This window comes from Pseudorasbora parva, chromosome 8 (assembly GCF_024679245.1).
Source record: "Pseudorasbora parva isolate DD20220531a chromosome 8, ASM2467924v1, whole genome shotgun sequence".
Taxonomy (NCBI): domain Eukaryota; kingdom Metazoa; phylum Chordata; class Actinopteri; order Cypriniformes; family Gobionidae; genus Pseudorasbora; species Pseudorasbora parva.
In genome coordinates, this window is record NC_090179.1 from 17,131,711 (window position 1) to 17,403,841 (window position 272,131).

The following is a 272,131-nucleotide window of genomic DNA, read 5'->3' on the forward strand; positions in this document are numbered from 1 at the left end:
CCAGATATGCTATATATTCACCTAATTTTATGAATCATTATAATGCATACATTTGTATGCCTGAGACTTAAATGAAAACCAAAAAAACAAGCATGCAATTTAAAGCTAGTTTAAGAAGTTTTACAAATTTGCTCTCTCCCCCCTCCCTAAAAATGGTTGCATCCGATGGTTAATAGTGAACAGAACCAATCAGAGGTGAGGCTTCTCTGTTTCAGTAGAGGTGAAACTGTCTGAAAATGTGATGTGATTTTTTTTAACAGTAGCACTGTTAAGAAAACGGGAATACTTTAAGCATACAAAAGCAAAATACAAATACAAACACAAAAGCATTGGTATTGATGTATACATTAGCTCTTTTTTTAATAAAATAAGCACTTATCGTGAAATGAAGACAGCAAGAAACTTGGCTTTATTTTACATTTGACTGCATTCATTGTAAATTCTGAATATTTAACTCAGCTTTTAGATATCAGACTGACTGGAAAGACATTTTATAGGCTTTTATATTATATTATTGCCTATTTTAAAAATATTTTATCATGTTACTATGCTAATTTCTGGTCTTTTGTTGCTATTTTAATAGTTTATTATGTATAATTGCTTGACTTTAAGCAATAATAAGCTATTATTATTATTATTATTATTATTACTATTATTATTATTATTATTATTATTATTATTATTATTAAAAAAATAATAATAAGAAGAAGAAGAAGAAGAAGAAGAAGAACAATATCACTTAACGCCATTGTTTTGATATAAAATTTATATACAACTTTGCATATAAAATACGTTAAAGCAATAACCTTTATTTGCATTTATTTATTTGTCCGTTTTGTTGGAAATAGGTTCATGGCACCAGACATGGGCCTCCATACCTATTATTTATATGCCCGCCAAATTTTCATAAAATTTAAATTATGATGATAATTTAAAATTGTACTGTTTTCATTCATTTTAAAATCTGAAACCAAAAAGCTGAATTTTCAGCATCGTTACTCCAGTCTTCAATGTCACATGATCCTTAAAATGATGATTTGATGCTTAAAACAATACTTGTTTTATCAATGTTGAAACATATTTAATGAATAATAGCATTTATTAGCAAGAGAAACATTTTTGAACATTTTAGAAGCCTTTGCTGTCAATTTAGATCAATTTAATGTGTCCTTGCTGAATAAAAGTATTTAAAAGTAACAGGTTTTTTTTTGTGTGTGTGTGTGTGTGTGTGTGTGTGTGTGTGTGTGTGTGTGTGTGTGTGTGTGTGTGTGTGTGTGTGTGTGTGTGTGTGTGTGTGTGTGTGTGTGTGTGTGTCGGTGTGTGTGTGTGTGTGTGTGTGTGTGTGTGTGTGTGTGTGTGTGTGTGTGTGTGTGTGTGTGTGTGTGTGTGTTCGCGTGCATCAGCACAATAGATAATAACCGATCAGTGCCCGTCGTTCAGAGACGCAGAACATGCAAGAGTTCAGTAATTATTAATGTCAAAGTCAATGTCAATTTTATTTATAAAGCACTACAAAACACAACACTAGTTGACCAGTGTGCTTTACATCAATACAAAAGACAAAGTAAAACACAATATAAAAACAATACATTTCATCCTCAGCCATATGCCAAATCAAAAAGATAGGTTTTTAGCCGAGATTTAAAAACAGCCAAGGAAGGGGCTAATCTAATATTTAACGCATTCCATAGTCTAGGCGCAGCTGATGAAAACGCCCAGTCCCCGCTTCTTTTCAACTTTGTTTTTGGTATACATAAGTACCTCTGATTCGACGACCGGAGAGACTTAACTGGGACGATGTTCTGTCAGTAAATCCGAAAGGTAAGGAGGGGTCAAACCATGTAAGGATTTAAAAACCAGAAGAAGAATTTTAAAATCAACACGATATTGTACCGGTAGCCAGTGCAAATGACGTAGTACTGGAGTAATATGTTCCCGCTTTCTAGTGCCTGTTAGAAGTCTGGCCGCCACATTTTGAATTACCTGTAACCGGGATAAAGCTGATTGGCTAATCCCGACATACAGTGAGTTACAGTAGTCCAGCCTCGATGTTAAAAAAGCATGAATCAGTCTTTCAAAGTTTTTAAAATATAAAATTGGTTTTACTCTAGATAAAGGACGCAGTTGGAAACAGCATGATTTAACCTGTTAAGCTGAATTCCAACTTTTGAAAAAATCCTAAGAAATGCTAGCCTGACGTGGTCATACTCAATTCTAGTCAGAATATGAGTCTGAAACTGCTCCATTGGGCTGTGATTATGGGGCGTGTTTCAACCCAACCAGGAAAGACATTAATTGGATAGACCTACAACCAATCAGAGCAACGAAGCGACGCATTGTCAAATGTCAACAGAGTTCAACTGCACTGTGTTGCCAAGTCTGCGTTTTTTCCATGTGTTGAAGCGACTATTATGTGATATATAGACCCATGAGTGCGAATTTGAGCAGGCAACCTTGCCAAAATAACACACATTTTATCCCCCCAACGCCATTTTTTCCCCGGAGAACCCCCCGAGAAGCTATTGTTTAGGGCTAGTATTTGGCGCGTTTTGTTGTAAAACTTGGCAACCCTGTCTGCATGTGCGCTGAAATCAGGCTGGAATACACGATCTTTGCCAGTGTTGTAAAATAATTGAATGATACACAGAGTACTTACCCAACATGATCATCATTTCTGAGAGAAATTGAGATGGCGAATGCATATACAAGCTCTCCGTTTAGGATTCAAACAAATATAATCCAAGCCCCTTTGATGACGTGCATGATTACGTTCCTGTTTATCATCTGTCCGTCATCGTCTAAAGCCCGCCCTGATGATTTCATTGGTCCAAACAGTTTCTGTTCGGGGATAATTACTCCTATATGGTGCAATGCCAGACCAAACTGCCAGACCTAAACAATTGTGGGCGGGGCTAAATTCGGCTGGCATCCAGGCTAAAGAAATGTATACTCAGACTAAAACAAATAGTTTGCTAATCCTTTGCACTAAAAGCATAATTATGGTCTCATTTGAAAGCAGACACCTGGCAGTTTACTGTAAAGTCAAAATGATAATATTTTTTATAATCAAAAAAGATATAATAAGCTTCAAATTTTGTAAAGTTATTAGAAATTTATTTGTATGAAATATCTTTATGAAAATAAAATTGAAGTTGGCCTTGGAGCAATCTAGAAATGCACTACAGCTAAAGCCACAAGTCTGACCATGTTATATTTCAGATCTAAAGATGATCAGTCTAAAACTGATTTTTGACACAAATATAAAGGTGAAACATACATTTAAGACAGAAATATAAAAAGATGGATAAATTAGCACCATCTCACTCAGCTTCGCGCTCGATGTGGATTAATAATCTCTTTATATGAACTTTTTGACAAAGCTGGTAGGCTAGCTAGTTTGACTGTCAAAGGAAGATTTTATTGAAAATATCAACATTTGTGTGATTAAATGACTCTGTAATATATTTCTGTTCGCTACTGTAGCGCTACATACATTTAACTGAGGCTAATTCAACATCCTCAATGAAACGAGTAACTAAACGCTTAATAACATGCGATTTTGACACAAAGATAAAGGAGAAACATACATTTAAGACAGAAATATACAAAAGATGGATAAATTCGCGTCATTGGCCTCAGCTTCGCGCTCGACTGGCCATGATGTGCGACGTCACAGGCGCGGCAGTTCTGATCGTGACGTCACAGACGGACAGTGCTTATAACCCGAACGCGCTGAGCAAGTTGAGTTCGGCGAATATCAGAGTGAAAAATCTGCACGAAGTGTCACACACACCTGAAGTCTCCCGGTAAGCAGTTGTCTAAAATGTCGTCTACAGTAGCGAGACCTGAGGAGATGGAGAGCAGCGACGAAGAGTTTGTGGATGCGTTTGAGTATTTACCTGAGGAGAGCAATCCCAGCACCAGCGCATCAGATCCGGCGGAAAACAGCTCGCAGAACAACCCAACAGGTGAGGAATGGATTAACACACATCAACACCGAGTAACGGGTACTGAAATAATACAGGGGACACTTGGGTGCGTCGAGAAAAAGTTGGCAAGGGCGCTCTTTTAGTAAAAATAGAGTTTGGTTCAAAATAGCAGCCGAGGGAGTATTTTGTTGCCATAACAACAGCCGCAACAAGTAAGTAAGTAAGTAAGTAAGTAAGCTTTATTTCTATAGCACTTTTCACAGACAAAAGGTCACAAAGTGCTTTACAAAATTAAAATATACACATAAAAGATATACACATACACATAACATACAAATATGATACATAAATACACACAAACATACAAAACCATAATTGCTAATTAAATGCTTGTCTAAAAAGATGCGTCTTAAGGTGTTTTTTAAGAGAAACCGAGAAACCCGCAGCGTAATTTAAAAACAATAACTTTACTTAATGTGGGACGAAATGTACTTTTAAGACTTTTTCAGTCGAGAATGTACTTTAAATCTCAAACCTGAGTTTATTTCTAAAGAGAGCGCATATTTGAATATTTGATTTGGCGTTTTCGGAGTTCTGCGATCCAGTCGATCAGCGGCGCTGATAATAAATAATAAATAGACATAATATCGCTACTCACTGTCAAAAAGGCGCATGGCGTTTTTTTAAAAGGCACGCTGAGGCGTTTAAAAAAGAACTCATGACTTTTTTGAAAACACGGTTTTCTCCATAGGATTATAATGTAAAACAGACGCTGGCAGCTTAAAAAAGACACCAAGTGTGTGAACACAGCCTAAGCGTAACACTGATGGGGAGACGGCCATTCATGGGCGTGGTAGTGGGGGAAAGTGGACCTGACTACCCAGGGCCCCATCTAGGGAGAGGGCCCTTTGAAATCCCATAAAAAGTTTTTTTTTTTTTAGCCTAATTCGAATTAATTGGCCCCTCCAATTGATGTCATTATTCATTTAAAAATATATTGATAACCCCAACTGAGAGAATGCTTGTTGCTGTAAGTAAATTATGGGCCAGGCCATCTAACGTCAGGTTGCCAACATTAACCAGTTTCAGAAACAACCAGTGACACACCAGCAGTAGCAGCACTGGCCAGTCCTGGCTGCTGTCCTGGAGATGAGGCTGAGAGCAGAAATGAGGAAAGACAAGGTGAGATCATTGCTCAAAGGGCGAGCTCCCCCCTTGCTTCCTAATTGTAAGCTGTTTACTTTAAATAAGTAAGCCTTTTGATTCAATGTGTGTGCTATTGCCTAGTGCTATTGGAGTGGTGGAAAGCGTGGCAGCACAGTGTAAAGCTACAAGCCCTACTATTGCTTATAATGTGTGATATATTCTCAAACTCCTTAATAAATGATCTGGCTATATTTCTGCACATGTAGATGTGCCTACTAATATAACTGTGTTCTCAAGTGCACACAGGTAATATTGATTTGAGCAATATCACAGCAGATCTCATCACTGATTTCGCAAACAAAAAGACTCGTCAGTGGACATTCTGGGATGTAGATTACATCTCATTTGAATTTTATTTTATTTTTATAGCTGACTTTTTTTTTTTTTAATTATGGCAGGCTTAGCTTATTTGATTGGTTTCTGAGGGTACAGTTGTCTCCTGTTCTCCTGTTCAAAAATAAATGTTTTTTAATTTAAAACTTGCATTAGTATCATGGATCAAAATGTTAGTACACAAACCCAATGTAGCCTAAGGTTTAAAGGTATTTGAGCACAAAAATAGATTTAAACACTATTTATACTTGTTTATATTCAAATAATTAAAATAAAAATCATTCAAAATTGAGTTTTCATTTTGCTAACCTGCATCGTACAATGGCATGTGTAGGGGGCCCACTGACATTGAGAGTATACAGGGCCCAGAATTTGGTGCTACGCCCTTGCGGCCTTTTTAATGCTGTCTCTATCGCAGAATCTGAGGTTCCGAAGCGTGAAACTTAAATCACGTGAGCGAACTCAAGACACATAACGACACTCAGAACGCATTATTCATTACATTACAGCATCGCACACAATATAACTCACATTTATAATTTATTAAGGGCTGAAATGTTGCACGCATATGTAACAAGCAAAGTATTTATCATAATAATGTTTGAAAATATCAGCTCTACTGTTATATGGTGCAAGGTACTTTTGGTTTGTTAACTGTGCTTATAGAAACTGAAGAACAAAGAATGCGCATCAGGTGAGTTTTAATCGTTTACGTTTTTATGAAGCCATTGTAAACGGTATCGTCGTTACATATTACAATGCTAGCTTACTTTGTTGTTAATGACAAAGCCTGATAGTGTCACTGCTAAACACCCGTTATATACAACTACAGACCAACATCTGTATCCATCTATCCATTCATCCATCAATGTATTCATCTATTCATTTAGCAATGTATTCATCCATTGTTTCCGCCATGTTTCTCACGGACACGCCCCTAACTCGTACAGATCTTCCCACTGGTATTTACGACTTTGTGATGTTCTTGTGCGTTTAACTCATAAAAACTATCGTCACGATCCTTAACTTTATGACTTGAATGCAGCAATAAATAGAGCCTTCTCGCAACTTCCATATTTGTTACCGGAAATACGTAGTCGTCGTGGTAATCTTCTTCCTCACCAGTCAGGGCAACAGGTAAACAAATGGCGCAAGCAACAAGCAAGAGTTATTGTAGCTTACCGGGCTGTTCTTGTTATTCCCAAACGCAGCCATATCTGTCGTTTTATTCCTCCCCTGTTGATGGTGAAGTTTAAGGGAAATGGATTCAGCCTATCCAGGCGGGATGACGGAACAAACTTTCCTGCTTGTGTACTACATCCCTTTTAGCGCTAAGCGGCATATGACGCACCACTGTGGGTAAATATAAAACCAATATATTTTTAACTCGTAGAAAAGTCTTTAGTTTTATCATATTTTTAAAAGAAAAAAACGCTGTAGCGAGTTTTTCCGAATAAAACCAAGCGGCTGGAGGAGTACGGAGTGGGCGGAGCTAAAAAGTCAGGTGCACACGCAGCTATTGCGTTGAGAGCGTTTGAAAGCTGTGACATCCTAATGGGCCGTTCACACAAGACACGAATGAAGGTAATAAAGCGCCCTATTCGAGCGTGAACATTTTGAGTTTCCTTGCTTCATCTGCACATGACATTCACTTCACAACAGATGTGAATTTGCATCATGAGAGGGGCTTCTGCCAGGCGGCTGAAAGTCTATTCGCATTTGCATTGATATAAATCACTTGCGCTTAACGCTTCATTCACGTCAGGTGTGAACGCACCTTGATGGTTTATCAGCGGTAAATATGTTCTAGTCATGTTTGTACATGATTGGTTCCTGATTTATAATAACTCATGACTGAAGTGTTACATTAATCATTAAGCTGTAATCTGTGCTAATAAAACATGTTTCTAAACTTGCAGAAAAAAACACTAAATGGAGGAAAGGCCTACGGACCGTGAGGAAGGTGGTGAAACGAAGCTTCCAAACCGTCACTAACAGAGTGTGTGCTCTTGTGAAGCGTGAGTCTGCAGCAGCCACGGATCCACTCGAGACCGAGGCTTCTGTGTGCTTTATCACCTTGGGAGAATATATTGAAATGAAAGGCTCTTCCATGAAAGAAAAAGATGCAAGAATCATCATGAGGCGAATCTTTGTGACTCTGAAAAACTCTTGGGATCTTGGGGTTTACCCGCCAATCTATGTGCATGAAATAACCATCGACCCCAACACACTCCAGATCAAAATAACTGACCCTAATAGTCGGGCACCAAGGAAGCCAATGAAGAATGTGACCGAATTTCAGCAAGCTTTAGTCGATGCCTGGTTTAAACGGTGGGAAAAATTAAAGTACGCAGAATCCTATTTCAACGTGATGTACGCGCTGGTCGAAAACATCAAGCGCCCGTTTTGGAAAAGGCGCGTGTCCCAAGGTGAGATGAATAACAATAAAGATAATGAATGTTAGTCATAGTAACACATTACCGTACCTCATGACTAATCTGCTTTCCTCTAATCTCGTTCACAGAATGCTCCTTTCTTCTCTGGAACCTGGCAATACAGCGAGGGTCTGAACTGCAGACAACCTTGCAGAACGTTTTAAATGATCCCTGGTTCAGCCGATGATCAGTTAAGAAGAATTTTAAGAGCTCTTCCTTTACTCCACTGATCCGCACATAATTGCAAACAGATTCAACAACAGGCAATAATCATTTGTCAAAGGGGCATCAGTTAAGGGGGAGTGGCGTCAGTTAAGGGGGAGTGGCATCAGTTAAGGGGGAGTGGCATCAGTTAAGGGGGAGTGGCATCAGTTAAGGGGGAGTGGTGTCAGTTAAGGGGGAGTGGTGTCAGTTAAGGGGGAGTGGCATCAGTTAAGGGGGAGTGGCAACAGTTAAGGGGGAATGGTATTAATTAAAGGGGCAATGTAAAAAAAGCGCCACTGGGGCCCGGATGGCAGTGCATTTCCTTTTTTCTTTTCCTCTCTCTTCTCTCTCTTCTCTGTCGCTCCTCGTGCTTCCGTCTCCTTTCTCTCGCCTCGTCTGTTCCGACTCACAGGTGTTGCAGATGCCGTGACTGGAGCGGTGTGGAGCTACTTCTCGTGAGTGCCCTTGACCTGTGGGAGGTGTGGGGGTTAGTCACATTCGTGAGCGTGGGTGGGTGGTTATCCGTTGTGGTGTAATTAGTAGTTTTTTTGGGGTGGGGGGTAGGTGGTTTAGGGGTTAGTCACGTTCGTGGGGGGGATCCGTTGCGGTGTAATTTGTTTAGATTGTTTTGTTTTTTTTGGGTGGGGGAGTTCGGGGTTAGTCACGTTCGTGGGGGGGTTGGGATCCGTTGTGGTGTAATTCGGGGGGGTGGGGGGGTTATGTTTGGGGGGGGTGTGTTCGGGTTAGTCACGTTCATGGGGGGGTTTGGGATCCGTCGTGGTGTAATTCATGTTTCCGGGGGAGGGAGGGTGTTGCAGGTGTTAGTCAAGTTCGTGAGAGGGGGGGGGTTTGTTGGGTGGTGTTTGTGTGTGGAGAGGGTGCTGGGTTGTGTTTGTGTGTGGAGAGGGTGCTGGGGGGTGTTTGTGTGTGGAGAGGGTGTTGGGTGGTGTTTGTGTGTGGAGAGGGTGTTGGGTGGTGTTTGTGTGTGTGGAGAGGGTGTTGGGTGGTGTTTGTGTGTGGAGAGGGTGTTGGGTGGTGTTTGTGTGTGGGGGGAGGGTGCTGGGTGGTGTTTGTGGGTGGAGAGGGTGTTGGGTGGTGTTTGTTTGTGGAGAGGGTGTTGGGTGGTGTTTGTGGGTGGAGAGGGTGCTGGGTGGTGTTTGTGTGTGGAGAGGGGGTTGGGTGGTGTTTGTGGGTGGGGAACCCCCAACTCTCACACCCTCACCCGCTCACAGGCCGGAGGTGCTTATGGGACGGCGCTCTACACTCCCAGTCATGGCGTCCGCAGCATTCGGGGGTTTGGACAGGTGAGGTGAGAGAAGGAGACGGAAGCATGAGGAGCAACAGAGACGTGAGAAGGGAGAGAGGAAAAGAAGACATTGTCCCGTTCCCAAAATACACTGCCATCCGGCCATAGCCAATGGGGTCAGACTCATTCCCCCAATCCCCCAAGGTTGACTCCCCTAGTTCACTCGCCCAGTTCACTCGCCCAGGGTTCACTCCCCCAGTTCACTCGCCCAGGGTTGACTCCCCCAGTCCACTCCCCCAGGGTTGACTCCACCAGTTCACTCCCCCAGTTCACTCCCCCAGTTCACTCGCCCAGGGTTGACTCCCCCAGTTCACTCGCCCAGGGTTGACTCCCCCAGTCCACTCCCCCAGGGTTGACTCCCCCAGTTCACTCCCCCAGTTCACTTGCCCAGGGTTGACTCCCCCAGTTCACTCGCCCAGGGTTCACTCGCCCAGGGTTCACTCCCCCAGTTCACTCGCCCAGGGTTGACTCCCCCAGTTCACTCGCCCAGGGTTGACTCCCCCAGTTCACTCGCCCAGGGTTGACTCCCCCAGTTCACTCCCCCAGTTCACTCCCCCAGTCCACTCCCCCAGGGTTGACTCCCCCAGTTCACTCGCCCAGGGTTGACTCCCCCAGTCCACTCCCCCAGGGTTGACTCCCCCAGTTCACTCCCCCAGTTCACTCGCCCAGGGTTGACTCCCCCAGTTCACTCGCCCAGGGTTCACTCCCCCAGTTCACTCGACCAGTTCACTCGCCCAGGGTTGACTCCCCCAGTTCACTCGCCCAGGGTTGACTCCCCCAGTTCAATCCCCCAGTTCACTCGCCCAGGGTTGACTCCCCCAGTTCACTCGCCCAGGGTTGACTCTAGATTAAAGCCGCATCTCTTTAGCCAAGCATTCACATAATGCATCTCATCACCTTGCACTCCAGTTATATCAGTGCACATGATTGCCTTTGCTTAATGCTTTGAACAGCAGCTATGCTAATTATTTTCCTGTTCTGTTTTATTTTATCTGGACGGCCATCCCGAGGGAACCAGAGAGTCTGTCAGCTCCAGTCTGGATCCAGCCTATCATGAAGACTTCATTTCAGTTCCTTGCCACCGTCGCTTTGGCTTACTCAGTTGGGGACACTAACTTCAGATGACCATCACCTGTGACCATCACCTGTGAAGAGGTGCCTCGACTCCTGGAGGACTTCAGATGACCATCACCTGTGACCATCACCTGTGACTATCACCTAATGATGTCCGACTTCGTCAGTCGGAGATAACTAATATTATAAAGATAGTTCACACAAAAATTACAATTATTTCATCATTTCCTCTCCCTCAGGTTGTCCTAACCTGTGTAGGTTTCTTTGTTCAGATATTTTGAAAAATGTAACAAAGCAACCATTGACTACCATAGTATTTTCTCCTAGTAAGGCAATCAATGGTTGCTCTCTGCTTGGTTTACGCCGAGGGAACTAGAGAGTCTGTCAGCTCCAGTCTTGATCCAGCCTCTTATGGTGCGTTCACACCAGACGTGTGAGTGATTTACATGTTAAGTCAATGCAAAGATGTGAATAGCCAATCTGCGGCACGAAAAGAGCTAAACGCGTGATTTGCACAAGTTAAAAAAGTTCCTCACCTGTTTATGACACGTAGAATTAAGGCAGTTCTGAGGGCAAAAGGGCCTCAAACACAGTATTAGTATGGTGTTTCTAATAATCCTTTAGGTGAGTGTATATACCCCCTTTGTTTGACCCCCTTTTGCCATCAGAACTGCCTTAATTCTACGTGCAGGCTGATCTCATGAAATGGTGTATGTATGACACGCCAATTCGTATGCCATTTTGGCGTGCTATAAAGACGCATAATCTCTTTTTAGCGTGTTTATCAGCGCCGTTTCTTTCTACCCCCTACACTGCCCCTACCCCTAAACCTGCCCATCACACACACACGCACACACACAGCCCCTAAACGTGCCCATCACACACACGCACACACACAGCCCCTAAACCTACCCCTCACACACACACGCACACACACAGCCCCTAAACCTACCCATCACACACACACACACAGCCCCTAAACCTACCCATCACACACACACACATACACACACACACACACACACACACACACACACACACACACACAGCCCCTAAACCTACCCATCACACACACACACACACACACACACACACAGCCCCTAAACCTACCCATCACACACACACAGCCTCTAAACCTACCCATCACACAGGCCCTAAACCTACCCATCACACACACACAGCCCCTACACCTACCCATCACACACACACAGCCCCTAAACCTACCCATCACACACACACACACAGTCCCTTAACCTACCCATCACACACACACAGCCCCTAAACCTACCCATCACACACACAAAGCCCCTAAGCCCACCCATCACACACACACAGCCCCTAAACCTACCCATCACATACACACAGTCCCTAAACCTACCCATCACACACACACAGCCCCTAAACCTACCCATCACACACACACAGCCCCTAAACCTACCCATCATCACACACACACACACACATAGCCCCTAAACCTACCCATCACACACACACACACACACGCACACATATATTCAGACACATTTTGAACGCGTAACTCAAACTCTTCTCTAAACCTGCCCATCTGTGTATTATAAAAAACAGGATAACAGGCAGATACGACTGCAGGCAAAATTTATTCAGAAAGTACAAATACTCCAAGTGTCCCGAGGCCAAACGATTGATTTGTGTGAAGAAAATCCCCAAAAGATTAATTGAATCAGACATATTAACGAGTGCGTGTGTGTTTTGTTCACGAAGGGGCACGATCATCATTTCAACGACTAAAACATTAAGATCAACTCAGTTCTTCACATGAAGATATCGTCTGACTTCAGAAGGCTTGGAATGCAACATGAGTTAATACTTTTATACAGTTTTTTGGTCTGTTTTTGCAATAAATACCTGTGACTGTACATTTATTTGCCCGTTACGTGTTTTATATTGTTGAGAGTGTGTAGGTTTAGGGTAGAAGTGGAGTTCGTTGCTCCAAAATATAAAATTAATTCTGTCAGATCAGGTTGGCGGAATCACACAGCGAAATACACCTGGAGATGATGGTTCGTTTAGGCGGTTGTTACCGCAGAATAAACCCCGACAGTGATCAGGACCCCGACGCGAAGCGGAGCGTCACTCTGAAGGGTCTGAATTTTTAACAACTCCTCCTAGGGGGTTATATGAGTCACACCAAATATTGTCAACATGACGATAATGCAATGCTAAATTGTGAATGGATACTGGATATCTTGAACAGTGTTGCCATGGCAAGGGATTCATTAAAAAAGTAAACAGTTAAATATAATAAAGGAAGTGTCTAATATCATCTAAACAATAAATTAAACAACAGTTCTATATAAAATAGTACATATTTTAGAAATAAACTAACTGACGACGAGGACTTGACAGAGCAGCCATCAAGTGTTAGACAGTATTCTAGGTTACTACGTACAGATGTTTTTGGTCCAGTAATTAAAACCTCTGAGTGTTTGTTTTTCTTTTCTTTTTTTACAATTTAGTAATTTAGTGAATTGGTAAGTTTCATCAGAGCGTGAAGAAATCAGCCTAACAGTGAAAACTACCGCCATGTTTCCCAGAGGTGGACAGTAACTCAGCTCATTTACTTGAGTACTGTACTTAAGTACACTTTTTGAGTATCTGTACTTTACTGGAGTATATATAATTTTTTTCTGGATACTTTTACTTTAACTTCACTACATTTGAAAGATAAATATCGTACTCTTTACTCCACTACATTTCTATCTAGGTCGAAAGTCGTTTCTGCAGCAGCTCTGAAAGTCAGAGGAGGATTTTTTCCATCTTTTAAAGTTTTGTTGTTGTTGTTTCAGACAGTCTGTCAGGAATCGCTCTTAAAGGGTCATATCGATTTTCCCAACTTTTTTTTTTGAAGCAAAAATCAGTTCATAGCAAAATGGAAGAAGACGGTTCTTAGGCGCAGTGTTCACCCATAGCCATACTTTGAAAGTATGTTTCAGTAAAAAAAAAAATCAAGATTAGTTTAGTTGGCATACACTTGGTGCATGTCTTATAAAATATTAAAAATATAAACATCTGGGAGAAAGAGAAGAGTAAAGTTGTGAGAATATCAGATGTGTATCAGTGTATTGGATCCGTGCATTCGGCCTTAAAGTGACAGCAGCTTTATAAAGTGCTTTGTAACTTTTCTACAAGTATTTAAGTAAGGGATAATGTCCACCCAGCCGGTTGTTACCGCAGAATAAACCCAGACAGAGTGATCAGGACCCCGAGGCGAAGCGGAGCATCACTCTGAAGGGGTTTATTCTGCGATAACAACCGGCTGGGTGGACATTATCCCGCTTATTACACGGCTACTAGTCTCAAATAAATTAGACACAAAATATTGTCTTGAGATTAAATATTTTATTAGCTCTTACGCAAAGCTTCCGCGAAGAAAAACAGTTCCAACCTGCTTTAAGCCTTTATCTATTGCTGCTAAATGTTGAAAATGAATGCTGAAAGGGTTAGTTCACCCAAAAATGAAACCAAGCCTATGATTTACTCACCCTCAAGTCATTATAGGTGTTTATGACATTCTTCTGTCAGACAAATACAATCAGAGTTATATTTAAAAAGTCCAGGCTAACGTTAATCCCAGCAGTAGTTGGAGCTGTTTTTGAAGTCCAAAAAAAAATGCAGCTGTCCGTCAAATAACGTGCTCCACACGGCTCCGATGGGTTAATAGAGCCTTCTGATTCCAATCGATGCGTTTGTGTAAGAAAAATATCCATATTAAAACCGTTATATATGGTGTGTGTGTGTGTGTGTGTGTGTGTGTGTGCGTGTGTGTGTGTGTGCGTGTGTTTGTGTGTGTGTGCGTGTGTGTGTGTGTGTGTGCACGCGTGCATCAGCGCAATAGATAATAACAGATCAGTGCCCGCCGTTCAGAGACGCAGAACATGCAAGAGTTCAATAATTATTAAATAGTATTTTGCAGTTTGATATTCACAGACACTAGTGTATATTCGGCTACAGTCTGGAGCCCTGCGCTTAGATAAACACGGAAGCGACTGAGCGCAGCTGTGGGTAGGCCTATGTAGCCTATACAAAAAATATATTGATACTTGGTGCTAGAGTATCGATAACGTCTCGTGGCTGGAAATATCGCGATAAATCGTCATATCGATTTTTTTTGTCCCACCCCTAATAAATATGATGTCTTTAAACATATGTGTATTTGACAAATATTGCATTTATTTCACTCCATCTTTGATAAACTATTCAAACAGCACAAGCATCCCTATAGGAAGCAGAAAGTGTCGGACTTCATGTTTCGGTTTTTAGCTCCTTGCCGGAAAATTCATGTTGGGTGGCCATGATTATTTTCCTGTTTGGATAAGTTAAAATCTGTCATGGATGTTTGCAGCCTAATCTGACAACGGATAGACCGGATAATAGCAGTAATTTTAAGGTGAGCTTATACAGGCACATCTACTTCATAATACGACATAAAAAGCTATCGTTGTGGCCAAATGTGTTACTCTGGCCTTGTGGTGGCTTGGACTGCCAATGGGAATAAGATATTCATATTTAGACGTTGGTCAGATGTATCTGATTTAAAAAAACACATCTGGGAGTGGCTCAGAATGGATGCAAAAATATATATATATTTTTGCGTTTATATGCATGCAACAAATTTTGATCTGGGTTAGATGTGAGTAAAAAAAACTGATTTTTTTGTGCCAGTGTAAACGCAGACATACAAAACGCAGAGCTGTGGGTGCCAGAGATAGATAAACTCTACAGGTCCAGAGGAGAATCAAAGGTAATCAATTAAACTAAAAGGGGAGGAGCCACCTTCACTCAATGCTGTACAAAATGGCCAAACCAAGCACTGGTGTGTGTTGTGGCATTTGTGTCAAAGTTTGCTATGATGGAGTTTCTGAAAGGTGTCTTAGTGGTGGTTGTGATTGTTGCATTTGATCTGCCTAATGCATGGGGAAGTTTGAGATACAGTCAAAGTCCAAGAAGCATGGGGCCAAAATCAGATCCAGCTTCCAGAAGTCCTGCCCTTTCTCCTCCAGGGCTCCGGAACACTTTGCAAGTGACTTCTCAGTTTCAGAGTCCTTTGGGTCCTTCATCCAGAGGCCTTGCACAGGAGCCTTTTGGCCTTCAGGAGAAGCAGCTGTTGCAGGGTCCAGTGAAGCCTTTGGATTGGAAGTATCCCATTGTTCCCGAGGTGCAGAGCGAGTTGGCGGTGAACTTCCAGTTGAGGCAACCCGTGACTCCCAGCAGCGTAGCGGTTCAATGCGGAGAGAACCGGGTTCTTGTAGAGGTCCAGCAGGACTTGTTTAGCAATGGTCATTTGATCCAGCCAACTGGCCTGTCTTTAGGCGGCTGTCCTATTGTTGGTCAGGATTCTCAGTCTAAGGTGCTCATCTTTGAGTATGAGTTACAGGACTGCAACAGCGTGCAGATGGTAAGTACTCTTGAATCTGTTTATTCTAGTTGAGGATATCCAAAGTCCTCAAGGAGTGTCAGTTCACATGGCTGTTGTATTTGCAATGCCAGGGCAGCTGGTATAAACCTTTCTTAAAGGGGTGATTCACCCAATCATCTTAGTGAGGAACAGTTGTTTTAACTACTTCAATCTCTTCCAGATGAATGAGGATGAGCTTGTCTACACCTTCTCTCTTACCTACACCCCTGAGGCTCTTGCAGGTACTCCGATTACCCGGGTCGAGGGTGCAGTTGTTGGTGTTCAATGCCACTATCAAAGGTAAGTGGTCTGTGACTTTCACTTCCTCTCACACAACGGGGAGCCCATTTAATGGGTCCTTTAATGAAACACAGGCTTCAGAATGTAAGCAGTGATGCCTTGAGGCCAACATGGGTCCCTTATGCCTCAACGGAGGTTGGTGAAGAAGTCTTGGTGTTCTCCCTGAAGCTTATGATGGGTTGGTACAGGTTTTTGATAAAAATAAATCATTATTCTTGTTTTTTTTTCTAAAATGTTCCCTCTTTCTCTGTAGATGATTGGTCCAGTCAGAGACCTTCATCCCTCTATTTCCTTGGTGGCATTATTAACATTGAGGCATCTGTGAAGCAGTACAATCATGTACCTCTGCATGCGTTTGTGGACCGCTGTGTGGCCACTCAAGGGCCTGATGTGAACTTCCTTCCGAGATATTCCTTCATTGAGAATCATGGGTAAGGTCATGGCCCTTAATGCTATAGGATCGTTTTGGTTGCTTTTTAACCAGTCATGGCTAGGGTCTAGTTGCTCACTTTCTCTATAGTTGAGTTGATCTTTGTCTTCAGGTGCTTTGTGGATGCCAAGGCTACAGCTTCCAGCTCCCGCTTCATGCCTCGGTCCCAGGTTGACAAGGTCCAGATCCAGCTGGAGGCGTTCGTGTTCCAGGAGAGCTCCAGTCCTTCTGTATGTACTACGCATATGAGTTAATTCGACTTCTTTTCCCATCTTTGGTTTTCTGACATGTCTGTCATCCCTTGCAGATCTACATAACATGTGTTGTGAAGGCAACTATTGCTTCTGCACCCAGTGACGCTCAGCACAAATCCTGTTCATTCGCCAATGGGTACGTTGCACTTTATCTTATTTTAAAGCTGACTTTGCTCATGTTGAAGGTGGTGTCTTTGTCTTGGTTCAGGTGGTTTGCTGCTGATGGAAATGACCAAGTTTGTGGTTGCTGTGACTCAACATGTGGTCCTGATGGTGGAATTGCTGCTTCTCCCTATGGAGGTTAGTAACTTTTGCTCTTAAAGGTGCACTATGCAGCTTTTGTCCACTGGAGGGCGCCTATGCAAAACAAATGCGTAGTTTGATGACGCAAAGTGTGAGCGCAGCATGTTGGGAGATGTGGTCTTCTCATCACAGCCGGTGAAAAATAGGACTCGGGCAGAAATCACGTTCATGCATGCGGTTATTAACGTTACTGTAGTCTAAAGCAGAGCAGGACCGAGTGTTATGGACCTGAGCACAGCTGCTGGAGCGATAGTTAAACAAATACCTGCCTTGCGAATACCGGGACTTTTATTATGACGGGACGGGACTCATTTGCCGGGCGTCTGCACAGATCCGCTCTTCCGGTTATGATTTTGAGGTAATGGAGCTCTGTTTATCATATTAGATACATTTAAGTGTGTTTAAAACGATGTTATGACGTTACTCCGTGCGTTCAGTTGTTCACACTGCTAAGAGTAAAGCGCTCCTGCCAAATAAAAGCCGAAACCGAGGGTAACGCAGATATGACGCAATTGACAGGCGACTCTCTCAAATGCAATGCTGCAACGTCCCTGTCCTTAGTTAAAATAGCAATTTTCTCACAATTTACAAATAGTTGGAAACATCTGGGATATTGTAGGTACTCAACTGAACAAAATGTATAACACTGGCCTAGTGGTTTTTGGATATTTTACTGCAAAAATACTACATAGTTCACCTTTAAGGTTGCGTTTGACGTTTAAAGTGCTCTAACCTGGCTCTCCTCTCTCTAGGTGTTCAGTGGGAAGGCAAGGCTACACTTGGTCCTGTGGTGGTTCAAGGGCAAAAGAAAGTTCCTCAATAAAGCTGACATCAATTCTTGCTTGTATCTGACTTGTTATATTTCTTTGTTCTCCCTATCATATTTCTGTCCTCTCAAAAGGCTTGTTCAACTTCATGCAGCAACGCACAGACTGATCAGTGGCTTACTTTAGCAGTGCATTATGGGTAGAAATTGTCTGACGTGAGCTCATGCCAATTCCAAAGTGCTGTAAGTGGCTCGAGCAGCTGACTGGTGCTTTCTGCGCAGCTTCTCCAGAGCGGCTGCTTGACACTGTTGCATGATTGGCTGGCTTTACGGCATGACAAGCACTCATTTGGTCCCTTTAGTTCCACTACTGTTCACAAATCTCTTACTCTAAACTATTATCACTTAGTTGCAACATTATATTGTCCTTTATCAACTGAATACTCATTAGACTTCACTTCAGTAATAGTGTAGTTTTTATGTTGAGCTTCATAGACCATTTTCACATTTCTGGGTTTCTCAGAGTGGAAGTCATCGTAGTTGAGTTAACTTTTTTTTTTTTTTATAGTGGTGACTGGAGGAGTACATTAAATATTTTGTCCCCATTTGCTCAAATGGCAAAATAAATGCAGTAACAGTTTCACAACTTTCAAAAAGAGAGGGAAAATAGTGAGCTTGATAACTGCAGTGTGTGTTTATTTTCAGAGTTCTCAAACTTTTGTTTGGCAGTTTTTACATGTAAAATATTTAAATTGCATGTTTATTTCACTCTTTATTTAAATGTTTGTTTAAAAATGTATTTCATAATTTATTTGTTTATACATTTATTTATCATATTTACATATGATTTTTTTTTCTATATTTTCAAAAAGTCTAAACAGGTATAAAAAAATCTAAACATAAAAGTCATTTGAAAAGTAGCAAAATTATGGTTTGTTTTATAGCTTTTTTCACAATTCAAAATTATTGCAAGGTAATAGACTGAATTACTATATTGTGGATTATTATGTACTTGTAAACATTTTCAAAGTAACAAATACATTTTTTTTAAATGGGTGAAAAAAGCAACAACACCTGGGGCATAAGTTGTCACAGCTGAAGAAACACTCAGCATGAATAAAAACTCAAAGGAAAAGGTTTGCTTTTGAATAATTAGGATTTTCATCTTTTTTTAACATACACAGGCAAGATATTGGAGCTCTATAGGACAAGCAGAAAAGAAAAATTATTACATGGCAAACAAGTTCTTCTATGAGTCACCTCGCACTAAAAATAAACCTCACGCATCACAAACTACCAGCGCATCCTGATGTCAGCTTTGTCAAATAATCCTGCCCAGTGAAGCTTCACTACATCCCAGAGGATTTGTTAAGCGTTATGTTTCACTTGTTCTTCTTTTTGCTCTCACTCACTCATTCATTCAAGCCCGTCTCTATCGCCCTCCTGCATATTTTACTTTGGCATATGCCACAGTTGAGTTCCATTAATCAGTCCCTGCTCGTATGAAGGCTGAATGTTAAACCCTCGCGCCGTTCCAACTCTCCGCCCAGCTACAAAAAAGCAGGCCCATGCATTAACCTTGCAGACGGAGACAGTTGGCAATGAAGAGAAAAGGAGAACTTCTCAAATTGTCTCCAGCCTGAGCTGCATGAGCGAATGGGTCTGTGCGTGTATGTGTGGCGGTTCCCGGTTCCGCTATAAATAAGCCTGGCTGCTGGAGAGGTGGTAGTCTGCAGAGGAACTGACAGTAGAGGGCAACACGGCCTTGTCTCCCTGGGAGACGCCAATTAAAACTGGACCCAAACCCAAAGTGTGCAAACTACTTGAGAGAATGAGAAATGAGTTTTGGCATGAAGCAGATTCAAAGTAACGGTGCTGCAAAATGTCAGCCAGTCATTTAAGGAGTTTTCTCTTTGATAAATCGCTCGCATGCAGCTTGTGTGCTGTCAAACAGCAGAGTTTAAATCTTCTGGGATAGCAGCAATCCCACTGATGATGATCAGCTACAAATTACACTGAGTATATGTTAATACAAGCTAGTCGCTGTGATCACAAGGAAATCTAACACGCTGCTGAAAAATATAGTGTAACTTGCTTTTAGTTTGGGGTAAGTTACCCTAAAAAAGTCATTAATTACTAGCTACTAATTACAGATTCAACAGTGTGATTAGATTACAGTACTAATAGGTTTTCTCTAAAAAGTAGTGCATTACTAAATCCCATATCAACCCTGACTAGTTGAACAAGGATAGACATGCAAATAATTATAAATTAAAATTAATAATTAATGTTAAAGGTGCAGTGTGTAGTATTTTTGAGGATCTATAAACAGAAATGTAATATAATATACATATGTTTTCAGTGGTGTATAAAGACCTTACATAATGAACCGTTATGTTTTTATTACCTTAGAGCCATTTCTATCAATATACACCACGGGTTCCCTTACAGTGAAGTTGTAATTTTCACCCTAAACGGACAAACTGCTCTACAGCGCCTTAGCTAGTCTGCTGTCTCAGACGACAACATCTTTGTCCTGTGTCGGCTACCGTAGCTTCTCTATGTGCTTTGAGAGAGAGAGGGATGAACGGTGGGCGGTGCAATTCGTAAACCTGTTAGATGCTGCTAAAATGTAGACAGTGCACCTTTAAATCCACTATTGTTTGATATGGAGTTGTTCTATAGTCTATTTAGGATTGCATTAAATCAAATCAGAAGTAACTGTTACATTACAGAATTGTCATTACTTTACAGAACATTTAAAGGGGAATTCACCACTGGTATAATGGGCTTTCAATAAAACTTGGCTGACTTTACAGACATCAAAATTATTTTTTAAATCAGTGCTACCTTGCCAGAGAAAAGGGCTGTTGTTTTCCCTTTTGCCAAATAAGTGAGAAAACTTTCACTGCGCATGTTGCCGTCCAAGGCCACTCCCAGCAGTCTGCGATGAATACGCTTACCAAGGTCAAATAAAGCCTTGCTGTAGTAGGAAATACTTCTTAGCAAACTTTTAGTCATAATGGTGTCGACTTTTAAGAGCAAAAATTAAGAGTAAATGTTTAGCAGGAGTGAGTTACTTTCAGTTTCCAGTGAAGGAACCAGGCAGTGACTAAAGCCTGCAAAGAGTCATAAATATGGAGGGACACAACAGAAAATAGAATAAAACTCAGTGTTTGTAGTCAACATTTCCAACTGGATGACCACAAACACTATTTCAGGCCAAATGGAGTGGGAAAACTGAAAGAAACTGCAAATCTGTCGGTCTCACCTAAAAGGGATGGCCTCAAAGAGACATCTTTGTACCCTATTTACCCATATTAGTTTATAGTAGAGTACATACTACTGTTCTAAGGTTATAAAATGCACCTTTTAGGGGTAGATAAGGTACAATCAATCAAAAAAAGTTGTTATTTTAAAGGTATTGCCTCAGTGAGAAGCAGATGTACTTCTTAAGGGACAACACTTTTGATCCATTTTGCTGGGTTTAACATAATTTTTCATGTGCTGTTATGGTTTACATGGTGTATTCAATAAAGAGATGAAAATGCACCACTGTTTGTGTTTTCATATTTAAGCAAACTTCCATTGTGATAAAGATTATTGTGTTTAAATGTATTGAACTTGTATGTTCTTCAACTCTTAAAAAGTATTTTTTTTTATTAAATAAAAGAGCACATACTGTAAGTGTACTTAAAAAAAAAGAGTACACTTTCCTGGTTATGTTTGTTTAACATTCTCAAGTACACTTAAAAAGTGCACTTTGTAATCATGTCAAATTAAAAGTTTTACTTTAAAGTACATGTGAAATCATTATGTCTTAATAATCATGCTTTAAAAGTACACTTATTTTAAAGCTGCAGTCCGTAACTTTTTGCACTCTAGTGGTTAATAAACAGAACTTCATGCGTCTTGCGGAAGAACATTGCAGCTGGAGCTACTTCTCTCTGTTTATGTCTACGGCGGATCACGCAGGGACTGTGCTCCTCCGCAGCGGTACCTACATGGTCCGAATATAAACACTTATTATAAGTGTACCATAATGATTCAGGGTAAGACAAAAACACGGTTTGGAAAATGGATTCATGTTGTACATTCTCATTATATAATTTTTGTAACTCTTGAACACAAAAAAGTTACGGACAGCAGCTTTAATGTGTTGACTAAATTACTAAATTACTCGATTACAATCTGATATTGCATTTAAAGATCATATATTTTAATAATACATACTAATATTTTCCTAAACGTACTAATCTGCAACTTTATCATTGCAAATGTGTAATTAAAATATAGTTAAATGAAAGAAATGTCATTCAAGAATGTTTTATACATACATCAAACAAATTGACATAGTATGACATGATACAACAAAATCCTGCTGACCATATAAAAAGAAATCTGATGTGAAAATACAAAATAAAGATTTTGTTCACATCTAATTCACATTTTCCTTTTATAGTTAAGGTGGCAAAACATTTTTTTATTTATTCCTCATAAAAGAACAACAGAAGTCTTTGACATGACCTTCAACCTTCAGCTTAAGAATAATGAATGGAAAATCATCCTTAAAGACCCTTGCGTATCATCACTCCACAACACAAAGCACCAGTCAATTTAGTCAATCTAGCCAAACTTTCACAAAAGCAGTAGCATACTCGGCGACATTCACATTGACATTTGTGCTTATACAATTTGAGGAGCAAGCATCCGTGAATGATAAAGAAACATTCCTTCTTACCTTGCCCTTGAGCATCCACTGAGTCTGTGCACAGGATCCACAGGACACAGATAATGAGGAGGAGTGGAGGCCCAGCTTGGACGGCAGTACACCTCGCTCGGTCTGGGTTGGCGGCCATGGCACCATTGGTTACTGTCAGACAGGGAAGATTGAAAGATTCTTGGACGAGTATATACTTGTACAGTAAGTTGAATAATTATTGAGATAAAACCAGAATATTGTTTAAATAAAACCAGAATATAAAAACAGGCATTTATACCTAAAAGCACCAGCGAGTCAGATTTGCCCCTATATAATTCCTTTAGTTTCGTGCTGTATTTGAGCTAGTGTTGTATTCAAGACCACCTAAACTGAGACCAAGTCGAGACCAGAGACCAAGACAGGGCGAGACCGAGTCAAGACCAGACCAGCACTCCTTAAATTCATCTAAAAGATCCATATCTACTGTCTGAGAAATATTTAATGAATAAATACAATTAGGACAATAAGACACTAGTACTGTTATAGTATACCAATCAAATCACTAACAATAAAATTCATGGCACAGAAGTTGCTTCCGATAAATAAACTGATTTGAATAACGCAATGTTGCTGAATTAGCAAAGACACAGTTTAAAATGTAATATTAAAATGTAATATTAACAATGTTTGTATAAATCAATATAATTTGCAATGACGCTTTTATTCATGAAAACAGCTCTCATTCTTGTGATATTGCTTAATTATATTCTGTTATATAAATAAATAAAAACTTTTTACATTTTTACGTTTTACATCAAATCACATTAAGGATGTTAAAATAGACAATGCACCAGCAATTTAGTAATATCTTTACAGTTGTGGTCTTGACTGGTCTTGAGATAAAATCCTGAGTCCTCCAAGTCCGAGAATGAGACAAGACCGAGGAGAAAATGCTGTCAAGACCAAGACAAGACCTTCAAGAAATGGTCTTAAGACCGGTCTTAGGTAATACAACACTAATTTGAGCAACGTGTCAGTTTACTGTAAACAGTCACACAACACATGGTCAAATGAAGATGTGTTAGCCTATTTATAAATGTTTAAACTTTAAAATGAATTATACAATTAGTTTTTTCGCTAATTATTTAAGTCTGCCAAATTCCTGAAAAACTACATTTCTGATCTATGATGTAAAGAATAAAACAATTTTTATGATTACCCCAAGTTTATTGGTTTTGTTCTCTCATTCAAATTATAAATGATATAACTAAACAAATTAATAATTAATTAGGTGAAATTGTACATACATCATACATCATTCAAGTCATACATCGTATGTCATCCTGTCATACATCCAATGCATTGTGGCAAATTAATATCGCTCTTTATTGTCTATTTAGGGTATTTTATTCATTTAAATAGCATGGGTTATCTTAATATGTGATTAGTGACATTTTATTATAATATTTATTTATTTCCTTCTTATTCTCGTTGTCACTGCAGGCTGATTTAGCCTATATTCACCAAAAAGTGGTTTATGTAACCTGCTTAATTTTGCATAAAACAACAGGACAGAAACATAGTTGCTGACTAAAAATAACAATGTCATGACTCTATAAATTACTTTGTGAAGACAGTGGCATAATACAGTGACATGTTACGTTTTTTAGCCGTATCAAAACAGAAATCATCCACATGGGCAAATTTTACCTGCTGGCGGTTTTAGGTAGTGCTAGTGTTAAATTTACAAAAATAACGTTTTTCAAATAAGTAGCACAAGTTAGTTTGTTTTTCATGTATTGACTGAAAGCTACGGTGGCCCAATAGTGCAGCCGTACTAAATGAAACCACAACACAAAGAATTTGCCAAAACACAACGGAAACGAGCCACAACACAACAAAATCACCACAACACAACGAAATCACCACAGCACGACGAAATCACCACAGCACGACGAAATCACCACAGCACGACAAAAACACCACAGCACGACGGAATCGGCACAACACAATGGAAATGCTCCCGACCACGAGGGGGCTCTCGGAGTGCAATAAAGTTAGCTTTCCTTGCTCTATAGATTGGCCAGTCTTACAAAGATATAAACACTACGATCAGTTTTAAGTGTGTAACCATTATATATCGACATGAAATATCAACTCAAAATCACCTACATGCATTATAGCTGCATATTTATACTCAAAAACGCTTTTACTCGCGATCACGGCGCTTGATGCCTAAGGGAACGTCTGCCAATTCCACCAAGTGGTTGAAACGTATCATTTTATTAATTAAAATTACTGTTTTCTTTTGTTTAAATGTTCAAATTCCAATGTTATGCATTGAGTCAGTTTTTTAGAATACAAAAAAGCTGTGGGATTTTAACATGTTTGTTTTTAATTGTTAAAAGTAATTTTAATTCATACAAATTACATGTTTCAACTGCATGGTGGAATTGGCAGACGTTCCCTTGGGCATCAAGCGCAATGGCAGCGTGTAAAAGCGTTTTTGAGTATAAATATGCAGCTATAATGCCCTTTAGGTGATTTTGAATTGATATTTCATCTCGATATACAATGGTTACACACTTAAAACTGATCATAGTGTTATGATCTTTGCAAGACTGGCCAATCTATAGAGCAATGGCAAGGAAAGCTAACTTTATTGAACTCCGAGAGCCCCTTGTGGTGTTGTGCTTTGTTTCCGTTGTGTTGTGGCAATTTCGTTGTGTTGTGGTTTAATTTAGTACGGCTGCACTACTGAGCCACCGTAGAAAGCTATCCTGTCCTAATGTTGAGAGAAATCAGGATGATTCGTTGTAGTCTAAACCCGCGTTTCATTCGTAGGAACTTTCCCCAAGAACTAAGCGTTTAAAATTGTTCTTACTTCCTTACTTTTCTCACTCTAGGAAGAGTTTGTATGCATGGGTAAGAGTTTGCGTGCATGTTCACAAATGTTCCCGTTCCGTTTGTTTTTATAAATCACAACTGCGTCGGAAGTGGTGTGTGCCTTTTTCAGGGCCTGTTTTATGCAGGTGAGAAAAAGTAACACAAAGTAACTAAGTAATGTGATTTTTTTTTTACGGAGTAAAGCAATATTGTGATGCATATTTTAAAAGTTACTTTCCCCACCACTGGTCAGCTGTAGTTTGCCCTGTCATTTATAAAGTTTATATTTTAAGTAAATAAGAGAGTACGGTTCCTTTTGTTGGAACATTGATTTAAAAATGTATAAACCACAAGTTTATGAATGTAACAGACTCGCTAAATGATCATTAATTTTCCTAATATCTCAAAGGATATCTTAAAGTCAAGACATGTTCTGATATTCCAAAAAAATGTAAGACACATCCAATGTGATTATTTCAATATCCAAGGACTTATTCTGAAAGCCGTGCACAATTTATCAGAGGCGACATTCCCGCCATGCAAGACGTAGCCAAGCTTTCTTTTTTAATTCACTGAGTAAGTCGACTGCTATGAAATATAACTCACAGTCTGGAACGTCCCACTCATTAAACACAAAGCTTTTATGAACCAACAATTCATCAAATTTTAACGATAAGTTTGTAGAGGCGCATTCAGGCCTAAATTTATGAAGTTACCATTACACTTAATGAAGTATTATGTCTTTATGATACCAATAACTAAAACATGCCCAGTTGACATGGAATGCGGTTTAAGTGAAAAACTGGCAGAAGTTGCAGCTCACAATTATTACTCAGTACAATATGAAATGGAGGTTACTACAAGTAATGTATGAGACATTCCTCATTGTCAGCTGTGGCAGCGATAAATAAAACAAGTTCCTAACATGCTTAAATGACTGCAATTAATGCAATGCAAATGAAAATAGCAACTGCATACTGTAAATGTAACACAAATCCATTTATGTTCCAAACAAATGCAATTCTTCCCTTTTGTTGATGTCTCTCCACTAGCTGTCTGATATGTCTGTCAGTCTGCGCAGAGATCAGATATTCTCTCTTTCATAGATACTCAGTCTGGGTCAGTCAGACCAGTGGCTACTTATGTATAATGCCTGACTTGGTTCACTTTGCCATCACTCACCCTTACACTTCTCAACATGCTTGCCTTGTAGTAAAGGGAAAATAAAATCAATAAGCCTCCATTTCACATCGCAACCACTTATTTCTCCATCAATAGCTCCTTGGCTGGAATTAAAAGCTCAGGCATTTGCATAAACAAGTCAAGACAAGCATTACAGAGAATGGTTGTTAAAAACATGAAAAAAAGCAAAGTGTATTCCGATTATTCCTCTGGCAAAGCAGCATGCAGCTTTTCGATAAGATTGCACAACTGTGACTGTACAGGCGATTGCCTCATTCAGATAATGTTGCGCAATTAAAATGAAAAACGACACACGGTAGGCTATCATGTAAGTCTAAATAAAGGTTTTAAAGAGCAGTGTTTATTGTAATGTTCAGATAAGTTTCATTTCTTGTCAAAACTGCATCTGTCCATTATTTTCCAGCATCCACGCGGAGAGACTGGACGGGATTTATATGATGTCGCCCTCTGAAATTCGATACGATGGCTGGATTGTGTTTACATTACACTGGAATCTGATCACAACGCATCCTCAACTACCACTGGACCAGGACACGCTGATCGGATAACATTCAGATCAGAAACGCGTTTACACTTTTCTTTTCAATGTGTATGTGGAAAACATCCAGATAAAGGTCACCATGGCCAAGCAGCTGCATTCAAGCCTTACATCAACAAGTGCAATGCAAAGCGTCGGATGCAGTGGTGTAAAGCACACCTCTAGCACTGAACTCTAAAGCAGTGGAGACGTGTTTTCTGGAGTGACCAATCACACTTCTCTGTCTGGCAATCCAATGGATGAGACTGGGTTTGCCGGTTGCCAGGGAAACGGTACTTGTCTTACTGCATTGTGTCAAGTCTAGTTTGGTGGAGCAGGGTTATGGTTAGGGGTTGTTTTTCAGGGGTTGGGTTTCCAGTAAAAGGAACTATTAATGCTTCACCATACATTGTGGACAATTTCATGCTCCCACCTTTGTGGGAACCCTGAATCAGTGAATCGATCAATGATTCGGGTCGCCAATGTCACGTGATTTCAACAGTTTGGCAGTTTGACGCGAACCGAACTGCTGAAATTACGTGACATTGGATTCATTAAACGTTTGATTCTTTTTGGAGGCACATGGAGGAGAAGACAATGCTGAATAAAATCGTAGTTTTTGATATTTTTGGACCAAAAAGTATTTTCGATGCTTCAAGAGACTCTAATCAACCAACTGATGTCACATATGGACAACTTTGATGATGTTTTTATTAGCTTTCTGGACATGGACAGTAATGTGTGCATTGACTGCATTATGCTCTTCATGGGATTAAAATATAAAATATCTTCAACTGTGATTCAATGATGAACGGAGGTCTTACGGGTGTGGAACGACATTAGGGTGAGTCATTAATGACATCAATTTTATTTTTGGGTGAACTAACCCTTTAACAACTCACAATATGGCTTCTTTTTTACATCAGAGTCACACTGCTAGGTGTCTGTCTAAGCCCACTGCAAAATTGACTAAAAAATACAAATAAAACAGAAAATACACTTGCAATTTTGTCAGAGACATGGGAAAGTCTTTTTTATAGACCCAAGTTCGATTGACTTTTGAGTCTGACTGATTCAATATTGGGCTGGTCAGGATACTTAAATAAAAAGGTTTTTTTTTGTTTGTTTGTTTTTTTGTTTTTTAAGCTCCTGCTCTTAAACTGTATTTAATGTTTATTTTAATATTTTATATAGGCTATATATTTTTATTTTAATACTATTGTTAAGAAATAACACAGGGCTAGCTGTGCATTTAACTACTTTAACGCATTTAAATGGTTTAAATCAGAAAGAGCTTTATGGCAAGTGTACACACACACGGATTTTTTTCTCGGTAACGTTAAATGAAGCTTCCAGTCCACATAGGCTACAACAGGAAGACGACATTTATAATACAGACACGAAAAGTATGAAAACAGAATTACAGATATAAACATATTTACAGTTAGAAATGAGTGTTATGGGTAATAAATAAAAGTGAATTAACAAAAATTATACCATGGCCATTCTTTGACGCGCAATGTTTGACTAGATGTTAAAATGACGTTTTTATTTATTTTTTCTCGTCAACTACCAATCGTTGGAAGAACTGACATGCTACCCGCTAACAGTGAGACATCTATTTGAATTGATTAGCAGAGAGAGAGAGAGAGAGAGAGAGAGAGAGAGAGAGAGAGAGAGAGAGAGAGAGAGAGAGAGAGAGAGAGAGAATTACCTGTGTCTGTGCAGCGTCTCTCCACTAGCAACGAAGTTGTGAGTTTATTTTCTTAAAAACAGCGATGTTGCAACCTCCTTGCTGAGTAATATTCAGCAAAGACATGTTATCAATAAAAGTCGCGGGGCAGCGTTGACAACAAGTTTCTCTGTGTGAGCGAGCAGCGCATTAATAGCCTATGGAACGGTGATTAAAACTGACCTGGAACTACTTGCGCAATAAACGGTTTTATTGCACACCTTCCAGCCAATCAGAATCGAGTATTCAGACAGACCGGGTTATATAAAGTGCACAGAGATCGAGGACAGACAAACAGTGAACTCATATTAATAATTTGTACTTTAGCACATCTCAACAGTCTGATGTTTATTGATCAAAAATTGGATACAGATAGCCTTATTTTGACTTGCATATATAGGCTACTCACATAAAGTAATATACTGTATAGGCTACTTGACAGAAAGTCTCAACTGCCCCAACTTAATTATTTATTTATTTATAGCAAAAATGTAAGTTAGTTCACGTGATTTCAGCAGTTTGGCGGTTTGACACACAACTGCAGTGTTTTAAATTCGGCTATCACTTAATAAGTCCTTATTTAGTTGTTGTTTTTTACGCACAAAATCTATTCTCGTCGCTTCATAAATGACTGTAGAACCACTAGTGAGGTGGGCTTTATAAGGACATCTCATGCCTTTATGGGTCTTGTTAGTGCAAATTACATTGCTGCCAATGGAGGCCTTTCTGAGCCATCTTATTTCAACAAAAATATCTTTATTTGTTTTCCGAAGATGAACAGAGCTTTTAGGTGTCGAACAACATGAGGCTAAGTAATAAATAACAGAATTTTCATTTTGGGTAAACTAACCCTTTAACTATGTATAACTTCATCCACAGTTGCTGACTACTATTTCCCAGCTCTGTTCTATAAGATATTAAGAAATAATTCTATAAGATATTAAGAAATAACAAACATTAACAATATGAAACGTATTGTGAAGTCTTACAGATAAATTTGACATGATTGGAATTATTTTGTGTTACAAAAAAAGTTATGCAGCTTTATAAGAATTCAAACCTTTTAGAGAACTGTCCCTTTAACTCTACACAAGTATAGTCAATATTACAAGAACCATTCAGTTTCAAACCTGGATCTGCCAGAAGTAGGCGCCACAGAGAAGACTAATTCCCCTGATCAATATCTACTTCCACGTTGGGCTACAGTTCAGCGTGGATGGCACTGGTCAATGACTCTTGCTCAGAGGTCTGGGGCAGTGCTGGACACAGGCCCGGGAGAGACAGATTGGTGAAGAGTGGGACGGCTACAGCCAGGCGCCTGGATTCCTGTCATCCTCTCCCCCCTCCTTCTGTCTGCTAGATCAACATGCGCCATGGCTCTCAAACACAACAACCTGTTTGAGATTAGCCATGGAATGGGCTGCTTTGCATAACGACAGCCTTACAGGCATCCACAATTACATTGCTTTTATCTTGTCACGTCAGGATATGTTTAAGTAGGTGTCTGTACAGAGCTGTCCATGGTCCTGAATGCTGTTGGATCGGTTCACGCTGTGGAGGTGTGGATGCCGCAGACGTGCTGTCCATCGGGCTGTCAGAATGTAATTATGTGGGAGTCTTGGAGTGCCAAGACAGAGAAAAAAAACAACACAGTCGAGGTCTTAGAGGGCAAGTGTGCCACCGTGGATTTCGGCAAACATTTCAGCAAACTCTACTGAGCGTGGCAGGCCTCTGCCAAATCACAAAGCCGGTTGGCTTCTCATTCAGCAGAGAGAAGATCTCCAATGGTGACACAAACCAATTACATTCTCCTCTCCTGTAAGCTTGGCATGCTGTGACCATTTATTATCATTTTTAAAACATCTTTCCCAAGCTTAATTATAGGGTTATTTTGCACTAGGCACTGATGGAAATGCCTCTTTTATTGAATTAAATTTTTTATTATTATATTTATTATTTATTTTTTGCCTTGCATTGGTGACTTGGGCATTAAAACACCTAAAAAAGTTTAAAGCAATTAACTATTTTTGGCACTATTAAAGGTGCATCAGTATACATTTAATACTAATATCTGGGGCATTGAAAAAGCCCACATTTAAAAAAATAAAGAAATATGTAGGTTATATTTTTAAAAAGCTAATATTTATATATATATATATATATATATATATATATATATATATATATATATATATATATATATATATATATATAAGCTAATATTATATAAATTAACCTACAAAATATAAAAATAAATAAAACAAAATTAAATAAAGTGCAATTATGACTAATATCTGGGACTAATAAATATTACAAATATATTCCTTACAATATTATATAAATAGTTCTACATAATAAAATAAAATGCATTCATGCTTCTTCATTTGTGATGAGAATGATACACATAAAAAATAAATTTATATTATATAAATAAACCCAGTTAATAAAATAAAAATGCATTAATCACTAATATCTGAATAAGCCCACATCCAAATAGATATATTACAAAGACAAGCTAATATTTTATAAATCAGCCTATATAAAAAAAAAAATAAAAAAAAAATATTATTAGTAAAATATATTAAAATAAAAACTAAGTAAGGTTTTAAATCTATTACAGAATTAAAATTATTTTTTAAAATAAATGTAAAGCAAATTTATCAAGAGGTATCCTTTCACTGGAAGAATCTCTGACATAAGAAAATGATACTATCATACTATGCACAAAATACACAATATGATTCACTGCAAATGGTAAACAGGTGTTTTATGTAATAGCTATATTGACCAGTCAGAAGCCAGACTACCAATTTTATGCAATATCAGTGAGAGTGAGTATCAGCATATATATAAGATATATATAAGATATATATAATTAAAAACTCTGAATTGTGGTCAATTACATTTTTCCTCCACCAACAAAAACAGTTCCAAAAGAAGCCAAAGCAGCTGACATGTCTCCAAGCAACGACCTGTTCTAGAATCATTCATATAATTCTGAAACTTTGTCAGTAGTTAGCCCTATGCAAGAGTTTTAGAAAAAGAAAAAAATACAACTAGCAAACGTCTTATAACAACAGAGGTGGGATGGATCTGGCCAAAACTCTGAAATTCAAGAAAATAGTTGGTCCTTTAACACACCAGATCCGTCAAGATGCTCTGTCCTCATACTTACAGAGACTGACAGTGGATTTGGATAAAGTCCACCAATGAAAGATGACAAGTACCAAAGCAGAAACAGATTACGTACTGTATGAATGATATTGAAGCACACAATATCCACTCTAAAGTGCACTCAACAGTAATGTAAGACTAATGTGAGATCACTGTCACTGACCTCCGTGAACACACCATGTGACAACCACATTGACCCACATGCACAGACATAGATGAACTTCCTCTTGCCTAGCTTACCTCTATCAGCAGGTATCTTCTGAGCATAGCTTGAAAACGCATCTGCTATGTATTTCCTGTGCACGAGGGGAGCTGCTCTCGGAATAGTTTGCGCACGGTTGGAATTCCTGCCCTCTCTCACACACAACTGGCAAAGCACTCTGCCTTCCTCCCAGGCTCATCCCATCTGCAAAGCAAGGGAGAGATGGAGCTCGCAAGGGAGGGAGGGGGGGGGGCAAAAGAGAGTAAAGGAGGAGGAGAGAGATTGTTTCGATAATGCAGATTGTCATAAGAGAGCTGCATTCCTGGTAATCCAATAGAAGTGAAGTAAAAGCTTCTGTCATTTCAACAGACTTAATGAAAGCAATTTGATTAGGTGGCCCTGCATCTGCACAGCTTCCTTCAGACTCATTGTTTCGGATTTGTGCCGGCCTGTCTCACTCTCAAATTAACTTGCCTTAAAATGTATTTAATGTTTGACTTGAATACTTACACGATTCCTGCTCTGAACGGTTCGGTGGAGGGGAGCCATCCAATTGAAACAGCTTTTCTTTGAGTGAAGTGAAGCTCAACCGGTACAGAATGGTGCTAGCAACATCAAGGTCATGGGTTTGATTTTCTGGGAAAACAAAAGTGATAAAATGTTTACCTAGAATATGGCTTTGCCTAACGTTGACAAAGATAATATAACATCAGCAACCTTGTAAGATCTTAAAAAAGGGGGTATTCTTCATTCTTCATTCTGCAGGCAAATAATCTATTTATGGATAAAGAGATGGAGCAGAGAACTGGTATATGACATGGTCTGCAACAAAGCTTAGGTAGGCGGTATGTATAACATCCACATGAGTGGCAGAACCCAAGATTTCCCAGCAGAACATTGCCCAAAGCATCACACTACCTTTGCCGGCTTGCCTTTTTCCCATAGTGCATCCTGATGCCATGTGTTCCCCAGGTAAGCAACGCACACGCACCCGGACATCCACGTGATGTAAAAGAAAATGATCCTTGGTCCAGTTCTAATGCTCACGTGCCGACTGTTGGCACTTTCGGGGGTGGAAAGGGGTCAGCATGGGCACCCTGACTGGTCTGCGGCTATGCAGCCCCATACACAAGAAACCGTGATGCACTGTGTATTCTGACACATTTCTATCAGAACCAGCATTATCTTCTTGAGAAATTTAATCTACAGTAGCTCATCTGTTTAATCAGACCACACAGGCCAGCCTTCGCTCCTCACGTGCATCAATGAGCCTTGGCCATCCACGACCCTGTCGCCGGTTCCATTCCTTCCCTGGACCACTTTTGATATACACTTACCACTGCAGACCCGGAACACCCCACAAGAGCTGCAGTTTTAGAGATGGTCTGACCGTCTAGCCATAACAATTTAGCCCTTGTCAAACCCGCTCAAATCCTTATGCTTGTCCATTGTTCCTGCTTCTAACACAACAAATTTGACGACAACATGTTCACTTGCTGCCTAATATATATTCCACCCACTAACAGGTGCCGTGGTGAAAAGATAATCAGTTTTAGTAACGTCACCTGTCATAATGTTATGCCTGATCTGTGTATGTTGTGATTCATGCCAAAAGACTTGCCAGTATATAATTTCGCACTTTTACCAAAAGAAAAGTCCACCACATTACTCCATTGTCCACTTCACCATCCTTGAGTGTCAATGTTAATCAGAAACAAGGCAATTATCGCCAATTTAACAACAGCAACTAAACTCTTTATTCAGTCTCTCCAATATGAGAGATTGAAACAAGATCATGAAAAAACAAAGTCATGGTTTACATGTCTCATACTGAACAAGCATTTGTCATCATTACCTTCCAAGCAAGACTGATGGTAGTGCAATGCAAGTAAATGTAAACCAATTAATAACAGCAGCAATTGCATTAAACCATTATGTCCTAAAAAGAAAACCACTGGAATTACTCTAAAATGAACCGTTAACTACTTGAAGAATCTCTGTGAAATCTCTGAGGAAGATTTTTATAAATGCATGAAAACTGTGCAGAGTAGTCCTATAAATCTTGTTTACATTTAAACTAATATGATCGACAGTTAAGTAATAATTTGCGGATTACGGCAAGCGCATGTTTTTGATATTATCAGCAGATTTAAACATCAAGTGGATTGTCCAGCCGTCAGAGGCTGATGAATGACCACTCATTAGAATTGCAAAGGCGGAGTGGGCCGCCGCTGTCAGCTGCCGCAGCGGAGCGTGATTCCAGACGGGGTTTGACAGGGCCACCAGACTCCATCGGGGTAATTAATTTGCCACATTCTAAAGGACGTAGGGTGTACTTCTCGAAATTAGGCCGGTAAAAGAAGTGGCAAAGGGTCATAATCAATTGATTATCATGACGACTGAGATGGAGGCGACATGGCTCTTTAATGATTAATGCTTTTGTTTGTGTGCTTTCAGAGAATCTCTTCCCATGCTAATCAACTCCAGATAAGTTTAGCTTAAACCAAGTTTGACAAGCTACAAAGCAATGCCAGCACATGTATTGTGCTAGCTGAGAACCTAATGTGCTGTCTTGTACTATACACCAGTGCTGAGTGTTGGGGGTAATGCACTAAAAGTAATGTAGATAATGTAATCAGATTACTTTTTTATGCAAAAAGTTAATTAAAGCATTAATTTACACATTAATATTTGAGTTACTTTAAAAACAATGCACATTACTTTTCAGTTTAAATCATTTGCTTAAATCAGAAATATTTTTTAAACTAATGAACCAAAATAGTAATGTAGCACTCATTTGTGTGTTAGGGGATTTAAGATTACTTTTTCAAGTAAAAAGTAACGTATTACTTTTAAAATTACAAAATATCTTATTTTTTCTAATAAATAACACAAGTTACTTTGTTTTCCTGACTGGCAGCTCTCTTGTCCTCATGTTGAGAGAAATCGTAGTTGCAGTTGTATTCCTTAAAATAATTATAAACAGAAAAATGCCAACTCAAAATATTACGCAAACCTCCAATAATAAAATATGTTTAAATAAAAAGACTGTGAAAATGCTACCATAAAAAAAAGTTTCCATACTATATATGGTGAATAACTGTAATAGGTCTAACCTTATGTTTAATTTAATGTTACAGTGAAATATCATTACATTTACAGGTGTGTTTTATTTTATCTGGAAGTGAAAAAGAACAAGTCACTGTATAATTTACAGTAAAAAACTGTAAATTGACATCCAATTCCCTGCGTGAAACTTTACATTTTATGGTTTTCGTTGAAATAAGTATGTTTCTTCTTATTGTTTCTAATCAGTTATGTACATTAGGGTTTTATGTTGCATCTAATGTTGTTAAATGAATGTTTATTGCATTTTTTACATTTCATATGTTACCATGATTGTGTTTAGTGTTTGTGTGAATGACATCTTCCGTATATTAATGTTTTCCTAAAAAGCTGCTTGTGATGAGCTGTGATTCCTTATGTGTTTTTCATCAGACATGTGTTTGTCAGTATATTTCAAAGGTACATAACTGTTATTATTTCAATAGGTTGATAATTTGACATTATTTTATATGAAATGCCTTTTTACCGTACATATAATATTTTTTTACAGTATATACGTAATTACTACAATATAAACCATTAAATTATATGGTTTTGTAAAATATACAGTAAAATAAGCTGTCCTGTAAAACCTATAATGTTGCTTTACGGTAAAGTTCTGGCAACCACAGCTGCAGTTTTTTTTTTTTTTTTTTTACCGTAAATTTTACAGGAATTTTTTTTTACACTTGTAATGCATTACTATCAAAGTAACTTCCCCAACACTGGTTGTAACAGAAAAAGAGTACACATTACTTTCCACTTTCAATTGAATGACTTGTGCAGTATAGCTAATATAGCCAGTATAATGTTAAGAGATCATTTGCATGGCATTTGTAGCTCTAAGGTCAGGGAATTATTCAGAATATAACAATTTTTCTAAATGTGTTTTTAAAAGAAAAATGACAGTGTATGCTATATAGGCTATGTTGTTGAATTCATTAAGGTTTTAAACACTTGTAAACACTTGCAAAAAAAGGAAAAGAAAAAGAAACACTTCCAAGGCCTGGAACAGAGCGAGCTTCAGCCAGGTGAGTAATATGAATATGAACATTACTTTCCATAAAAAAGTAACTAATTAATATTTAGGGAGTAACACTATATTGTAACACATCACTTTTAACATTAAATTTTCCCAATTTTCCCCAAGATTTCAAGGTATACAGCTTGTTTGGGTAAACATGACAAGAATCATTAAACATTATTAGAGCTCAATAGCGTATCAAGCCACAAAAGTCGCATTGTAAAAGCAGATCTTAAACTGTAATTATCCAAATGAAATGCAACAGTACTGTGTGCTAATGAGTGTTCCCCCTGGGGAGCATTTCTGTTATTGGTGCTGAGTGGGTGGTACAGGCTAATTCCCAGAACAAGATGATACATCAGTAGACAAAAACAAGGCTGGTACAGAGGCACAAAATCACCAAACGGGTCTACACAACCACACTGTTCCTCTCTGGATTCATCTCTCAAGCTGACATGAGAGAGCTGCTTGCTATTTTGGTCTGACGTCTTGACTGATTTGAGCTGCTCCTATAAAGAATATGGAAAGCCTTACGGTGAGTTTCAGATGTTTAGTTTTGAATGCAATGAGCTCCAAATGTGATATTTTATCATAAATACAAGGTGTTTTTAGGCAGTAATTTATTAGAAGAACCATAGGCCATTTAAGGTTTCCAAGCCACATAGAAACTTGACACTTTAAAGAGCTAATTCACCCAAAAATTCATTCATCAAATATCCTGATTTTCTGAATACAAAAGATGTTTTGAAGAATATGGTTAAGCAAACAGATGACGGGCCCCTATGACTTCCAAAGTATGGAGGAAAATACAATGGAAGTAAATGGGGACCAGAAACGTTCAGCTATTCATATTCTTCAGAACATCGTATTGTGTGTTCAGCAGATGAAAGAAGTTCAAAAAGGTTTGGAACAACTTGGTGAGAAAACAACTTGATTTCATTTTGGGGTGAACTATCCTTTTAATATAGAATGAGAATTAGCCAATTAGAATTCAGAAATGTTATTATCCAACTGGTGAATTCATCATATAAATAATTTAGGTATATATAGTATACCATCGAAAAGTCTCTTATGATCACCAATGCTGTATACATATTATCAAAATAGAGCAAAATTGTAATATTATAAAAAAAAATATTACATTTTAAAATAAATTCAAATAGAAACGGCTTTACAATCAATTAAAGTGTGTAATGGCAAAGCCTAATTTCTAATAAGCTGATTTGTATTCTTAATATTTTGGTTGAATTCATTTGAAACAGATCTTTTTTTCAGCCACTTTAGAGCAGTTTAATGCATTCTTGATATCAATTTCTTTAAGAAAAAATCTGACCCCAAACAGTATTATAATTTAAAATACACACGCAAAAAGTGTCACCAGTTTGATTAGAATAAGAGTAATAAATCTAAATGTTTTAGAAGATGTTTGGTTTGCTTCTTGAGGTTATTTCACCTGCCGGTTTGGTGGGTGTTTTTAACATCTCCTGTCTCTTTGAGCAGACAGATAATTGGCGGGAGATTGTGAACAAAAAGCTTCACTTTCCACCGGAGCTGATCCCCGCCATCCAAGAAGGCAACATGGCCTGGGTGGACAGACTCCTCTCCCTTGGTGATGGGATTATCCGTCAACTGGAAGAGTCTGAGGATCGCTTATGGAGGGAAGCGCTGAACCTTTCCATCCGACTGGGCAGTGAAGACATCATGACTTCCCTTCTTTTGGGCGTCAAGTTTGACTTCCGTCAGATCCACGAAGCTCTACTGGTGGCCGTTGACACCAACCAGCCCAGATTCGTCAAACACCTCCTGGACCGCCTGGATCAAGAAAAAGGCAATAAGATGGACGTTCGTTCCTTTAGCATGGCCATCTTCGACCACTCCATTGACGATTCTCAGTTCGCACCCGGAGTGACGCCACTAACTTTGGCCTGCCAGAAGGACCTGTATGAGATCGTAATGATGCTGACCCAGAGAGGCCACGATATTCCTATGCCTCACTCAATCTCGTGCGCGTGCCTGGAGTGCCGTAATGGCCGGCAATATGACTTGCTCAAGTTCTCCCTGTCCCGTATAAATACGTACAGAGGCATCGCAAGCCGCGCATATTTGTCAATCACATCGGAAGACGCAATGCTCAGCGCCTTCCACCACAGCCGAGAACTGCGCAAACTTTCTAAGAAAGAACCAGAATTCAAGGTGAGCTAAAAAAAAAAATGGCACTGATTTATTAAAACATCACAAATAACATTAAAAAATCATTGTATTTACATCCATGTCATTTCATTAATAAATATTTTAAGCAAACAAATCTGTAGATTTTTGACGTTACTTCAGATTTTTTTTTTAATGCCTCCATTTCAATTCTCTTGCAAATTTGTTTGCATTGTCGTGATTTTATCAAGAGCAATTTTTAGTTAGCATTTGTTTTTACATGTGAACACACTAATTCATTGATTTTTTACATTTCTTTCTTAACACTCTTTATTGATGTTTAGCCTCAGTACCTGGCTTTGGAAGCGTTGTGTCAGGAGTTTGCAGTGGAGCTTCTGGGAATGTGCCGGAACCAGAGCGAGGTCTCCACCATCCTCAACAGTGCTGAGGAGGACAGCGAGGATGAAGAGCTAGATGAACAGACATTTGAGGAAGGCATCCCCAACCTCGCTCGTCTTCGTCTAGCGGTAAACTACAATCAAAAACAGGTAAACCCTTGGTTCGATTGCAGCAACTGATAAATGTGATATAATTTTTTTATTATTATAAAAAATCGATATTAAAGGTGCAGTAAGCTTTTTGGAGAAACACTGTTGATATTTGAAATCAACCTAAACAAACACACCCCTCCCTTCATTGCTCCGCCCACAAAATGCATGAACGCACAATGCAAGTGGGGATGTATCTAGCTGAAGCAGAGCAAAATTAAGCTTAGTGAAAAATAAAGCGAAGATGATGAATAAACCACAAGGAAGAACAAAACATGAACATCCTTCTCAACACACTTGGAGTGGGATGCGAACCAGCACGGACACTAAAGACCAGACGCTGAAGTCTTGAGGCCTCCGTTAGATACAGTACACATGAGTATTAGTACACAAGAGTTAGTTGTTAGTCACCTTCAGCACACCAGCTTCAGACAAACAATGACAAAACTGTCCTTTAACTTCAGCTAGTATTATAACAACATGTCATGGGTTATGAAAAAACATACAAAAACAATGTTGCACACCGTCTACTTTTTAAGCGACATGCGACTACTGCTGATTGGCTACAAGTGTGTTTTGCTGCTTGCTCCAAACCACTTTCACCAGTGTTTCTCAGAAATCACTCACTTCACATGTATGTGCTTCCCTAAAAAATGAATAAATAAAATAATAATAATAAGCTACATTCGTGTACATTCATTCGTTTTTTGATTTAATATTGAAAGTTGAATATGAGAATTCTGCTTGATTTTATATTTTTAGGTTCAGGGATAGACAATGGATAATGGGCTTGAACATTCAGTGCAGAATAACAGTCTTAAACAGTCTTAGAATTAAACGTGATTAATAGATTAAAGGTGCACTATGCAACTTTCCGTCCACTGGAGGGCGCCTATTCAAAACAAATGCGTAGTTTGATGACGCAAAGTGTGAGCGCAGTATCTTGGGAGATGTGGTCTTCACCTCACAGCCGGTGGAAAATAGGACTCACGTAGAAATCACGTTCATGCATGCGGTTATTAACATTACTGTAGTGTGAAGCAGAGCAGGACCGAGTGTTGTGGAGCTGAGCACGGCTGCTGGAGCGATTGTTAAACAAATGCCTGCCTCGCGAATACCGGGACTTTTATTATGACGGGACGGGATACAGTCGCCGGGCGCCTGCACTGATCCGCTCATCCGGTTATGATTATGACGTTACTCCGTGCGTTCACTTGTTCACACTGATAAGAGTAAAGCGCTCCTGCCAAATAAAAGCTGAAACCGAGGGTAGCGCAGATATGACCCAATTGACAGGCGACTCCCTCAAATACAATGCTTAAACGTCCCGGGTCCTTAGTTAAAATAGCAATTTTCTCACAATTTACAAATAGTTGGAAACATTTGGTATATTATAAGTACTCAACTGAACAAAATATATAACACTGGCGTAGTGGTTTTTGGATATTTTACTGCAAAAATACTACATAGTGCACCTTTAAGTAATCATTAAATTGTTATTAGTTAAATGTGCCATAATGTATTAATTCCTTAATAACATATTATATTAACTATTAATGTAAAGGAATGTGTTAATTACCGGTCAAAGCCATTCATTTTAACTTAAAGTTGTCTGCTTTAATTAATCATTAGCTAATGATTTATAATGGTAGCATTATGTTATGACTTCACTTGTTGGGGCACATGACTATTAACTAATTCTTAATTAATTCAAACCCCATAACCTCAATTACATATTAGTTAATCAATTAGTTAATAGTCATGTGCCCCAACAAGAAAAGTATTGACAAAAATGAGAGGGGTGTGAGGGAGGATGTTTCAGCCGGGATAAAGTACTCTCAGAAGTGCTATTCCGCCATGCGTTATAGTTAGAAAAGCACCACTTTTATTTTATGTCACCATACTAGGTTGTTCAACTATTCGTGTAACTGTATTTAAATAGGGAAAACCTGGAAGTGTTTGGTTGCTTCTAACTTGATCTCTGTTTGGTACCATAGTGAATGAACTGGGCTTAGTGGGCTAAGCTAAATGCTATCAGATCGTTACCGCGTGTCAGAGTGGTAAAGTGCACGCACATTTAGACGAGAGAGGTATGTATCAACTCATTTTAGTTAAAGGTGCACTATGCAACTTTCCGTCCACTTGAGGGCGCCTATTCTAAACAAAGGCATATTTGATGAAACCAAGTGTGAGCGCAGCATCTTGGGACATGTGGTCTTCACCTCACAGCCGGTGGAAAATAGGACTCGAGCAGAAATCATGTTCATGGATGCGGTTATTAACGTTACTGTAGTGTGAAGCAGAGCAGGACCGAGTGTTGTGCAGCTGAGTATGGCAGCTGGAGCGATTGTTATACAAACAGACGCCTCGCAAGTACCGGGACTTTTATTATGAGGGGACGGGACTAGGCATGTGCCGATATCAATTTCTCATGTTGCGATTAATTGAGGAAGCTTTTATCACGATATATGATATTATCACGATATTGAAATAAGTTGCAAAAAAAGTGTTGTCATAGCATAACAGCTTTAAGAACTATTTTTGTAATAACAAAAATAACTTTTTTTTATCTTTTTTTTTTTTAACTGAATGTTTAAATACAATAATACAATGCACCAAAAATATATACAGCTCTGGAAAAAATCAAGAGACCACTTAACATTGAGAAATCAATGAGAAATCAATGTTAAGTGGTCTCTTGATTTTTTTCAGAGCTGTAAAAGTACAATTTTCAAACAGATTAAAGTGCAAAAGAATTAGGCAAGAACAACAGGTAACAAATTACAATAAGGTCTCATTATTTAATGCATTCACTAAGATTGAGCAAAAGCTACATGTGTTACAGAAAGTATAATGTTTTGGTAATGTTAGTTAAGATTGATCATATGATACTGATCATTGTTAATTTCATTTTAGGTCCATTAAAAAGGTTCTTTTGATTTTGATTTTAATGTTATTAAACAGTAACTAAGAAATTAACATTACTTAGAATAATTAATTCTTTATGAGTATTTTTCATTGTCAGTTTGGCAATAATGAATTAACATGTTAACTAATGAAGTCGTATGTCTCAAAGTTTTACTGAACAATAACAAATAATACAAAAAATTATAATCATTAGGGCAAGTTGTAGTCCAAATTAACACATAAAAATGTTTAAGTTTGAAAATAAATACCGGTAGCCTATTAAGTCTTTAAGTATTAAGTATTTGGTGCTGTGATGAACAACATTGAGATTACAAAAAACAAATGGCTGTTTTAAAAACTTAACTAGCGGATGCTTTTGTTTGGGGGGTTTCCGGGGTAACCGCTGCATTCTGTAGTTCATCAGCGCCCTCTGCTGTCATCCAGTGGCACTTTATTCAGCCCGTCTCCTTCACTTGTTCATGTGCTTCTCATTTACACCTGAGCGCTTCCCTTTGACGCAGAATACAGCGGTGTTGAGCATTTATACGGTTGATGGGCAAAGTATTCTTGAGTGCATTATAAAAAAATAAAATAATTGTTAAAAAATTATTATTTATATTTTGAAGTGCCCAAGATAACAATATCGTGCATATTCATTATCGTGATACATCGCATTATCGAAAATCGGCACATGTCTAGACGGGACACAGTCGCTGGGCGTGCGCACTTCCGCTTTTTCCGGTCATGATTATAAGGTAAAGCAGCTCTGTTTATCATATTAGATAGATTTAACTGTGTTTTAAAATGATTTTATGACGTTACTCTGTGCGTTCGCTCGGCTCTGCTGTGACATGTTCACACTGCTAAGAGAAAAGCGCTTCTGCAGAATAAAACCGAGGGTAACGCAGATATGACGCGATTGAGAGACGACTCGCTCAAACGCAATGCTGAAACGTCCTGGTCCTTATTTAAAAAAGCAATTTTCTCACAATTTACAAATCGTTGGAAACATTTGGGATATTGTAAGTACTCAACTAAAAAAAATATACAACACTGGCCTGGTGGTTTTGGGATATTTTACTGCAAAAATACTACATAGTGCACCTTTAAGGGAATAACAGTATCCATTTAAGCCCTGTAAGATGTGAGGTGGGGCCTCCATTGATCTGACTTGTTTGTTCAGCACATCCCATAGATGCTCGATTGGATTGAGATCTGGGGAATTCGTAGGCCAACTCAACTCCTCAAACTCACTGTGCTCCTCAATCCATTCCTGAACCATATTTGCTTCATGGCAGGGCACATTATCCTGCTGAAAGAGGCCACAGCCACCAGGGAGTATCGTTTTGAAAGGGTGTATATGGTCTGCAACAATTCTTAGGTAGATGGTATGTGTCAAAGTAACATCCACATGGATGGCAGGACCCAAGGTTTCCCAGCAGAACATTGCCCAAAGCATCACACTGCCTCCGCCGACTTGCCTTCTTCCCATAGTGCATCCTGGTGCCATGCGTTCCCCTGGTAAGCAACAAACACGCACCCGGCCATCCACATGATGTAAAAAAAAAGTGATTCATCAGACCAGCCCACCTTCTTCTATTGCTCCTTGGTCTAGTTCTAATTGTCACATGTCCACTGTTGGCACTTTCGGTGGTGGACAGGGGTCAGCATGAGCACACTGACTGGTCTGCAGCTATGCAGCCCCATGTTCTGACACCTTTCTATCAGAACCAGCATTACCTTCTTGAGAAATTTGAGCTACAGTAGCTCGTCTGTTTGATCGGACCACACAGGCCATCCTTCGTTCCCCACGTGCATCAATGAGCCTTGGCCGGCCATGAGTCTCTATTCTCTCTGATGACTCTGATGTAATCAGCCTGGCCTTCTTTACATTAGCGCTGTTTTAGACCGTTTGAATGAATTCGATTACTGGATCACTGAAAACTTTCCCAGAGTATAACGGTTTAAAATGGCCTGAATACAAACAGAGAAGCAGAATCGGATTAAAGAGTTAGAATGAAAATGTTATTTCCATGTGCTTTAGATGCTTAGTGTGCTTGTGATAAATTCCTGACTTCTAAGATCATCTAACTGCGTTACAAAAATTATTTTAATGACGCAGCTTAACATACTTCGGTAATTTATTTGCATCAATTGCATAAAACTATTTTAACATGTTAAGGACTTTAAATGAATTGCATGTTTTAATGCAATAGCAGCGTAATGAAATAGTGGCTATAGTAAACTATAATAACCCTGGTTCAGGTAACGCTGTGTAGACTTACACTTCCCACACAGACTAATGGATTTGAGAAGAAACAGAAGACATGTGAACATCATCTTTCAAAAGCGCACAGTCGTTTGACCCCTGCGTTGATGCCGTATGGGATGCCTGATTGATTGACAGTTGGCTGGGAGGCCTGACTGTTTGTTTTCCTCGTCTAGTTTGTGACTCATCCCATCTGCCAGCAAGTGCTCTCCTCCATTTGGTGCGGGAGCCTGTCCGGTTGGAGGGGAAGTCGAACTGCTTGGAAACTGCTGGTGTCTTTGGGGATTTTCATTACCATGCCGTTTCTGTGCCTTGTCTACTGGATCGCCCCTAAGTCCAAGGTAAATCTTAGTCAGTGCTGATAATAGTTATCCTCATAATAATCAAGAAATCAAATGCCAAGGCTGATGTGCCTATGTAACTAGCATTCAACTAGTTAAAAGCATTTAAAATATTTATTTTTGTTCTACCAGCTTGGTAAATTGCTGAAGGTTCCCGTGATTAAGTTCCTGTTACATTCTGCATCATACATGTGGTTCCTCATAACCCTTTTGACGGAGTCGATTTTCATGGAGATCTACCGTAGCGATTTCGCCTCCCGAAAGCAGAACATTCTCCATAACTCTCTTCACATGATATGGGTTGCAGGTATGTTGTGTTGCTAAAGAAAAATCAAAAGAAAAATATTTTAAAAGTTTTTTACATTTCTGAGTCTAATCAATAATTGCCTTTGAGATATAAGCAGAATAAGGCATGAATATGTGCTTTATAAGTATTAATAAACAGCTAAAATGCTAGTGTTATGCATGCTAATAAGTAACTAATGGATGGATGGAATACACTAATATATAATGGATGGATGGATTGGTGGATGGATGGATGGATGGATGGATGGATTGGTGGATGGATGGATGGATGGATGGATGGATGGATGGATGGATGGATGGATGGATGGATGGATGGATGTAATACACTAATATATAATGGATGGATGGATGGATGGATGGATGATTATTATATACAAAAAATGTTTTGATTTTCTATATTGGTAGGTTTCTTCTGGTTTGAGTGTAAGGAAGTTTGGCTTGAGGGTTTGAAGAGTTACTTCTTGGATTTATGGAACATTCTGGATATGATGGTGCTAAGCATGTATCTGGCATCCTTCACACTGCGCATTCTCATCATGCTAAAGGGACATTTCCTCTGTCAGGACTCCAGCACACAAGAGCTCTGTGACTATTTCACCAACACAGGTGACATCTCACATAGGTTTTATTTAACTTTTAATATTATTATTTTTTGTCTTAAACCATCCATATAATTGTAACAGAGGCCGGCTAGTAGTAGTTGCTGACGCTAGAGGTTGCAGCCTTTAGCCTCCTTGTTAGAGCGTCCGACTCTCATGCCGGCAGACCCGGGTTCGAGTCCCGGTCCGAACAGAAGGGGTTACATTGGTGCCGTGACCCGGGTGGGAGTGAGGTTTAGGGGGGTGAGTGTAACAGAGGCCAGCTAGTAGTAGTTGCTGTGCAAGCAAACCTCACTCCTCTGACCTCAAGAGATGCTCTAGCGGCTGACAATAGTGGTTGCAGCCTTTAGCCTCCTTGTTAGAGCGTCTGACTCTCATGCCGGCGGACCCGGGGTTCGAGTCCCGGTCCGAACAGTAGGGGTTACATAATATCCTTACTACTGAATATAATATACAATAAAGTATAATAGTATGTTAGGGCTGGGTATTGACACAAATTTCACAAGCATGCGATTCAATTCGATATTGATTATATTTATATATCAAGCACAGTACAGTTTCTCAAGGAAAAGAACAATTCTCAACTAGACCTAATGCTGTAAACTAAACATTAGAGTCAGTTGGAACTACATTACTAATATTAAAATGAACTGATTTGTATAAACACTTAAATAGATTTTATAATAATAGTTACAATAGGCCTTCTACCTTTAAAATTACTAAAATGTTTTTGTTTGTTTGTTTGTTTTTTTGAGGTAAGCTAAATGTGACGTTACATGACGTATTGTTTCCGAGCTGTTTTAGTGTCGTCAGCTCCTCAATAAGTTACCTTTAATGACGACCAGGTTAATGACGACCAGCTCCTCTTTGGCGGTCCAATGGAGTGGGAATAGTCTAGCTCCTCCTCTCTGAAGGTCCAATGGGGTGGAGGGATTGAGTTGTGGGTAGGGTTAGGCCATGTATCTCCACCCATTTGCTCTGCTGTGCCTCATTAAAATTGAGACATTTTTACCCAGCTCTAATATTATGGAAGCTTTGTTACTGCCACATTATTTAAAAAAAAAGTTTACATCACGCAAAGTTTACATCTCTTTTTTTCTCAGAATTGCGTGATATAAAGTGTATGTTATATAGTCTGATTTGGGAGATATAAAGTTGCAATTATCTTAACTATCATGTTATATATATATATATATATGCATTAAAATTATTATTATTTCATTTAAATTATAATAACTATTATTATATTATAATAATTATTATAACTATTATTATTACAATAATAAGTATTTTTTGTAGTAGCTATAGTAGTAGAATAATTGTATATAACTCTATATATATATATATATGCATTAAAATTATTATTATTTCATTTAAATTATAATAACTATTATTATATTATAATAATTATTATAACTTATTATTACAATAATAAGTATTTTTTGTAGTAGCTATAGTAGTAGAATAATTGTATCATTATTTATTTGTTTATTAAAAATATTATCATATAAAATAATATTACTATGTACTAACATTTTAACTAATCATTTGATACAATGCACTTAATTTGTACATACGTGTTTTTACATTGTACTTACATTTTAAAAAATACCATGTAATTACGTCTGTAATTAATTTCTGTAGTTACATTTGTAATTACACAGTTGGCACTTCCCTTACACTTATCACCACACCTGTCCCTAACTCTACCCGTATCCCACCTCAATATCAGCAAAGGTGTGTTAAAATACAATTTGAACACAGTAAGTACATTGTACTTATTTTTCGATGTAAGTACATACACATAGTACTTAAGGCCACCTAATATAAAGTGGGACCAAAATATTGTAAAAATTATATTTATGTATTTAAAATAGTTCATTTAAAACAATTATTATTATTAATAATATATACATTTTATTATGTTTCTGAATAGTACGTGAGGACTGGAAACAGGAGGATCCTCAGCTGATTGCAGAGACTCTCTTTGCCGTGACCAGCATGCTGAGTTTCACACGTCTCGCCTACATTCTGCCAGCCCATGAATCCCTGGGAACCCTGCAGATATCCATGGGAAGAATGATCGATGACATGATGAGGTCAGATCTCTGGGTTTGATCTTCGCGATTGCACGTCCAATATGCTTACAAGAGGAGCTCACGATTAAAATGGCTTTCATCAAATGGTTTTCTTCATCCACAGGTTCATGTTCATCCTCATGATTATTGGAACAGCATTTTTGTGTGGAATAAACAACATATACGTCCCATATGTTGTTTCTCCGCATCTTGGCAGGTGATTAATAACTTAAGTTTGCATGTAATTTCACGTGTTCGGTTGCTTGGAGATTAATTATAAATGTTTGTGTCTCTTGTATTTGTTTTAGATTTAATGACACATTTAACTTCCTCTTCTGGACCATGTTTGGAATGGCAAACCAAGAATTTGTAGACATGCCTGATTATGCTCTGGCTGAGTTTGTAGGAAGGATCTTCTATGGGATATTCACACTGCTCATCGTCATAGTGCTCCTGAACATGCTTATTGCCATGATCTCCAACTCATTTCAGAGAATTGAGGTGAGCATGTATTACAGCCATTATTTACATAAGGGTTAATGTCGTTTTAAACCTGCGTTCCCACGGAAAACAAAATATATTTTTAAGAATATTTATGTATCTTTTGTTTAAAACGTCTCCTCCTCACAGGATGATGCAGATGTCGAGTGGAAGTTTGCTCGTTCTAAACTCTACCTCAGTTATTTCAGGGAGGGTCTCACCATGCCAGTTCCCTTTAATATCATCCCATCGCCTAAGGCTCTCTTTTATGTCTTAAGGTAAGAAAACCTCATAAGCAACGCTAGGTACTGTCAAACCTTGTATAATGTCCCATGGAGAGTATGTGAACTTTTATGAGGTTTTTCCGATCATTTAGGAGCCTGTGTAACCTTCATGTTCCTCGCTGTTTTGTGTAGAAGCATCTTCCACAAGATTTGCTGTTGCTGTAACAAAAAAGCCCCAGAATATCCTCCCATCACATCTGCGGTGGGTATCTGAGGGGTTTCTATCACTAGATCCTCCGTTAAATTTGGCTGATGAGGTGTTTTTCATACTTTTTTTAGTCTAGCAATACCCTGAATAACAGCGGAGGTCAAGGTGAGGGCAGAGTGCCATACCGCCTGCAGGTGACTAAGGCTCTAGTGCACCGATACATCGAAGCCGCACGCCGAGAGTTTGAAGAGAGCAAGCGTAAAGGTAGGTCATACTTTTGGCATCTCTGGGTAATAATCTAAAAGCATGCAGTATTTCAGTAAAGAACGGGGAAAAAGAAGCCATAAGCGTGACATGCAACTACCTAAACATGACCTGTTCTGGGTGATGTGGCCTAGAGGTCTAAACTATGTGCTGGGAACCACAAGGTTGTAGGTTCCAACCCCAGGAAATTCATAGAAACTGTGTACTATTCATGCACTGAGAGCAGTATGCTACTAATTGCTGTTGTTTTGATGCTCAGATGTCGGGAACAGGATAACCGAGCTGAATAAAGTTGTCGGCCGGCTGCACACAGAGATGAAGGACTTCCACCAGAAGCTGCAGTGGCGGCGCAAAAGCGAGCCAGACCAGGCCAACATTCTGGGGAAATACATCATGGGGGCAAGAAACAATTTCCGTGACTTTGATAAGAACGATGCCATGGGGTGTGAAAATACAGCTCTGCACATCAGCAAGCAGCTTACAGAGGAAGAGGACGACGAGGTGAAGGAAGGAGAGATCAAAGCAGGAGGGATCGTCTCAGAGAAGAGGGAGGAGCCCGAGTCCGAGGGCCCTGTGGAGCCCGTCCCAGGAGAAGAAACTACTTTTGAGACTGGTGGCACTCCTGATGTATGAGAAACAAACACTGCCGTGTCGCAGTGCACAGCCACTCCCTGACAAAATATCTAGTAAGAAGTTTCTAGATACATGCATAGCACTTTGAATTACTGATAAAATTTGACTGTAGTCAAGTTTAATATGTAATTTGTATCATAAGTGATATTTAAATCACAATGCCTAGACAGATATATCTTTTTATGAGAATAATGAGGTTTAGATGATGCCAAAAAATATATGATAGATTTTGCCGAGCATTTGCTTATATTTCATATTCATTGTGAAAATATCCTTAAGAACCTTAAATGAATGCCCCACCCCCCCCCCCAAAAAAAATAAAAAAATAACAATGTATTTTCGCAAAATAAAAATATATTTATAGAACATACACTATTTTAGAAACATTTTATTTTAAGGTTATTAACTATTAACTAGTTGCTTATTAGCATGCACATTACTAGGATACTTATAAAGCACATATTAATGCCTTTTTCTGCATGACCATATTCTACATTGTGAAATATTACAATTTAATAAGTCTAGGTTTACTAAGGTAACCCTCATCCCCTAAAGGAGGGAATGGAGTCGTTACATCAGACTGAACTGACGACTTGGGATCTGGCTTCAGAGCAGAACAGAACAAGCCAGTGAACAATGGCGAGTGAGATTTGCATTGCAAGCCACTCCCCGTCAGCCGGTTATGTCTCCGATCCCTCCTTCAGGGAACGTTTACATTTAGTAACCTAGAAGCTTTGATAGGGAAGCTAGATGTTCCCTATCAGTCAGTCACGTTCGACCTTATTTCCGACTGAACTGACTAATTGTAATCCCTATGGAAAATCTCACTGCCCCTTCCCAGCACCCCATGTAAGTCACTTTGTCAAAAAGGACCGGACTGTCCAGGAGATGTCGATTGCTGTTCTTTTCTTTACACCCAATACAGCCACGACTAATTGGATAACTCTGGGGAAGCATGCCTTATCCAGTTGGAAAAAGTCGCTACGGAGGCCATATCCTGCCAATAGGGAGGTAACTTGTGGAGTTATGCATATGGACTGACCATTAGGGCAGTGCTACATATGGAAGATCTATGTGGTAGATTCTGCCCTGTGCAGGTGTAGAGTCCTCAAACTGCAGACTCCTGCCTGTTGACAATTAAAGAGCGGCAGGACAGGGGCAAGGCGTTGCGTTGCCCCCTATCAACCCTTTTGACCAAGAGACTGAGGAAACTGCTCTTTTGCTAAGAAATTTTGACATAAGTAAACTATTTTTGAACAAACAAAAGATTCTCTGCCGACCCTCATCTGAGTGTCCACTGTCTCCTAAAGAGCAGCTCCCTTTATCTTTGAGTTGGCCATTATAGCCATGTTTTGCCGGCAGTTTGGAAGGCTTGGCAGGCGCTGAGACGGGTGCAGCTTTCCTGCGGGGAGCTCGACATTGCGGCCTGGGTGAAGACTGCTCCTGTGTCCATGACGGAGCAGATGTAGAATACACAATAGGACACAGTCCCCGCAGGCAAGGTCTGTCACTGTTTACAATAGTGTAATTTTTACAATAGTGTACTTCAGAACAACTCGAAACTAGGGGTTGCACATACTAGTCAACTAATCAACTTTAATGCTCTGCTATGAAGCTTTAAGCTTGACATGGACTAGTTTCTTGTCATAGCCTCTGGGCGCAACAGGATAATTCCACGTTAACACCAAGTGGCAACCTCCCACAAGCTCCCTTGAAGCCAATACGGAAGTAATGTAAACTGCAATTCCTCGACTGGCCACTAGGGACAGGCTCCAGAGGGAATCTCATTGAGCCCCATGTTAAAGTTCACAACTTTACAGCAGAAAAAAAAACATGTTTACAGCCTGGTACAAATTGTGTTTTTTACCTGTACGGTTAATTTTGACCTTCATGACAACTGTGAGGGGGGTGAATTTTTCTCTTTCGTTTACGTTATATAAAGACTTTAAGTTCTGCATAATTAAGGGCGTGGTTACTTTGAGTGACAGATGGATAGCTATTTATCTGCCATCTATAGTCATTGCGTCACATGAGCTCCGCCCACATCCCCTCTTTTTGCCCATTATCTGCTATCCGGGAGTGACTCGCGATGACTTGCTCGCAAGATGGCAACGCCTAGCTCATCTCTACTTTAAGCTTCAGAACGGCTTATCAGAATCCTATGGGTGACGTCACGACACGGACACTGCCTCCATTTACACTCTATGTTTTACACTCTGTTTCCAAACTGATAAAAGGACAAATAAATGCATACCCCGAGAGCGCTCCACAAGAGGTGTTTGATTATACCATCTGGATGCTCAAACAGCTTATTGTACACAAGTTAATCGCTGTTCTAAACGAATGTGTGCTGCATTGTAATGCACACACATAAACATAAAGTTTGCAGATCATGCACACACAAAATCGTTCAGTAGCACAGAAATGTATTGTAACAATGTTCTGTGGTTTATAAACAAAATAGCTTAGAAAATTAAAAGTTCCTGCATATATTTCTTTATAACTAAAAAGCCCACCACACGCTGGCAAGTTGAATTAATTCACATGCAACCGCTCTCTCACTAATGCATTTATATATATTTATTCTTTACTGTAACTTTATTTGTATCTGAGAGAGTGAGAAATATAACAACCAAGGACCAAAGTACGAATAAAGTCCTTCAAAGTCAAAAACATTACCTAAAGTTATCACAAGCAAATATATATAAAAGCCAGTAAGGGAGAAAGACAGCCTAGAGGCAATTTTTCACAATGATTGAAGGCTTTAAAACTTTCTTTAGCTATTACATTGATTGAATTGTGTGCCACGTCCAACATTCCCTGAACAGTTTATAAAAACCCATTCAATAAAAGATCTTTACATGATGTTTATTGTGAATTAGCACACAAAATTCATAAATTATGATGAGACACATGCTTGGAGAATGAGGGTCCGTCTCCGTCAGAAAGTATGACATTATTTTCAAGTAAACGCATTAAGATTACGGTCCCCTGATGGTCCAGCACTTGACACAGTGCGGGGCACTCCCTCTCACTGGGGACCAGTCAGCATTTTGGTGTTGTTTTTAATTAACCTTGAGCTGCGGTGTGTGTTCCTGGGGCCCTGGTGTGGCTGTGGGCACATCACAGCTTGCTTCACACCTGCTGTTTGCATCAGAAGCCTGGGGAGTCCTCGCACACAGGCAGAGTGGCCCCGCTGGGACGCCGTACCTCCAAGAGGGGGGGAAATGAGTTTGCCTTGAGAGTTGAGACACCAGAGTGGTAGAGTCAGAAGAAATGATGTCAGAAACAAGAAGCCAAGAAGTTCAACCGGAATTAAAAATACTAAAGAAGAATTATTTTACTTGTCATGCTTCTTTTTTTTTAAAGGTGCCCTAGAATGGAAAAATGTAATTTACCTTGCCTTAGTGAAATAATAAGATGGACATCACATGGACATCACACACTGTGAGTCTCAAACTCCATTTCTTCTACTTCTTATGTAAATCTTGTGAATGAAAAACACCACGAAAAATAAGTGATTCTCAACATAACGCCACCAGTGACGCAACCGCTGGAGATCATTAATATGTACGCCCCCAACATTTGCATATGTCTGAACATGTTCATTGTCAGACGAAAATGACGGAGCTGAATCATCGGGACTGCAGGTAAACAATCGACACGCGAGGATAACAAAAACGGCAGCTCTCATGGACACATATCATATTCCAGGCTGTGCAGGAGACGTGAGGACTTTACCCTTCCCACAGATAAAAAATGTCAACAGTCATGGTTGAGGTTTATTATAATAGGATACCGCAACAATTCAATTCAAAATCGTTCGTTTGTTCAACCAATTTCAAGCAAGCTTCGCTCAGCGTCTTAAACTGAAGAAAGGGGCAATTACAACTATATTCCTGCTAGCAGTAAGTAGTGATTTATCCACTTATTGAATGTTTAAACAATTTCTGATTAAATTGAAAGTTTTTTAGAGAGACAGCATTTGGATAATGCAAGATGCTAGTACAGTAACAATAGGAAACTCCAAGTACCATACAAAACTAAATAGTGTGAACTAAATTGTCATTGTTGGTGCATGTCCACTTTGAGAGACATAATCTAAAAAAAAAACTTTAAAAAAATCCAGAAATCACAATGTATGATTTTTTTTAAAACTATTTATTTATATGATACAGCTGCAAATAAGTATTTGAACACCTGAGGAAATCAATGTTAATATTAGGTACAGTAGCCTTTGTTTGCAATTACAGAGGTCAAACATTTCCTGTAGTTTTTCAGCAGGTTTGCACACACTGCAGGAAGGATTTTGGCCCACTCCTCCACACAGATCTTCTCTAGATCAGTCAGGTTTCTGGCCTGTCGCTTGAGCTCCCTCCAAAGATTCTCTATTGGGTTTAGGTCTGGAGACTGGCTAGGCCACGCCAGAACCTTGATATGCTTCTTACAGAGCCACTCCTTGGTTATCCTGGCTGTGTGCTTCGGGTCATTGTCATGTTGGAAGACCCAGCCTCGACCCATCTTCAATGCTCTAACTGAGGGACGGACGTTGTTCCCCAAAATCTCGCAATTCATGGCCCCAGTCATCCTCTCCTTAATACAGTGCAGAAAAACACAACCAAAGCATGATGCTACCACCCCTATGCTTCACAGTAGAGATGGTGTTCTAGGGATGGTACTCATCATCCTTCTTCCTCCAAACACGTTTAGTGGAATTATGACCAAAAAGTTCTATTTTGGTCTCATCTGACCACATGACTTTCTCCAGTGACTCCTCTGGATCATCAAAATGGTCATTGGCAAACTTAAGACGGGTATGGACATGTGCTGGTTTAGGTAGGGGAACCTTTCGTGCCATACATGACTTCAAACCATGACGTCAAAGTGTATTACCAACACTAAGGGCTGATTTCTCACCTTTCTTAGGATCATTGAGACCCCATGAGGGGAGATCTTGCATGGAGCCCCAGTCCAAGGGAGATTGACAGTCATGTTTAGCTTCTTCCATTTTCTAATGATTGCTCCAACAGTGGACCTTTTTTTCACCAAGCTGCTTGGCAATTTCCCCGTAGCCATTTCCAGCCTTGTGGAGGTGGATAATTGTCTCTAGTATCTTTGGACAGCTCTTTTGTCTTTGCCATATTAGTAGTTGGATTCTTACTGATTGTATGGGGTGGACAGCTTTATACAGCTAGCGACCTCAAACAGGTGCATCTAATTTAGAATAATAAATCGAGTGGAGGTGGACATTTTAAAGGCAGACTAACAGGTCTTTGAGGGTCCGAATTCTAGCTGATAGGCAAGTGCTAAAATACTTATTTGCATCTGTATCATACAAATAAATAGTTATGATGGTTAAAATCATATATTGTGATTTCTGGATTTTTTTTTTTAGATTATGTCTCTCACAGTGGTATGTTTCTGCACCTACGATGACAATTTCAGACCCCTCCATGATTTCCAAGTGGAAGAACTTGCAAAATAGCTATACTTATTTTATACTTATTTAATACTCAATTTTATACTTATACTTATTTTCCTCACTGTATTTGAACTATCTCCATTAGTGACTTTGATTTTGATTGTATGATTTTGAGAAAACTTTTTCATCCTTGTTTGAACCTCTTTTAATAGTTGTGTTTAGGTCACTCAATGGAGCTCAAAATCGCAGTCACTGCTGGAGAGGGTTCAAATATGCAAAAAATGCTGGCAAACTGACGGATTTGCAGGACCTGGAGGATTTTCTAAAGAACTTTGGGCAGTTTAACAACTCAGGACAAACAAGAGACTCAAGAACAACCATTACACACACACACACAAAAACAAAAAACAAAACAAAACAAAAAACAGCCGTAGATCATCCAGGCATTGACACAGTTTTAAGAATATATAAGGGTACATCAACTTTTGAACGGGCTAATTTTTATAAAATCTGATTTTATTTTTTGTCTTGCAGACTATATGTTCACATATTTTATGTAAAATATCTTATTCAGGACAGTACTAAATACAAAAATAACATGCAATTTGTGTTATTCACATTTCCACAGATTCTGCAAGGGGTGTGCAAACATTTGAGCAAGACTAATATATATATATATATATATATATATATATATATATATATGTGTGTGTGTGTGTGTGTGTGTGTGTGTGTGTGTGTGTGTGTGTGTGTGTGTGTGTGTGTGGGTGTGTGTACTGTATATATATAACATTTTAAGTTAGATGTGATCAATTGATTTGACAGAATTACATTTTCTTTTTCTCAATAACAAAAACAAGGATTTAAAAAAATGGTAACGAGGCGCCTTCATGATCATACATCATAAAACGCATTACAAGGCGTAATTAATGCATTAAAATACTAGCAATGTGTTAGATATACAGGCTTTAAGTAAAGTATTACCAAAGATTAACAAATGCTTTGTATGAAGGATATCCATTGAGAATGACAGAATATTAATAAAAAAGTTGTCTAGTAGTTTCCATTAGGATTCTTCCTCTTCCCCCCCTTGGGTTTGGCTGGAAGCAGATGTTTGGGATGTTTGGTGGAGTGGTGTCGTCCTCCATTTAAAGAGTCCGAATGCAAAAGACAGAGTTCCGATCGCTGCTGCTGAAACTGTGGCAATGAGCTACAGGAACAGAGTAAACATCTACTTATGAAAATGAGTCCCTCATCATTAAACAATCTGAGAGATGAATCATTATGATGTTAACACGGTAACGTCCCCATGAGGTGATCATGCAGTTATACACTATTATACAAATTAAACAACAAGGAGCCCAATCAGTTTCTTTTTTTTTCTTTTTTGTTGTTGACTGACTGATTTGCATTATTATATCACTAAATTGTCCATGCTACAGTATGCTTTTGGAGTAGTCAAACATTAAGTCAACATTTGTACTTTAACAACAATTTTTTTTAAAATAATACACAGACCTTTATAGTAGTATCCTGATGTAGTTGGAAAGATCGTAGGTGTGTGCTGAAGAGCGCCAGTGTGCATGGTAGGTATGCATCGGTGCTATTGGTCTCTCGGCATCTATTAAAAAGATATGGAGAATAAGACATACTGTAATAGAGTGTCTAAGACTGCGGTAAACATAACTTGACTAAACTTTAACGTTTTGTTCTAAAACATAAATTACACACACCCATAGTAGAAAACATATATTTTTAATAAGCACCTAGATCAGACAACGTACACTGCACACAAAGTATAGTCAAGTTATGTTTACCACAGGTTTTACTTTACTCATACATTGAAAAAAAACTATTATTAAACCCAATAGGAAAACCTCAAAGGAACCAGCAGCGAATTCGACTTATGGGTTCTGACGTCAGACCTTGCTCCTTTGAAGGGGATACAGACAGTCTGAATGATTTACAGGGATTGTGATGTTGTCTTACCTTTGGTACAGGGTGATGAGAAGCTTCTGTCTGTCTGTTATGTGAAGGTGTAGCAAATTAAGCTCGGAAAGAACACTGAATGGCAGAGACTCTCCGTCTTGGACAAGCAGGCCAAGATTATACCAACCCTGAGGACACAGAAATATCAAAATGAAAATATCTGAAATTAGAAATAAATAAATTGAAACTGAAGATAAATAAACAGAGAAACCAACCCTAAACGAAAACCACCACATAAAAAAAGAATACTACTACTACTAATAATGAAATGAATACAACTCATTTTAGAACAAAAAACTAAATACAAATACAGCTTGTTAGAATAAATAGAGTAATACATATAGCTTGCTAGACCGAACATATACACCAATCATAACATTATGACCACTGACAGGTGACGTAACTAACACTGATTATCTCTTCATCACGGCAACTGTTAGTGGCTGGGATATATTAGGCAGCAATTGAACATTTTGTCCTCAAATTTGATGTGTTAGAAGCAGAAAAACAAGTAAGGAGTATAAGTGTAAGGAGTTGAGTGAGTTTGTCAAGGGTCAAATTGTGATGGCTAGATGACTGGGTCAGAGCATCTCCAAAACTGCAGCTCTTGTGGGGTGTTCCCGGTCTGCAGTGGTAAGTATCTATCAAAAGTGGTCCAATGAAGGAACAGAGGAGAACCGGCGACAGGGTCATGGGTGGCCAAGGCTCATTGATGCACGTGGGGAGCGAAGGGTGGCATGTGTGGTCTGATCAAACAGGAGAGATACTGTAGCCCAAATTGCTCAAGTACTTAATGCTCGTTCTGAATACAGGATGATGCGCTCTACCACAAAGCAAAAAGGGGTCAGGAATGGTTTGAGGAGAACAACAAGTTTCAGGTGTTGAATTGGTCGTCTCCAAATTCCCCAGATCTCAATCAAATGGCGCATCTGTGGGATGTGCTGAACAAACAAGTTCGATTCCATGAAGGCCCCACCTCGCAACTTACAGGACTTGCTGTGAACATATTTTTGCCAGATACCACAGCACATGTTATGCCTGATCGGTGTAAATATAACTTAATAAAACAAACTTGTTTGTTTACAGCTTGTCAGAATAAAAAAATATTTTTTAAAAATTATTTTTATAATAAATATAGCTTATTAAAATAAATATAGCTTGTTACTTCAAAACGTAAATATAGTTCATAATAAGGTGCTTGAAAAATAACCTATAGAGTCTATAGAGTTTTTTTGGAGGACAGTTTGCAATGAACAAAAAGTGAGTGAGCTTGCTTATATTTCCCCAGATAATGACATCAGATATTTCAATTATTAAATAATTACATTTTCTGATCATTCAAGGTAAGAGCATTTGCTGACACAGGTACCTGTGGTTCGTTTTTGAGAGCTGCTTGCTTGTACATCTCTGCGGCATCAGAAACCTCTTTTCTGCCCAAAGCCTTTTCACCATAGAACAGATCTCCCATTCTGATCAAAGCTGAGGGGGAAACAGAAATTCATCACCACATGCAGACACTGAAGCTTAAGCTACAGGGAGCATGAAAAAGAGCACATGTACTGAGGCACTGACACAGGACATCGAGTCAGACCCCAGCTGCCCTTCAAGAGGAGCAGTTCAGTTCACTGTAAAGACACATGACTGCTATGGGAGTAAAATAATTGCAAATGTTTTTCAACAAAAAAGCTTGTTGAATTGCACTTGGAAAAAAAATGCATTGCATTAACCATGCTTGCATTTTAATGCATTTTATTTTTAGGGCTTGCATTGTTATGGGCTGAAATTGTTTGCATATTCAAGATGTGAATATTTCAATTCAAAACATTTCAACTTTGAGAGCTGAGAACATATTCTACTTTGGGGGATTTAGAACATATTCTACTTTGAATTTAAATATTCACATCTTAAATACACAACCATATTGAATTTCAGCTCATAAAAATGCCATACCTGCTTAAACCAGCACATGTCTATGCCCGTCTTAAGTTTGCCAATGACCATTTGGATGATCCAGAGGAAACATGGGAGAAAGTCATGTGGTCAGATGAGACCAAAATAGAACTTTTTGGTCATAATTCCACTAAATGTGTTTGGAGGAAGAAGAATGATGAGTACCATCCCAAGAACACCATCTCTACTGTAAAGCATAGGGGTGGTAGCATCATGCTGCTTTGGGGGTGTTTTTCTGCACATGGGAAAGGGCGACTACACTGTATTAAGGAGAGGATGACTGGGGCCATGTATTGCGAGATTTTGGGGAACAACCTCCTTCCCTCAGTTAGAGCATTGAAGATGGGTCGAGGCTGGGTCTTCCAACATGACAATGACCCGAAGCACACAGCCAGGATAACCAAGGAGTGGCTCTGTAAGAAGCATATCAAGGTTCTGGTGTGGCTTAGCCAGTCTCCAGACCTAAACCCAATAGAGAATCTTTGGAGGGAGCTCAAACTCCTTGTTTCTCAGTGACAGGCCAGAAACCTGACTGATCTTGAGAAGATCTGCATGGAGGAGTGGGCCAAAATCCCTCCTGCAGTGTGTGCAAACCTGGTGAAAAACTACAGGAAATGTTTGACCTCTGTAATTGCAAAAAAAAAGGCTACTGTACCAAACATTAACATTTATTTTCTCAGGTGTTCAAATACTTATTTGCAGCTGTATCATACAAACAAATAGTTAAATCATACATTGTGATTTCTGGATTATTTTTTTTAGATTATGTCTCTCACAGTGGACATGCACCTGCGATGACAATTTCTGACCCCTCCATGATTTCTAAGTGGACGAACTTGCAAAATAGCAGGGTGTTCAAACAATTATTTTCTCACTGTATATGTATGTATGTGTGTGTATTAGTGAGCACTTCTCCTTTGCTGAGCTATTCCATCCACCTCACAGGTGTGGCATATTAATATGCTAATTAGAAAGCATGGTTATTGCACAGGTGTGCTAAGGCAGGCCACAATAAAAGGCCACTCTAAAATGTACATAATGGGGGCAAAAGTTAAAGTATTGCCTTTATAATTTTGTTCAGTATCTAATCAGCATCTTGATATGCCACACCTGTAAGGTGGATGGATTATCTCGGCAAATGAGGAGTGCTCACTAACACAGATTTAGATAGATTTGTGAACAATATTAACAATAAATAGGCCTTTTGTGTACATAGAAAAATTCTTTGATCTTTGAGTTCATGAAAATTTTAGGCAAAAACTAGAATTTTTATATCTTTGTTCAGTGTGTGTGTGTGTGTGTGTGTGTGTGTGTGTGTGTGTGTGTGTGTGTGTGTGTGTGTGTGTGTGTGTGTGTGTGTGTGTGTGTGTGTGTGTGTGTGTGTGTGTGTGATGAAGAAGTTCATTAGTATATAATCTTAAATTTGTTCAAATTACCATAGGGAGCTGGAACTTGAGCCTGTATCGACATGTTATAAAATCTTAACATGCAGTGAGACACCAGTGCTGGATCCAAAGAGCCCTATAAAAGACATGAAACATCTATCAAAGCCAATCGAGTGATCATCTGAATCTAAAGCAAGTGTTTAGAACAAACTCACTGAGTTGAGTTCACAAAGGTACGCCACATTAAACTGAGCAGCTTCAAATCCACTCTCTGCCGCACTGAGATAATAAATCAAAGACGTGAACCTGCAACAATACGAGAGAGAGAGAGAGAGAGAGAGAGAGAGAGAGAGAGAGAGAGAGAGAGAGAGAGAGAGAGAGAGAGAGAGAGAGAGAGAGGGTAAACAATAGAAAGTGGTCTTTGCAACATCCTTTTCTAATGTAAATAATCTAAAAGGTATTGTAATTTAATATTATGATAATTCTACATATGCAGTCAAACAAAAAGGTTTACCATTCTCCTTTGAAATAGGCATTCAGCCCGTTCCTCAAGACTGTTCCCAGATATCCATTCTGTTCAGATGCCCATTTCACCCAGCTAAAGTCCAAAGAGAAAAAAAAACACCTTTATTTGTATAGCGCTTTACACAAAAAAGGTTTTCAAAAGCAGCGTTAAAGTGATCAACAGGAAAACATTGATTCAATGATGCAATTAAAGTTCATCGCAAAGGCAACATGCCAAATAGAAATATTTTAGTGGTACATGCCATATAAGAAAGAATGAATGTCTTTAATTACTAGGGCATTATGGGTAGCAGAGGTATGCACACTCAGCCAATCTTGTTAAGTTCAATGAAGGGTTGCTAAACCTTGAGTCTATAGCTACAATACAAATATATTATATAATATCATTTTGAGTTACATACAGAAGAGCGTCTGAAGGGCGTCGGGCAACTTTGCCGGGGATCCCATGAATCCAAATATCAGCCAATTCAATGCCAGCATTTAAGAGTCCTCTCTGCGCTGACTTCAAGTAGTACTTGTATGCCTTAAACTGATTGTTAAAGAAAAACAATATCATTTTATCTGATGAATATAATCGTTTTCAAAGCACATCAGCCTGTGAGTATTTACCTGGTCGGCAGGCTCTCCAGGATAAAGGCCCAGAGAGTAGAAAACTCCCAGATTCATGGAGGCATCGGGGTGACCTTTGGCATCAGCCTCTTCCCACAGATGTACCGCCTTCTCGTAATCCTTCTCATACTGCTCAAAGTACCAGCCCAGAGCTGTGAGAGCGGGGACAGACCCCTGCGGGATGTCAAATCACTAACAAGTTTTCCACTGAGTGACATACAGTCAATATGTCAGTAAGAACAAAGAAATATATGAGCATCCATTACATTACGTAACATAAATAAACAGTGTGCGCAAACTAATCAAATGGTTAATTTTTTCAAAAGACAAAAATGACACAAAAAAAATCATAAATGTGTAAAATATTATTAGGAACATATTTAGTTTCTACTATTTGGCTGCATTTATTATAAGAATACAAAAAAACAGTAATATTTGAATATATTTTAAAATGTAATTTATTCCTATGATCAAAGCTGAATTGTCAGCATCATTCCTCCAGTCTTCAGTATCACGATGTCATTCTGAAATCATTCTAATATGATGATTTGATGCTCAAGAAACTTTTCTGATTATTATCAATGTTGAAACAGTTGTGATTTATTTATTTTTGTTCAGGATTCTTTGGTGAATAGAAAGTTCAAAAGGACAGCATTTATTTTAAATAGAAGCTTTTGTAACATTATAAATGTCTTAACTGTCACTTTTTATCAATTTAATTCATCCTTACTGAATAAACGTATTCATTTATTCTTAAAGTTCTTTCCCAAAAAAATGAAATTAAATTATTTCCCAAAACTTTTGAACGGTAGTACAATGTTATAAAAGCTTTCTATTTTATATTAGAATTAATATAAAATAGAATTTCTGAATATAAAATAGAATTTCTGAAGGATCATGTGACACTGAAGACTACTGAAAATTCAGTTACATAGGAATAAGTTACATTTTAAAATATATTTAAATAGAAAACTGTTGTTTTGCATTTTAATAATATTTCACAATATTTTGTTGTATTGTTTGTGGTATTTTTAATAAACATCTTACCGATCAAAAACTTTTGAACAGCAGTGTATGTTTTTTTCCCCTTTTCACTAGTCCAGTAGTCATTCATTTATCACTTTTTTTGTCTTTCCCCTCAGTACTCCCTTGTGTCTGTCCCCTGACCCCAATTTGAAAACGTCGGTTAGTGTTTAGACACCTTAAAAGTTTGTCATTCATTTTTTTTTCTTCAATAACGAACCTTTTAAAATCAGTAACATAAAAAGGTAAATTGGTAAAGACGTTTTATACCTTTTATTAAATAAAAAGGTACATTTGAATCGGAAAAGTAAGACTGATGACCTCTTAACTATCTACTAGCTGGTGACGAAGTCGCTAAGTTTATATTGCCCCTATTCTAAACAAATATAATTGTACGACCCGACAAGGCATACCTGTTCTATTGCTTTTTTCAGGAATGTGACAGCTTTCTGAACATCTTTTGGAACTCCTTGACCCTGTTAATACAAGAAAATAGGATATTAAGTACACTTGGTCTTCAGCAGTATTCACTTCAAATGCTTTGCAAGACTGCCCTCTGCTGGCCAATTCAGATATTCTTTATGAACCATCACATTCTGAAACGTATTAGATTCTGAAGTGTAAGTTTGCATAGAAGATCGGAAATAGCAAAGATATAAAGGTCGCTGACCGTGAGGAGCACAATGGCGTAGTCGTACATGGACACGGGGTCATTGAGTTTGATGGCTCCTCTTTCGTAATGCTTCACTGCTGTCTGAATGTCTGGAGACACACCTTGCTGACCCCAGAACAACATACGGCCCATTGCTTGCTGAAGAAGAAAGAAAATAAATAAATAAACCCTTTTTCAAAAAGGATGTTATTAAATTGGCAAAATGTATTAAGGATGTATTAAAAGTTATAATTAAAATGTATAATGCTGTAAAAAATATGTATATTTTAAATACAAGCTGTTCTTTCTATTAAATCAAAATAATCTTTTTTCCACAAAAATATTATGCAGTACAGCTGTTTTCAACATTGATAATAATAAATGTTTCTTGAGCAGCAAATCAGCATATTAGAAGGATGCAGATCCAGCTTTGCATCACAGAAATGAATGTATATATTTTAAATATATTAATGAAGAAATCAGCTATTTTAATATATAATACATTACTTAAAAAACAAAAAACAAAACAAACAATGGAAATAAAACTGTAAGGACTGTACGTTTATGTCCACACGTGCTCCCGGTTCAGCGGAATATCATCAAAATGGAAGATTCTGTGTATTTATTTTTTTGTTGGATGGAAACTGTAGTACCTCTGCTTCGGCCACTCCACTTCGTGCCTGCAGCTTTAGCCAGTGAAACAGATCGTCGTTTTCATTGGTTTGGGCCTTCAGGGTCTCTTCATCATTTAAATGTATTAACTCAACAAAAGTCTACAAAGAAGATGAAATGTTATTTAAAAAGCCAATGGAATTGCCTTGCACAACACATCAAGTGTAAAGCGTTCAGACTACTACTGGCTTTATAGCGAATTCATAATAACAAAGGGTTAGTTTACCCATAAATTACTCACCCCCATGTCATTATACAAACCTGTATTTGTAGCACTAATGAATGTTTTTTGATGAAATCTCAGAGCTTTCTGTCCTCTAAAACATAAGCTACAACACACGTGTTGCATTCACACAATCAGACAATGTTATATGAACGCGCATTGGAGATTAATAGAGATTAGTATTTTTATTTTTTATTTTTTGCGCAAACAAAGCACTCGCATTGCTTCATAAAATTCAGTTGTAACCACTGGAGTCAAAAAAGTAAAAGTACTTTAATGATGTCTTTACTGCCTTTCTGGACCTTGAAAGTGCCAGTTAGGCTGTCTATGGAGAGTTCAGAAAGCTCTCAGATTTCATCAAAGAGATGTGTTTCAAAGATGAACAAAAGTTTTACGGGTTTGGAGTGACATGGCGGTGAGTAATTAATGACAGAATTTTCATTTCCAGGTGAACTAACCCTTTAAAAAGGTTATCTTTGTCCATTCCTTCTAATTTCTTTATACAAATTTAAGACATTACAATTACAAACATAATACATTTTCAATGTTTTGTTGTGCCTCACAGCATCATTTTTATCTAATACATAAATTCAATTTTAATACAAGAGACAACTTATTTCATCCCCCAAATACTGAAAAACATTTATGGAGCCCTTAAAGGAACATGGCGCTTGAAAAAAATATGAGACTGTTTCTCTCGCAAAGGTATTGCACTTCCCCAAGAAACATTGCATTCCCTCACAAAAGTATTGCGTTCCACCGAGAAACATTAGATGTGCCCCAATTCTCGTGCGTATGAACTATTTTATGCCATTTTGTAGTATGAATAGTCATACTGAAAATTTCTAAAAGAATAAGCCGATTTGAAATACCCAGATGATACACAAAAAAGTATCAAGTGTGTAATATTGGACATTTCATGCACCTAATGAACCAACAAAGCTTTATTACGTACCGGAGGGGAAGGCTCTTTTAGACTCCGGTGTTGAATGACAAAATAACCACAAATTTACAAAGTGTATAGTTCGTCATTTAGGACAACAATTATTGTTGACTTTGAAATTTTAACATTGCGTTCTCTCGCAAAACATTTGGGTTTTCTCACAAAACAAAGCAAGAACAATCTTTGCTGAGGTTTGTTCGGTGGCCATGATGTTGCGGTCCTCCTCGGCTCCTCCCCATGGGGTTTGGGAAAAGTCTGATTTTCCAACTTGCTCTGTTAGCCGGCTGAAGCCTATTCAGAAGTGAATTGTTTCTCGTGGGGTCATAAGGTATTGTCATCATTCACAGGGGCTAGTCTGATTTTATTGTCGTCTGTCTCCAACCAACCGCGTAACAATCCCCGGCTGAATGACCTACTGTTTTTTGACAAACACCAAGGTCGTGTGGTATTTAATTGCTGTCCGAATCCACATCTCTGAGTTTTCAAGAATATATCACTTCAAAATTCACTGTTTATGAAGAGTATGTACAGTTGCACCTTGCTGTAATTCGGATGCAGACTTTCATTACTGAAATGCTGGCAAGTATTTACAAGAGTAGTATATTTCATCACCACTCAAAAATTAAAAAAGAAGAAAAGAACGGAAGCATTTGAAAACAGGGCGTTATTATGGCAGCTATTTTATATGTTAAAATAACCAAGGAGCTGTTTACCTCATGTAAATAAGAGGCTGTATTCACTTATTTCTGCTCATTTCCATGTGGAAAGATATAAAATATCTTTGAATGAGATCAAATACAAGACAGAACTATAATGTGTCTATATATCTTCTTCCTATTTTTAAACAGATTTAAATAACTAAGATATTATATTCAAATTAAATTAAATATGCATTTATTCTTATCATACCAAGCATTTTATTTACATCATACAATCATGTTGTTGACCACGTGAGTAGCACATTACCAAACACAACAATCACGCCTCCACCATTAATAAATCACCATCCGAATGCACAAGTTTAAGGTTTTATCACTGAGGTGGTGTGCACATTTATTTTGACGTACTTCGGCCTTGTCCCAAATGGCACACTTCATGTGCACTTTAGGTCTCGTGGACTTACAATGACTACTGCGTGCACGTGTCCGTTAAGTCCATAAGACCGCAGGGTGTCCCGCAGGGTGTATATATATATATATATATATATATATATATATATATATATATATATATATTTTTTTTTTTTTTTTTTTTTTTAATTATCAAAATTATTGGTAGGGACACGTCCTTATCAAAATTAAGGTGGTAAAAAGTAAATGTAGTAAATTCTACACCCCTGGCATATGCTGTTGCTTGTTTCTGCTTCTTATTTTCCTGTGTTTTGATGAGGAGATTCAGAAATCTTTCAGAAGATGTGTCATAGCGCCCCCTACCATATAACATGGTGTGGCAAGCAGCGGGGCGAGGGACCGCGAGAGCGGGCCGATGGTGAGTGAAAATGAGTGCCAGCTGCGTGACACACCGGTCTCGTCTCGTGGCCGAGTGACGGGAGCATAAAAGGAGGAGCGAAGGCAGCGAAAGACGAGAGAGGACCAGGCCTGAATTTTATGTTATGTTTTGTTTACGTTCTGTTGTGTCTGTGCGGGCAGTCGTCCGTGAGGGGCTGCCCACGTTTTATTATGTGTGTGTGTGTGCGGGCAGTCGTCCGTGAGGGGCTGCCCACGTTTAATTATGTGTGTGTGTGCGGGCAGTCGTCCGTGAGGGGCTGCCCACGTTTTATTATGTGTGTGTGTGCGGACAGTCGTCCGTGAGGGGCTGCCCACGTTTTATTATGTGTGTGTGTGTGCGGGCAGTCGTCCGTGAAGGGCTGCCCACGTTTTATTATGTGTGTGTGTGCGGGCAGTCGTCCGTGAGGGGCTGCCCACGTTTTATTATGTGTGTGTGTGCGGGCAGTCGTCCGTGAAGGGCTGCCCACGTTTTATTATGTGTGTGTGTGTGCGGGCAGTTGTCCGTGAGGGGCTGCCCACGTTTTATTATGTGTGTGTGTGCGGGCAGTCGTCCTTGAGGGGCTGCCCACGGTTTTACTTTCGTTTTGTTTATTTATTTTTGAATTAAAGTTTGGTGAATGTTCTCTGGTTCCCGCCTCCTTCCTTCCCATCTACGAACTTCGTTACACATGGAAAGCTGAAAAATTCCTCCAATGGCGGGGAAAGAGTTGAGTGCATTGATCTTTTTTTTTTAAACGCAGCTGAAAACATATATTACATTCTCTCACAAAGCATATTTTCTCTCACTTTTTTACCATCATAAAAGCCTAGGGGCCTAGGGGCTCTATAGAAATCTGGGACCTTGTTACAAATTAATATAAATTAATAACTTGTCATAGATGAAAGTTTGTAACTGGGCTTTAAAAAAGCAACAAAACAAAAAGCCTCTTACTTGCTCTGGAGAGGGATTCTTCTGATCCAAGCTGGTTTGTCTCGCAATATTAATGTAATAAGCATAGGAAAGGTCACGGTCAGGAGTCACCTCCAGGTCGCCAACATGGTGCATGTGCCCTAAACGCAGTAGAGCCAATCTCCAGTCCTTCTGAGCTGCCAAAAGGGACAACAGCCAAGCCTGCAGTGACACAGGTCAGGTTACATCTTAAACTCATTCACTTTTTGTTTGTATTTATAATACAGGAATGCTTATTGTTCACAGAGATCATATTACAGTTATACACATAAGATTAATTCTGGAGTGACCTAATCAATGCATTACCCCAAAACACACACCTTGTACGGCTGTCTCTTGACTCCGATTCCACTGCTATAGAGTACAGAGGACAGATGTAGTGCTCTACAGTCTCCCAAGCAGCCAGAATGCAGCAGGAAAGGCATCATCCTGGTTATAACCTCCACACTGTGAGCTGTACTGATTTTACGGAGGACCCGAGCATACAGCATCCTGCCCACTGCTGTAGCATTCACCCTGCCTACAATAGAGGAAGCAATATGTTTCTAAGATCAGAATCGGACTGAGATATATCACCAAGATTGCTTACACACAAGGAATCCGTCTTGATAAGACAATAAAATAAGTGAATAAAAAAATAGCCTGGTAAAATAAAGTTGTTATGCCTTGTTGTTTGGATGCTTAGTGCTCTGTTCAAAGAAGAAGTGGTCATGGTGTGAAGGGACCAGAGAGATTGCCTGAGCCCTTTTCTGCACTCTGGGCGAGTACAGTTCTATGAGAGTGGGGAAGAGTGTACCAGTGATCTTCTCAGCAGTGTGGATTGCCCGTTGTATAGTCTTCTGAGGTCTGATTTAGTAGCTGAACCAAACCACACAGCTCCTGAAGTACAGAGCATAGCCAAGTAGAAATGTGTCAGCAGCTCCTGTGGTGGGTTGAACTTCCTCAGTCGGTGAAGGACGTACAACATCTTCTGGAACTTGTTCCACAATAGAGTCTATATGAGTGTCCCAGTTCAAGTCCTGAGAGATGGTAGAGCCCATGAACCTGAAAGACTCCTCTGCAGCAACAGTGCTGTTCATGATGATAGAGGACTTCTGGGGCGGCAGTTGCTCAGTGGTTCATGTAGGTTGTCTACAAACCGAAAGGTTGGTGGTTCGATCTCCGGTTCCACCTGACAAAGTGTCGAGGTGCAAGCAAGGCACCTAACCCCAACTGCTCCCGACGAGCTGGATGGTGCCTTACATGGCTGACATCGCCGTCGGTGTATGAATGGGTGAATGTTAGGCAAAAATGTAAAGCGCTTTGGATGGCCATAGGGTCTGTTAAAAGCGTTATATAAATGCAGTCCACTTCAAGGGGAACACCCCAGCACCCTTACTATCACTGGCCCTGTCCCAAATGGCACACTTTACGTGCACTCTGAGTCTTGCGGACTTACAATGGACACTGCGTGCGTGTGAATGTAAGGACCTTTCTCAAATGGCACCCTAAACCCTCACGGTCGTCCTCTGAGTCCGCACTTTCGCAACGTAATTCCGCTTTGACTGTCAGGAAGAAGTCCGCCGGGTAACCTGAACCAGAGCGGGCTCAGCAGAAGTGTGCATCAAGGGCGCATATCGACCTCAAAGGGGTGGTGCTCGCAAGCACCCTTCTGAGAACTAAAAGGACAAATGGGACACCCTGTGTTCTCGTGGACTTCACGGGCATGCACACACAGCAGACATTGTAAGTCCAGAAGACCGAAAGTGCACGTTAAGTGTGCCATTTGGGAAAGGGCCTAAGTTCACAAGACAGTAGGCTGTCCCATTTGTCATTTTAGGTTTCTGAATGGGTGCACCCCCTTTGCGGCCAATATGCTCGATTTGAAGCACACTTTGATCGCAAAAGCTCCGAAGCATACATCTACCCAAGAGTCAAAGTGGCATTTTTTTTATGAAAGTGTGCACTCTGTGGAAGATTGCGAGGGTTTAGGGTTCCAATGGGGACAAGGCCACTGTTTTGAGCTTGTTGTTGTGACCACCCCAGACAGCCAGCTGTTCAACCTCTATTCCATATGCATACTGATGACCATCTAGGATGAGACAGATGACTGTGGTGTCCAACTGAAAACTTTAGGAGAGGTTGTCTTTGGCAGTGCAGTCATTTGTGTGGATGGAACACATAATTGTGATGCCCCAGTGCTGATTGTGCGGGTGTTGGATGTGAATTTTCACATCCTCTAGGGATGCTGCCTGGCAGTCAGGAAGTTTGTGATCCACTGACAGATGGAGTTGGACAAAGAGAGCGGAGTTAATCTGATGATAGTCTTAAGGTTGAAGGCCATGTAGACTGCATCATCCACAGACCTGTTTGTCAGATAAACAAACTGAAATGGTCTAGCAAGGGTCTAGTGATGTCCTCCAGGTGGGCCAACACCTATATTTCAAATGGTTTAATGACCACATACGTTAAAGCAACAGATCTGCAGCCATTCAGTCCTGCAATCTAGGGTTTCTTTGGAATGGGGATGATAGTGGAGCATTTGAAGCAGGAAGGGACTTTCCATAGCTCCAGTGATCTTCGAAGATCTGGTTGAAGAATGCTGATAGGATTAGTTTAACAGGAGGTGTTGATGGTTGTACAGAGAATAGGTCAGAGTGGGTGTGAACAGCCTATAGCAAGATGAAAATAGAACACATTCAGGTCATCAGCCAGTTTTTGATTCCCAGCAGACTGAGGTGATGTCTTGTGATGTATGTCAGTGTACTTTGCCCCCACTTTGAATTGGCAAAGAAGTTTGATTTCTGCAGTGACGTGAGTGAACCATGAAGTGATATCACAGTAACAGTGACCTCATCTGAAATCAGTGGCTCCATCTCAAACACTCCAATCAGTGCAGTTGATGCTCTGGTGGTTGCCAGAAAATTGCTATAAGGTGGCTAAGGTGTTCTGTTTATGTATCACAACGCTATGAAATTTCTAGGGGGGTAGTATAGACTGAGTCAGATGAAAAAAACATCTGAGATCAGTCTACACTCTTAGAAGAAAAGGTTCTATATAGAACCTTAAAAGGTTATATCGGCGCTACGTAGTTGGAACCCCTAAAAGGTTCACTGCAAAAAATACTTTTCTTACTTAGTATTTTTGTCTTGTTTCTAATCCAAACATCTAAATATTCTTAAAACAAGAAGTATTTACTAGACAAGCAAAAGTAATTGTCTTATTTTGGGAAAAAATAACTCAAAATTAAAATTTGCTTATCTCCCAGTTTGATCCGGCTGGTCTGTAGACTGGTTTTAGAGGAGATTTGGGCTAGAAAAAAATAAAATCCATTTTAAATCATTCTAGACCTAGACTATTTTTTCCCATGATATTCTGGTTTAGTTATTGCTTGTGTTCCTCCATTGTAAGTTTTTTGATGAATAGAAAGTTCAAAATAACATTTATAAATACTTGATCTTCCACCAATAAACTGTTTAGATATAATCTTACCATATTTCTGTGACAGTCGTTTGGTCAACTGTGCAACTTGGCGTCTGTAAGGATTTGTCTGAGATTCGAAGAACATACATTGCTCTGTTGAGTTCACTGAACTGTGATTCAGAAGCAGCTCTGTGTATGCGTCCAAACAGCTGTCTGGATGTGAACATACAAACATAACTGTAGACAATGACAAAATTACATATTTCGATCTCTAGCGCCATCTAGTGGACATGTGTGGTACTTACCTGACAGCCTCTTAAAAGTGAGAGAGTGACTCAGCACTGGGAGGAAAAACTCTGATTTGAAATTTTGGCAAGACCGGAACCATCCAGTTATATTAACCTTTGATATTACATGAGGAAGGTGAATCTCATCCTGTGAAGATGTAAAATATCATGCTTGGTCCAGGGGAACACAATACAGAATATACTTAAAATGTCGCTAGCAATGCCAACAGCCTGGGTTAAATTTTCAGGGAATGAATCAACTGTTAAAATGTTATATAATTTGAATGCACTGTAAGTAATTTCAGATAAAAGCATCTTTATATAATATAAAAACATGATCATATTCTACCTGGTCAGCTGGGAGCCCCTCTGTGCGATATAATGTAGTCGGTCCGAAATACCCTTCAATCCCCTGTATGAATTTACCTCCACCAATCACAAAATAGCCATGTGTGTCATCCAACATGACGTTCACACCAAATCTGCACATAACACGAGATCTTAGCGATGATTGTGAAACTTAAATATTACTGCTTTAAATGAAGAATCTTACATGTGCGCATCATCTTCCATAGCAAATGTTTGCTGTCCGTCAGTACATGCAATAGAAACTTTTGCCTACAGGAGAGGAGAATATGAGAATATGGTTGGGAGTAGACTATCCATTTAGATCTACAATTGCATTTAGGCTCAACTTTCATTTGCTGCTTTCCACACTGAGTGTGTGCGTATTTGATGACCAAACTCTTTCTGAATCAATAAAAAAAATAAAAAAATTGTCACCAACTAAGATCATTCAGTACTGTGATCCTCACAGTTATGCATCCAATCACCATCTCACCATTCTTCCCATAATCTCCAGGTTGATACGACACCACTGATGAAGAGGAACCTTAAACGATGAAAGGAACGCTGATGAGTGTCCCGCCTCTCCCTGCACCTGGATGTGGATCTTACCTGAACGAATCGGACAAAAGCAAATTCTGTAATTGATCAAAACCATGAATGAGCGAGTGGTCCGAGCTTGCCACATCCTTACCAGTGTCAGTGAGGAACAAGGTAGGGGTGGCATAGTTATTTTTCACATCAATGTGATTCAGAAGCCCACATAAACGGTTACCGCAGTGTTTTGTCAACAAAACCCAGAGAGAAACGGCACACCTAAAAAGTCAGAATCATCAATAACTCTGTGAATTTATTCTGTGAATTCAATTATTACATTTAAGCCTGGTTACCAAATAAATAAAACGGCACAAGCTCTCACCAGGGGTAATAGATGGATTTGATTCTCAGGCCTTCTAAAACTTCATTTCTGAATGGCTGGAGGGTTTTGATGATGCCGTAACGCTCACCAGTAGAGGCATACAATGTGGAAAGAAGAGATATCACCTCTTAAAGAAAAAACAAAAGAGCGTGAAAACATCATTATGAAAAGATACATTAACATGAACTTCTAGGGCCAGTTGTTCAGCAATAATCTGACTTCGGCTATCGGATTAGATCAAATCTTGAAAATGGATTGTTCAAAAAAGAAAAAAAATTCTGAAATCAGATTAGATCAAATCTTGGTTTTGATCTGGATCAAATCCACAGTTTGTGTTGTTCAAAACCTTTTAATAAGATTAGGAAACATTTGCTCCACAAAATTCTGGATTATACTGATCCCAGCAGAAGGGTGGCTTTCAGGAACACAAATTTCGTAAAAAGTAAAATGCAAAAGCATTGAAGAGTTTTTTTTTGTTTTGTTTAATCACCATGTCCCTTTAGGGGCTCTGTAGAGCTCTAGTAATCCAGATTTGGTCATCTAAAAAAGTGTGTATCAGGATCAGGTTGATCCAATCCAAAAATCCCCCCCAAAAAAACATTTTTAAAACCTGCACAAAAGTAAGATGGATTACCTGATCCTGAATAGCGAAACATTGAACAACATGCCCCTGATTGTTAAACTTACAAACAAAAACACTAAAAAGTAAATTATTGTGACATCGATGTATTCAGTTTTTAGTTCAAATATTATTTGGCTCTAATGTGCACAATGATGATTAAAATATTCATATGTAATTTAAATAAAACCCCAAGGTGTTTAAAATAATAACCATACTACTATTCCTTCAATTTCCAGGTACATGCACAAAAAACATGGTAGTGCCATGGTGTCATGTTCATAAAAATATGGCAGCACTTTATTTTACGGTCCTGTTTTGCATTAACATACTATGGGCTTATTGTAGAAATGACACTAACACAATATAACTAGGTAATAACACAATATAACTAGGTAATAACCCTCAATTTACCCCTAAACCTTAAAGGCACAGTATGTAATATCTGCCGCTAGTGGTCGCTTATACAGAACAAAGACGTTTCTCTCAAAGGTCTCTCATAGTTTAAAAAAATGTTTTTGCAGTAATGTTATTAGAACGTTGTGCCAATGTTATTTGCTATTTGCTATAAAAATTAGCTATAAAACGTTATTCTTGCATTGTTAGTGGAACATTTTAAAAACGTTACTACATTAAAAAAGTATTAGTCATTACAAATTAGTCATACAGCTTTTTTCTTAAACTTCAGATATATCATTTGTATATCCAGTGACAACTTAATGACACTTAACAGCTATTTTCGTTAAAATATATATACATATTTTACAATCAGAAGAAAAATCTAGTAAATTTATTATGTATTAAATATAAATGTAATATAAAAGTCAATTATAAAAGTGGTTTTACTTTTTTAAAGAAAGAATAAGATGTCAATAAACAAAAGCAAGTACCTTAAAGGAGAAAACAGGAATATTTTATTTGATCATACTTCACACCCTTATAAGAACGTTATTTAATGTCCTTATAACCTAATGAAAACGTTAATACAACGTTTCACAAACTGGATATTTGAACGGTCCTAGAACATTCAGAAAATGTTTTTATAACTTAATGGGAACGTTAGGGAAACATTCTTATAACCTAAAATAGTTAGTTGGGTAGTAAATACACTAAGTTTCATCATCCTGGCATGTGTGTAAAGCATGTGAGTTACAGCTAACCCCGCATTAGGTTGTGCCCGCTCTCCCCATAAATAGCATTGTCTCTAGTAGCTTTTGGATATTTGAATCCACAAATCTTACATATTGTGCCTTTAATTTGACCCATGCCTTTACCTTGTATTACCCAGTACTTTTATGGGTAAGTACACTTTAAGAACATTCAATGTGCGCTTAGCCTATTGCACGTACATTATTATACTATAACGTAATGTAATCTAATATAAACCATTTTCTTCCGCGCACTGTACGCCATCTCCCCTGACTCTCCAGAGCACATCGGTGTCCCAGCTGGGACAATGCAGGTGTTGTTTATAGGGTCGACTCAGTGGTGATTGAATTTCGAGGGGAACCGTGACACTGGCTCTAAAAAGCCTGCCCGGTCCGGTGGCTTCATCAGGGCCGATCCAACCTCGCAATAAACAGCTGAGAACCCAGTCAGAACTGCGGATTATCCAATCGGGCCGGTACACAAGCCAGTCAGGAAAACTCACGACCACCACTCGGGTTCTATCACGTCCGGGCTTGCAGGTCCAGTACTTGTGAAAAACAACTGAGGTAGATCCAGAATCGAAAGAAACCAGAACCTGAACGTGTACTTCGGACGACTCATAGCAGGTGTACTGAACGCGTAAAGGGCATTTGGAGACTGGCGCGTCAGGTGCGTCGAGGAAAGCCACATTACCTGTGCTGGGTCGGCTTAGACAGACAGTTAAAGGCATCTGGTTATAAAGAAAAGACAAATTTAATTATGGATGTTAACTATAGCTCTATACATCTAATTTGTATCTGAATTAGTAATGTAGGCCTACTTACTGAAAGAATGACATGTAAACACAGCCAATAAAAACTCAAATCGCTCATAATTCCTCTTCAAAAACCAGCAACTACCAGATGTGGATTAAACTAAACAACCTATCTAATTAAAATGAAAACACAGACGCGCATATTATTGCGTTATTTGTCGGGTTGCCATATCCGCGTTAATGACCGTTGCAATGCAGAATTTCATGTGATCAAATGTTACCTAGCCCGGGATAACATCCTGTTTGAGTAGCAGGTGTAATAGTTTGAGCAAACAGAACGGACAGTTCCACCCTCTAACGCAAATTTAGCTCACTCATGAATAATAAGTCTTATTATAGGCCTATACGCGCTGGGATTCTGGCCTGCCTGTGATATGGGAATGAAAGTGCGGCTTTCCTATAGGCTAGGTGTTTTGTAAACCGATAATAAACTTTAAATGCAATCCTATGATGGTATAACAGTATATGCAGACATGCTCATGAATGTTGCGAATTTCAGAATAAGCTCCGTTTATTTAAAGAGTTATTATAATAAAATTGACCACACCATACAGGACGTTGAATAAAGAATAACAGGAATTAATGATATATGAGTCTGTCTCCACGTTTTGGTGGATTGTGCCCATCTAGCTACTTTTTGTAGAAACTGTTTTGTTTGTACGCATCTTTTGCATTCTCTTCATGTTGTATAATGTTTCATTTGCCTTTATAATTTTGAGAAGAATTTTAAAGTTTTTTCTAATACATCACACACACACACACACACACACTATATATATATATATATATATATATATATATATATATATATATATATATATATATATATATATATATATAAATAATACTGTGTTTGCCCCCCTTGCGCCTTCAGAACTGACTTAATTCTACATGGCATTGATTCAAAAGCATTCTTTAGAAATGTTGGCCCATATTGATAGGATAGCATCTTGCAGTTGATGGAGATTTGTGGGATGCACATCCAGGCCACGAAGCTCCGGTTCCACCACATCTTTTTCCTATTTGTAGTGGAGACGAGTGGTACCCGGTGGGGTCTTCTGCTGTTGTAGCCCATCCGCCTCAAGGTTGTGTATGTTGTGGCTTCACAAATGCTTTGCTGCATACCTCGGTTGTAACGAGTGGTTATTTCAGTCAAAGCTGCTCTTCTATCAGCTTGAATCAGTTGGCCCATTCTCCTCTGACCTTTAGTATCAACAAGGCTTTTTGGCCCACAGGACTGCCGCATACTGGATGTTTTTCCCTTTTCACACCATTCTTTGTAAACCCTAGAAATGGTTGTGCGTGAAAATCCCAGTAACTGAGCAGATTGAGAAATACTTGAAAGCATGCCACGTTCAAAATTGCTTAAATCACCTTTCATTCCCATACTGACATTCAGTTTGGAGTTCAGGAGATTGTCTTGACCAGGACCACACCCCTAAATGCATTGAAGCAACTATTGGTTGATTGCATTAATGAAAAAATTGAACAGGTGTTCCTAATATACTTTATTAAAAAAAATTCATGCATTCTGGGAGTTAAGTGTTTTCCACCCTTGTCCATCTCTTTTTATTTAAACTTTCAGACAAGGCTGGATTCAAAATTTCGACAGACAGATTCAATACAATAAAAGGAATAATGGAGATCTCACTCATTTTAAAAACTTTTTATTGCTTACATGCAGGAGTGCCATAAAATTTGAAGACTACAGTTTTGAACATTACAGAAGATGCAAAATAATCATTTTTACTTTGTTTCTCCACCTCCCTTTGTACAGTATAGGCATAAATAGCTCAAACGGAGAAGCAAACAGGAATATCTAAATGGGAACAGAGTCTAAAACGGCTCCCTTCACTTCCCTCTCCGTGTTAGAGAACCGGTGTTGAGAACATGCATCAACACAGTGAAGTGCAGTTTACTGGACCGGACTGACGCGCGCGCACTGACATACTCACTGACAAAAGAGCTTCTTCGTGCAAAAGAGGCACAGATGAAACGGATACATCTGCATGGTTTTATACCTGTTAAAGATTGATTAGTTGATATACATCAGAATGTGGTCTTGTACCATCTTTCACAAATACAATTCAGAAGAAGAAACAGGTAATGTTTCGTGCAGCACTGCTTTGGTTTGCCCCCAGGTTATTGGATACATTGGACCTTCAAAGCTTGTGGGTAAAAACTAATAAACTGCATAGTGACATCCCTCACCAAGTCTTTTTATTCTTAACCTCTGTCTTTTCAGAAAGTGTGCTTGTACTTTTCAGTGCTCTGGTAAAAGATAGTTTATCTTAAAGTGAACATGTAAACCACAAGAAGAACAGAGAGTGGTCTCCACTTCCTCTGAAAATGCACAGTAGTAAAATCCATCTGCTCGAACTTCTCTGTTTAAAGGCAAGCCGCTCCATTATAACAGCATCTGTGTGTGGTCCAGCCTGCTTCAAAATGTTACAAAAGAGCACCCGAAATCAAAGATTCAGAGTAATTTTACGACCTAATACAAAGATTCTTTATCAACAAGATCTCAAACATGTCAGAAGTAGCAACTTCCACCACAATTTGGATAATACGCACCTTATTGCAAGCCTATTTAAGCTTGGGCCTAAGAAAACTGGAATCTAACCTTCAGGACGGTGGCTTTAGTTTGGCACTTTGAATACAAGACAAGATCTCTCAACTTGGGAGTAATTTGAACAGTAGTGCATTCACCTTGTGATCTCTAGGGAGCTTGGATCTTGGACAATGTCACCAGGAACAGTCAGAAGGTTAATCGTAAAAGCTCAAAAACATTAATGTGCATATTCATAAGCCACCATGTGTTTGCTAAATGATTTGGAATGATCCACACAGATCAAATATTCGGATCGCTTAATTATTCCACATCTCAGAAATCCCTGAAGCCTTGGAGATAAGTTCAGTGTCTTGATTTGTGTAAACGTTTTAGTGCGTTCCAGCATATTTCTAAATAATCTTTACAAAACTGACAAATCAACATTTAGAAATAGTGCAACATTTTTGAGGGGAGTTTCACACTAGGTTCAGCCCTTTTACAGTTTCTCTGACCATCGACAAACACTGACCAAAGAGTACCGTTAAACATTCAGCTGACAATTCATTTTAACTTGAAAGACAAAGAAGTGTGCGGATCGAAACGAAAGAATCAGGCTATTTTGCGTTTTAAGCAAAGGAGAACAAGAACCAAGCAAACATCAAGGAGCATTCAAAGTTCAATCAAACAAAGGCGAAGACATGCAAACTGATATGGAGTACACAAGGAAAGAAAATTCCATCAGAGGGAAGATTCTTTTGAAAGTCTGGCACTTACTCCTGCTGAATAAATAGTTACATTCCCCCAAAATATAGTCCACCCCATTTCCACTGGTGTGTCATTCCCACCCCGAAATCATGCTTGTTCCTAAGTGTTCCTCTGAAAAAGCAAACATTACTATAAAGATCTTGGAAAGTTGTTTGGTTGTGCCGTAACTTCTGACCAGAAGAGGGAAAAATAAATCAAAACATTTATATCAACAATATGACAAAAATAAATGCAAGGGAAAAATTAAACAGTTGTCCAGTTGTCTCATTTCTTCTGTTTTTTGAAGATCTTGAAGGTGTGTTTCTTGCGACTTGCGGCAGAGTCAGTGTCTTCACCTGTAGAGCCGCTGTCTTCTTCTGGGGGGCTCTTTTTTGAGGAGATCTGGGGGATACGGTTTCCAGCCTTCACCTCCGTCAGTCCAGTGGGGGACGGCGTGTCGGGTTCAGTGGAGTTTGGGCTTAAGGAGCGTGAGGATTCTGACATAGACATCACTGCCTGAGAGCCAAGGATCTCACTCATACTGGCAGATTTCTCAATGCCATACACCTTCTTCATTAATATGGGACTATCAGAACCTCCGTCGAGAGATGCTCCCCCATCGTGAATTCTGTTGCCTCCATTGTGGGTGTTAGAGTGGGCTCCCTCTTCAGAGCGTGAGTGGGGGCCATACAGGAGTGAAGTGGGCTTCACGGGAAAGCTTTTGGAACTGTAGGACAAGCGTAGCTGTTCGCCGGTCTGGGATATACACAAAGAGGAATCGGAGTCGGAGCGGTTCAAGTCCCTGTGAAGGAAACGATGAAATTAGCATTGGGACAATTTGAGATATCAGACCAATCCAAAATAGCCAAGACAACTTACTGGTTATATGCAAGGTATCACTGCATTTACTGCTACTTGAACTCATCAGTGAGTTGTTCAACCCTCAGAGAGTTAAACATGCAACATTTCATGCTCAAAAGTTGTCCAAACTGAAGCACAACATGCCAAGACTCAACTACCATGAGCTAAAGAAGTGTAGTCTATACATAGAGCAGGGGTGTCCAGAGTTTAGCTGCAACTCTAGGACTCCTGAACCAGCCAGTTATGGTCTTCTAGATAACTAGTAACAGATGTGTAGGTGTTGGAGCTAAACTCCAAAGGAAGGTGGTCCTCCAGGAACAGGATTGGACACCCTTGAAATTTGGCGCTTTTCCACTGCATGGCAGAGCTAGGCTGGTTTTGCTTTTCCACTGCAGTTAGTACCACTTTAAAGTGGATGGGATTATAGAATGATCTCTGGATCCGCTCCTTGGCTACCAACGAGGGGAACAGCTGCACCTTGCCTACTGGCCACGATATATTTATTTTAAAAAGTGCAAACAAAATTGCGGTGGCTGATGATGCTAGCTGGTTTATTGTATCATGTCGCAAATCCAATGATGCTGGTAGTCTCTCTGACCAACCAGTGATCTGCTGTGTGACAATTTAATATCAGTATTGCATGCTTGGAACCTCAGCCGGGGTAGTACTATTTAAGCCAAACAGTGGAAAAGCACCTATAGAAACATCTACCATCCAGAGTGTCCAATTCTGCCCCTGGAGGACCAGTGTACTGCAGAGTTTAGCACCAACCCAAAATAAGCACCAGCTTGAACAAGCTAATAAAGGTCTTCAGGTTCACCAGAAACATCCAGGTGTGTTGTGGCACATTGGAGCCAAAACCAAATCCAGTCCTAGAGGACTGATGTCATGTGGACTTTAGTACCAACCCTAACCAAACACAAGCTTGTTGCAGTTTTCAGATTTACTTGCAATCTACATACAATTGTGTTTAATTAGGTTTGGAACTAAAGTCTACAGGACTCCGACCTTCCAGGACTGAAGTTCAAGAGAACAGGACATGCATGTGTGAGAATGGTTCAACAAGGGGCAGATGTTGTAAGAAAAAATTAAGCAACCAGCTAGAATGTCACAGGAAGTAACACAACCAAGATGTAAGATGCAGTGTCATGAACGGTTGTGAGTATAGCCCATTACAGCAACAAACCCCATGAGTAGTGATTCACCACAGTGTGAAGTGTGAGGTAAAAGAGTTTTGTTAAGTGATTTGGAAGAAGTCCCAGGATCATGCCAGGTTAAAAGCACAAAACAAGCACAACAGAATGAAGTGATACCCATAGCTACCGCAACGATGGGGGCGCTCTGGGCTGGCATCATATGGGAGGTCTGGGATGGTGTCCATGGGCTGGAAATATGAAGAGTGATAGTGGGATGCATGAGGAGAAGTGGCGACGGAAGAGGAGTAGGGACCGTGGGATGAGGCGGCGGAGTAGATAGAGGGATGAGACATAGCTGAGGAAAGTGGAGGTAGTCCCATAGAGTCAAACTGCCCCAAAGATTGGCTGTGCGACTGGCGTAGCACCGTCCTAGATCTGGACAAGTATGAGCTACCCTCCCCTTCTTGCCCACAAAGTGCAAGACAACTCTCTACCAACCTCTGCGAATCCAGGGCCAGCTGCGGGTCAATGTGGCGTTGCCGGAGTGACATCATACTGGGAGCTGTAGAGGCACATAACAATCAGGTCACTCAGAGAAAGGATTCAGAGCATGCAGACATTAAAATAACAGGTGATGGGTGGCAGGCTGGAGGTGGTGAAGCAAGAAACTTTGTGCTAAGAAGGAAAAATGTATAGGCGTGTACAGGCTCAATGGCTTTACTCAGAAATAGACACAAAAGGGAAGTTGTGAACAATCTTAGACACTAATCAACCATTCATGAATTTCTTCATGTTACATTTCCTGTTTTTGTTGAAATTGCTAAAGGTGATGAAAGTCTACTGTAAGATGTTTCTGCATTAGCTATGCTAAAGGGTGTTTATTAAACTTCGCACAATAACTATCCAATAACATAATATACTCTTATGTACAATAATATAGTTTTTTGAATGAGTCAACATAAAATGTTGTTCCAATGAGCCATTTTACTTCAATAACATATTTAAAAGCAAAACGGGATATTCAGTGAGAAAATGCATTATAGGACAGGATTTGATTGAAAAATAAAAGGACCGGTGAAGTCATATCAGAGGCAGCCTGATTCAAAGATTTTATTATTATAAATAAGGCTAACTAACGAATGCTCAATGATAATACCAGAAAAATGTATTAAGGAAGTAAAAAGGGTCTATTTTATATTTCATATTGACTCCATTAAGTTGCATAAATCATAAAACAGTATGAATCGACTAATTTTCTTTGTGATGTGCGATGCATAGTTTAGGGTAAAAGATCATCGATTTCAAAGTAAGCCATTTCACAGCTGTGGACAAGTACAAGTTTGAGAGGTGTGGAGTGGGAGTGTTTCTTTCTGTCCAGTTCCCTTTGCAGTATCAAGGGTAATGGGCAGCATGCTGCTTTAAGAGAGTGGTTCAGGGAAACAAGAGGAAGTAAGAGGAGTGGTTGAGGGTAAAGGGCATGGTAGTTTAGCCCACCAGAGTACTTCCAAAACGACTGGCAATCCGAATTCAAAGACCAGAGATCACTTGCTCGACGGCCCATTAGCCACGTTGCATCTGGAGAGGGTAAGGGGCAAGGGTAGGTTGCGACTGTTAATCATTTTACTACCAACATAGTGCTACCGAACAGTTATCAACTATATTTTTCCCCCCTGGCAAAGCTTTTGCTTAATGAATTAAAACACTGAGGATGTAGAAGGATGTTAATCCTTGATCCTTAAAACTTTTGAGTTCTTGATAGCTACAAAAAGGATTTTAAAACAATTCTGATATATTGTGGGAGGAGTTATCAGCAATGCAAATATCAAAAGTAATACACTTTACCCAATTAACCCAATTTTATTTCATGCTTTGCACCTGGGAAGACAACTATTTTGTGGCTTCTTTGAGCTTCCTCTGTAACATTATTTCCCAAATTCAGATAAAGCATTACAATTACAACAATCAACCTCAGACTCCAATGGACCCATAATATTAACTCACACACGCTTCTTCTATAGGCTACTCGCTCTATCAAATTTAATACAATAAACTGAAGGAAAAAAAAAAATCTGTACAAAGAGTGCATAGCTGCTATTTCAAAAACATATGAGACCAATGTGTAGGAAAGATTTCGAAGTACTCCCCTCTGTGTAATACAGACCTGAAGATGAGGGGAAAAAACGTCAACTGAAAGAGTAAATGAGAACTGTGCAAACACACACTCAGTGCATACAACCGTTTCTGACAGATCTTGCTCACAGACAAACTAAATCCCTCAAAAATAGAGATTTTTGGATTTGCTTAAAAGGTCACAAGGTCTTTGCTGGCCTTTGGCTGACCGTGGCTTATCCCTATCGCTGTCCGGCAGGCCCTTACATTGCAGTGTTCCAGGTGCCACTATGTCTTCGTCCATGTCATCCATGTCGTCGGACAAGAAGTGCTGGGGTGTGCTGCGGCCGCCCATGAAGCTGGGGTCCAGGTTGAGGGCGGAGGCCAGAGAGGGCAAGCCTGGGTTATTTACCAGTGTGAAGCCTGTTAAGATCTCAATCTGCTGCCAGCGATGGAGTCTCTCTCTCAGAGCTGCTGTTACCTCACCCAGAGCTTGCCTGGAGAGAAACAGATACAAAATGAAAAGATAGAAATGTTAGGGTTATTCTTACAATCCTTTCATTTTTGTTTTTAATAAGGCAAATATCAATAGAAGGGTTAATGAGAAAGAGAAAAACAATGACTTACTTGGCTGCAAGTATTTTGTGATCGACATCATCAAGTGAAGAACTGTGAGCCACATGGAACGTCCCAAATAAAGTATTTCTCTTCTTCTTAATCTTTTCTGCCTATGAAACCAGGTCACATTTTTAAAGAAAACTATATTATTATTACTAATATTACTATACTTATATTATATTATATGTGAAACCCACCTATTGATATTTTAAAAAATCTAGCAACGGTTGTCTCATCAAATCATAAGATTGTAAGACTGAAAAAACTAGTATATGCCAAAATGTCTGAATGAGGAACAAGGACTCTCTGAGAAAATAAAGGAAATTAACATCTGAACTGTCCCTCACACACCAATGGAGACGCAAGTCTCACCTCACTATCAGCTAATCTACATCTTTCCCTTTTGACTCCCTCTCCCCCAATTCATTCCCTCTCTCATGCTGAGATCACTGAAAATGCATCCAGAATCTCTATATTACAATGTCAATCCACACGATAGAGTATCATATGTGTTTGATATCATTTGAAATGTCTCAGTGCGACTGGTACAAATATCTCTACTCCACAGAAGTAAACTAGAACGTGATTAATGTTTTAAGAGTTTAAAGATATCTTTCCTTGGTGTATGGTGGGTGTGGCTTTCAGCCATTTGGCCTCTCTTCTAATCAAGTCTATAAGACTTGATCAATGCAAATTCCTATTGTGAACTGGTGTTTCCATTTGAAAGGGTTTCAAATGGTTCTGGGTATGTATCTGGTTCTGGGTATTTAAGGAAATGTTGCAAAGAGCTCAGGGCTTGACACTTTAAACCGGTCAGCCCGTAATGTTGGATGTCTCAAGATAGCCAGCATTATGTAGTTTTCAGAAGTCAGGTATATATTTCATTCTTTACTTCAGACTATTTAATGTTATATATGGATTACCTTTGAATTGACTATGTAATTGGCTTTATACATTTACCTGACTGTAAATAAATTGTTACACTTTGATTGATTCTGACTTGCTCTGGAATTATTCAGGTTGGGTATAATTTCAACAAAGGGTAAAACGGAATAATTAAATGTGTAGTTAAACTATTAAAGAATGACCAAATAACCAATTGGCATTCTAACCTAAATTCTAAATTATCATTAAATGGAGTCAGATAACGAGGAATTGGAATAAAATCCCCTTTGCCCCGCTGAAAAGACGAACGCGCAGCAACCTTCAACCGCCGATCGTTGGTCTCCATTGGGACGATTTGGGCGGCCTTACAAGATCTTTAGAGTCTAGTATCCCAGTCAAATATTAAAGGCCTATTCACACTGGGACAATTTTTGCGAGTTTATCACTGACGTTTAACTCCTCGCGACTAAACAAAGGGCGTCTTTGTGAGTGTGCACACCGACTCCTATACATAAAAAACCCTCCTCGGTTCATTTTTTTTGTTTTGACGCAGCAGGTTAAAAACTGGCCGACCAATGAGATTTTGTGCTTTTGTAGACGCTCAATCACAAAACGGTCGTGCTGAGCACACGTTGACGTGACGAAGAGGAAGTAAGTAGACAAAGAAGATCGGCTGCTAATGCTGTTTGACAGCTAGCAAAAAGTGTGTGAATTGTTTTGGCAAATACATAAACACTTTCTCTTCTTCTTCTGTGTGACAAGAGAGTGTCAGGAGTGTAAAGTGGCGCAGCACCACCTTTTGTGCCGGGAGCTCCATCTACTGAATGTGCACATTCACTTAGTGCGAACACACAGACACGTTCTGACATTAAAACATATACTTAATTGTCTATTACTATCACTCAATTACCCCTTAAAATTCAAAAACTATTTTACAGTCTTGGTTACCACATTAGAGTTGTACTACCACAAGGAGTCATGTTTTTACCATTGTTGCTCAGAGCTAAACGAATGACTGTGACAGAATCTGCTCACCCCGTCTTTGGCCACCTGCAGCTGTCTCTCTGCGTTCTGTTTCTTGATGTTGTAGTACTGCACCTCCACCTCATGAGTGAGCTGCAGCCATTTCTGCAGGGATCCAGGAGGAGACCAGCTGCTGCGAGACTCTAGCTCCTTCTCAGCCTTCTTCAAGGCCATACGCACCTGCAGAGGGCGCCAGAGACGGTACAAAAAGCAAAAAATCAGATACAAAGCAAACCTCACAAGGATGGGAGCACTTTTTATCAGAATATTAAAGGAGGATCAATAGTATACATATCAGGGTGTTTACAGACATGAACAAGTGAAATTTAAGACTTTTTAAGACCTTTTTAATACCACATTATGTGACATTTAACCTGTGATGGAAATGCACATTATATAACACACACACACATTTTATATATATAAAATATGTAATGCAAAAGAGCATGAAGAATCATTTTCACACATGAACTGGCACCTCTGAGTCCAGAGCTTAAATGTATTGAAAGTCTTTAGGATGTGCTGGAGTAGACTTTACAGAGTGCTGGACTATTGCATTAATGCAAGATCTTGACCAAAAAGGTATTCAACTTTTGATGGAAATAAATGTGATGTAATTTCCATCAGGCGTCTCGACAATGCACGAGTCCAGCACTTCCCAAAGACTTTCAATACATTTAAGCTCTGGACTCAGAGGTGCCAAATCCTGTGTAAAAATGATTATTCATCCTCCCTCCCAACCATTTGTTCACAATTTGAGCCTGATGAATCTTGACAATGTCATCCTGGAATATGGCCATGATTTGTCTTCCTACATGGTTATTTAAGAAATGAAAACGTACACACTCCATGATGATCCAATCATAGACTCTTAAGCATTTGTCTATTTAAATTTTAAAATGTTTTGTTATATTTTCTTTTTTTATTATAATAATTTCATATATATATATATATAGCATTTGTATTAGTCTACATAGTTTGTATCACTTTATTTCAGTTTTTTTATTTCAGTTATATTAGTATTTTAACTAAATGTTAAACTGAAATGTTTTGTTTGGCAACTAGCTGAAATTAAATATTTGTTTATTTATATTATATTTGATATATAATATATACCGCTATTTATATTATATTTTATATTCACATAGAACCATATGAAATCTGTAAACACTAGAAAATATGCCAAATGCCCAGAGACTGAAATTGCAAGATGGTATTTAACCTTTCAACCTCTTCTATTTATCCCCTAATTTGCATGTGTGATTATGACAATTAGCCAATTTACATGACTCATTCATGACTCATTTGGCAAGCTAATGAGAATAAACAGCATAAATTACACTAACTGAAACATTTTATAGAGACAAGATGCAAATTATTTAGCCACAAAAAAGCTTAACAGCCCAACCTAACCTTACTAAGATAAACACAATTAATCAACTCCTCCATTACAGTGGTAAATAAACAGATCTCATCAAACAAGGGCCTTGGAGAGTGGGCTGAGGGGTCGGAGAGCCGAAAGAGCCCTTTTTTACAGAACAGCACTAATGAGCTTCAAACCCACAGAGATTTGTGCCACCCTCTGACCCAGAATACACACTTAGTGCCTGGGTTGAGATAGGCCAACAAGGGGAGCCTATGCAAAGAAAAACAAAACAACAACAGCAAAAACACAATTCATTTAATTCAGGTCTATTTTTGTTCAGTGATGCCACTTGTGGATTTTATTGTACACATTTTGTAAACAAACTAAAACCAAATATGGTCATACAAGGAACACTTTTTATGTCACAGACATATTGGTGCTTTTTAAAATTCTCTGATCAGGTTCTGCAAAGATTTTTCTCCCATCAAACCTGAAGCATTAAGCTGTCCCTTATGCAACAGCACTGCGGTAATTATTCAGTTAAAGTAGGCCACAGCTCTGGACACTGCACTGGGAAGATACTAAAATGTGTCAACAACATGCATTTCCTTTAGTGATAATGTTTGATAAAGTTTTATCAGTATCAGTACAGGGGGCAGTCATGGCCTAATTATTAGAGAATTAGGCAACAATTTGATTCTCAATACTGGCAGGAAATGACTGAGCTGCCATTGTGCAATGCACCTAACCCCTAATTGTTCCCTGGGTGCCAGTGTGTTTGTAACTTTTCACTGCTCCTAATGTGCGTGTTCTAACTTGGATTGGTGACATGCAGAGCATGAGTCACCATATTTGGCCTTGACATTATGTCACTTTAAAGTTTGAGATCATCTTGCAACCATTCCCACCCACTTCCTTTCCATTATTTCGTGAAGAATGCCCACCCAATTAAAATCAAGAAGATATGCCAGCATTTTGTAAGATCTAGAACACCAACACAGTAAGTGACATCCAACCACACTTGAACATCTTTATTAGGGGACTTTTACCTGCTCCAGCTCCTCCTCTGCGTATTTCTGCCGGCTCAGCTCATTCACGGTTCCCTCCCGAAGCTCCTTCAGTCGCTGCGCCTCCTGTTTGGCAGCGTTGATCTCGTCCCTCAGCTTCTGCTCCAGGTTTACCTTCTCCACCTCCACTGAACGGTGCTCCTCCTGAGCAATCTGTAGTCTGTGCGGAGACAAATGAAAGAAAAAATACACAAAATAAGTCACTGTAGATCGAAATTTTACTGTTTAATATATATATTTTTATTAGTAGTATTCATTATCAGTTAATATTATGCATTTGTATTATAATTCTTTACTAATATTCATTATCATTTGTATGGTCAGTATTATTTAGTCAGAGTGAGTCTAAGAACAGGAGTGTGAGAGACATGGGGAGGAGATAATTTTGAATACAGGAACATGTAGCATAAGATTTCAAATTATTAAGTATTGTGTTTGTTTAGCATGATGTTGTTTTACTACTAATGCAAGTTATCGATAAGATATATTTTGAACAATGAACAACAGGTTTCTCTATGCATATGTCCTAGGGTATATTATGCCGCGTGAAAGCACGTTATAGCGCAAATAACCTGTTTATCTGGTAAAGTCTGAGCAACCTATAAAACCCAAACTGGGTGTCCAGGAAGACAGAGTAAGCTGGAATGAAGATCATGTCCCAGAAAATTGTCTCTCTCTCTCCTATGTCTGATATAAAACAATAAAAAGAAAATTTCTTAGCAATATAACTGGTGTCCAGTCCTGTGATATAAACTACCACAGGGAAAAGCTTAATTTTTAAGTCTTCAGTCACAGCGGAGCATGGTGTTAGGATCAATTCCAGGGAATGCACTAAATTATAAAATGTGTATCCTGAATGCAATTCAACTGGCTTTGGATAAAAGTATCTGTGAAATGCATAAATGTAATCTCATCATAGCATTCACAAAAAAGGCTTTTATTACCAAATAGCTAAAGTGACAACTAGAGTGATTTCTGAAAGTTTTTTTTGTTTTTTATTTTTTTATCTATTTGAGTATATCCGTTACTATTTAAAGCCCTGTTTTGGATGTACTTACGACCTTGATTTAACGGATCCCTTCGGGAACTAGTAAATACACTGCTGTTTATAAACACTGCAGAATACAGAGAGGGTTCAGTCTTAAACTATATTACTAAAAGCCGTTTTATTCAAAACCAGTACAATGAAAAACAATTCTGCATTTCAGCATCCTTAATTGTAGCAGATTTAAGCTTGTAGCAGATCACATGATGTCTCACTCCTTTTCTGCCAATTAAATGGTGTCTCTACAGTTCGGCAAACAAATAGCAGAGTAATGCACGGATTAAGATGCTAAAATAAAACATAACTGATGACGGAAACTAAGGCATGCTTGATAAAATTCCTGACAGACAAGCACCACTAAATCACAGCATAGCCTTAAACCCAGCTGTGCTCTTTTTAGCTTCAGGGCCAGCGAGTCGTTGCTTAAGGTTTCAAAGAGGTTCAAAAGCAGGTCTTAAGCACAGTAAAGACAAATATGGCTGCTTGCTCTGCAAGTCTATCAACTGGACAGAGCTATATTCGACTAAGGACTGAACTGTATCCTACCGATAGGGGTTATTAATGGCCAATATCTAGAGAACAGGCGATATATAAACACTGCGGTCCAAACAGAGCCCAATGAAAATCTGTTTTAAACAGTTAAAGTGATTTTGAAATTGCCCGATTAATTGGCCTGGCTTATATATTGGTCTATCACTAACTTCAATAATCCATTTTGTAAACACACTCATAAACAAGATGTCACATCAGGTCATCATAAAGATACATTATAAACAGCCCATTAGCAGGATAAAAGCTCTAAAGATTAAGAAACCATATAATTCTATTCACCTGCAAGTGCATGCACATTATCAGACACATTTCCAGCACCTTCAGCAGGAAACTAAATTCACAGGAAACTCTGACTTGCAAAACATTGAGGCGTCATCATCAAGATGATGGTGACGATGTAATACGCAGGAAGGTGGAGTGGAAAAATAACTGGCAACCAAAGTCTAGGCTCTCCTGAGCTATGACGGGATTAACGATTTTCCTGGCGTAAGAGAGAGAGGAAACGCAGGGCCCCTGATTCAATCAGTTGTGTCTATATAAAACCCAAGATCAATCTTCCCTTAAAGGAAGAGGCTTTATCTGTCCGGGGGCTTTGCTTGAAGCATATCGAATGACACCGGTTTAGGCGACGCTGGGCTGACTCACAAGACATAATATGAATACCTACAGGATTATGGATACCAAGTTTAAACCAAATTGACTTATTTCTTAAACCCTACCGACTAGAAAAGAATAGATCTGGTTGCTGAATGACTCATGCAGTTTCGTTGGCATCCAGAAGATGGCAGGCTTCGGAGGCCTGACGGAAAGAGAAACAGGTGGATTGGGGGAGAAGTTTTTCATTGAGTGAAGCATTAGTGTAAGGTGATCTGAACTTACAGCTAAGACGGGAAATCTACAACCCTAACCCTGACCTCTGCCATTCACCATCCTCCAAAACAAGAAATGGGACCTCGGGCCTACAAGTCAACAACAAATATCTAGCAAGGCAAGTTGGTTACGCTTTATTTTAAGGTGGCGTAGTTACATTGGACTTATTCAAATAAGTACGGAGTAATATTATTTAGCTATAGAGTTAGAGTTCAGGTTTAGTTTAGGGTTAGTTACTTGTAATTTTGCATCATTCAGTGTTATTACTGGAGTAAGCACATGTAATGTGTAACAACATCACCTTTAAGTGTCACTGGGATATTTTTTCAAATCTCATGAATGCATTGTCAGAGATCTAAAGTGTTCCAATTTTTCATTCACCAGCTTTTATATACAAACAAACCGTTTAGTCTGACTCACCATTTTTGCAAAGAACTTTCGTTTGAGCTTGTGAAAGCACGACTATGAAAACAAAAGGCAATAGAAACAATAGAGACTATGCATGCAATGATGAATTAAACTTTTCTTTTCTTCCTCTCTTACCAACGTGCACATGCAGCCTCAGATGAGGGCGGTGAAGATGTGAAGAACATTTTCTCTCAGGTCTCATTTTACGAGGGTCAAACAAGCATGCGAGAAATATGGGAGAGGACATGAAATCCTCAAGAATGAAGTCATGCGTGCTCGTCTCGAACATAAACATTCCTTAGCAGCTAAACCCAAAGAATTCACAGCGTTTTATTGCAATTTTGTTTTCTCATTATACAAGTTATGTAATAGTCCTGTAACTGTAGTTAAACTGCATGTGCTGCAATACACCGGCAAACTGAAGCATTTTGCTAACGGTTATTTAACCTAACACATTCTATATGAGATTAATCAGATATTTATACAATGACATTTTCTTTTAATGGTATCAGTTTAATGATGAATTTGTGAATACCCCCAAACGCTGCTGTCATGTAAATGAACGGGCAAAATGTATCAAAAGGTTTACATTTTTTGTTGAAAACAGCATCATGTAAACATTGACTTGGGCCATGATATAATGATCTAAATAACCTACCAATGAGATTGCAACTACCCAGAATGACCTGACAACCTCACTAACCAGTGACACACTAAAGCAGCTAAAAAAAACAATGCCACACCCACTCCCCTAGTTGTGGAAGTGCATTTTCAATGGGCAGGCATCACAAATTTTCTTCTGCAAATGTAAACTTTTTAGTTTATAACATGTGATTGTAATCAAACTGAATGGGAAATTGCCATACAAAAAGGGCAGTTTACATTATGCATAATTTCTGACTCAGAGTGAATGGACAGGGATCGATGTGGTAATTTGGCAGCGTTCGAGAAGAGGTTTGTCTGGTGTGAAATGCATCAATACACCTACACAGGAAACTGCTGGAAAGCCTGACTCAACTGCTGCAGCCTTGATAAGCATTTACAATACGTCTCAAATGGACTAAAAAATGCCTACATGCAAACGGCCACTGTAGCTTGCTTAAAAGGCCAACCTGACATTTCGTTTCATCTAAAAACGAACAAGCCTACATCAAATAAAATGCCCTTTTATGAAACAGCAGCCCACAAGGACCAGCGTTCATGTGTGACATAACTGGCAGAGGCATTTATTTTATTTTTATCCTCGAATTTAAGCTGAGATGATTCAAAGTATCCAGGGGTTAATCAACTCCCTCAGGGTTGACCGGAGCATGTAGGCTTCTCACCCACCAATCACCAGAGACGTGACCCGGTGACTCGACTGGTTGTGTCAGAACACAGCCTGCTGGATGTCCGCCACTGTAACAAACACACTCTGCATAGTTTCCACTGCCCTGTCCCCTTCACACACGCTCTCACACTTCATTCACATGTTTAAGGGATACACGGACCCCTCTGGGCACACGGTCTCCTGTGCCATTCGCTTAAAGGTGACAGACTATGAGTCTGCATGAGGACTTCAACAGGAAGCTGCCGGAAGAAGGTTGGTATTGAGGGATCAGAGCATTATCCGCGTTCCTACATTCCTAAAGTCTCAGCATACGCTCAACGGTTAACAAACACAGCCATCTGATGTACTCAATACTTGCTGGTAAATATTCTCAGAGAGCAATGACCTTTTCCAGTTTGAGAAAATTACTTTTTGTACAGTTTTAAGCCATCTTTAAGACAACAAGTGTTAATAAATTTCATAATACCAAATCAAAATAAATATTTGTTTATACATGTTGGGTTGGGATATAATTATGCCTTCAAGAATGGTAACAAGGTTAAGTTTCATTTGACATTACAAATACCACAAGGTACTACTTTAATGTTTACTAAATGTAAAAAAAAAAAAAAAGTTGATATTTCAACAATTATGCACATTTCATTTGTCAGTTTACCATACGAAACCATGAAATCAATCAATCTTTCAAAATATAATATAATAAAATAAATAGTTTTAATAAAATTTTAATTAGCTAATATAGCAAGACAACTCTAGGCCCTGTTTACAACCTGGTATTGGTATTAAGTAGCATTTTTGTCAATTCAATCACAAGTTGACAATTCTAAATATTGTATTGCTGGGTTGATATATCAAATATCGTGATGAACTGTCCGATTTACACCCCTAGTAAACAGGTATGTCTCTCTCTCGTCTACTTTGATCCAATTGACCAAAGTGCATCGTAATGCCAAGTGTAAACAGGGCCCTAGAAACAAACGGGCAAAAAAAAAAAGACATCTTTATGATCAAAGTAGATCCTTTTTTTACTATATGATTGATGCATTGAGAAAATGCACAAATAAACACATACTTTTCTTAAATATGGATGGGCAGGAAAAAAACATTTATTACCTATTATGTTTATACGATTATATCAGGCGCTTCAAGAAACTGGCTTAGTTTGGCATCTTAAATGTAACTGAAGCAGACAATTAGTGTGGATTCTGTTGAAGTTTTTTAACCATTTGGCGTTCTCTTTTAAACAGATGTTCTCTCTTGCAGATTATTCCCATGCGGGTCCATATCCTGTTCCCTCAGAAGGGAAGCCCAGGCTCACTAAACACTGTAAAAACAGTGACCAATTTATCGAACATTAAAGCTCATAGGAACTCCATTTAGACAGTGACTGCAAATCATAAATGCCATCTTAACTTTATGAGCTCCTGTGCTTAAAAAAATATTGTCATCCACCATTAACTGGAGTACAAGGCTCAGCTGGAGGTCTAGGTTAATTCATAAACCGGCCATTTTGAATATCAAAGCAAGCTACACAAGTTCAAAAACTTAGTTCAACAGTATGCAACTTAAAACTGTGTTTGTTTATGGCATTGGACACACTGCATCGACCAAAGACATTGACTGACAAAGCAATGCCTTACACCAGAGCCAGGGGTTCCAAGAGTCACCAAGAGTTTCTCACACAGAATCTAAAAATAAAGAAAGGTTCTCACTTCTGCTGTAGGTCATGAAGGCTCTGCTCTGCCCGATGGAGGCTCTCAAGGTCTATTATCATCTTCTTCATGTGGTCTTTAGAGTGCCGGTTCTGGATGTAAGCAAACCAGCAACCTCCCATTCCGATGACTATAGACACCACCAGCATGAAGTCCTTCAGATGGTTATGTCGGTTCACTGTGAGAGACAGAAACCAGTACATACTTCAGACAAGTACTCATTTAGCAAACCCAGGGAATAACCCAGAGTTTAATGTTTTTCTCAAGGACACTATGGACTGATCAATGAACGCATTGTTTGCAGCATTTCTAATAAGACGTGTTCAGTAAATATGCCTGCATGTCAGTGCATGCTAGTAAAATGATCATGAACATTTTTTTGTACAAAGATTTACACTAGAACAGGCAGAGAGAATCAGTCCACAATGATGGTTTCAAAACCTAGTAAAGCTGCCTTATAAAGGCCCGGGTATACTTCATTATACGTATTGCACACAAGCCTTTTTAAAGTATACTCCTTTGGCCATGAATGCGGAAAGACATGTTTGGTACGCACACACTATCTAGCGGATTTGGTTTTCAAGCGGTCAAGTCACTTGGCACTGTAACCGTTTTAAATTGTTTACTGCATAACCAAAATAACTGTTTTAATCACACCTCCGGCCTTGCACTATACTCACAACAATTGTCCCCGCCCTACTTGGTTCAAATAGATGGTTCAACTTTAAATAGATCTAACACAGTCATATTTTTGTCTTACAAATCAAACATAATTTTGAGGGTTTATAAATCGAGAATGTAAATATATACACCTACATTATAACTATAATAACAAATTTTTCCAGCACAAATGGCTGTCAACCCAGAATATTTGCAGTGTACTTAGTAGAATGAAAAACTTCAGACTGTGAATGGGTAATAAATAAAGCAAGTGAAGAGCCTCCCTGTTGATAAAACTCCCGATATAATAAATCACCTAGGTAAAGTGTAAGTACACTTTGTTGGTTATAATGAAAGGATTCGCGAACGTGCGGCTCACGTCGAACAAAACCTTGTGCATTTTTATAGGTGTTAAGCGAATTCTTACTAACTGACTAGCACCTTTGATAGGCCACTGTGCTCATGAACTCAACAGATATGATTGCGATGAGCTAAAATGCTCAACGCTTATAAAAACATGCTGTAAATAGAAACCTTTGACGATCAGATCTCAAACAAGAGATCTCGAGAACAATCTCAAACTCTCTCACTCAAACAAGAGTGTTTGAAAGTAGCATCTATCAGCGGGTACCAAATATACCTGGTACTCGGTGCTACTAGTACAGCAGAAGTCATTAAATGAAGGGTTGCATTGGCTTCTGCAGTCACAGTCCTGTAATAATTACCACAGCTGCGCCACTGGGCAAGACCGTTAACCTAACAAGAGCCCCGGGGATGCCGCCACACAGTCCTGACCCTGGCTGACTCAATTTCTTACTCTATCTGTACATCTCCATGAGAAAATAATTAAGTATTCTTTGAGAGAGGGAAAATAATACTCTTTTTTCAACTCCCCACCTTCTAGGGAGCACGACTGGCAAAAAAAAAAACGGGTGTTGTGCATTAGATCAAAAGCTCTTTGGACCAAATCTCACATACTAAAATACTTATTGCAAAGTTAAACCATGGTTTAACCTGCATCACCAACATGCGAACCACAAGCTAAATGTCTAGAACATGTGCAATAACAGCTGCACCACAGCTTTAACAAAAGCAGAAGCCTTTGATGGAACACTCTGGAGACAGATAATTCAAATGTGTTGTTAAACACTGAAGCATGGGCTTTTAAAACCTGTCAACTGTGCCAGCGATTTAACAAAAACAGAGACGTGATTCTGATGGAGGCATTGTCTCGAGGTACCAGGGCAGCTGGAATCGGTGTCAGCAGATCGGCAGGGTGGTATTGGGCTGTCACATGCAGCCTGCACCATCAGCTTGGTTTCCTGAAGCCAGACCTCTTCAGAGTCAACTTACACAATGAGATCTGCCACATACAGACACTCTCTCTAGTATCAAGTCTTTCTTTGACTCCTCTGAGAGGATGGTCTCAATATTGGCTGACAGCAGAACATTAATAGCAGCCACTGCAGGGAATGTCAAATGCAAATGCCTAAAAACATTAAGGTTGCTGGATTTAAAGAGGTTTAGTTTAAAAGTTTAGGTTCTTACACTCCTCGGACTAAAAGACAGACAGACATCTTAAAACAAAAAATACACTTCCATCTAATTAAAACATACACTACAATTCAAAGTTCTTTAGAAAGAAGTCTCTTACGGTCACAAAGGCTGCATTTATTTGATCAAAACTACAGTAAAAAATAATATTGTGAAATATTACTACAATTTAAATAAGTGTTTAATAACACTACTCCAGATTTCAGTGTCAAATGATACTGTACTCATAATCAACTTAATGCATTCTTGCAGAATAATTAATTCATTCCTTTAATATTAACTCCTAATGACCCAATTGTGGGGGGGGCGGGGAACGAAACAAAACATGAGCAGTGAGCACTCAAAATTAGGAAAATGCATATCCTTTGTAAACTCCATGACAATTTTTGAGACATTATTGTTAGATATGCAACAAATTTTCAATTCTGAACACCGATAAGGCAATATTTATTTTCATGTTTTGGCTGATGAATGTATAGCCTATATTTTTGTTTAAAAAAATATCTTTGGCCAGATTTGGAACAGCATTCTGAACAAGGCATTTAGTGCTGCGCTATATCACGTCCATAATGTCAAACACCCTCATTCTAGTGTTCTAGTGTAACAACTCCTAGGACAGATCTCGCTCATAACAAAAGGCATGTGAAGCACATGGTTATGTCAGCCCCAGTGTATTCTGGGATGTGGTGTAAATCAAATCACAACGCAATGTTAATGTACGAGCTGAGGCATGCAATCCAGGTTGATGGATCACTTGACCGTTTCCAGGTCAAGGCAGATTCTTCAGATAATGCTGCTAGGAATGCAAGATTGTCTGAGAATGGGTTCCTGGGAAAATGTATGTGTGAAAGGTATTGATGAAGCAAAGCAAAAACAAAAAAAACAGTCCCTCTTTGATGTCTGCACATTTTACAAATTTATCTAAACCTGCTGAACCTGTTCACCAGCATTTTGGAGGGTTAGACACTGGCTGCATCAGTTTCAGTGCGCCAGAGACGTGTGCTTAGAATACAGAGTAACCGTCTACACCCTCCCTATCCAACCCCTGGAGCTTTCCCATCGGCCTACAGCAGATGAATACGAACCTCACATGATCCGTAGATGTTGGCTAATTGGGCTCAGAGAGCATTTAAAAAGGGATGAGACGGACCATTGTAGAAAAACATAATTGAAGAAATTGCATTAATCAATATGGCAGAAACCTGGACCAACCAAATAATAAAAAAATACATCTGATCTCTATACACACTTGCATACAAAATGATTAAAATATAAAATTTAAAATGAGGAAATTAGGTATTTGAACACCCTGCTATTTTGTAAGTTCTCCCACTTGGAAATCATGGAGGGGTCTGAAATTGTCATCGTAGGTGCAGAAACATACCAAAATATATGATACTGTTATTGTTTAACTATTTATTTGTCTGATACAGCTGCAAAAAAGTATTTGAACACCTGTCTATCAGCTAGAATTCTGACCCTCAAAGACCTGTTAGTCTGCCTTTAAAAATGTCCACCTTCACTCGATTTATTATCCTAAATTAGATGCACCTGTTTGATGTCGTTAGCTGCATAAAGACACGGTCCACCCCATAAAATCAGTAAGACTCCAACTACTAATTTGGCAAAGACAAAAGAGCTGTCCAAAGACACTAGAGACAAAATTGTATACCTCCACAAGGCTGGAAAGGGCTACGGGGAAATTGCCAAGCAGCTTGGTGAAAAAAAGGTCCACTGTTGGAGCAATCATTAGAAAATGGAAGACGCTAAACATGACTGTCAATCTCCCTTGGACTGGGGCTCCATGCAAGATCTCCTTTCATGGGGTCTCAATGATCCTAAGAAAGGTGAGAAATCGGCCCATAACCACACGGGAGGAGCGGGTCAATGACCTGGGAGGAGCTGGTCAATGACCTAAAAGAGCTGGGACCACCGTTTCCAAGGTTACTGTTGGTAATACACTAATACGTCATGGTTTGAAATCATGCATGGTACGGAAGGTTCCCCTGCTTAAATCATGTCCAGGCCCGTCTTAAGTTTGCCAATGACCATTTGGAAGATCCAGAGGAGTCATAAGAGAAACTCATGTGGTCAGATGAGACCAAAATAGAACTTTGGTCATAATTCCACTAAATGTGTTTGGAGGAAGAAGAATGATGAGTACCATCCCAAGAACACCATCCATACCGTGAAGCATAGGGGTGGTAGCATCATGCTGCTTTGGGGGTGTTTTTCTGCACATGGGAAAGGGTGACTGCACTGTATTAAGGAGAGGATGACTGGGGCCATGTTTTGCGAGATATTGGGGAACAACCTCCTTCCCTCAGTTAGAGCATTGAAGATGGGTCGAGGCTGGGTCTTGCAACATGACAATGACCCGAAGCACACAGCCAGGATAACCAAGGAGTGGCTCTGTAAGAAGCATATCAAGGTTCTGGTGTGGCTTAGCCAGTCTCCAGACCTAAACCCAATAGAGAATCTTTGGAGGGAGCTCAAACTCCTTGTTTCTCAGTGACAGGCCAGAAACCTGACTGATCTAGAGAAGATCTGTGTGGAGGAGTGGGCCTAATGAGAGACAGCAGCAGGGTTATTGGGCTGCTGTCACTTTAAGACCTGATGCAAATGAGGTGTACACTCCGATGTACTTCTAAGTCTTTACGGTCATTTAAGAGGATGCTCTACAAAGCAGGCATTTTGGCATAATTTTGTGTTTTGCCAGTATGTGCGCTAATAGCTAAATATGGCCGGTGCTCTGTCAAGAGAAATGTCAATTTAAAATGAGCTTATACAGCGCTTGACACTGATACAAACAGTAACAATGGCATATCAATTTAAGCCCAAGTCCACATCCACGTATGCAAAGTGGTTCACAGCACAGAAAACAGCACCTTCCCAACATAACAACAACACATTTGAAGGAGATTCAAAATAGGCATTGTTCGCAGGTGGCAAATTAAAACTTAAGCTGGAGTTATACGAACCTACGGCGGTTCGAGCAGGACGTTACACTGGAACTACTAATGACTTGTTTCAGACAGTTCAGAATCAGTTCTTTCTTTTGGGAAACAATAACTTCATTTATTGTGAACTTTGAGCAGTGGTTGCTTCATATTTGCAAAGTTTCATAGTTCACTACAAGATATCTGAAGACCAAGAGGTTAAACAGGATCTTCTGAGCTTATTTGCATGAACCGGCTCACAGACGTGTTTAAAGTAAAGATAGATTACATCTGTGAAACATAATTCTACCTAAGCAGGCACAGGGTATCGATCTCTAAAAAAATATCTACATCCAAACATTTAAACATCCAAATATGACATATTTTGGTACCAGAGGGAAATCTCACTCACTCATAGGGGCTCCGAACAGAACCGTATCCAGAGCTTTAAGCTGAAGTTTCTGAACGTGACTCCGGTCCAGAATCTTCAGGACAGTTTGTGTCAGAGTGACATTCTTCATTGCCAATCTAGAAGAGGAAGAAAAAAACAAATCACTAATATATAAATGCAAAAGTGCAGCAGATGGGCTCTGAGTAAGAGGCCAGGTTTTCATAAAACGAGTCAAATGGAAAAATGAGTTTCAGAGCTTTTCAAAACATTCAAAACATTTAAACATGTTTTTAATCCATGATGCTCACAGTGGTCAAGTTTTGAATGTCAAGTATTTTTTCGTCTCACCTTAAGTGGAATACATGCTCATTTAGGACAATTGTCAAGTGTTTCCGGTCACAGTCGAACCAAACAAACTTAACCAGCATGTTGGAGGCTAAGAGCACAATCTCAAAATAAATTACCACATCCTGCTCTTTTCTTTAAAAGCTGCTGTGTCTAATTTCCTCACCACTAGCATCAGCAAACGGCACAAATAAACCTTTTTGTGAGAAAGAAATCTATTTACAAATGGCTCAGCATGGATTACAGTTGTCTCTGCATATTAAAGTGGGATGGCATACATTTTTATAAATGTCACACGCACACACTTAAGTGTTTTTTTTGTTTTTTTTTAAATGTACACTTAAGTGTTAAACTGATCATATACAGAAAATCGTATACAATGTTAGAGTGATATACAACATTACAAGTGATTTTAATTTAAAATAAATGCTGTTTAAATATAAAGCAGCACGACTGTTTTCAATATTGATAATCAGAAATGTTTCAGAATATTAAAATGATTTCTGAACGATCATGTGACACTGAAGATTGGAGTAATGATGCTGAAAATTCAGCTTTGATTACATGAATAAATTACATTAACGTATATTAAAATAAAAAACAGTTATCTTAAATTGAAGTGTGAAAATGTAACTTTTTTACTGTAGTTTTGATCAAAGTGCAGCCTTTATATAAGCCAGACATCAAAAACATATAAAAAAAAAAAAAAAAAAAGTAAATTAAAAAAAAAAAAAAAAAAAAAAAAAAAAAAAGATATAAATGTGTCTTACCCACCCCATTTTTTAAATAATAGAACTGTGTGTGTGTTAGGGCTGAAACAATTCATTGAATAACTCAAGTTAATCGAATTTAAAAAATCCTCGAGGCAAAATCATCTGCTTCGACGCATCGTTTAGTCCATTAAAAATCACACGGATGTTGCGGAAAGACATGTTTTTGTGTAAGGACTCGGAGTATGTGCGGATTGCGGTTATATCCGCGGTTCAGGTGGGTAAACTTTGCGGGTGGTTGAGAGAAATCAATGTGTTGATTTGAATAAAGACGCAGAACTCTCATTTCACTGTAAAACCCAACCCGTCTCGGCTGCGTGGCGTGTCCGTTTTTATTGCAGCTCCTATGTTAACTGGTTAGAGCTTGCACACTGCCTGCGTCACACGCGCGGAAGACGCGTGCATGCTTCAAATAGAAGAGACGCCTATTTTTCACGCGACACGCAAGCGTGTTGGAAGCGTTTCCAGGCAAAATAGAACAGAAAAAGATGTTTATATGTCATTTTGAAACGAATACATATTAATAAATGACATTTTCATGTTTGAAAGTCTGTAGGTTAACATAAATGCAGATATAGGCCTAATTGTAAGAATAAAAACAAGATAATTATCGATTTTGAAATATTAAACCTGTCAATAAAGAACGAAATATTCTATAGCCTATTTTGCAGTCAATACCATAGATATGTATGGTCAACAGGCTACTGCCGACGTTGTCTTTGCTGTATCAATAGGCAATATATTTATATTTAACATGAAGTTTAGGGCTTCCCTGTACATTAATAGCAGCAGCACCAGTGCCGCGTCAGACACGCTTCTGGTGTGCAAAGACAGAGAAAACGGCATGCAGCCGCCTTACGGCTGAAACGCAACAGAAACGCCACGCTCACACCACGCTTGCAGTGTGTCTCCGGCCTTAGTCTTGCTATTTTTAAATGAAGACAACTGTGTGTTGAGCTTCAGAATGCGACGCTTAACATTTAAGTTTCATTTGCGGCAGTTCACGCGTCAGCTGAGGAAATACGAGCAACTCCAAACACATGAACGCGATGGAGTTTGCTGCTTTGCACATGGATCACCGTCATTGTGATGTGTGTGAAATATTTAATGAGACTTTATATACTTTAGAGCTGCAACTAACGATTATTTTTTCTGTCGACTAATCTAACGATTATTTTTTCGATTAGTCGACTAATCTAACGATTAATTTTTCGATTAGTCGACTGATCTATCGACTTATTTTTTTACCCTTTGAAATTTTTCACAATTCTGTGGCACCCCCTCGCATAAGTTACGCTAGAGGTGTAACAGTACAGACTGCTCACAGTTCGCTTTGTATCACTATTTTAGGTTCACGTTTCAGTACAGTTCGGTATTTGCTATGTTCAGGGGAAAAAGGACTACTGTCAAATGAAAATAAAGAAAATAAGAACAGATAACTTAAATAGAAGCAACAGCACAAATAAATACTATTGAGCAAAGATGAGAATAAAAAAAAAACAATGCTTATCAGGTAGGTCTAACATTAGTTTTTAGGTAGAGAAATGGAATAAAGTAATCAAAAGTAAAATAACCACACATTTAACTGTTTAAAATTTAAAAAATAATCCTTATTAAACTTACAAAAGCTTTTCAGTCAGGAGCAGTGAGTGATGTCCTTATCTTTTGTTTGACATTAAACAGACAGCACTGAAGGCTACTTCCCCTTTAAGACCCACGGATAGTCGTCGTATTTTCTGTATAAAGTTCACTTAAGGCATAGAGTAGGCTATGACATTTTGACATACTTTTTGTGAGTTTGTCCGTTTAAGCACAGGATTTGAAAGATAACTCAATATTTGCGCGCTTTGGGACGAGTGCACAGAGACAGATCTTCTCATTCGAGTCTCCTGGCTACACGGGGGGTGATGACGGTGAAAATGACTGCTCATATTCGGACGTACAGCAGCACTCGCATGCGTTTTATAAAGTTTACAAAGAGAGACCGTTTTGCCCACGTTTTTCTTTTATTATCGCTGTTGTTGTAGTGAGGAGTCAGCACGTGCATCCATCGACAGAAACATACATACAGCATTATTTTCAAGTTACAACCCATATTAAAGATGCGTCATCAGATGCGAGATGAACCGAAGTGTAAGTGCATCCCCGCAACTTTTGCTCGGGATCCCGGTTGGGAAACACTGTCTGTATTGATTGACACCGCGCTGGTTTGTTTAGAATTATATGAGCGCCGTGAGCGCGCGCTGCCTTGTTTTACGGTCGAATGGAACGCGTGTGTGTGAGTGAGTAAGAGACGCGCAAAAGGGCGGAGAGAGAACTTAAGGAAATGCAGCTAAACGAATATGCGTGCGTCTTTTAAATAGCGTAAAAATGAATGAATGACGAATGTGGCGGCCGTTATTGATTATGTGGCAGTCCGCCACAAATTAGTCTATGTGTGGGAAACACTATATTGGCCTCTGTTTAAAGTATTCCCATACTTTTGATGTTCGCGGTCTTGGTTTTTGTGATAGAACCAGGAGCAGAAGCCAACATTACGCGAGATGAACGTCTGACACGACGCGTCGACGCATTTCACGAACGTCGACGTATTTCCGTAGTCGACGTCATCGATGACGTCGACGCGTCGTTGCAGCACTAATATACTTAATAATATCTTCGAAATACATTATTAAAATGTTCTCAATGCTAGGCGCAACAAACATCAGAAGATGTAACGTGTGTGTGTTTGTGATGAGCAGCGCTCGTGCTTTCAGAGCTGCATGCTTTCATTGATTTGTGTAATTTAAATATCACACTTTAATCATATTTATAGCTACTAAATTAATAAAACAAGATGTTGCAATGATGAATGATTAGCTAAAAATGTAGATTTGTAGCCTGTGTGTGATCTAGCCTACTTTATCTGAATTAAATACAAACTCATCTCTCGCGTTTGCTCACGCTCCAGCGGTTACTCCTCCATGTGATGTATAGGTTGTTTAGGTTAAGAAATGTAATATGTAACGATAACATCGCGCTTAACACCGAGGATTGAAGTTGTGACGATCGGGTGCGGGTGGATGGTTTGTTTAGCTGATTCAGTGATGTTAGAGCTGATCCGCGCATCTCTTGTTCTTATTTCAAGTTACCCTGTCCAATATTTTGTGCTTCTTACAAAAGACACAAAGCGTTCAGAACACAGTAAAGGCTTATGTCATGTCTGAGCTGAAGCTGAAACATGAAAGTTAAGTTGCACAACATAAATACAATGTTCAGGCATTATTGTTATTTATATTACTATTATTTTGGTTTATTGGTTGCAGGTTTAGTTTAAGATTAAACTATGTTTACCTTTTTAAAGTAATTTGAAATAGATTTTTTATATAATATAGTATGGTAACTGTATGCATTACAATTGTTTAGCTTCACAGTTATTAATGTATGCAATTTTAGCAATAAAACTACATTTTTCTAAAAAGAAAACAAATTAGATGTTAATTTTAAGATACCCGTCTTAATTTCTCTTACATATTTAGTATTGCTCTTTAATAAAGAAAAAAGTCATTATTATCTGATTAATCGATCGATTAAGTGCTAGATTAATCGATTACAAAAAGAATCGATAGCTGCAGCCCTAGTGTGTGTGTGTCCGCGTGTTAACTTACTCACCGGGGCATGGCGGTACCATTGAAATTCATCTTCCTGAAGGCTTCCGCGTATTGTGGCAACTCGACATAGCTGATAATCCAGTCCACAACCTGATCCACTGTCCAGTTGTACACTGGGGAACAGAAACACAAAGGCCCACCTCATAAACATCATCATGTATCAGAATTCATGCTTCAAAACAAGCTAATAAACACAATGACTGAGCAAAAGTGGGTGGTTATGACTTAAAATGAGTATACTAATGGAGTTTTTAATTTAATAAAAATCGTGATGTTTTTAAAAAAGACAACTAATCGTTACATCAGAGGTCTGCTGGGAATAGGGCGGTGTGACAGAGTGTATTTAATTTAAGACATTTCTCATTCATGCTTATTGCTTCGGTTTTGTTCACTGATAAATGATCTATAGCACACAGTGTTTCTTTTATCTGACCTTTGTCATTTTTGTTTGCTCAGTTGTATAATACAAGCCTGGTGAGATCTGGTGAGAAATGCCAAGTCATGTCAGAATACTTATCTTTTTATACAGCACTATTTATTTATCTTATAGAACTAGGGATGCCCCGAGATTAAGCCATTTTTGAGCTGATCAGTATTGGCTATCCTCAGCCCGATTCTTTATTTTACATCAGTGGTCATGCTGGTGTTGTGCAGTAGGTGGCGATATGCACCTTCAAGTGGGTTTGCCAACCACCATTTAAAAGAAAAAAGAAGCTCAATGTGCGTGTATGACGGATGTGCGGGACCGACGGTTAAGTAGAGAGGTCTAGATAAAGGGGTTTGAATAATTATCAGTATCTAACTTATATGTATTCAATGTTATCCACATATATGCATCATTATATTTAAATTGTAAACATATGAGTTTCTGCATGAAATACCCGCAATTGGCAGAACAACGTGCTAATATATTTCTCTCCGATACGATAGGAAATTAAATTAAATTGAATGAGGAGGGTTTTAACTGTGGCAAGATAATTGAAAGGGCAGTCTAAATGGTGAGAGGACACACATATTCAAGCGACAGAGTTGTCCGTTAAAAATGACGTAGTAGTATGTCCAAAAGCTTACACACTCTAAAGCAGGGTTATTCAAATCTTGCCCTGGAGGACCAATGGACTGCAAAATTTAGCTCTAGCACTGATCAAAACACACCTACCTTTTCTTTACAAAAAGAGTACATACTTTTAGGTCAGTGTACAAGTAGGCGAATTAGGACGCAGCAAATGTGGTCTGTTCTAGTGAGTCACACATTTGATCCTTCGTGTTTAGCATATTTTATGCACACTTTTGTAACAAATCACTCGGAAGTCATTTAGCCTAATAACCGTTTATTTTGATCTGCCGTAAGACTATTTGAGTCTGATTGAGACTGAGTCTTACAATTAATAAAATCATATGTAAAATTTAAATAATTTAAATATCAGGAAAAATAAAATAAATTTTGTTTACCTGCATGTCACATGACTATTAACTGATATCAGAGAACTGTGAACAAGTGTGTTGTTGAATTATTGATATATTAACCTAAAATCTCAGGAGGGAATTTTACATTAAAGTGTTTTTTTTTTTTTTTTAAACCTTTTGTAACATCAGTCTTAAAGGAGCACGCCAAATGTTGGGGTCTTTAGCTTATTCACCGTATCCCCCAGAGTTAGATAAGTCCATAACTCTGTCTGATGCACCCACCGCTAGCCTAGCTTAGCACAAAGGCTGGAAGTAAACAGCTCCATCTAGCCCACTGCTCAATAAGTAACAAAATAACGCAATGATATTACGCAGCGCGTGAAAATAGAATAACTTTTGTCAACATAACCAATGTGACAACCTGCTTGCACAGAGAGCATGCTAGGAACTATTTTCAGGCGCTACGTAATGTCATTGCGCCGCTGCACCGATGGTATGGCAGCAAAGTTCCCTGATTATTACGCAGGAATGATAGTACAGTTCCTAGCCATATCGGTCAAGAAAAATCGCAACTTTGAATTTTTCGTCGGCCTTATTACAAAATGTAACACTACACATCACAACATGTAAATAGGAAATGTTGGCATTATTTTGTCACTTACTGCGCATTAGTCAAGATTAGTGTTGTCACGATACCAAATTTTTGACTTCGATACGATACAAGTCTAAAATAACTTGATACTGATACTAAATCAATACCATGGTAATAAAACAAACAAAAAACAGGTTATATGAATAATATGACAACATAACTTATTATTTATTGTTCTATTTTTTACTAAAAATTCACTTGGCCATTCCTTCTGTTATTGCTATAATAACTGCATGACAGTGTGAAGATCTTTACAGAGATCATCATTATCAATCATGTTATCATTCACTAACCTTTCTCTTCTCAACAGGTTGGGATGACCAAAATCCTATTTTATGATTCGAGTAATTTCCTATTTTTTAAATGTAACCTTATAATTATAATATAGATTTTTAATTGTATCTGTTTTTAAAAATAAGCAAAAAAAAGCAAATTACAAACAATATGACAAATATTGATAAATATTAATTAATATTAATTAATCAATATATTTTGGTTATTTAGCCAAGCATGTGGTGGTTTTCTATTTTTCATTGTTTGCTTAACATTAATCACACAGAATATTAGGTCTGGCTTAAGACCTGCACTGATCTAATTACCTCAGCTGTATACGCTCACTAAAGACATCTGACTGTGTTTACCTGAATACTCGCCAGACCGTGCATTTTTTCATATGTTTGACCATTCAAACCCAAATAATAATCTGCAAAATAACTGAATGGCGATCGCATGTTTGTTGTCTGAAAGGCGTGTGCGCGCGCTTCAGGTCAGAGTCCGGCAGCTCGAGCACGTCCCGCGCCACGCTTTTTCTTCTCATGTGCGCATATTTCTGTCAAGCCCTGCGCGTATATATTTAACTCTTCTACTACTTCCAATGTTTAGTGAACAGTGGACCCAGTGCTCTGCACACACGTCCTGACACCTTTTGTCACACATCCACGCACATTAAGAAATACAGCTTATGTTAGCGCTGTCCTCCTTAAAGTACTGGTACTAATAAAAGTCCATATCGTACCGTTTGTAATAGCAGGGTATCACAATACTTTTCTAGTACCGGTATATCCTGCAACACTAGTCAAGATGAAGCCATTTACTTCCAGTCTTTGTGCTTAGCTATGCTAGCAGTGTGTGTGTCAGACAGAGTCATGGCACCCATAAGAAAAAAAAGGTATGTATGGAATTATCTAACTCTGAGGGATATGGTGAATAAGATAAAGTCCCAAAAAGTCAGTGTGTTCCTTTAAAGCATTGCGAGCACTAACGGTGTCCAGTTGTAACACATTTTTGAGGACTACTGCACAAACACAAGAATTTTATCAGATACTGGATCACCGCAATTAATATGCTGTCACTGAGAACGACACACTAAGCCATCAAACCTGCCCATGATGAAAGAAATCTGAAACTAAACGATTACTAAAATTGGTCTCAGACATCAAAAAACATGGCCTAAATACATTGGCCTTTGATATTTCAATGAACTCCCCCCCACACAAAAGCATATAGAGCAGAGTGGCAGCTGGCATAATACCAATCCAATATTTACTGGAGTATAAATATTACACTGGCATAAATACCAGCCATTCACTGTCACACCACCTTTGAAAAAAGCAGACGCTGCCAGCTTTCAATGAAAAGTGTAAGGGTATATCTCTCGCCTGACCCTCAGTGAGTGAGTGTGCATGTGTGCGTGTTGCTTGGCTGGGACAGATCGGCTTTCATAACCTTGGCTCTTCAGCTGTGCTTTGAGGAAGATAATAAAACAGACCAAAAAGAAATGGGAGAAAGTAAAGAGGAGAGGAAACCCAAGAGAGACATTGTTTGGTCAGATCCAAGAATATAATATTTGCCAGAACGTGCAGTATACACAGCCAGAGAATATGGCATGATGTATGTGCTTGTCTTGATCTTTCATTTCCAGATGAATGAAGTGCAAGCAATAAGTGTGACTATAAATTCTCATTCATTAGGAATGTGCTAAACTAAACTAGATGTTCATGCAAGCCACTAAAATATAGACATGTCTCTTAGAAATACATGGCCACTAACTGCAGTCGTTAAATAGAACAACTAACAGCTTCAAAACTAAATATAGATTACATAACTATAACCTGCACTAATGTTCAAAGGTTTGGGGTTGGTGAGATTTTTAGTTTTTTGAAGTCTCTTATTTTATTAAAAATAACAGTAAAAACTGAAATATTGTAAAATATTAATACAATTTAAAACAAATCTTTTCTATTTTTTTAATATTTTTTTAATGTTATTTATTTCTGTGATCAAAGCTAAATGTTCAGCATTATTACTCCAGTCTTCAGTGTCACATGTTCCTTCAGAAATCATTCTAATGTGATGATTTGCTGCTCAAGTAATATTTCTCATTATCACCAATGCTGAAAACAGTTGTGCTGCATAATATTCTCATGTACTCTGATGAATAGAAAATTCAAAAGAACAGTTTGTTTCAATCCTTGCCGAATAAACGTGTTTTTAATCGCTCTCTCTAATCACAAACTTTTGAATAGTAGTATAAATAACCTTTTATTGCACTAAATTACCATTGCATCATTGATTATAATGAGAGGAAACTTCACAATATGCCACTCGCTTCCAGTGTTGACAATAAAGATGATATGGATAAACTGCTGGTTGTTGAATAGCTAGTATTTCCTTTTACCTTGCATACTTAAGTTCCGGATTTGAGGATGAAGGCTGATACCAACTGCTCATGTTAGTATCAGCTGCTGACCTCATCAACAAAATATATGGGAAGCATTTTCTCTTTCCTTTTGAAACATGGTCGGCTCATTTATTGTGCTGTACAATCTTGAAACTAATATATGGTTGCTTATTGCATACAGCATTGTCTATTCGGAAAACAAACCCGAAACACATTTTAGCCCACCAGAATCACCGCATTATACACTGTGTAGCAGTATATACATCGTAGTAAGCAGTAGGCTTATATTCCTTCTGAACATGGGCTGTTTTACCACGGTCTCATTCACAGCTGTACATTCATGAGCAGGACCCAAAAGGTTGAGTGTTCTGGAGCGGATCTGGGGTTTATCTGGATTTAGAGGAGGTGTTGAAAACCGTGAAAGCGTCTCGCTAAGTGAACACACTCCTGCTGTTAAGAGGCCCATTTAAGTTAGCACTTAACACAACACACACCCTACAAAACTCACCATGTACTAGTACTGTGATTACACCATGTTACTTTAATTGACTGATTCATTATTATTATTATTAATTTTAAAATAACTAAGTATTTTATTTCATCTAGCTGGATAGTTTGAGGCACATTGTGGAGACAACTACAAACACTAGACATAAAAAAAATCTGTCCCTAATGTTAAAGTCAGCAAAAACCTTGTAAGAATGCGAGTTTGCATTAGCAAAGGTCAACCGATGAGCCGTTTTTCATAAAAAGGTAAAACATATTCCACAGAACATGTCAGAAAATCGTGACTCGCAGCTTTTTGCGTTAATGGCTCATTATGAAAGTGCCGCTCTCACCTTCCGAACTCTTCCAGGCGTTCCACAGGTCCTCCACGCTGATGAGCTGGTCGTCACCGTGGAAACTGTTGTGCTTGGCTTTAGGGTCATGGTAGTTGAGGTCCTCTCTTAAAAACTGTCAGATAACGGAACAAAATGAAATAGATTCCAATTAGCAGCTCAAGGATCCAATTGCATTCATGAGAAAATCTAAGATTTTGAATGCAATTGCCATGTTCTCCACTAGCTGATAAAGTAGATATTTATTTATCTCTCTTTAAGAGAGACCTTGCGATGGAGTACAAGAACTTGGAAAGAGTTTCTGTAGAATCTGGTCAACTGCCCAAACTCAAGCAGACACTTATCACAGCCCTTAAAAAGAACTATAGATCAGATGGCAAAAAATATTTATACTTTTTTTCAACTCTTTGAGTGAAATGGTCCCCCATATGGGATTTTTATTTCTGTGCCCCTCAGAGTACGCTACCTCACATCGGCTATAGAAATGTTCAGTGATATCACATAACTGCGTTTCAAAACTATGCAGTGTTTGCAACCACATGATATACTGCATGTGTTTCGGGAGAAAACGATCATTTCACGTGATGTAAATCCGTCTGCCAGGACTCTCTGAACTGCAGCACAAACAAACATGGTGATGCCCATCTCACGTTAGAGATCAAGATAATGATCATTTAAAAAGGTTTTGAAACGACAAAGCACACTCACGCGTATTTGAGAAGCGGAAGATCAGGTAGTTGATGAAATGTTAAAGGTGGGTAAGTGCTATCTGGTAACCGTTGCTGATATTTCAAATCCCCAAAACAAACACACCTATACCCCTAAAAAGGGTCTCGGCCCTATTTTGATAGCTCTGCCCCACACATATGTAACCCAGGCAACGACTATGGCAGAATCTGTGTGTAACTAATCTAGGTTGAATATTCAATGAAAAAGTCACCCCTTCCATCACAAAAACACAAACCGTTTTCATGAACAACTCAATAGAACATGAGCCGACAGTCCATATAACGAACATATTAAAAATTATGACAGGATTAGGGTTATAGAGATCACAAAAACACAAACAGTTCTCATGAACAACTCGATAGAACACAAGCTCGATAGTTCAGCTTATGACATATGACTTATGACCGGATTAGGATTATATAGATCAAGAAAAGAGGAAACAAACATATATTAGGAGTATAGTATCTTACTTGTTGGACACATTTTGTGAGCTGACGCTTGAAACAGTGAGGAGATTTAACAAAGATAATCCATACATTGTGGAAATGAACGGGTCTTTATCATCGCTGAAGTGAGCCACAATACGATTGCAAATGGACAAACACGTGAAAATGACAAGCATATTCAAGCAAAAGCAGCATATATTAGTTCTCGGCTAATGTCCCTTATGTATGTACGTCTTGTTTTGAATAATGACGTGGACTGAGCCTCTCTTTTCACCATCAATAGTAGACACGCCCCTTACCTGCTGATTGGCTACAAGTTTGTCATTCCACTCGGCCCGAGTCCTTTGTCTAAACAGTTTTGAAATAACAATTACCCCACCTTTAAGCAAGTCTGTGAATATTTGGAATAATAAAAGGAAAAAGGAAATAATTCTGTCACAAAGCGCTATTTTGGCTGCGGTGAGTCATCAGGGTATATGCAGGAATCCTGAAGTTAATTTCAATACCTTTTTAAGACTTTTTAAAGACCTTCTCAAAATATTTTAAGACCTCATCGCACTTCAAGTTCTAATCGGCAACAAACCTTTAACTTAATAAACAGTTGTAGTCGAATGTAGACTTAAAATCTCTATCGTAGGCCAATTTTGTATCGTTTATATTGCGTATCTGTTTTACAACGTATGGAGGGCGACACATTACCTAACTGCGCATTTCGCAAAATACATGACGTCACCCGTAGACAGCGCTCACCAGGGATGGAAATGAACTTTTTTCAAAGTCTACCACTCAATGTTTTTACCAGCCACTGTTTTGTTTTAAACTGACAATGTGTAACTGCATGTGAAAATTAATACTACAAGCTCTACAATACTTAAGCAGTTTATTTAATCTCAAGTCTCAATGAAATACTGACATTTTCACAATGATTTGTGGTCTTTTATGGCTTCCAGTTTTATGGTTTTTATTCCCAAGAATGAAACTATTCGTTCTGGCATCTTTGAAGCGTGCTGACAACATACCGAGCAGAACATTGTCAGTAGGGATGCACCGAAATCAAAATTCTTGGCCGAAACCAAAAAAGAAGAAACCAAAGCTGAAAACCAAAAAAAAAAAAATTCAAACTAAAATGTTTAACTCGACCTCACTCATGTGTACATTAAATAATAATGTTCATGCCTACTGGCCTGCAGAAAGGTACAGAAATTGAATAAAGTAATCAAATGTAAAATAACTGCATATTTAACTGTTTAAATGGAAGATTAATCCTTATTAAACTTACAAAAGCTATTCAATCAAGAGCATTGTTTAATGTCAAACTAAATATAAGGACATCACTCAGGCAGCAGTAAAGGCTACTGCGCCTTTAAGACCTGATGCAGGGATATGTCTTTCTCGACTGTGCATACTATACAGTTCACTTAAGGCATATTCAGACTATGTCCGCTATCAAGATGGACATGTTGACATACTTTTTGTGTGAGTTTGTCCGTTTAAGCGCAAGACTTAAAAGTGAACTCAATATTTGCCCGCTGTGAGACGAGCGCGCGCTCTCGGATGATGCACAGCGTCAGATCTTCTCTCAGCGCCCGCGAGTCTCACAGCGCGTCTTCACGCGAGTGGTGACGGAGAAAACGACTGGTCATATGCGCACATACGGCAGCACTCGCATGCATTGAACAAAGAAAGCAATTTGCAATTTGAATTATTTTAAACTCTTGCGTTAAAGGGTTTAAAAAGTTTATATATACAGTCAAACCAAACATTATTCAGTCACCAGATATATTTTACACTATAGTTATTTTATGCAAATGAGGATAGCAAAATAAAAATAACTGTGACTTTTATACACAAAAATTATTTATTCAGTGGACTACCTGTAAAATGTATAATTTGAGGCAACAATTATTATATATAATAATTTATATATATTCAATTACCTTTTTTTATGAATAATAGAAAGCCTTTAAATCTTTATCTTAACTGGCTATAACATGCAATACTACATTTTGTTGGTCACTTGGCTTCCATGCCAAAAAGCCCTGCCCACTCCAAAACCTTACTGGACTGAAAATGACCACTTGTTTGCCCATTATGAGCAAATGACCAGAACTTAATTCAAAGACAATAAACGGTTTTCACTTAACAGCAAAACCAGAGACTATTATATATGTAGACGTAATGTTTTAAGATATTCTGGGTCTATTAACGCCATTGAGTGTTCTAAACATCTTGCGGAGCAAAGGCTGTGTTTGCTCAGACACAGCAGATGGCAAAAATGATTACATAACGCAAAAGAAGGTTAGAGAGCAGTTCAGGAGATATTTAAGATGGCAAAGAGCTTCAAACTGTGGTTAAACTGAAACCACTGTGAGAGATTTGTCATTTCACTAGAAACGCTGTCACTTTCCCAAAGCCATTTAAAAAGAAAATGAGTTATGGTTTCCAACACAGGCAAAGACATTCTTAGACATGCCCGCTCAAAGACAAGCGTCAAGCACTCTGTAAGGAAACAGACACTGAAAGTAGCGCAACCTAATCTAACGATTTAATTCTGCGATTGCAAACTGCACTGTGTGCAATCAAATTTTGAATTGTTGAACTCACAAATCTTTAAAAATCTGTGGTTGCCATTCCATCAGATTTGCCTTGAGGCTGCTTCGTGAAGGTTGGACGCAGCAGGACAGAACGCCTACACAACCTATTCCTCGACTAAAAGGATGCCAGGAAGGGACAGGATCTGCTCCACTGTGTTTGCTTCCAAAACAACACCCAATGAACAGGGTGACCGGCTTTCCTCTGGCATACGGCCACAGGTTCGGAAGCAGCATCAAAATGTTGGACATCATTCATTAAAAAAAAAGACGAAAAAAAAAAAGAGATGGAACAAAAGGGAAATGTGGGAGTTTATTGCTCAAAACATACTGCTAAGAGAATGAACAGGCCTGGTCTGTTGGGACTTGTTTTTCTTTGCGGTTTTGATCTGCTAATCTTGCTCAATGTCAGCTGGTGGAGTAACTGAAATTGGTAGTGGCTAGAATAACCCAATATAGGTGTGAAAGAAGTGACAAAAAAATAGTTCTAAAAATAATAGAACTATTTCTAACTTAACCCTTTTTTAAGTACGTTTAAGACCCCAATATATATATATATATATATATATATATATATATATATATATATATATATATATATATATATATATATATATATATATATATATATATATATATACATATATACACATACATACATACATACATACATACATACATACATACATGTATATATTCTTTCTTTGCTTAAAAGGTAAAAATATGTGAGCAAAAGTTAATCTTGCCTGGAAATCGGAAAAATGTGTGTGTGTGTATATATATTTTATTTTCTCAGGTGTTCAAATACTTATTTGCAGCTGTATCTTACAAATAATTAGTAAAAAAAAATCATACATTGTGATTTCTGGATTATTATTTTTTTTTTAGATTTTGTCTCTCGCAATGGACATGCACCTATGATGACAATTTCAGTCTGTGTGTTGTGTATATGTATATGTATATATGTATATATATTAGGGCTGGGACAACGCGTCGACGTCATCGATGACGTCGGTGCAAAAAATACGTTGACGCAAAATATGCGCGTCGATTCGTCAGACTCAAAATAAAGATGGTGGCGCCGGAGAGTAGTAGCAACCATAGATATACATAATAAAGTATATTATGTAAGTAACTGCTACATAAACAAATTTCTGCACACAGGAAGACAGATGTTTAAATTAAGTTACGGTACCGACATCCAGTTATGGTGTCCCGCCTTTGTTTTACTGTCTATTAAAGTCTGCCGCGTTTAAGTTAAGGTGTAGACTGTGTCATACATGATTTCATAATGCAGAATATTCACTCAGCGCGCTGTCAGGCAGTTTGGGGCTGCCCACGACTGTGTGCACTCGAATGCCGTGACAGCGTGAGCTCACGCATACAATCAGTAGTAACAGTTCGCAATTATATCCATATATCCTACCTTTTCTTGTAAACCTGATAAAATCCATGGCAATGAACGTCATCGGGGATGTTTAATCCACAAGCATTCTGATAATTATTCCTACTTGTCGTTCACATCAATCTAAAAGTTTTCCTTTTAGGCTAGGCGATTTTCATTCAAAGATGTAAAAGTAATTAAGCTATGTAGCCTATTGTTTCATTTTTTTTACTAGATAAAAACATTAAAAACATATTGCAATAAATAATTACTCTGTTTAGCCTATGAATGGGCAATCCAAACCAGAGAGTGCTGTCATTAGAGTGTGATAGCCAAACTTAACCCTTGATTAACCAGCGGCACTATTTGCTATTTATAGGGATGCACGATATTGGATTTTTGCCGATATCCGATATGCCGATATTTTTCAGCTCATTTAGGCCGATGCCGATACCGATGCCGATATATGTTTATTTTTTCCCTTTGTTTGGAAACAACACCATTTTGAGCAAAAACTTTTTTTTTTCATTCTGGTTTCAGATTTCTGAGGTCTCCTTACTAAAAGGATTCTTGTTAAAGATAAATAAATGTTAATAAAGTTCTTTTTATGATAAGAGTATATTAAAAGCTCTGAAAATAACAATAATAAAGTCAGTAATTTTTCACCCCAGATGCAGCTGTAACCTAAATATTGTATTTTTGGATTTAACGTTTGTGCACATGAAGTGGGGGTGGCATGACATCCATTGATGCTGTCTTTTAATTCTACAATTATTGTAGAGCTCCTTGGATTATTTTTCATCATCCATTTCGTAAAATTTTATTACAGATTAATACACTGTATATAAAAGTATTTAATTTACAAGTGTCATGCTTGTGATTTATGACATCATTACTGATTTGTTTATTCAGAACAAGAAGTAACTTCAATTTATTTGTGTATTCTACTTTTCATTGTATTAGTGTAACAACAGCGCACCCACTACATGTATAAATATATAGCGGTCTAGCGGGAGGGCACTAGGACCTGGAGGAGCTTCTGCTGCTGTGGAGGCTGCCGCACGTGCTAGAGAGTGGGGAGACGCGATTGGGCTTGTTTTGGGCTAGTTTTGTTGTGAAAACGTGGCAAATCTGCTGCTGACGGTCACGTCCTTCTGTACGTGCATTCAGAAATTCAAGGCAGCATTTAAAAACAGTCAATATAAATCACTGTACATGCAATGTATTGTCTTGTTTTCACTTGAAGAATGACTGCAGTGCTGACATGGTCTTATCGCTGTAGCACTCCTTGCACACGTGAGTTATTGCAGGCGCATATCAACACGTTATCATATCGGCAAGGCATATCGGCATAATGTTTTCATATCGACCGATGCCGATTTTTATATTTTAAGCGTTTATCGGCCGATTCCGATGTCGTGCCGATAATATCGTGCATCCCTAGCTATTTATCTTATTCCAATCCCATGCATTTTTTCATTATTTGTTATTTGTTCTATTTTTTATATCTTTGCATTATATATGCAAATGTTTACTCATTAGAAATAATCTTATCTTGTTTATATAATTCAGTGTCACCTATCAACCTGTAAGTTTTGCTGCACAGCAATGAAGGTACTTTTTACAAGACGTATTGTGTCCTTAATAATGGCATCAGAATGCAACCAAAGCACATGATGGTAATAAGAAGATGGCTATAATTAATTGTAAATCATCCAAAATAAATGCCATGATCATTAGATTTTATCCAGGTGTTACTATAATGATTTTTAAATGGTGATCAGCAACCAAATATTGATAATATGGAAGTTTCTGCCTTTTGCCTTGGCATGACTCCACATTTTTTGCAGACAATACAAAAAATAGGGTGTGTGTGTGTGTGTGTGTGTATTTTGTATTTTGTTATGATTTTATTTAATGCATTGTTCTTGTATAGCCTTTTACTTTGCAATATATGTTTATTGCTCTTAAAATTCCAATGTTAAGGAATTAGTTTTTTTTTTCATTCAGATAATTAAATCAACATGTATAAATTGCTATAAGGCAATTAATGGGGAGATAATCGATATTCGAATCGAAACCGAATCGGACGGGAAAAATTAATCGTTAGATTAATCGATGCATCGAAAAAATAATCGCTAGATTAATCGTTTAAAAAATAATCGTTTTTTCCCAGCCCTAATATATATATATATTAGGGTCGGGACTTTAACACGTTAATTAAGATTAATTACGCAAAAAATAACAATTGTATCATAACCATCCTGGCTTGTCCTTCTCCTAAAAAGTTGTAAAACCAACCGCTGCTTCACATTTATGTGTTACTGAAAGCCTCCTAGGATTGGATCAATGACATCTGAGATGTGACTAATGATAACTGCAGAGAAAAAGCACAAATCCATTCGTAAGACACTGCAGATTCTGCATGTCATATCCATGGGCAGTAGAATATTTACAACTGCATTGCTTTACAACCAGTAAGGCAAAGTTTGAAGATGAGGGACAAACACAAAAATTTTCTAAGCTTGCCCAGATGAAATGCACAAGTGTAGATTTTGACTAATATTTCCTCTCTTTTTATCCCTCGTAATAGTGGATGTATTTAGTAATCAGTTAGGCTGACCCTATAAGGATTCTTTCTGCGAGACACCTACATATGGGTCTAAACTAGTGGTTATGGCCTCTGCAGAAATGGTAAAATGGTTTGTGGTTTCCTCCAGATAAGTTTCCTGCATCTTGCAGTCCAAACCGCAAGACAACACCAACCATGACACGCATTGCTGAGCTGTCACACAGGCTGATAAAACCCACCAGGTACTAATGCTTTAACAAGCCCAGACCATTGAAAAGAGCATTAGACGAATTAGCCAAATCATATTATTTAGAGACATGCTTAGAGAAGGATACAGCTGACTTGAGCACTATAATCTTGAACTACACATTTTCTTATTGATTTCCCTTATGCAACAGTTATACATACAACATTAATTTAGATCTACATATTCCACATCCAAATTAATTTTATATCCCGAAACTCTCCCGAGATCGGAAATAATTGAAAGAGCAATCGGTTTAGAGAAACTTGGATTTGAAATGCTTATAAGGCTATGACAGTTTTTTTCTGGAAATGTCATTTATTTTCTGCATACATAAAATAATTTTGAAACCGTGTTTAATTGCCAAATTCCTGGTGAAGAACTACAATACCCATCATCTCAGAAAAGCTGCAGTTATGACAGAAACAAATAAAATAAACCTTATTAAAGGAGTACTTCAGCACTGGGAAGATAAATCTGTATTTAAACTGGGTCATTAATGTAGTAGAAATGTGAAATTATTTTTTAATTTGGTGCTTTCTAGACTGAGAAAAGACAGAACATTTATTTTTGTCTCATGGGGATGAAAGACAACAATTCCCAGAATGCTTCGCTGCCCTACGAGGCCGTTCACAAAGCCACCACTACTATCACTTTCCCACCACGACCGCGATCATCTTCATAAAATCAGTTCAGTTAGAGATTAGGTTTGTTATTTTGATTTTTGTGCGCACAATAACTATTTTTGTCACATTGTAACATTATTGTACAGCCACTGTAGTGAGATGGATTTTGTATCAATGTTTTTAGTGCCTTTATGGGTCTTGTGAGTGGAAATGTACTGAATCCCAATGGAGGCCTTTCTGAAGCCTTTCTCAGCCATCAGCTTTCAACAAAAATATCTTCATTTGTGTTCCGAAGATGAACGAAGGTTTTACGGGTGTCCAACGACATGAGGGTGAGTAATTAATGAAATAAGTTTCATTTTTGGGTGAACTAACCCTTTAAATTACTTTAAATACATAGGTAATATTACGCAACACTGACAAGCCTACATTTACAGATAAAAAGTTTTTATTGGCATTAGCTGCAACATCAATCTGTCAATTAACTAATCAGTAAACACATAGCATTTGTATCTTCCTACGCTAACGTTACTCTGACAGAACATACAAAGATAGATCAAAGTCACATTACGTTAACCAATCATTCCTTCGTTGGGGCCGTCATCTTGTTCCACAACGGTTGCTCAGATTTATCCTCAGAGAATTCAGTTGCCATTTTTTATCCAAAATACCTCAACTGTTGTCAAGGCAACACATGTGTTGTGTCAAAACGCCCCACAAAACAGAGGGGCGGGGTGAGCAAAGCTCATTATCATTTAAAGTCACATGCACTGATATGGCTTGCTGAAAACAGGGCTGTTTTTGACCAGGTTAAAAGTGTTTTCGTATCATACCTTGGTTTCTTATCTGATCATATAATTTTTTATTAAAGTATATTACAAACTTTTCATTTAGACACTAAAGAATCATACTAACTTGTACAAAAGTGGCATTATATGACCTCTTTAATCTGCATTCTGATCCGGAAAATACCGGTTATATACGTACCGGTACCCATTACGGAATTATTGTTTTAGTCATTTTTGTTGTTTAACTAAGGTCAAGCCATTCTTCTCTTTAAAGAAGTTTCAAACAGTTATGCAAGCCTTTGTAAAGTCTTGGTTGGATAACTGCACTGGTGTCTCCCAGTCATCCATCAAGTTTACAGTTCGTTCAAAACGCAGTGTCCCGGCTTCACAAGGGAAGTGCAATGTGAGGACATTACACTGATCTTGAATTCACTTCATTGACTACCTGTTAAACAATTAATTGATTTCAAAAGTTGTATTATTTGGATTTAAAACCATTCAGAACTAGGCACCACAGTAGCTCTGGAGATTCTAAATTTCTTTATATTCCCTGGAGTAAATTAAAAAATACAGGCAATCGTGCTTTTACTGTTGTTGGACCCAAGTTTTGGAATAGCCTCCCGGATAACGTAAGAACTGCCACAACTGTTATAAATGTTTAAATCTACTCTTAAAACATAGGCTATTTATTTTTCCCTGGCGTTAAATATTCCCTGATTCTCTGTTTTATTATTTTTTTTATCTAGAACCTTACCCATTTTTACAGCTGGTGTGTGATGTGTGAGATATTGCAGCCTTTTTATACTCTTGTGCAGCACTTGGTCAACATTAGGTGTTTTTTAAATGTGCTACTTAAATAAACACTGCATTGTATTGTGTCGGTTTATGCTTGAAAACAAAGTTTGAAATTATGTGATGTCTTGTTTCATGACTTTTTAATGCCTATGGAGAATTATATATTGGTAACACTTTACAATAAGGTTCATTAGTTAACTACATTAGTTAACGTGAACTAATAATGAACTGTACTTTTAAAGCACTATTTACCTTTGTTAATGTTTATTTTAACATTTACTAATGGATTATTAAAATCTCGTTTACATTAGTTAATCCACTGTGAACAAACATGAACAAACCATGAAAAGTACTTTTATAATGTTCAAATGTAAGAACAGAGGTGTTGTTCATGGTAAGTTCATGTTAACTAATCCATTAACTAATGTTATTGTAAAGTGTTAACAATACATGTAAAAATACTTTCAAAACCAAGGCAGTCACTCTTGTACCCCATAGGGTAAATGAACGGACAACTAAAAAACATAAAAGAACATGTCACAAGCAGCAACAATTATTCGGGTACCTATTAACCTGCTCCAGATGACCCATTTACAGTTATGCTGACTTGAATGTTAATGCTATGAGACAAATTAATAAAATGCCTACGAGCAAATTTAAAAGAGAACAAAGGTCAATCAACTGCCTAATTTACACAAGCATTAGCCACATAAGAATCAGTTTTAAAAGTAATTGACTGACCCCATCAGTCTCCGAAACATCCACATTCCCATTGGCATCGTCGTCCATTTGCTTGTGAATGCTGCGGATGGCCTCAAAACTGAGGATGGCGATCTCGTCCAGGCATAGCAGCTCATCAATGCGGCAAAGCTCTGAAGAAAAGAAACAGAGTTAGCAAGATACTAACAAAGTATCAGGCAACAACAAACACCTGATCCTCAAGATCTTCAAGAAAACATTCTCTCTCTTAAACGACTTTGCTTTCTTATGATGTGACTAAGGCCATGCAGGCTATTGGATAATGTTACCTACTAGCTATTTAGTAATTGATTTTAATGCTCAAACTGATGTTGGCCAACACACAATCATAGAGGCTTTATTGGCACCAAATCGGGGACTAACGCATTCAACTTGAAGATCACATCAAAAAGAGAAAGGAATCTTTGGAAATAAAGGTGAGGTAAAGACCTAATACGACCTGTTGCTGTAAGGATATTTCATTTAACTATATAATTGAACACTCTTTAATGAGAACTTTGTTTGCTAAAGAAGACTGGCTGTTTGAAATTATAGCACCAAATGCAATTTTAGAATCCGGGTACTTCTAAACAGCCTTCCTAAAATCCCACTGTGTCAGTTGAGGTTTCCAGCTCAAACTATGGGGTGGGGGGTGGGGGGGGTCGTCTAAAAATAGACCTGGCTGTGGTATTATGGTATTAACTAAAACTAGCAACTATTTTTAGGCTGCAAATCTGTACAGCTGTTGTGTTACCACACTAAAGGTTCTTAGGGTTAGAAAAGCTATGGTTTGTGCTGCACAAAGCTGTGGAAGAATTTGAAGTAGTTTGTATGAACAATTCATAAGTGGGAACTTTATGAGATCAGAGTGTGTGTTACTAGAGAGACTGATGTAGACTGTGATATATCCGGTTGTGTTTGTGTATCAGAGTGTTACAACACAAAGGCACCTTTCCAAGAGACCCAAGAGCTGCGGAAAATAAACCTTGGCGTCTGTCTTTTCATAACACAAACTTGCCATTTTGAAACCTAAGAGAAGGCTTCTCTAAAGGCGTTCCAAGAATCAAAGACAGAAGTCTAAGTCTACCAATGTCTCCTTCACCTTGAAGGCGTGGTAGATGGCAAAGGGACATGAAAAGAATCATATCTGGTTTCTGAAATGTATCCCTTACCAAGCGTAAATGACTTGCATATCCAAAATTTACTCAACTCAAATTGAGCAAACCAGAAGAAATTGCGCTATATATACACATACATTGCTTAACTGTTTTTAACAGTGTGCTTAAATAAAGATGTCTCGGGTGATTCAATCAGCAGTAGGGGGTGTGTTCTCTCATAAAGGGGGAGGAGAATGTGGGAAAATTAGACCTATACTGGTCTCACAGTTTGTTTCAATTACCATGATCAGTTTAGTTCAATTCGATTTCACAATGCATTGACAATGCACTGCATACTAAATTTTCAATTTTACTTCACATGTATACAATTTTGGTAATAAACACAAGCAGTCAGATATATGAACTGAACCTTTAATTTTACCTGCTCTCATAGAAAACACACTTCTTGAATGTATCAAACAAAACTCAAGTCTGGGCACAGAAGACAACAGGAGCAAATACATAAAATTAAATACAAATTAGCCACTTCAAGAGGTGGTCTGGGCCACATTGACTCTGAACAAGTTTAAATGCATATGGTTGTTGATCCCACATATGTAAATTGTACTCCTCCCAACTAGGGCTGGGCGATAAATCGATTTTATCGATTAATTCGAGTTTGTAGTTTCATGTAAATTTTTGTGAATGAAAATCGTTTTTTTTCTTTTAAATCCGCCGACGCTCCCTCTGAGCTCCCGTAATGGCTCAGCCCTCCCCCGCGCGTTTGCCAGTGCCACAGAGATACACAAACAACAAGGATAGCGTCTAACAACAACATACAGTGTCATTGGTTCAGTTTTTCACAGAACTATAAACAAAAACCCCGCTGCAAAGTGTGTTTGAAGTCTGAACAGAACTGCGCTCATTTGAGCTGCGTGGACAACGAATGCAGCGCAAGCTCACACACGGGCCAATCTCGTGAAAGACATGATACACAGCGCTGGAGATCCAATGAGAGTGCGTTTCAATTCACCACAGAATTAATAACATCACTACTGTGATCTAGTGGAAGCGTTCGGCGCAGAGTTCTGTTATAAACCACAGATATCAGATCAAACAGAGCTGACGTGGAGACAACATGAGCGAAGGTCAGGGGTTTCAGTCACAAATCACCAACATTCACCATGATTTACTGTAGTAAAACCACATGGATTTTAATGTTGTTGTCATTATTTATCTCAGGATTCGTACAACATTTTGAGATTGAAATTCAAGCACTTTCCAATGGTTTCGTACACTTACTTATTTGTACCAAGCCTGCAGTCTCCCTCTCATTTACTGAAGCTTTCGCGCCTCGATCGCCCCCCGGTGACCGGTCCCAGTATAGCCGCCCCTCTGTGTTTTCTAATGGACGCGAGGCAAACTAAATAATAAAATTACACTTCAAAAATGTTTCCCCAAAGTTAGTTTATGTCACTGAAGGCAGTTATCATCACGATGATTTCATTTCAGGTGTTCGTTTTAAAAATAAGTTTACTTTGAGTTAGTTATCTGATGTTATAAAAACGGCTGTGTGACGTCATGATTGACAGCCGAGACTGACGGCTTCTCTGAGTAAGTTGTCACTGAGGCACTAACTGACTTTTTTTCGAAATTTTTGGGAGCAGATTAGAGCTTTAGCTTTAATTTCTACATTTCCATAACTGTTTATTTCACACCAACATTATTAATTGTTCTGCATCTGCGAGAGTGTGGGCGGGCTTTTGATATCGCGACTGTACTTCCTGCTCTACTTCCTGCGCTCTACTGCGCAACTCCGGTCCCGAAATCTCTACTGCGCAGACTCGGTCCCAAGATGTCCGCGCCGTGCAAGGGCGCCTGAAAGCTTCAAATCTGCCAAGCGGAAAGGGATGATGTCGAGTCGTCCATATTTTTTTACGGTCTATGCTTTGTACACATACTGCACTTATTTCCAGCACTTCAAAGCTCTAAATATCTAAAATATGCTATGTTTAATGTGATGGTTTGTAAAACTAAAAGTTTAAAGGGGTCTTGTGAAAGAAATAGTATTTTAGTTAATTTTTTTTAATGTTTAATCCATTTTGTGGCAAACAAGCATTTTTTATTAAAAAAAGATATGCAGTGCCCACCACTATAACCAGCATGTATTGATTTATTAGCCATTTCCACTCCTTAATATATGAAGAAAAGTACGAAGTCATCAAGTCTCATGAAAAACTAAATTACTTAACAAAATTATTAAATAGCATAACATTTAAATTTTAAATCCCTATACTTTTTTTGCACATTACTGTTGTTAATAAAAGTTAATTTGATCTGCATATCAATTAATAAACCTTTGATATGTATACTGTATATTGCAAAAGGGGGGAAGAAATCGATTAAAATCGTAAATCGAATTTTTTGGCAAAAAAAATCGGGGATTTTTTTTTTGGGCCATATCGCCCAGCCCTACTCCCAACAATGCTAAAAATAAAATAAAAGTGTGAGAGCGTTATAGGCTATATGTCATGTTATAGTCAGATATGACACCGCTACTGCAGCACACATCACCGCAGACGAGCAGCCTAGTATCTCTTCATCAAGCCAACACACAAACTACTGCAAATAAAACAAAAAGAAAGAAACACACAATAATCTTCTTTAAATGTAAAGAAACTGCGCGCATGCTCCTATTGTGGTCTTTGGTTTTGATATTAGCTGATGAGAAATAAAATGCAGCCCATATCTGTTGTTTTGACGTGACATGAACTCCATTAAATCTGCATACAGCGTGGGAAATGGAAATCAGATATAAATCTGTTTTGTAGTGTAAACAAAAATAAAATTGTTTTGATAAATCAGACAGGTATTTGACCGGAATAAACGCATGAAGTGACCAGGTTTAACCAGGCCATTTAAGAACATCTAAAGGGTAACTAAATCCTAAACCAACTTTTTTATTTAATGATCTGCAAGACTGGGGCTTTATTAATGCTGGTTATTAATTTGAGTAAATGTTTTGACATTTGGGTATAAAGTGTTTTAATTCTATAATATATGGTGTAAAAACGTCTTAGTGCTGCCCTCTTAAGGTTGAATGGTGGCTACTGCAGTCGAATTTTCCTATTGGACGTTGTGGCGCTTCGTGACGTAGGATGGTACTTCCAACGGCTCACTATCCATGCCCCTGGGACGAGCTCGCCACGCTCTAAGAAATGTTTTCCCATGATAACATGATGAGAACGGCTTCAGTCCAGTATGTGCGCTCGTATTACATGAAGTAGAAACATTATGAATAGCCCCGTTTTCACCAAAATTACCCAGAACAATTACGACAGCCAGGAACCAGGAACTTTGTACCAGGAACTTTTTTACAGGAACTTTTGTCCCCCCCAGACCTGCAGCTGTCTGCGTTTCCACCGTGATCTAAAGTTCCGTGAAGATTAGGCAAATTAGTCCGGTGATGTAGGACTGGGCGCAACGGCTCCTCCAAGTCAGTGACGGACAGTAGTAGATTTAGTGGACTGTTTACATGAGCCGTTATCTAAACCGATCTGGTGTTTATATGTGATGACTTTCAATCGCAATAATTTTGTCACATGCAGTTTGTCTGCCGCATCAAAAATGTTAACGCTGTTTTCTCCAGCAGCTGGACTGTGTTAACTGTAGCCATAGCAACTCTTAACGGCCACCAGGACTAATACATTATTATATAAGCTATTTATTTGTTGTAAAGTGTAATAATCATCTCAGAAAAAAAAAAAAAAATCTCCTGTCAGGCGCAGTTAAAGTAAAAACTGCCTGGGGCAATATATGCTGTGTCATTATTCCAACATTATCTTCATAACTTACGAAATAAAAAGTTTACCCCTCAGAAAAATTAGCATTCCTCTCGTCAACATGAGCACGGCGCGCGCTGTCACGTCATGTAAGGACGTACACTTAAAAGTAATCGGTCAGGTCGTTTACATGGTGAAAAATAGACTGTAAAAAAAATGAATAATGAGTATGGAAGAGATTCAAGCGGTGCTGCTTTTGCTGGTTATGTATAGGTTTACCAAAGAGGTAACAACGACAGAAAAGAGCACTAGCATATTCAGAAAGCTTGTAAAGCTAGATTTAAAATGACAATGTACATTATTATCAGCTATTACAGACATTGAACGTGAGATGGCTGAGACGAACGCGCGTCATCAGACAGAGAGAGCAAAGCCCCGTTTCCACCAAAATTACCCGGAACAATTTGTACCAGGAACTTTTTTACAGGAACTTTTCTCCCCCCCCCCAGACCTGCAGCTGTCTGCGTTTCGACCGCGATAAAGTTCCGAGAAGATTAGGCAAATTAGTCCGGTGATGTAGGACTGCACGCGACTGTTCCTCCAAGCCAGTGACGGACAAGGCTGTCACTTTTTATTCGATATTCGAATATGCATTCGAAGATGACGTGAAATATCCGTAATCGAACTATAAATAAACTATCCGGTTTTTAAAGTGCCATGTAGCGCAATTTTTTTTTTACTGTCGGTGCGTTTACATGGAGCACTGTAATCAGTTTAAAAGTCCAATCTGAAGGAAAATGCTCCATATAAACACCTCAATCGTAATAAAAATGCCCAAACTGAATGAAATTGTAATCGTTTTGAGATGGGTGGATAAATCTTTTCATGAATCGATCAAACGAAACATTTCACCATGTAAATGACCTGACCGGATTACTTTTGAGTGTGCGTCCTTATGTGACAACAGCGCGCGCCCCACTGAAGAGCACACGTCGTGCTCATGCACCAAGCATGTTGACAAGAGAGGAAAATACATTTTTCTGAGGGATAATCTTTTTATTTCATAAGAAGTTATGAAGATAATGTTGGCATAATGACACTGTCCCTAAGCCTATGTAAGCAAACAATCAACTTCTTCAACTGCGCCTGACATTAGAATTAATTTTTTCTGAGATGATTATTACACTTTACAACAAATGAATAGCTTTTATAAAACCGTAAAGTCCTGGTGGCCGTTGAGAGTTGCTATGGCATCCGTAAACACATTCAGCTGCTGGAGATGACGGCGTTGTAGATAATTGAATATATTCGAATGCCTTGCTTGATATTTGATATCCGTTCGAATTAGATTTTTTTCAAAAATGACAGCCCTAGCGGACAGTAATCATTTTTGTGTGTACCGATTGAAAGATTTAGTGGATTTAGTTATTATAAGCTATTTATTTGTTTAAATAATCATCTCAGAAAAAATAATAATTCTTCTGTCAGGCGCAGTTAAAGTAAAAAACTGCCTGGGGCAATATACGCTGTGTCATTACTCCAACATTATCTTCATTATCTTATAACTTACGAAATAAAAAGTTAACCCCTCAGAAAAATTAACTTTCCTCTCTTGTCAACATGAGCGCGGCGTGTAAGACTTTTAAAAATGCCGAGTTGAACCTAAATGCTGCGAGCTCAACCAATCAGCATGTTCAGCGCCCAAGTCCCACCCTCGAAAGTTCCTGAACTTTGAAAAAGTACTACCCCGCGAGCAGGGCCGTTTGGAGGGGGAAATATTTACCCGGAACTTCATTTATACCCTGGTTCCTGCGGTCTAAACACACGAAGTACCACCCAAAGTTCCTAGTTCCTGGGTAAAGTTCCTGCGGTGGAAACGGGGCTCAAGACTGATATTTACTGAACGTAGACCGAACCTCGCAAAAGGCTTTTAAAAATGCCGGTTGAAATAAAATGCTAAACCAATCAGCATGTTCAGCGCCCAAGTCCTGCCCTCTAAAGTTCCTGAACTTTGAAAAAGTACTACCTCGCGAGCAGGGCCATTTGGAGGGGGAAATATTTACCCGGAACTTCATTTAGACCCTGGTTCCTGCGGTTCAAACACACCGAGTACCACCCAAAGTTCCTGTTTCCTGGGTAAAGTTCCTGCGGTGGAAACGCGGCTAATGAAACTCTCGTCATTTGCTTTCAACATCCTAATGAAGAAAATACATATAAATAATGCAGTTGTAAGTACATGTAAAGCTTTTCTTGTGATATTTTGCCAGCCGTCATGTCTACAGATAATTTTTATACTTCAGACGCTTTCGGACAAACCCTGACACGCAAATGGTTGCCGTGGTAATGAACAACAATACAGTAACGTGCTGGCCTATAACATTATAGTCTAACATTTATTTGAGGAAATCTGTTGTAATAGGCAAGTAGGTTTGAACTTATTGGTCCTGTGCTTTTTTGTGGCATTCAGTATAACGATATGGCTGTTCAATGTTCATAGATTAGTTAGTGGTCTCGTATACTACATCTTTTGAGTCGGTTTCGGTTATCTCGTGTGGACGCAGATATTTCTTGAAACAAGGAAAAAAAAGATCGGATTGGGAAAGCTCTGGCTTCGTGTGGACGAACAGTTGCAAAGCGAAATCAAATCGGCGCCAGACCAGGCTGAGTTTACCCAGTCTAATTAATTTCAACACCCCTAACACAAATCATAGCAATTATGCAATGTATTCGCCAAATAGCCAACAGAAAACGAAATCCAAACTGTAATATCTGTATTTTAGGTAAGCTACAGTCATGGCGATCAACAGTTTGGTTAAAAATAAAACAATGAATTTGCATAGTGTAGAGTATTTTGCAGGCTTTCGTTTACATACCGATGTCCTATATAAAGTGTTTTATACAACCAGAACAAGCCTAAGATCAAAAGCACTGGTGAAAGCCTCTGTATGAAACATGACTTGCTGCATCAATTCAGGGTTCAGTGAATACAGGGTTATGTAATCCTTCAGTCCCCTTACAACAATTACAGAACAGAAAATTGTCATTATAAACCTGCAACACAAACTTCAAATAAAATTTCTCTATAAAAGAAAGAAAGGGGACAACAAACCCCAAGTTCTTTTCTGTCAGTCTGCTGTTATATAACAGACAGGAGATGAGGGGCCGGCCGATTGCCTATTGGGGGAGGCTGACAACTAGCACACCAAATGTAGTGCATGGTACATTGTCTTTTCCAACAGGGCTGGAAACAAAACCCGGCCAGTGGCATCAGTGTTGTTTACTCTGTGGAGCATGACCCTCAGCCCCAGGAGACACTGAGGTCCATCGGTGCGGTTTGATCAAACCTCAAATGCACAGGAAGTTCCAAAGATCAAGGCCTGTGGAGGCGTGGCGGGTACAGATTCACTCCGCTGAACCCTCAGAGTTTGTGGTCATGGGAAGGCCGATGTGGTCAAGAAATGTTTAATAAATATGGAACAAGGGCTGCAGTTTTAGTAAATGCACTACTGTATGCAAGTTTGGGGCTGTGAAGGTTTTTTTAAGAAGTCTTTATGCTCACCATGGCTGCAATTATTTGAGATTTTTTTTTTTTTGATAAAAAATACAAATAACTGTTTTCAATTTCAATTCTTGTGATCAAAACTGAATTTTCAGCATCATTACTCCACTGTTCAGTGTCACATGATCCTTCAGAAATCATTCTAATATAGTCTGATGCTCAAGAAACACTTTTTCATTAAAGTTAAAAATGCTTAATATGTTTGTTTAAACCGTGATACATTGTAGAATTCTTTGATGAAATTAGGCTGTCAAATAATCAAGATTAATGAGAGAAATGTTTGAGTTTACATAGTGTGTGTGTGTGTGTTTGTGTGTGTGTACTGTATATTATAAAGTATGTATATTTGAATACAGATACATGCATTTACACATTTAAGAAATATGTGCATGTATACTGCATATTTGGGATGTCGATTTACCCAATATCCCACAATTGATCATCATTAAAATTCACGATCAGTTAATAGCCATAATACTGCAGCATGTGTCTACAGCAGCTGCTTATAGACAACAGCTTGACAGGGTGTGTAAATGCTGGTCAAAACGCCATGTTCCTCAACAAATCGAAGAGAAGGGTTTTTTGTCTAAATAAAGGGCTATTAGGATTGTAAAATGAGTCGATTGATGCGATTGATCGTTTGAATCGTTTGATCGTCGAATTAACAAGTATAACAACTAATACAAACAACATGCTGCCGCATTAGATGCCAGCTGGTCACAATGTGTGGACAAGCTCTTCGTGAACACGCTAACTAAACCCAATGAATTCACAACGTTTTATTAAATAGTGTTCTCATTAAAGATTTGTAATAAAACATAATATTACAAATGATATCTGCACAAAATATATGCGAATGCACAAGTGAACTTGAACTAAATTACATGTGAGTCTGTATGTGTGAATCGTGTTGTGCACACGCTCTTCCGGGAACACGATTAAACACGGCAACAAAAATCATTTAGTTCAAGTAATTTTTTCTAGCTGATTAACGGGGTTATGAGCATTAAATTGTTTTTTTGAGGTAAATTTGACATTACGTGACATGAACCTGCTTTATAAGCTTTTTCCAAGGTCGAAATGCTGATTGAGGGATCTGTCAGGCAACATTAAAAGCGGCAACATTTTAAATAGTTAATTGTTCACTAAAATTAACAAAAGTTAAAAGTGACATAAAGGTGACAGCTAAGTACAAAATTTCCTGCGATTATGGATGTGCTACAAATGATCAGGCAGTCCCAAAAAAAGTCCCATTTTTATTACGCCAAAAACACAACAAAAGATGTGTTGGGCTACTCATCACAGAACATGCTGGTAAAAAGGTATACGTAAATTTATATGGTTGTCAATGGTGATCTCAGCAAAAATATCACTAGCAAATGAATATTTTTGGTCACAAATGTGACAGTTTTAGCTGCAGTCTGGGTATATAAGTTATATTAAATATGAATATAAATAATTTTAAAAAAAATGTATACATGCATGTGTGTATTTTTATACATAAATATACACAGTACGCACACATTATGTAAACAAACTTATTTTGGATACAATTAATCACGATTAATCATTTGACAGCACTATTTGAAAGAGAAATATTAGCAGCATTATAAATGTATTTACTGTCAGTTTTGATCACTTGCAAAAAAAAAAACACAAAAAAAACTACTGACCCAAAATTTTGAAAACATTTTGCCCATAGACAGATTCACGCTGTTTTCCCACTTGGATATAATTGAATGTGTCAGTAGATTAACATCAATTCATGTATAACTATTTGAATGGTGAGGGGGGGGAAAAAAACGAAGAAAAAAAAAAAACAGGATATCTTGCAACCCAAAACTTCCTTAAAAGCTTGTGAGCAAATTTGATAAAGGCCAAAGTTGCCACATTTCCCATGTGCCTGTTAATATAAGTGCTGGGAAAGCTAGAAACACCCCATTATTGAAGGTTAATTTCAGTTTCTTAGTCATGTCTTTATCCTGTCTGATATAATAGCCACTCAAACATCTTGCTAAAGATCCTGCGACTTAGCCTGCTATTTTAATGCTGTCAAATTCAGCGTGCTCAAAGTTTTTTTTTTCCACTTTCCTGATGCAAACTTGCAAAGAGTCCTTTTCTCAAATAATGTTATGGCCCCCAGAATATTTTTGTTGTATAAATATATGAACATGCAATATAATAAAAGAAAATAAATACTTTTATTTTAGCTTGATGCATTCTTTTTTATCAACCCTTGAATGTGGATAAGGTTATTAAAAAATAATAACAAAAACCATTGCGTCTCGTGTTTGAATAAATGATAATTAATTTTCTTAAGGATAAAATAAATAAAAAAAATCTCTAAACTAATGCTGAGTAAACTATATAGGAAGCCCTTACACATTACTATAATATTAAATATTACAAATAACTAAAGAGACCAAATTATTAGATTCAGTAGGTGCTATTTTTTAATGAATTTTTTGCAGATAAGGAAGGTTTTGCATCAACTTCTAAATCTAATTATAAATCCAAATAATTTTTCAAATAATAATTTACACAATGACTGTCATAACTTTATGTAATGTATTTAAACATACATTAAATAATCAATAATTGCTAACAGGTTAAGTACATATAATGAATAGGCTAATATAATGCATACGAAATGCTCCTCTCAAGGGATCTCTAGCATACTAACATGCTGTCGACACTAAATGCCTGAGGTAAATGTAATGCTATGTGCGATACTCTCAAGCTCTTTTATTGATATCTTTCCACAGTTGAAACGCTGGTTGAGAGATTACCGTACATGTAAACATATCGATTTATCGTCTCTTCTGCACTTTTAACTGGATGTAAACAGCGGGCCCCTTTTTAAATTGGAGAGTGGATCACCTGTGACTGACTGTGTTTGTGTGACTGCACGCACTGAACCATGACGGTTCAGGAATCGGGATGGATACATATACCATTAGACTTGGTAAATATGATCAAAGGCGGCTGTGAAAATAAATATGCAATGTTAATCATTTTATTTGTCTTTTATTTAGAACATATATAAAAAAAATCTAACCAGGAGAATAACAATTTTAAATGGAGAAAATCTCATTATGACTTTTAGACACACTTCATCTTCCAGGCAGATCTGTTACATCTTTAGTTGATTGAAACTTCTTCATTATTGCCCTGATAGTGGCCAAGCAGCAACGTTTTTTTTTTATGTTTTAGCTTTTTTTTTTTTTTTTTTTTACAGCATCTTTCTATTTTGTGAAACTCACAATCTTTTGCTAAACAGGTCTATATATATATATATATATATATAGACCTGTTTAGCAAAAGATTGTGAGAAAGATTGTTTAGCTATATATATATATATATATGCTCACAGTGCCAAAACCACTGGTAAATGGTTTACTGACCATGGTATTACTGTGCTCAATTGGCCTGCCAACTCTCCTGACCTGAACCCCATAGAGAATCTGTGGGATATTGTGAAGAGAAAGTTGAGAGACGCAAGACCCAACACTCTGGATGAGCTTAAGGCTGCTATCGAAGCATCCTGGGCCTCCATAACACCTCAGCAGTGCCACAGGCTGATCGCCTCCATGCCACGCCGCACTGAAGCAGTCATTTCTGCAAAAGGATTCCCAACCAAGTATGGAGTGCATAACTGAACATAATTATTTGAAGGTTGACTTTTTTTTGTATTAAAAACACGGATGGTTGGATGAAATATGCAAATTTTTTGAGATAACCCAAAATTCCTTTCATGAGCTGTATGCCAAAATCATCAGTATTAAAACAATAAAAGACCTGACATATTTCAGTTGGTGTGCAATGAATCTAAAATATATGTTTAATTTTTATCATTACATTATGGAAAGAAATGAACTTTTATCACAATATGCTACTTTTTTTGAGAAGGACTTTTTTTACTTACTTTTTTTGTGTATATATAAAATTATCATTTATTTTTAATTTAAGTTACACCGTTTATCTATACACACACACATATATATATATATATACATAAATATAAAATTATATATATAATAAAATTATATATATATTTTCAAATTCCTTCAAATATGCAGACTCATTCAGTAATTATTCATGTATGAGAAAAGTGATTCTCAAATTATCCAGAATCTCTAACACACTCACATTTGTAATTGTGAAATGTGGGGACATTACATAAGCGTAACGGTTTTTATACCGTAGAAACTATATTTTCTATCCCCCTAAACTGCCACTGCCCCTGCCCCTAAACCTACCCATCACAGGAAAGATTCTGCATTTTTACTTTCTCAAAAAAACTCATCCTGTATGATTTATAAGCATTTATAAATACAGGGACATAGCCAATGTATTCATATTTCACCCTCTCCTTGTAATACCCGTGCCATACCCATGTCATTATACACATTTGTGTCCTCATATTTCACAAAAACAGACCCACACTAACTGAAAACCCTGCATAGTTCACCTTTAATATGCCATAACCACAACATATACATTGTAAACCATTGGGAAGGAGACAATTTGCTTTGCAAACTTCTTACTCTTATGAAATAGTTTAATGTAAAATAATGTTATTTAACCCATCGGACAAAGAACAAGGTTATGCTTGAAAAAGAAAACTCTCTACTCTCTAACCATGTTCAAAGTATACAAATTCTCTGCATGCACAGGGCATTATCTACTACATTTACTAGATTGTGCAGTACAGATCACAGCACACTGTGAGTGTGAGTCCCACAATGCAATGCACTCAACTTGAACTTCCTAGTGTGATGAATGAAGTGTAAGTAATACCAGGTATGATTTTAAATACCTTTATCACTAAAGTATGACACAAGCACAACTCGTACACCACCATGTATTAAAGATGCAAAATAACCACCACATGGAATACATTTGATACTACTATGAATATGAAGCATAGTAAACATTTGCATTTGCACAAAACAAAAGGCTACTCATAGGCACACTTATAGTCATGATGATGGTGCAACTCCAAATTCTTGTGTGAAAAGGGTTGGCACATACAGTACAACTCAGGCAGCAGCCGAATGGAGTAGTACCATCTCATGACTTGACTGGGCACTATTCCAGTACAGCAAAATCTTTAAAACACACTGTAGACTTTAGGCAGTTTTCCCAAAAGGCTCTTATGTCATTATGCTGCGATCAAAATCAGATGGTTTGATTCATTAACATAACACAGAAAAGAGAGACCACCAGAAGGCTGTAGTTATTCATTGTAAAGTGCAACTTCTACATCTTTAAGTTGACTCCATTAAGGCAGAACATTTACTGATTACTGACAAACGCAACGCTAACATCAGCAAGTTCACATGTAATAATATTAGATATGTAAAGTAAACAGTAGCTGGCATCAAGAACATTTTGGCGTGACTATAAAATGGTGTCCAAAGTCGGGCCTCTAGGATAATTACGGCCCGGGGATGAATTTTAAATGGTCCGCAGCTTGTCTATTAAAATTTACTAGAGATGCACCGATTGATCGGCCAGGGATCGGAATTTTTGAGCCGATCCCTACATGCGGCTGTGAGCGCGGCCCGCGACGTGACGTTACAGCTGCGCTGCGCTCGCGTTCAGCACAGCTGCATGCAATGTCGTTGGCATGGAAGTTTTTAACTGTGAGCGAAGAAGACACTAATTATGCCATTTGTGAAACTTTACAAACCTACAAACTTAATTAGATACTTAACTCATCACCACGTGGAACATGCCCAGTTTGAAGAAGGTAAGTTAGTAAAGGTAAAACTGCTAAAGCTAGCCAGAGCTCAGAGCCAGCCACAGGTCAGCCACAGGTCAGCAGCCTCTTCTATCTTTCCTTGGTATAAGCAGCGAAAAGACCAAAGCATAAATGCATTTACAAAGAAATTATGGAATTCATGGTGCTGGATGACCAGCCGAATGCATATATGTTGTGTTTAAGAGACTCTCCAAGCCGGTCATTTTGACATAGATGTTTGTGTACATGTAATTTGCTCGTCTCGTTGCGGGCTGTTTCAGAGCGCGCGTGCCGACTTGAGAACAATCTCTTGCGGACATTTTTGTGCTTTTAATCGTTTTTTTTATTATTAAACGCGTCCCACACAACCACCAGTATCTAGACTGTATTTTACAACAATCACTGCTCGTGCTGATTCTGTCATTACGTTTGAGTTTTAGGGAGAAATGGCAACGTTGCTGCAAAGGGAATTAAGTTGCGCTAGACATAAATATTATTATTATAATCTTTGGAAGACAAAATCTAAAATAAAATCAGACTATCACAGATCTAAAGTGTAACCAGGCTATGTTTGAATGTATTTATGTCCTGGGCTGTCGTTTGTGCCTCTCTCTCTCTCTCTCTCGTCATGTGTATTTTTAAAAGTACCGACAGCAGAACCGATAACGTTCGAGCTTATCGATACAACAGTCTTTCAAAATGCACCCCCAGGGCCCGTTTAATACCGGTTTTCGGTACCCATCCCTAATGGTGGGCAATATGCGTTTAAGTTTAAGGATGACTATATGAGTCATTTGTATTTGCCACACTCCCTGCTACCAGCTGGTTATGACCATACATTTTGGTGTGTACATGTCTTCAGGGCAGGGCACTTCTAAAACATGAAGTTTGAGGCAGGTTGGACATTGTATGCTTAATTTACAACAACTTCCCACTTTGTGATGAAACATCAAATTTTGTCAGGGAATTTAACATCACAAAGGCCTTCAGATTAGACTGAACAAATATGATGTTTATCTGATAAAATCTCTAGGAGGAAATTGTTAAATTACAAAGTCTGGTAAGGGCAAAAACCGCAGAAGTTTTGCTAAATCTTTTCAGATTTAGCTTCCAGGGACTTTTTTGGAGGTATTGGGCTGTTACATGTGTCCACCAAATGTCATACTTATACATGAAACATAGCTTGAATGGTGCTTAATTGAAATATTGTAGGTGGTGCTATCAAGCCTTTTTGCCATGCCCAATTCTGAAACTCATAAGAGACGTACATTTTCTTCTGACACATAGTTTCATGAGTTTTCGAGCATGTATAGGCCCTCAAAAAGGCAATTCATTTCGAATAAGAATAATAATAATAGACCTGAGCAATTCCAATAGGGTCCTGTTGTTTTCTGGTTATCCATAATTTTTAACATGAACTTCATGCTAAAATCAGAACAGAGTTAAATCATATAACAGGAAAGCTATGAGGAATTTTAATAGTTCTTCACTGGTTTGTTTCATAGATCATGCGTCCGGGCAAGAAGCAACAGATCCCAATCCTCTCTCAAGTTAAACTCAGATGAACTCAAAGTAAGGACTACCTTTTTAGGGCCTAAAACACATTACAGAAGCAATTTTACACGCTATGATGCTCTAGGCACCTTTATTTGACACAGCCCAAGTGAGGACAGTGCTTAACAGAGAATGCATTCCCTTCCTATTCTCAGCTGGGCCACATTTAGACCCCCATACAATTTCTAAATAAGTCTATACTGGCACAGCAGGCTGCAAAGCACAGAGTGTTTTGAAGTACATTTTATTTGGAGAAATGGCCGTTAGCTTTCATTTACGATGACACAGCTACTTTTCCCCAATATAAGAGAGTAATTCCAGGATATACTCACCGGAGACACCGTTGTCTGCTGGCAAAGGGTCTGGGCTTACTTGATTGGGTTTGTCCGCTCGACATTCCAACAAAAAGCATATACATACAATCCAGAACGTCACTAGTCTGTTAAGCTCCATAGTGGGACAGCTGGGTTGAGATAAGAGAAAGAAAGAGATCTTGTCACCTGCAACTGACCAAACCAACAATCCAACCCTCCATGTCAAGTCAAGTATTAACCTAATCCTGAGATATAGAAGTTGTGTGTTTTCCCAAACTACGCACTTTAGACCTTATTCACAGCAACACCATCTTTATAACGGGAACCAAAGCGAGGCTGAGAGATCTAGATATACATCTCTTCAGTGGGTTGAACTGTTATTTCATGTGTTTTTTGGATTGTTCTGCTGACAAAACACTGCAAAAATATACTGCAGTAGACAAAAAAAAAACAGAGCTGTGAAAAATGATATGTGACCAAGAAGCTTTATTCATCTTTTTACAGTGGATACCATTGAAAATACATTAAGTCTATTCGTCACAGCCTCGCTTTCATACATCATGGTGCTGTTCTGAATTGGGTCTATAACTATGTACTCAACAGAGAAAATTCTCATGTATAAGGTTATTTTGTCAGCCAGTGTTAAAGTCTAAAACTAGCCCCTTCTCCTCCACAATGTAAAGGAAGTGCGGCCAACATTCAATAATTAGTTTTAATTGAGGGCATTTAAAGAGCACTTTCTTTTTGGACTTGCATTATTTTTTTTAAACAGCATTGAAAAGTACACAAGAACGCAAATTGGCATGCACCTTATTTCTCCTCAATCACTAGAGTTATGACAATTATTCTGTATGTGCTTAGAGTAATTTCTATGGGAGATAAAATATAACAACAATATTTTTGTGATGCTCAGTATGAAATTACGGTGCTTTTGAATTTAAATATATTCATTTTATATATAACATAAAATGAATGATACGTTTTATATATACAATTTGTATCTATAGAAGTATATGAATATTATAATATATTAATTTAGGCACCCATCTTTGCTTTAAATGCATTATTTCTGACAAGTAAAAGAATTAGAACAATATGAAGGTGAAGACTATTAAGAAAAGTATTAAAACAATAATGTTGGCCTAATTAGATACAGCAGATGCTATGTTAAAAAAATCAAATCACTTTCTGTAAATAATTAACCTAAAAGTGTCATTTGGTTTTGCCTTCAAATGATTATATTCTTCTGAAAAATATCTCAAAGTAGACATGCACTTTTTAAAGGTTGAGGAGTATACCAAAAAGCAATGTTAACTTGCCATTACAGATACCTTGAACTCTGGGTTGACGGAATAAGTCATCTTTATTCACTCAGTATAAGGATTATATTGTTTGATGCTACTTAACTGAATGCAGACCCATGGGTGAGATGACAGTAAAATAGATAAATATATAATATTTATATAATTTAATGAACATTTAAACTTTATATTGTTATATTATTTGTTTTATTCTAATTCTTTAGAAAGAAAATATAATATTGTAAGTTATATAACAAACTAATTTGGATATATTAATAACTATAAAAAATATATAAAAGACATCTGAAACATAACATTAGATAGATAGATAGATAGATAGATAGATAGATAGATAGATAGATAGATAGATAGATAGATAGATAGATAGATAGATAGATAGATAGGTATTGCTGTTTTTGTTTGGGGTTAATTTGATCCCTGGTAAAGCACAGAATAACAAACGTTTAGAACACCAAACAAAACAAATAAAAGATTCTTAGATTATTATATCTGGCGACCCCATAAACACGATGACGTGGGTTGAATGTTGTCAAGTTACTCCCCAACTCACCTGTCAACTAGTTAACACGTATAAGTGTAAACTATGTAACGTAGACCAACACTTCTGAAAGAAGGTTTATAGTCTGAATGTATAGCTTCATATATTAAGGTTAGTATAGATTTCACATAAAGATAATCTTAATTAACAGATTAACATAGGCTATGTAGTCTATTATCCAGGTATGACATGGCTCAAGAGCAGATTTGATTCTGGACTAGTACGAGTTGAATTACCCACATTTGCTTAACAAAATAAGTCATAAAAAGCTGTTTCATAACCAACGGCAGTGTAGTAGGTTATCTTCATATTCATGCGGTTAAATTGCGCAGCTGGTTTAGTAGCGGCACGAGGCCACTAGCACCAACAATTCCCCCTTTATAAACACCCAAATCTATCGCTGACAAGATATATCATGTAAAAGACAAAAAACAAACAAATGTTAAACCGTTTTAAATGAGCAGAGTTACCTCGGATCCTCGTGTGGACCGTCTCAGTGTTTGAGGTTCGTCTTCAGCTGCTCTCTCCTCCCATCAGACTCCATGGAGGCTATGTATCAAACACTCAAAAAAAAAAAAACACGACCACAAGGCTCTTGTACGGTTTCCCGTCCCGCCGATGAAAGAATACGACAGGTGGACGGTGGTTCGCTAGTCCTCTGTCAGGGACAGAAGCTGAGAGAGGCCGAACGAACTGCGCTTCCTCCTCGATTCACGCCGGGCTCACACACACAGTCTGCGGCGCAACGCATGCGCAGTCACTCACACACTCCCTGCTAATCACACTCTGCCTGCCACCTCGCTATCACACATGCTCACATACACATATACTGTCTGTTATTTAATGGTGTCGACTTTTACATTGACTTATTTTGTTTTATTATATATATATATATATATTTAGGTAACTATAAATATAATTCAGGTAATTATATTTTTAATTGTAAATGTCACAAAAAGGTAAGTATATTTTTACTAAGTATATTATATTATTTAGGTAATTGTATTTTTAAATGTAGGCCTAAATGCCGGAAAACGGTGTTTTGTACTAAGTATTTATTTCTCATTATTGATCTACTGTGGAGGATGCTTATATTATTATTATTATTATTATTATTATTATTATTATTATTATTATTATTATTATTATTTTTATTATTTATTTATTTATTTATTTATTTATTTATTTATTTATTTATTTATTTATTTATTTATTTTTTGACAACAAAAGGGGACCAACCACAGATTAATATAGATCAGCGGCACCAACACAATCATAATGTTGCCTGATAGGTCTTTTTTTTTATTATTATTATTTTTACATTTTAATTAATAATGATGGTCTATTTTAATTGAATTATAATATTAATGTTTCAATATGACAGTATGTAAATATTTGCAAATGAATTAGCAGATTAGGTTGATTAATATAATATTTTTTCTATAAAATGCATGTATTACAGCTTTGTATTTATTGGTCTTAATACAAAGTTGTTGTATTTATTAGTATAATAATTTCATTTAGACACCATTTTTTTCCAAAGCAATTTATGCATTTAATTAGTTGATGCATTTCCAAAGATTCAAACCCATGACCTTGGTGTAACTATAGTGCCATGCTCTGCTGTTTGTTGATAGAAAATCATTTACCAGTCTTAAAATCAAACCTTTTTAAACTGATTTCGGTATAAAGTCAAGTCAAGTCACCTTTATTTATAAAGGGCTTTGTACAATAGAAATTGTTTCAAAGTAGTTTTGTAATAATAAATAGGAAAATAATGATTCAGTGATGCAAACAGAAACATACTGGGCCTTAATAAACATTCTGATAACTAACTCTGCCTAACCATCGACAAAAAATAGTCAATAATTATACAGTTTGAATATGTTTAGGACAAAGAAGGACATAAGTAAGTAATCTTCTGAGTGCACTGACTGTTTGGTTGAACATCCACTTCTGCTGTGATGGTGCTTTTCCTACTCTTTTCTTTTTTTCCATTCACCGCTTTGTGTAAAGGCACTGCAGAGTGTGTTTGTGTCTGTAAAAAAGATTATACTGTCTCCTAGTGGCTTTGTGATGACACTGCAAAATGTTATTCTGTGCATGTTCACATTTTACTGTTTCAGTTTGACATTCTGATTGTGTTGGTCCCCTTTTGCTTTCAAAATTGCCCTGACCCATCGAGGCATGGACTCCACTAGACCCCTGAAAGTGTGCTGTGGTATCTAGCACCAATATATTAGCAGCAAATCCTTAAAGGAACACTCCACTTTTGTTTGAAAATAGGTTAATTTTCCAAGTCTCTTAGAGTTAAACAGTTGAGTTTTACCGTTTTTGAACCCATTCAGCCGATCTTTGTATCTGGCGGTAGCACTTTAAGCATAGCTTAGCATACATCATTGAAACAGATTAGACCATTAGCATCGCTCTCAAAAATGACCAAAGACTTTTTTTCAAAGATAATATTTTTCCAATTTAAAACATCATCGTTTATTAAGATCAACGGAAAATTAAACATTTTGATTTTTAGACCGATTTTAGACTATTCTCTCATTTCAGCGTAATAATCAGGGAACTTTGCTGCCATGCAATGGGTGCAGCAACGCAGTGATATTTACGCAGAAAATAGTACCTAGCTATATCGGTCTAAAAAAATGTGTTTTTCATTTTCCGTTGGTCTTAGTACTCGATGTAACTACAGAAGAGTCAAGTTTTAAATAGGAAAACATAGTGAAAGTCTTTGGTCATTTTTGAGTGCGTTGCTAATGGTCTAATCCGATTCAATGATGTATGCTAAGCTATGCTAAAAGTGCTACCGCCAGATACAAAGATCGGCTGAATGGATTCAAAAACGGTAAAACTCAACTGTTTAACTCTAAGGGACTTGGAAAATTAGCCTTTTTTCAAAAAAAAAGTGGAGTGTTCCTTTAAGTTGCAAGGTGGGGCCTCCATTGATCTGACTTGTTTATTCAGCACATCCCACAGATGCTCGATTGGATTGAGATCTGGGGAATTTGGAGGCCAAGTCAACTCCTTAAACTTGTTGTTGTGCTCCTTAAATCATCCCTGAACCCTTTTTGCTTTGGGGCAGGGCGCATTATCCTGCTTAAAGAGGCAACAGCCACCAGGAAATACTGTTTCAATGAAAGGATGTACACGGCCTGCAACAATGGGTGGTACATGTTAAAGTAACATCCACATGGCAGGACCCAAGGTTTCCCAGCAGAACATTGCACAAGGCATCACATATCGGCTTGCCTTCTTCCCATAGTGCATGATGTCATGTGTTCCCCAGATAAGTGATGCATGCACCCAGACATCCATGTGATGTAAAAGAAAACATGATTCATCAGACTGCCACTTCTTGCATTGCTCCATTTTCCAGTCCTGATGCTCACGTGCCCACTGTTGGGGCTTTCGGTGGTTGACCGATTTGCGGCTATGAATACCCAACAAACTGCAATGCACTGTGTATTCTGACACTTTTCTATCACAACCAGCATTAACTTATAGAGTATTTTGAGCTACAGTATCTCTTCTGTTTGATCGGAACATACACGCCAGCCTTCGCTCCTCATGTGGATCAATGAGCCTTGGCCGCCTATGACCCTGTGGCCGGTTCACCGCTGTTCCTTCCTTGGACCATTTTTGATAGATACTGACCACTGCAGAGCAGAAACACCCCACAAGAGCTGCAGTTTTGGAGATGCTCTGACCCAGTCATCTAGCCATCACAATTTGGCCCTTGTCAAACTTTTCCTACTTCTAACACATCCGCTTTGAGGACAAAATGTTCACGTCTGTCTAATATATCCTACACACTAACAGGTGTGTGTTTGTGTGTATGTGTGTATGTGTGTATGTATGTATGTATGTATGTATGTATGCATGTATGTAGTATTTAGTATGTAGTATATATATATATATATATATATATATATATATATATATATATATATATATATATATATATATATATATATATATATATATATATATATATATATATATATATATATATACACACACACACACTGCTGAATTACACTGCTCTCATGATACATAGAGTATTCATTTAATAATTTATTGCAGAATCTAAAGTATCTGCATATTTAAAAAGTACTGCAGTAATCACAACTTAAAATTCAAAATTTTCTTTCAACTTCAAAAAGTGTTAGTTTTACCTTATAATTTTAGTATAAGAAATTTGACTTATCTTAACAACAACAACAACAAAAGTTACATGTTAAGTTGTGATAAGTAATTGCAACAAAAACATTTTTTTTGCATTTCTTTTGAACCTAAACCCCATTCATTTATGGCCTACTACATCATCTGTGAACTTCTCCACTAGCTCTTTGCCTTTTTGTGTCACTGACTTCCTCTCAGTGCTCTAGGCTATGCTCACTTCCTCCTATTAATCCCCTCTGTCACTGTATTTAGGGACAGTTTTAATCAGACTACTATAGACAATTTCCTGGACGCTCTTTTGGATGATGCACAGTGAGTTTTATTTCTTATTTGCACTTGATGATCTATGCCACACTTACTGTCCTATAAACCTTCACTCTTAAGGGACCAGATTTAATTTGCATTTCTGGTTTGAAGATTTGAAACCTGATAAAAATGCTGTGATGCTATTAGGGGTCAGTTATATCTTTTTATACTGCTATTTTCATATGAAGCTCTGTGTTGTTTTTATAGAGCTTTCTGACCAACTAATATTTGGTTTTTACATTTTATATGTTAAACATATAAACCTTAAGGAATTCACACACATTATTGTGATATAATTAAAATTGTAGTGTAAGTTACAGTGTTATGAAGCAGCTGTACAGTGTAGCTAGGCTACCGTATCATCTGGATAAACAAACAGATATTTTATTTATTAGAAAATAAATTTAAATATATAAGATCAGACTGCTTGGGGGAGAAAAGCATCCTCTGAAAGAGATGCGACACTTATTTTATGACTGTGGAACATCTGAAACACTTTGAAGTTTATTCTTAGACAGAAAGAGATGTTGGTAAAGCCATGACCACAACTCACTTTCTTTCTACAAGGCTTTCAGCGAATATCTTCGTCAATATCTATGATTGCTATAAAGTGCGTCATACACTTTGCCCCCCCAAAATCCAGGCCTATTAGTACCTGGAGTGAATAACTTTTAAAAAAATGACATGCACTTGGAAAACTTTTAGCAATAATAAAACAAATTTACTCCGACTCCTAAAACTTGCATTGCTTTCAGTTTGATTTGAGCCACAGATTTTCACATCACATTTCCAGTTGTGCTGTCTGAATCAAATGACAAGTAAATGGGCTGTGGGCGGTCCGTGACCCTTATAACCGTTCACTTCTAAGTTCTTCTAGTTTCTTTGAAAAAAGGAACTGTCTTTTTGGTAGCAAAGTTATTTTAGATCCCTAAATGTTATATGATGTATTGTTTATAACATCTAACTACTCTTAAAAAAAAAGACTGTAATTTAGAAATGCTACAGTAAAAATCTGTTTATTAATTATAGTTTAGGAGTTCCTGTAATATACAGCGCAAAACTGACCTCTCATTTTGTTTATTTTACTGTAAAACACTGTTAAATATAAAAAAGATTTGTACCAAAACATCTTATAATTTATAGCAAGGTCAAAAACTGACACAATCATTTGATGTTTCTTCTTAGTTTATATGTTATCAGTTATGGACATTAGCGTTTTATTTTCTACATCCTATGTTGTTGAATGAATGTTTATTGCGTTATTTTAGTGTTAAGTGTGTTACCACGATGGTGTTTTGTACAGTATTTGTGCGTATGACACTGCATGCACCTACTGTATTTTAGTATTTAACCGAGTTTGTAGAAAAGCTGTCTGTGATGAATTTTGATAGTGGATGTCAGTGTATGCCAGATAACAATCATAATGTAAACAGATTTAAAGGGATAATTCGCTCAAAAATTAAAATTACCCCATGATTTACCCCATGATACATCTTCTGTATTCAAATTAACAGAAAAAGCGTAACTGCCGCAAGGTATGACGACGGACGTAGTGTAAGCATTTTGAACTGCGAGAGGCGTTATTCTTTCTATTGAAGGCGGTCTCGTGGAAGCGATATTTTACATTATAACTTAAATATGGATATTGTTCTTACACAAACCCATCGATTAGCTTCAGAAGGCCTTTATTAACCCTCTGGAGCCACGTGGAGTACTTTTATAATGGATTGATTCACTTTAATAGCCTTCACATTTTGGGACTTTTTTTTATATCTCTGGTTGTATTCAACTGAAGATGCTTAAGCGTGAGTAATCATGGGATCATTTTCATTTTTTGGTGAACTATCCCTTTAAGTAGTGTGGCCTTGCTAATTCAGCAGAAAAAGCCTGTTTAAAAAAGTTTTAATGGTAAAATGTACAGGTTGTTCTGTAAATATGTTAACATTTTTACTGTATTTTTATGGAATTATTCTGGCAACCACAACTGACAGTTTTATATATATATTGTGTATATGACATTATTAAATATCAAATTATTTTGCATTTCAAACTAATAACTACAGCATATATATTTCTCATGCATAGACAAATCAACAAGTAAACCTATTTATTACACTCTTAAAGCTACACTGTGTGATATTTTCCTCAATCTAGCGGTGTAAAGGTATATGACAATCCAGTGAATAATAGTTTCTGTTCCTCTCAATTCCGATTTCGTTTTAACTCCTACGGTGGCCTATTAGTCCAAGATTAACATGGCTTCCAGTTCGACCTCGTTCATGACTGCCATCGAGTGTTAAAACATGAAAAGCGAAGCTTGAATTTATGGGTATGTCCCTCTTTGGGTAATGTACTTTCAAGATGGAGGGGCAACATGGCGACCAGCATTCGAACCCCTCACCCGTATGTATTTTCAATTGCATATTATAAACTTATGAAAATACTTTACTACTTGACAGAAGTAAATATACATTAATGAGCACATCTATTTTTGAAATAACTAAGTTTTTAGCTAAGAATAAACTAAAAAATTACATAGTGTAGCTTTAAAAAAATAATGGTTCTTTAATAGCATTGATTGACTCATGAAGAACTTGTAAAATCTACTGAAACATTTCAATGTACAAAAGTTTCTTTATAGTTGTAAAGGGTTATTAAAAATGTTCTTCATACTAAGAAAAAAAAGAAGGTTTCTTTTAAGAGCTTTTCAATGAAAAAGAACCAAAAAAGGTTCTTATATGGCATCACTACAAAAAAAAAAAAAAAAAAAAAAAAAAACTTAATAAAAAAACCTTTTGGTAGCTTTATTTTTAGGAGTGTAGATGTTTCTGAAGATGCTAACACCCTTGTGAGATTAATTACTTCCCCCTGCAGCTCTGCGTAACTGTTCTTCTCGGAAATATATAAATAAAGGTCATTGACAATAATGTAATGTTTTGCGGTCATCAAGGGAGGTCATTTTGACGTCAAATGCACGTGATAATCTGACACAATTAACTTTGATGGTCTTCTAGCATTGATCCATTTATTTAGTTTGAACAATGTTGGAATTTTGTATTTTCAAATCTCACATTGAACACAGCATGAGTTTTCTAGCATTTCATTTCTGCAAATATCTACTTATGTATTGCATGCAATTCGAATGGATTGTCATTAATGCCATATAAAAATAAATCATGCATTTGTAAATTCCAATTAAGTCATAACAAGTCATAATTATAAGATAAAAAATGAAGACTGAATAATTTGGTATAGTATGGCATACAAAGATGAAATTATGAGTTGTGTTTATGATTTAAAAATCTGAACATTCTGACTGAAAATATAATTATGGCAAAATGATGTATACTAAATCGAGATTGTGACATTAAAGGTGCAGCGATTTCTCAAAAACAACCCAAACAAACACACAAAAGTGAACACTGAATCCACTTTTGCTTTTTGACTATGGGGAAAAGGATCGGTGTGCCAGGCACATGGTCTAAGAGGATTGTATATATATATATATATATATATATATATATATATATATATATATATATATATATATATATATATATATATATATATATATATATATATATATATATATATATATATATATATTATCTTAATGAGTAAGGGGTGTGTTTTGGGCGTAATGTGCAATAAACTAATCCAAGTCTCATCTCCCATCCCCTTTAAATGCCAGTTGCACTTGCACCATGTTGAATTTGCTATTTACAATTTGTGAGCGGAAAGACTGAATGCTTCTCCAGAGAGGAATCCTTTTATTTTTTTACTATTTAGAAATGTTTGTGCGCTATTGACATTAGACCAGGTTTTTGTTGTTTTCAGTTGCCTCACAATTTCAGTGCGCCTCATCAGACCAATGGGTGAACAGATGGGCTGCAGGACGTGAAAATGATAACTGCGTCAGGCTGAAACTAGCAAAAAACACTTGTGACAAGCCTGTCATCGCATTGCACCAGGTGTACACTGACAGAAAAAAAGGTACAGTGCTGCCACTGGGGCGATACCCTAAGGTACAAAACTGAAAAGGTATTAACATGTACCTTTAAGGTACTAATTCACACTCTTAAAGTTCTGATATGTACCTTTTAAGGTATTAATATGCAGCATTTAGGGGTGAGTAAGGTACAAAGATGTACCTTTTCACTTTTGTACCTTAGGGTACCGCCCCAGTGACAGCACTGTACCTTTTTTTCTGAGAGTGTATGATGGGGCCCTTAAAGATGTGACTTTTTTGTAATAATTTTATGTTTCATTTTAGTATGTAATAATTTTGACTTGGACTGTCATCATTTCACCTTTATCTCCTAAAGTTGACTTTTTGTCTCATAGAAAAGCTGTCTGTGATGAACTTTGATAGTGGATGTCAGTGTATGCCTTAAACAGATTTAAAGGGATAATTCACCCAAAAATGAAAATTACCCCATGATACGTCTTCTGTATTCAACTGCCGCAACATATGACGAAGGACGTAGTGTAAGCATTTTAAACTGCGGGAGGTGTTACTCTTTCTTTGTAAGTTGAATATGGAAGGTCTTGTGGAAGCTAGATATTTTACATTATAACTTAAATATGGATATTTCTATATCTCACCACACATTAGCTGATTGGTGGAGAGGAGACCAAGTGATGAAGCCACTTAAGCCACTATAAAAGCCCCTTAAATGTGCAACTGGCCTGATCCTGGCTTAATCTAAACCCTGTCTGTGAAACCAGGCCTTTATACTTAATAGTATGTCATATGATTTTCCAAAGCATGATGTTAGATTTACCAACATTGTGGTAAATGTTATAACAAGTCCTTGTGTACATTTCAGTTATTGGAAGCTGAAGGCAGAACAGCAATGCAGAACATCAAGTGTGTGGTGGTGGGAGACGGTGCCGTTGGAAAGACCTGCCTCCTGATTTCCTTCACTACCAACGCCTTTCCCAAAGAATACATCCCCACTGTATTTGACAACTACAGCGCACAGCTGTCGGTGGACTCTAAAAACATCAGTCTGAACCTGTGGGACACGGCGGGACAGGAGGAATACGACCGTCTACGGACCCTCTCTTACCCACAGACCAACGTCTTCATCATCTGCTTCAGCGTCACCAGCCCTTCGTCCTACGAGAACGTCAAGCTAAAGTGGCACCCCGAGGTGTCAGAACACTGTCCTCATGTGCCCATCCTGCTGGTGGGGACCAAAAAAGATCTGAGAGATGATCCAGAGGTGCTGAATAAGCTGAAAGAGAAGAACCTGTCCATGGTGTCCCAGCAGCAGGGGGCGGCGCTGGCCCGACAGATTCAGGCCAATAAGTACATGGAGTGCTCAGCGCTCAACCAGGACGGGGTGAAGGAGGTGTTTACAGAAGCGGTTCGCGCCTTCCTCCACCCCAAGCCAAAGGCCTCCAAGAAATCATGCGTGCTATTATGAATCTGACGGGACCCGAGAATATGTATATTTTTACATGGGGTACCTATAATTGCTTTATCACATGTACTGTAAATGAAAATCACTCTAAAAAGGTATTCGTCTTTACATTATAGAACAAAATCTATTTCTCCTTTCTTTAAAAATCAAATACTATATATATAATATGTACAAATGTACAGTATTTGGACACTTTCTGGGTTTAAAACTTTTTTTTGCAGATGTTTTATATTTTGTATTTTGTTATATAATGAAATTACATGTCAGACTCACAAGTCAAAATATGTTTTGGAGTGTATGTTACATATTCAATGTTAAAAAATAATTAAAGCGGAGTGTAGATTTTGTATATAGTGAATAATATAGCATGAACATGCATAAAAAAGAAAAATTAAAATAGATTTGATTAGATCAGTGTTCACTGCAGTAAGTAAAATGGGTCATGTTGTCTCATGATTTCAGTTTCAAATCACTTTCTGAGTCCTATCTTTAAATGTTCCCCACTTCTTCTAACTTAGTACATGTGTTTTAATAGTTTGTTTCTTTGTTGAAGCAGTCACTTATTCAAACCATTGATTAATCTGTTTGTGAATTCATGATACACAATCCAAATATTCTTAATCAAGAAAGCATGTTTGCAACCTTACTGCAGCATTTATTGTTTAAATAATTTACTGTTGAGCACAAGAAAGAAATTCTGTGCCACTTCAGGCCAATTTCACATACACTACCACATTATTAAAGGTTTTCTATAAAATGCTGATTTTGTATTTTTCTGAACACATTAATAAAAAGGAGGAACCATTTATGCAAACATGTGCTTTACATTTACCTCATGATTACGAAAACATGAAACTCATTAGTTTCAGGTTCTTTTTTTTTGTCTTTTCGTTCGCACGTTTGGGAGATGAGTTTGTGGCTGCTTAATAAGCGATTTTCATTCTTTCCGTTTAGTTTATTTTGTGCTGATTTTCGATTCTCTTGTTAGTGAAAACAGAAGGAGAAATGTTCACTTCCCTCCTGTATATCCTCAGCTATTTCTGTCACAGTTTTCAGCCGTCTTGTTTTTTTTTTTATGTAAATGTCTGAAGAGACATCTTAACGAAACTACGAAAATAACGACAATAAAAAATCAAATTAAAAAAATAAATGAATAAAATAAAATAAAATAAAATAAAATAAAATAAAATAAAATAAAATAAAATAAAATAAAATAAAGTAAAATAAAATAAAATAAAATACAAATCTCAGGTCAGAAATTTTCTAGCAGGAAAAATTAATAAAATTAAATAAAATTAAATAAAATCATGGTTGAAGATATGAATCGTTTAAGCTTGAAAAATACAATAAAAGAACAAAAAATAAAATATTAATGCAATTTCTCATAAATAAATTAAAAAATATAAAATATAATAATAATAATAATAATAATAATAATAATAAAATATTCAGGTATTTAGGTGTGTGTGTGTGTGTGTATAGGCCTATACACACACACACACACACACACCTACCCATATATTTGAGAGAGAGATTGGAGCAGATGTGATCCTTCATCTCCCAGAGTTACATGGTGTTGCATTTGCCTCAGTGTGATTTGAAAGTAAAATGAACTAGACTCATTGGAGACTGCTACAGTTTTATCCTCGAGCAAACACTGCTCTTCATTCACTTAAATCCTGACCACTAGCCAGTGAATTTGACAGTGAAATCAGTGTTACAGCCTCTAGCAAACACAAAACAACACAGTCTTTGTTTGGACCTTTTGCTGTGGCTTTCATTACGTTTTGACATTTGTTTTTTAATTAGTACAAATAGGCTACCATTTCCAATTTGACCATTTACCAATACATACATATATTGATCCAGTAAAAAAACAAAAACTCTTCCTTCTCGCATAAAGACGACGTGATAATGAAACAAGTTCTGCTGTCGTTATACAATGTTCTCCAGTTCCAATATGTGCAAATATTGCCACCCAGTGGACATAGTTTGAAAGTACATCATTTAAACCTGTTAAAACTATATGATAATAAGCTGCCGTTTTTTTTCAACCCTGGCCCTCACAAAATCAATCAAAATTAACAGTGAGCTGTTGTGAGGCCATCTGACGGACATCAAATTATGCATTCAAAAGTAATTCATCTATAGGACAGTGAAGCAATGATTTGATAATAATTTGTGTTGGTCCCCCTTTTGCTGTCAAATCTGCCCTGACCTGACAAGGCATGGCTTCCACTAGACCCCTGAAGGTGTTCTGTCGTATCTGACACCAAGACGTTAGCAGCAGATCCTTTAAGTCCTGTTGCGAGGTGGTGCCTCCATGGATCAAAGTTGTGCTCCTCTTTGTTGTGCTCCTCAAACCATTCCTGAACCATGTTTGCTTTGTGGCAGGGCACATTATACTGTTGAAAGAGGCCACAGCCGTTTGCATCCACGTGATTTAAAAGAAAACGGGATTCATCAGACCGTGCTAACTGTTGCTGCTTTCAGTGGTGGGCAGGGGCCAGCATGGGCATCCTGACTTATCTGTGACTATGCAGCCCCATATCCAACAAACTGCGATGCTCTGTGTATTCTGATACCTTTCTATCAGAATCAGTGTTATCTTCTTGAGCAATTAGAGCTACAGTAGCCCGTCTGTTTCATCAGTCCATACGGGCCAGCCTTCGCTCCCCACATGCATCAATGAGCCTTGGCCGCCATGGTTCACCACTGTTTTGGAGATTCTATGACCCAGTCGTCTAGTCATCACAATTTTGCCCTTGTCAAACTTGCTCAAATCCTTACGCTTGCCCATTTCTTCTGCTTCTAACACACGAACTTTTCTTGCTACCCAATATATCCCACCCACTAACAGATGAAGAGATTATCAGTGTTATTTATTTCACCTGTCAGTGGTCATAATGTTATGCCTGATCTGTGTATATATGATGGTGTATACAAATAAATAAATGAAAAAAATAAATATTTTATATATATCAAATATCAAAAACAGTGATGCACAGAGCCTGGATTACACATGTGCACTGTTTGGAGGATTAAACGGTTTAGTGTGCCCCTGTGTTTTATTGACTTTCATACAGCAGCAGCTGCTGTCCTCTGTAGCAGGACTAGGTCTTCAATGAATCGGATATCTATTCACCTGTGATTTTTTTTTTTTTTTTTTTGCCTGATAGTGAATTGCAAGATGACTGTCAAAAATGTGCAATGTTTTACCTTTTTTGTCTTCTGTCTGATGTTCACACCAGGTAATGCATTCTTACGCTGTTGGTTTATGTTCACATTTGTTGTCATTGTTTTGTGCTATATTGAATAGGTCTTAAATCTTTGATATAAAATAGTATCTGATGTTTGGTCAGAAGGGTGCGACATGCATGACTGACGCGTCATTTTCAATGTATTTTATGTATTGATTCCCAATGATTTTTATACATCTATTTCTGTGTGTTGTCAACTCACTGTCAGTCCAACATGATAATCCGTTCTTTTTTAAAGCTTTATTAAAATGACAAAGCAGTTGGTTTCATCTGGCAAAGTCCACATCCTATTCTCATCACTCTTTAAATAATCCTTTTCCTCTTGCACAGGAATGTAACACTGCACTATATATGAAAACTTCCAATGCAAAAGCCTCTAAAAGCCACCTTAGTCAAAAATGTGAAGAGTGAATGCTCTCTGCACATATTACACATTCATAAAATACTTTCTCTTCAAACCCACTAAATCCCAGCCTCAGCCCATTCAGAAGTACCGGTATGTAGAAATCTATATATAGGAGCCTTTCAAAAATGCTAATTTTAATATCAGATGGACTAAGAGGCTTTTGCATCTGAAGTCTTCATCTGTAACTCCATATAGTGAGATACCAGCAGGGGCATGTTGTCACAGGGGGTAAAAATGTTTCAGGAACTATATTTCATGGAAAATAACGGTGGAAAAAAATTATATATATGTCAGATTTACTCAATCTCTTGTTGTATAGAGCAGATGGGTAATCTAGTGGGAAATCTCTTCGCTCCACCCGTCCTGATTAAGCCATCTGTCATGCGGACATGTGTTATCCGTCACACAAGTGCTGTAATGTGGCTCTGATTGACAGGCGGCTCTGATTTATTCCTGTCCGCCAGCACAAAACCGATTTAGTTTGAATTTTTAGGTTTTTTGAATAAAGACTCTTATGGCCACCAACAGTCTTGAGGGTAACGTGTTCCAAGTAAACCAGGTAATCAGACTACTTTATCCAAGTAACTAATAAAGTAACGCATTTCCTATGAAGTTACAACAAAATATTTGAGTACTTTTTGAAATAAGAAAGGCAAGTTTTCCATTTATTGACTGACAGCTCTATTGTCCTCATGTTGAGAGAAATCAGGATCAAGTGCAGATGCGATGAGTGTGAACATGACAGTTATTGTAGCTCTAGACTAAATGTGAACATGCATTTACTCATCTCACTCAATATAACGCAAACCTGTAATAATTATAGGTTAAATTACACGGATTTACGTTATGTATTCAATGTACTTTTTTTACCATTGTATTTGTTGCTGACCTTCGATGATACATTTCAACCATACCAAAAAGGGAAAGGATTTTAGATACACATCACACACTGTTGTGTTTCATATTTAGTTTTTATTGCTGAAGTAAGAGTGTTTAAATTTCTTCTGCATTTTATTCTCCCGCAATGAGAGGTTTGTTTGAGCTGCACCCTCTATTGTAAAGACGTGAAATATAATTATTTGTTAATAAAAAAATTAACAAGCAAGCCCAGCCCAAATAAAAAAAACTAACACAAAAGAAATGCATTGTTTTACTTTCCATGAAAAGTAGTCACTATTGTGAAAAATATATAAAATTTAATTTATTGTTGGGATCAAAGCTGATTTTTCAGTGTCACATAATCCATCAGAAATACTTCTGATATGATGATTTCATGCTAAAGAAATATTTCTTATTATCAGTGGTAAAATATGCAACAATGTTGCTTACATATTTTTTGGGTGAAACCGTCTCAGGTTACGTATGTAACCATGGTTCCCTGAGAGGGAACGAGACGCTGCGTCGAAACGCTAGGGGACGCCTCTGCGTGCCATGTCATGAAGCACTTGTGTAATCAGTCCAATAGCGGGACGATACGTCACGGGCGGGTGACGTCAGCTATAAAGCATGCCCGGACCAAACAGTCACTAGCTTCTGGAAAAGTCGAACAAATCGATCACAGGCATGCCGGGAGTATGGCATCTCGACGCAGCGTCTCGTTCCCTCTCAGGGAACCATGGTTACATACGTAACCTGAGACGTTCCCTATCTCGAGGGAACTTCGAGCTGCGTCGAAACGCTAGGGGACCTCAATACCCACGCCGCCAGAGTCCCAAATGTCTGTATGTGTGAATCAACCCAGAAACACCCGGGACCCCGGTGTAGAGGCTACATCTAGATTGTAAAACCTCACAAATGTATGCGGAGAGGACCACCCAGCCGCATCACATACCTCTGACAATGAAACTCCCGAAATAAGAGCCATAGAGGCAGCCATACTCCTAGTGGAGTGGGCGCGGACCCTCATTGGTGAAGGATGTCCGGCCGACTCATAAGCGAGCGAAATAGCCTCGACTATCCACTTGCTAAGCATCTGCTTTGAAGCCGGTTTTCCCTTGCTCGGGGACCCAAAAACACACAAACAACTGTTCTGAGTTTCGCCACAGGGAAGCCCTGTGGACATATGCATCTAGGGCCCTGACCGGACATAGCAGATTTAGCTTCTCTTGGTCTTGACTAGTGAACGGAGGCGGACAGAAAGCCTGCAGCATTACTGGTCCCGGCACATTAGTCGGGACCTTGGGAGCATATCCTTCCCTCGGGAAGAGAAATGCTTTTACCATTCCTGGTGCAAACTCCAGACAAGAGGGTGCCACTGCCTAAGTAGGCACCCTCGAGCGTGCCGCAGGTCTGTGCCTCAAAGTACCACGAAGGAAACGCATGACCCAAGGGTGTTTCCCCCATGATGCATTATCTAATGGAATATGATAAGCAGATATCGCCGACACATATACTTTCAGTGTTGACGGAGATAACCCTGCAGAGAATTTTTCTTGTAGGAACTCAAGAACTGAACCGAACGGGCAGTTAACAGGGTCCAAAGCCTGGTGCGTACACCAGGCGACAAAAACTCTCCATTTGAGTGCGTAAAGTCTCCTTGTGGATGGTGCTCTGGAGTGCAACATGGTCTCTATCACCTCAGTAGATAGACCCGTGTTTATGAACTGGACCCCCTCAGGGGCCAAGCCCACCGTTTCCACAGTTCCGGGCGCGGGTGCAGTACTGACCCCCCCGGCCTGCGAAAGAAGATCTCTCCTGACTGGGATTTTCCAGGGAGGACCTTCTAGGAGAGACATAATGTCGGCGAGCCATACTTGGCCCGGCCAGAGCGGGGCTACCAATAAAAGCTGAACCCCGTCCCGGCGGACGCTCTCCAGCACTCCTGGGAGCAATGCCAGAGGGGGGAAGGCGTACAGACGCAGCCTCGGCCACGTCTGTACCATTGCGTGAGGGAGAAATATGCTGGACAGTGTGTCGTCTCTCGAGACGCAAACAGATCCACCTGGGCTCGCCCAAAGCGGATCCACAGCTCCTCCACCACCTCGGGTGGAGTCTCCATTCTCCCGGCATCACTCCCTGCCTCGACAGGGAGTCTGCCGCTACATTCAGGACCCCCGGGATGTACATCGCCCTGAGCAAGAGCATCCTGCCTTGGGCCCATGTTAGCATATGATGCGTCAGCTTCCACACCCGACGCGATCTCAACCCCCCCTGGTGATTTATATACGAGACCACCGAAGTGTTGTCTGACCGAACTAACACATGGCGGCCCCGCAGGTCTGAGAGGAAGTGTTTGATTTTATATGATTGAAACACAGCCATCAGCTCCAGCTGGTTTATGTGCCAGGAGAGCTGACGGCCGCTCAGACCTTGGGCCAAGCGGCCACCCATGACCGCTCCCCAGCCAGTTAGGGAGGCATCCGTCGTTAGCGTTACGCGACGACAAGGAACCCCCAGAACTGGACCTTGGGACAGGAACCAAGGATCTTTTCACTTCACTAAGGCACGTAGGCAGCGCCGCGTGACCTTGATCAAGCGAAAAAGGGTTTCCCCTCAGGGAGAACCCCTTGGTCCTGAGCCACCACTGTAAGGGTCTCATGTACCGCAGGCCAAAAGGTACCCCGTTGGACGCTGCTGTCATCAGCCCTAACACTCTCTGAAAGTGTTTCACAGTGAGTGACTGACCTAGCTTTATCTGGTTCACGGTATCCAGGATCGTTTTTATCCTGGGAGGGGATAACCGAGCCGACATTATTTTCATGTCCCAGACTACCACCAGAAAAGTAGCAGCTTATAGGTGCCATCACACATTTCTTTCCATTCAACCTTAGCCCCAACACTCTCATATGGGCGAGAACAGCATCTCGATGCTGAACGCCCACTGTTTCGACTATGCTAACACCAGCCAATCGTCGATATAGTTGAGCACGCGAATGCCCTGGAGTCGCACCTGAGCCAGAGCTGCATTCACGCACTTGGTGAAAGTGTGGGGTGATTAAGCTAGGCCGAATGGCAGCACTCAATACTGGTAAGCTTCGCCCCCGAAAGCAAACCTGAAGACCTGTCTGTGCTGCGGAAGGATGGAGATGTGGAAGTATACATTTTTTTTTTTTTTTAGGTCTATTGTGACACACCAGTCCTCGGACCTGACGTGACACACGATCTGTTTTATCGTGAGCATTTTGTTTAGCTGATGCAGATCTAAAAATAGGCCTTAACCCTCCATCCTTCTTTGGAACTATGAAGTACCGGCTGTAAAAGCCCGACTCTCTGCAGAGGGGAGGGACCCGTGTATAGCCTCTTTTCGCAGAAGAGTCTGTACCTCTCGTTCCATGACCAGAGGCTGCTCGGGGGTTACTACCGTAGGAGTAACCCTGCTGAACACGGGTGGGTGTGACCCGAACCCTTTTTATAATGTGAGCAGGACCCATTCTGAGATATTCGGCAGAAGTTTCCACGCTGCCAGAAAATCTACTAAGGGAACCAGCCTCTCGAGGCTGGTCTCTGGATTTTCCTGGGTGGTCAGCCCGGTGTCCTGTAACGGATAACCGGCAGGTAGCAACCGAACTGACCGCCCCGGGGCCCTCACGAGAGGGCGCGAACATCCCCAAGCCGCTACGTTTCCGGGCGGACAAGGAGATATATGTTCGCCGGGGACCGCCGCGCCCTGAAGCACCAACGGTGGCAGGGTTGGCAGACCGGCCCCCCCGATGGCACCGGGAACGAGCGGGCGCCTCGGCGAGCCGCACTCTCCCGGAGGGGACTGCCATCGGAAGTCCTGCGCCTCTGACGTCAGGACTTCTTAGCCGAGGCCTTCCTAGCAGTAAGGACGGCCCTCAGATCCGCCCTACCACGGGAAGGTCCCGGCTGAGCGCGTCGCCCGGATCCCCGATCTCTCTGCGGGGGGGGGCCCCGAGCGGCCACGCTCTCTCTTTGTTTTGCTCGGTGTAGGTTTGAGAAAGGATGTACTCGGCTGAGGCTGCCCCGCCCGACAGCCCCAGAGGGACATTTTGATTTATTTATTTATTTATTATATATATTTTTATATTTCACATCTCAATATCAATATCCCCCAGCAGGTCTGCTTGTTTTATATGCTTGCAGGGCAACCGCCGTATACAAACCGGCGGCCGCCTGATCTGCTGCCAAATATGCCCTACCCCCAAAGCCGACTTTTTTTTTTTTTTTTTTACCGGCTTGTTGTGGGCAGCTGTGGGACTGTGTGACGATGTGGACTCGGGGGAGAGATAGCTCGCAAGCGTCTCTTCCCCGCGAGACATCGTCGCCCTTTCTGAATGATAGATGCAGACCCATAATCTACGCGATGCCTCGGCAAACACGCGATCTGAGCCACTAAACTCAACCCCGTAATCTACACGCTGCCTCGGCAAGCGCGAGATCCGCGATCGAGTCATAGAATCTATATTGTAGACCCGTGATCTACACGCTGCCTCGGCAAACGCGAGATCCGAGCCACTAGATTCAGCCCGTCGTAATCTCAAACATACTGTCTGCTCGCCATTATATTGTTCTTTCTCTTTCTTATTTTATTTATATATTTATTTATTTTTTGGCGAACTTCTTGACACTCGGCCGGCCAGTCTAAACTTAACCTGGACACAGCGCGAGTTACACCAATAGCACCTCTTTTTATGAGTGTGTGTGTGTCGTTTTCTTTTGGCAGATCATCATCAGCGCTAACAACATCCAGTTCCTCGGAGCTGGAGTGCTGCTGCGCTTGTGCCTCAGCACGAGCGGAAGAAAACCGCAGAGCGTGCTTCCAGCTCGCTAACTGAGGCATGAGATCCAGCGGGTAAAGGCAGAGATAGGGGATCACCCGTCTCTAACCCCGCCACTAGATCATGCGATCCCCAGGACGCGAGCCTTCGCTGCGCCTCGGCAACAGCGGGACCCGAGCCCTGAGGACCGCGAGCCAAAGCACTCTCCTCGAAGAGTGCCCGGCGTGATCTTAATATGCGCATTGGGAGTCTCTCGCAATGCTCGCAGCCGACCCCCTCGAGAGCTGACTGGGCATGCTCGAGCCCCAAACACATCACACATTAGGACGTGTGTATCCCCACAGGGAGGAACACAACACCTATACTGACTTGCCATATTTCTTTCTTTCTTTCTTTTTTGAACACACACACAATAAATGGACATACAATTCACACAGAGCGCTTGTGAAGACACAGAAGCTAGTGACTGTTTGGTCCGGGCATGCTTTATAGCTTCCTGGTCGATGACGTCACCCGCCCGTGATGTATCGTCCCGCTATTGGACTGATTACACAAGTGCTTCATGACATGGCACGCAGAGGCGTCCCCTAGCGTTTCGACGCAGCTCGAAGTTCCCTCGAGATAGGGAAATTACTTTTTTCTATGATTTTTTGATGAATCGAAAGTTCAAAACATGAGCGTTTATTTGAAATATACATATTTTCTGTAAATGTCTTTACTGTTACATTTGATCAATGCATCCTTGTTTAACAAATGTATTCAGGTTTGCCATTACAGGAATAAATTACATTTTAAAATATATTAAAATAGTAAACAGTTCTTTTGAAATTGTAAAACTATTTCACAATGTTACTGCTTTGTATTTTTGATCAAAGAAATATGCAGCCTTACTGAGAATAAGAGATTTATTTCAAAAACATTAACCAAATCTTAATGATTTCAAACTTTTGACAGGTGGTGGCCTATATGTTATCACTGAATCTGTCAAAACAAATGTATTTCTTTCTTTCTTTCTTTCTTTCTTTCTTTCTTTCTTTCTTTCTTTCTTTCTTTCTTTCTTTCTTTCTTTCTTTCTTTCTTTCTTTCTTTCTTTCTTTCTTTCTTTCTTTCTTTCTTTCTTTCTTTACAGTTTGCTGGGGTGCCAGTGGGATATACGCCCAGAAACTGCTTAATGATTTATTTAGCAACTACACAAGTGCACTGAGGCCAGTGGAGGACACAAGAGACATCCTTAATGTCACACTTCAGATCACCCTCTCTCAAATCATTGACATGGTAATCTGCCTCCCTCACATAACCACAGTGTGCCAGAAAATTAGCTCAAAAAAGGACACTGCAAAGAGGAGTTGGAAGCATCCTGAATGTAATTTAGTAAGGAAATCGAGGAGTTATGCCACAATATATTTTACATGATATTTAGAATACCATTGGCTTGGCCATATACAGCTTATTTATATATTAAAATATATTGCAATATTAAAAAAATAAGTAAGTTTAGTAGCCAATTTGTTGGATGCTAATTAAATCACCTGGTAAAGTGAAGATTTTGAATAAGATCTACTGTAAGGATACCTGCCATTCAGTTGAGATATGGCCAAAAAAAAAGCTTTAGGGAATTTTATTGACTTTGAAATACATTATTCAGTTTTAAGGATGTTTTTTTTTCTCTACGGCAAGAAATAGCATTTTGAATAATTGATAATGTTTTACTGGACTAAAATCGCTGCATGAGTGATATGCTTGTGTTCCAGGATGAGCGTAACCAGATTCTGACGGCGTATTTGTGGATACGGCAGGTGTGGGTTGACAAGTATCTCACTTGGAAAAAGGATAGCTATGATGGGCTTGATACCATCCGTATACCTGGTAGTTATGTATGGAGACCTGATATAGTCCTATATAACAAGTAGGTCGGATTGGTATCGGGTTTGTCTTTTTTATTTACTCTTCCTTCTTTCCCCACATGGAGGCACAAGCTGAACACTAAATACGTGCGTTTATGATTAAGTGTTCAGGGAATCATGTTTCTGTTTTTTATGGCTCTAAGTTATATGGACAGGCCATTCATTTATTCCTATTTGAAAGAAGAAGAAAAAAATGTAGTATGGTTTTGTACCTTAGGGTACAGCCCCAGTGACAGCAATGTAGCTTTTTTTTCTGACAGTGTTTAAATGACTTATAGTGCACGAGTTGTATGAACCACTATAATGATGCTTTGCATTCTTTTTTAAGCTCCGGTCCTTATTCATTGTAATTATATGAAAGAGTTTATTTTGTAATATGAATAAACATAGACATTTTTAACATGTTATGAAGAAAAAAAACATAAAACACAGAAATTACTCTAATCTTGTGCCTTCAGATTCTTCCATGACCACTTTTATTTGCCCTATTAGAGAAAACCTAACAACACACCCATGTCAAAATTGCAGCTTTTTGATATGTAAAATGAATCCAAGTAATGTTCTTTGGAAAGAACCATTAAAATCTGGAGATGAGTGGGATTATTATTGATATCATTATTATTTTTTCATGATAAGAACCCCGTACACAAATCTGTCTGGCTTCAGAAGAAGAAGGTTTTAAAATAGCCAGGTCAGAATCCATTTGGGGGGGAAAGCTTGAGAACTGACTCAAAGATAGATGAACCCCCTAAAATATGATAATTATGGAGCAATTTTGCACGTAAGACTGGGAAAAAAAGACAAATTAAAATGGAAGTTGATATACTACCTGAAAAGACTAAATATGTATTAGTGCATTTGTGCAACCAGGCTAAGTATTATATTTTTTCCTAGTTTTTCTTTGAAAGTGGTTGAGGGGGAAAATATCAAATGGTGACAGAAAACACGATAACCGGAGAGAAGAGAATGTCTCATTCTTAACTTTATGAGAAATTTACTTTACAAGAATTGTGAGATATAAACTTGCAATTGTGTGATATAAAGTCAGAATTGCAGGTTATAAAGTCCAATTCTGAGAGAAAAAAAAGAATTGTTTATATGTTGTTGTTTATATCTCACAATTCTGACTTTTTTCCTCACAATTGTGTTTATATCATGCAATTCTGACTTTATAACATTACAAACTCATAATTGTGAGAAAAAAATCTGAATTGCGAGGTACAAACTTGCAATTGCGACTTTATATCATGAAATTCTGACAAAAAAAGTCAGAATTGTGAGATAAAGTTGCAATTACCTTTTTAATTTTTTATTCTGTGATGGAAACAAGCTTTCATATTATAGTCTGAACGGTGTATTTAGGATGATATAAGATGAGGATGGAAATGCTAGATCAATGCTTCATTCGTCCAATCAGTGAAACTGATGCTGCAATTATGCAAATAAGAACATTAAGCTAGGGTTTAGGAATGTGCAGTGTGAAGCATCAGTTTTTAAATACCCAGGATTAATAGTTAACCCTGGCTAAATTATGAGCAATGCAAAACTTGAAGCAATATAACCGAGGATTATGTTTACTCAGGGTTTAAACTGGGGTTAACTATTTGAAGTGTGAAAAGCCCTTTTTAATACCCATTGTATAATGACCCCAATTACTCTACTGTTTAATCCGGTAGCATATTCTGTTTCTTTTAGCGCTGATGATCACTTCACCAGCACTATGGACACCAATGTGGTGATACGCCACGATGGCCAAATCATGTGGGATGCTCCAGCCATCACCAAAAGCTCCTGTAAAGTGGATGTCTCATTCTTCCCCTTTGACGCCCAGCAGTGCCGACTCACCTACGGGTCTTGGACCTACAACGGCAACCAGCTTGACATTTTGAACGCCATGGAGAGCGCGGATCTCGCCGACTTGGTCGACAACGTGGAATGGGAGGTGCTGGGAATGCCGGCCAAGAAGAACATCATTCTGTATGGCTGCTGTGCAGACCCTTATCCGGACGTGACATACACTCTGAAACTGAAGAGAAGGGCATCGTTTTACATCTTCAACTTGCTCATTCCCTGCGTGATGATCTCATTCTTGGCTCCACTGGGCTTCTATCTGCCTGCAGACTCTGGGGAGAAAGTGTCACTGGGGGTTACCGTGATGCTGGCGCTCACCGTGTTTCAGCTGCTGGTGGCCGAGATCATGCCTCCCTCGGAGAATGTACCTCTTATAGGTGAATCACAACTGCTTGAAAAGTTATAGATATGGTTAGAGCTTGTGTAAATACAAAGTTTGAATGTGAAATGGGTAAAAAGCCAGTGTAAATCAGTATGGCAGAAATGTAGTATGCTATTCAAAATTCAGACTGTGCATCTTTTTAGGTATTTTTTTCTAAATATTTAGTTAAAGTGTAATTTTTCAGCCAAATATTTAGTGTCAGAAAATGTGGTTAATTATATTCTAAAAGGATGGTAAATAAATGATAGATAAAGTATCCTCTTGTACCACTATTTGAAGAATTCCCCTTCCAGAATCTGGTAAGTTTTGAGAGTTCATTTTTGATTCAACTTCAGGATATGAGATGGACTAAAAATGAACTCCCAAAACTTACTGCCAGATTCTGGAAGATTAATTCTTTAAAGGGGTGATAATTTAAAGGGATCCCCTGGTGTTGAGACTTGTATGGCTTAATATAACATAAATGATGCCTCTTACTGAATTATGTAGTAGAAAACCCATGAAAGATCTACGTTATTTTAAAAATCGATTTTATATTTGGACCATGGGCGGCGCCATTTTGTTTGCGTTCTAGGTTGATGACGTAGAATGGTTGAACTCCTCAATCAGCTGGCGTTACCCGTAGCTATTTTTACCACAACGCAACTCGAAAATTGTTTCAGAGTTAAACAAAACCAATGAATTCCTTTGTAATTGTACTTAAAACACACTCAAACATACATGTGCACACAAACTCACCTACACAAGTCACAAACAGATCGGCGGGCGCGCACACGACAGGCTCTGTTTCAATCGAGATGTTGGGCTGCTCAGTCTCCACGACAGGGGCTGAATCTGAAATCGACCCCCTATACCCTTAAATAGGGCATTATTTGAAGGGACGGCCATTTGTAGTGTTGTCCGACACCATAGTGGACATGTTCGAGTGCAGTCATTCAGTCTCACGTAAAGCCGATTTACAAACAGCTGTCCGACTTCACGCACTCAATCATACATGTGCACACAAACTCTCTCTCTCACACAGACTCACACACCCCAACAGATCGGCGCAAAAACACACACACACACACACACACACACACACACACACACACACACACACACACACACACACACACCAACAGATCGGCGCGAACACACACACACCCCAACAGATCGGCGCGAACACACACACACACATACACACACGCACGCACTGCGTGCGCGCATACATAACCCTCAATCTATTCCCTGTGTTGATATCCTAGATAGACTGTTGATAGTAGATTAACTGTAATGCCTAATGTGACCAGCAGAGGGAAATATCTAGGTAGGACGATGGAATAAAGTAACGTGAGGAAGAGAGGCAGGATGTTTTGGTGATGATGCATGCGATTGAGACAGCAGTCTGTCAGGTGTGTGTGCGCGCCCGCCGATCTGTTTGTGACTTGTGTAGGTGAGTTTGTGTGCACATGTATGTTTGAGTGTGTTTTAAGTACAATTACAAAGCAATTCATTGGTTTTGTTTAACTCTGAAACAATTTTCGAGTTGCGTTGTGGTAAAAATAGCTACGGGTAACGCCAGCCGATTGAGGAGTTCAACCATTCTACGTCATCAACCTAGAACGCAAACAAAATGGCGCCGCCCATGGTCCAAATATAAAATCGATTTTTTAAATAACGTAGATCTTTCATGGGTTTTCTACCACATAATTCAGTAAGAGACATAATTTATGTTATATTAAGCCATACAAGTCTCAACACCATGGGATCCCTTTAGGAAATCAACTTTCCCTTGAACTTTTGATACATAAAAGGTCACGGTAATATAAGAACATCCTGTAAGTTTCAGAGCTGAAAACTTCCTTGTTAGTAAAAGAAAAGCTTTTATAGACACCAGGCTCTCAAATCAATGATGTATTAGAAGGGGGAAACACCGCCTCTATAATAGATAATGTGTACACCTGCTTCTGTAGCCCCGCCCACTGACTCGTGGAGCTAAACGAGCAATAAACATGCAGAAGATAATCAATAATCATTTAATAATCTAACAAGATAATCGTTTGTAAACACGACACAGGTGGACACTGGATTTGCAGACATATTGAGATTAAAACACAATGATGTGCCTTTTATATTGGCTCCGACAGGAATGGTGCAACACACTTATGTGAGTAAAATGTCTTTTTATATGTGATCGTATTGCATTGTTACAGATCGTATTTATTATGTGTACATGACGTGTCTAATAGAACATACCAGCACGCTGTCACAGGCTGGAGAATCCCTTATTTGTTTGTTCATTGCAATTCGGGATCAGAGTCCAAGGGCTCACAAAGCCTAATGGCCGTAATGGTAAGGGGCGTGGTGTTTCCGGACAACCTGTTCTTGGCAATTCGGCCAATAAAAATACATAAAACTACATTTGGCCATCTAACCAATCTAAGACCATTGCGTTTTTTGGAGGGATGGGCTTCATAGAAGCAGTAAACAAACGAGCCGTTCAGAGGACAGTGATATAAGGAAAAGGGTCAAATATAAGGAAAATACTGTGTTTAAAAAAAAGAAGTATTAAGACATGTTATACTGCGCCCCATAAACACACAAAAAAAAAAAAAACACAGAACCACCCCTTTAAATAATGAAATAACATTCATTTCTTGATCTCCGTTGTGTTTGAAGAGAACTCGTGTGTGTGGTTTGCGCTTATATCCACCGATCAGGCGGGCCAAGTAACACAAAAAAAAAAAAAAAAACTGATAAAAACATTTTGAGACTGAGCCCCTACAGAGAATTATTCTGACCGCTTTCAAAACAATCCCTCCCTCATGTGAACTTCATGCAGAAGCTTATTAATTATGCACATTTTATCCAATCCTAGCCATGGGCGTTTACTTCCAAGTCTCCAGTGTGGCATGCCCATCAAAACTCAGCATTTTGGAAAAAGAGCCTCAAACCAGTGTATAAAATAGCATATTACTTATTAGTTATGATGTTTTTGAATGTAAAAATCACGGAACGTCATAAGTCGACCTCAGACAACAGTATAAAAAATACAAAAAGCCAGTTCATGACACCTTTAAACAGTGGTACATTGAGGATTTGGTGCTGGTCCTTTATCTGTCTATAAAGCCTATACAATAACAGTCTTCTGTATTCACAACACTACTATTTTACAACACTTTAGATTGTGATTCTTATTAAAGGGTTAGTTCACCCAAAAATGAAATTTATGTCATTAATGACTTTCCCTAATGTCGTTCCACACCCGTAAAACCTCCGTTCATCTTCAGACACAGTTTAAGATATTTTATATTTAGTACGAGAGCTTTTCTGTTCCTTCAATGAAAGTGAATGCACACTATACTGTCCATGTCCAGAAAGGGAATAAAAACATCATCAAAGTAGTCCATATGTGACATCAGTTCATCATTTGACTGAAAATCTGCTGAAATCATGTGACATTGGTGATCCGAATCATGACTCAATCCGCTGATTCATAACCTTTTGAATCTTTATTTGAGGCTTGAAAACAAATCAGAAAGAGAAGACAATGCTGAATAAAGTTGTATTTTTTGTTATTTTTGGACCAAAATGTATTTTCGATGCTTCAAGAGATTCTAATTAACTAATTGATGTCAGATATTGACAACTTTGATGATGTTTTATTCCCTTTCTGGACATGGACAGTATAGTGTGCATACACTTTCATTGAAGGAACAGAAAATCTCTCAGACTAAATATAAAATATCTTAAACTGTGTTCCGAAGATGAACGGAGGTCTTACGGGTGTGGAACAACATTAGGGTGAGTCATTAATGACATCAATTTCATTTTTGGGTGAACTAACCTTTTAAGTCTCTGAGATCCTGACACCTTGCACTTCTGGAGACTCCAGGTAGGTTTCTGCTCTGGAAAAGGGTGGCCCTGGAGATTAAAGAGTTCCTGATGGTTTCACACTTAATTCGTCATCTGAGTTCTTAATTCTTTTGAAGTTAATGTGTCTTTTCTTCGCCACCTGTTTTTGTCTGACCGTGCTTATCCAATGAACATTTCACTGTCCAATGGTCATGCCTTAACTGCACTTTCTAGTATTGCATTAGTATTGTATATATACTAATGTAATGGCAATATCGTTGACACTAAACGTTTCTCAAACTTTTCTTACATTCTACAGGAAAGTATTACATAGCCACGATGACCATGATCACTGCATCCACTGCTCTCACCATCTTTATTATGAACATACATCACTGTGGCCCTGAGGCCAAACCTGTCCCAGACTGGGCCAAGAAATACATCCTGCAATATCTGGCCAGGATTTGCTTTGTCTACGAAGTCGGTGAGAACTGCATGACGCCACTGCCAGAGACACCAGACCCTGAACCGCAGAAGCCACCCGACTACAAATCCAACATGAATGGGCAAGCTGGGAAAGACGACTTTGTGTTCAAATTTGAGCGAGGTCAAGATGCCACATCTCCAAAATTCACAGATGACACAGAAAGCATGTCTCAGATCATGAGCCCCGCGTGCTCGCTGGGGAAACACCCAACCTGCCGCTACGGCGTGTGGAAGGAAGGAATGTTCATGAGCATGGATTGCGGCGAGGGGGCGGCAGAGGCGGGGAAAGCCACAGGAAGAGGAGGGGAAGGAGAGGATGGATGCAGAGTCCATGATGGCGGGCTCAAATCGCAGTGCAAGTGTGAGCAGCAGCATCTCATAAGGAATGTTGAGTATGTCGCAAACTGTTACCGTGATCAGAGAGCTACGGCGAGAAGAACGGGGGAGTGGAAAAAGGTTGCCAAAGTTCTGGACCGATTCTTCATGTGGATGTTTTTCATTATGGTTTTCTTCATGAGCCTGCTCATAATGGGGAAAGCCATATGACACAGAAGTGTCAGTGACTGAAATAAGGACACAAGATATTGCAAAACAAAGAATGATCAAAATGGAAATATTTGGCAATAATGATACCAGATAAAATAATTCTGGTCATTGTTCCAAACTTTTGACCGCCAGTGTATATTTCATGTTACCATTTCATTTTTTTTCATTTATTTTATTTGAGAGAGTCCATATATTAACACAAAATGTTAAAACAAGCACAGCTATGTGGGAAAGCGATTGCAAGGGTCAACAGTAATTTTTGTAGTGTAGAAGTCAATATGAAAAATGCTTGAGCACAGAATACTACAATTGACCAATCAGAATCAAGTATTCCTGAGAGCTGTTTAATATACATTATGATAAAGCCATTTAGCCTGAATTATTTGTGATTGGCTAACAATTGTTTGTTTACATGCATACATGATCATTAAATGTTTAAGTTCTACATTACCAAAATCTAACCAAAACCGGCACTGTAAAAAAGTCTGTAAAAATAGGGCACAATGTACTGTATAAATATGAAGGAATTTTTGTTTACAGGTTTTTACCTGTATTTTGAATTGCACATTGCATTAGTTTGTGTTTTAAGGGTTTTACTGAATTACCAGTAAATTTTCCATTTTTTTTTTTTTTTTTACAGTGTATCCTCTCCTCAGAGAAGCATTAAAAAACAATGACAGATGTTCTGGTGCTTTGTTGAGCGTTGTATTTTTTTTCTCCACACTCTCCCAGAAATTAATCTTCCTTTTATCTTTTGCACACACATCTGAACTTAACCACTACAGAACAAGCCGTGGATCTCATTTTGGGCCTGTGGATGTCTTTCATTTGAAGAATTATAATGCAGGATGTTATGTTTTATCAGAGAAGAGTAGAGATGAGAAACTTTCTGCAGCAGTTTACTTTATTAAACAAGATAATTCTAAAGGTGCCAGAAACGCAACATGGACAATACCAACAGTGAACAGAACAAACTTAGGAACAAATGCTATATTGATAAACTTAATTAGACAGGTGAGGAACATAATCAGTAACCAAGGAAACAAATGAGAACATACTTATAAAGCTTGTTCAGACTTACACACCCTCCAGAAGCTTGCGTTCTGCGAGCGAGCGGCCCCTCGTGGTTCCATCCCAAAGAGGCATGAAATCGCTCTCACGGACATTTTCCTGGACCGTTCCCACCTGGTGGAATGACCTGCCGATCTCAATTCATGCTGCCGAGTCTGTAGCCATTTTTAAAAAACATCTTAAGACACATCTTTTCCAATTGCACTTGACCAATATAGAATAGCACTTACTGATCACCACAGCAATGACCAAAAAGCGCACACTCCTGGATCATATCTACGTCTCTCATCCGGATTTGTGCCTTCAGGTGGGTATGTTACATAGTTATCATAGCTATCATAATCCGGTGTACTGTATTTTGCGTACGTGAGTTTTTGTTGTAGATGGCTATTGCTGCGCGTTTAGCTAGAATGCCATACAAAACTAACCCATTGGGCCACTGAATCTGCATTAAAGACAACAGTTGGGGCAACAGCCTTAGTCCGAATGGGTTGTTATCATCGCTATCAAAATCCAGTGTTCTGTATTTTGCGTACGTGAGTTTTTGTTGTAGGTGGCTATTGAAGATGGCTATTGTAGATGGCTATAAAATAAAGAAAAATAAAAAATAAAAAACACTTGTGTACTGTGCTTATTAATTGAGATTTCTTACAGCTCTTACAGGTTGTTGGCCTTGTCTGTTTCGTTGCTTCTATTGCTCTCCCCTTTTTTGTAAGTCGCTTTGGATAAAAGCGTCTGCTAAATGATTAAATGTAAATGTATAAACCATGACAACCAAGGAAGCAGGAACTAAAAACACAGTTATACATTTGAATTTTAACATACTTTGAAACCTTTAAAAAAGTATGTTCTATGTAGTATGAATGTGAAGGAAATTCAGACATACTACATCCGCCATTTAGTTACTGTCACATCCCATTCATAAATGCTCTCCCGTGGCCTTAAGTGATAGTAAAGCGTCCATCAAATGAGCATTTCAGAAACTCGCTAGAATTATTAGGTAATCACTTTAGGTTGGGTACTTTTTGCCAACAACTTTTTGAATTCTATAACTTGTTCCAACTGAATAGACCTTAACTATTTTTACTGTCTTTGGGCCCTATCATACACCCAGTGCAATGCAACACCAGGCGTGATTCAAATGTTATTTGCTAGTTTCAGCCAAACGCAGTTATCATTTACACGTCCTGTGCAGCTGTGTAAATAGAAAATTCACTTGCGCCCCTCTGTTCGCCTATATCCGTGCTAGTCTGAAAACGAGGAGTGTTTAGGCGCAATGTTGGCGAGTTATTATTTTGAGGCAACTGAAAACGACTGTGCCACTAACCAGTCAATAGTGCAGTATTTTTTGTGTTATTTAAAGGGTGCGCTAATAATATGCACCTATAGATGGGGCACAATGTGCGTAAACTCTGCTTATTACACACACAGGGACGTGCAGCAGCACACAAAAAAATTATTAAATATTATAAATAAAAGGATTCCTCTCTGGAGAAGCATTCAGTCTTTTTAAAGGAAATGGGAGATGAGAATTTTCATGCACAACAATCTCTCATTTGTGCAGTCAGTTTAATGAGGAAGTGCTCTAACAGAGGAAGGATGCATCTTATACACTTGTGTGCTGCTTCTTCAGTTTTACAACTAAAGCTTCCGAGAACACTGTGAACGGTTCGACTTTAAGTGGTGAGGTCATTTTTAATGCTGTTAATTTTAATTTGAAATGTAGATTTCTTTACTGGCATGACACATTTAATTACTACCAAAGCATATAGAAATGTTGTAAAGAATTTATAATGCTCACGCAATGTTCTTTTTCTGTGCAGATCTGTGTAATGCATGTTTAAAATGCAGATCATTTCAAGTTGTACACTCCTCTCTATGTTAATATGCAATATTTTGCGTACAGGTACGTATTACATGTTTTACAGTTGCATTTATGTTTAAATATTTTCTATTAAATGTGATTAAAATAAATACACATTCTACACATCACACTCCTCAACCATCACTTCTGTGTGTGAAATACTTGTACATGTGACGTTTCTGTAGCTTCACACATGCACATGTACTGAGCACTAACAGCAACTGTTATTTTAAGATATGAGATTTCCTGTGTTAGGTTTTCATCTCTCTCCGTCATGTTTATGTGTAATGTAGTTGTCATCCATCCATTAAAGAATATTACACATTAAATAACTTCTTAGCATTCTTTATTTTTACCGTACATCTCGATACACTGGCAAACAATCAGTGCTCAAGGGAGCAGCCACATGTGTCAGGGGGGTCGTCACATTCTCAAGTCAAAAAAAAAAAAAAAGGTCACATGTTGTCCACATATGCGCACAATGAACTCTTGCACATTTTTAGTATACGACAGTCAGTATTATAATGTACCATAAAAGGGAAATAATAATAATAATAGAAAACAACATAATACAACATAAATGATGAGAACATAACTCAACACCCCCACTTGTTCTCATCATCTTAAGCCATGTATAATGACATCACAAATATTTAGTTCCCAAACAGAAAACATTTGAACTTTAGAATTTTAATTTTTGACACAGATTTTGTCAAAACATCTGCCACCATGTCTTCTGTAGGGCAGTACACAATATGTATTTTTCCCTCATTGACAGCATCACGGATAAAGTGATATTTCACATCAATGTGCTTCGATCTAGATCTATTCACTGGGTTTCTACTCAATGCAATGGCCCCCTGATTATCACCATACATTGTGGTGCAAGTGTAGACACTATTATCCATGCCATTTAACAGTTGAGTTAAGTACATGCTTTCCTGAGTAGTGTTTGCTAGACCAATGTATTCAGCTTCGCAGGTCGACAGTGCCACTGTCGGCTGTTTCTTAGACTTCCATGAAATAACAGGGCCTTGTTTTGTCAGGCTGAAACAGTATCCTGAAGTGCTGCGTCTATCTTTTTCTGAAGATGCCCAGTCAGAATCACTGAATGCTATTAGACTTAAAGTCTTGTCTGTTTTCTTGAAACAAAGCTCGTAGTCAGCTGTACCTTTTAGGTATCTCAGGACATGTTTAGCAGCTACTAAGTCATGTGTTTTAGGTTTTGCAAGGGTTTGTGACAGTTTACTGACTATCCAGCTAATGTCTGGTCTGGTACAGGTCATTGCATAAATCAAGCTTCCAACGAGTTCACAGTATTCTTTGGGGTTCTCAATCTCATTGATGTTTTCTCCCTTATTCTTATCACATTCCACTTTTAATTCACTTGGGGTAGCTTTTGGTTTACAGTTTGACATTCCAAACTTTTCAAGCATTTTGAGAATGTACCTTTTCTGATTCATTTTAATTTCTCCCTCTTTTTGTTCAAACTGAATTCCCAAAAAATAAGATATTTTCCCCAGATCCTTCATGTTAAATTTGGACTTCATTTTTTCTTTAAAACTGTTGAGCTGATCTTCACTGCTTGCTGCAATTATCAAATCATCTACCCAGATGATCACTATGATTGTCTCATTTTCAATCTGCTTTCTATACACACAGTGATCAGACTGATTTCTCTCAAAGTTGTTTTGTTCAAGATGATCATTTAAAAGTTTGTACCAGTTCCTTCCAGACTGTTTTAGACCATACAGAGATTTCTTTAGTTTGTATACTAACTTGTCTCCTATGTCAGATGTTTCTTCAAAACCCTCTGGTTGTTCTAAGTATATGTCTTCCTCTATTGGGGCATGTAGATATGCTGTTTTGACGTCCATCTGATGGACAAAAAAGTCATTCTGAGCAGCTATCTGCATTAATGCCCGTACAGAGGTGAGATTTGCTGTAGGAGCAAATGTCTCATGGTAGTCTATGCCTTCAGTTTGGTTGTATCCTTTTGCAACATACCTAGCCTTGAAGATTTTTCCTCTTTCTGCATTTTCTTTAAGGGCATATACCCATCTTCCCCCTACTGTCTTTCTGCCCTCTGGTAGAGTAGTGAATTCAAATGTGTCATTTTCTTTAAGTGAGTCCATCTCTTCCTTCATAGCATGTTCCCATCCGGGAGCATCAGGTGACATAAGGGCTTCTCTATAGGTTTGGGGAACTCCACACACTGCCCTGTAACAATAATCGACACTCACATTGGTTACATCGTCTTTAAAGTCTGTCAGGTAGTCTTGTAAATACTTTGGGGCTCTCTTTTCTCTTTTCGAGTGATACTGTTTTTGACTATCAGTGTCTGTTGGACCTGTACTGTTTTTGTTGTTTTCTGTGTCTACTTTTTCCATAGTTCCATCATGTTCTGACACTTCTGTATTGTCTGTATCTATACTCTCCATTTTTTCACCTAGTACCTGCTTCTCTGTGCTCTCCTCACTTTGTGGGGTATCACCACCGTTCACATTATTCTGTGTCCTATCTCTGTAGCTTTGGATTTCCAAGTAATCTTCATCGGTTTGTGTCTGTTGTTCAACACTGTTCTTCCTAATGAATTTCACCAATCTATGTTTTGACACATTTCCTGTCTGTGGATTGTATACCAGATAAGCTGGGCTATTCTTACTATACCCCACAAATATTCCCTTCTCACATCTAGGGTCCAATTTCTTTTGATTGTGTTTGTATGCATAGCATTCTGATCCAAAAACCCACATTTTAGAAAGATCTGGCTTTCTTCCTGTCAATATGAAATGTGGAGTATTCTTAATTCTGTCATTATAGCATCTGTTTCGGATATGAGTAGCAGTTTGGACAGCATAAGGCCACAGAACCTTTGGTAATCCCTTCTCTATTAGAAGACACCTTCCCATTTCAAAAATGGTTCGCCATTGTCTCTCAGCTGTACCATTTTGATGAGGAGAGTATGGGGATGATGTATCATGTCTTATACCCTTTTCTCGTAAAAGTGACTGAAATGCATTGCCTGTGTATTCTGTACCATTGTCTGATCTGATGCATTTGACTCTACCGTATGGTGCACAGTCTGCTAGGAACTTCTCTGTCGCTAGAGTAGTGTCACTCTTATTCTTAAGGAAGTAAACAGATATTGCCCCTGAAAAATCATCTGTGAATGAAATCGCATACTTATATCCATCTTGAGAAGTTGGTTCAATAGGACCTGCTAAATCAGTGTGTACTAACTCTAGGGCCTCGACAGCTTTTGTGTCAGTTTTTCTACTTCTGCTGTTGATGAACTTTCCCTCAGTACAGACGTCACAATCTAGTTTGGTATTACCTGTGATTTTCATACCCTCAACCACTTCAGGTAATTTCAACACATCACTAACATTACAATGTCCCATTATCTCATGCCATGTTTTAACATCACAAGTTAAACTCACTTTGTCCCTGGACATCATATCAGTAACTGATGTATCAACACAGTGTTTGTTGTTATTTACCGTTTTCAGATAGTACAGTCTCTCATGCTCTTCTATGCGGAACACAGCTCCATCCTTGCTTATCAGTTCATTCTGTCCTTCTTGGAAGATCACCCTGGCACCATCTGTTGTAGCAGCTTGAACGGAGATGATGCTTTGTGGATATGATGGTATGAACAAGGCCTTCTTTAGAGTGATCCTGACGCATTTTCCTTCCACATCCAGCAGTAACACCTCTGCGTCGCCCCGCTTTAATGCCACGTTGTTCATCCTGGCTCCATCCGCAAGTTCCATGTAGTGTGACTTTGGGTCGAAACTCTCATCAAATCTCGTGAAATCTTTCTTCTCTGTTAAGATGTGGGATGTTGCTCCACAGTCTACCATTAGTCCATTTTTCGTAATATTGTCTGGAAGAAATGTTTGACTGACTTTGAAAACAAATGTTTGTTCTTTTTCACGCTCCTCTTGTTTTTCTGCAGCTTGTTTCGCTTCGTCTTTGTGCCCGTCTTTTCTCCGGCGACATGTCTCATCACTGTGTGTTGAACTTCTATGGTAGCTGCACCACTTGGGTACCCCCTTTTGGCGGCAATCACGTGCAAGATGACCGCGGTTTCCACATCCATAGCAGGTCACGGATGCTATGTTTACTTTCATCACATTGTCAGTTTTGGGTTTATCATCAAATTTTTCTGTCTCTTCATAACTTCTCAGTTTGCTTTTAAACTGGGTGAAAGTCAATTCTTCACTACTCTGTGTAGTATGGATAGCGAAAGGCTTGTAGGAATCTGGCAGGCCCTTTAGGATCATCGCTATTATCAGTCCGTCACTTATTACTTCTTTTGCGTTTCTTAGGGAAGTCACCGCTTTCTCAGCTCGGATAATGTAGTCTGTCACCGTCTCGTTAGATTCCTTCTTTAACGAAGTTAGTTCAGTGTATAGGGCGATAATTCTCGGCTTACCCTGACTGGCGTAGTGACTTCGAAGTATTTCCAGAGCTTTCCTGCCGTCATCAGCCGCCTCTCGCATCACCAGTGACAAGCTTTTATCGTCGAGAAACTGGATTAGTTCAGCGTAGCACTCCTCATTCTTTTCCTCGTCTATATCCTCGGTAGACAGTATTGTTTCCTTTAAACCCATTAATCTCAGATGACCAAGAAATTTTACTTCCCATAGTTCGTAGTTATTCTCGTCTCCGTCGAAGACTAGTCTCTGCCATTTTCCTCCTGAAACGTTAGCATTGGCGCGCCTGGGCCCATAACCTGTTAGGTTTTCATCTCTCTCCGTCATGTTTATGTATAATGTAGTTGTCATCCATCCATTAAAGAATATTACACATTAAATAACTTCTTAGCATTCTTTATTTTTACCGTACATCTCGATACACTGGCAAACAATCAGTGCTCAAGGGAGCAGCCACATGTGTCAGGGGGGTCGTCACATTCTCAAGTCAAAAAAAAAAAAAAAGGTCACATGTTGTCCACATATGCGCACAATGAACTCTTGCACATTTTTAGTATACGACAGTCAGTATTATAATGTACCATAAAAGGGAAATAATAATAATAATAGAAAACAACATAATACAACATAAATGATGAGAACATAACTCAACATCCTGTGCTCAGGGATTTCATCACATTCTTCTGTTGTTCAAGGCAATGGAAACAACGACTGGAGCATCACCTTCAATCCGCAAGAAATTACTGCAGTTCCAGGATCGTGTGCTCTGATTTCATGTACATTCACCTATCCAGACAAAGCAAAACCTATTGATAACGTTCAGTGGATGATGTGTCAAAATGGTCAATGTAGGAAAAGCATTTTCAAGAGCAAAGTGAAAACAAAATGAAAACATATTGGACGAGAAAGAAACGGAAACAGAACAGATTAAGATGCTTGAACCTGATCTGACCAAAAACAACTGCAGCTTCATCATGAAAGACATGAAAGCAGAAAATGCAAAGGAATATGCCTTCAGACTGGAGGGGCAGAATTCACAGAGAAACACATATTATCCCAGAGTTAAAATCATCATTCAAGGTAATGCTTGCTTGTGTTTGGCAAAGTTAAAAGCTCCTGCTTTATACTCTGATGTTCTCTTTCAGTTCTCAGTTATTTCTGAGGGATGTTCAGCTCACTGCACACTTATGATGTTATGATTTCATAATCTCAGAAGAGGAACTATGTTGGATATAATTTCATAAAGAAAGAAACTTAAACACATCTATGTGCCAATCACACTGCTATGAGCCATTATCTTCCACTTATGCATTTCATTTTCATATGATCTGAATCTGTCTTGAAAAGCTATGTCTACATTATGTTATTGGTGTCTGTTTGCAGACGAGCCTATAATGGGTATTCCTCTTCTCAGTGACGGAGTGGAGGCCAGTCTCACATGTTCAGCTCCTTTTCCTTGCCCTGAAACGCCTCCTGAAATAACATGGTGGATCAAGACAACAAAAGAAAATATCACCAATCTAAAGGAAGCCAACATCACCCTGATCACCCCCAAAAGCCTTTTCCTCTCAACTTTGCCCTTAACTCCAACCTCCAAACTGCACAATGCCACTGTGGGATGTGACGTGAGCTATGGAGACCAAACCATCAGAGCCAGTAGGACCCTAGAAGTCATGTGTGAGTACAAGTATACATTTTTAACTAAAGTCATGATTCTTTAACAATTCCTTAAAACAAAAATACAGTTGAGAAGACCGTAGGCGTCCCTATTGAGAACAACCGTCTTCCGTCTTCACCATTGATCAATGAGTAGAGCTAGAATAATTGATTTCTTGCATACTGAGGGTCAATATGGTGTCAAAACCAATGCAGTTGCTGTTTTTCAGACGTACAGACTCTTCGGATTCTGGGTAATGCCACAGTGATGGAAGGTGACACTCTTCACCTGAACTGCACTGTTGAGAGTCACCCACCATCCTCTGATCCTGTGTGGAGTTTCAGTGGAGCCGCAGATAACATCAGGAACTACACATCTGCAGAAAATCTCACGATTACCAATGTGAGAAAGGAGCATGCTGGGAAATACATCTGTGAGATGACATATAGGAATGAGACTTTGAAAGCATCCATCACTATCAATGTAATTCGTAAGTAGAAACAGATTCCATAAATGTTTATAACCTGCCACAGGCTTACACCATAATTCACTTATATATGCAAAGACATATGTAAGAAATTCCAAACTGAAACAATTTGTGTCTTAAATTCAAGGTAAAGAAGCTTCTCAAATGCAAGTGGACATGATGTCCATGATAATAGGATTTCTGTATGGAATATCAGTTTCAGCAGTCATCTTCTCTGTGGTTTTGGGCTGTCATGAGTCTTGGCAAAGGTACAGAAATGCTTAAAATACATACATTTTGTTGCACTTTTTGCATAGTTCAAACAATTCACATGAAGGTGTTCAGATTGATTTGTTTAGATGGAATTCTTGATGTGAAAGCATGTGAACAATGTTGTCCACAATCGTGGATGATAATAGTATATTTTACTCTATTTGCTTTTATTCTTTCTCCAACAGAGTCAAGACAGATGAAGTGATGGGCACAAACACAGACACTGTAGCTATACTGGAGGTTTTTTATGACCAAGAAGGACATCAGAAAGAATGAAGTTAATTATTAAAAAAAATCTCAAAGAGTGTCCCTTATGTTCGATTTAACTTATAGTAAAATCTGGAGGTTACTGCTATTTCATTTGATATGTTTTTATCATTTAGTGTATATTTTATACTTTTTACAAGAACAGAAACTTCATCCTATCTGAGCTTATTTGTCTGTAGGATTAAAAATATACACTATATTAAATAAAACAATATGAATTGAACATTTTTGTTTTCTTCTTGCGCCGATGTATTTAGAGTATTTTGTGTATTTATTGTAATTTTATTTTTTACAATTAAACTGTGAATTACTTCAAAGGGTTTCTGAAATTTAATTTCATCCTTTCCGTGTTTTAAAGGATGTAAGTATAACTAGCACATTTTATCCACCAGGCAAATTATTCATACATATGAGAAACTGTGAACATGGAATTCATTTTTATTTTTATTTTTTGATAAGTGAGTAAAATTGTAGGCCTATTAGGTATAATATTAAGAATAAATGTGTGCATGTTGTAGATTCATTTAAATTGATTTCATTGAGTTTTTAAAACAGCTGAGACCCAATTTAGGAGTTTTTCCTCTACATGTCTGAAAAAGGACTCAACTGTTGTATTCATATTCATCTGTAGATTATTAAACCTTTAGTCAAGTGCATTATCCTCAGAGTGTGCATCACTTAAATATCTCAACTGCCCTTCTGTGATCTCCTTTTAAAGTAGACATTTAGTAGTCTTTTATTGTTTATTTACCATTTTTCTAGTTTATTTTTCCCAATCTAACTTCAAATTTGCTTAAATAAATACTGTGATTGTTTATTTGAAGGGATCTCAGTCAGTTATTATTATTTTTTATTACATGGCTCTGTGAAATACTTTGATCATCAATCGTGCATTCCAATGGTATGTTATTCCAAGATAACAACCGCCAATGTTGAATAACACACCAATCATCCGGGTACTACGAGTTATCTGGACCGGTACTTATATGCTTAAGTTGAAATGGAAGTGGAACATGTTGGTAAAAAAACATACATTTACACACAAACTGAACAGCAAACGCAACTTTCGGACACCATCGTATTTTCCCAGCTCGACTAACTGTCACTGATTGGAAAGCACAGGATTGTGGGATATCAAAAGTAGCGAAGGATACATGTATACTGCCTTCAAAAATATATCAGATGAAGGTATCTCAGGAGACAGGAAGTGAAACTAACATTAGATTTCGACGTGCCTTGATGCCTTCCTGCCTTAAAATGTGTCCTCCGAAGGCAGCATTTTCCAGGTTTCGGACGCAGCCAATGTATGGAAAAAGTGTTGAAAGTGGCTCTGCATTTCAAAAGGCCGTACGCATCTTGAACTGCGAGAAGGCACTTTCGACACTTTTGCCACGGAAGGCGATAGGCTGGAACTTTACAATGTAAAGTTTTAAATATGGATATTTTTCTTACGCAAACTCATCGATTAACTTCAGAAGTCTTTATTAACTGTTGTTGGATAAGTGTGTCTGTGTAGTGCAGTGGTGTGTATTATTAGTTTTGGTGTATTCTCGCGGTGTGTGTGGGAGTTAGCATTTGTTTGGTCATTGCCACGTTGTGAGTGAGCGTTTGTTGGGGGCGTGGCCAGCGAGGTATTAAAAGCCTCGTGTGTTTGCTTCCACTTTGTAGCATTTGGGCTAGAGGTGAAGCATTGATTGACTGATAGACAACTACTCTGTAAGTGTTTGTAACTTTTCTCATTTGATTGTTTGTTCATTTGTTGTTGGATAGGTGGCCTTAACTACTATGTACTAACATTTTAATGAATCATTTGATACAATGCACTTATTGTGTACATATATGTTTTTACGTTGTACTTACATTTAAAAAAATACCTGCATGTAATTACATCTGTAAACCCTTAAACTGACCCATACCACCACACTTGTCCCTAACTCTATCCGTATCCCACCTCAATATCAGCAAAGGTGTTTTGCAATACAATTTGAACACAGTAAGTATATTGTACTTACTTTTTGATGTAAGTACATAGTACTTAAGGCCACCTAATATAAAGTGGGGCCGGTGAATTTGTATAAAAGGCACAGTTATAAAAAACGAGGAAACTGTGTATTGTGTCAGAGGGTGTTTAGAGAGGTCCCTTTATAATTGGCTGTGATACTGTAAAATTTTGAACCCGAGTGCCCACCCTAAGAGCCTAAGTACGTCACTTCTGAGAGGGAAGAGTGTGCTACAAACAGAAATCAACAGATCACATTTTTGCAAAGCGAATAACTTATTAATAATATTTAAAGTTAACTTGTTACATTTCCATTAGACCAACACTGAATTTCCTTTATCTCTTCCAAATAAGCTCATCCTGCATCTTTGGTCAATACATTTAAATCAATCTTTAGTTAATTAAAATGTCATGCACAACAATCCCTCATTTGTGCAGTCAGTTTAATGAGGAAGTGCTCTAACAGAGGAAGGATGCATCTTGTACACTTGTGTGCTGCTTCGTCAGTTTTACAACTAAAGCTTCCGAGAACACTGTGAACGGTTCGACTTTAAGTGGTGAGGTCATTTTTAATGCTGTTAATTTTAATTTGAAATGTAGTTTTCTTCACTGGCATGACACATTTAATTACTACCAAAGCATATAGAAATGTTGTAAAGAATTTATAATGCTCACGCAATGTTCTTTTTCTGTGCAGATCTGTGTAATGCATGTTTAAAATGCAGATCATTTCAAGTTGTACACTCCTCTCTATGTTAATATGCAATATTTTGCGTACAGGTACGTATTACATGTTTTACAGTTGCATTTATGTTTAAATATTTTCTATTAAATGTGATTAAAATAAATACAAAATTCTACACATCACACTCCTCAACCATCACTTCTGTGTGTGAAATACTTGTACATGTGACGTTTCTGTAGCTTCATACATGGAAATGTACTGAGCACTAACAGCAACTGTTATTTTAAGATATGAGATTTCCTGTGCTTAGGGATTTCATCACATTCTTCTGTTGTTCAAGGCAATGGAAACAACGACTGGAGCATCACCTTCAATCCGCAAGAAATTACTGCAGTTCCAGGATCGTGTGCTCTGATTTCATGTACATTCACCTATCCAAACAAAGCAAAACCTATTGATAACGTTCAGTGGATGATGTGTCAAAATGGTCAATGTAGGAAAAGCATTTTCAACAGCAGAGTAAGTAAACAAAATGAAAACAAATTGGACGAGAAAGAAACGGAAACAGAACAGATTAAGATGCTTGAACCTGATCTGACCAAAAACAACTGCAGCTTCATCATGAAAGACATGAAAGCAGAAAATGCAAAGGAATATGCCTTCAGACTGGAGGGGCAGAATTCACAGAGAAACACATATAAACCCAGAGTTAAAATCATCATTCAAGGTAATGCTTGCTTGTGTTTGGCAAAGTTAAAAGCTCCTGCTTTATACTCTGATGTTCTCTTTCAGTTCTCAGTTATTTCGGAGGGATGTTCAGCTCACTGCACACTTATGATGTTATGATTTCATAATCTCAGAAGGGGAACTATGTTGGATATCATTTCTTAAAGAAAGAAACTTAAACACATCTATGTGCCAATCACACTGCTATGAGCCATTCTCTTCCTCTTATGCATTTCATTTTCATATGATCTGAATCTGTCCTGAAAGAATGACTCAGTTATCTACACTGTGGAAATCCGCAATGTCTACATTATGTTGTGTGTGTCTGTTTGCAGACGAGCCTATAATGGGTATTCCTCCTCTCAGTGACGGAGTGGAGGCCAGTCTCACATGTTCAGCTCCTTTTCCTTGCCCTGAAACGCCTCCTGAAATAACATGGTGGATCAAGACAACAGAAGAAAATATCACCAATCTAAAGGAATCCAACATCACCCTGATCACCCCCAAAAGCCTTTTCCTCTCAACTTTGCCCTTAACTCCAACCTCCAAACTGCACAATGCCACTGTGGGATGTGACGTGAGCTATGGAGACAAAACCATCAGAGCCAGTAGGACCCTAGAAGTCATGTGTGAGTACAAGTATACATTTTTAACTAAAGTCATGATTCTTTAACAATTCCTTAAAACAAAAATACAGTTGAGAAGAGCGTAGGCATCCCCATTGAGAACAACCGTCTTCCGTCTTCACCATTGATCAATGAGTAGAGCTAGAATAATTGATTTCTTGCATACTGAGGGTCAATATGGTGTCAAAACCAATGCAGTTGTTCTTTTTCAGACGTACAGACTCTTCGGATTCTGGGTAATGCCACAGTGATGGAAGGTGACACTCTTCACCTGAACTGCACTGTTGAGAGTCACCCACCATCCTCTGATCCTGTGTGGAGTTTCAGTGGAGCCGCAGATAACATCAGGAACTACACGTCTGCAGAAAATCTCACGATTACCAATGTGAGAAAGGAGCATGCTGGGAAATACATCTGTGAGATGACATATAGGAACGAGACTTTGAATGCATCCATCACTATCAATGTAATTCGTAAGTAGAAACAGATTCCATAAATGTGATAACTTGTCACAGGCTTACACCATTACAGATTACGAAATGACAGCATGTCAGCAGCTGTTGAAATACTGAATTGTGACACATCTTGGAAAGTTCATTGCATGTTTGCAAGGTGCTGCAGCCCTACAGTCTGAATATATGTCTTTCCTAATTATAATATCAAACATTTATCACATGCTAGGTGACACAAATGAATTCACTCCTGGAGGTGGAAACTTGCTTGGGAAAGATGATCTGCTGAATTCCACCAAAAAAGCTACAGGTAACACTAAGTGGTTTCCACACTGTATGTTTATTTCAGGAGGATTATGATTTAGCCGATTAGAACATGTTCCTGGATTGACATCTTTGCTGAAATCAACATTCCTCTCAATCAATCAGAATTTACAAGTAGGTTCCGAGTGTGGGTTAAATTTAGCATTTCAAGAATCTTACTCTCACCTCAGAACAATTGACAATTTCTTATATATACACATACATATAACAATTCTATGTTTTTACATTTCAGTTTTGGAAAGTATAATGGAAAAATTGGACATCTCACACATACTCACATTTGTGGCAGGAATGGCATGTTCGGCAATCATTTTCTCAATAATGTTGTGTTGTTGGGTGTCTTGGCACAGGTAGGTCTGCTATTTACTTAAAAGTCCATCAAACATTATTTGTTCTAGTAATATATAGCATTTAGAACATTTCTGACTGTCAGCACTGTCAGCTTCAAGTCTCATTCCCTAAATATATTTTCTTATCAGAGGCAAAAAACACAAAGTGCCAACAGAAAATCCAAACACCGATGTTAATTTAGAGGTAAGGAAAAACAAAAATGTATTTTTTTTTGCTGTTGGTTTTTTATTATTATTTATTTATTTACTATTTTTATTTATTTTTAAGTTTAACTATCACAGACACCTTAATCTTGAAAAATGTATGTCAAAATGTAACTCTGGAGGATTGCATTACTTACTCAACTTTTTATGAAATGAAAATTGTGTCATCATTTACTCAGCCTCATGTTGTTGATTTTCTGTTTCTCATGGAAAAACATGCAGTTGCTTCAAAAATAGTCCAAGCATCATTATTGCTTTGGGCAAACTATATAAACTGAATCTCAATTTCAAACTCAGTCTTCAAAATCTGATATTTCAAGACAACGATGGGTCTCACATTTGTGTAGAAGTATAATGTAATTAGTAACACACACACACACACACACACACACACACACACACACACACACACACACACACACGCACGCACGCACGCATGCACACATGCACACATGTCGTGTTTCCATGTTTTATGGGGACTTTCCATAGGCGTAATGGATTTCATACTGTACAAACTGTACATTGTATCCCCTTACACTGCCCCTGCCCCTAAACCTACCCATCACAGGAAACATTCTGCATTTTTACTTTCTCAAAAAAACTCCTTCTGTGTGATTTATAAGATGTTTTCCTCATGGGGATCTAAAAATGTCCCCACAAGGACAAGGATTTCGGATATTGCCATCTAATGTAGGGATTACCAGGCTGCACACACACACACACACACACACACACACACACACACACACACACACACACACACACACACACACACACACAATGTCATTCAGAAACACATCAACACATTGAAATCATTCAAATGATAATATCCCAAAATTATAACCTGACAAGCCAGACCCACATCAAGATGTTTGGTCTGGAAACTCACCATTGACAGGTCCGAGGGGCGGGATAAACGTCGTCTTTCAAACTCCCTCTGTACCCAATTGGATAGCGCTACATGTGTGATAGCGCTACACCCAACCAGAGCGACGTGAAGCGGAGTTCATTGATAGATTAAACTTTCGCCGTATCCGGTCGACAAAACTCCGAACACATCCTCCCTTTTTAATAATGACTTCTGTGCCGTTCTTTGTTCTTTTCTCAGAGAAAAGCTTAACTCCAAGTCTTCCAGATTCGCGGTCAAAGCTGATTGATTCGAAAGACGGCCGTTCGTACTGTGTTTACTAGGAGCACGCAAGCGCAATTCGGCCGTCATTATGTTAAGCCCCGCCCACCTACTCTATACATGATGTGATTGGCCCGTCCAGAGTTTGTTTTTTACAGCTCAGAAGTGTATTGAGAGTTACTAGACGACACTCTCGGCAGATTAGATTTGCTGCCACTAGGGTGTGTCTAGATTTCTAGACTATCAAAATTACACAGAGTCCTCAGAGGTGGACTGTTAATGGAAGGACAGAAATATTGTATATATTCATTTATATTCTGAAGATGAACGACACAAGGCCGAGTAAATGGGGGGGGGGGTCACTTTTAAAAGTTAAAAATAAAAAGTTTTGTATGTATCAGACAGTGCAGACAGACATAGCTCAGAATGGAACCAATGAACAAACACCTCTTCAAGGTCAGCTTGATGGGGGAACCCCAAACACAGCAGCACCAACAGATGGAGCACAGGAAGATGAAGCAGCCGAGATGGAACCAGGAGAGGTCGACTACGCCAGCATCGACTACTCCCTTCTAAAGAACAGATCGCCTGAAGAGGGAGAGAGAGAACATGCAGACACAGACTATGCTGAGATCAAGAAGGCCAGCAGAGGAAGGCCATCCCTTCAGGATGGAGATGACCAGATTAAAACACCCAACCAGACACAGATGGAAGTAGAGGAGGAACTTTATTCTAATTCTCTAAAGCTAAGAATCTAAAGAGTCTTAAAAGGATAGTTCACCCAAAAATGAAAATTAGCCCATGATTTACACACCCTCAAGCCATTCTAGGTGTATATGACATTCTTCTGTCCGATGACCTTCTGAAGTGAAGTGTCACGTTTGTGTAAGAAAAATATCCATATTTAAACCTTTAGAGTAAAATAACCAACTTCCGGTGATCAACGGTACACAAGTCGACTTGCGCTAAAAGAGTAACCCCTGATGTGATGTACAGGAGCATAGTTATTTTAGTCTACAAAGTTTTAAATATGCATATTTTTCTTACACAAACACATCACTTTGCTTCAGAAGGCCTTTATTAACCTCCGGAGCCGTGTGGAGCAGATATATGATTGAATAGATGCACTTTTATGGACTTCGAAACCTAACCATTATAAAGCTTTTTATTTTTTTAAATAACCCTGATTGTATTCGTCTGAAAGAAGAATGTCATATACACCTAGGATGACTTGAGGGTGAGTAAATCATGGGTTAATTTTCATTTTCGGGTCAGATGTTTAAGAAAATAAATAATGTATTACTTTTGAGCTTTTATCCCTTATGTCTATCAAAAATGTTTGGTGATTTCAGCACAATACAGCATGTTTCATTAGATAAGTTTTTTTATATATAAAATTGTGAGAAAAAAAATAATATGTATATAATATGTATTTAATTTCTTTCTATAATTTTTTTGCATTAGGTTTTAAATATATATATTTAAGGATGTTTCTGAGCTACCTAAATCTGCAAATATGTTTTAGTAAATAAATCAATATCAAATCAAGTTTCTGATGGTTTCCATCTCCCTGATTTCCTTTTACTTTGCTTTTAAAAAGAAAAGGGGAAATAAAAATACCAATAGTTGACCTTAAGTGCCACCTGCAAACTTTCCACACATGGCTAATGTGAAGCAAAGAGATGTTGCGGTAATTTTACAGTAATGACACTTAACCAACAATAACGGTGATACAACTACAAATGCAACAAAAAAAAGCACAGCGTATAACATTACAACAGCAACAGTGAGGACAACAGCAACACAATGTCTGGAACAAATAACATTAAATAATAAAATAAAATTGCAATGCATGGTTGGAACTCACAAATCTTTAAAAGATCAACAATGTTCAGTGTGAATTAAACAACCCTGTCTTCTAAAATACTGTTGGCCTAACACTGGAAAATGATTAAACAATTAAAATTCCTTGTTTGTGCAATGTTGTAAGGCCAGCCACCTGGTTGCTCCTCCTCCTCTAATGATGATGGTGTGTGTGTGTGTGTGTGTGTGTGCAGGATTAGGCCTTAGATAACAGGATTAGAATGTTCCACACAATACTGAGAATCTTTAAATAGCCAGTGACAGTGTCAGCGTCTCATTTGTCTTGGTATGGTTTGATATTTTCTGTGGTCCACCACATTGGCTGTCACCCTGTATGATCTGAGATAAGGTACGTGTTTGGATGGATACACTTAAAGTGGTTATTTTATTTTCATTATTGCATTACTCCTAATTACGTTACTCCTAGTAAGTAACTTTTTCTCACCTTCATTTGCTAAGGGTCTCTTACTTCTGGTACCATATGTTTGACAGACAGGTTTTTAAAATTCAAAATGGCATTTCACGCTCTGGACATGCATTTGCCTACTTAATTTGCAACATTTAAATGCTATCATTATAACCCAGGATGGACATTGGGCTAGATCTAATATACTGTATATGCCAGTAAATAGAAAAATGTTTTCTTTCTATAAATGTATTGTACATGTTTCTCTGTCTTTGTGATAAAATGTTAAAATGCCTCAATTAAAATGGTAAAATATAAAAAGTGAATTATAATTTAATATATATATTTTATAATTGTATATAACATATAATATAAACACGCACACACACACACACACACACACACACACACACACACACACACACACACTGTCACGCCCACTCGTTCACCATCACCGGAATTCTGAACACCTGGGCACCATCACCAGTCACCACAATATCAACCCGGCTCACCTTCAAACTCACTGTCTGGTCTTGCACCGATCCCATCGTCGACTACCTGTCCTTCCTAAAAGCCCTCATCTGTACCCTCTTCGCCGTCATCGTCATCTTCGTCTTCACCATCCTCGTCTTCACCATTATCGCCCTTCGTCTGAGTGTCACATTCATTCTAAGTATGTAAGTAACCTCTGATAATAAACTTTGCGTTTCATCACTTGCACCACCGGCACCCGCTACTTCGTCAGCTGTCTGCGTAAGTCCCATGGCCCGACCAGCGGCCTACAGCGGCGCGGCGGAGGATTGCAGCGGGTTTCTCTTGCAATGTTCCCTGCATATGGAAGCGAATTCCCATCAGTTCCACAGCGAGAGAGGCCGGGTGGCATTTATCATCTCATTACTCTCAGGCCGAGTCCTTCAGTGGGCACAGTCGCAATGGGAAGTGAATGCCCCCTTCATCGGCTCAACCACCGCTGCACTCATCTAAAAGAGGTATTTGGTCAACAAACTGCCAAATTATCTGATCATGATCAACTGTTTTCTATTCGCCAAGGCAAACGAGAGACAACGAGTTCCTATGCACTGCATTTCCGCATGCTGGCCTGTATGAGCGGATGGAATGAATCAGCCCTCGGTACCGCCTTTCGCCACGGCCTCCTCGCTTACGTCAAGCAACTTATTGTGGTCTATGAGGAAGCCATGGGCTTGGAAGCCCTCATCCAGAAAACCATCCGCATGTCTCAAGGGTCATCTGCCTGTGGCCTCTCCTCACCCGCTGACGATCCTCCGCCCGCTCAAACACCTGTTGCACCTCCAGCACCTGAACCTATGCAGATCGACTAATACCATTTCACCACCACCGAATGCCAACGCAGGATATCACAACATTAGGGTGACCAGCCGTCCCACGAAGCGCGTGCACGCACAACGTTTGAAGCCAAATTCATGCGTCCCGCCAAATTGAGACCGTGTCACGCATAATTAATGCTTGCTCAAAAAAAAGTTGGTCGATCTATATCCTCTTGCCTCAGGCAGCCAAACCAACATTACTTGACAGTTCAGCACGCTACTGTTGCCGCACCCACCCCTCAGTTGAACTGCTGTTGTCAACTTTTTCGTTGTTGTCATGACAGCACACGGACGTGCATACCAGACACAATTGGAACTTTTTAGATGCGCACTTTCCCATTCGAAAAATGAGGCACGGCAATCATCAATTAAAAAGAGATGGAGTGGGTACAAGAAAGACTCTAAAAATTAATATTTGTGACTGAAAGCTGTTGAAGTGGATACCGAGAGACCTTTTTGTCACCTTTGCAAAACGTCTTTCTCAATCGGACATGGAGAGTAAAATATGATGTCAAACGACACTGCAAAAAATGCTTTTCTTGGTAACGCTTTAGATTACGGCCCGGAAAGTACTGCATAATTAAAGTGAATTTACAGCATAACTTTCTGTAATTATAGTGTAACTATAAAGTAAGTATATGGGAACAATATGTAATATTGGGGGAATAAAGGGGTAACTATCAGGAAAATTTACAAATTATTTATACTGTAAGTATTTTTTAATTAAGGGGTAATTATACTGTAAGTATTTTTTAATTAAGGGGTAATTATACTGTAAGTATTTTTAATTAAGGGGTAATTATACTGTAAGTATTTTTTAATTAAGGGGTAATTATACTGTAAGTATTTTTTAATTAAGGGGTAATTATACTGTAAGTATTTTTTTAATTAAGGGGTAATTATACTGTATTCTTTAATTAAGGGGTAATAATACTGTAAGTGTTCTTTAATTAAGGGGTAATTATACTGTAAGTATTTTTTAATTAAGGGGTAATTATACTGTAAGTATTTTTTTAATTAAGGGGTAATTATCCGTGTAGTTATGGGGTAAGTATGGATGTGCGGGCTGTAAATCAAAGTGGCTCTTGTTCTCCTCTTGTTTCATGTAATTACAGGGTAAGTACAATAAAAACACATACTAAATCTGAAATCCCTCAGAAACCTTTATTTAAAAAAAAAAAAAAAAAACTAAAAAAAAAAAAAAAAAGATTTAGAGCACATTCATTTCTCTTGCTTGGCTTCATCCTCCTCTTGTTCCTCTTCTTTTTCTTCCTTGCCACAGATGAATCTTAAGAAGGATCCCACATGTCTCTAGCTAGTATTCTGTAACTGTTACACTGAAAATACAGTGCTCGCAGAAATATCCTCACCGTTTACTCGTCTTTTACCCTCATGTAATCCGAGATGTATACGACTTTATTTCCTCAGATGAACACAGATAAATAAATAATCTCTGCTAATTAAAACTCATTTGGGTTTCTAAGAGAAGGCATCAAACAGCAAATACAGCAATAACTAGAGTAATCCATACGATCCCAATGGATGAATCAATGTCTTCTGAAGTTAAACGATGAGTGTTTGTAAGAAAAATAACAATAAATCGCATCCGACCAGCAGTTATCTGCGTGTGCATGTGAGGGTTTTACGATCGTAAGTGGAAGTGGAATCGTAATCTGTCAGTTCATTGAATATTTAAAATATAATGTTAAAAATACACATTGGTTGGCCAATTCATGAGCATACATCAGCAATTACACATGTTTAGGGAAATAGGACATTATTAATATACCATGTAAGCTGCTATGTGCTAGAAATGGGTAAACCACTATCTGCCCATCTGCCCGTGGGGTGGGCCGCACCGCCGCGCCAGGCAGTGTCCCACATTGTCCCCCCGAAACATACTCTTTGTCCCCCTTTGGGCTTATTAGCAGGTGGTCACCCTACACAACATTTGTGCCTGTATTGTGGGGGAGATGCACATGGCATCACAACCTGCCCCATGCAAGCCACTCAGCCAGCGGTGAGTACAATCCAATTACCTCCTTTAACGGCAAACCTTGCCAAGACGCCATGGTTTGTTTGTAATTCTCACTCATCTGTTGCAGCACAAGCCCTCACTGACTCCGGGTCGGTGGGAAACTTCATCAGTCAGCAAACCCTCGAAAAGTTAACCGCCCAATGTCAACTTTTTCCCGTCAACCTCAGAATCACCACCATTCAGGGAAAACCGCTGGGCCGAGGTTGTGTCCGCCATTTCTCCCCCACCCTGGACATCATCCTGGGACGCCCCTGGCTTATATTACACCAGCTGCATATCCACTGGTCCACCGGAGAGATCCTGCAATGGGGTGAGAACTGCTTTGATCGTTGTATTCATCGTCCTCGCCGAAAAGGTCCATCATCATCGTCAGTTCCTTCATCATTACCTGTCCAGTCCACCTCAGTAGAGAGTCCCAAAACTCAAGTCAACGTGGCCATTCCCCCAGCTTACAGGGCGTTCCAGGATGTCTTCAGTAAGCGGTTGGCTACCAAACCACCACCCCATCGGCCATGGGACCACACCATCGACCTCCTGCCTGGGGCTACTCTACCGAGGGGCCGCGTCTATCCTCTGTCTGTCCCGGAACAGAAAGCCATGGAGGAGTACATGCACGAAGCGCTACAACAAGGGTTCATCCGTCCATCGACCTCCATTGCCGCTTCAAGCTTTTTCTTCGTGGCCAAGAAGGACGGAGGCCTGCGGCCGTGTTCTCTCACCTTAATTTTCAGACTGTCAAATTTAGTTATCCTCTTCCTCTGGTCCCATCCGCTCTAGAACAGCTCTGTGGGGCCAACATCTTCTCCAAGCTCGATCTCAGAAGTGCCTACAACCTCATTCGCATTTGCAAGGGAGACGAGTGGAAGACAGCCTTCATCACTCCCTCAGGTCACTATGAATATCGGGTGATGCCGTATGGGCTGTCCAACTCACCCTCCGTCTTCCAAAATAACATGAATTAAGTATTTTGTGATTTTGAGGTATTCTTAAACAAGTTTGTCATCATCTATATAGACAACCTCCTCATCTATTCTAGTGACCTGAGGGAGCATAAAGAGCATGTCTGTCAAGTCCTGCAAAAGCTCCGAGACCATCACCTTTATCTCAAGCTCGAGAAGTGCGAGTTCCCAGCTCCACTGTCCAGTTTCTTGAGTACATCATAGACAACCACGGAGTTAAGATGGATCAGAGGAAGGTGGACACCCTCACCCATTGGCCTCAGCCCACCACCATCAAAGAGCTGCAGCGCTTCCTGGGATTCACCAACTTCTACCGCTGCTTTATCAAGAATTACAGCCTGCTCAGCTCCTCACTCACCTCTCTGCTCCAGAATCGGCCCAAGTCTCTTTCCTGGACTCCATCAGCCACGGAGGCCTTCCACCAGTTGTAGAACGCTTTCCTTTCCGCTGTGATCCTGGTCCACCCCAATCCTCATCTTCCGTTTATCGTCGAAGTGGACGCCTCATTGACCGGGGTTGGAGCGGTTCTATCTCAGCGGCAGGGGACACCCTCATGACTCAATCAATCAATCAATCAATAATTTATTTATATAGCGCCTTACAGCAGCCAAAAGGTGCACAAGGCGCTTTCCAGAACAAACATCAAACAACAACATAAAGACAAATACAAACTAACAAGAACAAGACTAAAAGTCAAAAGCTTGATTAAAAAAGTGTGTTTTCAGATGTGCTTTGAAAATACTCAGCACCGTGATGTTTCGAAGGTGCACAGGGAGTGCATTCCACAACTTAGGTCCTAGAACACTAAATGACCGGCCTCCAAACTTTTTATACCTGTATGTTGTGGTAACCAGAGAAATTTGATCAGAGGAACGGAGTGTCCTGGCTGGCTGATATATTTTTACTAGTTCAGTGAGGTATACTGGGGCCAAACCATGGATGGCCTTAAACACAAACAATAGGATTTTATACTCCACCCTAAACTGCACTGGGAGCCAGTGAAGCGAGCGGAGGACTCCATCCATGTGCCTTCTTCTCCAAGAAGCTATCCCCGGCGGAGCAGAACTATGACATCGGCAACCGGGAGCTCCTGGCGATCAAGCTCGCACGGGAGGAATGGAGACACTGGCTGGAGGAAGCAGAACATCCATTTGAAGTCATCACCGACCATCGTAACCTTGAGTACCTTCGAGACACCAAACGGCTGAATCATCGTCAGGCCCGCTGGGCCCTCTTCTTCACCAGATTCAATTTCAAGGTGACGTACCGTCCAGGAAACCAGAACAACCGGGTGGATGCCCTTTCTCGTCTCCACCAAGACGACCCTGAGCCAGAGCACCTTGAAACCATCATCCCTCCAGCCATGGTTGTCAGCCCGATCCAGTGGGCGCTCCACGAGCAGATCCAACAGGAGAATGCCCAACAGCCTGCTTCGCCGGGAGGTCCAGAAGGGCGCCTCCCGCACCGCCATTTCCTGCCCCTTCTGGACTTGGCTCATTCTTAACCGGGCTCTGGACACCCAGGCAGGAGAAGGACCCTGGCCTTGGGACGTCTCCAGATTCGTTAATGGATGTTCAGTCTGCGCCATTGCCAACACCCCTAGGAGACTCCCCGAGGGCAAGCTGGTCCCTCTTCCGATCCCAGAGCTTCCCTGAAGCCATCTGGGGATCGACTTCATGACCGACCTGTCATCATCCCAAGTTTTCACCTGTATCCTAGTCATTGTCGACCGATTTTCGAAATCCTGCAAACTCATCCCATTTAAAGGTTTACCTACCGCGTTGGAAACCGCGGAGGCACTCTTCACCCAAGTCTTCCGACATTTTGGGCTTCCGAAGACATCATTTCCGACCGAGGACCCCAATTCATCTCTAGAGTGTGGACCGCCTTCTTCCGTCTCCTAGGGGTATACGTTAGCCGCTCATCAGGTTACCATCCTCAGACCAATGGCCAGACTGAACGGAAGATCCAGGAGATCGGAAGATTCCTGACTCCTTACTGCCACCAGAATCAGGAGAGCTGGAGCCAGTATCTGCACTGGGCCCAATATGCCCAGAATTCGCTCCAGCAGTCCACAAAAGGGCTCACCCCGTTCCAATGTGTCCTCGGCTACCAGCCACTGCTCTTCCCCTGGACGGGTGAGCCCTCGGAGGTCCCAGCGGTGGATTACTGGTTCCGCCAGAGCCAGAAGGTCTGGCTCTCCACGAGGGACGTCCATCTCCGGCTGCCTTGCCGTAAGCTGAGTCCCCGATACATCAGACCGTTCATGGTAGAAAGGCAGCTGAACAAAGTCACCTACCACCTTCACCTTCCACCCACCGACAGAATATCAACTTCATTTCATGTGTCACTACTCAAGCCCTTCAAAACCTGTCCTGAACCTATCTTTCTTCACCCACAGATCCTGGTGACGGTGCCATACCGCCCCCTCCTACCATCGACGAGGACCGATCAGTCTACCGGGTGAGAGCCATCCTTGTCTCACGGCGACTGGGTTCCCGGATGGAATACCTGGTAGACTGGGAGGACTGCGGTCCTGAGGAGTGGAGCTGGATCTCCAGGAACGATGTGCTGGAGCCTAATCTTCTCACTCAGTTTCACCAAGACCACCCTGACCGACCCGCTCCTCAGGGCCATAGTAGACCCCGTCGCTGCCTGTCCCAGCCGTCAGGAGCTGCCTGTGGAGGAGGGGGTATTGTCACGCCCTCACAACCATCAGACACTGCCACGCCCACTCCTTCACCATCACTGGAATTCTGAACACCTGGGCACCATCACCAGTCAACACTATATCAACCCGGCTCACCTTCAAACTCACTGTCTGGTCTTGCACCGATCCCATCGCCGACTACCTGTCCTTCCTAAAAGCCCTCACCTGTACCCTCTTCGTCTTCACTGTCTTTGTCTTCACCGTCTTCGTCTTCACCATCCTCATTTTAGCATCATCGTACTTCGTCTGAGTGTCACCATCATTCTAAGTATCACCTGTGGCCGTAACCTCTGATAATAAACTTTGCACTTGCACTAATCCATTTTTGTCCTCATATGTGTCTGACACAAACACACACACACACACACACACACACACACACACACACACACACACACACACACACACACACACACACACACATAAATATATGGTACATTTTAATATTGTGTGTGTGTGTGTGTGTGTGTATACACACACACACACACACACACACACACAATGTATTCAATTGTACTGTATTACTGTATGTTATTACTATAATGACAAGGCTGCATTTTCAGCATCATTACCCCAGTCTTCAGTGTCATGGACTGTCACTTTTGAATAATCTGTCTCCATGCTGAATAGAAGTATAATTTTTTTTTACAAAAAAGATACTGGTATCTGATTACACACAGCACATAACTCTAACACTGCTGTTGAACACTATAAATAAAGTGTCTTCTGCATTTGTAGTTTAGTTGTCATCCAGCAGAAATGGCTGATGTGTTGAGGAGTCTGAATCTGCTGGAAACACTAAAGGAGTCCATCGAAAAGAACAACATATCAGATATAAAAGATGCCATGGAGGACATGCTGATCAGCAGAATCAACATGGCAATCGTTGGGGACAGAAATGCAGAAAAAGCCACTTTTATGAACTCGCTTCGAGGGCTGAGTCAAGACGACGAAGGTGCAGCCCACTCTCCATCATCTGCTGCCCCAGAGGAACTAGCCATATTCCCGAACCCCAGACATCCTGACTTTCGCCTCTGGGATCTGCCGTCTATCTCTAGTGATCCCACTTTTGAGGCAGAGTATTATATGGAGCGTTTCAAAGTTATGCGGTACAACGCCATCATTATCACATTCACAGAGAGTCCTAATGCTCACAGTGTGGCGGTGTGGAGGGAAGTTAGGTCACTGCAGAAAGAGACCATTTACTTTGTCTTATTAGCATCTGTGAAGGATACAGAGAAAACGATGGAGGTGAAGAAAGCGAAAAGCTTAGAAGTGCTCAAGGCAGAAGGTGTTCCTCTTCCCAAGGTGTTCCTGGTCCAACCTTCCGCTTTGGAGAAGCTGGACTTTCTAAAGTTTTTAGAGGTCATGCAAGGTGACCTTCCAGAGATCAGGGCACATGCTCTTCTTCTTGCACTTCCAACATTTTCCAAATCATTGGTTACTCAGAAGAAAGATGCCTTCAAAGCACTGGTGTGGGCTGCTGCCTCATTATCTGGTGGCGTTTCTGCCATTCCCGTACCCCTGGTGGCCTCCATGGTGGATGCTACGGTGGCCGTACGGATTTTGACGAAGGCTCAGATCTCACTTTGCCTGGATGACGAGTCTCTGCAGCGACTGGGGAGGCAGCGGAGTGTCGACCCAGCCAGGCTGAAAGCTCTGCGGACCTGCGCTCTCTCTGTGGAGATCAGCAAGAATGAAGTTAAAAGACGGCTTGCAGAGGCCGAGAAAGACAACAGTACTGCAACCACCAGACTTGTGGAGCTAGCCATGCCGAGACACGCCAGATCCGTCAGTCGATCTTTCACTGTTATGCTGCAGGCGCTCAATACTGCTATTGATGATATGGGTGCTGATGCTGAGAAGGTGGTAACTATGGTAACAGGAGAGGGACAATAGATTGAGCAGTTCACAAAATTACAACATGCTCGTTTCAATTTTGGATTGATACCTAAATGGACTATAGTATTTCCTTAAACCAGTGGTTCTCAACCATGTTCCTAGAGCATCCCAAACACTTTACATTTTGCATGTTTCCTTTGTGAAACACCCTTTTGACTGTACTAATAAGCTGATGACCTGAATAAGGTGTGTTTGATTAAGGAGACATGCAACATGTGCATAGCAATTTAGAAAAACTGAGAAAAAAAACCTCAAGGTAGCACCATATTTAATTTTTGACAGGAATGAAAACGCAGCTGAGGGATAGAAGTACAGTGTATTTAATGGAGTGTACTGTTGTTTAACAACATACCAATTATTCAGCAGACAAAACATCTTTCTGAAGGACAAAAATTAAGTAAATTAAGATTTAGCAGACAAAACTCCAAAACTCAATTTTGAAAGTTGTGAATCATAGAATCATATGATCTAAGACCTTTATATAGTGCATGCCATTATAAGGTCTGTACGTTTATATCTCTCACAGCATAGTTTTTATCAGCATAAAATTCAATATAGCATCTAACCTGATTAAGGTCAATAACAATATTCAATTTTATTATTTAGTTTATCAATATGCATTATACATTAGATTTCGGACTTCCTGTGACGTCATGGTTGTGGCGGTAGCCTGATTTTTACGCTCCCAGATGAGAATTTGTAAAAACTAGCCAAACCTCAATTATAAACCGTATTTTCAGCAAAAAAATACTCAAAATAAGCAATTGAAATGGCCTGCAATCGAAAAGATACAGACAAGAAGGGTAAATTATCAAAAAAAGAAGAACAACCAAACCTAAATGATGAGGGAGGAGAAGAGCACATGGTGGCAGTGCTAGCCGAGCTGCGAATAATAAGAAGGGAGCACGCAGAATCCAAAGACACTAAAGACTCCTTAGCAAGAGCAGAAGCCTCACTAGCCGAAGTAGACGAAAGGATCACGAAATTAGAACCGTGTGTGACTGAATACGAACAGAGGCTGAGTGATGCAGAAAATATATCGCAAAGAAACGAGCGAGCCCTTCATTACTTGCTACAAAGAGAGGCCAGCTTGTCTGCAAAATGTGAAGACCTAGAGTCCAGAGCAAGATGGAATAACGTCCGCATATTCGACGTGAAAGAAGATGAAGAAACCCACAAAGACATGCTGAGTTTCGTAAATGATCTCATCTGAACCTCGCTGACATTACCAGAAGAGCTCAAATTAAATATAGAGAGATCACACAGCTCGCTGACTATGAAACCAAAAGACGAAGCGAGCCCCCTGAGATCCATTATTGTTAGATTTCTGGACTACAGAATCAAAGAAACGGTAATCCAAGAAGCATGGAAACATCGGAGAGGAGTGCCATATACATTAGATTTCAATGCAGTTAATTTTTGATGGTTATAATGCTCATTTGGTCATATATTATATGTGCAGGGATGCAAACAAATCAATGCAAAGACAACACATCAAGGAGACATATCACCCTGTAGCCCAAGACTAGTTTCCCACTGAAGCTAAGCAGGGCTGAGTCTGGTCAGTACCTGGATGGGAGACCAACTGGGAAAACCAGGTTGCTACTGGAAGATGTGTAAGTGAGGCCAGCAGTGGGTGCTCACCCTGTGGTCTGTGTGGGTCCTAAAACCCCAATATAGCGATGGGGACACTATACTGTAATAAGCACATAATTCGGATGAGACGTTAAACTGAGGTCCTGACTCTCTGTGGTCATTATAAATCACAGGATGTCCTTTGGGAAAAGAATAGGAATGTAACTCCAGCATCCTGGACAAATTTGCCCATTTGCCTCTGTCCATTATAGCCTCCTAATCATCCCCCTATCCTTCATCACTCAGTCTCCTCTCCACCAATCAGCTGGTGTGTGGTGAGAGTTCTGGCACAATATGGCTGCCGTCGCATCATCATGGTGGATGCTGCACATTGGTGGTAGTGGAGGAGATTCCCCCTTCAAGTTATATACAAATTAATTAATGATTTTTGCAAAGTTGACAAGTTTGCATCCCTGTTTGTGCATAAAAAACTATATTTCAAGACGTTTTACCTTAAGAATATGTTTTAGGGAAATGGTACGAAAAAAAATTAAAGGTCAGTTCTGTTTTTTTTACAGTGCCCTTTGTTGTTCTCTTTTACGGTCTTATGTGAACATTTGAAACTGGATTTGATTTACTTCTCATATTCACAGCTGTGCTAATTTGGTTTTACAAAACAGTGAAAGTTCTATTCATTGTGCAACAACCAACCCCCGTTCTTCTGCATTACAGGAAGTATACATGAGGAAATGCAATGACACAAGCCACAGTACATTAGTGTGTGTTTGTCCCTTAGTTTAGCTACAGCCACAAGCTAAACACTGACACAGGAAGCGTCACACATCAAATGACAAGAATTAACAATGTTTTGCAACTGGGAAGAATTAGGCATTTTCAGGTGCTAGAGGCTGCGGTCTTTAGCATCCATGTTAGCGCGCCTGCTACCCACGGCAGAGAACCCAGTTTGAACCCTGCTCAGGATGTTTAGCAAACATAAACAAAAGCTCAAATATACATGCCTGCGATAAAAAACCTGATTGGTTCTTGTTGAAGCTCAAATCTGCTGTGTGACACATGAGAATGAACCTCATTGGTTCTTGCTGAAGCTCAAACCTGCCGCGTAAACACGAAAATGATCCTCATTGGTTCTGGCTGGAACTCAAGCATGCTGCGTAAACATGAGAATGAACCTCATTAGTTCTTGCTGAAGCTCAAATGTGCTGCGTAAACACGAGAATGAACCTCATTGGTATACATCGAATTCTGTATTGCCAGTCATTTCTATAAGCAATAATATTAAACCATCCCTAGTGAAAAAAAGTATACTAAGTATACTTGCGGCCAGACTCATTTTCAGTATACTTGAAGTGTGTTAATGACTAGTTAACTTGAAGTGTGCTATTTTGACACTAATTAATTTGACACTAATTAATTTGACACTATTAATTAGTGACACTAATTAATTTAACACTAATTAATTTTTACACTAATTAATTCGACACTAATTTTGTACTAAGTATATTTAAGTTGTAATTAAATTGTGTTAAAGCACAACTTTAAGTGTATTTAGTATACTTTTGTGTGCTAAATTGGAACAACTGTAAGTATACTTAGTACACTTTAAGTATATAGTGACTAATTACGTGTTTAGTGATATTAAATGTGCTTTATTTGTATTATAAGTATATTTTATTTGTGTTAAGTATATTTTATTTGTATTATAAGTATACTTTATTTGTCTTATAGTATACTTTATTTGTGTTTTAAGTAAATTACAAATTAATTACCAGTATCTTCAGAACACACAAGCAATATACTATAAATATATATTTTATTTACCTTGACTTATTCAAATGACTAAAAATATACACTTTGTATTCAATAACAATACAATGTGTTATTACTTAGCTATACACTGTAGGCTACAATATACTTTGAATTACATAATGTCACACAATACAGTATTTTAAATGTGCTACATTACATTTTAATGAATTACTTACTGACTTACTTTCCAAATGTTGAATGCATTTGTTTTCAAGGACATTACAATCAATTAAATCAAATCTAACACATAACTAACAAAGAGACATTTCATTAAACAAGCCCAACGTTTTTTTATTAATGGTTTCACATGGTTTCAGCAAAGCTAAACAAAATTAACTTACTATGTTTTTCATTAAATTAACACTGGAAGATGTTGGAAAACATATTATTGAAATAATTCCACTGACCATCTCTAAACATAAATACAAATGACTCAATATATTCAATTTTCTGATGAGCTGCTCAGTACACTTGCGTCTGATGGCCGCTTACACATCATCAGAGACAGTTGACAGCAAACACTCGTGAAGAACGCAATCTGTTAACAGAATATACGAGAGATAAGGTCAGGTGGATGTTCATTCAACTTTTAATTCACATTTAGTGGCATTACATATTACTTACCTCCAAACCGCAGGACTTTTTCCGGTTCTTTTCGGTATCGCGTAACGTTTGGCCATTTTATTCTAAAACAGTTTATCGTCACCATCAAGGTCAGGCAGCGATGTGACGTAATTGAACTGGTCCGAAAAATGAGCAATGTACTTTCCGCTCTCAGTGTTTTATTAAATAAATAAACGCAACGCAACATTGTACTTCACCTGCAAGGCGGCAAACCTCCCGCGAGTGAGCCAGATGCTGATCCCAATTCGCCTACTTATACTACGTCCTAATATTATGTACTCTTTTTGTGAAGAAAAAGTATATACTTTTGAGTGTGTAGCAGAGAAGTATGCAAGCTTCGGGACATACTACTTCTCTGTCGCTTAATTATGTGCATCCCGTCAGCGTTTATCTGCCCTGTCATTCATCGTCAGATTCGTCACAGTTCAAATCCTCCACATTCAGATTAATCTCCTACCGTATCGGAGAGAAATGTAGCCGCACGTTGATCTGCCATGGGTGGGTCTTTAATGCAGACTCTCCTCATGTGTTTGCAGTTTAAATATAATGATGCATTTAAAAGTTAATGGCCAAACGTGTCATTACAAAAGTTCACAATGCTGCTGCAGGTGAAATATAATGTGGACAACACTGAATAAATATATATTTTTGTCAGGTTAAATATTGATAGTTGGTCACTCAAACCCCTTTATCTAAACTTCTCTACTTAACCGTAGGACTCGCACATTCTGCCATGTTTGTAGTTTTTTTTCCGCTTTTTATCCACATTTGTAGTTCTTATCGACTCCTCGTCCAACTCGCAATGTGTTGTGGGTAATATAAGCCGCTAGAGTGCACATCGATCAGTACTTCGAATTCGGACCGGGAATAGTAAACCATCCGGGAATCTTTGGAATACTCTTTTCACAGGGTATTCTCACAAAAATGCGTATAAATAGTACGAGTGTGCAATGTCGTGGAATGTATACGCCAAAACTCATTTTGGCGTGTCTATGGCACGCTGTTTTTCGCGTGCATATGAGACGCATTTTATGGCGTATTATACATACGAACCCCCCACCCCACCACCCTAAACCTACCCAAGCGCGTGTCATATATACGCCCCACAACCCTAAACCTACCCAAGCGCGTGTCATATATACGCCATAAAGTGCGTATCATATGCACGCGAAAAACAGCGTATCATATGCACGCCAAAATGAGTTTTGGCGTATACATTCCACGACATTGCACACTCGTACTATTTATACGCATTTATGTGTGATCGGGTTGCTTTTCAACATACTACGATTTGGGACATACTAATTCTATTTTTGAGTACTATTTAGGATGGATGCGCATTGGGATGCAGGGAGAGTCAGCCAGAGGAGTACCATCAGAATCTCTGCCTCTGATTGGCTGCAGGCATCGAGCAACACAATCTGATTGGTAACAGACCAATTGAAGAGACATTTGAATTCCGATAAGACTCAACTACTCAACTCATATTTTCTTGTGTTGTATTTTAAGTGTGCTGTTGGTTACATATAGATGTGTGTTTACGATTGTAACACGATTCTTCTCTGCCAGTGTTAACTTATTAAACATATTTACACCTAAATCACAACTAAAGTAGGGCTTATAGCATACACTGCATATATTTAAAAATGGGCTTTTAGTGCATATAATAATTTATTTATATAATAATAATTTATTATCACTTATTAATTTATAAGAATTAATTTGAACAGTTAAGCATGAATAAATAATCTTGAACATTATTTAACTTTAAATATTCAGCTTAATGATATTAATTATGTATTTTTAAAATATTCTTTTAGTGCATTGTTAATTTGTTACAATGACAATTTTGAGCATAAGTTTAAAATATACAAAAAATATATATTTTAAAGTAATGTTCAAATAAGTACACTTTACAAAAGTACACTGAACTTTCATTTAAAGTATATTTTTCTAAAATATACTTTTAGAAAATATACTAAAATACAATTATTTTAAAGTGTGTTAAATGTTGAAAATATGATGCTAATATATTTTTTTATATATTTAGAGATAGTACAATTTTTGTAAGTATATTTCTAATATACAATCGGAAAAGAGAATATATTTGAAATACAATAAAGTATACTTTTTTTTTCACCAGGGTAGTCTTCACCCTGGCCTGGTTACACTTCAGGCCTGTGATATTAATCTGATTGTGTTTTCGATTTTGGCTGCCAAGAATTAAAAACTATTAAAAACTTGCCACGTTCCGTCTTTTGCAACTTCCTTCTCTTCACAGCTTCACAGCAGTTGCGCTGGGTAAATTACATGCATTCAGAGAAGCCACATGCCAAACAGCCGAGGAACGGTTTTGAATCAGTTGCACGGGGGTGCGTTTCTACACAGAAATAAAGAACAATTAAAAGTTGTGCTCGACTTAGTAATGATGTGTGCAAAACAAGATATTGCTCTCAGAGGACATAGAGAAGGTGACGGCTCAATTAATAAAGGGAACTTTCTTGCAATGTTTAAATTGTTGTCTCAATATGACCCAACCATCGAGGCGAGGCTTAAAGATCTTCTGCGCAATTCAACACTCATGACGTGCAGAATGAACTTCTGGGATGTGCGGTGACAGTGCTACTCCGGAAAATAAAGCAAGAACACATTCCAATGCTTATTTATTATGGCATTCTGGCAGATGAGTACAAAGATATGTCGAAACAAGAACTCGTAGCTGTGTGCGTACGCTTCTTTCATGCAGGAGTCATTAAGGAAAGGGCAATTGGATTCATAAACAGATTGGACCTGACTGCTGCCGGAATAAAATAAAAAATGCTACAGTTATTGGAGCCATTGGAACTAGACCCGCTTCTGTGTATTGGTCTGTGTTTTGACGGGGCAGCTGTCATGTCGGGGAATTCAGAAAGAGGTCGGGGAATTGCACCCAGATCGACAACCCTTTGAGCTTTAGCAACCTTCAGACACCCACTGGAGCTCCAGAGCAGGTTCAGTAAGCAAAATGCTACATCTGCTAGATGTAATTCTGGAAATGCTAGCACAGTGTTCAGAGAAAAACAGTGGACCAAATTTGAAGCAGATTCTTTGTTGCACCAGGTTCAAACTAAGAAGTGGTTTTGCTGGTGACATTTGGAAGGATTTTTGAAACTACCGAATTTGCAACCAGGGGTTTGCAGAGCTCCACATTCTCACATTGTGTCACAGGCACAATCGGTCTAATTGAAAATCTCAAATTGAACTTGGTCATATTCAGAGACAATTCTGAGGGAGAGTTTGAAAAAGTCATGAAGTTGTCTGAATAACTAATAAACAAGCATTTATGACATTTCGGAGTGGGACGTCTCATTATCGCGCAAGCGAAAGTTGCCCAGTGAGTTTCCAGATTCTGTAATCACTAGCACACTGGGCAAAACCTTAAGTGTTAAAAGTGGCATGGATCTCAGACAGATCCGGAACATTATTTTGAATGCACAGATTTCAGAGATGAACAATAGATTCCAGGAAAACACCTATAGCATCATGAGAAGCTGGCAGCCTGCCAGGAGCCACGGTGTTTGGCAGCCGAGAACTACTGGAACCAACATGCAGGCTCTATGGGCTAGCTGTTGAGGAAGCAGAATTCACAGTCTTTATTCAACATTTCAATCTAAAAATGCTAACAGACCAACAGAGATATCCTACACTTGTGGAAGTGCTAGACAGCTGCTCCATTGACATTTTTCCCAGCATAAACACATTTTTGAGAGTAATGTTGACTAAACCAATGACTACATGCACTGTTGAGAGACTTTTTTCCGCTGCGCATCGGCTAAAGACACGCTTAAGATCGTAGACGTCCACACTCAGGCACAACGACCTTTTGCTATTATCCATGGAACGTGAACATGCAGACTTTTTGGACAATGAGGAAACAATTGCACTTTTCAATTCAAAGCCCAGGGATCTCTGACTTTTTTTGTAAACATGTGCCAGGCCATGCATCTCAAGAACAGATATGCCGTGTTGTTATGGCTGCTGTGGCAAATGAGTTATTTTGTTAAATTTGTATGTGGATCTTGTAGAGGCTGGACAGGTACAGTAGCTGTCCGATGTACATATTGTATGGTTTAACTGTGATGCATGAACAATATATAAGCTACAGAAATAAGCCTAAATAAAATAAATATGGATTCTTAAATCTCAGAATATTTTTGTTGTAAAAAAAAATATAGGATTAAGTTGACAATATATGGTTTTGCATTAAGCATTAAATACGTTAAGCAATTGTCATCATTTTAGTTATTACAAGATTTTAAGGGGGAATTTTTCTTTAGCTTTATGCTGTTTAGTGTTACGTTTTGGTTCTCTTTAATACAGCGTAACATTATGACAATTGACAATCAGTGTTTCAACCAAAAGACGTCAATAAAACAATTTCTAATATGTCCATATCTTGTTAGCTATAAACTAGGGGTTGCATCGACTAGTCGACCTTAATGCTGTCATGATGCTAAGCTTGACGTCGACTAGTCGCTGGCCTATAGAGGGCGCTACAGGATAAGCAATTTCCTGACACGCAGGCTCTGTTTGAACATTTAAAAATGACAAATAAATGCATACTCCGTGAGCTCTCCACAAGACATGTTTGATTACCATCTGGATGCTCAAAATTGATCGGGAGAATGCAGGCTTATTGTACACGTAAGTTAATCATCGCGCTAAACCGCGTGCTTCATTGCAACGCGCGCGGGCACGCGCGCACACACACACACATAGCTTGATCACGCGGAGATCGCGCGCGCCTCACACAAAACCATTCAGTAGCACAAATGTCAACACTGTTCTGTGATTTATCAGAAAATAGCTTAGAAACTGAAAAGTTCTAGCATATTTCTTGATAACTAAAACTCACAGCTTCACTATTAGTAGAGAGATGATGGCAGGTAGAATCACACACAATCACTCACTAATGCATTCATATCTTTGTTGTGCTACTTTATCTTTATCTTTAGAAGACGCGTCCGAGTTCGAGTCTCAGCTCGAGGGTTATTTGTTTATTAATGTCATCAGCGACTAAAATAAAATGATGATAACTTTCATCACATAAATGTCGACTTTAAAAAAATGGAAGTCGTTTAACCCCTACTATAAACACACACACACATTTTTGTTTTAATATAAACTCTGTGATGTCTTCGTTATTTAATGTAGCCTGTTTGAAGTCTAACAAAAAAACAAAAGCTGCCATCATTTAAATGGTTAATTGGAGTAGAAACATAATTCTATTATTGAAAACTTGATATTAAACTGCGAAAAATGTGATTAAAGTTTTATTTGTGTTAATTATTCATTAATTTGCTTAACTAATTGATTTAAATAATCACTATTTTTGTATTGCCATAAATATTTCCATTAAAACAACTTGATATTAAAATTCTGCCTATGCCACTGTATTGCTCAGACCAAAAAGACTTGAACGCAACATGATGTCCTAACTTTTCACCTCATAAATACCAACATCCCAGGAGGACTTGAACGCACCAAAAACCTAAAATAAATCTGTCCAGTGGAACGAACGCTTGGAACGACACAAGGGTGAGTAAATTATAACATTTTTATTTTTGGGTAAAATCAAGCTACGTCAGTTCTGGCAGGTCACGTTAGTCAAGCTGGCATCAGCTGACTCCCAGCTGAACATGTCGACCTACTGGAATATGACGTCTATCACAGATGTCTATCACAGATGTCTATCACACCTCCTTCAAGGGATCCCCTGGTGTTGAGACTTGTATGGCTTAATATAACATAAATGATGTCTCTTACTGAATTATGTAGTAGAAAACCCATGAAAGATCTACGTTATTTTAAAAAAATCGATTTTATATTTGGACCATGGGCGGCGCCATTTTGTTTGTGTTCTAGGTTGATGACGTAGATTGGTTGAACTCCTCAATCAGCTGGCGTTACCCGTAGCTATTTTTACCACAACGCAACTCGAAAATTGTTTCAGAGTTAAACAAAACCAATGAATTGCTTTGTAATTGTACTTGAGACACACTCAAACATACATGTGCACACAAACTCACCTACACAAGTCACAAACAGATCGGCGGGCGGGCACACACACCTGACAGACTGCGCTGTCTCAATCGAGATGTTGGGCTGCTCAGTCTCCACGACAGGGGCTGAATCTGAAATCGACCCCCTATACCCTGAAATAGGGCATTATTTGAAGGGACGGCCATTTGTAGTGTTGTCCGACACCATAGGGACATGTTCGAGTGCAGTCATTCAGTCTCACGTTCACCGCAATAACGAGTGTACAGCCGATTTACACACAACAGCTGTCCGACTTCACGCACTCGATCGTCTTCATTAACTCCTTCAAGTTGTATTCGTGAACAAAAGTAGCGAAAGTAATTTGTGTCTTAAAAGTGAAAGTTTAAAGATTGAGGTTAATTCACTGAGCGTGCTCAAACTTTAATGCACAAACCAATCCATCATCACCAAAACATCCTGCCTCTCTTCCTCACGTTAACTTATCCCATCATCCTACCTAGATATTTCCCTCTGCTGGATACATGGCATTACAGTTAATCTACTGCATATCAACAGTCTATCTATGATATCAACACAGGGAATAGTGATGTATGCGCGCACGCAGTTCGTGTGTGTTCGCGCCGATCTGTTCGCGCCTCATATGTGTGTGTGTGTGTGTGTGTTCGCGCCGATCTGTTGGGGTGTGTGTGAATCTGTGTGAGCGAGAGAGTTTGTGTCCACATGTATGTTTGGGTGCGTGAAGTCGGACAGCTGTTGTAAATCGGCTTTACACTGCGGTGCAACGTGAGACTGAATGACTGCACTCGAACATGTCCACTATGATGTAGGACAACACTACAAATGGCCGTCCCTTCAAATAATGCCCTATTTCAGGGTATAGGGGGTCGATTTCGGATTCAGCCCCTGTCATGGAGACTGAGCAGCCCAACATCTCGATTGAGACAGCAGTCTGTCAGGTGTGTGTGCCCGGCCGCCGATCTGTTTGTGTAGGTGAGTTTGTGTGCACATGTATGTTTGAGTGTGTTTTAAGTACAATTACAAAGCAATTCATTGGTTTTGTTTAACTCTGAAACAATTTTCGAGTTGCGTTGTGGTAAAAATAGCTACGGGTAACGCCAGCTGATTGAGGAGTTCAACCAATCTACGTCATCAACCTAGAACGCAAACAAAATGGCGCCGCCCATGGTCCAAATATAAAATCGATTTTTTTTAAATAATGTAGATCTTTCATGGGTTTTCTACTACATAATTCAGTAAGAGACATCATTTATGTTATATTAAGCCATACAAGTCTCAACACCAGGGGATCCCTTTCAGTTATCTTTATTGGGTTGAGTTAATAGTGGTATGCAATGGAACAGATTGTTTCATGTGTTATTAATATATTGATTCATTGATTCATTTATTCATCTATCCATTAAATATTTTTTTGCTTCCAAGATATTGCGTTGGTTGCAAAACATTTTTGCGATACAGCGCTTTCCCTCACTTACACCTGCAGAGGTCCTCGTTGAACTCTGATTTGAAAAGCTTCGAGTAATGAACCTTTTTCTGATACAACTGTGCTGAAAGCTTAACTTCGCCCTCACTACAAAAACTACCCCAAGGGGGAAAAACAAGACTTGACTCGACACCACCACCACCACGACGACGAAGAAGACGACAACAATGACGAGCAGGGAAACATGAGGTAAGTTCGACGACGATCCAGCACAGGGCTGCAAACACAATGCATCGACGTCACTTTCCCGCCGTAACACGCCATTTTTCAAGTGAATCCCGCATGTATATGTAGATGGGTGAGTGTTTTGAAGCGTGTAGTGGTGGTAATATACTGTATATTCACTAAAAGCTGCCACTCATTCAATAAACGCAATCTCACAAAGTTCCGCAGTGACGTTGGTATACAATGAATCTCTTATTTCCACAATGTCTGCACTTACAGAGGATTGCTGCGCGTGTTTAACTGAACTCAGCGCCTGGACAAATGCTCAAGCGGTGAGTGATTCCAAATTGAACACCTGTGATTGGCCAATTCCGTTGTAGAAGTCTACAAACATGTTTGTGATTGGCTACATTACTCACCGAGGCGAAAACACGTTGGAAATGTAATCATTTGACGAGTGCAAATACAGATTCAAACTGGATCTTTTGCTAGCTCCTTTTCTCTGATAATATGCAATTATTACGAATTCTTACAGAGGATTACATATCCTAGACATGCAGTTATGTGCAGCGTTTCACTCTAAAAGCAGAAGCTGCAGCAGTTGGCAGTGGTTTGAGTGAGAAAATTACACTCTATTATCAAGTCCGTCTCAAGCTCAGAACAGCGATGACTATGCGGTCCGTGGACAAGCCTCCCCCTACCCCCCTTCTGGCGTCGGGTCTGGTTTTGTGAGTTTTTCGCTGCATTCGCGCTGTAAACCAATGCTGCCTCTCAGTCTTTCTGCCACTCAGCTGGGCGTAATTACAGTCACTCCAGCTGACGATGACGTCACGTGCATTCCCTCTATAGGGAGCAAACAAAAGAGGGTAACGAGGGAAGACAGGTGGGGTAAATGAACCAATAATCAGCAAACAAGGTGGGTGGGGTTAGAATGAGAGCACATGGGACAAAGAAACACATGAACATGTGCTCATACCAAACGTGACATGAACATAAAGCCAATGAACACTCATAATTCAGCTAGCCTGACAAGCCAGACCCACATCAAGATGTTTGGTCTGGAAACTCACCATTGACGGCTCAATCCGAGGGGCGGGATAAACGGTTGTGTTTCAAACTCCCTCTGCATGGCGTGCACGCAATTGGATAGCGCTACAACCAACCAGAGCAACGAAGGTAAAGCAGAGCTCATTGACAGATTAAACTTTCGCCGTATCCGGTCGGCAAAACTCAGAACACATCTTTCCTTTTTAAGAATGACTTCATTGCCGTTCTTTGTCCTTTTCTCAGAGAAAAGCTTAACTCCAAGGGTGCGTTCACACTTGTCATGTTTGGTTCGATTAAAACGAACCCTGGTGCGGTTGCTCGGTTAGTGGGGTTCATTTGAACATATGTCAACGCTGCCATCCGAACCCTGGTGCGCACCAAACAAGCGGACCGAGACCGCTAAAAAGATGGGTCTCGGTACGCTTCCAAACGAACTCTGGTGCGGTTCGATTGATATATGAAAGCAACACGGACCAAAGACATGTAAACGGACCAAAAACCGGACGTAATGTCACAAGATGCGATGCATAATGCAGCTGATTTGACGACGCGGAAAGATCGGTGTGTCCAAAATGAGTAACTTTAACGTTAGAGGGCAAACGTGGAGCAACGAGGAAGTGCCTGATCAATATTTGGTCAGACGAGCATGTTTTGAAAATGCTAGAAAAAACACACAAAAAGCATACCTGGCTCTTCTCATCAAAGTTCCTTTGTTGCCCATTATTAGCAGGTGCAGACGACAGAACGGCCGTCTCTTTTGCATAAGAGTCGCCCGTCTCTTTTCTGCACAACGGAGGAAATACTGCTGCTGTTTTGAATGTTTTGAACATTTTATGAGCTCTTCATGAGTTCTCAGCGGGTAAAAATAATGCCACATGTACACGCATAAAATGATCGCGTTTAATCCAGCACACAGCGTTGTTTTGAATGTTTTGAACATTTTATGAGCTCTTCATGAGTTCTCTGGTAAAAAATAATGCCATATGTACATGCATAAAATGCCCGCACGTGTAATCCGCACACAGCATTGTTTTTGAATGTTCGGTAAACGAGCTCCTACGTCATATAAGCTGACCAATCAGGTTGTGTCCGTCTCCCTGTGCCTTTGGTTCGGTAACTTTAGGTTTGCTGTTAAAAAATGCCCGTGTGAACGCTAAGCGGACCAGGACTAGTATGTTTTGTTTTTGTTTTTTGGTCCGGACCAAACGAACCAAACTAACCGAACTACAAGTGTGAACGCGGTCAAAGCTGATTCGAAAGACTGCCGTTCACCAGTTTCTGTGTTTACTGCGCAACTCGGCCATCATTATGTTAAGCCCCGCCCACCGACTCTATACACGATGTGATTGGCCCGACCAGAGTTTGGTGTTTACAGCTTAAGGTGCAGATCTACTTGTCCGTGCGACAATTCTGTCGTGCCGCGCTCCACTTTATTCCTATGGGTGACGTTAAGGGACTTTAATAGCATTCCGGGATGGCAGCACTGCATTTGAACCGATTTGAACGCACAAATGACGGGAAGCGTCACAACATCACGTTTCAGTCGTGTCGCAAAAGTGGATCTCCACGGTCAGAAGTGTGTTGAGAGTTGCTAGACGACACTTGCGGCAGATTAGATTTGCTGCTGCTAGGGTGCGTCTAGATTTCTAGGCTAAAATTCAGAATGATCATCGCAGTGTGTTTGCTGCTATGGCCAAACTCTTTGGCCTTCCTCTTTTACCACATCCTCTTTTATTCAGCACACATAAAAACTACAAAAGCCATAGTGTTTTATCATGGTCTTTTTGTATAGGCTACCACAAGCGCATGCTGATAATATTTTATTATTCTATACTAACTTGCATCGTAGCCTACAATTCAAATCATTATACAGTCTATATACATGTTGTACCCAAGTATAATAGATCCATGTCATACAATGGGATTTGTAGTAATCTTTTAGGATTGCTAAAATCGTGCAGTGTATCCTGGGTTTACATCCTAACTAAATAAGCTCAGTAAGAGACAAATCTCTCACCAACCGATAATTCAATTTCTTTTTAAACATACCTTAATGGGATGTAATGTTAAATACGTTTAGGACCTACTTTGAATTTAATATATTTTACTCAACCCAATCACATGTAAATGCGCATAAATAGTACAAGTGTGCAATGTCGTGGAATGTATACGCCAAAATTCATTTTGGCGTGCATATGATACGCTGTTTTTCGCGTGCATATGATATGCACTTTATGGCATATATATATATATATATATATATATATATATATATATATATATATATATATATATATATATATATATATATATATATATTAGGGGTGTAACGGTTCACAAAATTCACGGTTCGGTTCGATACGATACACTGGTGTCACGGTTCGGTTCGGTACGGTTCGGTATGTTTTAGATACAGCAAAAAGAAAAAATTGGCAGAAATTACCTTTTTTTTAATTATTTTTTTATTAAAACTAACAAAGTATGATTTTTTGTTGTTGTATGATTTTACCCATCTTCTATGTAGTTACAGGAATAAGACATTAGCTCTTTACATTAGCGTGTGGTGCGTGTGCGTTGCATGAGCCCCACACCCTGTAGTGCTTTACATGCTGCGTTTGCAGTCCGCAACTGATCCGCTGTTGCATACCACAAACACAGCATTTATTCATTATTTTTTATTTAAAATCCAAAAGTTTTTACTGAACATGCCTCGTCAGAATTCCAATTTTCTTTGTTTACTCTTCAATAGAAGTCAGGTTACGTAGCCTACTACATTTAAACATCATTTTATTAAATTCATTTATTCATATTTATATACTTTAGATTTAGCTCACACAAGTGGCAAAACATTTAAACATAGTTTATAGCCTTAAATCACAAACATTTTAAATTAGAAACTTACAATAGTCTATTAACAAACAGCCGACTCTCGTCTTTTCTTTCGTTTTTACACCCTTTTAAAAGAAATCCTGCAGGTCAAAAAGAACTTTGCTTTTCACCTCCAAGAAAGTACGAGTGCTCTCCATTATGGCACATTTTTTTTAACCTAAATGCCAGGTATGGTGTTGTTTTGTTGCTTTACTTGAGAAAAAAAAGCCATGTGTTGACTTTGAAACAAGAGTATATTTTAAATGAGATGCATCTGTGGTGAAATGACTAGATTTTCGCGTCAGTACATGTTTATTTTAATGCGAACAATGTTCTACCACTTTAATGCAGCAACGCAGCGCAGCAAAAAATAGACTCGGTACGAAAACGATCCGTGCACTGCTGCAGACGCAACGCTCCTGGAACAGACTGACGGACAGCACCCGCGTGCGGTGTTAAAGCTGTCATCCCATGGGTACGGAAAAAATACGCACCGCACACGCACTGCAGACGGAGTATGTGTGAAACGGGCGTTAGGTCTCTTATCCGCGGCTATAAATGGACCACTCGCCGCGGTGATGTCTTTTGCCATTTGAATAAGTTGGAAATGTCTGTCTAAATGCTGCGGGGATAGTTTGTGGGATAGTTTGTGGCTGTTTCTCCTTTTTATCGTCTTGTTGTCGGCGTAAAGACAACAAGATCGTCTTGTTGTCGGCTTTGATTGACATGACATGAATTATTCCCGCTGCTGTACCATCAGCAAATGCGACATACCGTTGTTTTTTAATCCATCACTCTTGCCAACACCATCATAGCTTACCAAGAATCCAAAGTTCACCCAAACACCAGACCTGTTGGTTATTGGAGGATCTTCTATTTCTGGTTTGTTAAACGCAATTGCCATTTTGCCACGAGCATTCAGCGCGTAGCCTACTGAGTAAGCGAGCACCTGACTGAGCAGCCTAAAACATATTTGGTGTTTTGTTTTTTTTCTTTCACTTCGGCGGTGTCAGGGGCATTGGCTGTTATGTCGTTTTGGTTATTGGGCTACCTTGTTGAACGCATATTATTATATTTCACATACTTTTTTATTTTCCAAATCTAATTAATTAGTCCAAGAACCGTTCGGTACATAATGCGTACCGCGTACCGAACCGAAAGCCTCGTACCGAACGGTTCAATACGAATACGCGTATCGTTACACCCCTAATATATATATATATATATATATATATATATATATATATATATATATATATACTTTAATTATATATATATATATATATATATATATATATATATATATATATATATATATATATATATATATATATATATATATATAACACGCTCTTAGGTAGTGTTAGCAATCGCACTCGCGATCAGAGGCATAATAAGACCAAGGTAACAGGAATCCCAGTTGAGGTGAATTTATTGTGCAGACAGTGCAAATCCCACAGCGAAGTCGAAACAAAGAACTGTACAAACATTAAAAAAAAGGAAAATAACAAAATAACTTGGAAAACTATAAGTAGGGATGGCTGACGCGAACCTGACGTTTCGACGCTGTGTCGAGATCCCGAAGCGCAGATGTTTCGAAACACTGCTCCGAGATCTGATTCGAAACACCCATGTCACGTGACTACAGCTAAACGAAGCACCGAGGTGTTTCATCAGGTGCGCCTGTCGAAACGGCTTTGATTAAAAGGGGCGGGAACAAACCACACAGTCATCATCTGAATGAACCTCATTCCCCACAGTTTAAGTGAAGTTAATCCATCTTCACCTCATGGGTTTTGTGAGAGAAGATACATTTTGCGATATAAGTGAGATTTATAGTGCACTTTGGTTAGTTATATTTAGGCTAGATTTAAATGAGATATATTGACTGATAGGTATAGACAGTGACAGATAGTTAGGATAGATATAGGCTAGTGACACATTTATATAGGCTAAGTTATAATTATAGATATATAATATAGAATATATAGATATAGAAGATATTCTTAAGTGATATATATATATATATATATATATATATATATATATATATATATATATATATATATATATATATATATATATATATAGTCTAGATATGGAGGCTCCACATAAGAGATGTCACATAGACACTACATCTGGTGTGGCAGCGTTTCCATTTGGAAACACCACATAAAGTGAGATGTGTGTAGTGTGTATTTTATTGGCCCAGAATGCATGATCCATTAACTTAATTTTCAGTAATTTTCCCTCATTTGTATGTACTTGCTAAAAAATATTTGTGCATGCCATCAACAAGTGTCCCACCTTGTGAGATAATTTTTTCAAAGGCTGGAGAAATTTTATATATATATATATAAGTTGACTAAATCCTTTACCATATTTCCATATTATGGAATATATTCCATATTTTTGAATAAAAATATTATGTAACAAATGACACATTTTATTTCTTTTAATAATCTTAATTTTTCATGACAAAAAACAAAAGACTAAATTTATTTACAATGAGGAGGCTACAGGTTACAAAGCCAAGTAGTTGTCAGACAGATATTAAAAACATGTTTTTTGTTTTGTTTTGTTAGTAGTAGATCACTGTCAAGGTTATTTCAGATAAAAACACGCCAGTGTCCACTAGATGGCCTCATGGAGACGGGTGTCGGGTGTTGTTTCGAAGCTTCGGCACATTTGCTCCAACTGTTTCAGTGCTTCACGAAGCCTCGGTCTGCCCATCACTAACTATAAGTCCTTTGGTGGCAAGTTGCAATTAGTATTGTTTGAGTAACAAATGTTCTTGAGCAGAAGCTTTTTCCTTTCTACTTTGCGTCAACTCCACTCAACCCAAACTGATCCTCTAGACTCAACTTCACTCTGCCCTCCATGTACAAACTCCAGCAGCCACTTATAACCTAGGCCACACCCTGGAGTGTACCATTCTAGGAGGTAAGTTTTATGTTTCACATATGTCCTTCTTATCACCCTAAGCACATAAACATCTATCCATGATTAAGTTACACTATAATACAATACAATAATACAGCACATGATTTACCAAAGATTTACCTTGTTTTACAGGGATACTGGAATACCCCCCCATGACATCACATAACATGGTCTCTCCCATTCAGACAGCATGTCCACCATGTTTAAGTACTCCATTTTTAAAACAATACAGGTTTGGTCACTGGTGTCCGGTAAGTCCTATTTGTTATTGTGCTGACTGTATGACCCCATCTTGAATAAAGACTTAAAATCAGACAACTGTGTATTGTGGTTATTTATAATAACAATGAATGAACAATGTTAACATCTATGTTTACTCAAACACATTGTACATGTATCCACTACACATTACAAACCAATGCACATTGTACCCCTAAATATCTTAACCACATGCAACACAAATAATTTAAATATTTGCAAACATTGCACAAGTCAGAGCATGTAAGGTATCAGTGTCAATAACCAGACTGTGTTAATGCTGCAACAACCTAGGCCTATGTGTGTGTTAGATATTTGGTATGTGCATGCACATGCAGTCCATTCATGATCACGGGATTACTCCGTGACAGGTAGGTTTAGGGTAGTGGGGTGGGGGGTTCATATGTATAATACGCCATAAAGTGTGTATCATATGCACGCGAAAAACAGCGTGGCATAGACACACCAATATGAGTTTTGGCGTATACATTCCACGACATTGCACACTCGTACTATTTATTCGCATTTTTGTGAAATCCGGCTGATTTTACTAGGGGTGGAACAGTTCACAAATTTACAGTTTTCGGTTAGATTCACTATAGCCTACATTGTTAATGTTTCCAATGTAGCCTACATTGTTAATGATTTAAAAAAAAAAAATCTTTAGTTTTTTTTTAAAACCCTTTAGAATAACCACACATCAGCATAATATATATATAGCCTTATAATCTACCATTTACAGTATTTAAAAAATATGTTTTTCTGAAGGTCGTGTAATCAAAAAACTGAAAACTGATGTTTAGGCAGAGACAAATTATTTTGATACTGACAAACATAAAGGACATTTGTGAGATTCTGATTCAGGGTAGATGTTGTTAATTTCAACAGGCTTTTCATTTATTTGTAAAAAAGTTTACAACTGTTGGCCTTGAGTAAATTGTATAGCTCTGAACAAAACAACTTATTGTCAAATTTAAAGAAAGGGCTTTCTTTCGCTTTCATTTGACAGACTGGGGTGATGTCTCTGCAGATAAGCTAGCGGCAGCGTTCTGGTGCAATATGGCTGCCGTGGTATCATCCAGGTGGATGCTGCATATATGTGGCGGGGGTTGAGGAGATTCCCTCCTTCTAAATCTAAGGGCGCTTTGAGGACCCAGAAAAAGCACTATATAAATGTAACAAATTATAATTCTTATTATTAACACAACCCACCACTATATCTGGTTTTAATTCCTCCACACACTGCAACCCTACAATAATCGCCATCATTTCTGCTGTGTAAACTGATCAGGTAATCGTTTCCCAATACTTACATTGCATGTTGGTGTCTATATCTAAAAAAAAACTGTAATATACATTTTATGTACTGACTTGCCAAGTGTCCTTTCTCACTCTTGCTATTTTTCCTTTAGTTTCATTATATTTAAATCTACCTCAGTTTTTGAGTAAAAAAAAAAAAAAAGTTCTCTTACCTATATTCCTCTGATTTAGCCTTTATATTGATAATGATATTCCCAACATTCCTGAATATCATCACACCCATGTAGACAAGACCAGAATGTAATGATCAGTGTTGATATGAAATCTGTCAGCTTCATTTGTGTTCCGAAGATGAACGAAGGTCTTACGGGTGTCCAACGACATGAGGGTGACTAATTAATGAAATAATTTTCATTTTTGGGTGAACTAACCCTTTAATTACCAGCAGATGGCAGCCTCATCCCTCACTGTTTCCACATACTGTTATTTCCAGACTACATTTCCCAGATCCCACTGCTCTAGGCTGGTCTGGTGGATCATATCATTTATCCCATTTATTTAAATGCCTTCTTATTCAGGATGAAGTCTCGTTTGTTTTAGTTTGCATGTTACAGTCAGCATTCCTGAGCAGTCTCTTTGTTTCTGGTAAGTATTTCTCACAGAGTCTTGGATTTCTTGTTTCCTGTGGCTTTTGTGTTTGGGATAACATGTGCACTATGGCTATTAGTTTTGGAATATACTTGTTAATAAACTGCATTTGGATCCTCACTTCTTCTGCTGAATGCTTTTTACACCATCAAATCATTACAGTTGGGAAAGTTACTTTGGAATTGTACAGATTACCCTGTTTAGCTGCTGCCCCGTAGGCCTACACAAAGCATCCGTAATCTGTTGTTGACCTCATCCAAGCCCTATAAATATACATCAGTTATTGTTTATCTGCTCCCCAGTCTTTCCCAACTAATGCTCTCATTAGGTTTATACATTTCTTACATTTTGATTCTATATACACTCCATTTACTCTTTTGATCTAACCATATATTTAAAATGATCTACTTTTTCTAAATTGTGGCCATATCATTTCATTTTGTGTTTGTCTATCCCTTTCTTCCTGGTAGATAACATATGACAACATTTACTTGGAGAAAGCTTAAAGCCCCAATTGTATGACCATTGTTCTGCTTTTCTTATTGCTTCCTTGATTTTACTTATCACACCTATGGGATCTCATCCTCTTGCCCGGATGGCACCATCATCTGCATACAGAGCTGGCCGAATCTTTCTATCCAGATTCATAAAAATATCATTAATCATAATATGAAATAAAACTGGACTTGAAATGCTTCCTTCTGGAAATCCATTAGTAATTTCAAATTCCTTAGACAATTCTGATCCCACTTTAACTCTAAATCTTCTTTCTGATAGAAAATCTAAGACCCAATCATAAAACCTACCTCTCATTCCGATCTTATTTAATAATTTTAATTAATAGCCCTTCCTCTCCACATGGAGTCATACGCCTTTTAAATATCAAAGAATACAATTCACTAATTGTTTAATTTTATGTTTTCTCATTGCTTACTTTCATAACAGCATCCATCAGAGAACGTACTTTTCTGAAACCACTTTGGTGTTGTGCAAATATTTTCAAGAAAATAACTAAGTCTTCTTATTAATATCAGAATTAATTTTTTATAGTTATTATTTTTTAAATAAGCCTATCCCTATTTTCCTTATAATCTTATCTTTATTTTGTCTGTGGGTATCATCCAAATGGTCACAACAATGCAAACTGGCAAACTTCTTTCCTAACATATATTCCTTTTTCCTCTGGTAAATAAATTTTCTTGGTTCAAATTATTCCTTATAATTCTCAGAGCACTATTTTGTTTATAGCTTCTGTACATGTATTATTCCACCATGGGCCAGTTGCCTATCTCGAGGGAACTCGCACTGCGTCGTCGAGTGACGACACTCTGGGGAACGCCCCCAGTGTGACGGCTCTGAAGTATGAATGAAATCAGCCACCAATCCGATTGGTGCAACGTCATGACGTAGTAGGTGACGGCGTACGCGGAAGCTAAAAGAAGGCACCGTCTCATACAATAGACAGTCTTTGCTCTTCAGCGAGGCGCTCTGTGTTGATATTGTTTGTCTATTGTTTACTGTTGTCTGTCACCAATATCAGTTAAAGCATGGCAAGCGAGCAGTTTAGACGGTGTGTGCACCCGTGCCTGCGCTTCATTATGGGCTCGGACACACACCAGCTGTGTGTGCAGTGTCTCGGGGCGCAGCACGCTGAGGCGGTGCTTGACGGTGCCGCCTGCAGCGAGTGTGAGAGGCTGCCGCTTCGGGTGCTGCGCTCACGGCTGGCCATGTTCACTGAGAGCGGACAGGCTCGCAAGCCCCGTGGATCTGGTCCCGCGTCTGTTGAAGCGGCGGCGTAGATCCTGGGGCTCAGAACTGAATCTCGCGACGGGAGGCGGGCATGCTGAGGCATCTTCCCACTCCTCGTCTAAAGATTCAGACGCTCTTCCGCCTCGTGAGGAAGCCCACGCCGCGCCCACAAGGACGATAACCCAGTGCTGATGCTGTCTGATTCCGAGGGATCAGACCAGTTCAGCCTGGAGGCGGGTGGAGTGCAGGTGAATTCACCTCTTCACTCCCCCGCTCAAGAAGAGCTGGTGGACGTGCTGACACGCGCTGTGGCCAAACTCAACATCGATTGGCCACAGGAAGAGGTGGAAGTTCAGCCTGTGAGCAGGTTGGACGGACGCTTCTTCAAAAAGCGTGCTCAGCCGCCACGCAGGGGCTTGCCGTTTTTCCCGGATTTACACAACGAGTTGTGTAAATCTTGGGGAACACCGTACTCGGCGCGCCTATCGAACCCCCCAGTTCTCGATTTTGGGTGTGTCGTGGGTGCGTCTGAGGCTGGCTATGGGGGAGGCGTTAGCGAGCTATCTGTCTCCCGAAGCAGCAGCGTCCCTCAAAGCCCCTGTCCTGCCCACCAAGCCATGCAGGTCCCTGGTGGGCAGGGCATATCAAGCGGCCGGGAGGTCTGGTAGTTGCCTGCACACCATGGCGGTCCTGCAGGCCTACCAAGCTGAGCTCGATGAGGGAGATGGTTCGTCCCCGGACGAGATCACAGAGCTGCGGAAAGCAACCGACTTGTCTCTCCGCGTCACCAAAGAGACGGCCCGTGCTATCGGCCGCTCTATGGCTGGCCTGGTGTGCGTGGAGAGGCACCTCTGGTTGAATCTATCGGGGATGAAAGAGAAGGAGAAATCCTTTCTTCTGGATTCCCCGATAGCCCCTGTGGGTCTCTTCGGCGTCACAGTAAACAGCGTCGTCGAGAGATTCCAGGAGGTGAGGAAGCAGTCGCGGCTTTCCGGCAATATCTTCCTCACTGCCAGGGGCCTCCTGTAGCCAGCAGGGAGGTCTCTGGTGGCCAGTCCCGGCTGTCCCCCAGCGCTGCTCACAGGCAGGCGCAAAAAGAGAGCGTCGCTTCCCGCGCCCCTCCAGAGGGAGCCTGGCGAAGGAGGCGACGTTCTCGCCAGAAGTCTTCTAAGCCGAAGGGCGATCTAAGAGGTCCTTCAGGCGAAGAAGGCTTCTGGCAAGCGGTCCTAGCTGCGTCGGGACCGCTCAGAGCTGGCCCTCCCGGGGGCGGACGACCGAGGTCGTTCCGAACCCGCAGCTCTGGGGAAATCGATGTTGTGCTCCCGCCGTTAACAACGCTTCGGGCGTGTTCATCGATCATCGATTTCCCGTGTACGTGCGCCGTCCCAGCCGCCTCGAAATCGACCTGCCAGTAGTATCATGTCAGTAGTATCGTATCTAAATCACCAGTGGGGTCTGAGCTCGCGCCCACTATGCAGGTTGGCGCATCAGATCCTCCTGTGGTCCCAGGGGAAACTGTCGTCTCCCAGAGCGATGTACGTCCCAGGGGACCAGAACCAGGGAGCGGACGTCCTATCGAGGCAGGGGCTGAGGCCTGGGGAGTGGCGGCTCCACCCCGAGGTGGTGGAGGCCATGTGCGAGAGGTTCGGCCCGGTGGAAATGGATCTGTTTGCATCGCTAGAAACGATCCACTGCCCGCTGTGGTTCGCCCTCAGGCATCCAGCCCGTGGCCGAGGCAGCGTCTGTACGCATTTCCCCCGATCGTTCTGCTCCCGGGAGTTCTAGAGTGAGTCCGATCGTAGAGAGACTCTTCATGGGCATAAGTTGCAGGTTACATAAACATTCTTACCTTTCACCTCGACGAGGGAAAAGTAGTGCTTATTCTTCCAGTTTGCGAAAGCTACCTTTGAAGTCATTGGTAAATGGTAAATGGACTGCATTTATATAGCGCTTTCAACAGACCCTATGGCCATCCAAAGCGCTTTACATGTTGCCTCACATTCACCCATTCATACACCGACGGCAGTGTCTGCCATGCAAGGCGCCATCCAGCTCGTCGGGAGCAGCTTGGGGTTAGGTGTCTTGCTCATGGACACCTCGACACTCGACACGGTCAGGTGGAACCGGGGATCGAACCACCAACCTTCCGGTTTGTAGACAACCTACATGAACCACTGAACCACTGCCGCCCATCATTGTGATATCAGAATGATATCATTGGACATGATATCACTCTGACTCCTGATCGCTGGCCGCACACACACACATGCACACAGCTGCAGGTCCACTGACAGAAAGGTGCCTGTTTGGATGAAAACTGCTTCAGTGTACTCAATTATAGTAACAGCGCATTTTATTCTATAGTAACAGTAAAGGGTTGTAACGAGGGAAACAGTAATTCGTTTGATTACTCGTTACTGAAAAAAAATAACGGCATTAGTAACGCCATTTATCTATAATGCCGTTATTCCCATCACTGAATATGCCACAACTTGACGTCATGGTGTCGTGGAACATTACCTCATCAGAATAATAAGCATGCCTAATTCACATATTTGCCCGGTCCACCGACTCATGGAGCTGTTTGGATCGCCACCCAGCAGCAATAAACATGCTGAAGATAGCAAGTTATTGTGCTATCCCTGGTTGTGGAAGAACACAGTCTCTAAATAAGCTTTCTTCAGATTCTAATATTAGGAATGTGTGTTTGAATTGTATTTTTAATGAGGTTCCAGCTCATGTGGGGAAGACATTGTACGTGTGTTCACTTCATTTCACTGCGGAATCGTTTGTAAACAAGTCTCAGGTCGAGACTGGATTTGCAGACATATTGAGATTAAAACTAGGGCCGGGACTCGATTAAAAAAATTAATCTAATTAATTAGAGGCTTTGTAATTAATTAATCGAAATTAATCGCATTTTAATTGCATATAAATATTTGACCTGGAACAATGAGAAGTAGCCCAATTTTTCACATGGATTTTTAGCATACCATTGAATAATGACTGAATACATAAGCTTAATCAAAAAAATATTGTTTATTTATTTCAGTCCAGCAGACCAGCGCAATGTTTGCCATTAAGTGTAGCAAAAGCATATTTGTGATATTTGAGGCTCGATGTGCTGCGGTGATACGCTAATTCCTTGTTGTATAGCAGGGGTGTCCAATCCTGCTCCTGGAGGGCCACTGTTCTGCTGAGTTGAGCTCTAACCCCAATTAAACACACCTGTACCAGCTCATTAAGGTCTTATTAGGCATACTAGAAACTTTAGCAGTGTATTGAGGCAAGCTGGAGCTAAACTCTGCAGGACGTCAGTGGCCCTCCAGGACCGACTTTGGATACCCCTGTTGTATAGCTTGCACACAACCATGCTCTTGTCGACGCTTCCATCATTTCGTTTTTTAAAACAAAATTTCACATCCACGGGGCCAAGCAAAGCGGTCTCATCAGCTTCTTCGTTCATGTTCACTATGGTTTGTTGTTGTCATGGTTGTTGTCGTGACTCATGAGCGCTAGTTGGTGTTCCAGTATAATCGGTCCGTCAATACTCATTCATTGAAAAACGTTCCGCGGGGCAAAAATAAGTGCGGTTAAATTTTTTTTTTTTTTGCGTAATTAATTAACGCGTTAAAGTCCCGTAGTTAATTAATCTTAATTAACGCGTTAAAGTCCCGGCCCTAATTAAAACACAACACTTTTCCTTCTATATTGAATCCGACAGGAATGGTGCAACACACTTATAAAAGTAAAACGTGTTTTTTATCAGACATGGACATGTAATGTTATGGGCCAGGGCTCTCAAAGCCCAACATCCCAGGGCTATGGGTTTTCCAGACGGGCTACCAAAATGGAAGCCCGTCGGCAGGCCGGTGAATCTTAAATAGTGAAATAAAATTCCTTTCTTGATCTGCGTTGTTCACTCTCTTGACTTTCTTGGCTTGATATTTGAAGGGCATGTGTGTGTGCGGTTCACTCTAATATCCACCGATTGGGCGGGCTAAGTAATAAAAACAAATATTCCAATAAGATTCCACATATGAGCCTGGTGACTTTTTTGAGTCTTCTGAAACAAGGTAAAGTTTTTCAATTGTTATTCATTCTTTTGCATTACATTCTCTTTCCTGAAAGCTACTTTGCATAAATTAGTTTGAATTTTTTTATACCCATGTGGGTTTACTTGCATGTTAGTGGAACTAACCTGCTGACATTGTCAATAATTCCATTATATAATAAGATTATATGAGGGACTAAGCATGCATGTAAATACATCCTATTACAGCAGTACACTGCTTGGATAATACCTAAAAGGCAATATATTGATCCCCAAAGTTTATAAATGCAGTGAAGGAATAATGGGTAAAATCTTTTTTGAAGACAGTACATTTATAAGCTAATTGTATGCTATCATATTAAAGGTGCCCTAGAATGAGTTGAAACAATATGTTAAATTGTTCTCTAATATCTACATAGAGGGTATGTGGTTTATTTAAGGGCAAACATTGTCCAGATACAGTTTTACAGGTCCATTTACAACCCTATAAATTGTCCCTAGGATGTAATGCTGTGTTTTTGCCTTACTTAGAAGAGTCATGAATATTAATGTTGAGCTCTGCTCTGATTGGCTTATTTCAGCAGCTCACAGCAGTTCAGTTGTTCAGCAAAGAGGCTCGTGAGTCATGACCATCCTGACAGAACACCGACCGACTGAATGACAATTTAAGCAGAACATCTCAAATGGAGATAAAATGCAGCTTACTTGTTTATTGGTGGTCATTCAGATCAGCCGCGCGCGTGAGAGAGCGATAGAGCTCACGTGCATATGGTTGCCATTCTGTACATGTTTAAATAAAACACAGGAAAGTATACGTGTTCTTTGAACAGAATAGCTCTGATTTGAGGGGTTTAGATTACTGAAATCTGGAAACCGCAAGCACAAATGCTCTTCTTTCCCTCCGACAAAACCAAAACCATTTTAGACTCGTCTTTTTTCATCAACAATATTGCATGTTTATATAACATTAGTCACAATGTAGGCTATGCAGTGACTGTGATGTACTCTGAAATACAAGCATACAAAAAATCATACTTCAGTTCTCAAAAAACAAATATATATATTTTTACAAAATGAATAGCCTTGTCAAATGACTATCATTTTAACTTATATGGTGGAAAAGGTGACGTTTGCTAGAAGGATTGAGTGAATGATCTGTAAGCAACGTATGTATACGGTTGTATTTTGTAATACAAAATAATATTAAACTTTGTCATTAGAGTCACTATTTAGTTTTGTATGGTACTTGGAATTATCTAGACAATGCTGTCTCTCTAAGGAACTTTCAATCTAATCAGAAATTGTTTAAACAGTCAACAGTCATACAAGTGGATAAATCACTTACTTGCAGAAATATAGTTGTAATTTGCCCCTTCAGTTTAGGACGCTGAGCGAAGCTTGCTTGAAATGGGCCAAGCAAACAAATGATTTTGAATTAAATTGTTGTGGCATCCGATTAAAATAAACATCAACCATGACTGTTGACATTTTTTATCTGTGGAAAGGGTATGAAAAGTCCTCACGTCCCCTGCACAGCCTGGAACATGACATTTGTGTCCATGAGAGCTGCCGTTTCACTATCCTCCTGTGACGCTTGTTTTCCTGTTGATTCGGCTGCAGTTCCGCCTGACGATGCACATGTTTCGACAGATGTAAATGTTGGAGGGCGTTCATATCAATGATCCCAGTGATTACGTCACAGGTGGCATTATGTTGAGAATCACTTATTTTTCTGTGGTGTTTTTCATGCATAAGATTTACATAAGAAGTTAGAGGCAGTTGTGTTTGAGACTCACAGAATGTGATGTCCATGTACGGACCTCTCATTATTTCACTATGACCAACAGAGGACCATGTGTGAATGTTCTGTTAATGTCTTCTTTGTAATGTTGCTATCTGACCACAAAATAACCCAAATGGAACGTCCCTAATATTCTATTAAGGTTTGGAATTTTCATCACTTTTACCAAACCTTTAGGAAACTTCTTTTCTACAACGAAGGTGTTCTCCTCAACTTTACACGTATGATTGCATGGCTGCTGTGGAGGTGCTGGCCTTCTTGGCTGAGATCTCCTTATGCCTGAACTTTGGGGTAGTGCATACCTCGCATTATCACTTTTTTCCTGATATTCTATTGGTCTATTTTGCTTGATTTCATAAATGCCAATACCCTTTAATGCTTCTGCCTATGTCATCTTATTCAGAACTTTATAGAGGTACATTTGAAATCACCCCTCCTTACATTCCTGGTACATGCACTTTAATCTTTCCACTACAATCTGATTTTCAGAGCCTTCTGCTTCTTGAAATTGAAAACTCTTAAAATAAGGATTCTTCTGTTACTCAGTAATTTAGCATATTTTAGTTTCCCTATTTCCTTCTCAATTGTTTTAGTTACTTGAACTGGATGAAAATAGATTTTATCATTTCTTAGTGTTATAACAACTTTCTGCTTGTCATCATCATAGCTACTGCGCCCACTACGTTTAGATCTAATATTGTTGGCTGTTTATCTTGGAGTACTCTCTCATATGCTACTCTTCCAACCATGAATTTTGCTTGCCTTTTTAGTTTGGCTAACCTTCATATCGGGGGCCTTCATATCTGGGGATTACCCAAAAATGAAATTGATGTCATTAATGACTCACCCTAATGTCGTTCCACACCAGTAAGACCTCCGTTCATCTTCAGAACACAGTTTAAGATATTTTAGATCTAGTCTGACAGTGTATCTAAGTGTATGCACACTATACTGTCTATGTCCAGAAAGTGAATAAAAACATTATCAAAGTCGTCCATATGTGACATCAGATAGTTAATTAGAATCTCTAGAAGCATCGAAAATACATTTTGGTCCAAAAATAACAAAAACTACGACTTTATTCAGCATTGTCTTCTCTTCCAGGTTTGTGTTCAGCCCTCAAATAAAGATTAAAACGGTTATGAATCAGTGAATCGATCAATGATTCGGATTGCCCGTGTCACGTGATTTCAGCAGTTTGGCAGTTTGGCCCACGATCTGAATCATGAATCAATCCACAACTTTCCTGCAGGTCTTAGTGGGCGTCGGCATTACACTCGATACTTCCTGTTGATGGTATCTCACTTCCGGTTTAGCACACAGCGATAACCATAGATACATACGTATACATATCTATGGAGATAACAGTTACTCGCGGTGGTACAAAATAGTGAAATGGCTTTGTGGCTCAACGTGTGCAGTTTTTTTGGTTGTACAAACAACACACGCAAACTTAAGGATTTTATGAATGGGACCTGCTTCCAACATAAACGGACCCGTCTGACTTGTTGCCTAGAACCTTACGCACTCCATTCAATGCCGAAGGACGAGATAACAACAAGAGAATGGTTGGCAGCCGTTAAGCTAAAAAATCCACCGAAGAGAGTATATGTATGTTCTTACCAATTCATTGACCACAAGCCAATGGAGCACCACCCGAATCCGGAGATATTCCTTGGTTACAAACGACAACCAGATAAGAAAAGGCGAAAACTTATCAGGTCACAAGCTAACGAGGGTCAACACTGAGCAGAACGAACTGGAAAAGGCTCGTAAGTATTTAATTTATGCAACTTTATTTCGCAGGATGGCATGCATTAACAATGAACTGTTAAGAAAATACATGATTTATCCTTTAGCATTTAAAAAAAAAAGCCTAAATGTAGCATAAAGCACCACACTGCTGAGCTTAAGTTGGCTAAAAGAGTAGTGATTATCTTTTCTGGGTGCGCAATTTAACTTACCCAGTTTGTGTTTAAATTGCTTACATAGATTACAGTGCATGCACCCACTCTGACACTACTCCGGAGACTTCATTCTTGGATGAGGGACAAACATCCACAGACCATGAGCATGGTAAGTTAGCCTAGTAACGTTACAATGTTTTTTTTTTTCTTTCTTTTTATTCCAGGTAGATTCTAACCTGTATTATGCAAAACTATGTTGGTAGGTTAACCAGAGATGGTAGTGAGTTAAGGGAGAGGGTGAGGGAGAGGGTTAGGTACCCCATTAATCGCTGGGCTTTTGAAGTAGTAACTTCCTTTGAATATGTTTTTGTACGAAATAGTGACATTTAAGAGATTAAATGACATTAGTAGAATCAACTTCAATGATGTTATATTAACAATAATAGGCCCAAAAGTTAAAACAGCCTGTACATGCATCCTCAGGCCACTGCTTAATCCCTTGTGCCTGCTCAGCAGATGATAAACGGAAATAATAATGAACAGGGGTGCCTAAACTTTTGCATAAAACTAAGTACTAGTATTCTTATAGATAACATGAATTACCTTGCCATCTGCTACTGAAGTAGTAGAGCACAATATTAAGCCTGAAGCCTGATTTCATTTTCATTGTCAACTTAGATTGTAACGGGGACGCCTCTTCTGACAAGACAGCGACCCAGTGGGAAGACCCTGCCTTACTGCATCATGGTTATGTGAAGATGCCCACCAACACTAAAGAAGTACGGCATCAAGCAACACAGTGCAGTGTGGTACATAATATTCTTCTGAATGATTCAGACTCATTACTGTACACTGACATTCCACTTCAAACATTTAATTCTCTTGTTTCTGTGCTTGAACAGTTTGCTGGATCTTTTAAAATGTCTGTAAGAGACCAAGTACTTCTAACATTAATGAAATTAAGATTGAACCTCATGACTGGTGATCTGAGCAGACGGTTCCTTATATCAGAGAGCTTGTCGAGTAAGATTATATCTTACTGGATTGACAAATTGGAGGAAGTTACAAGAAACCTCATCCCTTGGCTTCCTAGGGAAACAATTCAGGCGACTATGCCACTCGATTTTAAAACTAATTACCCCCAGACAACTTGTATTTTGGATTGTAGCGAAAGCCTGTTACAAAAACCCAAAAACCTAGACTCAAGAGGAGAGTCGTATAGTCATTATTACTCCAATAATACATTTATGTACCTTGTAAGTATTGCTCCGTGTGGATTAATAATGTTTGTCTCTGCAGCTTATGGTGGATGCTGTAGTGACAAGTTTATTACTATGGACTCTGGGATTCTGGAGTACTTAGAACCTGGTGATGAGGTCATGGCAGACCGTGGATTCACAATTAGAGACATACTCTTTGGAAGGAAAGTTAACCTAGTCATACCATCATTCACAAAAAAAGGTGCACAACTTACTGAAGAACAGGTCTCTTCCACTAGAAGAATTGCAAATGTTAGAATACATGTGGAAAGGGCCATCAGACGCCTAAAGGTGTTTAAAATCTTATCGCAAGTAGTGCCTATTTCCCTGGTCCCAAAAATAGACAAAATTGGACATATATGTTCTGCCCTTGTGAATTTGCGATGTGATCTCATTCATGATGGTGAGCAGTAGGTCACTTCATGTGTGTTTAAAGGGATCGTTCAATTTAAAATGAAAATTCTGTCATCCTTTACTCACCCTTAAGTTGTTTAAAACCTGTATAAATGTCTTTCTTCAGCTGAACACAAGGGAAGATATTTTGAAGAATGTCAGTAACCAAACAGTACACTGGAGCCAATGAATTCAATAGTAGGAAAAAAAAATACTATGGAAGTTAATGGCTCCAGTTAACTGTTTGGTTACTGACATTCTTCAAAATATATTCCCTTGTGTTCAGCTGAAGAATGTCAGTAACCAAACAGTTCAGGGGAAGCAATGGGAAATGTGAACTTCAGTGCAGCTTCAAATAAACTCAATAATTGTAATGTAGAAGTTATATTTGTATTTTAATATTTGTAATTGTTGAAATGTTGTCCATGTCAGACATTGTCAGTATTTATATATATATATATATATATATATATATATATATATATATATATATATATATATATATATATTTAATCAACATGAAAATAGATGCATGAACTTCAATGAATTTAAGTGCATTGTAATAAACATAAATTAACATTTCATTGCTGTAAATTGAATTATTTTCAACAATGGGCACAAACAATTGCCCGTGCTCACATTTGTCTTTCCTTACTCTTGCTTTACACTTTTCTCACTATTTCAGAGTATCTCCCATCAAACTTAAGCCTCCCTGCTACAAATTCGTCAACAATTTGAGGCAGGATGGATGAGAAGTAGAAAGTTTTCAACCGCTTCACCTGTTCTGTGACAAACAGCTCATCAAATGGTACACTAAATACCACACTCTCATCTGGTGTCCAGATCATCCGTCTGGCTGTCTTGAGACCTGTGCAAAACATTCCTAGTTGGACATGTAATATCCTCGGCTACCAGTTTTCTGAACCTCAAGTTTTCCATCCACTATCTTGAAATCACTGAATTTCTGAAATAACAGTTCACTGAGTGTCTGATGATTTTTATTGGGGACAGGGCATTTAATCTCTAGGAGCTCACAGGAGTTGATGATTCCATCCGGACTTGCTGATAACCATGGCTCTGCACCACATACAACTGTGCCTGCGTGTGTTCTGTTTATTCCCTGTTCTTTCATTTGATTGCAAGCTGTTTCTTCCTTTTCTTTCCCATAATTAGTGGCATAGTTACCACGAAAACTTAAGTAAAAGTGGTCACACAAAAACTTTTCACTATTTGTGCCTGCACGTACAGGCACCTTCTTTGCTGAACTGGCTGTAATTCTAAGTTTCCTAGAACTGTGCCACAGATCAGATGCACTCTGCCCCCTTGTCTCAAGTTCGAGTGTATCGGCTTGTTTGCCATCCATATTAACATAAGCCTGATCGGATCACTGTCATGATTTTGATGTGACAGAAATGTTAAATCATTGATGGTTCCCTGTTCTTTTGAACTGCCCTGTTGTTCTGCTGATGGAGTGGCATTGTATCACTTTTCTAGTAGCGTGTTCTTGAGAAGGAATAGAGGTTTTGTTTGAGATGTGTCTACTCTATCTCTAAAGTCTTTGTGGGACTGATACTGTGGTGTGTTTGAGAGTTGACTGCCAACTTCACTAGTCTCTCCCTCATACTTATCCTCTGCCTTGGGCTGAAGGTTTTTGGATGTCCCTTCATTCCATCTACGCTGCATGTCAGTACATGCAAGCCCTGTCTTTCCACTAACCACTGCATTCTGGACCTGAATCAGACATAATGATATATTGTTGATGATTACAGTTGAAATTTGAAAATTTAGAATATTGTGCAAAGTTAATTCATTTCAGTCATTCAAAAGGTTAAACTCATATATTATATAGACTCATTACATGCAAAAATATATATTTCAAGCCTTTATTTGTTAACATTTTTATTTGCATGTAATGAGTCTATATAATATATTAGTTTAACCTATTTAAAATACTGCAGTACAACTGTATATATTTTTGCAAGGGGTATGTTTATTGTTTTCAATAATTTACAGACTTAGGGCCCTATCTTGCACCCAGCGCAATTGACTTTGTACACTGACGCATGTGTCACTCCTATTTTGCACCCGCGCAAAGCGTGCTTTTCCCTCCACAGAAGCACGTCGCTAAACTAGTGAATGAACTTGCGCTCCCTGGGCGGTTCAGCGCAAAAAAGGAGTTGTGTTCTGGCGCAAAACAATCCCTGGTGCTATTTTGCTGTTCCATTAAACAATTGCGCCACTGACCAGAAAAAACCTAGTCTAAAGTCAGTGGCGCGTTGCGCGTTGTTCATTATGCTATTTTAAGGGCGCATGCTTGACCATAATGTATAGCGTGCACAACGCGCATACACTTTGCTCATGTAATCTATACAGATGCAACAGTTATTTTTGCAAATCATAAATTGTTACACTAAAAAAATATTACTACAGAATACCAACCTATTCTGCACTGAGCCAACGCAGAGCTTGGCAGACGACTCACTCTCTTGACGTAATATGACGCGATGTTGAAAAAAAAACAGCGTTTTTTACAAACAGCCAACGAAACGGCCACTTTATCTGCTAAATTTGTGCTCATGTCTTTTAAAAACATTTTAAATCCTGCATTACCTTTTCATATGGCATTTTCATACAAGGTTATATGTTCATCTCAAAAAATCTTTTTACCTGCAATATGCTCTTTAATTAAAATTACTTCTTTTCAAAATCTTCATTTGAATATGGCAACATTTTTATTTTAAAATCTTTATTTGAATATGACAACAATATTATTTTAATTTTTTTATTTAAATATAGTACCATGAATCATCTTTCAACAAAATATTTATATAATTAAATCACTGACAGAGACTCCTCCCCTATCAGCCAATCACTGTGATCATAGTTAGCAAGCGTGATGACATCATCCATAGCAGCGGTCAACCCCGCCCTAACTCTTAGCTTAAGACTTCTCTATATTGCTTAGTAAAAGTTGCAGTCAGCAGCTTTGTGAATAGGCTTTAAGAGAAAATTCTGAACTAAGAACTTTTACTGCCATTTAGGAGAACTCTTAGTGGTAAGGTAAAATGTTTTGTCAATATGTCCCCAGGTCTTTTTTGACAACAAAATTATTTATTTATTAATGATGCTATTGTAAAATTTATTAATGTCTGGATAAACCTTTTTTCCACAAAATGTCTCCCCTGACATGCAAAGCCTATTTGAGAGGAAAAATTATATTTTTACAGCATATCAGAGGGAAAAGTCTGCTGAGAGGAAATCCTCTTTATCTAGGTCTCTGGCTGAGCTTCCACAGCGATTGTTTCACCCAGCCCAGATTTGTTTAGTCAAATTTTACAACAAAAGCTAGGTATTAGCAATGAATGATGGAATTAAAGCTCTTCACAAATCACGTTACAACTATTATGAATTAGGTGACGAACCAAGTATATTGCTTGCACAACAACTACGTCAGTCCTCTGCCTGAATCAAATTACTCGAATTGCTTTTGGTCCTGCAATCAATTCTCTTACTATGAATGATCAGGTTAAGGATTTCTATTCCTCTTTGTACATTTCTGAAGGTTCTACTCAAGAATCCCATATTGAAAGCTTTTTTTTTTTTTTTTTAACTCTCTTGACACTTATATTATTGACCCTGGCTTGGTCTCTGAACTGAATGAACCCCTTACTTTAGACAAAATGAAGACTTCATTGAGCCTGCTGCAGAATGGTAAATGCCCATGCCCAGATGAGTTCCCCAAATAATTCTACATGCTGTTCTCAGATAAACTGCCCGCCTCTTTTATTTAACATGTTTAATGAGTCATATGAATTCCAGGCCATTATTCCCCTAATTCTGAAAAAAGACAAAGACCTTCTTCAGAGTACCAAGTATAATCTAATCTCTTTACTGTGTGCAGACATGACCTAGCTATTAGCACGTCATTTGGAACGGCTCTTCATAGAATATATTCAATCAGATATATGCTCTCACCAGACCAGACTGGTTTTATTAAAAATAGGCATTCTTTCTATAATGTCAGATGTCACCTGAATATCCTTTACTCTGCTCCTCATATAAAGATCCCCGATTTAGTCATCTCTATGGATGCTGAAAATGCATTTTACAGAATCGAGTGGGATTTCCCATTTTATATTTAAAACTTCTCTTCTAGCTTGTGTGCACACAAATAATCATTATTCAAAGATGTTCCTCTTGGCAGAGGAATAAGGCAATGCTCTCCCTGTTTAATTTGGCTATCGAACCATTAGCCATTGCTCTTAGATATAGTACGATGTCAGGCATTTACAGGTGGGGAGTGGAGCACAAAGTGTCCCTATATGCAGACAACCTTTTGTTGCTAGTCTCTATTCCTTCTTTAAGTTGTTGTGAGTTTGGTAAAAAAATAAACAAAAAATAAAAATAAAAAATCAGGCTATAATTGATATTTGACTAACAAACTAATGTCTTTTAATAACATTGCATCCAAATGTCCCTTTTCTTCTATGCCATTTAAGGCTTCTTTACATAACTCACATATTTAGTTATACAGGTGACAATGAGTTTTGCAGAAATATTTCATCATTATTTTTCGCAATGGTGAAAAATGATGATAATATAAAAAGACTTTGGGAAAAAATAGGGATACACTGAAACAGATATAAGAATTTAGGGAGCACATTCATCTTCACACAGTTGATTTAAATTCTTATATCTGTTTCAATGTATCCCTATTTTTGTCTTTTTTTAGACAAAACTTTTTTTTAGACAAAAACATTTTTTTTTTACTTACACTAGCTATATTACTCATTTCATATGTAAATGCAAGACTATTTAAACAAATATTCTGCAGAAACCAAGGCATTTGGGTTTTCTTGCCCTTCCTAGTTTTCTGTTTTATTACTGGGCTGCGAACATGCAATCCATTAGCCTGACAAGCCAGACCCACATCAAGATGTTTGGTCTGGAAACTCACCATTAACAGGGCTCAATCCGAGGGGCGGGATAAACGGCTGTCTTTCAAACTCCCTCTGCACGCGATAGGACAGCGCTACCATCAACCAGAGCAACGAAGGTGAAACGGAGCTTGTTGATAGATTAAACATTCGCTGTATCCGGTCGGCAAAACTCAGAACACATCTTCCCTTTTTAAGAATGACTTCAGTGCCGTTCTTTGTTCTTTACTCAAAGAAAAGCTTAACTCCAAGTCTTACAGAGTCGCGGTCAAAGTTGATTCGAAAGACCGTCGTTTGCCAGTTTCTGTGTTTACTAGAAGCACGCAAACGCAACTGCACCGACTCTATACACAATATGATTGGCCCGGCAAGAGTTATAGGAATACAGCTCAGAAGGCTATTGAGAGTTGCTAGACGACACTCGCGGGCAGATTAAATTTGCTGCCGCTAGGGTGCGTCTAGATTTCTAGGCTAGCAATCCATGCTATACTGGATTAATTTAGACAGCCTCCCTAGCATGGTTAAATATTGAGAATTTCCTACTGCACATTCTCCACTGAAGTACTCAGATAACATAATAGTAAAAATTAGTCTTGGGTGAGCGTTTCTTGGGTGAGCTTCTTGTTTGCATGACATGTGGACTTAAAATAGCAAAATAAGCAAGCTAACATTTGTCAAGCTAACAGCTAACAAATGTCATTTATGTATTTTAGTTTGTCAAGAGATTTAAATTAAAACACCTTTTTTTCAAGAATGTAGTAGGTAAGAACGAGCCTATGATGAATCTGGAAATTAAGCAAAATAACAGAGAAAAATAAGAATTTTTTTTAGTCCTCAGATCCCATGTCCATAATTTATAAAAAAATAATTTATAACAATCTAGCATGAATTTGATCTCAAAATAATTAATTAAAAGCAGTTATTATTCCACCACCTGCGTGACTTTAACCAACTTGGTTGAAAGACAGATTTACGACAAAACAGTTTCAGGAAACAGTCATGGCTAGCTAGTTTATTTTTTTCAATGATGCATCGTACTATGATAGTTAAGTAGTGAGGTACATTGTTGAACTAGAAATGCACCCCTGGATGTTGCATTTATTTACTGGAAGAATCAAGGTGTCCACTTTGTAGCTGAGCTTTACACTGAAGGCAAATTTGCCTCATTTGATCAGCTAAATGTTTTGTTTGACATTCTGTGCACATTCTACTTTTTACAAATACGGGACTTTGGGCCTCATTCATTTGTTGAACGAATTAGTGTGTAAATTTTAGGAAGTACATTTTTATGGATTCACAAAAATGTTTGTATTTTCAATATGTTAGTTGGTACAAAACAAAATGTACACCTGCTCCTTACCACGTTTGAATTGAACATAAAACATTTGACGTTTTGTGTTTTAATTTAGGCATACTGATGACATTGCATTTTGATGCATTATGTACCATAATAATATTTCACAATTTGTTTTTTTAATAGAATTTTTTACTGTTCAAAAGTGCTCATCACTGTCATTTTTTAACTGGCCATCCAATAACAGTAGAGGGGGGGCGGGACAAATACTATACTGACCAATCCTCCTACTTGTATACCGACTGAATGATTTTTTTCAAAACTTTAGCAGTTATTCAAAATACTGGAGCCAAACCTGAGAAGTAGGTCCTGAATATTCCAGGAACGCTAATAATATTAGCATTCCTGGACACGTAATTTGCAGTTGTAACTCAGGGGCAGGGATTCTCTGTGGTATACGAAGCGTTTGAGGAGAGTTTTCAAAAAGGTACATTTTATCGGCAAATAACTTTTTTTATTGGTAAAATAAAATAAAAATAAAAAAACCTCTACAAATGTTATGATCCTGATCCTGCCCCCAGATACTGCAAATTTAATGCTAATTAATTTTGGTCAATTAGAAAAGCAGCCAATAGATGTCTCTAAAATATTCTAAATCTGAAGAAATCAACCAAAGGTCAATATGTGACCTTGTAAGCTGCTTAGCAGTGGGGTTTTTATCCCTCCACATATCAAGCAAGTCGAAGTCTGTAACTGAAAAGTATAAGATAACTAGAATCACTGTTCTCTCAAGGAAGGCGTCTTTCCAATGAGCCATTCATAACCAAATTAAGGTCACCACACAATGACAAATCCCTTTTCTTTTCTTGTCAGTTCTTATCCAAAGCATAGTGTACTGTATGTTATTTGAGGAAATCCTTGTTTTTACACTCATATAAAACAAGATGAAGTGCCAACAAAATAATAATGTCCCTCTGTCAACAGGACACCGGGTTTTCTAATCTTCGAGCTACATCCTCTGCCTCACTTTTTTTTCCCCCCACAAGTTTAGACACCACTCCTTTCCCTTACTTTGACCTTAATATTAGTATTTTATGTTTCTGCAGTCACAGTCACCACCTCCATTTGTTGTGCTCTTCTTCAGTGATCCTGCTTTCCGAATGAATAATAGCACTTGCCTGGTCTGCAGCTTTGGCCGTTTATTCGCCTTCACACTTCTGTAAGTTTACAATTCTGCATTGACAAACACAAGGGATGATTTTGTCTCTTCGAAGTTTTTTGAATTTGTTTTGATAATTTCTTCAAGGGAGTCTATAATCTTGTAGAGGGCTGTGATGATGTTTTCTTGATGCCCATCTAATGAGAGATCACATTTTTCGAAGCTGAACTACTTATCGATGTTCTGGAGGGGAGATGTGGAAATTTTCATCTTGTAAAAAACATCTCTTTTACAAGATGTTTTTACCACTCATACTCCTTGGCTTATATAAGTGGCCCATTCATTTCTTACGTTTTAAGTTGTATCACTCTTCTTAGCGTTGTTAGCATCCATTGGCACTCAATTTTGTTTCCTCCTTAAAGCTCAAGTAAAAAATTGACTTAAAAAAAAATCTAAATGCTTTGAGTATTTCAACAATATAAGCACTTATACATAATATATATATATATATATATATATATATATATATATATATATATATATATATATATATATATATAAAATATTTAAACTATATACTTCGGTAACTATATTTATTTTTAGACACTAAGTTAAAAGATACACTATTTGACTTTAAAATGCATGCATTATGCAGAACAACCTACAATACACTTGGCACAATTTCGATGCCTGGCACGACACAATATTTTGCTAGTTTCAACCCAAGTTATAATTTTTACTTTAGCGCCACTTTATTTATATAGCAAATGTACTTATTCCCATCTGTTCGCCTATGAGCATGCTGGACTGAAAACGAGGTGTTTTCATGACCCAAACCACCCATTACTCATTAAGAGACTAGGGACAACCCTATTAGACCATACGCCTGGTGCGTAGACAGTTTTTTTTTAGACCATGCGCTTTAGATTGTTAAAATAGGGTCAATTACCTTAGTTGTGCATTAGCTTTGTGCGTCTGTAGCATGCATATGGTTTCCCTTACGAAAAAGACGTTTATTCAAGTGTGCTATTAGTATATTGTGCACACACACATTTTTGTAACAACAATATTCACTACTGGTCAATAATTTTATTCAAGGATTAATGAAATTGTAAATAATTGACAGTAAAGGAGATTTATATTATTTGAAAATGTTTTTATTTTGAATAAATGCAGTTCTTTTGAACCTTTTATTCATCAAATACAGGTCCTTCTCAAAAAATGTGCATATTGTGATAAAAGTTTATTATTTTCCATAATGTAATGATAAATTCAACTTTCATATATTTTAAATTCATTGCAGACCAACTGAAATATTTCAGGTCTTTTATTGTTTTAATACTGATGATTTTGGCATACAGCTCATGAAAACGTCTCGGTTACGTATGTAACCCTCGTTCCCTGAAGGAGGGAACGGAGACGTACGTCAGAACTGAACCGACGAATTGGGATCTGCCCTCAGAGACCTATCCACTTCGAGTGTAAAAAACGAGCCAATCGGAGATTGGCATGTGATCCACACATTCCACGCTACGCCCCGCAGCGCGGGTATAAATAGGAAGTGGAATGGTAGATCAAATGCTTTTTTCAACTGAGGAGCCGAATACGTGACTGGGCTCCTAGCTGAAGCACAGCTCCTGGCGACGGGACGTACGTCTCCGTTCCCTCCTTCAGGGAACGAGGGTTACATACGTAACCGAGACGTTCCCTTTCAGTCGGTCACGTTCGACGTACGTCAGAACTGAACCGACGAATTGGGATCCCTTTGGAAAACGCCAGGATGCTGGCCCTTCCAGCGTCCTGCTTGAGCACACTGGACCGTCTAGTATGGTACGGAAGTCAGGGCTCCAAGCAGGGAGGTCAGTCACTGCTGTTTCTGCAAGACCCACTTAGAGTGACCATAGACCGCTGGGAAGCGTGCCCTCTCGGAAGAGGTACGCTGCGGGGCCACGTCCTTCAGAGAAGGGGTGGTGGCGGAATACACATAAGGACTAACCTGGCAGGGTAGTGCAACATATGGCAGTCTCTGGGGTGGTTCCAACCTAATTGTAGGGGGGAAAGAACACGCCCAGAGACGACAGAGCGGGCTCTGTCGAGGGAAAGACACGGGGCTAGCCCGAAGGGTAGCTGATACCGTGAACGAATACACATATGGGGTTGCCGTGAGGGAACCGCTACATATGGAACCCAGCCTACAACCACGTTCCACAAGCATACGGGTGCAGGCCTAGCGTCAGACGGTCCGCAACGTCTGACACCGCATGGGGTGACGGAGGAGCTCAACAGGGTTAGCCGGTTTCCCGGGGAACACAACTGGAGACAATAAATGCACGTATCCGGCCCAGAGGGCGGGAGTGGCGTTGCAAGCCGACACTTAGAACGGGCACTTAGCGCTCCTGGCCACCAGGGGCGAGGATGCGGGAAGATACCGGCTCTACACGTAAGCTATAAAACCTAGCAAACGTGTTAGGTGTCGCCCAGCCCGCAGCTCTACAAATGTCTGTCAGCGAGGCGCCTTGAGCCAGCGCCCAGGAAGAAGCAACACTCCGAGTGGAGTGTGCTCTTACACCGAACGGGCAAGCCACGTCTTGGGACTGGTAAGCCAAGACTATAGCATCCACTATCCAGTGGGCTAACCTCTGCTTGGAGACAGCCTTTTCCTTCTGCTGGCCTCCGTAACAGACGAAGAGTTGCTCTGAGGTCCGAAAGCTTTGGGTCAGGTCAATGTAAGCGCGAAGAGCGCGGACCGGACACAACAAAGCCAGGGCTGGGTCTGCCTCCTCCGAAGGCAGCGCTTGCAGGTTCACCACCTGGTCCCGGAAGGGAGTGGTAGGAACCTTGGGCACGTATCCGGGCCTGGGTCTCAGGACAACGTGAGAGTTACCAGGCCCGAACTCTAGGCACGATTCGCTGACCGAAAGTGCGTGCAGGTCCCCTACCCTCTTGATCGAGGCCAAAGCAGTCAAGAGCACTGTCTTCATTGACAGGATTTTAATCTCAATGGACTCCAACGGCTCGAAGGGAGGGCTCTGAAGTGCTCTGAGCACTAGAGCCAAGTCCCAAGAGGGTATCGAGGATGGACGAGGAGGATTTAGTCTCCTCGCACCTCTGAGGAACCTGACGATTAGGTCGTGCTTTCCGACGGACTTACCTTCGACTGCGTCGTGATACGCCGCTATTGCGGCGACGTACACTTTGAGGGTGGTGGGAGACAGCCTTCGCTCCAACCCGTCTTGCAGGAAGGATAGCACAACACCAATCGAACACCTTCGGGGGTCTTCCTGGCGGGAAGAACACCACTCAACGAACAGGTTCCACTTCAGTACATAGAGGCGCCTCGTAGAGGGGGCTCTAGCTGAAGAGATGGTATCTACGACTGCTTGTGGTAGTCCATCTAGAACCTCCGCGTCCCGTCCAGGGACCAGACATGAAGATTCCAGAGGTCTGGACGCGGGTGCCATAGAGTGCCCCATCCCTAAGAAAGAAGGTCCTTCCTCAGGGGAATGGGCCAAGGAGGGGCTGTCGCGAGGAGAGTAAGTTCTGGGAACCAGGTCAGGTTGGGCCAATACGGCGCAACTAACAAGACCTGCTCCTCGTCCTCCCTGACTTTGCACAGGGTCTGTGCAAGAAGGCTCACTGGGGGAAACGCATACTTGCGTAGGTCCCGGGGCCAGCTGTGCGCCAGTGCATCTGTGCCGAGGGTACCCCCGGTCAGGGAATAGTACCACTGGCAATGGGTCGAGTCCGGAGAGGCAAACAGGTCTACCTGTGCGGCTCCGAACTGGTCCCATATCAGCTGGACCGCCTGGGGGTGGAGTCGCCATTCTCCCGGAGGTGCTGGCTGCCGAGAGAGCTCGTCGGCTGTCTGGTTCAGCGCACCAGGGACATGCATGGCCCGAAGCGACCTCAGATGCTTCTGACTCCACAGGAGCAGGTGGCGGGCGAGTTGGAACAGGCGACGGGAGCGTAGACCACCCTGACGGTTGATGTACGCAACGGCCACCGTGCTGTCCGTACGGACCAGTACATGCTTGCCACGTAGCGGCCCCTTGAGGCGGCGCAGTGCCAAGTGTACTGCTAGCAACTCGAGGCAATTGATATGCCAATGCAATTGCGGTTCCGTCCACAGACCCGCAACTGCATGCCCGTTGTACGTGGCCCCCCAACCCGTGGATGAGGCATCCGTGAATAGCACAGCATGCCTGCACACTTGTTCTAGGGGCACCCCGGCCCGGAGAAACGAAGCGTTGGACCACGGGCTGAAGGTTTGGCGGCAGTAAGGAGTCACTGGGACCCGGTACTGGCCGCTCTGCCACGCCCACCTCGGGACTCGGCCATGAAGCCAGTGTTGGAGCGGTCTCATATGAAGCAATCCGAGCGGCGTGACCGCGGCTACGGATGCCATATGCCCCAGGAGCCTCTGAAAAAGTTTCAGTGGGACCGCTGTTCTGCCTTTGAACATATTCAAGCAGTTCAACACCGACCTGACTCGCTCCTCCGTGAGGCGCGCAGTCTGGCTGACCGAATCCAGCTCCATACTGAGGTAAGAGATTCTCTGCGTAGGACAGAGCTTGCTCTTCTCTCGGTTGACCCGAAGGCCCAACTGGCTGAGGTGACTGAGCACCATGTCCCTGTGTTCGCACAACTGCTCCCGAGACTGGGCGAGAAAGTTGAGGATGCGAACGCCGCGTTCTCGGAGTGGAACAATGGCTGCCTCCGCGACCTTCGTAAAGACGCGAGGCGACAGGGACAGCCCGAAGGGCAGGACTTTGTACTGGTATGCCTTCCCCTCGAACGCAAAGCGTAGGAACGGTCTGTGTCGGGGGAGTATAGAGACATGAAAGTACGCGTCCTTCAGGTCGATCGCTGCTAACCAATCCTGGGGACGGATGCATTGAAAAATGCGTTTCTGCGTTAACATCCGGAACGGGAGCTTGTGCAGGGCCCGATTCAGGACGCGCAGGTCCAGGATTGGCCGGAGCCCATCCCCTTTCTTGGGCACGATGAAGTAAGGGCTGTAGAACCCTGTCTTCATCTCGGCTGGAGGAACCGGCTCGATCGCGTCCTTCGCCAGTAGGACCTCGATCTCTGACCGCAAGACTTGAGCATCGCTGCTTCGCACTGAGGTGAAGAGGATGCCCTTGTACTTGGGTGGCCGACGCGCGAACTGAATCGCGTAGCCGAGTCTGATGGTACGGATGAGCCAACGGGACGGTCGAGGGAGCTGTAGCCACGCTCCCAGGGACCGTACCAGCGGGACCAACGGCACCACAGACATGCCCGGGGTGGGGCAGCGCATCGGAGAGCTCTGGCTCGACTCGGGAGGCCCGGAGGCGGCCCGGAGTGTCGCGCGAGCTCTCCTGGTGCGGGCAGGGAGCGGGTGAGAAGGCCCGGAGGCGTCCTCGGAGCCCGCTCGACTGCTCGCTGCCCGGAGGCAGAGAGGTGGGATGCTCAGACCCGACTCGGGAGGCCCGTGGGCGGCCCGGAGTGTTGTCTGAGCTTTCCCGGGAGAGGCAGAGAGTGGGTGAGAAGGCCCGGAGGCGTCCTCGGAGCCCACTCTGCTTCCCCACTGGCGAGGGGAGGGGAGGGAGGGAGAGACAAAGCCCGGAGGCGTCGTGAACTGCCACCCTGACCCTCTTGGGGCCCAGGGGGATAGGAAACTGCTCTTTTTGTGAGTATGTGGGTACCGCCGAGCTCCGGAGAGCTGGCGGCAGATGTATCGGACCAGTCGGGACCCCCCGGTCCTCCTCCGGGGGGTGTGGGAGGGAATGCGGACATCATCTCCTGAAGAGCAGCTCCTGTCCTCCCTGGGCTGCCTGTCTCAGGGCCGCTTCCCCTTGCGCTTGCCGGCAGGCTTAGCGGTCTGGACAGGTTGGGCGCCACCCTTGCGCCCGGCACCCTGCTTGGCCTGTGGAGGCTGCTGCTTTGGCTTGGCAGGGGTGGAGGCGGACGCCGGGGGACGCCCTCGGCGACGAGCAGGCGGGGGAGCTGCGGCCGGCGACTGGGTGGAGGCAGCAGCAGGTCGCCGGGGCAGGATGTTCCTGATAGCCTCCGTCTGCTTCTGGGCCACCGAGAACTGCTGGGCAAAGTCCTCGATGGCGTCGCCGAAGAGACCGGCCTGACAGATAGGGGCGTTCAGGAAGCGGACCTTGTCCGCTTCACGCATATCTGCCAGGTTTAGCCACAGGTGGCGTTCCTGGACCACCAGAGTGGACATCGCCCGACCCAGGGAGCGTGCAGTGACTTTCGTCGCTCGGAGAGCGAGGTCCGTCGCCGCACGCAGTTCCTGCATAACGCCCTGGTCGGAACTTCCCTCGTGCAGTTCCATGAGCGCTTTGGCCTGGTAGACCTGCAGGAGCGCCATGGCATGCAAAGCCGATGCGGCTTCTCCACAGGCTGTGTAAGCCTTGCCGGTCAGCCCGGACGAGAACTTACACGCCCGGGAGGGGAGACGCGGGGCACCACGCCAGTCCGCAGCGGTCTTGGGACACAGGTGCATCGCCACTGACCGCTCGACCGGGGGGATTCCCACGTAACCCTTCACCGCACCGCCATCGAGGGAGGTGAGGACGGAGGAGTCCGTCGATCGCGAGCGAGCGCTATACGGCGCTGCCCACGACTTCGAGATCTCCTGATGCACTTCCGGGAAGAAAGGCACCGGGGCGGGGCGCTGAGAACCAGCACGGGCCGTCCCGAGAAACCAATCGTCCAGCCGCGAAGGTTCGGGACACGGTGGAGGGTTCCACTCGAGCCCTACGCTTGCGGCGGCCCGGGAAAGCATAGCCGTAAGCTCTGGGTCAGACTCGGGCAACGCTGTCACACCCGAAGGGGGCAGCGCAGCCGAATCCTCATCCTCAGAGCCCATTAGCTCGTCCCCCGATGCAGCGACCGACATCCTGTCTTCCGCCGGAGCCCCAAAGGAAACGGCTGGCACTCCACGTGAGAGGTCAGCACGCTCCTCCGGAAACTCCACCGGTGCAGCGGAGGGGGGAGGGGCCCGAGGAGCCATATGACCCGGCGGGTTTGCCCTGACCGTCACCCTCAGGTCCCCACCCAAGTCATCAGCCAGAGTAGCAGCCCTCTGCTTAGGCGCAGAAGGACCGCTAGACCGGGGGATGCGCGAGGGTACTCCACCTGCCTTGAGGTATTGGAGTCTGGACCGTAACACTGCGATGGTCATGTTCCCGCAATTGGAACATGAGTCATTCACGAACGCAGCCTCTGCGTGCTGAGTGCCCAGACACGAGAGACAACGAACGTGACCGTCAAGCGGGGACAGAAAGCGACCGCACCCAGAAACACACGGTTTGAATGACATCTTGAAAAAGACGCAGGGTCAAACCGTGTTGCTCTTTTAGGATGGAAAACTGCTCTTTTAGTTGTGCTGAAGCACTCAGGGAGATGACCGCGGTCAGCACGCAGTCCGAATGCAAGCCTGCGTGTGACACTCAAAAAGGGGGAAAACGCCCAGCGAACCAACAATGGAAGCTTTTTTGTGTTGAATGCAAACAATTGCAACTTGGTCGGTCTCTCGCTGCGAAGCGCTGTAACACCCGCACTGGCAGTTCTCCTTTCTCTCCAAGACTCAGTCTTAAACACTCTTCGTGGAAACAGAATGAACTGTTTGGCTCCGAAGTTGAAAGCATTTGATCTACCATTCCACTTCCTATTTATACCCGCGCTGCGGGGCGGAGCGTGGAATGTGTGGATCACATGCCAATCTCCGATTGGCTCGTTTTTTACACTCGAAGTGGATAGGTCTCTGAGGGCAGATCCCAATTCGTAGGTTCAGTTCTGACGTACGTCGAACGTGACCGACTGAAAGGGAACCCCAAATTCCTGTCTCAAAAAATTAGCATATTTCATCCGACCAATAAATGAAAAGTGTTTTTAATACAGAAAAAGTCAACCTTCAAATAATTATGTTCAGTTATGCACTCAATACTTGGTCAGGAATCCTTTTGCAGAAATGACTGCTTCAGTGCGGCGTGGCATGGAGGCGATCAGTCTGTGTCACTGCTGAGGTGTTATGGAGGCCCAGGATGCTTCGATAGCAGCCATAAGCTCATCCAGAGTGTTTGTCTTGCGTCTCTCAACTTTCTCTTCACAATATTACACAGATTCTCTATGGGGTTCAGGTCAGGAGAGTTGGCAGGCCAATTAAGCACAGTAATACCATGGTCAGTAAACCATTTACCAGTGGTTTTGGCACTGTGAGCAGGTGCCAGGTTGTGCTGAAAAACCAAATCTTCATCTCCATAAAGCTTTTCAGCAGATGGAAGCATGAAGTGCTCCAAAATCTCCTGATAGCTAGCTGCATTGACCCTGCCCTTGATAAAACACAGTGGACCAACACCAGCAGCTGACATGGCACCCCAGATCATCACTGACTGTGGGTACTTGACACTGGACTTCAGGCATTTTGGCATTTCCTTTACCCCAGTCTTCCTCCTGACTCTGGCACCTTGATTTCCGAATGACATGCAAAATTTGAGCAACAGTCCAGTGCTGCTTCTCTGTAGCCCAGGTCAGGCGCTTCTGCCGCTGTTTTTGGTTCAAAAGTGGCTTGACCTGGGGAATGCGGCACCTGTAGCCCATTTCCTGCACACGCCTGTGCACGGTGGCTCTGGATATTCCTACTCCAGACTCAGTCCACTGCTTCCGCAGGTCCCCCAAGGTCTGGAATCGGTCCTTCTCCACAATCTTCCTCAGGGTCCGGTCACCTCTTCTCGTTGTGCAGCGTTTTTTGCCACACTTTTTCCTTCCCACAGACTTCCCACTGAGGTGCCTTAATACACCACTCTGGGAACAGCCTATTCGTTCAGAAATGTCTTTCTGTGTCTTACCCTCTCGATTGAGGGTGTCAATGATGGCCTTCTGGACAGCAGTCAGGTCGGCAGTCTTACCCATGATTGCGGTTTTGAGTAATGAACCAGGCTGGGTGTTTTTAAAAGCCTCAGGAATCTTTTGCAGGTGTTTAGAGTTAATTAGTTGATTCAGATGATTAGGTTAATAGCTCGTTTAGAGAACCTTTTCATGATATGCTATTTTTTTTTAGATTTTTTGTTTTTTTATGAGCTGTATGCCAAAATCATCAGTATTAAAACAATAAAAGAACTGAAATATTTCAGTTGGTGTGCAATGAGTCTAAAATATATGAAAGTTTAATTTTTATCATTACATTATGGAAGATAATGAACTTTTATCACAATATGCACATTTTTTGAGAAGGACCTGTATATTAGGGAGCAGAATTGTTTCCAACACTCATAATAAATAGGGATGCACTGAATCCAGATTTTTTGAGGTTCGGCCGAATACCGAATCCACTAGTTAATATTCTACCGAATCCGAAACCAAATACCGAATCCAACTCCCATCCTCAGTCCATTATCACAGTAAACACATTAATAACATAATCAACGTCCACAGCAGTGTATTTTTAATTTAATTTTAAAAGGATGACACATGCCGTATTGCTGTCTGTAGTCATATCATCCCGGCGGATGAAAATACATTCAGACACATTCATATAAAGTATTTGTAATCAAAACTTAGTATAGTAATAATTATTATTGTCATCATCATCTTGGATACGTTTTTTAATTCATGTTTTGCAAAAGCACTCAATACAGCCACTGTCGTGCAAACACTGATGTTTTACACAGATTAAATAAATTTACATTGACATAACATAAACTTACACAAATCCTTGGTTCACCCGTGCTCATATATTATCAGCATCAGTTTTCCGAGAGAAACAGCAGCCGTCCCACTCCGAGAGAAACAGTTCGGTTCAAGACCGAAAAAAAAATTCTAAGGTTCGGCAGAAACCGAACCCAGTCAAAAAGCCCAATATTCGGCCGAATCCGAACCCGAATCCTGGATTCGGTGCATCCCTAATAATAAATCAGAATATTAGAATGATTTCTTAAGTATCATGTGATAGACTGGATGTCATGTGACACTGAAGACTGGAGTAACGATCCTGAAAATTCAGCTTTGCATCACAGAAATAAATGATAATGTAAAGTATAATACATTGATAACCAAATATTTTAAATTTTAATAGTATATCACAATAAAAAAAAAAAATTAAAAAAATCTGTATTTTTGATCAAATAAATGTAGGCTTGATGAGCATAAGAATCTTCTTTCAAAAACATTACAAATAGTAATGTGCCCAAACTTTTGGCCTATATATATATAGGCCAAAGTGTAGTGTACTATACACCATAGTTTCTCCTCCCCACTATGGTAGTCAATGGCTGCGGAGATCTGCTTGGTTACAAACATTCTTCCAAATAAATTCCTTTGTATTCAGCAGAACAACAAAATTTATACAGGCTAAATGAGGCCATAATTATTTTGGGTGAACTATCCCATTAAGGCTATTTATTTAAGATCTTTGACAGTAGCGGGCAGCATATTTCTATCCATAGTTGCAAACTAAACTTGAGTGCAAAATTGGAATATGGCATAAATCATTTGTGAATAAAGCAGCGTTTCAATGTCATGTGTTTAAGAGAACAAATCCATCTTCCTGGGAAATTGATGCAACATGGTATCCGTAATAAAAATGGAACAGTGTGTGCAGACAAAATACAATAAACGTTGTCATGTTTCAATTTACCAAATCATATTGATGATATTCTTTGGCTCTGGCATGTTTTATTCTCAACATTTGAGATGCTGTGGCAATGAAATTGGTCCGCTGGTTAGTCCAGTTATCCATTCGTATATGTTTTTTTGTTGTTGTTGCAAATCGAAGGGATTTATTTGTTAAATGTGTTTCCATCATAGTTTATGTGCATGTCTATTTTATCAGGTAAAAATGTATCGGCCTAAATTGAACACATACACTTTTTATGGGCATTTGTATGTTTCCATCAAGTGTTTGTTTTAGGCAATATCCCAAAATGTGCATAAAAATAGGTGGATGGAAACATAGCTAATGAACTACACTATCTTAGAAATAAGATAGCCCTCATTGAACCCACAACTGTAGGATGTGGTTTGGTCATTCAGTAAATTATGTTGAATTACAGTATATCCTTATGGTCATATCTGAATGTTCATGCATGCAAATATAACAAGTTAGAAATACACATGGATGAAGTTCTCCTTTTGTTTCTCGGTTTGAATGTTGTTAAGCTGCCCATTGAGAACAACGCATTTGATCTGAAGGTAAGTTAATTTTCATTGCCTTTCATTATTGTTTATCTTAATAAAACACATTTAGTTGTCAAATTACTTACGCAATCCTGCATGACAAGCACTGTGCTTCTTCAAAACAAAACTTTTTGACATGAGATTGTGTCATTTTAATGTGAACTAATGCTGTTTGATGTCAATTGCGCTGTTAATATGAATAGATGCATTACTATGTGTTAAGATGAACTAATGCTGAAAAAGGGTGTTGTTCATGGTTAGTTCATGTTAACTAATGCAACCTTATTGTAAAGTGTTACCTGGAGGGGATGGCCTGATGTACGTGTTACTGCAGCGTAAATAAAATAAGGTGACAAATTCAATAATAAATAAAAAACATAGAAAATTTTCAATTAATAAGTTTGGTGTTGTCAAAATCACATTTTACGGCAGGCACCTGTTCCACAAGGATGAGCAAAAAAGGAAGGGAAAAAAAACAGTCTGACTCATTCACAGCTGTGCCCTCCAAAATACACACATTCACCCACACACACAACAACAAACAGCAAATGTGCCATCAGAGTTTTAAAGACACTGGTGCCCAACTTAATAATATAAATGTCTTTGTTTCATTAGCAGCTGAAGTATGGTTCCTGAAGGGATTCTTCTGCTTCTGTTTGGTATGCATTGTCTGGATTATGTACTGAATATGTTGATTTTTATAAAATGACTGTCCTAATTTGTTGGAATACATTAAACTGTTACCGATGTTGTTTTTCCTACAGTTATTCTTACAAGTTCCTTCGCAGACTTGTTGGAAGTTAAAATAAATATGCTTGAAAAAACAACTGAGGAAGGGTCAAGTATAACCATCCCCTGTGGTTATTTAAAACAAAAGGAACAGTCGAATCTGAAACTGCTGTGGTTTAAAGATCCATATTTTGATACAAAATCAGAAATGTTTAATGGGACTATTGTATACAGCAACACAAAAGAACGCCCCCAGTCACCAGATTATTCCAACAGAGTGGAGTACATGACTAATTTAACATCAACCATGCAAATAAAGGAATGGATACAATGTGATTTAAGAATCACAAATCTTCAAAAAACAGACAGTGGGAACTACAGCTTTAGATTCATTGGTTCAGAAAAAAATAAGTACATGGGTAAAGCTATGACTCTCACAGTCAAAGGTGAGCAATGTTTTTTCTGAATGGGACTCATTTGTTGTTTCCTTGTATGAAAAAATAAATAAATCTGTCTTCATTTACTTATCCTCTATCCGTATTCCATGGAACATGCTGCTCTTTTCTTTAGACAATGAAACAATGTGACCAAGGTTCTCCAAAAATTACAACCAGCAAGTAATAATAAAGAATATAATAAATCCATACAATCCTGACATTAAGGGTGCGTTCACACTTGTCATGTTTGGTTCGATTAAAACAAACCCTGGTGCGATTGCTCGTTTAGTGCGGTTCATTTGAACATATGTGAAAGCTGCCATCCGAACCCTGGTGCGGGCCAAACAAGCGGACCAAGGCCGATAAAAAGACGGGTCTCGGTCCGCTTCCAAACAAACTCTGGTGTGGTTCGATTGATATATGAACGCAACACGGGCCAAAGACATGTAAATGAACCAAAAACCAGACGTAATGTCACAGGATGCGACGCATAGTCAGATCGGTGTATCCAAACGTGCATGTTTCGAGAATGCTAGAAAAAACACACAAAAAGCATACCCGGTTCTTCTCATCAAAGGACCCGTGTTCCCCATTTGACGGTACAGATGACGGAACTGCCATCTCTTTTGAATAAAAGACGCCCGTCTCTTTTCTCCATACAACGGAGGAAATCCTGTTGCTGTTTTAAATGTTTTGAGCATTTTATGAGCTCTTCATGAGTTCTCAGCGGGTAAAAATAATGCCATAGGAGCATGCATAAAATTACTGCGTTTAACCCAGCACACAGCATTGTTTTGAATGTTCGGTAAGCAAGCTCCTACATCATATAAGCTGACCAATCAGGTTGTGAGCGTCTCCCTATGCCTTTGGTTCAGTAACTTTAGGGTTGCTGTTAAACTGGCCAGTGTGAACGCTTAGCGGACCAGGACTATATGTTTTGTTTTTGTTTTTTGGTCCAGACCAAACTAACCGAACTACAAGTGTGAACTAAGTCTTCATGAAGAGTCCAAATTACGTATTAAGAACGTTTGCGTTAAGTTAATGTTATTTCTGCATTCGCTCTAAGTGTTATACATTTTTTTTCTTGATTATGCAAACTTTAAGGGAACATTATTATTATTTTTATTTTTTTATTATAATTTTACAAAAATTATGGGAAGAGAACTTCAATGTTCTGAAACAAGTAGTAACGCACAAATGACAAATGTCCAACTCAAATATTTCAGAAAAAAAAAAAAAGTTCCACAAACATGTATAAATTATGTTCTAATGCTAACATTTTGAGAATATTAAGACCAGATAACTTTGAACAAACTTTTTGGAAAGAGGCTTTCCAAAATGTTAACCAACATTCTGAGAAGAATGTTCACTGTTGGCTGATGCCAAACACTGGTTCCCTTTCGGGAAACTCGAGCTGCGTCGAAACGCTGTGAGAATGCCTCTGCGTTAATGCGTCGTGAAGCGCCTGTAGAACCATTCCATCGGAAAAAAGATCGATCGTCGGCGTGATGATGTCATCGACCGGAAGCTATAAAACGTCCGTGAAAACAAACAGGAACTAGCTTCTGTGCCTTCAGCAAGCGATCTGTGTGAACCTGTCTGTCTATTTGGTGTTTTTGTCTGTCTATATCCAGAGATTTTCCGCCCTTTTGTTAAATATTGCAGTATATATTAACAAACAAAGAGAAAATAAAATAGATAGAGTAAAATGGCGAGTGAAAGCAGCTTTAAGAGGTGTGTTCATCCCTGCCCACGCTACATCACGAGCGGGGATACACACTCTCTTTGTGTAGCCTGCTTGGGAGCGCAGCATGCCCAGGCAGCCCTCGAGGGGGCTGCTTGCGAGCACTGTGAGCGTATGCCACTGAGAACGCTGCGCTCCCGCCGGGCACTCTTCGAGGAGGATGCCTCGGCTCGTGTTCCCCGCGGCTCTGGTCCCGCTGTCGCTGAGGCGGAGCGGAGGCTGCAGTCGTGGGGATCACAATTGGATGTTGCAGAGGGGTTAGAGACGGGCGCTGCCTTATCTCTGCCCTCACCTGCACCATCCAGCGGCTCTTCTCGGGGCATGGAAGCACGCATGGCGGTTTCTTCCCCCCCGAGAGAGTCGCCGGTGCTCCAACTATCCAGCTCCGAGGAGGTGGACGTTGAGAGCATCGCGACTGAAGATTCGCCACTTCAGTCCCCTGCGAGTGAGGAGCTCGTTGAGGTTTTAACGCGAGCTGTGGCCAGACTAAATATTGACTGGCCCATAGAAAGATCTGAGGCAGGAAGAAGAAAATCTAGTAAATTAGATGAAAGATTCCTGCCCGCTCGCGCTTCAGAACCTCAGCGACGGGGCCTGCCGTTCTTCCATGATTTGCACACCGAGGTGGCAAAGTCATGGAGGAGACCGGCATCATACCGTGTGTTCAGCCCTCAGACTTCGGTCTATAGCAACATCATGGGGCTGAAGCACTACGGTTATGGGGCGATGCCAAAGGTAGAAGAGACGCTCGCGAGCCATCTCTCGCCTTCCTCGGCATCGTCCCTGAAGGCCCCGACTTTGCCCACCAGACCATTAAAAACAACGTCGGCACTGGTGGGCAAAGCGTACTCGGCGGCAGGTCAGGCTGCTGCATGCCTGCATACTATGGCTATAATGCAGGCTTATCAGGCTGACCTGCTCAGGGACTTAGATGGACGTGATGAAGTGGGGGGAGATATTATAAATGAGCTCAGAACATCAGCTGATCTTGCTCTCCGGGCCACCAAGGAGACGGCCAGATGTGTTGGCCGCTCTATGGCAGCCTTGGTGGCTACGGAGAGGCATTTATGGCTCAACCCCACTGAAATCAAGGAGAGGGAGAAAAGCTTCCTGCTCGACGCGCCGCTGTCTCCTGGTGGCCTCTTCGGTGACGCAGTACACACTGTCACCGAGAGGTTCCAGGAGTCAAAGAAGCAAGCTGCGGCGCTAAAGCAGTTTCTCCCTCTCCGGGTCCAGGTCCCTGGGGCTGCCGCTGACATCAGGCAGCCCAAGCCGAGTACGAGCTCCGCTCACAGGGCGCAACAAAAGCAGAGCGTCGCCGCTCGAGCTCCCCCTCAGCGCGGGGACGAGGGGCGGCGCTCTCAGGCGAGGCCTTCGAGGGGCAGGGCTGATCTGCGGACAGTCCTGATCGCCAAGAAGGCCTCGTCGAAGCGTTCCTGACGCCAGAAGCGCCAGGACGCTGAGGGTGGTTCCCCCCGTAGGGAAGCGGTGTTTACCCCTGCCAACGGTACGCGCTTCCCTACGGCACCCTCGGGGGGCCGCGCTGCCAACCCCGCCGCAATGCCGGGGCGCAGTCGGTCTCCGCGGGCCACCCGAGGGTGGTCGGCACCCCCTTCGGGGGGCCCCCGAGCAGTCAAGTCAGTCGTTCCCTGCCGGTCCGCCGCTTCAGGGCACTGTGCTTGTTGCTCAAAATACACCAGAGGCCAGCCTCGAGAGGCTGGTTCCCTTAGTAGATTTTCTAGACGAGTGGAAACGTCTATCAAATATATCTCATTGGGTCCTGCAGATAATAGAAAAGGGGTACGCCATTCAGTTCAGAAGTCGGCCACCTCCTTTCTGCGGTGTCCTACCTACAGAGGTGGGCCCGGAGCAGGCTCTGGTAATGGCACAGGAAGTAGAGACACTCCTGCAAAAAGGGGCTATAGAGAGGGTTCCCCCTCCCAGCAGGGAGTCTGGCTTTTACAGCCGTTACTTCATCGTGCCGAAGAAGGATGGGGGCTTACGCCCGATATTAGATCTGCGGCTATTGAATCGCTCGGTGGCCAAGCTCAAATTCAAGATGCTTACACTCAGACAGATTGTAGCGCAGGTCAAATCGGAGGATTGGTTTGTCACCATAGACCTCAAAGATGCGTATTTTCATGTCTCCATCCTTCCACATCACAGGAAGTTCCTGAGGTTTGCCTTCGGGGGAGAGGCATACCAATATCGTGTACTTCCCTTCGGTCTAGCACTGTCACCCCGCACGTTCACCAAGTGTGTGGATGCAGCTCTGGCGCCGCTGCGTCTACAGGGCATCCGCATACTGAACTATATCGACGACTGGCTGATTCTAGCGAATACAGAACAGATGGCGGTTCAGCATCGAGATGCTGTTCTCGCCCACATGTCGAAGTTGGGGTTGAGGCTGAACGCCAAGAAGAGTGTGCTTTCTCCGGCTCAGAGAACCACTTTTCTAGGTGTGAACTGGGATTCGGTAATTATGCGGGCGCAATTATCGCCAACACGCATAGCATCGGTCCTGGCAGCCGTCAAAGAACAGAAGCTAGGCCGGGCCGTCACTGTGAAACAGTTCCAGAAACTGTTAGGTCTCATGGCAGCAGCATCCAACGTGATACCTTTTGGCCTACTGTACATGAGGCCACTGCAGTGGTGGCTCAAAACGAAAGGGTTCTCCCCGAGGGGAAATCCGCTCCGCACGATCAAAGTCACGCGGCGATGCCTACGTGCTCTGGTCATGTGGAAAAACCCGGGGTTTTTATCTCAGGGTCCCGTGTTGGGGGCTCATGTTCGTCGCGTAACGCTAACGACAGACGCCTCTCTCACGGGCTGGGGGGCGACCATGAGTGGTCGCTCGTCCCAGGGTCTATGGCAGGAACATCAGCGGCACTGGCACATAAATCGGCTAGAGATGCTCGCAGTGTTTCTTGCATTGAAACAGTTCCTGCCCGACCTCAGGGGCCACCATGTGTTAGTCAGGACAGACAACACGTCGGTGGTCGCCTACATAAATCACCAGGGGGGTCTGAGGTCCCGTCCTTTGGACAAATTGGCACATCGGATCCTCCTGTGGGCCCAGGGGAAATTGCTGTCAATAAGGGCAGTATATATCCCCGGGGTCCTAAATCAGGAAGCAGACAGCCTGTCGAGACAGGGGCCGAGGCCCGGGGAATGGAGACTCCACCCAGAGGTGGTGGAGCTCCTATGGAAGGTTTATGGGAAAGCGGAAATAGACCTATTTGCTTCGGCGGAGAATTCCCACTGCCCGCAGTGGTTTTCTCTGACCCATCCGGCCCCGCTGGGGCTGGATGCCATGGTACAGGAGTGGCCGAGGCTACCTCTGTACGCCTTCCCCCCGATTGTCCTGCTTCCAGGAGTTCTGGAGAGGGTACACCGGGACGGGGCCCAGGTACTTCTAGTGGCTCCGTACTGGCCGACCCGAGTATGGTTCTCGGACCTGATATCTCTCCTGGAAGGCTCTCCGATGGAGATTCCGACCAGGAGGGATCTACTCTCTCAGGCGGGCGGGAGATTCCTGCACCCACGCCCGGAGATGTGGAAACTGTGGGCCTGGCCTCTGAGGGGGCTAGGCTCATAGAGGAAGGTCTCTCGGCCGAGGTCGTAGAGACCATCCTTTACTCCAGAGCTCCGTCCACGAGGAAACTGTACGCTCTGAAATGGAAACTTTTCTCAGCATGGTGCAGAGAACGCCAGTGGGACCCAGTTAACTGCCCGGTTGGTACAGTGCTGGAGTTTCTGCAGGCAAGGTTCTCGGCAGGGTTGACCCCCTCCACAATAAAGGTGTACGTGGCGGCCTTGGGTGCCTTCCACGTCCCTTTCAGTGGAGTGTCTTTGGGAAGACACCCTCTGATTACACGTTTCCTCCGTGGCACTTTAAGGTTGAGGCCGGCTATGCACTCGAGGGTCCCAGCATGGGACTTAGCCATTGTTTTACGGGGCTTGTCCGAGCCTCCATTCGAACCCTTGGAGGAGGTTTCGGATAAGTTCCTTACCCTCAAGACGGTATTTTTGTTGGCTTTTTCATCTATAAAGAGAATAGGAGATATTCAGTCCCTGTCTGTAGGGCCCTCATGTTTAGAGTTTGCGCCTGGGATGGTGAAAGCATTTCTGCATCCCAGGCCGGGTTATGTCCCCAAGGTTCCTACGAGCCCACGGGGCCCCATCACTCTTCAGGCGTTCTGTCCTCCTCCTTTCACGACGTCAGACCAGGAAAGATTGAATCTGCTGTGCCCTGTCAGGGCGTTAGATACTTATGTCCACAGAGCTGCCCTGTGGAGGAAAACTGATCAGCTGTTTGTCTGTTTCGGGCCCCCTAAGAAAGGGGCCCCAGTATCTAAGCAGAGGATGAGCAAGTGGGTGGTCGAGGCCATCTCACTTGCTTATGAGGCGGCCGGGCAGCAGTCTCCACTGGCTGTCCGGGCGCATTCAACCAGGGGTATGGCTGCTTCAAAAGCACTTTTGTCGGGGGCTTCCCTCCACGATATTTGTAACGCGGCCGGATGGTCGTCTCCTTTAACCTTCGTCAGGTTCTATGAACTAGACCTGGCATCTACAGTTGGGGCACAGGTACTCTCGTAACCGTGTGCGCTTCGGCTTCACACATACGAGACACTTGGTCCTATGGCGATGTGGGTATAAGCGTTCTCACAGCGTTTCGACGCAGCTCGAGTTCCCCGAAAGGGAACGTCTCAGGTTACGTATGTAACCCTAGTTCCCTGAGGGAACGAGACGCTGCGTCGCTCTGCCATACTCCCGGCGTGTCCGTGATCACTTACTTCAGGCTTTATCAGAAGTTAGTTCCTGTTTGTTTTCACGGACGTTTTATAGCTTCCCGTCGATGACGTCATCACGCCGACGATCGATCTTTTTTCCGATGGAATGGTTCTACAGGCGCTTCACGACACATTAACGCAGAGGCGTTCTCACAGCGTTTCGACGCAGCGTCTCGTTCCCTCAGGGAACTAGGGTTACATACGTAACCTGAGACGTTCTCATATGTCTCAAAATGTGCCAAATTCTAAATAAGAATGTTTTTTCACCTGTACTCCATAATCTACTCTTTATTTCAGACAACCCTTGTAAGGTGCATGTTAAACCACCAGAGCTAGAGAATCCACTCAAGGAATCCGAAGAGTTTACTGTCTACTGTTCCACATTTAGTTCCTGCTTGAAATATCCCGAGTGGCTCATCCATGCAGGACAAAAGCAAGAATGGACGTCCTCCTCATTAACCGATATGATCATAGAGACTGAGGAGGAAGAAGAGGGCAGAAATGTCACCAAACTAAAACTCAATGTGACATGGATGGATGACAAAAGAATTCTGTCTTGTCGTCCAGCCCAATCTCAGGACATATTCCAGATCAGGAATATCACCCTGTCTGTGGAATGTGAGTGTCTATGGAAACAAACACTGTGCATTTACTGTAACTGACCAATGTGATGACTGTTCACTCAATGAGCCACCTTCATCTCTTTTTCTTCTCCAGATGCACCTAAAGAGACAACTGCAATTGTGAGCTCCAGTGTTGTGAAGGAGGGAGATTATGTCACTCTCTCCTGCACCAGCAGAGGAAACCCTAATGTTGCCTTCTCATGGCTCAAAGATGAGAAATCATTGTCTCAGGATGTGTCTAACTTGACACTAAATCATGTGAAACCAAAAGACAGTGGAAATTATTCTTGTACAGCTACAAACAAGCATGGATCAATGAAATCAAATATCATTATAATTGATGTGAAATGTGAGTTTTATGTTTTATGTAAACAAGAAAAACCATCCCCAGTTAATCATCTGCTCAATCATTATAATGTTAACTCTAATAATTATTTCTTGTAATCAAAATGCATTTTGCATGCCTTCAGATGGTCCAAATAATGTCACAGTGGAACCTCTGGTCAAAGTTGAAGATCTCAAAGAGGGAGACACACTGATACTTAAATGTTCAGTCCAAGAAAGTAACCCGCCAGCCACGCAGTTTAAATGGTACTTTAAGAACAATGTGCTACAACAAACCAACAACACATTAACCATCTATAACATTGCAGCAGGCAATAGAGGATCTTACCATTGCCAGGCTGGTAATGCTTTAAAAAGCGTGACGTCAAATACAATCCAGGTATCTGTAAAGTGTAAGTATTGCTGTGATTAATAATGAAGATGTGTAATTAATTTTCAGCAAAATTAACTATAATGTATGTTAGATGCTGAGTCGCTTCACTTAAGTCAATTATAATTATATATGTCTACCAAAGTCTGCATGTAGATTACAGTGTGGTAAGCTTTCTAAATCATGTTTTTAAACAGATTCGCCACAAAACATTGAAATACAAGGCAAAGACTTTGTACAAGTGAACTCTAGACTGAATTTGACATGCTCTGCTGAAGCTAACCCTAAACCAGTGTACACGTGGAATCACATAAATGGACTATCTAATTTCCCATTATCATCTCAAACTGGAGAGTTAAACATTGACAATGTGACCATTCAACATGCAGGGCAGTACACATGTGATGTTAAAAACACCATTGGAACCAGATCACGCTCCATTAATGTTGATGTGCTTTGTAAGTCTGTTTTGTTCCTAAATCTAAAGTCAAGGTGAATCATTTCACATGTCACACATCCCAATCATTTTGTCTCTTCTTCACACGTCTCCATGAACTATGCAGATCCTCCATCTAAGCTCAGTTTGAATATGAAAAGTGAGGTGAGAGAGTTTGAAGAACTCTCCATTGTCTGCACGGTGCAAAGCTTTCCTAAGTCAAACATCACGGTGACAAGATCTCAGTATGTTCTCAGAAATATTCAAAGCACTCGAGGGAACATCACTGAATCTGCAAACTATTTAACCATATACTTGAACGTAACTGAGTCAGATGCAGGAAGGTACAAGTGCAAAGCCGAGAATTCAGAGGGGAATCTAGAAACTGAACAGCATCTAACTGTGTTGTGTAAGTATCAAAACTAAAATACCTACAATTATTTAAGATATTTCAAGGACTTATGGCTTATTTTAAGGAACATTATATGCTTTAATTAAAACTGATCAATGAGACTTTTAGCATTTCTTCAACTAAAACAATTTGGATTTCATCTTCTTATATATCACGTTTGTAGATGCACCTAAAAATGTGACTGCAAGTTCTAAAGGAGAACAGAAGTTTGGGAGTCAGCTGACTCTTACATGCAATGCTCGCGCCAAACCTGCTCCATCCTCATATGAGTGGATGAAAAGATTCAATGGACAATTTAAGACAGTTGGACATGAACAGAAACTGCACTTTGATTCCCTGAATATCTCTGACTCTGGTCAGTTCATCTGTATTGCAATTAATTCCATTGGAAAAACAAGATCCCAATCAGTGGAAATCAGGGTGAAATGTGAGTATTATTCCATAATAATTATTTGACACAATCTTTTAGAAGCAAAAAGGCTTCTTTGACTTTTCTGAAAGAAATGTTGTTGTTGTTGTTGTTGTTGTTGTTTTTCATTGGTTTAAGTAGTCTAATGAATAAGGAAGCTGGAAAAAGGTCAGACCTGCATTTTTTCTTCCTAAGAACTGGACTTTATATCACACAATTCTGAATTTTACCCTCAGTTCTGCCTTCCTTCCTTGTTTTTTTTTTTTTTTTTTTTTTTTTTGTGCAATTCTGTCTTTATAACATGGAATTGCGAGTTTATATCACGCAATTGTAAGATAAAAAATTCTGAATTTGTAAGAAAAAGTCAAAGCTATACAAAAAGTAGAACTGAAAAAAGGCAGGAAAAAAAGCAGAACTGCAAGAAAAAGAATCAGAATTGTGAGAAGTCAGAGCTGTTGAACAACAAATCAGAATAGTGAGATATAAACTCAACATTTGTGAGAAAAAACGTCCCACTGGCAAGAATACAATTCAGAATCCCCCCCCCCCCCCCCACACACACACACACATACAATTCTGACTTGTTTATATAACAATTCTAAGAAAAAAGTAGTATTGTTAGATAAAAAATTACCTTTTTCATTTTATATTCTGTGACAGAAACAAGCTTTCAAAAATGATGGACTTTGTCATGATAGTTTCTTGAATGGATTAATATTACACAACTTTCAATTCTAACAATATCACATCATGGATGTTTGGATCACATAAATGTTGATTATGAAGGTTCCTGTCTGTTTGCCTGTTTTCTGCAGATACTCCAAACATAAATATTATTCATAACATGACAGATGAGCGGAATTGGGAGTTTACAGTGTATCTGACCTGCAGTGCAGATGCGTATCCTCCCGCCACTGACTACAAATGGTACAGAAAGGAGGACAACACAACCGTCCTGTCAGACCAACAGAACTTCACTGTTCTACCTCAGAACCCAGGAACATATTACTGTACAGCGACCAATAGTATTGGAGAATCCCAATCCAAAAACATTGTGTTATTTCTCAGCAGTGAGTATGAAGAGCACATGCACAGAAAGCACTTGGGGAAGAGTTTATCTTCTTAATGCACCGGTTTAATTACTTGTTGTATCATCGAGCATGTCTTGCAGTTTAGAAACAATCTATTACTAGACTAAAGACTATTTTATGAAAATTTCTGATCTAACTGATTTGGACATTAAGTTTGGGCTTTTAGGGAGGGATGAAAGCACACCATATGCCATTTGCAATATTTTGGACTATTTTAAAAATTTAACTAGGTTAGGTTATGAATTTGAGGTTAGATTAAGATGATCAGGGTTGTGTTTTGGAAATGATGTGATCATGATTTCTCCATAAAACTCTCTTATTTTAGGTAACTCTCTTAAGGTGTTCTACCAGATAATCGTACCTGTCTTTCTCCTGTTGATGCTCATTGCTGCGGCCATGTTTCTGATACACAGGTACATACGTATTTGTTCTCTTCTTCTTCTTTAAGCGAAGAAAATAATCTTAAAATAAGCTTGCATCATTAATTAATTTGTCTTCATATTAGTGGTCCTTTTAGATGTTGATTTTGGTTTGTGACTGTTACTTAGGACTATTTCCTTCTTCCAGTCACCATCTTCCAATCATTGTGGTCATTATTTTTCAGGACTATCATCAAGGCAAGATTGGATCAGCAAAGTGGAGCAGATAATCCATTGTGTTTTTTCCCAGTAATCCTGTCACGCTCTTCTACAGTGGCAAACTTACTTTTATTGGTTATTTGAATTAATTTTGTTTCAGTAACTGGGTTACTTACTCGAACACAGTTTAATAAGCATGGCTTATATATATATATATATATATATATATATATATATATATATATATATATATATATATATATATATATATATATATATTGCTTGAGTTTTGCTTATTAAGCAAGTATCTGTTTACTTAATAAAATATGTGTTCTGTTTGGAATATTTGGAATATCAGGGATCGCAAAATAACACCCGGGGAAATATGTCAATGGAAGACATTCCTGATCCATGTCAAGGAATAAGGGTTAATCCATCACATCCAACACCCCATTCCCAAGATCCTACACAAACGCAGGACCTCAATCCCAATCCAAGGTAACAGCTACATAATTGATGGAGACAAAAGGATAGTTTACCTCAAGTTTTTTCTTATATGCATGCCTTTTTTCTTCAGTAGAACAGTAGAGGGACTGGGTATAGTTGTAACATGGGGAGAATTGCAACACTACCAATTCCATAAATCACAGATAAGATAGGAGTTATATGACAGTTTCCATTTCCTCTGGCTTCCTTTACGATCCCATATGGATGTTTTCCAGTCTGTATTGCTATCACTCCTGAAGCAACATAATAATTTTTTTGAATTATTATATTTTTTTTTTAAATATTTGTTAACATCTCACAAAGTTTGTGAAGAAAAGTTGAAGAATTTTTTCCATTTGAAGTAGACATGTAGCTAAAAAAAGGTTAGGTGCTAAAGAAAAAAGTGTTACAACCATACCTGGTCTCCCCTAAAGAAGATTTTTAGCTGAAACCGTGGTCCTTGGTTACTCATATAATAAAGTCAATGGATACTGTCACTTTGAGAAATAAAAAAACAGATACAGGCAAAACAAAACTAATACTCATTGCTCCTGATGATATATTGAGGTCTTATGAAGCGAAACAACTGGTCTGTAATCTCAGCAAATGTTCCTGACCAAGGTCACGGCTAGCTGTTAGATAATGACGTGTGCAGGAGCAAACTCACACGTGAGCTGACGCTGCGTTTCTTTATAACAGAGAGGAAAGTTGTTCTTGTATTGTTCATCAAAGTGGCACTTGTGCTTATCATAGATACCGCAACCTATATGGACTGCATTTATATTTATATAGCGCTTTTAACAGACCCTATGGCCATCCAGAGCGCTTTACATTTTTGCCTCACATTCACCCATTCATTCACCAACGGCGATGTCAGCCATGTAAGGTACCATCCAGCTCATCGGGAGCAGCTCGACACTTGGTCAGGTGGAACCGAGGATCGAACCACCAACCTTTCGGTTTGTAGACAACCTACATGAGCCACTGCCGCCCCATTTTATTATATGAAAAATGAAATGTGGTGGTATGGGTAAGTTTAAGGGTAATGGGTTTATAAGTAGGGTTATGTGTAAAGGAAGTGTCAACAGTGTAATAAAAAATGCAATTACACAAATTAATAACAGATTAAAGTAAATTCCATTCATGTATTTTTTAAAATGTAAGTACAATGTATAATCGTGTATGTACACAGTACATACAAGTCCCTTGTATCAAATTATTTGTACATAGTAAGGCCACTTAATATAAAGTGAATCCATACATTTGAATAAACCCACAGAATTTGCAGGTAATGGTTAGTGCACAATCAAACTGTTGTGCACCACATACTGTATTTAATTTCACTGCCATGGACATAGTAACCAGACAGCGTAGGCCTAACTGAAGTACAAGTGGCCTAACTTTATGTGTAGTTTCATCAGCATAACCCACACATAATTATATACAAGACATTTTTGCTTACCTGTCTATTACAAAAACATGAAAGATTCTGTCAAGTCCAAGTTGGCCTAGAAGCGTTCCATCCCAAAAATGCCACGGCGATATTGATCCAATAGATGTCTTTAATTTTTTGGGAATCTCTGTTCTCGCCAATGATTAATCCTTTCCTGACTGAATGGCACAACAGTGGTGTGCTTCTGCATTTGTTCACACAATTTCTCTGGATTTACAAATCCTTGGGAACTTTTGGGATAATGTAAATACAGAACTGTGCAAGTTTTTTTGGATATTTTTTCAGGACTCTTAGCTGAGGCTGAGGCTGTCTTAGCTGACAATGTTGTACATAAAGTTCATTTTCTTGCACAGACTGAATTTTTAGCTTAATAAGACCTCAATGTATCATCAGGAGCCTTGGGTAGTAATTTTGTTTTGCCTGTATATGTTTTTTTTGACATCTTTAGTGACGGTAGCCATTAAGTTGCATTATAAGTTTCAGCTATTCTTTACTGTTCTACTAAAGAGAAAAAAAGACATTTTTATTTTAGGGTTAATTATCACGTTAATGTCTTTTTCACTAATCTTTATCACTTTTTGTAATTAAAATATATTTTTTCCTCTTAAGGCCGAAATCTAATATCCACACGGTGTATTCTGCCATTAAATTGCCACAAATGAAACTGGTGAGAGAAAGTTTTTCTTTAAATGCTACAGGATGCCATTGCAACATCAAAATTACAAACAACTGTCTTTTTGTTCTAAAAGGGAAAATGTTCCCCAAAACCACAAAAACCTGAATATGTGGACAATGACTCAGCTGCCTTAAACTATGTCACTCTTGATTTCAAGAGACAAAATGAGCCAAAAAGGTAAATCAAGTATACAATTTGCATTCCCACAAATTAACTGATATAAAATCAAATGAAAACAATAAAACATGCTTTTGATTAATACATGTATAATTGTGTTTTTAGAGCACCTGAAGGTTCAGCAGTCTATGCCATGGTAAAAAAATAAGCAGTTGAAGGTAAGCTGTGAGAATTTGAACATAATTTTTTTTATCTTCTATTACTTTATATCAACAAAACAACCAGTAAGGATAAACCAAATTTTGATTTGTGGAGAACAGTTTTATACAGCTGTGTAGTATACATGGATAACCTTTTATTATTATTATTTCCTCCTCATCCTAGAATTCCCAATCAGAACACGATTATGAGAATGTTTCTTCTATATGTGCACCAAAACGTCCATTCATCAATGCAGACTGGGAATCTGATACTAGCGAAGAAGATGAAGTGAATTACTCCACTGTGTCTTGTTCTGCCAAACCTATTGTTAAAGAACCCAAACATAATCATAATTTTAGCAGTTCCAGCTCTGATAATGAGGACATAACTGAATATTCAGCCATAAAACATAAACAGTAGGAGTTTCCAAATGAAGTATTAAAACATTAATCTGTATTATAATTAATAATTAGTCTGTTATTTGAAAGTTAAAATTAAGATTATCATATACAAATTATTATTCCATTAGAGCGATAAGAATCTATCTGGTTTTCATTTTTTCAGTGTCACTTGCAATTGCATTAATACAATATTGAAATATTCAGAAATATGCTTAAAGATACTATTCATTCACTGTTAAAAAAAAATCAGGCACCAACTGAAAACATTTCTGATCACATCTTCATTTAGTTGGCCAAATTGAATTTCTATGAATTAAATTGCATCAAATTAAATTTGGCCAACTGAAAAAAAAATAGATGTGATCAGTCACTAGAGCATTTTCAATGAACATTTTCAATTGGGGCATGAATTTTGTTTTACAGTGGTTGTATCAACATGCCTTATATTTGTGTGATGAATTTAGTGGTGCTTGCTTGGAAAACTGTGTATCCATAAATTAATTGTTTAAATAAAAGAAAACGTCTCCCAAGCTTACTGATTTCAGGAAGGGATGACTGCACAGGTTTATTAAGCAAATCATTGTTCTGCAGTGTGATGCATTTAACATGAAACTTTGTACTATTTTTGTGATAATTGAAGAAATAAAATACATACATTATATTTTGTATGGGACCTTTGCCCCCCCAAAAAAGTCACTGTTTGTATTTAATTTCCATGAAGAAGTGCATCAACTTTTGGTCAAGATCTTGTATTTAAGGTCTGGACTCCGAGATGTCTCACACACAGTATAGCCAGTTATGTGGAGCTTGCCGTTTAGTCCCCACCCTTTGGATATAATGGGTGGAGCTTGACATCTAGCCCCCACTTTTTGTATGTAATGGGTGAAGCTTGACGTCTAGCCTCCACTCTCTGGATGTAATGGGTGGAGCTTGACATCTGGCCCCCACTCTCTGGATGTAATGGGTGGAGCTTGACGTCTGGCCCCCACTCTCTGGATGTAATGGGTGGAGCTTGACGTCTAGTCCCCACTCTTTGGATGTAAAGGGTGGAGCTTGATGTCTAGCCCCCACTCTCTGGATGTAATGGGTGGAGCTTGACGTCTGGCCCCCTCTCTCTGGATGTAATGGGTCGAGCTTGACGTCTAGCCCCCACTCTCTGGATGTAATGGGTGGAGCTTGACGTCTAGCCCCCACTCTCTGTATGTAATGGGTGGAGCTTGACGTCTAGCCCCCACTCTTCGGATGTAATGGGTAAAGCTTGACATCTAGCCCCCACTCTTTGTATGTAATGGGTGAAGCTTGACGTCTATCCTCCACTCTCTGGATGTAATGGGTGGAGCTTGACGTCTGGCCCCCTCTCTCTGGGTGTAATGGGTGAAGCTTGACGTCTAGCCCCCACTCTCTGGAAGTAATGGGTGGAGCTTGACGTCTAGCCCCCACTCTATGGATTTAATGGGTGGAGCTTGATGTCTGGCCCCCACTTTTTGGATGTAATGGTTGGAGCTTGACATCTAGTCCCCACTCTTTGGATGTAATGGGTGGAGCTTGACGTCTGGCCCCCACTCTCTGGATGTAATGGGTGGAGCTTGACGTCTAGCCCCCACTCTTCGGATGTAATGGGTGGAGCTTGACATCTAGCCCTCACCCTCTGGATGTAATGGGTGGAGCTTGACATCTAGCCCCCACTCTCTGGATGTAATGGGTGGAGCTTGACGTCTAGCCCCCACTCTCTGGATGTAATGGGTGGAGCTTGACGTCTAGCCCCCACTCTTCGGATGTAATGGGTGGAGCTTGACATCTAGCCCCCACTCTTTGTATGTAATGGGTGAAGCTTGACGTCTAGCCTCCACTCTCTGGATGTAATGGGTGGAGCTTGACGTCTGGCCCCCTCTCTCTGGGTGTAATGGGTGAAGCTTGACGTCTAGCCCCCACTCTCTGGATTTAATGGGTGGAGCTTGATGTCTGGCCCCCACTTTTTGGATGTAATGGTTGGAGCTTGACATCTAGTCCCCACTCTTTGGATGTAATGGGTGGAGCTTGACGTCTGGCCCCCACTCTCTGGATGTAATGGGTGGAGCTTGACGTCTAGCCCCCACTCTTCGGATGTAATGGGTGGAGCTTGACATCTAGCCCTCACCCTCTGGATGTAATGGGTGGAGCTTGACATCTAGCCCGCACTCTCTGGATGTAATTGGTGGATTTTGACGTCTAGCCCCCACTTTTTGTATGTTATGGGTGGAGCTTGACGTCTAGCCCCCAGTCTCTGTTTGTAAGGGGTGGTGCTTGATGTCTAGTCCCTACTCTTTGTATGTAATGGGTGGAGCTTGATGTCTAGCCCCCACTCATTGGATGTAATGGGTGGAGCTTGACATCTAGACCCCACTCTTTATATGTAATGGGTGGAGTTTGACGTCTAGCCCCCACTCTCTGGATGTAATGGGTGGAGCTTGACGTCTATCCCCCACTCTTTGTATTTAATGGGTGGAGCTTGACAGCTAGCCCCAACTCTCTGAATGTTATAGGTGGAGCTTGATGTCTAGCTGACATCTAGCACCCACTCTCTGGATGTAATGAGTGGAGCTTGATGTCTAGACCCCACTCTCTGGAAGTAATGGGTGGAGCTTGATGTCTAGCCCCCACTCTCTGGATGTAATGAGTGGAGCTCGAAGGTCATGTTATATCAGGCAATGTAAACTGGCCAAACATACCCATAATTCTTTACGCTCTAATGACGTTGCCGCCCAGTTGGTCACATGTCTTGGCAATCTCTATACTGCATCCTACACAGGGGGTGCTTCCCAGTTCTTATTTGTGCATCCTCGTTTCCTTTCCTAGCTTCCTTTCCTCACTCCTTAGCTCCACCCCTTCAGGATGCGAGGGAAGGACGCGAGGAAAAGACGTGAGGACGGAGGAATTGAATCAAGTGAAATGATATATTCTTGTTCCCTTTCCGTCATGATGACACAGCTGGATTTAGTAGGGATTCTTCAACATTAGAGATAACTATTTATATTGTGAGCTTCAGTCTCCACAAAATACCACATTTGTCCATATTTTAATTAATATTACCAGTTATTATTAACAACAAATTCCAGTTATGAACTGCTTTTTATTCATTGTAGTCTATAGTATTGGTTTTCATTTGTTTTTCTAATTGTTTCGTTCATGTGCTTTGATATAATTCTGCAACTGTCAGTTGTTGTTATTTGACAAACATTTGTGTCGTGTACATGTAAACATAATAATAATGGTGAATAAAATGTGGCACGATATGAAGGGGGAGGAGAATCAATGCGTGCTTCACGTTTAGTCAATAAAACACTTCGGTAAAGGATACTCCTGTGTATCCTCGCTCACGACGCCTCAGGAAACCTCCTCACTCCTCCTCGCGGTGCAATTAGAGAATTGAGATCTCCAACAAGATGGCTGAACTCCATCGGTTTCCAGGTCATAGCATGGAGGACGGAGGAGCGAGGAAACGAGGAGGGATATTGAGAAGCTCCCAGGATGTGTTCTCTGGAGGACGCAGCCTTCGAAATTTAACAAAATGAGACACAGCTTGAAACAGTTTGTCATAATACTAGTTTGCTTTCTCTCTTTCTCCCGCTGCTGGCCTTTCTCTGTTTCCCCCTTCCTCCAGTTACAGTCACACATCCACACTTGATTTCAGCTGTTCCTCATTACCTCATCACACTCATTGGTGTCTCACCTGTCCCCTCTTTCCCTCTGATTAGCTTCTCTACTTCTAGTCCTTGCCTTTCCTTTGTTCTCTGCCAGATTATTGACTTGTTATTTGAATGTATCAGATCACTCGACCTTGAAGACCCTGTCCTGTCCTGTCCTGTCCTGTCCTGTCCTGTCAAGTCCTGACCTGTCCTGTCCTGTCCTGTCCCGTTCTGTCTGCCTAACTGTCTTCAGTGTTTGTGTACTTAATCTGTACTCTGCCCAGCTCACCTGCTGCTGAATGCAGTGATCGGCTCCTAGGACTCGTCCTTCTATGGCCGCCGCTGCCTGCCACCGCCTATCCCGTCTACGGACCGGTCAACCCTGCATGGGTCGTCTTCTACTTAAGATGTTTGTTAAAGCGACACTTTCCGTTTGTCAGCCTCAGTGGCTGTTTGCCTTATTTTCATTAAAGAAATTATTACCTGCTTTCGCTTTTGGGTCCTCTCATACTGACTGCGTAGAAGCTTTGACTCAATCTGACACCCGTCTCCACTGTGTCCCCTGCTGGTCAGAACAGTGTAAATGCAACAAAAACCCAGTCCAAACTGTCACAAGCAAGAAGGATCCAAAAGCAAAGGTGATATAATGCAATGTCTTTAATGTCCAAAAACAGTCTATAGACAGACAGCTTAGAAATAGAACTCAAAACGGTGCTCTCAGGAAGACAGCTCCTCCGTGGATCATCTGCCACAAGTGCTAATAACAAACAGAAAACTCCTCTCAGTGAGAGGGACCCCAGACGACGGCAGCAGAGCGGATAATTCCACAGGTGAGGCTAGCCAGGGCGGGCAACGGGAGACAACAGGGTGAGCGCTGCTTCGTAAGACAAGACACAGGTAAGATGTGCAGTTGACACAAAGAGAGAGCGTTTACTCACATCACTTGAACAATACTCCGACACAGAACAGAGAGGACGAACACCAGAAGTAGACTAAGTAATTAGACAAGACACGACACAGGTGTGGGCACAAAGCAGCGAGAGCGCTGATGGTGATGAACAACAGGTGAAGACAGAGTGTGACACATGACAGTGTGTGTGTGCGCTGGAGAGTGAGAGAGATGGGTGTGTCAACGAGTGTGTGACAGAGTGTGGTGGTATGAGTGAGAGGAAACAGAGAAGCAACCCAGATCCTGACAGTACCCCTCCCTCAACGAGCGCCCCCTGGCGCTCCTAAGGAAGAGGCCTGGCGGGACCGATAGAAATCCTCGATGAGCGAGCGATCCAGGACGTCCCGAGCCGGAATCCACCGCCTCTCCTCAGGACCGTAGCCCTCCCAGTCCACCAGGAACTGGTGGCCACGCCCCCGAGTACGAACATCAAGCAGCTCTCGAACTCTGTAAATGGAATCCGCCTCGTCGAGAGGAGGAGGAGGGGCGGGACGGGTGGGAACGCGAATGACAGGCTTGATACAGGACACGTGAAAAACAGGGTGCACCCGACGTAACTGACGAGATAACTTTAGTTTGACTGCAACCGGACTGAGGACCCTTACAATAGCAAATGGACCAACGAAACGGGGCATAAGTTTCTTAGAACCCTCGTGTATCGGTAGATTCTGGGTGGAGAGCCACACCTTCTGCCCGCAAACGTAACGAGGGGCCCTAACCCGACGACGATTAGCCGCTCTACGAGTGTGCGCTCTAGTACGACATAACGCAGATGTCACCCTCTTCCAAGTACGCTTGCACCTCTGGATAAAACCCTGTACGGATGGCACGGAAGTCTCAGACTCCTGCGACGCAAAAAGTGGAGGTTGGTAACCCAGACAGCTCTCAAATGGGGATAACCCAGTGGCGGACGAGGGTAGCGAGTTATGGGCATATTCGGCCCATGCTAACTGGTTGCACCAGAATGCCGGGCTCTGTGAAGTCAAACTGCGCAGCATCCGTCCGATAATCTGGTTGGTCCGTTCGGCTTGACCATTGGTCTGGGGATGGAATCCTGATGACAGACTGGGGGATGCCCCAATCAGTCGGCAGAATTCCCTCCAGAACTGAGAGGCGAATTGAGGCCCTCTGTCAGACACAATGTCCAAAGGGAGACCATGAATCTTAAATACGTGATCTACCATTACCTGTGCAGTCTCTAGGGCGGACGGTAGTTTAGGAAGAGGAACGAAATGAGCAGCCTTGGAAAAACGGTCGACTATAGTAAGAATAACCGTGGTACCGGCGGATGATGGAAGACCGGTTACGAAATCTAAAGCAATGTGCGACCAGGGGCGTGACGGAATGGGAAGTGGTCGGAGGAGACCCGCAGGTGGGGCATTGCTCGACTTAGTTTGGGCACAGACAGGACAAGATGCTACAAATCGACGGATATCACGTTCTCTAGTGGGCCACCAAAATCTCCGACGAATAGTGGCCGAAGTACCCCTAACACCAGGATGGGCGACTAATTTAGAGGCGTGACCCCACTGGAGGACGGATGAACGAGCGGTCGTGGGAACAAATAGCGTTCCGGTCGGGGCGCGCGGGGGGTTGACCGTGAGCGCGAGAGCCCTCTTCACCGTCCGCTCCACCCCCCAGACGGCAGCTCCGACCACGCAGTGCGGAGGTACGATTACCTCATTGGTCGAAGCTGCCTCTGTGGAGCCAAACAGCCGCGAGAGGGCATCCGGCTTAATGTTCTTGGAACCTGGCCTAAAGGAAATGGAAAAATCTAAACGACCAAAGAATAAAGCCCAACGGGCCTGACGAGCATTAAGTCTTTTGGCGGAACGGATGTATTCGAGGTTCCGGTGGTCAGTCCAAACGATAAATGGAACACTGGTTCCCTCCAACCAGTGCCGCCACTCCCCCAATGCTAACCGAATTGCCAAAAGCTCCCGATTACCAACGTCATAATTACGCTCCGCCGGAGAAAGGCGATGGGAAAAGAAGGCGCACGGATGAACCCTGTTATCTAGAGAGGAACATTGCGACAAAATAGCCCCAACCCCTACATCGGAGGCATCGACCTCGACTATGAATTGTCTCTCCGGATCCGGGGTGACTAAAATGGGCGCGGAGGTGAACAGCCTCTTGAGTCGATCGAATGAGTCTTGTGCCATCTCTGACCAAACAAACTGAGACTTAGTCGAGGTGAGGGCAGATAGGGGTGCGGCAACCTGACTAAAGTTACGGATGAACCGTCTATAAAAATTTGCAAAACCTAAAAATCGCTGGAGAGCAACTCGAGAATCCGGAATGGGCCAATCGAGAACCGCCCGCACCTTCTCGGGATCCATGCTGATACCCTCAGCCGAGACCACCGAACCAAGGAAGGTGACCGATTGAGAATGAAAAACGCACTTCTCTGATTTAACAAACAGACGGTTCTCGAGTAGTCGTTGTAAGACCCGACGAACGTGTTGAATGTGTACTTCGAGTGAGGGTGAGAAAATGAGGATGTCGTCCAGATACACGAATACGAAGACATTTAACATGTCGCGCAAGACATCGTTGACCAACGCCTGAAATACCGAGGGAGCATTGACCAGCCCGAAAGGAAGGACACGATATTCAAAGTGACCAATGGGAGTGTTAAACGCGGTCTTCCACTCGTCTCCTTGCTTAATGCGAACAAGGTGGTACGCGTTACGCAAGTCCAATTTAGTAAAGATCTTTGCGCCCTGCAAGATCTCGAAAGCCGACGACATAAGGGGCAAGGGATAGCGGTTCTTGACCGTTATGTCGTTCAACGCCCTATAATCGATGCAAGGGCGCAATGATCCATCCTTCTTTTTAACAAAGAATAAACCAGCACCAGCTGGCGAAGAGGATGGGACAATAATCCCAGCGTCAAGCGACTCGGAAAGATATCTCTCTAAAGCCTCTCGTTCGGGCGCAGAAAGAGAATATAATCTACCGCGGGGTGGCGTGGTGCCAGGGAGGAGATCGATGCTACAATCGTAGGGGCGGTGAGGCGGGAGAGAAATGGCCCGGGAACGACTGAAAACCGCCCGCAAATCGTGGTACTCCTCCGGAACCCCAGTCAGATCACCAGGCTCCTCCTGAAAAACAGACACAGAGGAGACCACAGGAGTGGCAGACACCAAACAATTTACATGACATGATAGACTCCAAGACAAAATGGTATTCTTGACCCAGTCAATATGAGGATTATGCCGGACTAGCCAGGGATGGCCTAACACAATGGGGGTATAAGGGGACTGAAAAATGAGAAAGGACATAGTCTCCTGATGGTTCCCTGAGATCGTGAGACTCACCGGACTGGTGACACGGTGGACATTAGAAAGCATACTACCATCCAGAGCAAAAACGGTGGTGTTCCCCTTTAAGTCCACCAGGGGGATGTTATGCTCCCGAGCCCATCTCTCATCGATAAAGTTCCCCTCAGCCCCCGAGTCGATCAATGCGGGGCAGGAGACGGTAGAACCGGCCCAACGAAGGACGGCGGGCAAGGTGGTACACGACCTTGATGGAGAGGACGTAACAGTCGCGCTCGCCAGTACTCCTCTGTCTACTGGCGAGCTCTGGCGTTTTACTGGGCAAGACGCTGCGAAGTGGCCAGCCGTGCCGCAAAACAGACAGAGTCTGTTGGAGATGCGGCGTTGTTTCTCCTCCGGCAGAAGACGAATGCTACCCAACTGCATGGGTTCAGGATCAGGTCTAGCAGAGACAGGCATAGAAGGGTCGCGAAGAGTGGTGGAGTGGGCGCGAGCCCGACGGCGTTGCTCAAAGCATCTATCCAGGCGAATTGCAAACTCTATCAGTTGGTCGAGCTGGGTCGGTGAACCGCGAGCATAAATCTCCTCCTTCAGATCCACATTCAGACCCTCCAGGAAGCGTGCGACCAGAGCGGGCTCGTTCCATTCAGCTGTGGTAGACAGGGTGCGAAACTCAATTGCGAAGTCCGCCACTGTTCTCCTCCCCTGGCGGATCGTGGTGAGAAGACGCGACGCCTCCTGTCCGAAGACCGATTGGTCGAATACTTTGATCATCTCCTCCTTAAAGAGATCAAAACAGTGACAACAGGGAGTCCCAGCCTCCCAAACGGAGGTTCCCCACTCACGAGCACGACCAGTCAGTAATGATATCACATAGGCGATGCGGGAACGATCCTCCGCATAGGTCTGTGGTTGCAGGGAAAAAGCCACCTCACACTGAGTCAAAAAGGCTCTACACTCTGTCAGCTCACCTGCATAACATGGAGGATTGTTCACACGGGGTTCAGGAAGAGATGGAGGATGCTGAACAACAGGAGATTCTTTGTGCGCATGAAGGAGGCGAACGGACAGATCATTAACCTGTGCTGCCAAACGTTCCACCGCATCTCTGGCAGCAGATAACTCCTCCTCATGACGACCCAGCATCACTCCATGAATCCTAACAGCAGAAAAAAATGATTCCCTCTTCGCTGGATCCATAGTCTGGTCGGAGTATTCTGTCACAAGCAAGAAGGATCCAAAAGCAAAGGTGATATAATGCAATGTCTTTAATGTCCAAAAACAGTCTATAGACAGACAGCTTAGAAATAGAACTCAAAACGGTGCTCTCAGGAAGACAGCTCCTCCGTGGATCATCTGCCACAAGTGCTAATAACAAACAGAAAACTCCTCTCAGTGAGAGGGACCCCAGACGATGGCAGCAGAGCGGATAATTCCACAGGTGAGGCTAGCCAGGGCGGGCAACGGGAGACAACAGGGTGAGCGCTGCTTCGTAAGACAAGACACAGGTAAGATGTGCAGTTGACACAAAGAGAGAGCGTTTACTCACATCACTTGAACAATACTCCGACACAGAACAGAGAGGACGAACACCAGAAGTAGACTAAGTAATTAGACAAGACACGACACAGGTGTGGGCACAAAGCAGCGAGAGCGCTGATGGTGATGAACAACAGGTGAAGACAGAGTGTGACACATGACAGTGTGTGTGTGCGCTGGAGAGTGAGAGAGATGGGTGTGTCAACGAGTGTGTGACAGAGTGTGGTGGTATGAGTGAGAGGAAACAGAGAAGCAACCCAGATCCTGACACCAAACATGCATAAAAAACCTTTTATGAATCTATTGCAGACATCCCAACCTGCAAAAAGTAATTTCAGGGAGGTATCTCAGTTTGAAGAATATTACTGAATATAAAAAAACAATCCATTATTAAAAAAAAAAAAAAAACCTCCTTTGTTGTTCAGTCGTTGTACAAATAGGATGATTGGTCAGTGTAGTATTTGTCCTACCCCTCCTCCACTGTGATTGGACGGTTGGGTAAAAATTGACAGTGACGAGCACTGTCTATCACCTACCCCAAAATAAAGACTGGGCAAACTAAATAAATATTATTTATTTGAAATATATATTATTATGGTACATAGTCGATCAAATGGAATGTGCTCAGATCAATACTTAAAAAAAAACTAAAAAACAGAGCGGCTGGAGGCGTATCGTGTGGGCGGAGCTAATGAATGACGAGCGTGCACAAAGCGGGACCGCTCCGTCAAAAACACACTTCTTTGGTAACATTGTTGATTTTGTGAAGTCCTGACAGCAGTGACCGTGGGGATCCACTTTTGCGACACTACTGAAGCGTGATGTTGTGATGCTTCCCGTCATTTCTGTGTTCAAATCGGTTGAAATGCAGCGCTGCTTTCCTGGAATGCTATGCGGGGCATTAAAGTCGCTTGACGTCACCCATAGGAATAAAGTGGAGCGCGGCGCGACAGAAGTGTTGCACGGACGAGTGGATCTGCACCCTGAGAGCAGTGATTATGGGCGTGCATTTGCTCTCTCGCTCTAGTCACGCGCGCGCACCCTTCCGGGAGAAGAGCCCGTACGGCCCATACAAGGACCTTCCGCTCTGTTGACGTCAAGCGTACCCATACTCGAAAAAAACTCTCCGAAACTTGTGAGAAACCGGAAGGAGTATTTTTGACACAGAAATACTCCATCAAACGTCCAACTTAGTTTTTGAATATATTAAGACGCATAAGGACGAGCGACACCAGTGAAGGACGAGAGAGGTCCAGGCCTGGACTTTATGTAGTGCTTTTGTCGCCGGTTCACACCTCCTTCCTTCCCTGAACGACAAACTCTGCTACAGTTGTGCAGTGGCGGTTGTGGAAAAACACAGTCACTGCATAGCCTTCCTGACTGAACTTAAAAAGGATGCTGTGCCTTCTATGTTAGATCTGACAGGAGTGCCTCAACACACTTATGTAAATAAAAAGTTTTTTTACTGTGTCACTACTGCTTTGATACATTCCTGTTGTAACATATCGTTTGATATGTTTTAATTTAATATGATTTTTGATTTGTTTGATTTGATGAAAAGAACAATAGAGTAAATCCATAAACACTATATTGTATCTTGATAAGCACTGCTTGCAATCATACAAAACCAAATATGGTAAGTGATATGTCAGTTTATCAGATGCCATCTGCTTTGTTCTCAGAATAACAAGATAGGGGGTGCTTAGGGTGGTATGGCCATAAGGATAAGCTGCTGCCAAATTTGGGCCATTTAAGTCATTCAAACTTTCTTATTTATTTTTATTTAATTTCTTTCTTTCTTCGCCCATGAACCAAAAAAGCTTACAGCACCTGGTATTCCCAGGCGGTCACCCATCTGAATACTAACCAGGCCCGACCCTGCTTAGCTTCTGAGATCAGACGAGATCAGGTACACTCTTAGAAGATTAGGTTCTATATAGCACCTTAAAACGTTCTATCGGCGCTACGTAGTTGGAACCCCTAAAAGGATCACTGCAAAAAATGCTTTTCTTACTTAGTATTTTTGTCTTCCTTTATTAAAGCAAAAATGCTTACAGCACCTGATAGTTCAAGTTCATTTATTTATATAGCACATTTAAACAGCCGCAAGACAGACCAAAGTTCTTTACAGAAACAACTAAGCTAAGATTAAGAATAGAATCAAGAAGCAAATGTAAAATAATAAGAACAGTCTAAGATAATTAATCAATATGCTAACGAGAATAGATATGTTTTGACCAGAGACTTAAAAACAGAGAGGTTGGGAGCAGTTCTTATCTCCAGGGGCATGGTGTTCCACAGACGAGGCCCTGCCACCGCAAAAGAACGCTCCCCACTACGCTTAAGTCTGACACGAGGGACTACGAGCAGCGCCTGGTCGTGGGATCTGAGACTTCTGGACGGAATGTACGGATGAATAAGTTCAGCGAGATAAACCGGTGCTAGGTTGTGTAAAGATTTGAAGACGAAGAGAAGAATTTTGAAATCTATTCTCTGCCGGACTGGTAACCAATGTAAAGATCTGAGGATGGGAGAGATATGATCATATTTGCGACAATTATGGATGAGTCTGGCCGCCGCATTTTGGACTAATTGAAGACGGGAGATTTGAGAAACTGATATACTGCAATATAGTGAGTTGCAATAATCCAGTCGACACGTGATGAAAGCATGAACCGCCATTTCCAGAGTTATAGGAGTGAGAAAGCCTTTGATTTTAGATAGTAAGCGAAGCTGATAGAAACCAGATGAAAACTTAGTATAGTAATAATTATTATTGTCATCATCATCATCTTGGATACGTTTTTTAATTCATGTTTTGCAAAAGCACTCAATACAGCCACTGTCGTGCAAACACTGATGTTTTACACAGATTAAATAAATTTACATTCACATAACATAAACTTACACAAATCCTTGGTTCACCCGTGCTCATATATTATCAGCATCAGTTTTCCGAGAGAAACAGCAGCCGTCC

General features: G+C 40.0%; 11 protein-coding genes across 19 annotated transcripts in view; 7 read left to right on the forward strand and 4 right to left on the reverse strand.

The window, feature by feature from the left end:
• The window catches only part of robo2 (roundabout, axon guidance receptor, homolog 2 (Drosophila)), a 606,500-nt gene extending 573,923 nt beyond the window's left edge, over positions 1–32,577 (reverse strand). Inside the window, exons 1-2 of one of the 2 annotated variants that reach the window (XM_067450218.1) lie at positions 32,429–32,577; positions 22,716–22,847 (exon numbers count right to left, since the gene is read on the reverse strand). In XM_067450218.1, coding sequence (XP_067306319.1) covers positions 22,716–22,833 — 118 coding nt within the window. In that variant the 5' untranslated portion in view covers positions 22,834–22,847; positions 32,429–32,577. The remainder of the gene's footprint in view (positions 1–22,715; positions 22,848–32,428) is intronic. The other variant, XM_067450216.1, reaches the window with a different exon arrangement.
• LOC137085055 (zona pellucida sperm-binding protein 3-like) lies at positions 15,326–18,055 on the forward strand. Its single transcript, XM_067451617.1, has 8 exons — positions 15,326–15,921; positions 16,103–16,221; positions 16,296–16,399; positions 16,475–16,652; positions 16,764–16,881; positions 16,959–17,041; positions 17,114–17,205; positions 17,961–18,055. Exons 1-8 carry the CDS (start codon positions 15,373–15,375, stop codon positions 18,029–18,031), a joined length of 1,314 nt encoding a protein of 437 aa, XP_067307718.1. The 5' UTR covers positions 15,326–15,372; the 3' UTR covers positions 18,032–18,055.
• Positions 32,578–37,989: 5,412 nt separating the features above from the next.
• On the forward strand, positions 37,990–49,807 carry trpc2a (transient receptor potential cation channel subfamily C member 2a). The gene is made up of 12 exons (XM_067451618.1): positions 37,990–38,712; positions 39,012–39,215; positions 44,568–44,732; positions 44,865–45,039; positions 45,444–45,644; positions 47,574–47,736; positions 47,840–47,932; positions 48,024–48,216; positions 48,346–48,473; positions 48,612–48,681; positions 48,759–48,891; positions 49,151–49,807. Exons 1-12 carry the CDS (start codon positions 38,098–38,100, stop codon positions 49,522–49,524), a joined length of 2,514 nt encoding a protein of 837 aa, XP_067307719.1. The 5' UTR covers positions 37,990–38,097; the 3' UTR covers positions 49,525–49,807.
• A 5,936-nt stretch (positions 49,808–55,743) lies between these two features.
• Positions 55,744–75,080, reverse strand: si:dkey-24p1.6 (protein sel-1 homolog 3). The gene is made up of 23 exons (XM_067451620.1): positions 74,920–75,080; positions 74,333–74,825; positions 72,328–72,454; positions 72,103–72,224; positions 71,905–72,020; positions 71,617–71,681; positions 71,413–71,545; positions 71,082–71,211; positions 70,846–70,989; positions 67,695–67,894; positions 67,357–67,536; positions 63,733–63,852; positions 63,098–63,238; positions 62,841–62,903; positions 61,405–61,578; positions 61,197–61,324; positions 60,785–60,868; positions 60,486–60,576; positions 60,322–60,406; positions 58,305–58,414; positions 56,936–57,063; positions 56,465–56,567; positions 55,744–56,156 (listed from the first exon to the last, which is right to left on the reverse strand). The coding sequence occupies exons 1-23, from the start codon at positions 74,965–74,967 to the stop codon at positions 56,013–56,015; spliced, it is 3,129 nt and encodes a 1,042-aa protein (XP_067307721.1). The 5' UTR covers positions 74,968–75,080; the 3' UTR covers positions 55,744–56,012.
• A 1,480-nt stretch (positions 75,081–76,560) lies between these two features.
• On the reverse strand, positions 76,561–138,688 carry stim1a (stromal interaction molecule 1a). Of its 5 annotated transcripts, none has more exons than XM_067450223.1 (14): positions 138,369–138,688; positions 136,057–136,187; positions 119,990–120,120; positions 109,074–109,188; positions 103,497–103,608; positions 98,752–98,867; positions 93,187–93,364; positions 87,252–87,429; positions 84,849–85,016; positions 82,938–83,038; positions 82,578–82,807; positions 81,696–81,776; positions 80,379–80,763; positions 76,561–79,006 (listed from the first exon to the last, which is right to left on the reverse strand). In XM_067450223.1, the coding sequence occupies exons 2-14, from the start codon at positions 136,175–136,177 to the stop codon at positions 78,490–78,492; spliced, it is 2,433 nt and encodes an 810-aa protein (XP_067306324.1). In that variant the 5' UTR covers positions 136,178–136,187; positions 138,369–138,688; the 3' UTR covers positions 76,561–78,489. The 5 variants fall into 5 exon arrangements, with proteins under 5 accessions (XP_067306324.1, XP_067306326.1, XP_067306325.1 ...); XM_067450225.1 differs by having other exon boundaries at positions 80,700–80,763; positions 138,369–138,686; XM_067450224.1 differs by lacking the exon at positions 81,696–81,776.
• A 3,643-nt stretch (positions 138,689–142,331) lies between these two features.
• On the forward strand, positions 142,332–148,623 carry rhoga (ras homolog family member Ga). Of its 2 annotated transcripts, none has more exons than XM_067450228.1 (2): positions 142,332–142,401; positions 147,225–148,623. In XM_067450228.1, the coding sequence occupies exon 2, from the start codon at positions 147,252–147,254 to the stop codon at positions 147,825–147,827; it is 576 nt and encodes a 191-aa protein (XP_067306329.1). In that variant the 5' UTR covers positions 142,332–142,401; positions 147,225–147,251; the 3' UTR covers positions 147,828–148,623. The 2 variants fall into 2 exon arrangements, with proteins under 2 accessions (XP_067306329.1, XP_067306330.1); XM_067450229.1 differs by lacking the exon at positions 142,332–142,401 and adding an exon at positions 144,056–144,200.
• A 2,391-nt stretch (positions 148,624–151,014) lies between these two features.
• On the forward strand, positions 151,015–166,174 carry chrna10a (cholinergic receptor, nicotinic, alpha 10a). Its single transcript, XM_067451621.1, has 5 exons — positions 151,015–151,075; positions 158,298–158,443; positions 158,920–159,074; positions 160,768–161,300; positions 165,462–166,174. The coding sequence occupies exons 1-5, from the start codon at positions 151,015–151,017 to the stop codon at positions 166,172–166,174; spliced, it is 1,608 nt and encodes a 535-aa protein (XP_067307722.1).
• A 2,676-nt stretch (positions 166,175–168,850) lies between these two features.
• Positions 168,851–184,238, forward strand: si:dkey-24p1.7 (sialic acid-binding Ig-like lectin 14). Of its 3 annotated transcripts, XM_067450234.1 has the most exons (11): positions 168,851–168,928; positions 169,069–169,151; positions 174,247–174,425; positions 174,457–174,631; positions 174,935–175,228; positions 175,438–175,698; positions 180,463–180,723; positions 180,932–181,012; positions 181,259–181,376; positions 181,506–181,560; positions 183,111–184,238. In XM_067450234.1, the coding sequence occupies exons 2-11, from the start codon at positions 169,082–169,084 to the stop codon at positions 183,465–183,467; spliced, it is 1,851 nt and encodes a 616-aa protein (XP_067306335.1). In that variant the 5' UTR covers positions 168,851–168,928; positions 169,069–169,081; the 3' UTR covers positions 183,468–184,238. The 3 variants fall into 3 exon arrangements, with proteins under 3 accessions (XP_067306335.1, XP_067306334.1, XP_067306333.1); XM_067450233.1 differs by lacking the exons at positions 168,851–168,928; positions 169,069–169,151; positions 174,247–174,425; ... (1 more) ...; positions 174,935–175,228; positions 175,438–175,698 and adding exons at positions 177,907–177,930; positions 178,652–178,770; positions 178,911–178,993; positions 179,239–179,625; positions 179,960–180,253 and having other exon boundaries at positions 183,111–184,232; XM_067450232.1 differs by lacking the exons at positions 168,851–168,928; positions 169,069–169,151; positions 174,247–174,425; ... (1 more) ...; positions 174,935–175,228; positions 175,438–175,698 and adding exons at positions 178,388–178,770; positions 178,911–178,993; positions 179,239–179,625; positions 179,960–180,253 and having other exon boundaries at positions 183,111–184,232.
• LOC137085059 (uncharacterized) lies at positions 170,530–173,897 on the reverse strand. The gene is made up of 2 exons (XM_067451622.1): positions 172,613–173,897; positions 170,530–171,329 (listed from the first exon to the last, which is right to left on the reverse strand). The coding sequence occupies exons 1-2, from the start codon at positions 173,876–173,878 to the stop codon at positions 171,300–171,302; spliced, it is 1,296 nt and encodes a 431-aa protein (XP_067307723.1). The 5' UTR covers positions 173,879–173,897; the 3' UTR covers positions 170,530–171,299.
• An 8,552-nt stretch (positions 184,239–192,790) lies between the features above and the next one.
• Positions 192,791–193,930, forward strand: irgq2 (immunity-related GTPase family, q2). The gene has a single exon (XM_067450235.1). The coding sequence runs from the start codon at positions 192,791–192,793 to the stop codon at positions 193,928–193,930; it is 1,140 nt and encodes a 379-aa protein (XP_067306336.1).
• A 50,478-nt stretch (positions 193,931–244,408) lies between these two features.
• Positions 244,409–260,549, forward strand: si:dkey-24p1.1 (uncharacterized protein LOC556718 homolog). Its single transcript, XM_067450231.1, is given in 18 exon segments — positions 244,409–244,431; positions 245,035–245,075; positions 245,181–245,591; positions 252,417–252,737; positions 252,837–253,091; positions 253,213–253,479; positions 253,655–253,915; positions 254,021–254,302; positions 254,469–254,732; positions 255,530–255,784; positions 256,131–256,218; positions 256,410–256,518; positions 256,742–256,881; positions 258,932–258,989; positions 259,072–259,175; positions 259,281–259,313; positions 259,315–259,333; positions 259,500–260,549. Coding segments are annotated over 17 exon segments (3,138 nt in total). The 5' UTR covers positions 244,409–244,431; positions 245,035–245,041; the 3' UTR covers positions 259,737–260,549.
• The last annotated feature ends 11,582 nt before the right edge of the window (positions 260,550–272,131 follow it).

What these genes read in the sequence shown, in the direction of transcription:
- LOC137085055 (XM_067451617.1), top strand. Translation starts at nt 15,373, where the DNA reads ATGATGGAGTTTCTGAAAGGTGTCTTAGTGGTGGTTGTGATTGTTGCA. An exon ending in TCCTTCATTGAGAATCATGG is followed by an intron (nt 16,653 to 16,763) that starts GTAAGGTCATGG and finishes CTTTGTCTTCAG; the next exon opens with GTGCTTTGTGGATGCCAAGG. An exon ending in TGCTGCTTCTCCCTATGGAG is followed by an intron (nt 17,206 to 17,960) that starts GTTAGTAACTTT and finishes TCCTCTCTCTAG; the next exon opens with GTGTTCAGTGGGAAGGCAAG.
- trpc2a (XM_067451618.1), top strand. Translation starts at nt 38,098, where the DNA reads ATGGCCTGGGTGGACAGACTCCTCTCCCTTGGTGATGGGATTATCCGT. An exon ending in ATCCTCCCATCACATCTGCG is followed by an intron (nt 48,682 to 48,758) that starts GTGGGTATCTGA and finishes TACTTTTTTTAG; the next exon opens with TCTAGCAATACCCTGAATAA. An exon ending in TGAAGAGAGCAAGCGTAAAG is followed by an intron (nt 48,892 to 49,150) that starts GTAGGTCATACT and finishes TTTGATGCTCAG; the next exon opens with ATGTCGGGAACAGGATAACC.
- si:dkey-24p1.6 (XM_067451620.1), bottom strand. Translation starts at nt 74,967, where the DNA reads ATGAGCGATTTGAGTTTTTATTGGCTGTGTTTACATGTCATTCTTTCA. An exon ending in GTGGAGTGGCCGAAGCAGAG is followed by an intron (nt 63,239 to 63,732) that starts GTACTACAGTTT and finishes TTTCTTCTTCAG; the next exon opens with CAAGCAATGGGCCGTATGTT. An exon ending in CGCCCTTCAGACGCTCTTCT is followed by an intron (nt 60,869 to 61,196) that starts GTATGTAACTCA and finishes TTTGGACTTTAG; the next exon opens with CTGGGTGAAATGGGCATCTG.
- stim1a (XM_067450223.1), bottom strand. Translation starts at nt 136,177, where the DNA reads ATGGAGCTTAACAGACTAGTGACGTTCTGGATTGTATGTATATGCTTT. An exon ending in AGCAGACAACGGTGTCTCCG is followed by an intron (nt 120,121 to 136,056) that starts GTGAGTATATCC and finishes TCTTTTCTTCAG; the next exon opens with AGCTTTGCCGCATTGATGAG. An exon ending in CATCGTTGCGGTAGCTATGG is followed by an intron (nt 79,007 to 80,378) that starts GTATCACTTCAT and finishes TTTCCTTCACAG; the next exon opens with GGACTTGAACCGCTCCGACT.
- rhoga (XM_067450228.1), top strand. Translation starts at nt 147,252, where the DNA reads ATGCAGAACATCAAGTGTGTGGTGGTGGGAGACGGTGCCGTTGGAAAG.
- chrna10a (XM_067451621.1), top strand. Translation starts at nt 151,015, where the DNA reads ATGACTGTCAAAAATGTGCAATGTTTTACCTTTTTTGTCTTCTGTCTG. An exon ending in CTGTCTGATGTTCACACCAG is followed by an intron (nt 151,076 to 158,297) that starts GTAATGCATTCT and finishes CTTTCTTTACAG; the next exon opens with TTTGCTGGGGTGCCAGTGGG. An exon ending in TCTCTCAAATCATTGACATG is followed by an intron (nt 158,444 to 158,919) that starts GTAATCTGCCTC and finishes CTTGTGTTCCAG; the next exon opens with GATGAGCGTAACCAGATTCT.
- si:dkey-24p1.7 (XM_067450234.1), top strand. Translation starts at nt 169,082, where the DNA reads ATGTTTAAAATGCAGATCATTTCAAGTTGTACACTCCTCTCTATGTTA. An exon ending in AGTTAAAATCATCATTCAAG is followed by an intron (nt 174,632 to 174,934) that starts GTAATGCTTGCT and finishes GTCTGTTTGCAG; the next exon opens with ACGAGCCTATAATGGGTATT. An exon ending in TTCCACCAAAAAAGCTACAG is followed by an intron (nt 181,013 to 181,258) that starts GTAACACTAAGT and finishes TTTACATTTCAG; the next exon opens with TTTTGGAAAGTATAATGGAA.
- LOC137085059 (XM_067451622.1), bottom strand. Translation starts at nt 173,878, where the DNA reads ATGACGGAGAGAGATGAAAACCTAACAGGTTATGGGCCCAGGCGCGCC. An exon ending in GACTGTACTATCTGAAAACG is followed by an intron (nt 171,330 to 172,612) that starts GTAAATAACAAC and finishes TTATTGTTACAG; the next exon opens with GGCAGTGTGTGGAGTTCCCC.
- irgq2 (XM_067450235.1), top strand. Translation starts at nt 192,791, where the DNA reads ATGGCTGATGTGTTGAGGAGTCTGAATCTGCTGGAAACACTAAAGGAG.